At 45.4% G+C, this 286983-nt stretch overlaps 6 protein-coding genes and 2 pseudogenes across 11 annotated transcripts; 4 read left to right on the forward strand and 4 right to left on the reverse strand.

The window, feature by feature from the left end:
• The first annotated feature begins 13460 nt into the window (after positions 1 to 13460).
• On the forward strand, positions 13461 to 79750 carry NLRC5 (NLR family CARD domain containing 5). Its single transcript, XM_080937365.1, has 48 exons — positions 13461 to 13521; positions 24579 to 24691; positions 28951 to 29248; positions 29875 to 29934; positions 30506 to 30574; positions 31531 to 33187; positions 34878 to 34961; positions 35102 to 35185; positions 36818 to 36901; positions 37010 to 37099; positions 37615 to 37674; positions 39097 to 39159; positions 39560 to 39643; positions 41744 to 41827; positions 42736 to 42825; positions 43868 to 43936; positions 44696 to 44764; positions 45763 to 45855; positions 46229 to 46312; positions 46870 to 46959; positions 47642 to 47686; positions 48343 to 48426; positions 49481 to 49564; positions 53463 to 53546; positions 55945 to 56034; positions 56177 to 56239; positions 57568 to 57651; positions 60218 to 60301; positions 61117 to 61206; positions 61474 to 61539; positions 62489 to 62572; positions 62661 to 62744; positions 64995 to 65081; positions 65594 to 65674; positions 66573 to 66653; positions 66865 to 66957; positions 69888 to 69971; positions 70526 to 70609; positions 73767 to 73850; positions 75663 to 75746; positions 75999 to 76082; positions 76195 to 76272; positions 76955 to 77038; positions 77120 to 77191; positions 77440 to 77523; positions 78687 to 78770; positions 79109 to 79192; positions 79626 to 79750. The coding sequence occupies exons 3-48, from the start codon at positions 28963 to 28965 to the stop codon at positions 79726 to 79728; spliced, it is 5493 nt and encodes a 1830-aa protein (XP_080793491.1). The 5' UTR covers positions 13461 to 13521; positions 24579 to 24691; positions 28951 to 28962; the 3' UTR covers positions 79729 to 79750.
• A 6862-nt stretch (positions 79751 to 86612) lies between these two features.
• CPNE2 (copine 2) lies at positions 86613 to 121190 on the forward strand. The gene is made up of 16 exons (XM_080936857.1): positions 86613 to 86750; positions 101510 to 101727; positions 103980 to 104159; positions 104530 to 104604; positions 106224 to 106295; positions 106489 to 106572; positions 106750 to 106839; positions 107326 to 107424; positions 107779 to 107865; positions 109179 to 109238; positions 109885 to 110018; positions 111827 to 111881; positions 113753 to 113804; positions 114940 to 115073; positions 119507 to 119743; positions 120745 to 121190. The coding sequence occupies exons 2-16, from the start codon at positions 101548 to 101550 to the stop codon at positions 120850 to 120852; spliced, it is 1647 nt and encodes a 548-aa protein (XP_080792983.1). The 5' UTR covers positions 86613 to 86750; positions 101510 to 101547; the 3' UTR covers positions 120853 to 121190.
• Positions 121191 to 125761: 4571 nt separating this feature from the next.
• Positions 125762 to 153278, reverse strand: PSME3IP1 (proteasome activator subunit 3 interacting protein 1). Its single transcript, XM_080936591.1, has 9 exons — positions 152621 to 153278; positions 148544 to 148601; positions 140871 to 140964; positions 140306 to 140443; positions 139531 to 139629; positions 138857 to 138979; positions 136167 to 136296; positions 132323 to 132387; positions 125762 to 126678 (listed from the first exon to the last, which is right to left on the reverse strand). The coding sequence occupies exons 4-9, from the start codon at positions 140430 to 140432 to the stop codon at positions 126458 to 126460; spliced, it is 765 nt and encodes a 254-aa protein (XP_080792717.1). The 5' UTR covers positions 140433 to 140443; positions 140871 to 140964; positions 148544 to 148601; positions 152621 to 153278; the 3' UTR covers positions 125762 to 126457.
• Positions 153279 to 153660: 382 nt separating this feature from the next.
• Positions 153661 to 199237, forward strand: RSPRY1 (ring finger and SPRY domain containing 1). 3 transcript variants are annotated; one of them, XM_080937335.1, is made up of 16 exons: positions 153661 to 154024; positions 164437 to 164938; positions 171731 to 171783; positions 172417 to 172529; positions 174302 to 174428; positions 175170 to 175228; positions 177409 to 177475; positions 178597 to 178728; positions 180331 to 180446; positions 181583 to 181726; positions 187496 to 187607; positions 190133 to 190235; positions 190590 to 190633; positions 190718 to 190742; positions 194005 to 194109; positions 197776 to 199237. In XM_080937335.1, the coding sequence occupies exons 2-16, from the start codon at positions 164589 to 164591 to the stop codon at positions 197870 to 197872; spliced, it is 1647 nt and encodes a 548-aa protein (XP_080793461.1). In that variant the 5' UTR covers positions 153661 to 154024; positions 164437 to 164588; the 3' UTR covers positions 197873 to 199237. The 3 variants fall into 3 exon arrangements, with proteins under 3 accessions (XP_080793461.1, XP_080793459.1, XP_080793460.1); XM_080937333.1 differs by having other exon boundaries at positions 190590 to 190742; XM_080937334.1 differs by having other exon boundaries at positions 153670 to 153696; positions 190590 to 190742.
• Positions 199238 to 204971: 5734 nt separating this feature from the next.
• On the forward strand, positions 204972 to 213657 carry ARL2BP (ARF like GTPase 2 binding protein). Of its 2 annotated transcripts, XM_080936770.1 has the most exons (7): positions 204972 to 205211; positions 205900 to 205961; positions 209689 to 209795; positions 210585 to 210670; positions 211370 to 211466; positions 212207 to 212261; positions 212825 to 213657. In XM_080936770.1, the coding sequence occupies exons 1-7, from the start codon at positions 205174 to 205176 to the stop codon at positions 212827 to 212829; spliced, it is 450 nt and encodes a 149-aa protein (XP_080792896.1). In that variant the 5' UTR covers positions 204972 to 205173; the 3' UTR covers positions 212830 to 213657. The 2 variants fall into 2 exon arrangements, with proteins under 2 accessions (XP_080792896.1, XP_080792895.1); XM_080936769.1 differs by having other exon boundaries at positions 212207 to 213657.
• Positions 213658 to 214798: 1141 nt separating this feature from the next.
• On the reverse strand, positions 214799 to 234854 carry PLLP (plasmolipin). Its single transcript, XM_080936889.1, has 4 exons — positions 234683 to 234854; positions 218484 to 218657; positions 216328 to 216450; positions 214799 to 215548 (listed from the first exon to the last, which is right to left on the reverse strand). The coding sequence occupies exons 1-4, from the start codon at positions 234815 to 234817 to the stop codon at positions 215432 to 215434; spliced, it is 549 nt and encodes a 182-aa protein (XP_080793015.1). The 5' UTR covers positions 234818 to 234854; the 3' UTR covers positions 214799 to 215431.
• Positions 234855 to 256991: 22137 nt separating this feature from the next.
• LOC308436357 (peptidyl-prolyl cis-trans isomerase FKBP3-like) lies at positions 256992 to 257900 on the reverse strand (annotated as a pseudogene). Its single transcript has one exon. The product of its transcript is annotated as a peptidyl-prolyl cis-trans isomerase FKBP3-like (transcript).
• Positions 257901 to 279513: 21613 nt separating this feature from the next.
• LOC308436516 (small ribosomal subunit protein uS2-like) lies at positions 279514 to 280377 on the reverse strand (annotated as a pseudogene). The gene has a single exon. The product of its transcript is annotated as a small ribosomal subunit protein uS2-like (transcript).
• Between the last annotated feature and the right edge of the window lie 6606 nt (positions 280378 to 286983).

Raw genomic sequence — 286983 nt, forward strand, 5'->3', positions numbered from 1 at the left:
ATTACAAACTAAAATTCTGTTTCACCACAGTTCTCCTGGGGGAACCAATGGGCTTTATTGCATGTTCTTACTTACAGAGCACGGTGACCCCAAAACAGCTGCACTGGAAAGTGTCTACCCAGCACGGACGATGGCTTCCCCATAGCTGTATACATGGAGCTTTCTCCTCTAATCCTCCCCAGCCTATATACCCTTCCTGAGACCTCATGCAATTAGGGCAGAATTGCATACAAGTGGCTTGGAGGAGTGGCCAGAAACTCTGGAGACAGTCTAATGCCCTTCTTCTTCTAATCTTAGGAAGATGGCAGCGTCTGAACTCATTGGATACCTTATAACACAGACTGAACACAGGGTAACTCTGGGAAAATGGTTCTCCCAGAACCCTTACTGGCAGGCTTGTTTCTACAGCAGCCGACATGGTGCTGGGTTTAAGATCCGGTGTTTCTCAGTGCCATGTGACCTCGACATCTCTGGATCTCATTTCTTCTTGCACCTAAGGAGATGTTAACCTCTGTCTAGCCCCTTCATGTGGCTGTGTAGGTTTATGTGCACATAAATATGGCCCATTCTTGTCTCTCTGGGTGGTGGCTACTTGTCCACTGACATCCCTTTGTCAGCATGGAAAGATGTTGGTCCAGCAACATGTAATGGTTAGGAGAATATGAGCTGAACCTCACTGTTGGGCTGTAACTCTTCACACAAACAGCCGACAGCCCACCATGAAGCAGAGGCTGGCTAGAATCAAGACATTTATTTGTTAGAGGCAAACCAGGTAGGGATAGAAAAGCTAAAGGTCACACACAAGTAAGCAAAGCAAAATGATAATCCGCCCCCCCTTCTCTTTCCTGTCAAGAACTTTCTAGATATCTGCTTGGTCCTGGGAGAGAGGAGGTTAGAGTGTCACAGGAATTCAAGACCTAAAGAAGGGGACTAACATGAAAGGGCTTTTTAAGAGTTTTGGGTGCACACCATATCTGCTCTAACTTGGTCTTCTACTCTTATGAAGGAATAGAAGGGTACTACTTTTGTTGTCCTCAGGACAGATGTCAGAACCGAAACTCAGAGGAGAGTCAAGACTTTTCTCTAGGGCAGTGTTTCTCAATCTGTGGGTCACAACCTCTGGGGAGTCCAATGACTTCATTATAATTCATAACAGTCGCAAAGTTACAGTTATGAAGGAGCAACAAAGATAATTTTATGGTTGGGGGTCAGCACAACATAAGGCTACGGAACAGTATTAAAGTGTCCCAGCATTAGGAAAGTTGAAAAGCACTGGCCTGGGGTGATGTAGCCAGTACTTAAGAGGAGGACTTGAATCTGAGATTTTGGGGTCATGGGTGTGCTCCTGACCCTGCTCTTCAGTGCTAATGCATTGTCCTTGTCTCCCCATTCCTCCCCCAAATCATTCTGGTATGTCACAGAAACCATCCTCAGGAGGAGTCTGGCTTCCTGTTCTGGGACAAAGCCGAGAGACAGGGCAGGCTGTAGAACTTGGAACAGAGACAGGAACTTTCCAGGTCTGAGTCTGGCCCGGTAGTCCCTCCCTTACCGCCAACCTCTTTCCATCCTCCCTCATCTCAGTCGGTGCCCAGCTTCATCCATAGCCTAGGCAACCCTTGCTCCTGTGTCTTGTGGTTCCTAGGGGCAGAAACATCTGGAGACTGTACTTGTCCAGGTCAGGTGTCAGGTGTGCTGTTGTGCACTGGAGACCAGGAGTCAGGACCCTGGACCCAACTCCACTAAGTTTTGCTGCGCAGCTCCTCCTTCCTCCATCCAATATTGTCTCTGGGGAGAGTAGAAAGAAGGGTTTCTTCTACGTGCGGTTCCTACGGTGCTCTGGCCCCACCCACCGCCTGGCAGATGCCCACCTTACTTACCCTGTCTTGGTAGTAGGCAGAGAGGCAGGTCCCGCTACGATCTCCAAGAGGCGGCGGCGGTTCCGGGCACCCTTCCCGCGCCCTGGGGCTGGCACTTTGAATCCACGTGATTTCTCAGCAGAGGCAGCAGGTTCTTTGAATTGGCGAAACAGCGCTCAGTGGCCACTTTCAGTTTCGCACAGAGCACACCGGAGCCAGAGCAGAGCCGGTGAGTTACCTGCCCAGACGGGGGCGCGGAGGGAGATTATGGGTTCGGGATCTGCGCCTAGAGAGGAGGGGGTGCCAGAGGCCAGGGGGATAGACAATGCACTGAGGGGCGGGTGGGTACTGGTGGCTCAGCAAAATGCAGTCTGTATAGTTTGGGGACTACAGAAAGTGGCAAATTGGGGGGAGTGACTCAGTTTGGGGAAAACGCTATATGTTTGGGGGCCCCCTCCCCTGGTGGCACATTAGTCATTCCCCGGAGCCATGCTTTCTTGCTCTTTTTTTTTTCTTCTCCTCAACTTTTTTTTTCTTTTTGCTTTAATAATAATCCAGAAGTCACCCTGTTGTCACACAATTCCGAATTTTCAGCCAAACAACAACAACAAACAAACAAACAAACAAACAAACCTCACCTTTCATTAGACAGTAGCAGTAGAAAGAATAGAGTTTGGCTGAACTGTAGCCACTTGCTGCTCTGTAGAAGAAAGCTGCTGTTTTCTCACAGTTGCCAACCTCAGGTTGGTGGCTCCTAGCTTTCAACTGTGTATTAAAACAAATACCAGATATTAAAGAGTGTATAAAAAGACAGGGGTCTTTTCTTTAAAAAAAAAAAATCCAGAATATTGTGTTTTAAAAGAAAACAGTGTTTCTTTGATGTCATTCATCACCTGTATTTCTAATCATCGAAACTCACCAGCCACAAGGGTAAGTCTAGGCAGCCTTTTGTTCCTGGCCTACCAAAGTTTTGTGTGGGGTTTAAACCATTTTTTTTTCCATTCAGAAAAAAAACTGAGCTTGGGAGTTGTGGGAGGTTCCTGGATAGTTTCGATTGTTGTGATTCTTCCGAAAAGGTGGGGGTAGCGGGGGGGGGGGGGCTTCATACAGAAAAGGTACTTTGAAGATTGTCCTTCATAGTTGGGGAAAAGGCCAGAGAACGGCCAAAGATGGGTGTAGCAGAGCCATACCTGGAACTTTCTGAGTCACTTTTTTGCAAAGAAAAGAAACCCAGAAACCTACCAGGTTCCCTCTGGGGTGTGGCTCAGAGACAGGGCAGACCTTGTGTTGAGTCCTCAGCATCACAAAAATAAGGCACCAGGCCTGAGCTCCCACCAGAGAGCGGAGTGGGCAAGAGCTGGTGCCCCTGCGACATGCTTCCCGCAGACCAGCTGGCAGAAATGATGCCTTGCCTGCCCTGTCCTGGAGTGGGGACCTCCTGCGCACTACGACCACGAGTTAATAATTTCATATCTTGGAAGCTTGGTTGCCCATCTATAGTATAGGCATAATGGGCCGTTTAAAAGTGATCTCATGAACTGAGTGAGATGAGATAGAAACTGCTTGGCCACAGGAGTTCGGAGCCTGGGGTCCTGATGGGACAAATGTTGAAGCTTAGGGAATACCGCAGTCTCCTTCGTCCTGTCTGCCCAGAAAGCACAGGTTGGTCTGATCTCAGAAGCTGAGTATGCTCAGGTCTAGTAAGTGTTTGGATGGAAAAGATGCTTAAACCTGTTCCTGGACCAGCCCGAGAGAACAGGCAATGTTCATGGGCCCCAGCACATCTCCCCCTCCCCCTTTGGAAAGAACCCAACAAAACTCTGTGCACTCTCTTCCCCCCTATGTTGCGCTGTGCGTTGGGTCTCTTAAAGACATTGCCACCACCTCTGAATGTGACCTTATTTGAATGTAGGGTGGCTGCAGACACTGAAGATGGGGTTGTAGGGTGAGCCCAGTAAGACTTCTGCCTGCTGAGAGAGGAGATGAGCATGTCAAAACAGATGCCTCGGTGAAGGCAGCCATCTTGGGGAGCAGGGAGTGCAGCTACAAGCTGAAAGCCAAAATCCCAGCAACCAAACTGCCCCAACTGGAAAGAGAAAGGCTCCTTTCCTAGCACCCTCAGAGGATGCAGACTGCAGAGATTAAAAAGCCATTTCTGCCAGCACTTGATGGAACATTTCCCCCTCTTCTTTACCACATCTGGCTCAACATCCCAGCATCTCTCCTCTACTATTAGCAGAGAATTGGGACAACGGAGGTGCAAACACTTAAGTTTTAGGAGAGGGTGTGGCTTAGAGGGCAAGAGGTCTGCCTAGGTTGCAGGAGTTTCTGGGTTCTATCCTTACTACAGGAGACAAGCCAAAACCTCTTTGTAGGTGTTCTCAGGGTGCAAAGCGTTGCCTCTCTTCACCAAAGAAGTTTCTGTGAGTGTAGTTGATATCCTAAACCTTGTTTTTAGCTGGAATTAATTCTGCAGAAGAAACATGGTTTAGAAACAAAACAGAATAAATCCTGCGGGCTGCTGGCGCAGGACATTCAGAGAGCAGGATCTCGGGCCTTTATATACCTTCAGTGAGTCCTGTGTACAATCAGGCGGAAGCTGGAAGCAGGTGCCACGGACAACTTACAGGACTGTCACCCATAAATGGGTATGATTGTATAACTGGCGTGGTAGCTCCCATTTCTGGGTCCCTGAATGGGTAGAGTTGGCAGGACCCACCTTCTTCTCTTTAGAAGAACCTTGAGTCTTCCATTCTGTGGATCTCGGAGATGTGGGTAAGGGGCTTAGCGATTCTGGTCACCCGTGACTTCAGATTCTTCCTTTTCTCTTTCATTGTCTCAACCCAAAGCATAGACATGCTTATTTCTCCAGGAACGGCTTGCTCATTCTTCCTGATGACTACACACTAGTGCTCCTCCTAATTCCTCCCGGCGACTCTTCTCCAGAGAAGTATTGGCCACCCTCTGTCTTACATATGACTTTTGTTGAAGGGTAATTACAAGGAGCTGATATGCAGAGGCTTTCTACCACTAAGTTTTTCCATGTTTGTTACCATATTTCAACAAGTTCGGATATGTTTAAAGTTTTTCACTTACTAAACTAAATAATATGTATGATGTTAAAATAAAACCAAAGTCCAGGCGTGGTGCCACACACCTAGTAGTACTTAGGTGTCTGAGGCAATGAGCGTTGGAACCAGCCTGACCTATGTAATGAGACCCTGTCGCCAGCATTTTTTAATAAACAACTTAAATAACAAATGCATCCGTATAGTAAAAATCCAGTCACTCAGATGTTCTGTGTAAAGACAACCAGTGCCATTGGATTTGTGTCTTATCCCAATGTCTAACTCGGCTTACAGACTAGGGTATCCAGTGTTTTCCCCTGCACAGCCAGTTTCAGCTAAATAGACTTTAGATCATACACATAAATACACATACAAATATACAGACGTTAGTTACATAGGTTCTCATGACCATGACACACATATGTATTCCCTTTCTTATGATAAGAGTGTACTCACAGCGTGTAGACAGGTTTTTCTTTTCATTTAATGCAATAAATAATCTTAGTTTTCTCTATTTATTATTTTGGTACTAGGGATCAAACACAGGGCTTAGGGCATACATAGGAAATGCTTTTCCACTAAACCATGTCTTCAGCCCTCTTTATGGTTTTATACTCTCTATGCACAGGAAGTATATCCTGCACTTTGACCATATATAATGCAAAAATGTTATATGTATTTTATGCATCTATAAAATAATGTATTATTTTGTGCCTCTGTATAAAATCCAGGATTCACAAATAAAAAAAAAATTTTTAATGTTTGTCTTTCCAAGTCTGTCTGGGGAGCTCCAGCTGTGTCTATTTTCTTGCAAGCGTCATCATTTATTTTTTTTATAGATGAACAAAATGCCATTTGTGTGTGTGTGTGTGTGTGTGTGTGTGTAGTTGTGTGTAGGTATGTGTGTAGGTATGTGTGTAGGTGTGTGGGTGAGTGTGCTTGCATCTGTGTCTACGCCATGTTTTATTTATCTGCTCTTCTACTGGCAAACGCCCAGGTTGATCACACAACTTGGCTCTTGTGAGTGGTGTTGCAATTCCATGGATAAATAAACATGGGTATGCACGTGTCTCTGGGGTGTATTGTTTCGGAGTCCTTCAGGAAGTGGCACAGCTGGATCAAATGGTGATTCTGGTTTTAACTTTTATTTTTTAAGTACCTCTGTATTAATTTCTATGCTGGCTAAAATAATTTACAGTTCCAGTGAATATACATACATGCGCACGTGCACACACAAACACACACAAACACACACACACATAACTTTCTATTCTTGATTCTTCAACAGCATTTGTTGTTTGCAGAATGACAGTCATTCTGATTGGGGTAAGATGGAATTTATTGTTTTTTTTTTTTTTTTTTTTTTCCAATCTGCACCCTCCTGATGACTAAGAAATTAAATCCTCTTATTTTTGTAAGTCCATTGGTCCTTTGTACCTCAGTATGTGGGGACTGTCTGCCCATCTCATTGGCTGATTTATGACTGTGCTGTTTGGTTTTCTAGTTTTTAGTTGAGTTGTTTATATAGTCTAGCTGTTAATCAGCTGCTACATGTACATGTTTGGCAACTTGTCCACTATTGTGTCACTGGTTTGTTTCACGAAGTAGATTCTTAGGTTGCACACAAGTTTTTACATTGTGTGTGATCCCATCTTTCAGTTCCTAGGGTTGATTCCCACTGAATCCTTTTCAGAAACCTGTATCTTGAAATGTTTGGCTTGTGTTTTTTCTCTGGTGGTTTCAGAGCTCGTGTCTTATGTTAGAGTCTTTGATCCATTTTTAATTGATTTGTGTGTGTGCAGGGGAAGATACAGCTATCCAGCCTCATTCTCCTCTGTGCAGATATCCAGCAACCATTTGTTAAAGACTGTTTTTATTCCACTGTAGGTTTATGGTATGTATCTTTGTTGAAAATCAGACAGCTGCTGTGTGGGTTGTGTTAGGTTTACTTCTTGTTCCTCTATTTTATTCACTGATGTGTGTGTGTCTCAGAACCTTGTTTTTGTTACTATGGCTCCATGGTGTATGTTAAATCAGATACATGGTACTGCTAGCTCATCCCTTTTGCTCCAGACTGCTTTGGCATCTTTTGAGATCTTTGTTTTGGGGATCTTTTATTCTTCTAAAATTTTTACAAACTTTTAGTTCTATGAAGAATGTTAGTGGAATTTTGATGAGCATCACATTGAATCTATAGACTAATTCTCATAATACATCAATTTTCCTGTATTAATTCTACCAACCCATGAGAGTAGGAAGTCTTTCCATAACCTAACATCTTTGATATTTTTTTTCTTGGTGTTTTAAAATTACATTGATAAATGTAGAAGTCTCTATCCCACTGTCTCAACTAGAATTATTCTACGTTTTATTTTGTAAGCTATTATGAATGGGATAGTTTTAAAGTTTCTTTCTCAGCAGCTTCATAATTGGATACAAGTCTGCTGACTTCTGTCATTTGCCTCCTACCGCTTTGCTCGGTATTTATTAGTTCAAAGAACTTTCTGATGCATTAGGTAGGGACTCTTTGCATGTAACTCAAATTGGGACTATTTTCTTTCTTATTTGCATTTTTTCTTTTCTCTTGTCTTATTGTTTCAGCCAAGACTTCTAGTACTATGTAGATTAAGAGTGGAGAAAGTAGACACTCTTACCCTGTTCCTGATTTTAGCAGAAATATTTTGAATTTTTCATATAATGTTGGCTGTAGGTTTGTCATATATAGTTTTATATAATTGTATAACTATATATATGTATGTATAAAACAATAAATATTTTATGCTAAGATCTATTCCTTTTATTCCTAATTTTTATAGTTCTTTTTTTAATCATGAAGAGATAGACAATGGACCTGTCAATGACGTTTTCTGTATCAGTTGATATGATCCTGCAATTTTTGTTGTTGAAACTACAGGTGCATTAAATCTATTGATTGTATTTGTTGAATTACCACTGCATACTTGAGTAAAGGCAACTTGATCATTGTGAATGTGCTTTTTTTGTGCTACAGATTTTGGTTTGCTAGCATCTGTTGAGAATTTTTATACCTATGTTCATTAGAGAGATTAGCCTGTAATTATTTTCTTTATTCTTCCCCCCCCCCCCCGTGTGTGTGTGTGTGTGTGTGTCCCAGTGAGTTTCACTAGGGTCGGTTGTGTGTGTCATAGGAGCATGTGTGAGGCTTGGTATACAGCATCATTCGTCAGTGACTAAAATGTCTTCCCCAGTGTCGTCTGCCATTAACTCAGGGATGGGTGGATCCCTATCAGCACCATTCCTCCACCCAATATTTCCTCTGACTCTTATTTTCTTTCTGCCTCTTTTTTCATGATCCTACTTAAGCCCCCAAGTGCACGTGTAGATGTCCCATTCACGGCTGGGCACCCAACAGTTATTTATTGTCATTAATTTTGGCCAGTGGCTTTTTGCAGCCACCACTGACCAAAGGCTGACAGCAGCATTAATTATGATTATTGATTACCATTAATCTGATTATGGGCTTTCACCAAGACTTTTGCATTCTTTCCCCAGCTTCTATGATGTTCGATTCCTTGATTTCTCATGTTCTTGGCTTGCGTCGTCTCCTTCTCTGCCTTGTCTATGATTTGCAACCTTGACTTTTGAATACTGAAAGGCCTGGGGAAGTCTGTATTTGGGAGAAAGGCTGGATACAGCCTTCTCATGAGAGGCACATGGAATGTTCGAGAGAGAGCGTCTGAGAGAAGAGAAGAAGGGAATGGTGACCTATAGTGACAGGAGGGTAAGAGGAAGAGGCAAAGCAAATAGCAGAGCTGGGAAAGGGGAGGGAAAGAAGGGAGAACAGAATAAAGAGGATCATTGTTCAAAGTTTGCTTTTGTGCCCATACCTGCTTCTGATGTGTGGAATTTTTTTTTGTATGTAATTTTTTTTGTATGTAATTTTACAAAGGAGCATCACCCTGGGCCATGGCAAGCAGTGTCACCACCCTTCCCCACCGTCCAGAGCCCCGTGGTGAGGCCACAGCATCCTCTGAGTGGTAGTATGTCTGGTGACCTAGTGTCCCAGTGCATTTCCATCTCAGAAAAGGCAGATCCACCCTTAGTAGTCTAGGCATAGATGTGGTTACAGTGAATATTTTCCAGCAGCCAGGCCTCTACTCACTGGATTGCTTCCTCTAGCTGGATTTGAAGGACTTCTCAAGGGAGGGCTTAGCCTTTATTTTTAAAATATTTGAAACCATGGCTGCAAAATCCTGAAGATTGTATCAATGGATTGAGCAGCCCCGAGACAGCCCCGTCTCACAGTACCCATCTCATGGATGGAGCCATCCACAGCCCCATCAGCGTTAGTGGTCTCCTGTGAGCCAAGAAACTACTTTTACATCCTCTCACTGAGATGGACAGACAGGTCAGTCTCTACTCAAGCACTTACACAGAAGATGTCTGTCTGCAGAGTGAGCATGGAGGGCTTAGGGACCGTGCTTTGGGCTAAACCAAATCATAAAGCGAGAGAATTGTTCTCTTTTCAGTTCCTGTGTCTCGTATCCTGATTAGTCATGGAAACTTCTCAGCCAGGTGTCTATGAAGCACTGCTTTACAAGGGCAGCCCTACCTTAGGTCAGCACTGAGATCAGCAACACTCCCCTCCCCCAATCCAACAGTCTCATTATGGTTTGTTTCTGGGAGTTTCCTCTAAGGAATCATATCTGTGCCTGGTTAATAATATGTTTTAAAAATAAAGTTAAAATCGAGATGATGTCCAGACCTTTAAGAAGTGGTGCTCTGGTTGTCATATAAGGTAGCCTTTGTATAACAAATGGGTTTAAAAATAATCTAGGAAATTGCACATATCCTTGAAGGGCAGGCTGTGGGTAATGAGCATCCTACCACTTATTTCTGTAATTCATAAAACTTTTCAAATGCTTGAGACTGTGCCTGTAAGCAGAAAGTAATGTAAATGTGTTGAAGCAATCGTTTGGCTTTAAGAGAAGGGCATTTGTTGATGGCAGCATTGTGCTTATATTCGGACGCAGCCTGCAGTTCCTCCCAGGGCTTTATGTTCTATTACCTTTTTATGATGCTGGCGATTGAACCAGAAACTGGCAGACATGCCCACAGATGGCACACTATGTGTGTTTTTATACAGCATGGCGTGTGTGAGGGACGTTCTCAAGATACAGCTGTGTCCACCCATAACCATTGTCACTTTCACATCTGTACTGCCACCCCATGATAAAGACCTTACTGTAGCTGTCTGGGTTGTTCAAACATAACTACAGGAATCTCCCCAGCCCAGAATCAGGAGTCTGAGTGTATTTGGATTTCTGTGACAAAGTCCCATAGCCCAGGTGGCTTATATGCCACAGGAATGTATTTATCACTGTCCAAGAGGCTAGAGTCAGGTTGCCAACGTGGAGTCCTTCTGGGTTGCAGACTGCCGACTTATTTTCTGTATGCTTGTATGGTGGAAAGAGCACTCTGTATGCTTCAATCCGGAACAAATCCCATCTGCCTGACCCGCCCTTGTGAACTAATTGCCTCCCCCAAAGTCACCCCAAACCACTGGGGTAGGGTTTCAACTCAGAACTTGGAGATGACATAAATACCTCATGCATAGCCCTGTGCTCTTAAGCCACCGTCTTTCTTTCTGCCAAGTTGTACTGTGTGGTCCAAGAATGGACATGCTTTAAGACTTAGAAGTCACCATGTGCCTAGCTGTTAAAGTCTGCAAGCAATTCAGCAAACGAACCTGCACCTGGGTGTGTATTCCTCTTTCTCAAACATCTGAAACTTCCCCTGTTTGCTGCCTAGCCTCCTACAGTGAGGCTGGACTCTGGTCAAGCTAAAGGAAGCTGAGGAGGGAATTTCCAAATTTTAGTTTCATTTTTGTGTGAGATATTCTGGGCCTGCCTGCAGGATAGAACTTGGCAGAGCCACTTATGAGGACCTGAGGAGTAAAGGAACAGCAGGGCGGCTAAGGGAGACATCGTCCTTGGTGATACCCTTGGGGTCCTTATATGGACATAGATGCCCAAATGGCCTTCTAGTCACTAGGGCCTTTGGTGACATGGAAGGTCAGCATAACCAGGACATGGATCTCTGGAGAAACAGTGCCAGATGCAGGGACAAAGAGCCAGTCTCTTCCCACCAGGAGTAGAACTGGTGTCTTCATGGTCGGACATGGTGATCCACAGATATGTGGGTGTAGCAGCCGTTCCAGGACCCTCCAGAAAAGCCGGTTACCGAACTCGACCCTCAATATTATGTTGTTATAAGGTTCACTGGACGTGCTAAAGGGTACCCTGCCTCCATGTAATTCAAATGTGCAGACAAATTTTGGGGCTCTGGTCTAACCAAAGAGGTTATAGCACCCAGAAACATATGAGGGGCCTCTCTGGTCACCAGCTTCTGAATGGCGGACCCAAGAACCCAGGACTGAGTAGTAGAGACCAGACCTCCCCACATGTCTGCTGTTCCAGCCAAAGGAGGGCTCATCTGGATCCCCTAGGAGCCTTCAGTGGGAATTGACATTTGCTGAGCTGGGGCCCGAATCTGGGCTTTGGTGATGGAAGTGTTATGTTGCAGCCCAGGCCTAGGGTGAGGCAGAACCTCTCTCTAGTTGACAGCAAACATCAGAGGAGTTTGAAGTAAGAAATGTTGGTTTCATACAGCCCTGAGACTCATGCAGACTTCCTGAGAGGCTCTTTTCTTTGAGAAATGAGGCTTCTACTTCCCTCTTCTGTAAAGCACCGTGATCATATGATTTAACAGGACTTTTTGTTAGTTGGTTGGTTTTGGTATTTTGGTTTTATTCATATAGTGTACTATGAAGTTTGGGTTGCTCTCTCTCTCCTTCCCTTATTCCTTCCCTCCTTCCTTTCTCCAACCCTCATTTCTTCCCCCTTCCTCCTCCCTCCCTTTTTTCTTTTCCTCCCTCCCTCTAGCCTTACCTCCTTCCCTTCCTGTTTCTTTCCTTTTCTCCCAGCCCTTAAAGACTGAATCCAAGGCCTTGTACATACTAGTCAAGCACTGGATGGCAGCTACATCTCAACCCTGGCCTCTAGCTCAGTTTTTACCTCAGCCTGCTTACCTGGCTTATGGTAGCTTTTCTAAAGCGAACAGTCACACACCTGCACATATTATCCTTACCCTGCCAAATGGATTACCATACCAATGTATGGATCAAAGATGTTTCTTACCTGTTCTTCTTGCTTCTGTGAACAAGGGGAAAAGGATTTCTGGCATGCACGCACACACACACACACACACACACACACACACACACACACACACCAGGCACCCTTCACCACAGGGACCATGAAGGGAGGGAGAGCCTTGGACACCAGACTTGGCCCCATCTTGCCAACAGTGCCTTTCCCTCTTAGAACCTCAGTTTTCCATCTGTGGGCCTGACAACCAGGACACTTTCAACCTTGTCTCTGTTTCTCTCGAGTCCAAGCAGCATTAACCATTCTAATGAAGGCAGAAACCCAAGGGTCTCTGCCTTGACTCTTTGTAGGCTGGGCTTGGTGTGGAGGCCTCTAAGGCTGGCCTCTGGGTTTCCAGACAAGTAAGGACTTGTCTGCCCAGTCTTGAGAGAGTAACATCAGCAAGTCTTACTCTCCTGAGGAGCTTCTGCCCAAGTGACTGTAACCATGACTAGAGGTAGATTTCTGGCCACCCCAGGTCCACATTCTTCCGGTTCCTGAAGTTATCATTCAAGGGTCTTTTATTTATGTTCTTTCTCACTGCCTAGTCATCCATCCTCTTTCCAGCAGACACCACAGGGTCAGGACTTTTCATCTTGACCTTTTAGAAAGCACGCTTAACACAAGAAAGGAAAGTGGAAACACCCTTAACCAAGTGAGAGTACAAAGTTCTGTTTCTCACCCCCCCCCCCCCCAAGCTCATGCACACATACCCAAGTCTGGGATGAGAGAAAAGCCAGAGGGACTGCAGTCAGTCACGGTGGGTGGTGCATACACTCCTCCTCTCACATCTCTCCCTTCCTCCTTCCTCAAGCCCCGCCCTGGACTGGGTGGGGTGGAGCAGGGAAAATAACAATGCTAGCTAGCACTGGGAATCGTTAGCATGGGCAGCTACGTGTCTCACAGTGCAGGTACCAGGTCAGATTTGACATGTCTCACGGCAAGCCGACCTTGGGGCCTGGAATTCTGACCCAGTGGGAGATAACACTGCCCATGCTTGCCATAACCATGGCACAGGCTGCTGACTTCTGTGTCTCTCTCTCCAGAAGATGACCTTAGCTGATGGTTCACCTCACTAGAGGTGTCTGATGTCTGCCTTCCCTTAATAAGCCCAGCTTGGAAACTGTGACTGACGTAGGTGTCCATGAGCCTGTGTCTCCTGGAAGGACCCATTTTCCACACCGTGATATAAAGCCAGGCTTTCTCCCAAGCCTGCATAGCTTCTGTAGCTACCCTATCCTGGTTCCCTGGCCTTCTGAATAGACACGTTGTATAAGGATCTGTCTGAGGTTCTGCTCCTATGACTTTGACCTAGAGCATCCCCAACTTTGCAGGTGGTGGCACTGAGATTCCAAGAGGCTGAGTAACACATGAAGTCTCACATCTGGTACCCAGCAGACAGGAGTCCAGGTTAGTATCACATGGCCAAATTGTATACTATATATAATATGTATAATCAAAATGATAGTTGAAAGATTATTATTTATATCCGTAAGAAATAGCAAGTACCAGCATTTGGAAAACCTAATGGAAAAAAAAAGGCACAATAAAGTAAGTTGCATTAAATTCAAAGACTTGAAGTGATTCTGACTTACAGAAGCCAGGTGTGGGGCTCATGCTTATGAGCTCAGTTTAGGAAACTGAGGCAGGAGGATCTTGGTTGTGAGGATAACCTGGGCTTCTTAATGAGAAACTGCCTCAAACAAAAATTTAAAAAACTAAACAAATTAAAGAAAAAGCAATGGATAAATAAAATTAACTAAATTAAGGGGAAAAAAACGATAAAGAGGGCGCTGAATCCACAGAAATTGGGGTTATAGCGGGTTGTGAGCCACTTGTAGTGGGTGCCAGTAATTGACCTCTTAACCACTGAGTCATCCCTCCAGCCCCATGATGAGAAGCATTTTAAAGTTATCAAGTGGGTTTCTTGCAAGTAGACTTATAACCCAAGTACTCAGGAGGCTAAGGCAAGAGAGTCATGAGTTCAAGGAGATCCTGACTCAAAATAAGCCACAAGAGGCTGACTTGGTCATGTCAGGAAGGAATCTTGCTTGTATTTTGAATGAACAGTGTTGGGACCAGGCAGAATGGAAACCAGGCAGGGTGGCACAGACATTTGGATGAGAAATGGTGCCGAGTGCAGGCAAAGGCCATGAAGAGGTGTACTTAGATAATTAAGCCAGAAGGGCTGTGAGGCCCTGGAAGCTTGCTGCTGCCCTTTTCTAAACTGGAGAGAGGGGTGGGCTGGTGTCGAAGGGTGAGCATGAGCTTGGTTTGGGACCTAGAAATACTGAAACCCTTATGAAGTTTCAAAATGAATATGAGGATTCTCTGTTCTTTTGCTGGTACAACTCAGGTGCTGATTCCATAACTCAGCTCTTTGTGTAGTGCTTCAGTAAGTACAGATACACAACTGTCTCTATGGTGTGTTAACTTATCATCCTTTTCGTGTGTGTGGGGGAGTGGTATCACCCCCATACTGACACCACAGTTGCTACATCACTCCACACTCCCACCAGCAGTGTAGTCTGCATTCCTGTTTCTGCTTGTTCTGTTGCCTGTCTCCCCAACAATAGCCATCCTGACTATGGCCAGATAGAATTTCACTGTAGGTTTTTATTTGTTTTGTTATTTCCCTTAGTCAGGGTTTCTTTTCCTGCACAAACATCACGACCAAAAATCCAGTTGTGGAAAAAAGGGTTCATTCAGCTTACACTTCCACAGTGCTGTTCATCACAAGAGGAAGTCGGGACTGGGACTCAAGCAGGTCAGGAAGCAGGAGCTGATACAGGGGTCATGGAGGGATGTTACTGGCTTGCTCCCCCTGTCTTGCTCAGCCTGCTTTCTTATAGAACCCGGGTCTACCAGCCCAGGGACGGCAACACCCACAACAGGCTGGGCCCTCCCCTCTTGATCACTAACTGAGAAAATGTCTTATAGCTGGATCTCATGGAGGCATTTCTTCAATTGAGGCTCCTTTCCCTGTGATAACTTCAGCTTGTGTCAACTTGACACAAAACCAGCGGGTACATTGTTCAAGACAGGGTTTTTGTGTAGCTCTGGCTGTTCTGGATCTAGCTCTGTAGACTAGACTGGCCTCTAACTCAGAGATCTGCCTGTCTCTGCCCTCCTGAGCCCTGAGATTAAAGGTAGTTTTAATTAGCATTTCTCTGATGGTGAAGAATGCTAAACAATGTTTTACATCCTTATTAGCCATCAGCACTTCATCTGTTGGTCAAAGTACATTCACCAGAGACTCAAAACAAATTAACTTGATGAGAAATAAATACATGATTTTAAATAGAATGTTGAGAATTAAAACAGGTAATCCCAAAGAGCATTTGTCTGCTGTTCAGCCAATGTTCACCGTATTGTCGTAGAATAAAGTATTTTTCTCAATAGGTTCGAATTGCATTTTAGTTTAAATATTTATTCCCAGTCAGTCCAAATCCTTATCTTCGTCATTGCTTTCACATTCCCACTTTAGAATTTTAAAATGGGAATTTCATTTTTTATAAGCATCACCAACCATTTCCTGTGTTTACACCCTGATTATTCTTTATGCATTGAAGAAACTGATGTTTTAGTTTTTTGTTTCTGCGTGCTGTTTTTTTAGATAGTCTCACTATGTAGACCAGGCTATACTCAGACTCACAGAGCTTTGCCTGCCTCTTCCTCCTGAGTACTGGGATTGAAAGTGTGCTCTACCACTCCTGACTAATATTCTAGATCTTTAATGTTGATGACTATATGATTTTAAAATCAAGTTGCACATAATAAAATAGGGAGGGGGCTGTAAAGATGGCTCAGTGGTTAAGATTCCCTTACTGCTCTTTCAGAGGATCTGGGTTTGTTCCCAGCACCCACGTGGTGACTCACAACTGCCTGCAACTCCCATTTCAGGGGATCTGATGCCCTCTCTGACCTCTATGGCCTCCTGAATGCATGTGGTACATAGACATACACTCAGGCACACATAACATACAGGTAGAGTTAAACAAACAAAGTAAAATAAAACTAATGGTACAAAGGGACCAAAAGAGTACAGTGGAAGCCAAGCAAGGTGGTGGAGGGAGTGAAGGCAGGAAGATCTGGAGTTCAAGGTCATCCTCAACCACACAGAGTATTAGAGGCCACCCTGTGCTACATGAGGCCCTGTGTTAAACAAGACAGAATACAGCATTGCCATTCAGGCTCTGCCTCCACAACCAGCTCCATAGCAGTGGAGATTGCACTAGGTGGATCCTGAGAGGGGAATGGAGCCCAAACTGGAGCAGAAGGGAGCTCAGTTGGCAGTAGGCACAAGAACGGACTCTCCGGAGATAGCTTTAATGAGACAGCTTATTTAATGGGGGGGGCTATGTAAATCTTTGGAGGATGGGTAAGGGCTTTCAGGGTGAGCGTTTATCATTGGCCAGGGCCAAGATGCTAGGGATGCCTCATTTGCATAAGGAGGAATTCCAAGTGGTACCAGATATGGCCTGTGCGACTCCCTTCCCAGTCCATGACTCCCTAGCCCCCACACAATGTAATAAAAGGCTCCCCTCCCTCTGTGTCCCCTAGATATAATTTGTTACTAATTTATGCTATAGTCTTCAAGAGGTATCCATTTATACATACACACATTAACAAATACAATTGTTGCTCAGTGGTGGTGACGAATGCCTTTATTCCCAGCACACCAAAGGTAGAGGCAGGTAGATCTCTGAATTCAAGGCCAGCCTGGTCTACAGAACAAGTTCTAAGACAGCCAGGACTACACAGACTACACAGAAACCCTGTCTCGAAACAACACTATCAGGCAACCTGAGTTATTTAGGGAGACCCTATCTCAAGTAAATCAGCCAATTGTCAAAGAATTTTTTCTTTCAAATTTTTAAATTAAATATAATTACATTATTTTTTTCTGTCCTCTTGCCAATCTCCAGCAGTTTCCAACCCTCACTTATTTCCTCTTAAATTCATGGCCTCAGTGGAAGTTGGTATATATACCTTTAATCTCAGCATTTGGGAGGCAAAAGCAGGTAGATCTCTGTGAATCTGAAGCTAGCCTGGTCTACATAGCTGTTTTAATTAGGGTTTCCATTGCTGTGAAGAGACTCCATGACCAAGGCAACTCTTATAAGGACAACATTTAATTGGGGCTGGATTACAGATTCAGAGGTTCAGTCCATCATCATCAAGGTGGGAACATGGTGGTATTCAGGCAGACATGGAACAGGCGGAGCTGAGAATTCTACATCTTGATCTGAAGGCAGTCTAAAAGGAAACTGGCTCTTCCAGGTAGCTAGGAAGAGGGTCTCAAAGCCTACCCACATAGTGACACACTTCTTCCGACACTCTATACCTCCTAACAGCACCTTCCCTGGGCCAAGCATATTCAAATCACCACAATAGCCAAGGAGGCTACATACTGAGACCCTGACTCAAAAACCAACCAAACAAACAAAAATAAATTTGTGGCTTCTTTTTCTTTAATTATTATTATTACATATATATGCAGGAATATATAAGTACAACCTATTGAAATTATTTAGTGTTATTTGTATGTATATGATTCAGGGCTGACTATCTGGTATTAGATAACCAGTTGCAGGGCTCATCCCCAAATCTCCCTTAGTTGGGGTTTTATTGCTGTGAAGAGACCCATGACCACAGCAACTCTTATAAAGGACAACCCTAGCTTGAGCATTTGAAAGCTGTATTGGCCACTCTACCAAATCCACACCTGCTCCAACAAGGTCACACAGAGCTCTGGCGTCTCCAACATTTTTGGATCTCCAAAAACAATCTAGGCTTCACAGCTTCATGCAGTGGCCTCTCTAGACCTCCATTCAAGGCCACACACCTGGCTTCCACAGCTTTCCTTTGTCTAGAGGGGCATTCCGTAACCCCTTTCTTGTATCCGTGACTCTAAAGCCAGAACCATGTGGCCAAAGCCGCCAGGTTCTGCTGCATGCATGGGCTCCCTATTCAAACACATCTTCACCAGCTTTCTGGTTTTGATGGTTTCCTTCACTGCCTAAGCTTCGACGTCCTGGAACTCAATCTGTAGACCAGGCTGGCCTCAAACTCAAAATCTGCCTGTCATTACAACCAGCCCTAAGCTTTTGAAAAAATTCCTTTTCACAGTCAGAAGCTAAACTGGGTGTGGTCTTGCCCTGGTTACCACTTCCTTTATTTCACTTAGCATCAGGCTTTTCTTTAATCTGTTTATACTTCCTGATGCCCCTTTTCTTTTCACACTGAACATTTTGTATTTTTCCCCTTGCCCAGCCTGGTCCTTTTCATTATAGCTGTCCATAAGCATGGCCACTAATAACCGAGCAACACAGCCAACACTAGGCTCTCTGGAAATCTCCTCCTCCAACGCTGCTAATCCTTCACTTTCAATTTAACCCCAGGCATTTTTATTTTTCAAATATTTTTTGGAATAAGGGCAGAAAGCAGCCACATTCTTTGTCAAAATATCACAAGAACAGTCTCTAGGCCACATACTAATATTCTTCTCTGAAACCTCTTGAGCCAGGGACCCACAGTTCAAATCATGCTCAGCACCACTGTTTCCTATACTTCTACTAGTATGGCCCATTAAGTCTCACTTTAAACATTCAACTGCTCTTTTAATCCGAAGTCCACATTCTTCCAAAGAAAAGCATGGTCAGGTGGATCATACCAACACTTCAGTCTTAGGGTCCCAACTTTTGTCTTAGGGCTTTATTGCTGTGGAAAGACACTTAATTGAGGCTGGCTTGCAGTTCAAAGGTTTAGTTCATTATCATCATGGCAGGAAGCATGGTGGTATGCAGGCAGACTTGGTACTGGAGAGGTACCTGAGATTTCTACATCAGGATCCATAGGCAGTAAGAAGAGAAAGTGACACTGGGCTAGGCTTGAGCATTTGAAACCTCCAAGTCCACCCCCAATGACACACTTCCTCCAACAAGGCCACACCTACTTCAATAAGGCCACACCTTCTAATAGCGCCTCTTCCAGAAAGACTATGGGGGCCATTTTCATTCAAACCACGAGACACTCTGGCTGTCAGCATTTAATTGCCTGCAGTTGTCTATGGGAAGATTCCTGTGAGCGTTCCCCTTCCATGTCAGCCTGTCTTTGGTGTTGTAACTTGTTCAGGTCTTGTTAAGTAGCCACACTGTTGAGGTATCATAGGTGTAGCTTCCCTGTCATTTCCAGGAGACACAGTCTCAACAGACTTTCTGGTCTCCTGTCTCTTACAATCTTTCTTCCCCTCTTAGTCGCTGACCTATTTGTTACTGTTGAGAGACATCATGACCAAGAAAATTCTTATAAAAGAAAGCATTTCAAGATGGAAACTTGTGGTTCCTTTGGAAAGTCAGTTATGTCAAAGAATGTTTTGCTGAAGTAGACACAAGGTGAAAGGATGTTTCACTGAGGCAGACAAGTGAAGGAATGTTTTCTTGAACCACACAAAGGTGAAAGGATGTTTTGCTAAAGCAAGGACATGAAAGGACATGTGATGAAGAATTCTTCACTAATGACATGCATGTATTGGTTTGCCCTACAAGGCATAGCTGAGCTGTTTGTTGAGACCCCATAGAGGGAAGTGCACTAAAAAATATCTGGTGTTGCTCCGGTGGCTTGTTGTCACTTCTGTGGACTTAGGCCAATTAGCAGAGTGACGTCAGCTGTTACAGACTCAGGTGCTGAGGCAAGATACGTGGTGGTGGAGCAAGACCTATGGAGGACACATGATGTTTGGAGGGAGTATAAATAAGACTCAACAGACAGTGTTAGGTTCTTGCTTTACAACACTTTTTGGTCTTGGGTCTTTACTGAGAGAGATGAACTTCTCCTGGTGTCCCTGCTGGCCCTCCTGATGACTCGTGCTGATTCAACTGAGGCCTGACTATTTCTGCTAGGTGGTACCACTGCTGCTGATTTATATTTGCTATCCCAACATTACCAAACTAGACTGCTGTTATATTTGTAAAGTCTTTCCAGTGGATTGAGCTGCCACTGCTGACTCCTATGAAATGAACTACTGATTTCCTGGCAAAGTGGATGAGATTTACCCCCAAAGAACCATTTCTAAACAGGTCCACCTCTCCCATATCCTAATAACCTTTCTTCTCCACTACCTCTAGCAGTTGGTGGGCTAGAAGGGAGACTGAAGTGTTTAAGAACCCATATTGAAAGTAGGAAACTATAAAAAAATTAAGACTACAGCATTTAATGGGGGGACTTGTTTATAGTTTTAGAGGGTTAGATTATTATCATCAGAATGGGAAGCAGACAAGCATAATGCCAATGCTGGTGCTGATGCTTAAAGCTTTACATGCTGATCTACAGGGAGAGACAGAGAGACAGAGAGTCAGAGACAGAGACACACAGAGAGATAGGCAGGCAGACAGAAAGATAGGTAGGCAGGCAAGCAGACTGGGTTTGGCATGAGCTTTTGAAACTCCAAAGCCCAACCCCCCAGTGACACAATGCTCCAACAAGATTGTGCCTTGTAATCCTTTCAAACAGTTCCACTAACTAAGCCTTCAAACACATCAACATACAAGGCGGGAAGCATTCTCATTCAAACCCCCCACACTCTTCTTTCATAATGTTCTCAGAGTCTTAGGTGTGGGACTTGTGCTGTAGATGTATCAGTTAGGTCTGGGTACATACAGTCAGCTGTTCTATACATTTTGAACAGTGTGTAATGGTCTCTATCTGCTGCAAAGATACGTTGTTTCTTTGATTATAAGGATATGTATGTAAAAGCTACAAATAGAAAAAAAAAGGATATGTACTTAAAATGCAGTTAGATATTATGCTGGCTTAGTAGAACATCAGTACTGAAGTCTATAAGGTCAAAGCTTTTTAAATTTTATATTTCACTAGTAGCAAGCTTGGAATACTTTCCATATCCTGACTCATCTAGCCATTGTCTTTCTGGTAGCTGTATCATTTGTGTACATCAGTTCATTTTCTGTTGATGGACACTTCCCCCTCTGCTCCCGTCCTCAGCTGCAGTAGCAAGAGATCACTTACCGTTCATGTTTGTATAATGGAATTCTGACAACCTGGATTGTAATCCCTTGAATTTGGGCAAACTATTTAGCCTCTTCCCCTGCTCCCATCTGAATGACACATTGTAAACATCTACCTTGAAGGCCAGCTCCTGAGCATTTCCTTTCTCTGTCCCTGAGAGTCCCGTATATTTATGCCAAAGATAGTACAAACATTTTACAGAACAGCTTGTATGCCCTTATCTCTAAATAAATGAAAGTCACTAATGGCGTCTTACTTTTTTTATGCTACATATGCTACTGTGTCTCACAGCGACAGTGCTACAAAGCAGATACTAACTGGAAGGGCATTTGGCTTATCCCCATTGTCCGATTCCTGTTGTGGTTTGGATACTTGGAGACAAACATAGCTCATTCATTTAGGAGGTGATCCTAGGGGACATGCTCTATGGGGACAGAAAATGGAAACGGGAAAGCCAGGCATCCCAGGAGTAAATCATTGAGCAGGTAATGGGAACCTGCCTAGTGAGGAGGGAGTATGATGTTTACATATAAACTCTCAGCATCCCTTGGCTAAGGAGACAAATTAAGTCCTTCTCCTTCAGCTGAGGCATATGTGTAGGTAGTCAGATGTGAACCAAGTATATGCAGATGAAGCTGGGGGACCTGGGAAGAGCTACAAGGCTTTTATGACATCTTCAAAAAAAAAATACCCACAAGACTTACCCATCAGTAGAGGACTGGAAAGTTTATTTCTCAGCCACTCCTGGCGTATCAATAACCCCAAGGATCTGTGACCATGTGACTCGGGGAGCATGGTAATTTACACGTAATGATACTTTACTGAGCTTTTCCCTGGAGTACTCTTAATAATCTCGTACACATAAATATAAAGCACACATGTATTTGTTGCCCCCCTAAATCCTGCCATTGTATGTCCTTTGCCATGTTCTCTGTAGTGGTAGTCTTTCCATGTTTTATTAGAATCATTGCTCTACTAGGAAGATCAGCTGTCTCTCACATATAACACCTTTCCAGTATGGTGCTTTCATTTTATCATTGTCTCTGCCCCCCCACACACGCCCAAACAGAAAAATTAGTGGATGATAAGAAATGTTTTATTGTAACACATTTTGTTTATATAAATTGTTTCCAGTAACTTTATTGAGGTGTTCATCTCAGAATGAAAATAAACAATCCGGCCTGAATATCCAGGGACCAGTTGAGTATGGGCAGTGTTTTCATAGCTCTTGGGTCTAGACCTAGGAATGGCATAGCCAGGTTTATGATAAACTTCCAAACTAGTTTTCAAAGTAGCTGTATCATTCCTGCCAGCCATATATGAGGCTTCCAGTTCCTCCAAATCCCTAACAGCAGAGTCCATTGTTTTCCTTACAGTTAATCTATATGGATATGAAATGCTATGTTCCCAGGATGTTACGTTCCAAGCAATTTTAAAACTGTTTGTTTGTTTATTAAAGAGCAAGAATATGGGCAAGAGAGAGAGAATGTGTGTATGCATGTGTGCATGTATGTGCATATGTGTCTGTGTGTGTTTGACATAAGTGTGTGGGTGCCATGGTGGGCATGTGGAGATCAGAGGATAACTTTCTAGAGTCAGTTCTCTCCTTTCTGCTTTACATGGGATCTGGGAATCAAACCGAGGTTATTCCTTTGCCTGCTAAGCCATCTCCCCAGTCCCACGCAATACATGAAAAAAAAAAAACCACTTAATTAAAATTAATTATTTAGGGGCTAGCAATGGCTCAGTGTTTAAAAACACGTGCTGCTCTTGTAGAAGATTTGAATTACGTTTCCAAAACTCATGTTGGGAAGCTCACTAATGCCTATAGCTCCAGCCCCAGGGGATCTGATACACTCTTCCAACCACCAAGAGCACCCCACAGGTATGTGCATGCATGCACCCATCACACACACACACACACACGAAAGAGAGAGAGAGAGAGAGAGAGAGAGAGAGAGAGAGAGAGGAGCGAGAGAGTGAGCGAGAGAGTGAGAGAGAGAGAGAGAGAGAGAGAGAGAGAGAGAGAGAGAGAGACCACACACACAAATAAAAAGCAAAATAAAATTTTAGTAATAGTTTTTTAACTGGGTATGTTGGGAAAAACTATTAATTAGTGAGTTTTATGTAAATAGGAAGCTTATTAGGGTTCTATTCCATTCCTTTGGTCATTTTTTTTTCCTATTTTAATCCAAGCTCCACACAGTGTATTGTTTACTATATTTGGAAGCTTTCTCCACATGCTTGCCTGCCTATCCCCCAAACGGCCTTTTGATAAAATTGCCTTCAGTTTTTCTGTCTTGTGTGTTCCTGTGGATTGACCCCGGGGTCTTGTACTTGCTACATCTATGCATGTGCGCTGTTCACCAGGCTGTAGCCTGAGCCCTGTTTATCTGATTCTAACTGAAAATGCCTCACGCTGTAATATTTTCACCCTATTGTCACGCGTTTCTCCAAATGACCATTCCCATCCTCACATGTCTGGGGGGTTTGGGTTAACTTTAAGTGGCATTGACTTCTGCCTGAATATCAATTTAGAGATTTTTCCCCTTCTCCTTCCTGTGGTCACAGGCCATAGTTATTTTTTGTGTTCTTAGTCACTTCAAATTGCTGTGACAGAATACCACAATCTGGGTGTCAGTTATTGTCCACAGCCTCATCCAGTGACAGTTCAGAGCCCCTTGCTATGTTTTTCTGGGGGTAGAAAGAAACAGTTACTTTCTGTATCTTCTTGTAGATACATTTGTGCCACCTTCAAGCTCTGTCTCACAACTCTGTTATATCTCTGAATCTCCTGGCGCTGTTGTACCACAAGCACTGGGAAGAACATTAACTTTGTACCACAGTAAGGTAGACTACCTGTCGGGCTTCACCCTGCTCTTCTTCCTTTAGATGCGGTCTTATGTAGGCCAGGGTGACCTTGAACTCACTTTGTAACTGAAGATATTCTTGAACTCCTGACCCTTCTGCTTTCACCTTGCAAGTGTTAGGATTACACACATGCATGTCCCACATTTTCTGCTGATTAAAAACTTGAAAGTAAAGCTTTGAACTACTAAGAAGGAAGGCATTAAATGTTGACTTCCTGGGGACTTTGTGGTAGAAGACAGAGGCTGGCATTTACGGTGAGAATTTTTCCACTTTTGTGCAAATGAGTAAGCTGGATCCTACTGTGGAATTGTGACACCCAGGCTCTTAGTTAAAGGAGGTAGGGGCGGTCATCCCACATTCCTAGTTCGGCAGGCTAGTGGCAGGATGTCTGGGCTGTGCCAACTCTAGGAACATAGAGAACTTGGTTGGGAAAAATTCAATTGGTTTGTGAGGGTAAAAGACCTTTGTGGATCAAGTGTCCTCTGAAGCAAAGACTGGAGTACTGGACACAGCATCATTCCTCTTGGGTTTAGAAGAGAGGGAGAGCACCCTGTTTTCTCTCCCTTTAGGACCTGAGCTACAGAAACAGCCTATAAACTGAGGGTCAGAGGAGAAAGCTCAGACACTCAGGAAACCCTCTTCACGAGGATACCAGACCATCTATCATGATCGAAGAAGCCAAGTAAGTGGGTTTTCTTTTCCTGCTCTCTTTTCCTTTTCTCTCCCATCTTTTCCTTATCTCTCATCCTGTGGCCAAGACTGCCAACCACACTTCCCTATGTCACCTACCAGTCTGCTGTACCCTTTACTGCTGTAGATGGAAACCAAGAGTGCACAGGGGATTCTGTACCTGGCATTTGCTGCTTTGTGGGTTTCTTTCTCGATTCTACTATTTTTCACCCCTTTACTTCTTCCCTTTCAACCCCTAACCCTAGATAGGAGAGAAGAAAGAATAGAGGAGAAAGGGGGTGATGTTATCATTAGACTACTTCCTTTTGATTAGGGGTATTGAGTTCCCTGGGACAAGTTTGTTCTTCACCATCAGAATATTTAATTTCTTCCTCCTCTCCCTCCTCCTCCTCCTCATCTTCCTCTTCTTATTCTCTCCTTCTCTTCTTGTTTCTTTTTGGTACAGGACTACTTAACAAACTACAACCAACAACAACCCTGCCTCTCAGGGCCCTAGCATTTATATATCCTCTGAAGTCTTCAAAGTTCCAAATGTCATGCATCCATAGCAACTGTCTGCAGCTGGCAAAATCACACCCCTGCCAGAGCATGAGACAAATCATAGTCAGCTGCCGTGGAGCAGCACCATATCCCATGAAATGATTACATATTAAACAAAAACATATTCCCATAATATTTCTGTTTAAAAAAAAAAGAAACAAAATCGCAAAATTCTTACTACAGAATTATTCTAGTCATAGCTCCTGGAGTGCCAAATATCTGGGCAGGGCTGACAGACATAGAGCTTACAGGTTCAAGCCCTGAGAACTATACAGAATTAGAAGCCAGAGTCTTAGAATTCTGTGTATAGGAGTAGAGGCTTTGGCTTTGGGCGTGGTTACTGGGTGCTAAGCAGCTTGTGTAGCCCTTAGCCCTCTGCAGCAGCTGGGGGCAGATAGGGTTGGTGTCAGCTCTGAAAACATGAAAGAAAAAAAAAAAGAAACCTGGATTTTACTAGTGTTATAGCCCCAGAGCCCCAGGCATCTGGCAATCAGTGTTATAATTTTTGACCTTGAGTATCCAGACACAACAAACTTGCCCTTGGCCACCAATCATCATGAGAATGAAAGTCTTTGATGTAGACTATCTCCAGGAGCTTCAGGCTTCTAATTGACCCATTTAGAGTGGTTCCTTCTTACCTTTTGAGTCAGCAGGGAGATACTGTCTCATACTGTCCTGGTGCTCAATAAAAGGTTTCTCTGGATTGAGCCTGTCTTGCCTACTGTGGTTATTATCATGGGTAGAGAGCCCTGGGCTGGTGATATGGCAGCCAGACAGAGATGGAGGTGAGGACAGCTGCAGCCTTGGAGGAAGTAGTCCTCTGCAACAGGAGAGGCAGGAACACTACTGAAGACTTCCAGACGGAGGCTAGGGACAGAGATAGCAGTGAGCCAAGGCAGCAGAGATGACAAAGGACTGAGGAAGCAGCTAGAGCAGGGCCTTCTGGAGCAGAAGTCTGGCAGACTCTACCATCCTCTAGGCAGCAGTGGAGTCTTCAGGCCACCAGGCTTCAATAATGGCAATCCTGCTGCTTGCCAAGAGAAGGGCTGCTCAGTGGTCAGGTTCCCACTCAAAGCAACCAGGCACAAGGGAGGATCTGATAGTCCAAGCTCCCCATCCACTTAGCTTATTTGAAAGTAAACCTGAAGACCAGACGTTAACATTCCTCTTTTCCTCCTTTTTCAATTAGTTTTTTAAAATATATTCTGATCATGTTTTTCCCCTTTCCCAATTCCTCCCAGATCCTCCCCATCTCCCTACTCACCCAACTTTGTGTTCTCTCTCCCTCCCTCCCTCCCTCTCCCCGACATCTCTCTCCTTTCAAAAAAAAAAAAAAAAAAAAAAGCCACACACACACAAATGAAAAAAAATTAAAACAAGCAAAAATCAGTAAGACAAATAATGCAAAAGTAAACAAAAACCTACCTCCCCTTTTGCATAGACTCCTGAGCCTTGAGGGGAGAGGCGTGATGCTGACATCCCATTTAGGGCTGAGAGTTTCAAGTCTCTACACATTGTCCAGTTGTGGAACATAGACATCTGTGACAATACTTTAACTAAGGGCAACATCTAAGTACGCTTAGAGAGAATTGAGTGCTGTCACCAGTCTTAACTGGGTTATCCAGACCTAGCAAACTTGCCATTGGAGATTACTGAGCATGAGAATGTGAGTTATTGGCACAGAACACCTTCAAGAGCTTTGAGCTTCTACTCTACCCATTTATAGATGGCATGACTGAGGCACACATCTTGCCGAATCTTGCACAGCTTGGTTCTGGAAACCTGGGGCAATGCAGGGATGAAGAAACAGGCACGCTCAGAAAAGTAGAGACCTGGTGGATTGTGCTTGTTCAGATGGAGGGCACCTACTGTGCTATCAGGAACTTGGCTATCCTTATCATGCATAGCACAAGGGGAAGGAGTTAGCTGGGCCCAGTGGGAGGTCACTCTAGGAGACCTGTCCCTTTACACATTCATACTCACACTGGGGACAAAGGCTTGGTAATTTCCATAGGTCTCTAGATTGGGGCACTTGCTATAACCAGACTCACCTTAATAACACACAATCACTTAAAGCTTCCTCCACCCCTCAACAACAGTCAGGAGAGAAACTAACTAAGGTCACACTAAGTGTGTCAGCTAGGTTCTGCTGTGGTAACAAATAGCCCCCAAAGCAACATTTCCTGGCTTTGCTTTCCTGATGTTTGAACGGAAGGGAGCTTTGGTCCACCCTGTCCTCTGGCTCAGACTCAAAGAGTTGCATGACCTAAAATGCATCAGGGGAGGAAGAGATTAGGGTGAGTCACATCTGTACAAATCAAGTTCTGGAAACATCTGTATAAGTGTGACCCTATGTTGTTTTTAAATGTATTTCACCAGACAAATGGAGTTTCACAACCACACCTAAGTGCAAGTGGTTAGGTCCTATGATATTATCAAGGGCCCAGAAAAAAGGAAAGTACATGTCCCCAAGGTCCACCAAGGAGAATTAGTAGTAAACTTGGCTTGTAATCATCTCCTGGCTCTGGGCCATGGGTCTTTTGCAGAAATCCTGTCCCCAAGGCTGTTTTTCACAGAAGTCATTGTGTCTATATGACAAGGTATGCTGTGTCTCAGCAATGGTTGTTGAAAAGAGTTTGGTGTCTTATTCCAAGACACTTATGAGGAAACTGGTTTCAGAGGGACAAGGGACTGAGGTGGATATTTCATATATTTTACATATCAAAGTAGACCAGGCCTCTAGGTTCTCCCAGCATCCCTCTGTCCCTACCTGGTATACCCTGCCCCCACCCCTGAACTTTGCAGCCCAGGGGCTGGGCTGCCCTTTCCCCCAGAGTCTCCTCCCTATATAATCCAGACATTTTGCTCTCTCTCCCTCACCCTCCAGGGAATATAAGCAAGCAGCTTTACCCCACACACTTCTCTACACAGCTTCTGCCTTATGACCTAACGTAGCTGCCCAAGGGCTACCATCCTGTTAACATTCTAGTCATCATGAAGAAGCACAGGAAGGTAAAAAGATAACATTTTACTTGCATCCCATGGGGCATTCCCCTCTACAATGAGGCTGCATCTAACTGGGGACCGGCTCTATTCTGGATGACCAGGGAATAGTTGGGAGTTACAGTACTAACAGAGAAAGGAAGGACAATATTAGGGGATGGCTAGATAACCTTGTTATAAAATTAACCCAGACTGAAAGCAACACGTATGGTCCATGGAAACAGCATCCTTAGAGACTTGTAGACTTTGATGAGCTGGTAGTGCTTTCTGCTTAGACAGGGTATAGTTATGGATCAGAAACAAGCCCGTCTGTGAAGCTGATTGTGAGCAGATACACTGGTACTCCATAGAGAGGCCAAGTTGGTTCTTTAGGCTCACAGCTTAAGGGTGCAGTCCATGTGGCCATGGTATGACATAGCCGGTTACATCGACTCCACTGTCAGGAAACAGAGAGTGATAAATGCTGGTACCCAGATCCCTTCCTTCACTTTATATGGTCCAGGATCCCCTGCCCTGGGAATTGTGCTATGCACAGCCAAGATGGATCTTCCCACATTAATTATGTAGTGCAAATCCTCTCCCAGATGATTCTAGATTCCATTGGGTTGACAGCTAGCATCACAAAAAAAAAAAAAAAAAAACCCATAGGCCACTCACTTCAGCCTGCTTACCCCTTACTCACTACACCCAGTTCATCTGTCTCTGCAGGACCAGCTTCTGATGGATTCTGAGAGCTTCCAGCTGGGCAATGAGAACCTGTGGGCCTGGCTTGTGAGTCTGCTGAGCCAAAAACCAGAATGGCTGAGAGCCAAGGTTAGGTTCTTCCTCCCTACCATAGACCTGGACAATGAGGCCCCCAACCCTGAGACCACGCACCATCATCTCAACACACTGTTTGCCCAAGGCCTGGCCACCTGGAAGTCTTTCATCTATACTATGTGCTTCGAACTTGATGTGCCTCTAGGTCTGGAAGTACCACTGCTGAGCATCTGGGGCCAAAAAGATGGTAAGGACTCACATGGTAGGTTCAAGGCTACCAGCACAGCCTTGTGGCCTGAAGAGCTTCAGAACCCTTGGTGATCCATCTGGTCACACAGAGAAGTCATAGAAGAACCACGCATTCCAAATGCCTTGGGTGACCAGAAGGCTTCCTTTAGCATGGCAGCCAGAAGAACTCAGCCTCCACTAATAAGCAGGAGAGTTTGCTCCGTTCAGCACTTCCTTGAGCACAGTGCTGAGGAGCAGCACATGACACTAAGGGACAAGGAGACCTCAGATAAAAAGTGGGGACTCAACCATGAGCTCACCCAGTGTAGAGGTGGGAGGAACGTACTCATGCATACATGAGCAGACAGCACACACATGCATGGGAACACATACACACACAGATATGTGTGCAGACAAACATCCTCACTGACGTGTGTGTTGTGTATGTACATATATACTTCTGCCCATTGCTGTCTGCAGGGTGTGCCGCCTGCTTCCCTAGCAGATGAATGGGTGCCCCTTCTATAGCCATGGAACCTCTGGTTGTTCCCAGAGCAGACACCACTCAGAGCTACCCATGACCCAATACCCTCAAGACACTGGATCCCCCGTCCCCAATGGCATATGTCTTGTTCTGTCTTACAGAATCCTCTCAGCAGCTAGCAGCAGGTGAGGGGAGCTGTCCTGGACCGTGGCTGCACCATGGTGAGATTTGAGGAGAGGTTTGGGATGCCAGCTGAACTGCTCAGTCTTCACCTAAAGCTAATGGTGGCTGGTGATCACCATGTCTACTCTATAAGTGGTCCAAGCTCCGTTTCAAACCCTCTATGTGACTTTCAAGGTCTGCCTTAAAACCAGGGATATAATTTGAAGTTCCGGAAGAGACTGTCTATGACTAGTCTCACCCTTCCAGATTCCCTGTCAGCTATCACCTAGGGAGCCTGTTCTCATGCCTCTGTCTCCACCTCATGGAATTGTAGGAAGGCAGGTATCATGTTGTGATTTTGATGTATATATAGACAAAGACCAGTTGCAGGGTCAACTAAATAATTGGAAGCTTCAGTATCACAGAACTTGTGCCTTCCCTGGTGGACATGGTGTTTATGACACCCTGCTATAGCCTTGCTTAGAACCTGGAGCTTACTAGTGAAACTATAGGAATAGCCTTCTCACACCCCCAGGGTGTCTCATGCTTCTCTGCCTGGGTCCACTGGTGAAACAGAGCACCCCAAAGGTCCCTATTTTCTTCCTCATGCTCTTATTTTTTTCTTTCCAGGTATCAAGCGTCCTTTTCAGAGTTACGGGTCCTCACCCCGCCGGAAAAATAGCAAGAAGCAGCAACTAGGTGGGTTATGGGGTTAGGAGCCCAAACATTGCCCTGAGGTTGAATCCAGATTCTGGACCTTTCCTCTGGCTGGAAACACCGGTGGCTTGTTTTCCAGGCCTCCAAGAGAGAAAGCCTGTAGGTCCCGAGTGAGCAGAGGAGAAGGGATTTTTCAAGGGCAGATTTGTCATCTAGGCTCTTCCAAACTGTCCTCAAGGTTGTGTGAATACCAGGGTGGCAACCGATGTGGCTGCAGACCTGGGTCTCAGTACATGCTGGTGATGAAAGAGAATGGAGGGGATAAAAGTGTCTTGGAGGACCTCCAAGCAAGAGGTCTAGGGCACTGAGGCTAGGCTATGGGGAAGAGGAGAGGGGAAACTTCCTCCACTAGTGGTTTTGAATAGTCCTTCCATGCACACACATTCCACCAACCATAGGCATAAGCTGAAAATTCACATCTGTACCAAATAGGTCACTACCTTTCTGGAGGAGAGGTCAGGGCTGAGTCTTTCTAATGACCTAGGAAGGAAGAAATAAAACATTGAGTATAGCAGAATCCCAGTTTCCATGGTTTTATTGACTGGTCCAAAACCTGCAATTTGTTGGTGCCTCCTCTCAAGGGAAGAATGTTCTTGCCTTTGCCACCTTAAAACCAATTCCCATAGATGTTGCAAAGCAAGTACCTCCCCCGGTTTACTGAAAACTACGTCACTTGTATTGCCCTGGAAGAGAGAGATGTGACCCAAGGGTCCACCCCACCTCCATGGGAAAATGGCTGCTATGGAGGGATATATACTGCTGTGCAGCGAGTTCCTCTGAGAATGTGGACAGCCTAAGACTCTCCATTGTGACCGTAACACTTGTCCCGTGCACACATGGCTGGGGGATAAAGACAGCAGCAGCCTGGTCATTGGGTCCCGGGACATGTATCAAGTGTGAGACCTTCTACTCTCGTACCATTCTTGTGCCCCTTGCAGAGTTGGCCAAGAAGTATCTAAAGCTCCTGAAGACCTCTGCCCAACAGCACCATGGTTGTGAATGCCCAGGAGCATGGCATACTCTTGACTCCCCCCAGACCTACATCCCCCCAATTCTTCAGTGGAGCCGGGCTACAGCACCCTTGGATGCTCAGGAGGGAGCCACTATAGGAGACTCTGAAGCAGCAGACGACATTGATGTGAGCCTCCAGGATCTCTTCAACTTCAAGGCCCACAAGGGACCTCGAGTGACAGTAATACTAGGAAAGGCTGGGATGGGTAAGACCACGCTGGCACACTGGCTCCGCTGGAGGTGGGCTCACGGTCTGCTGGACCACTTCCAGGCTCTGTTCCTGTTTGAGTTCCGACAGCTTAACGTGATCACACAGTTGCTGACACTGCCCCAGCTCCTCTTTGATCTGTACTTGAACCCAGAATCAGACCCTGATGCTGTTTTTCAGTACCTAAAAGAGAATGCTCATCAGATCCTACTGATCTTTGATGGGTTGGATGAGGCTCTCCGTGCCGATTCCATGGGTACCGACAAGGCAGGCTCAGCCCTCGCCCTCTTTTCTGACCTCTGCCATGGGAACCTCCTGCCTGGCTGCTGGGTGTTGACTACCTCTCGTCCTGGGAAACTTCCTTCCTGTGTGCCCACAGAGGCAGCTATGGTGTACATGTGGGGCTTTGATGGGCTGCGGGTGGAGAAGTATTTTACCCACTTCTTCAGTGACCTGCCTCAGGAATTGGCCTTGAAAGAAATGAGAACCAACGAACGTCTCCGGGGTATGTGTGCGATACCTGCGCTGTGCAGAGTCACCTGCTTCTGCCTCCGCCGTCTGCTTCCTGGAAGCTCCCCAGGGCAGTCTGCAGCCCTCCTGTCCACCATAACCCAGTTGTACCTGCAAATGGTGGTAACTTTTAGCCCTAGTGAGACTCTAGTCACATCCTTGTTGGGCCTTGGAAAGGTGGCCCTTGAGGGACTGGGCGCTGGGAAGGTCATCTTCTCTGTGGAAGACGTCTCTCCCCATCTGATGGCTTTTGGAGCTGTTCACAATCTCCTGACCTCCTTCTGTATCCACACCCACCCTGGGCATCGAGAAACAGGCTTTGCTTTTGTACACCTCAGCCTGCAGGAGTTCTTTGCTGCCCTCTATCTAATGGCCAGTGACACAGTGGACAGAGACACACTCATCGAGTATGTCACCCTCAATTCCCACTGGGTGCTGAGGACCAAAGCTAGACCGGGCCTCTCGTACCATCTCCCGACCTTCCTGGCAGGCCTGGCCTCCCACTCCTGCCACACATTCCTCCGCCAGTTGGCACAGCAAGATGAAGCCTGGGTGGGCTCCAGGCAGGCCGCTGTTGTCCAGGTGCTAAGGAAGTTGGCTAGCCGAAAGCTCACGGGGCCAAAGATGATAGAACTGTATCACTGTGTGGCTGAGACCCAGGATCTGGAGTTGCTGAGGTTCGTTGCTCAAAGTCTTCCCTTCCACCTCTCCTTCCACAATTTCCCTCTGACCCGTACAGACCTAGCTACACTGGCCAACATTTTGGAGCACAGAGATGGCCCCATTCACCTGGATTTTGATGGCTGCCCACTGGAACCCCACTGCCCAGAGGCTCTGGTAGGATGTGGGCAGGTGGAGAATATCAGGTGAGTCAAGTCAGAAAAGAGGTTGGGAAGGATGGGGAGGTCACTGTGCTTTGGGAGAGTGGGAGGCCAAGCAGACGGACAGAAAGATTGGATTCAAATCTTGACTTTCAGGAAAGAATGCCCCATCCTCATTTAGGGTGCAATATACAGTGTCTTGATCAGACCCTTGGAGTCCACTCGTGCCCTTGTCTCTTGCCTGTGGCTTCTTGGCTCTCATCTCTCCCTGGCAATCAGGGACTGGAGCGTTTGATTTGTGCTGTGCTGCTCAAGGCTGTTTGACCTTGGACAAGTTGTGTGTTACTTCCCTTAAGGGTGTTTCTCCATACCTGCAGTGAGTTCACAGGTCAGGAGGGCATTGGGAGAATGTGGTAGAACAATGGGTTCTCAATATGGCATCTGGTCCAGAACTAAGGCTCTGTGTCTGTCAGCTAAAGAAAGAGCAAAGCTATAGTCCCAGTGATAAACCTTCCCTGATATAGTCAGGGGGAAGTCCTGTTGGAACGGATGTTTACGTGATAGACAAGTCAGAAGCTGGTGGTCCAGGTTGGCAGCTAGCTCTAACCTATACGATCAGGCTTTCCTCCAGCATTCCCACAGGCATCGTAGCTGCAGGATCAAGGCTAACTCATGTGTGCCCCTGTGTCAGGGAAGAAGGAATACGTATAAAGGTCACCAGAGACGTAGGACACATCCCTTCCAGTCACATTGCATCACTGAAAAGAGAGCCACAGGCCACTCTGTGTGTTGCTTCTGGCTGGAAAACTACTTCCTGCTACTGCTCTATGTCCTGTTCTCATCCTGCAAATCAGCACCAGGGTTTCTTTCCAAGCATAGTGCGTGTGTCGATTGACTGAAAACACATTAGACATTTCAGTACATAATATTGACATTGTAACAAGGCAGCATGGCCTGCTAAAGCACACTTTTATTACTTAAAAAAAATCTTATATATACCAACCATATCTGAAACACTGAACACAAGATAGATGAATGACATGAAAAACAAATCCCCCTTTCCCAAATAAAAAAAGCACAGCAGATAACATTTTTTTTTAAGGAAGAGGTTAAGGAAAGGGGATGGTCTTGGTTTTGAACTAATATAAAGTTGAAATGGTTTTTAAATCCATTTGTGAGATGAAATGTCCCTCTGCTAAAGTTTTGATACTTAGCTCTTTGTTGTTGCTTCTGTATTTAGGGAAAGCTTCTTGAGTTTAGGGAGATGGCTCAGTGTGTAAGAGGGCTTGCTGTAAAAGCAACAGGACCTGAGTTCAGGTCCCCAGCACCCGTGTAAAAGCTGAGCATAACCTCTCATGTCTGTAACAGAAGCCTTGAGGGGCAAAGACAGGTGGATCCCGAGAGCTCACTGTCAGCCTGCCAGCCCTAGGCTAAAGTGTGAGTTTTGGGATAAAGACCATGGACATCCTCTGGTGCACATGAGTGATAAGCATGCACACAAGCATGCTTATGTGCCATGATTCACATTATGCATGACTGTATTTCTACGTGTGTGGACAATTGATTTGGCAGATAGCAAAGCCAATGCTTTAAGCTATACTTCTTGCTACTCTAACAACTACAGTGATGCCTCGTGATGCAATGACGCCCATTTGTCCCTATGGATACTGCCAGTGGTACACTGCCAATCACTAAGCTCTGCCCATTGCTGACCCATTTTGCTTCTCTCCTGCAGTTTTAAAAGCAGAAAGTGTGGGGATGCCTTTGCAGAAGCCCTATGCAGGAGCTTGCCTACTATGGGGAGCCTGAAGATGCTGGGGTGAGCCAAGGCTTGCAAGCAAGATATGCAGCTGAAGATGTCTGGCACGCTCTTCCCTGCTTTGTCTTGTATATATTTATAACCTAACCAGGACTCTTCTGCATCCCCATTCCTCTCTACCATCTTTGTTTGCCTTGTAGGTTAACAGGAAGTAAGATTACAGACCAAGGTATCAGCCACCTGATACAGGCTTTGCCCCTCTGTTCCCAGCTGGAGGAGGTCAGGTGAGTGATCTACAGAAAGGCTTCCTTGCCTGGGAGAAGTATCACTTTCCAGTGCTTAGGACACCCCTGGGGCCTGCATATTCCATAAGAGACCAACAACAGAGAAAGAGATCAGTCTAAGAATGAGGTGGGTTAAATCCAAAAGAACATCTCTCAAAGTCCAGCAGGGTGCATATTTGGGCCCACCTTGGAGGATCATGAGCTTGGGGCTCCCTCTCCTTATTCTGTGAGCCAAGGAAAAGGGACGCAGTGTTTAGGCAGAAGGCAGGTACTGTGGGTACACATAAGATGCACAACTTCACATTCCTGCCCTTGGGTAAACACTTGCAAAAAAGTACCCACTCGCCTAACTCAAGGATGTGTCATACACATATTCACAGATGGGCATGTGTGTGGCACACACAGACACACTTATATGTACCACACACTGGCTGAGCACATCTGCACAGTATACCTCTAGCTTGTCTGGAATTGCTCTAGAAAAAGTCAGAACAGTCTTTTTTTTTTTTTTTTTTTTTTTTTTTTAAAAAAAAACTTTAATTTTTTCTTTTTTTTTTCTTTTTTCATTTTTATTTTACTTTTCAGATTATAATATTATTACATCATTTCTCTTTTCCATTTCCTTCCTCTAAACCCTTCCATATACTCCTTTTTGATGTCTCTAATATCCATGGCCTCTTTTTTCACTAATTGTTAATATATGAATATAAGTATATATATATATAGATAGATATATAGATATATAGATATATATTCCTCAATATAACCCAATCACTTTATAAATATTACTTAGATATGTTCCCATGGCTGACCATTTGCTATGGGATAGACAATTGATATGCTTTTCCCTGGGGATAACTTTTTCTCTTGTTCTTAGCATTCCTCAGTTGCCTGTGATTTGTGTGTGTGTGTGTGTGTGTGTGTGTGTGTGTGTATCATGGGCTCTCCCTCATCCACTTTAACAAGTCTGTCAATACTGTCCTTGTTAAGCTCATATTTAGGCAGCCATATTGGTAAAGGTAGCTTCTGACATTACTAGGAGACACAAAATCTTTGATCTGCTATATAGTCTTACATAGCTCCTTCCTGAAATTCAGAAAGGAGAACCCCTGAGTCCAAACAGGCTCATCCAGGAAGGAAGTAGAATACAGCACTTACAGAATTGAATCCAGGCTGGCCAGTCCCTGCTGTTTTCTCTAATGGGTGCCTTTGGGCAGTGGTCACTCTGGTTTAAACTGTTGATATGGTATAAACTGTTTTTCTTGAGTGACCTCAATCTTGGTTACCTTAAACCCATCTATTTATTTATTTAATTTCAATTTCCCCTGTTGCTCTCAATCATTCTCACACTATTTATCCACCTGTTCCTTCAGCTGACATCCAGGTAGGGACAGTGAGGTCAGAGAGGTTGTCTTAACTTCTGGTGAGCTATGACCAGAACTGAGACTAGAAGAAAAGTCCTTAGCCTTCCAGAAATACCTCACTCAGTCCCTGGGACCTTGGTGAACTCAAGACTCAGGCACATTGCAAGCTCAGAGAGCAGACCTCACTTCATAAGGCTTTCACCCATCACCTAGGCCTTCCAAGTGCCCATCCCTACAGCTGAGGGATTGGGCCTTGGTCTCTCTGCAGTTTGCATGACAACCAGCTCCAGGACCCAGAGGTGCTGAGTTTGGCAGAGCTGCTCCCTTGCCTGCCGAAGCTACAGAAGCTTGAGTAAGTGGTCTTTACTGCAAACCAAGCCCCTATTTTTTGGCCCAAGTCACACCTTTTTTTGCTGACCATGGCAAGAGCATCTATCAACACTTTGCCACAATTATGCAGCCTGAGCCGAAACAGCTTCTCCACATCAACCCTACTGTCCTTGGTGAAGGTGGCCATCATGTGTCCTACTGTCAGGAAGCTGAAGGTCAGGTGAGCAGATCTTCAAGTCTTGGGCAAAAAGAGAGGGGCAGGGGAGTGAAGGATGGGAAAGGAGAAGGTCGCTAACTTACAAGATCTGTGTGTGTGTGTGCTACACTCAGTTTACTCCACAGCTAGAATTTTTCTCGGGTCTGGTGTATAATAAATAGTAAGTAGATGAAAAGATTCGAGGATCGATGAGTGAACAAAAACCGTGGAGCGCAGGCTTAGCCAAAGGACTAATTAGGCGCGTGTCGCTCTCCATGGTGCTGAAACAAAAACCCAAACAGAAACAACAAAACCTTTCCACCTTGTCTTCCTGACCTCACAAAAGCAGGCTTGCTGCCATGGAAGAGGATTTGTGGCCATGCTGAGCACTCTTTCTGTTTCCCATGTTTTTTCTATCAGTTAGGAAATAAACTTTCCCTGAATGATTGGGGCGAGGTGGGGTAACAGCCGGGAAAAGTGGAGTGACGTGCTGACCTCCAGATCCTGGTTTTCAAGGCTTTTTGTGTCTGACTCTGTAGGGAATCGGACCTCATCTTCTCTCTGTCCCCGGTCACAGAGACAGCTACGCAGCAATCAGGGTAAGTAGCTAATGGAGGTGTGGACCCAACCAGTCCTGAGAGAGGATCTAGGCTGGGAGGGCGGGGCTGAGAACCTAGGAAGAAATGGAGTGGGAAGATTCTCCCTGATGCTGTGTGCATTTCTGCTCTGGGCTGGCAAAGTGTCCTCCCTTCCTCCCATAGGTCTGTAGGATACCTGAGCCCTGGCTTGAAAAGCATCCCCAGGGTCACAGAGTGAGCCAGGCCTGTATGGGGGACATGAAGATAGTGTGCTCTGAGGCTGAAAAAAAATTCTTTGAACTGAAGAGAAGATAAAGAGAGTGAAATAATAGAATCTACATCATAGGGCTGCCTTGGAAATGGAGAAATACATGCATCTAACATGCTTTAAACATTGGCATGTCACCAGTGCTCGGAGCTGGCCATACACGGGTTTCCAGCCCCCAGCCCCCGGGATGGGTGTAAACAAGAGCACTTCTGTCACCGAGAAAATGCCCTGACTCCCCACACTCCTCACTGACTAAGCTCTAGAGCTGTAACCCTTTCCTGCTCCCAGCTTTTGTCTCCTCATCTGCTCTATGACACAGTTGGGACAACGTCACTTGTCCCCTAAATGTCTAAAGCTCTGATGCCCAGTGTGACCATTACCAGCCACTGTGACTATTTAAATGAAGTGACTTTCAGCCCATCAAGCTGCACTTGCCACCTTTCCAGGGCTGCACAGGTGGCTCCTGTGGCAGATGACATAGCAAAACTTCTGTCATCGCAAAAGGTTCCATTAGACCTGTGGCTCTCAACCTTGCTAATGCTGTGACCCTTTAATATAGTTTCTCATGTTGTGCTGACCCCCAACCATAAAATTATTTTGTTGCTACTTCATAACTGTAATTTTGCTACTGTTATAAGTCATAATATAAATATCCATCTGATAGGCAGGATCTCTGACATGTGACACACACTTCAAAGGCTAAGAACCACTGTGCTAGACAATTTCAATCTATAAGCTCATGGAAATTAGCTGATGGTATAGCCTAAGCTTCTCTGCAGTCCCTGGTATTCTCTTTACCTTATGGGAGAGTCTGGAAGGGCTACAGCTCTCCATTGCCTGGACTTGCCTATGGAAGACAGTGCATGCTCCCTGATACATCAAAGGGATGCTAGTATAATGACCTTAGAAAATCAAGACTGAAGAGTCTTATGGGTGAAGTGGAGGAAAACTGCACACCCACACACGGGGGAAGCCACATTTGATAAGGCTCCCTTAGATCTCAAACCCTTTGCTCTTGCTACTTTGCCTAGGTACAGTTCAAGCACCTTCCAGCACTGTCTTTAGCACCAACTCACCGTGATGGTGCTGCAGGATCATCATCCCTAGATGCCAAGGGAAGAGGTCCAGTCTATCAGGTCTGAGCTCAAACTAGTGCGCAATCTGTTCTTTTTCAGAGCATCAGATGTACAAGGCAAAGATAACCTGAAGGAAGAACAGAGTCGAAGCCTAAAACTCAGGTACCTCAGTAAAGGATAATGGAGGTGGGTTTCTTTCCAAAAAGAGGAAGAGCAGCCAGGAAGAAATACAGGGAAAGCAGATGGAGGGACAGGGAAAGGGCATGCATAAGCAGCTGTATCAACAATAGCTCCAGATGAATGGACCCATGCTATATATGTGGGGTGCTGTATTCAAAGGTCTGTGTCTGTTACCTCATGGGAACCCTTGTAGGAGCTCTGTTAATGGCATTTACTTCTCTACTTTGGTAGAAGAAGATACTGAGTCATAGATTAAGTGCCCTGAATAGGTTTACCCCACTACTTAGAGCTGTGCAAATCCTAGAGCTGTTCCTTCAGGACACACCTGACTCGGAACCAGAAGGACCATGATTTTCTCCTGATACCTCCATTCCTATCCCAGGCTTCAGAAATGTCAGCTCAGGGTCCATGATGCAGAAGCCCTTGTGGAGCTATTCCCGAAAGGCCTACGGCTGGAGAAAGTGAAGTGAGTACACTGATAAGTGGGAAGCCTAGGGCAGCAGCAGCCAGGGAGGCTGGGCAGGGTGGACAACAGTCAGAACATCTGTCACCTGTCCTGTATCAGAGGCTCAGCTGGCTACAGGCATGTGTTTTATCATCTCCTCTCTGTGATGGAACCACATTTTATAGAAAAGGTAATGAGTCACAGAGGTAAATTTGCTCAAGATCTAACAGGAAGGAAGCATCTGGCCTAAGGGTCCCAGCCCATCCTCGTGAATTCTGCCACTACTGCCGTGGCCATCAGTAGAGTGGAATTCCTCCTGCACTTGGGTGACCCATTCCTTACAAGCTAAAGAGGTTCTCATGATGCCTGTCTCCTGAGCATGTCTTACCAAGACAGTCTCAGGAAGTCCTCCAAAGGATGTAAAGACAGAATGGTGGGGTGCTCCCGGCACCGGTGGTGGTGGTGCATGCCTTTAATCCCAGCACTTGAGAGACAGAGTCAGGGAGATCCCTGAGTTTGAGGCAAGCATGGTTTATAGAACAAATTCTAGGACTGCCAGGGCAACACAGAAACCTTGTCTCTAAAAACCAGAAAAGGATAGTGGGGTGCTGTGAAGTATTTAGGGGTAATTTGGTCCCACCTGAGAATGTAGTCCTCAGGGTGAGGGTTATCTGGGTGATCATCTATTGTTTCGTTACCTTGTTTCATTGGAAAACTAAGGAACAGTATTAAAATGTATCAAATATGGGCCAACAAGATAAATGCATTTGTTGTCAAGCCTGGCCATCTGAGTTCAATCTCCAAGACCCACAGGTGGAAAGAGTGAATCAATTCAAAAACTCCTACAGGCTGTCCAGCCTCCGTGTGCAGCCACCCCTTGTTGAAAAAAATAAAATAAAGGCAACATATTTTAATGACTAAAGGGTCTAGAGAGATGGCTTAGTGGCTGATTGCTTGCTGACCTTTCAGGGCACCTGATTTCAGTCTCCAGCACCCACGATGGGCTGTTTAACTGCCTATAAATTTAGTTCCAGGGGATTCAGGTCCTCCTGGAATCCACAGGGACCCATACTTCTCTCTCTCTCTCTCTCTCTCTCTCTCTCTCTCTCTCTCTCTCACACACACACACACACACACACACACACACACACCAAAATTTTAAAACACAAAAATGAAGGCATGAGATATTTCTAAGCCCCTTGCCACAACTGAGCCCTATGCCCTCACTTACATCAAGACCCCAGCTCACCTAGTTAGATAAATAAAAACCCCCAGCTCTCTGCTCACCCCTACTGCCAGTCCAACTTGATCTCAAGCCTGGTTTGTCTCCAGTGTCTTCCTCCACTTTCTTTGTTAGAACCGGCCATCTCTCACCTGGTGACCCATTGGCTTCTGCTTTACTATTTTCCCAGGTCCCACCATGGCATTCTCTTCTGTTTCACCACCACCTACACCCATCAGCTCCTTCCTCTGTTCAGGGGAAAGCCCAAATCCTCAAATCCTGTGGGACCCAGAAACCTGCCCCAACCTCCCCAGCCCCTTTCTATCCCTCACCCCCACCTGCGGCTGCCCTCACTCAATTTCCAGTCTAAACACACTGGCTCCCTCTGGAGGCTGGTATGTGCTATGCCACGAGGTCTTAGACTGTGCTATTTCCACTACAAGGGTCAATCTTCCCAAATCTCTCCCCACACACTCACCTAAGGAACCCCTGGGATTTCCAGCAAGTAGTTAAAAAGCATCAAGAAAGCCTCTCTGACCTTACATTGGGTCAGTTATCCTGGAATTAGGGAAGTGTTCACAAGAAGCAATTATGCATGTGACAGAATACAGGAATGGTCAAAGGGGTACTTCAAGGCAAGCTGTCTGGGGTTCCGATCCAAACCCACGCTTGAGCAGATCCCTTAAGGACTGTGTCCTGATTTGCTCGGCAGTAAGATGGAGATACACTAGCTGCTGCTTTGCCACAATCGTAGGAGTGCCAAGGTCATTGCCACAGTGGGAACTGGCAGACTGCCCTCTTTAGTTATTATAAAGTTCATTCGTGAGAACGGCGGTCTGACTGAAGCCAGGGTTGGGAGGGGGCGCTGTGAAGGCGTCTCCACGGTGCTCTTATCTTAGTCTTTCAGGGAACCGTCTGGAAGATGAAGGCTGTCTACTTGTGGCAGAGGCTGCTTCACAGCTTCACATCACCCAGAAACTAGAGTGAGTTGTACGTCCCACTGTTGGGTATCAAGAGGGACCATGGAGAGCCCCTGCCACACCTTGCTTTCCATGGCCACAGTCAGCAATAGTAGCAGCATCTATCCAGCTTCCTTTCTCTCTGGCTAAGTTGGGATGTTGACCCTACCCTTGCTCTTGCCTCTGCCCTGAACCACCAGTAGGCTCACCGTATAAGTCCGTGAACATAGACAGTACGTCCATGGCACATCTGCCTCACAAGCCAGATTGTCCTTGTGACAACTCCAGCAGGCTTGCACTCGGCTAGAGCTGAGGTACTGTCTGGTTGGGTACTGTGGCGACAGGTCAGGCATTAGGGGACAAAGTGGTAGATTTGTTTGAGGTGCAGGTGTAAATTGTTGGAGCGGTGACCCAAGATACCAGGGTGTACAGTGGTGCAGAGCTGGGGCAGAGATGGTTGGGATGTATTGGGGCTTTGGGTCCTATTTGGGTAAGGAGTAGTGAGGTTGGAAAAAGTGGTTTGGGCTTCAGCTTTATCTGTGTCACTCCATAACTTTAAAAGCCCTGAGAAAGTAATAGAATGTCTCTGGGCCTGTTTCTCCGTTTGTAAAATGGGGTTAAATGAGACCATGCATGTCTCAAACCTTTGAACAGACAGAGCCTACTATGTCAACCCTCCATTCTACTCCATAGACCACAAAACTAAAGCTCAGAGAGGGGAGAACCCAGGAGCAGTGGTTTAGCCAAGAAACTTGATTCCCTGAGTGTGTGTTTGTGTGGTGGTGGTGGTGGGGCTATACATCTCTTGGCTCACATGGCCAGAATTCTGAGGGACTCTGCTTAGGGACCCATAACACCGAATAACATTTAAGCCACAATAAAGCAGGCAGGAGCTGTCTGCCTGCTAATCCCTGCCGTTCTCCTCTCCCCAGCCTCAGTAACAATGGCCTCTCTCAGACTGGTGTAACCTATGTGTTGAAAGCTGTGAGCACGTGTGGGACCCTGGAAGAGCTGCACATCAGGTGGGAGCCTCAACAGAGCACTATTCCTTCACTTTATCCCTGAGCCCCAGGCCTCAGGGTCATTTCCTCATACTGTCTGAAGCTCATGCCTTAAGGACCCCCAGAAGATGCTGCTGGCAGCGTGAAAAGCCGGCATCAGTGCTGTGGGCCTCTGATGAAACCAGCTGGGAATGGCAGTAACAGAAACCGAGAGAACAACTCTCTAGTTCCTTGCCCCATTGGTACAAACTATGCTGTGCCCTGTGTGTTCCCAGCTTCTGTGGGCCCTCTTCTCTTCAGCTTCCTTCAGTCCATTCCCAGCTTCTCCTGAGAACAATCTCCAGGTGACTTGTGACCTCCTGTCCCCTGGTCCAACCTGAGTTCTATGTCTAATCAGTATGAGATGATGACATGTGTGAATGAATGTCATTGCTTTCCCGAAAGTCTAGTTCTTGGTTCTCAGCTGCATGGAGGGTCTGTTTCATGTACCTCTCAAAGGGCTGAAGGGAGACCCGGATTCTCTCATAAGGTAGACTGAGGGCTTCATTCACTGTGATCACTAACATGTACAGCATGTGGTGGGTGTCAGCACCCGTACCCTAAATGCTGCAAGTATCCGAGGAAACACCCACACCCACCCCACCCAGGGAAGGCAGAGAGAGAAGGCTGTACACTGAGGTACAAACAAGAACAGGAAGAGGGCTGGAGAGATGGCTCAGTGGTTAAGAGCACTGACTGCTCTTCCAGAGGTCCTGAGTTCAAGTCCCAGCAACCACATGGTGGCTCACAACCATCTGTAATGGGAGCTGATGCCGCATCTTCTAATGTGTATAAAAAAGTGTACTCATATAAACAAAATAAATAGATCTTAAGAAAAGAAGAACCAAGACTTAGGTTCCCTCTACGCCTATTAAGAAGAAGAAGAACAGGAAGAACAAGAAGCCTCTGTAACAGGAAAGCTTCACACCTCAAAGCCTCATCATAGGAAGCGGCTTAGCTTGAGCAGGAATGATGCCTTAGTGGTCCCACTAACCTCCTTCTCTTGCCCCTTTCTTGCCCACAGCCTGCTAAGCAACACCGTGATACTCACATTTGCGCAGGAGCTGAGGGAGCAGGAGGGGAGCTGCAAGAGGTAAGGACCAGTATGTGCATACCTCTTCGGGATGGAGATGTGCCCTCCCTGACCCGGGGAGACCCTGATAGGAAATCACAAAGTAGGGCACTCTATGTATCTCAGATGGAGCTGGAGCGTCTTTGTGTAACAGTGCACGAAACCTTGGGCTCAATTCCCAGCACTGTGCAAGTCAAACATGGTGTCACCTGGGTGGTATGCCAGGCCAGGCTGGATGGATAGACAATAATTATTCATTAGACACTTGAGGTTTTAGCCTAAATAGTGAGAGTAGTCAGTTTGGCCTGGAGCTCTGATACAGTCAGAACTGCTATCTGCCTTTGGCACAAGAACCATTCAAAAAGGTGTATGCCTCCCTCTTTCAAGGGACTTCCAGCACGTGGCCAGAGGCTTAGCTCTGTACCTTGTGTGTCTATCCACGGGTTATTGCATATTGCACAGGGTCTGAACTCTGAAGGTTGGTAGGAGGAGATCTGTCATCTCTACCATTCCCTGTAGTGATAATGGCAATGATAGTCATGGTGACCATAACCAGGGTGAACTGAGCACTTACTCTGTGTGCAACTAGCCAGCAGTAGACTGAGACAACTCACGTGTGCCAAATTAGTCCCAGGGAGAGGCCATTCCCAACCACATGCCAGACTAAAGTCTCACTGACCCTGGCTAAGCAGAGATTGAGAGGTGGACATTGAGTTTAGGGATAGACCCTGGAGCCAGAGGCAGGATGTTTCAGTCTGGCTTTGCTATGTGTTCTTCCAGGAGGGTACCACTTCCCAGCTTCGTGTCTCCTGTGACCTCCAAGTTGTCCCAGAGATCGCGAAGGATCAGGTACAATGGCAATCTCCCTTCCTTGTCTCCAAGCCTCAAGCCTGTCTCAAAGGCTCCCCAGAGGACACCACGACCTGCTGTCTCAAGGGGTTATGGCTGTCACCTTGCATAGCCATCCTTCCATCACCTCCTATTGTCTACACAGCCCCATCCTGTACCCTGAACCCTGGGCTGGAAAGACTGAACGGAGAAAGAAGGAGCCATGAGCTTTTGATCCGCAGTTCTGGGCATCAGCCTGGGCTCCCCTCAGCTCCACATCTTCCCATCAGCACTGTCTTCCTTTTGCCTGCCTGCCTGCCTGCCTGCCTGTCTGCCTGTCTGCCTGCCTGCCTGTCTGCCTGCCTGCCTGTCTGCCTGTCTGCCTGCCTGCCTGTCTGCCTGTCTGCCTGCCTGCCTGCCTGCCTGCCTGCCTGCCTGTCTACCTGCCTGCCTGCCTGCCTGTCTACCTGCCTGCCTGCCTGCCTGCCTGTCTGCCTGCCTGTCTGCCTGTCTGCCTGTCTGCCTGTCTGCCTGTCTGCCTGTCTGCCTGTCTGCCTGTCTGCCTGTCTGCCTGTCTGCCTGCCTGCCTGCCTGCCTGCCTGCCTGTCTACCTGTCTGCCTGTCTGCCTGCCTGCCTGCCTGCCTGTCTGTCTCTCTACTTGCCTATCTCATTCAGAGTTTGTTTCTTTCTCCAAGGCCCTCAGTCTTTCTCTCCTCTGTCTCTGCTTTTTGTCTCTGTCTGACTGTCACTGCCACTCTGTCTCTTTGTCTCTGCCTATGTCTGTCTCTAACTACCCCTGTTACCATCTCTATCTATCTCTGTCTCTATTTCTACCTGTCTGTCTCAATCGCTGTCTCTTCTTTTCTGTCTCTCTCCCTCTCATCCCAGCCCTTTGCCTCTCTGCTATGTGTCTCAGTGTCATGTACCAGAACCCCACCCTTCTGCCCACTAGGGGCAGCTTTCCTCTGGGTCCAGTGCCTGGTGGGCACTGCAGAGTTGTGGGTCTTACCCCTTACAGGCTGACACACTGTGGCTTCCTGGCCAAGCACACAGAGAAGCTCTGTGAGGCGCTGAGAGCCAGCTGCCAGACCCACCACCTGGATCATCTTGAGTGAGTGTTTGATTCCAGAAAGGCAGCAGTGGGCACAGCAGAGGGTGCTTGGTGATAGGATGCTGGTGTCCTGTTTTCTTTTGAAGAGTCTGACCGTCCCCTCCTCCCCACCAGCTTTCTCTTCCATTCACATCAGAGACCCTGCAGAGACTTGTGGGGACAGTGACTTTCTTTCCAAATATACATCCCACACTGGTACCTTTGCAGCCATCCCTTGGAAGGAATCCTGGGGGTAGGGGGATTGTATGCTCCTGTGTGACGTGCAGAGCTGTGACCTAGTGCTTAGATTGTTTCCAGTCCCAGGGACCAGGTGACCATGCTGCTACCAAAGAAGAACCTACACCCTCCACTAACCTTTGCTTCTTCTTTCCAGCCTATCAGACAACTATTTGGAGGACAAAGGAGTGATTCTACTAACCCAGCTCCTCCCAGGACTGGGTCCCCTGAAGTCCTTGAAGTAAGCAACCCCCGCAAGGCCTCTGGGTACCCACCAGTGAGAGGGGTTGTTCTGGGTCCTCTTCTGAGTACAGTAAAGATGTAACTAGAAAGTGCACACGAACCCTCTTCCCACAGCAACACACAGGCAAATGTTCAACAGGGGCTCACCCTGGCTTGACTAAACACTGATTTATTTCAAAGAGCTCAGGGCTCCACCTTCTGCTTTGGACCTTCTCCAAGCAGTTTCTGTGTGTCTCCATTGAGAAGAGATAGCTTTCTTCCTACTACCACTTAGGGGTCCCCCTCCTATTTTTAATCCCATTTTTAACTTACCCCGAGTTCCACCACTCCCTGATCAAGCAGCAGAGTAGAATTCAGAGGGTGTTCTGGTTTCCAGTCTTAGCTTTTTTCACCAACACAGCCTGTCACCTTGAGCGAGTTCCTACCTGACTGGCTCATCTCCAAGCTGTGCAGTGAAGTTGAAGGGCTTTGAGATGGTCACCTGGGGGCTCATCGTGCTCTGACAAACAGAGGGCACGTCTGAGTCCTTCACCATTGTCACTGTGTGATTCCCAGCCTCAGCAGGAATAGCTTGTCCATGGATGCTGTGTTTAGCTTGGTCCTGTGTATGTCTTCCCTGCAGTGGGTGTTCCACTTAGATGTCAGGTGAGTGGCTGCCCTGTCCCCCACCCTTTCCCTCCTCTCATAAGCCCCTGCTGAGGTCTCATTTTTACAGGTCACTTTGGGTCATCCTCAGGGTCTTAGATTATATATAGCAGGTGTAGTGAACATATGCTAGGAGTTCACGGAATGAATGAATGAATCAGTGAAATTTGTGGCTCCATGGTTCTAGGAACAATCAAATTTCTCCAAATTCTCCCTTAGATCCTTAGATACTCCTGAGCAAGCTAGGAGTTGGCTGGTGGCCTTTGGGGCTCAGGGACTGGCCAAACTGGCATCTCCAGGGCTAATGAAGCTGGAAGGGAAAGAACCAGCCACCCCACAGCCCTGGATATCCCCCTATGCAGAAAGTCTGTAGTTTTAGGAACATCCTTCCCTGAGAATCCTTAGAGGTGTGGTAGCAGGTGGCCAATGCTGGTCCTTAAAACTTTATAGTCCTCGTATTCTTATTGGATAGAGCTTTAAAGCCTGCCTCCTCTCCCGGTTCACCACAAGAGGGCGCTGAAATAATGTGCCAAGAGCCTTGCAACCGTGACTAACCGTGGCTGTGGGTTGAACCATTGTTACTATATTCCCTGGGCGGCAGGCTATTTCCTGGTCCCTAAGCCCTTCTGGGGAGGGGACCCTTGGCCTCTTCTCAACCAGCTTCCTCCTCTTCCGCTTTTAGCCTTAAGAGTGACTGCATCTTCCTTCTCGGAGCTGGGATCGGCAGGTGAGGAGAGATCTGGGCAGTCAGGTAGCCTGTGGCTCTGGTTCCTATTTCCTGTGGATGCACAGTCTCCACCCTGACAAACATCCTGGTGCCTAGGAATGGCTGCCAAGTCTGGCAAGGTCTCCGGGGCGGCCTCGCTATCTAGTCTGTAAGCCCCTACGAAACCAGGCCAACTCCAATTTAGGACTTCACGGCTGCTTCCAGCTGCCCCTGGTGGCAAGATGTCATGACCTGGAACCCTAGAGGCTGTCCTCACAGCTGGGCTTAAGGAGGGGCCATCTGGGCAGTGACCTCACCACCGCTAATGTGACAGGCAACCCAGGCTAGCCCCAGGCTAGATGCTCTTGGTTCCTCAATCTAAGGGCAAAAGAATTGAGCAACAGGGAGACAGAAATGTGGTTTTGTCAAGTTCGTGGCCGGGTTGGCACTCCATTCTGTCTCCACCCGCCTGGTTGGGGGCTGCTCTAGACAGATGTGAGTTGTTGATTTTCCTTGCCTCAGTTTCCCTTTCATGGATCTCAGTTCCTCCACTTGAGCAATAAGGGACCTGGCTAGGATCAAATCTCCAGATCCCTTCCAGACGTGAACTTCCGGAGGGCATGGGAAACCCATGGATATGCCTCAAGCTTTCTTTTTGCTGTTTTCCCTCCTCCAAGGGATGCACTAGCTGGTGGACCAGAATCCCTGGCTGAAGCCCAGTTACTGAAACTGAGTCAGCCGTACACCTGCAGGAGCTTCTGGTACTGTATCCCACTTTCGTTTAGGGGTTAGGGGCTGAGCCAGGAGCTTAGGGCTATAAATTAAGACAGAGGGAAGAGGGTTTGAGAGATGGGAAAAGAAAGAGGCCAGGGTACAGGGGCCAGCGCTGGAGGCTGTTGGGCCCTTTAGGTCACATCAGCAAGGCTAAGGCCTGACACTCTCCTAAGAGAAGATTGTCATATCTCTGAAACACACTGGAAACCCGGCTATCCCCTGCTCTGGCTTGATGGCTGCTTTAGAGTTTCATTTCCAGAATGAGGTTCACCTCATACCTCAGAAAAGTCTGGTCTGGGAGCTAGGGGATCTCCCAACTAGGCAACAGGGGGCCAGAAGACCTTTCTGAGACCTGACATTCTCCAATATGAGATGCCTAAGCCGGCTCCAACTGAGCTATTCAGAGAGAACTTGTCACACGCCAGGCAGGAGAGGCAACATGAGCAAAATCCAGGATGGAGACGTGTTTGGAAGCATAGCACTGTAGTGAGAGCATTCGACAGGAGAGCTTGGGCAAGGTGTTTATGTTTTACTTAAGAGCCCTAAGGAACCACTGAGGGGCAGTTAAGAGCACTGCTCTTGCTGAGGACCTGGGTTCAGCTTCCCATATTCACACAGCCGGTCACAACCATTCATAACTCCTGTAACAGGGGACCTGACACCCTCTTCCATGGGCATCAGGTATACACTTGGTACATGTGTATATGTGCAGGCAAAACACATTTTATACATTAAAGGGATGGGATGCTCAGAGGGTGGTGAAGGATTGTGACGGCCAGAGTGGAAGTCAGAAGGTGAAAAGTGACTCAGGTAGATGAAGATGGGGCCTGGGCTCAGACAGAGGCAGTGGATGGAGAGGATTCACCACATGGAGCCGTTTTAATTTAGATACAATAGTGGTCACAGGAAAGCTTGGCAAGGGGGGTGTGCTCTGCAGGGCATAGGAGAGGCACCGGAGGCCTGCGGTTCTAGAGAGGTAGGAGAAGGGTATCCAAGGACAACCAGGTGTGCTCTGATTCCCCATCCTCTACCCCCTCTCAGCCTTCAGGAGTGTGATCTGGAACCCCGGAGCCTTGCCTACCTCTGTGCTACTCTAGAGAAGTGTCCCGGGCCTCTGGAAGTCCAGTAAGTAATAAGACAAAACCCTGGTGCACAGTGTGGCTGTGCAGAAAACTGGGTGAAGGCTTATGGAGGAAACTTGATAAATCTTTCCTGGCCTTCTTCCGCCAGACCAATCAGCCCTGCTCTGGGAGTTATGAGACTCATCAGCAGATATTCAGGTCATCTCCCAGGAGCCTCAAGTACTGGACCACACGGGGTCCTGTCTCAGAACCCCACACAAGTGTCCCCCCTCATCCTACCTCTATGGCTAATCTCATTACCTTTGAACCCCTTGTCCCTGAAATACCTCACATCAGAACAACCAGGCTTGTGACCATAATCAGGAGTTACCTCAGCCGCATGGAAGCTGGCTGAGTCCCTGCACCTCAGTTTCCACTTTTGTGAACAGACAGTGAGCTTTTCCTTAGGAGTCAGTGTTCAGATTCGTATACAAGAATAACCGTTTAAAAACTGCAGGCTGGAGCCCCCTCAATAAGCAACCCCCCCCCCACCGAATCATGGTGGCATTTGTCACAGCCTTGTCCACTTCTTGCTTATTGTATGTTCTGATTTTACTTTCTGGCTATGTAGTTTTTATACAAGATGCTCAGGACTGGAAGGGCTTTGAATTTTCTTCAGGTCTTTGGAATGTTTGCATATGCAGAATGAGGTGCCTTGGAAAAGAGAATCGGGTCTGAACACAACATTCATTGGTTTCATGTAAGCCCTCTAAAAACAATATCCCATCTCTATAATGGGCCTGCACTTGGGGCTGGGACCTGTCAGAACTGGAATTTTGTACTTTCACTGTGACATCAGTGCTTAAACTATTTCAGACTTTAGATTTTGGATTTTCTGATTGGTGCTGCTCTGCCTAGGTCTGCAGTCCTAGACCAGGTGCAGCCCATGTCTGCAGTCCTAGACCAGGTGCAGCCTGTAGACTTACCTGCATCGAATCTGCTTTCCCAGGTTGCAGCAGTCTCCTGTCCTGACTTCCGGCCCCATCTCAAGTCAGTTCTAGGCCGTAGGACAAACTAATCCATGTAGACACCAATGTGTATTTCTGATGCACTTCTCATACCAAACACACCCAGAAGTAGGGATTTGCATTCTTTGACAGGATTGGATCTGGCCCTGGGAGATCTTCCTGTATCTAATTACAATTCAGTGACAGTGTGGCTTTCCCTCAGGGTCAGGTAGTGTGAGTCCAGTTCATTAAGCATTTTGTTACATTTATTCATTTATTGTTTGGGAATGGGAGAGTGTGTGTGTACCCATATGTGCAGCATATGTTCAGAGGATAGAGGAGAAGTTTTGCAAGTCATTTCCTAGGGACTGAATTCCAGTTGTCCAGCTTGGCAGCAAGTATCTCTGCCCTGGGAGCCATCTCCCCAGTCCAGTTCATTTTTAAAAGCGTATTCTGTTTATTTTGTATGCATTTGAGGGTGTGCACGTCACAGTGCTTACTCTCAGAACTCAGTAGAACTCAGGGTTATCAGCTCTTGCTTCCACCATGTGGATCCCAGGGAACATCTCACATCTCACCAGTCCCCAGCTGATTTAAAAAAATCCTTTGGAATAAATTTAGACAATGTTTCAAAAAGTTACAGAGAGTGTGCATCTAGTGCTACATAGTGTGTTTGTTGCAGCTGAGAAGCCACCTGTGGCAGAGGCTGATGACTCAGCCTTTAACCCTTTCCACCCAGATGGAACCTGCATTCTGGACCCGGTCTGCATCCTTATTGTACTCAAGCGTTGCTTCTCAGCCTCTTTCCCCAAGAGCTTCCCGTTCTTTCTCTGTTTTTCCATGTCCTCCTTAGTTTGCAGGTCCCCAGTTAAGATATTTTGTAAGCCATCATCTGGTTGAGTTTGCGTCCTTTGTCTCCAGGTTAAGCTAGGGTCTGGACTTGGGTAAAGCCTCCAACAGGCCAACTGCCTGCTCCTATCACTCAAGGGCTGCTTGCTGTCATGCTTGACTTTGATCTCCTGCCCAAGGCTGGGTCTGTCACACTGTGTCGATGTGAGGTTACTTTGTCACGGACACAGCTCTCTTGTTCTAGAGACTTCTGGCATACATAAAATGGAGAGAGTAGAGGACCTTAGGCCCCCTCTGCCCCAGGAGTGACAGCTCACGGCCGGGCAGAGTGGTACTCGCTGCCTGCAGGCCCAGCACTCAAGGCGGAGACTGGGATATCCGGAGTGTAAGGCCACACTGGGCCACACAGCTGTTTCCAGGCCAGTTGGGATTACACATCCACACTCTGTCTCAAAAAGAAAACATTCGTGCTCACACACATGTATTCACACATGCACAAACACATTCACACATACTTATTTCCAGATACTTCACAATTTTATTTGTGAATTTTTTTATTTGAAATACTCTTTTATATTTATTTGAATTTTTTTCCTTTCTTTCTTTTTTTTTTTTTTTAAAGACAAAGTCTTACTGCGTAGCTCTGGCTGGCTTGGAACTCACTTTGTAGACCAGGCTGGCCTTTAAGTCACAGAGATCCACCTGCCTCTGCCTCTCAAGAGCTGGAATTAAAGGCACATCCCGCTATCCCGTGTGTTTTTATTCTAAATGTAACCACAGGAAATATTATCGAACCTCAAATATTAACAATAAAGTTCTAAGATCATTCTACACATCATTCAGGATTCAGTGGCTGTGCCTGGGGTTGCTTTTTTTTTTTTTTTTTTTTTTTTTTTTCTCATGGTGCTAGCATTTCCAGACTTTTGCACCTTGGCCATCTGCAACAGAGTAGTGCAAGCCCATCTAGATATGTGCAGACAGGCTATACTCGGTACACCTAGGTTGTCACAGTAATGCTACCCAAAGCGCTCCAGCACTGCCTGCCTGTTAAGTACCCACTGAATACGAGGCTGTAGGTTACACAGGGTTTGGAGCTACAGGTGCTGCACAGGATCTCCAAGAAAGACAGACATAGCTGGGGTTCTGAGCATACCTTAGGACCCCTTCTCCCCAGCATTGACTGGGTGTCCTGGGCCTTGCTTAGAGTCAGTTCCCTGCTGCACACCTATTTCCCTCTCCACCTACTGGAGACTTGTAATAAGTCAAAATGTGTCATTTGTCCGTTGCTTTAAAAAGGTCTGTGTAGACCCAGAGGCCATGGTACTATGGGCTCAGAATGTGGGGACTATGGGACGGTGCTGGAAAAACCCTCAGTGAAAGGTACCACTCAAGATACTGCCTTGAGTCCTGGCCGGGGGGGGGGCAGAAAAAGCTAGTCTGAGCCCCTCTACCCCTTACCCACATCAGTGGTATCCCACCCTCTCCTCCCAGCCAACCAATGAATACAGCAGGACTGAGGCCAGCAGCCTTTCAGCACAAAGAGAAAGAGTTAGAGGCAAAAGAACAGTGAAGGCAGGAGGGAACCCCGGCCCAAAGGGCTCTGGGAACAGGAAGTAACATCAGACCCTCAGTGGAGGGTGAATGTGATTCTCTAGATGTGCGGGACACATAGTGGCCCAAGGGACTGTCTCCTGTTCTATCACATTGTCTGTACCTGCAATGCAGTGACTTTGGATGGGCCACAGAAATGTTCATCTTTCCAGTGGGATGGTGGCCCATAGGCTCCACTGCTTTCTCACTGCTGGTGTGGAGGTAGTTGGTGGCCCTCTAGTCACAATCCTGCCAGTCCATGGAGTTTGTAGAGAGGGCGTCCTGCAGTCCCTTGGAAATCCAAAATGTCCAGCAGCCTGGTAAAGACACACAGCAAACAAACAATTTCATTTGCTCCATCCAGTGTTTCCAAGATGCATCTGATTTGACCCGATCTTAACAAGGGATGCTTTTGGCAACACATCATATCTCATTTCCTGAAGGCTCTGGCTATGAAGCTATGCTGTCCAACTTTCTAGAAGGTTCCCCCATCTCATCAAATCCTTTGCCTCACAGATTGTCCTGCAAGTCTCTGAGTGATGACAGCCTGAAGACCCTGCTGGAGCACCTGCCCAAGCTGCCTCAGCTCAGCCTGCTGCAGTAAGTCCTGGTTTCCAGTCCTACTGCCCAGCTGACCACAACCCCCAGGCTGTGTGTGGCACGGCTTTGTGCCCTCCTCTTCTCCTCTCTCCTACCACGGCTTCAATTTGTCTCATACATCTGAGACTCAGATCATTCAACTTCACCCCAATGTGTTGTCTCCTCTGGATCTGTTTTGTGTTTAGCTCTCCCTCCAGGTTGAGACTCAAATAGGCCATGTACTCAGACGCTCATGAAAGATGGGAGGAGTGTGGCCAATAGTCGGTCATGCTTTTGTTGCCTATGGAAAGGTCACCTACCCCTACAAAGGGCCCAAGCAGATGTGGGTCATGTATATGTCACATGCCATGTTTTTAAAGGTCACCCTCTAACTCTGTCAAAGGGGAGGAATTTAAGCAGCATCCGTCAAAGTATTTAAAACTCTGTTTTCTAATTTCAGTGCAGACTGGTTAGAATTTAAAAAGGATTTACTTTAAATATGCTTCTAGCAGAGGGGGCTGGGAAGAAACATCCACAGCTGAGATGGAAAAATACAACAGGAAATTAAATCATAGCATTAATAGAGGCACCAAGAGCTCCTCAGCTGAGCTCTGGACTTGGACAAGGCTGCTTACATTGCCTCTGGGCGCTTCTTCTCTTCTGATCCTCTCAGTGGTGGGGAGGGGAGCTCGCAGATGTGAAATGGTTGGAGATAGGACAGTCACACAAACCACAGCTCTAAGTCACACAGCATCAGCTGTGACTCTGCCTTTTGTGCTTTGACCCTCGCTTGGCCTCAGCTTCATTTTGCTCACCCTCAATGCTGTTGACCATGCACCGTCTGGGACGCCATGCACATGGGAGCAAAAAGCAAACAACTAGGCCCTTGCCTTCCGTGTTTGCCTTATAGTACAGTGACAGGGAATGATGTGGCCAGGGGGCGTCAGGTGGAACCTAAATCTTTGGGGAAGGCTGAGGCAAGAGGATCTCCAGTTCTTGGTTAGCCAGGGCTACAGAGTGAAGTCCTGCCTCAAAAACAAAACAACAAATCCTAAACAAAACAATCAATACACAAATGTAACTAGTAACACAGTTCTTTCCTGTGATTGGTAAGTGGATGGAGCTATGCAAATGACAGTAGGTGTGTCAGAGAAAGCCTAGTGATCCCGAAGGACCAGGGAGAATCTGCCTTTGTAAGCTTGTAAAGGACAGGAAACTACATTCCAGGCTGTGGGATGAGTGTGTTTGCAGCCTTGATGGGTTACAGGAGCAGCCAAGAGATACGCATGAGCTCAGAGGTGGTGGCTGGCAAGAAGGAGGTAGGAGACAAGATGGAGGGAGATGTCAGGGCTGGTCACGTAGGACCTGGCGGCCAGAGAGAGGGTTTGGGTTTCCACTCTTAGGAATTTGAAAGGCGGTATATATGAACAGTATAAATTTTCAGAAGCTAAGATTGGCTGCTGAGTAGAGACTAAGAGATAAGAGAAGCAATGGGAAGAGGGGAGCTGGGCGGCAGGCAAGATGTACCCACAGTCTCCCAGGGTGGGAGATCAAGGAAGATTCTTGATAGCAACCTTAGGATGCTCTGTTCTCTTTCCTCCTCCCTCTCCCCCTCCCTCTCACCCTCTCTCTTACTCTCTCCCTCCCTCTCCCTCTCCCCCCTCCTCCCTCTCTCCCCTTCTCCCTCCCCCTCTTTTTCTCCCTTCTTCTTCTCTCTCTCTCTCTCTCTCTCTCTCTCTCTCTCTCTCTCTCTCTCTCTCTCTCTCTCACACACACACACACACACACACACACACCTGCCTCCATACATAAGAACCTGAACACACATGATGCAAGACTATCACACACAGGAAAATAAATAAATAAATGTTAGGGGCTGGAGATGCTCGGTGGCTAAAAGAGCTTCCTGATTTTGCAGAGGACCCAAGTTTGGTTCCCAGTACCCACACAAAATGGATCACAGCCACCTATAACTCCAGCTCCGGAGATCCAGTGCCTTTTTCTGGATTCTTTGGGTATCCTGCCTCCAAACACACAGGTGACGTATACCCACACAGACATATAAATACAAATAAGTCTTTTTTAAACAATTTAAACCATGTCAGCAGTCATAAGCATGACAGGCAGGGTGCTGATGCAGAAGAAAGAATACCACGATGAATCCCATTTGCCCCACAAGAAGCCTGAAACTTGGAGGTTTTAAGACTTACTCAAGGTCACATAGCTAGCAAATGGAACTGGGGCTCAGACCCCGGTCAGCCTGCTCCTGCCCCAACCCTTCTTTGCTTCATTTGAGTCCCCCTTGTCCTCCTCATTACCTTGCTAAGGTGGCAGCCAAGGTATACTCCTCTTCCCCTTCCTCCAGCCTACCTGGTTCTTGGCTAGTAACCCTGCTTGGCCCCACCCCTTTCCTTCACAGGCTAGGACATACAGTCCTGTCTTCAAGAAGCCCCTTCCTGCTGGCCGACATCTTCAACCTGTGCCCACGGGTTCAGAAGGTCAATCTCAGGTGGGTATCATACCCCAGAGCTAATCTTGGAGGATGGAGCCTGGAGTTTGCAGGATGTGAATAATCAGAAGTGCCTAAGATGCCATCTAGGAGCTTCCTGAGGCAATGGCCAAGGGTAAGTGAGTGTTTACTGTCACCACAGGTCCCTAAGCCATGCTGTTCTGCACTTTAACTCCAATGAGGAACAAGAGGGTGTGTGCTGTGGGTAAGTTCCCCAAACTATGCTAGACATCCATAGGGGATCAGGGACCTACCTTTTGGGGTCAGAGCAGAGGACATACAGGTGCCTGCTGCCACATGTAAACTGGTTCCTCCTGCAAGAAGCATCAAAGGCCCAGAGAGGCTGGGCCCAGGGACTAAGAGAAAGTCTGTGTCCAAATAGACTAGAATTCAGGGCTAGATCTCTACAAAGAGCTTCACAACCTGCCCACCAATCCAGCTGCCCAGGCCCAGGGCCACCAGGGCCTGCAGCCTTGAACAAGTTGCTTGCCCTTTGACTGTTGACCTCCGTGGGTATAATAGGGAGCTATGAAATAGAATACTGGCAAAGCTGCACAAACCAATATGTAAGGCACCAGGAGGGACAGATAGGGGTGACCCTGTCCTGCTGGCCCTGGCAGTACTTAAGGTGACTGAGGCACTAGAAGGCAGGAGGGTAGCCTTTGGATGCAGAGGCACTAGCTCTGTGACACATACTGTGGGCCAGCACCTTCTTTGCAGTGACATGACAGTCAGTGACTAGCTCGTGCTTGCTGGGCACCAGTGTGATCCTAGAGTGGGTCCTGAGCTCAGCCTGCTGACTGCTTCAAACCCAGAGGCAGACACACTCTTTCTGCAAAGGGTTAAATAACAATTAGGCCACACGTGGTGGCATATGTCTGTAATCCTAGCATTCAGGAGGCTGAGGCAGGAGCTCAAAACCAGTTCTGTCTACATAGAAAAGTAATGTCTTTTAAAAAGAATAATTTTTTAAAGCTAAGAAGAGTAATAATGGGTTTTGAAAAATCCACTAGCACTTTTATTAACTCTTTGACTTTAGGGTTTTGGGAGGATGGGGACTCAGGCCTTTTTTTGGTGGGGGGTGAGTTAAGATTGTTGGCTAGCCAAGGCCCTTTCATTTAACTAATTATGAGATTTCACTGTAGGCCTTAAAAACAGACAGGTCAACTGTGACTTTACATGTCACGCTTCTCAGTCTAAGTTATTTTATTGGGGGAGGGGCAGCGACTAAAATGATCTAGAGGTCTTGAACTTGTGTTAAAATCTCCTAACCGTGATCTGGAAGTTCTGATATGTAGGTTTGGCAGAGGACCCAAGATTCACATTCCAAAGTTTCCGAGCGATTTTGATGTGACTGGTTAGGGACCACACTTAAGAATTACCCTTCCCAAAGGGAATACATAGACACCAAAAAAGACCTGCTGGGAACAGGAGCTCTGGAGCTCAGAGGCCACACCCAGGAAAATCTGGGGTGGAAGTGGTTCGAGGATCTGAACGCTTCCTCTCTTTCTTGTCCTCAACCCCACCGTGCAGGTTCCCAGGATGCAGCCTCAGCCAAGAGCATATGGAAACACTGTGTTGTGCACTGAGCAAGTGCAAAGCCCTCAGCCAGCTTGAGTAAGTTGGGAGGGGGAGGGGAAGCAGAGGGGAGGGGAGGGAGCCCCGGAGGGGGAAGGGGAACACACCTGGATGGGGCTGCACAGGTGCACGATCATGAGGACCCAATGAGCAGGAACTCTCTTTTGCCCCATTTTGGCTCAGGATCAGTTGTCGGGGACAGGTGGTACTCTGGGTTCCATCTCTAAGTCTCCCCATGTGTCTTCTCTTCTACCCATTCCCTCCATGGCCAAGTTAGTTTCTTTTCTCATCACTGTGTGACCACACGCCTAGCCAAAGCAATAGGACTTATTTTAACTCATGGGTATTCTGGTTGGCCGGTTGATTGGTTTGGTTTTTTAAGATGGACTGACTTTAATGAGGCCCAGATTGACCTCAAACTTGCTGTGTAGTCAAGGATGATGGTGAGTTTGGATCCATAGGCTAGGGCACTACTGTACCTAGCCTAAGCTCATGGTTTGAGAGAGACATAGTCCACCACTAAGGAGAAGGCACAATGGTATGGTAGGAGCATGAGGAAACTTCTCTCCTCAGCTAAACCTCTCTAGAAACACCATTACAGACATGCCCAGGGTGTATGACTCTTAGATGATTCCAAACGCAGCCAGGTTGCCAATGAAGATTGTACATCACATCCTGTAACTTGGACCTTAAGAGGGGGTGCCAGGAGTCCCTTGGCCGGTTACCGTGTTTGCCCAGTACATCCGAGCTCTGTAGGTAGATTTCGGAGGGCAGGGTGGCTACTGAGAGGACCAAATGGCTAAGCTGAATAAGAACTTGAAGCTGGCCAGGGCAGGGACTTGTGAAGCAACGTGCCTATGGCTTGTGTTGAGGGCCCAAATAGGACAGTCCCCAATCCCCAGTAGGAGAAATGACAGCAGTGGACACCTATGGAGATTCCCCATACAGAGAGGGGCTCCTGGCACCCTCTCTGGGGTGCTTTTGTTACTTCCCAGAAGCCTAGGTATCATGACTGACAGGTGAGAAACAGAAACTTACAGTCAGTGTCTAACCCAGAACCACTGGGAAATAAGAGTCTTCTAAAAATAAATAAATAAATACATACATACATACATACTACATAATTTTAATTTCTATTGAGGCCAGTTATGTAACCTCAGTGCTTTGGAACTGAGACAGGAGGATTTCAGGTTCCAAGCCAACCTGGGTTTCATAACGAGTTCAAGGCGTCCCGTATTGAGACCTTATTACAACTAAAACAAATGAACTTAGGAAAGGTGTGGAGAGGAGATGTGGCTGATGTGAACCACATGTTCTACGAAAGATGAATGTTTTGTGGTAGAGGGAAACTTGTCTTGTTTTAAAGGTCATTTGAGAACTGGAGGCATAGCTCATTGGTAGAGTTCTAGTCTGTACAAAGCCTGAGATTCAAACTTCAGTACCACGGAAATCAAATGCAGGTCATTATCTTAATTGGCTCTGTGAAACAAAGCAATTTATAAAAAGAGATCCACCAACTTTCCTCCCACATATGTATGTATGTGTGTGCATATGTGCATTCATATACATGTGCACCTCACACACGGGGATACCCATAGAAGCCAGAAGGAAGAAGATGTTGCATCTCCTGGAGCTAGAGTTATGGATGTTTGAGCCATCCTATGTGGGTACTGTGAAAGCCACAAGCATTTTAACTGCTGAACTATCTCTCTAGCCTCAACAAAACAATTTTTAAAACAAAATTCTCCAGAAAATTTTAAAGAAACAGGTGTTGGAGATATAAGGCCTGGGAGATGCTTCATGGGTTAAGAGCTCTTGCTGCTCTTTCAGAGAACAGCAGGTTCTGTTCCCAGCATCCATGTGGCAGCCATCAATTGGCTGGAACTCCAGTTCTGGAAATCTGGCCCCTCTGTCAACACTGGGCATACATGTAGTAGACATACACAGATGTAAGCAAACACCCATACGTATAACATAAAAAAATTAAATGTCAGAAATGTAGATGGGAAATCAGATGATCAGGACAGGGTGGTTATGTTTCTGAAGTTGTGGCTGAGCCCAGGGATGCCATCAGGAGCGAGAGCAGGGGTGAAATTCAAGTACGGTTTCTAACATCAGATTCCTAAACCACAGGAGGAGATCTATTAGGTAACTGAATCCTCCAAACATTTGTCCCTTTCCTGAATCATTGTGGATTCTACTGGCATCAGCTGTGGGCAGAGGAGAGCTCATTAGTTTTTCTCTAACTCCAAAAAGCCTGCAAGAGGAACCTGAGTCCTGGGAGTGTCACAGATAATTTAGGGGTGATGAGGACACAGTGAACACTGGTTTACTGTGATGCCGGTGGGGGGGGGGGACTGGTGCGGACTGCAGCGCTGTTGGTAATGCTTATTGTGGGGAAACAATGGTGGTGTGGAGGTGGGCACAGCCACTCAGCATGATGGGTGCTCCTGGTGGTGGGCACAGTCACTCAGAATGATGGGGATGTTTCTGGTGGTGGGGTGGCTGTGGATACCATGGTGATGATAAGCAGCAGTGATAGTCGATTTAGTGGCCACAGGGACCTCTAGCTTGGTCCACCAACACTGTCTCTTACTTCTTACAGCCTCACAGCCAACCTGCTGGATGACAGTGGGCTCAGGTGCCTTCTGGAGTGCCTGCCACAGCTGCCCATCTCTGGGTGGCTTGAGTAAGTGAGCGTCCCTGAGACAGCCAGAGGATCCCCCATTAACCAGAGCATAAGTGGGTCTCTTTAGAGGGCATCTCAAGGGAACCTGAGAACAAGAGCCAGTGATGGGAAGGGGTTGCTCTTTACCTGGACCTATCCCTGACAACCTCCTGCTTCATCCCCACCTGATCCTTCATCAGACACTCAAGTTAGAACTTGTAGAGTAGACCTGCCCCTCCACCATGCCCCCTTACCAAGACAGCTTGAGACTGGGAGCAACATCCCATCCCTACCAAGTGATGCAGGGCTTCAGGAGCCAGCTCCTAGCTGGCCCCACTCCTGAAATCCCTCTAACTCCATCTCCGGGGCACAAGTCTGGAAAGGATCTTCAATAAGGGAGGACTCTTAGGAACACATCTGCTCTCACTGCATCTCCTCACACAGTTTGTTGCTAGACAATTGAACTTGGTACTCTGGGAGTTCCTGGTCCAGCTAGGGCTGGAGTTGCCTAATCAGGTTCTTTGGTGTCCTACCCCAGTCATAGAAACTGCAGGCTCAGTGAGGACAGCTAAGTACTCAGGGCCATATACCTTCCCTGTATAGGGTAATTTCCCTTCTAGCTCTGGCTCTGGCTTTCTCTGGTTCTCTTCTCTCTCTCTCTCTCTCTCTCTCTCTCTCTCTCTCTCTCTCTCTCTCTCTCTCTCTCTCTCTCTCTCTCTCTCTCTCAGCTTCAATGTCGACATCTGGATAATGAGTGCTTGGACACCCATTGAAAATGGGAGGGGGGAGGCAAGAGGCAAGGGACTCTGATGAGCCTTTCCTCGTTTCTTTCCCAGCCTCAGTCACAACAGTATCTCTCAGGAAGGGGTCCTGTACCTGCTGGAGACTCTGCCTTCCTACCCTCATATCCAAGAAGTCTCTGTGAGGTAGGCTGCTAACCACTGACTGGTGGTGGGCTATATGACCCCCACACTGCGGCTTTAGACTGTGTGATTTTGACTCTATCCCTGGTGGGGTGCCACCAGGGCTGAAAGGACCAGGTATATAGAACCTTTTCCTCAAAGAATGAGGCTGGCAAAGACCTGTCCCACTCCCTGCGGTCTCAGTCCTGTCTCTTCTGCATGGCCCTGGCCCCAGTGCCCTGGGTGCCCAGAGTCCTAGCTTGATACCCCCCCTGCCCCTTTTTCTTACAGTCTGGGCTCTGAGCAGATCTTCCAAGTGTGCTTGTCCAAAGAGAAAGGAGCCAGAACAACACTGAGGTAATCCTGCGTGAGCAGGAAAAAGGCAAGGATTCTGATCTGTGGGAATCCATGGCTTCTTCACTGGGTCTCTCCTCAGCTGGCCTGCTTCTGACATGCAGCCCAGGTTTGGTCTCCAGTTGAGCACTGATGTTCCCATTCCATTCCCAACACCACACAAATGACATCACACCATATTATGCAATACATCCAACACACACATGTACTATACACGCAACATGCATATACCCTACACATATTATCCCACATATCAAAAAGACTATACAAACAAAATATATGCTACCTGCTTATACACTTTCATACATATACAGTACACACACACACACACACACACACACACACACACACAGCCTTTGTTCTCCATCCACCAGCATGCCCTGCTTTGCTGCTTACAATGGGCCCTGAGCATAGCATCCTCTTCTTTTGCTGTTTCCCAGAGAGGATTCTCCCAACCCTTTAAGGCCAGCTTACGTGGCAGCCCCTCCTGGAAGTCTGTGAGGTGCCAGCAGCTCTGATACTAGAGTGAACCTCTTTGAGATCCTGCAGTCCTTTTTCAGGGACAGTGACCTAGCTTACCTGTAGGCTGAGGACCACAGGGCTCACCCTCCACACAAAGAACCTGAACTATGGCATTAGTCATAGAGTCAGGATAACTCTGCCAAAGCCAACTTTTCCTCCTCAGCGATAACCCAGCAGGTATGTGCTGTGGTCAATCAGTGGCTGCTTGTAAGGTATCCTAACGACTAAATGAAATTTGCAACAGGCAGGTACCCTGTACCTGGAGGCCAGCATTGTGTTGGTAGAGTTGTGCTCCATAAACAACAGACTCACAACTCCTAAGACAAGAACCAATACCTGCTAGGCCCCAACCTGAGCCTGGGTCCTCTGGGGAGACAGAGAGGAGAGGCCAGCAGCTCAAGCCTCTTCAGACCCTGCCTTTTGCCCTCAGGCTATGTGAATGCAGCTTCAGCCCTGAACAAATATCTAGATTGGCCTCCAGCCTGAGCCAGGCCGGAGAGTTAACAGAGCTCTGGTGAGTGACAGGCCCAGCCCATGGGGATAATGATGGGCAGGGCATCCTGCCTGCCTGAGCCATACCAATAACTGATCTCTAACCCCAGGCTGACGAGGTGTCACTTGGACCTGCCACAGCTGACCATGCTCCTGAACCTGGTGAATCGGCCAGCAGGGTTGCTGGGCCTCAGGTACCGGCCTGTACCTGGGAGGGGAGTGGGGTTTTGAAGAAGATGAAGCCCTCTCAGTTACTATCTGGCCATTTCCTGTTTTCAGGAGCCCAGTTCTCTGCCCTAAAGCCATGGCAGGCACACAAAAACTGGGGTTTAAAAAATATAAACCATGCTTTGGGTGCGTTCAGTAAGTAGAGTGCATGTCTAGCATTTATGAAGCTCTGGGTTTTATCCCTAACAGAAGAAATAATAAATAAAATCAATGAAAAATAATCAAAGAAAAGTCTGAAGGCCACCTAGCGGAAGAGAAAAACAACATTAAAAAAAAAAAAAAAAAAAAGCGTACATGTTCACCATAATGTAAAAGCATTCATAAGGAGAACATTCTAAAAAGGAGAGAAAATAATCTTTCAAAATGCACATCCCATTTCCTGTGTTTGGTAATTGCTCATTTTCTCCCAGGTTTACTCCACATTTGTTTGGCTAAAGTACTTTAAAGTAAAATACAGAAGACCTCATAAAAATATCACTTCTAAACATCTTACTGTGAATCTCATTAAAAGTAAGGGCTGGGGGCTGGCTCAGTCAGTGAAATGCCTGCCTTGTCTCACAAAGACCTGAGTTCCAGTCCTGGAACTGAAATGCAATGAAAGAAAAGAGGGGTATAACCCCAACATTAAAGAGCTAGAGATGGGGGTCCCTGGAACTCCCTGGTCAACCTAGCCTATTTGGTCTACATGAGAACCTGCCTAAATAAAATAAAAAAATAAATAGAGAAATAAAAACTTAACCATCATATCACAGTTAAAGGTACAGCTCATCGGTATTAAAGATTTTCACCCTGGTGTGTAACCAGTCTTTATCTTACAAAACCGAAGCTCTGCCCTCAGCTTGGGGCATGAACTGTCTGTAGACCAGACTTCTTCCATTACTTCCTGTCAGTAGAATCACTCTGTCCTTAGCCTTTAGTGACTGCCGTCAGTCACGTGGCATATCTTCAGGGTTCCCCCACGTAGTTGCAGACATGAGACCTTTCTATTTAGGTTGACTAGTAGCCCTGCATAAGGGAACCCCACAGTGCACTCATCCATCCTCTTGTGGACTTGAGATGCTTTCACCTCTCAGCCATTGGCTGAGAATGTGGGTGTGCAAATAGGACTTTGTGTCTCTGAATTCAATTCTTTCCTAGATTGCCCAAATAACACCTTAAAATAAAACTCCTCACCTAAAAGTAACATTTTTAAAATTGACAGAAAATCCAGACTAGCATAAAGGAAAACAATGTCTTAAAAAATGCAACTGAACCATAAAGTGGGAATGTTTCAAATAACTATATTCATTTGTGCATTTCTTACAAAGTTTAAACAATGAGCCATGAGGTGGAGGCTCATGCCTTTAATCTCAGCAGGAGGCAGAGGCAGACAGATCTCTGAGTTCAAGGCCAGCCTGATCTACAGAGTGAGTTCTAGAACAACCAGGGACACAAATAAACTCTGGGGAAAAAAAAAAAAAACATGAAATAAAGTTTACAAAATGTAGAAAACCAAAATCTAGGACCGGAACAATGCTCTGTGGTTAAGAGCACTGGCTGCTATTCCAAAGAACTTGGGTCCAATTCCCAGCACCCACATGGCAGCTCACAACTGTCTGTAACTGCAGTAACTGGGGACCTGACACCTTCGCACAGACATTCATGAAGACAAAACACCAATGCCATAAAGTAAGAATAAATAAATCATTAAAAAAGAAAACCAAAATCAAAATAAAATCACTCATGAAAATTCTGCCATCTTACCCATGCCAGTGATAGCTCACACATTTCCTTGTATCTGACTCCACCTTTTCTCTTTCTTTGGATCTTCCTTTGTTTAAATATAACATTGGAGTTATCATTTAGGTATGGTTTGGTTTTCTAACCTTTACCACATAGTTACTTGTGTTAGATTTGAAAAATATGATTTCAGAATATATTTCTGGGCTGGGGAGATAGTTCGGTGGGTAAAGCACATGGTTTGCAAACATGGTGGCCTGAATTTAGATCTCCAGAACTGGGTAAATCGGGTTGCCTAGTGTGTGTCTGCCTGTGTCAATCAACGCAGAAGACATGGACCTCTGTGCACTCTCATATGTCCTGTGGCATGCTCACAACACAGGAATACACACACACGCGCACGCGTGATATTCCAGGCTTCTGTCACCACTCCTCCCCTAGATATAATAACTTGATGCTCACACCGGGGGTCTTTGTCCATGTCCTTGCCATGACAGGTTGGAAGAGCCCTGTGTGGGCTATGTCAGCTTCCCGGCTCTAATGGAAGTCTGTGCCCAGGCCTCAGGGTGTCTCACGGAGTTAAGGTGAGTCCGGGGAAGAGACCCTGGAAATTCACCTTTCTATGACCATGGCAACCAACCCTTGCCCTCACCCCCCTAGACAGTGATATATTGTCCTGTGGAGTAACATGCCCGGCTGGCAGAAACTGCTGAGCATGCCTGAAGAGTTATATGCATTTGTAGAGTCTGTACAGAAGACAGGCCACAATGTCAAAAGAAAGTAACTTTGGATTTAAGGTCTAAACACGCATGCTGGGGGTCCATGCTGGTTACCCAAAGTGGCTCTTTGTTACAGCTAACATGTCCTATAGATTACAATGGTGAGGGTAGTTGAGAGCACAGTTTTAGTTGGATAATATGTGTTAACAGATCTCACCCGGGCACTGTCTGGCTTATGGTGCCACCTCCCATTTTCAAAGTGCCATTGCCCTTGTTTGAAGCAGGAAGATCCATTGTGTCATGATTCAGGTCCGAGAGCAGGAGGATGCGGGCCAAGGCGAGTTGTCACATATCTCACCCATCTCTTCTCCCCTCAGCATCTCTGAGGCCCAAAAGAACCTGTGGCTCCAGCTGGAATTTCCTCACCAAGAAGACAATTCTGAGGCCATGGCCCTCAGGTGGGACCCAGCATTGGGAGCCTCAGGGGAGTGGCTGGAGGGAACTGCTTGGACCAGTATTTCTCATGCACCTGCTCAGCATCTTTTGCATCTTTTGATGTTTGGTTTTTCTGCATCCTGGGAGGTCCTCTCCTTCTCTCTTTATCCCTGACTCCAACTCAATAGTTCCACTTGTCCCCAACAACTTTTTAAAAAGATTTACTTATTTATTTAATGTATATGAATACACTGTAGCTGTCTTTCAGATAAACCAGAAGAGGGCATCGGATTCCATTACTGGTGATTGTGAGCCATTATATGGTTGCTGGGAATTGAACTCAGGACCTCTAGAGGAGCAGGCAATACTCTTAACCGCTGAGCCATCTCTCCAGCTCACCTTTCAGTTCTTCAGACATTAACCTCAGACTCTTTGCACGGGCTCTTCTTTCTGCCAAGCATCTCTTCTCTGTGCCTGGTTTCTTCCTCTCTTGTCTGGTGATACATTTTCATGCTTCAAGTCTCAGCTTCAATGCCCCATTTCAGCTGGGACCCTGACAGCCAAGATTTGTCCAAGTCTCTATTGTCTTTCTGCTCTCGTTATAGATGCCTGGATTTAGGACATTTTGATCCAAATGTCCCATTTTGGGACATTGAAGTGTCACATCTTTTGAGCAGACACAGCTCGGCATGCATACATTCTAGGGACCAGACCCAGCTTGCCTCCTTGTCGGCACATGCACTGCCTTCTCCCTGTGTGTGCCAGCTGCCCACATGGACCATTCTTCCCAGTGGATCTTGTAACTGGGTAGTAAACTCAGACTTTCTTTAACCAACATGTGTGTCCTATGCCATGAGCGTGAAAGTAGGAACGGGTCTTCCATCATGGACCAGGTACTGCAGCTATTCTCTCTGCTTCCAGGTTGGCTCACTGTGCCCTGGGGACCGAACACAGCCTTCTTATGAAGTTGATGGAGACATGCACCAGACTGAAGCAGCTGAGGTTGGCACTGGCGATGCCAATGATGGCTTCAAGTTCACTGGCTACCCTAGTGTCTTCTCTGGGCCACATTCTTATTTCCATGGGGTGGGACTCATACTTGGGCTTAGGGCCCAATACTCAGGGATACCCATGGAAGCTCTTAGAGGGACCTTCTCTCATAGTAACCCCCCAAGTTGTGTCCAGCCTTCTGGAACACTCTTGGCCCTTTCAGCTTGTCTCAGGTTAGCTTCCGTGACGATGGTGGCACTAGATCCAGGCTGCTGCAGAACATCCTGCTGTCAAGCTGTGAGCTGAAGAGCTTTGGGTATGTGGACTTGCACTTTCACTGAGGCTCCTGCTTAGTTAGGGTTTCCATTGCTGCGAAGAGACATCATGACCTTGGCAACTCTTATAAAGGACAACATTTAATTGGGGCTGGCTTACAGTTTCAGAGGTTCGGTCCTTTATAGTGATGACAAGTAACATGGCAGCGTGCAGATAGGTATGGTTGCTGGAGAAGGAGCTGAGAGTTCTACGTCTCAGTCCTCAGGCAGCAGCAGGAGACTGACCGTGTACCACTCTGGGCATAGCTTGAACACAGGAGACCTTAGGAAACCACTCCAACAGTGACACACTTTCTTCAACAAGGCCACACTTCCTAACGGTGTGACTTTCTATAGGCCAAGCATTCAAACATATGAGTTAGTCTATAGGGGCCATTCTTATTCAAACAACCATAGCCCCCTTGCCTGCCTGTTCCACCTGTCCCCTAGCTCCCAGCCCAGAGGATGCTAGTTGCACAACAGTGCTCAGGTTTCAGGTTCCTAGAAATTATGCTAGGGCTACAAGGGTCCTAAATGTGACCTTAGGAACCCAGCCACACAACTAAAATTTCCCTTTTTCCATATGCTATTCTGTTTTGTTTTCATTTGGAATAACTGGGAATTAAAAGTTGCTAAATCCCCAGTGAAGGAGTTAGAGAAAGGACTGAGGGAGCTGAAAGGGTTTGCAACCCCATAGGAAGAACAACAATATCAACCAACCAGACCCCCCTATCCAGAGCTCCCAGGGACTAAACCACCAACCAAAGAGTACACACAGGGGAACCCATGGCTCCAGCCTCATTTGTAGCAGAGGATGACATAGTCTGTCATCAATAGGAGGAGAAGCCCTTGGTCCTGTGAAGTCTCATTTCCTCAGTGTGGGGGAATACCAGGGTGTTGAGGTGGGAATGGGTGGGTGGAAAGGGGAGCATCCTCATAGAAGCAGGGGGAGGGAGAATGAGAGAGAGAAAATCTGGGAAAGGGGAATAACATTTGAAATGTAAATGAACTATCCAATAAAAAAAGTTGCTAAGCATTTAGAAGGCTGAGACAGGAAGATCTGGAGTTCAAGAATAACCCAGCTGCATGAGAAGTTGAAGACCAGCATGGAGATTTTCACACACGCACACACACCATGTCCTTGAACTCCTGACTGTCTTGTTCTGCCTCCTCAGTGTTAGAATGACAGGTGTAAGCCTCCAGGGATTGCATTCAGGGCCTTGAACAAGCTAGGCAAGCACTCTACCAATTGAGACACACACATCCCTGAGCACTACGCTCTCAGTTACAGCTCACACGCCAAGCTTCTCATTGTCCCTTTAGTAGTGTGCATTGCTGATTTTGTGGCTTTCCCCTGTGTGTTCCGGACCCAGTGCAGAATGAAAAGGTGAATTCAGTGTCAGTTGTCTCTCAGTAGCATGTTTGACCTGAAGCATCCTTCAACCTCCTGCGTCTAGACAGCCTCTGGGATCTGCAGGCAGGAATCTCCTTAAGCTTGCACCTGCCCAGCATTATCGTCTGCATTTGAACCAGGAATATCACCCAGGCCATTGTGTGTTCCTCTTTACCTGCTATCAAAGACACACAATGCTTGTATCCCTTTACTGGAGATGCTAACTGTGTCACTGGGCAAAGGTAGTGTCTGCCAAGTCCCTTCACTTGCAAAAATACTCTTTTGGGGACTGACACGTGTCTCGTAGGGAGATCACTTCAGAATGTTAATATCCAGTTCTTCAGACTTTCATCCACAAATGTTGGCATCCATTAGTAAATATTGCCCGCGTTCATTACCAGAGCAAAGACCGCAAAATGGAGCTTTTGCTTGATTGGGATGAGTTTGATTTTTGAGACAGGGTCTCAGTATGTGACCCAGGCTGGCCTTGAACTCTCCATTCTCCTGCCCTAACTTCGACTGCTGGGATCACTAAAAAAAGAAAAATAAACTGCCTTGCCCAATGCAAATGGGATTTTCTGACATTCAATGTGACTGATTACATCTAGGAACTCTCAGCTGGTGAGATTGCTCAGTGGTGCTTGCTGCTAGGCTTGAGGATCTGAGCCTAGCCTCCCAGGAGCCACATGGAGGAAGAAAAGAACTCCCAAAAATTGTCCTCTGACCTCCATATACACACACTGTGACTTGTGTTTATATACACACAAACACACCTGTATACTAAAATAAATGAAAGTAGAATTTTCAAATACTATAGAAACTTGTCATTTGTCCCTTGGAACCCCTTCCACTCTCAGTTTCCCTGACTTTCTCTTAATACATTTTCATAAATAAATAATTTTTTCACATTTTATCACTGAACATTCAATTATTTTCTTTTTCGCATTTTATTGGATATTTTATTATGTATTTACATTCCAAATGTTATCCCCTTTCCCGGATCCCCCCTATAAATAAAAATTTTAAGTGGAGGGGATATTTTTCTAAAAGAAGAAAAAAAAAAACTCATAAACTTGGGCTGGGTATGGCGGTGCATGCCTTTAATTTCAACCCTTGGAGGCAGAGGCAGGCTGATCTTTGTGAGTTAGAGGCCAGCCTGCTCAAGACAACCAGAGCCACATTGACATAGACTGTCTCAAAAAAAAAAACAAAAACAAAACAAAAACAAAAAAAAAACAAAAACAAAAAACAAAAACAAAAAACAAAAACAAATGAACCCCCCTCTGAATCTGTCTGCCTGACTCCAGCAGGCTGAGAACTGTACTTCAGCACCAGCTGGCTATTTACCATGGCATCCAGCTGTGACTAAGGAAGGGATAGGGGACAACCCCAGCTTCTGCCTCCAGCTACATCCTGGGAGTGATTTATGGAGGACAGGCATCCCCTAACCACTGTCTCCAAGGGTCACTCCCAGCCTCTGTTCTCAGTTTCAGACTTCCTGAGGTTCTTCCTGACCCGCCACCCTTTCGTTCCCAACAGGCTGACCTTCAGTCATGTGAGCACAGAGACCCTCTCCCACCTGGCATCTGGTCTGGGACACTGCCACCATCTGGAGGAGCTGGAGTAAGTTGGGATGGCTGGCCAAGGAATGGCTGAGAGGACAGCTGAGCCGCTAGTGGGGTGCAGAGGCACTTGAACCTGTCTCTGTCCTCCCTGGCCAAGCCTAGCAATCAGAAGGTTGAATGCTGTGTCCCTTGTCTTGACTTTACCTTTGACCCATGGAGTGTCTTTGGCTGGATTTTTCTTCCTCCTTCACTTGGTGGCTTGGAACTGTACATCTGTCAAAATGGGACTCGACTCTGCCCCAGTTGATAATAAATGCCAGGGTGCAGAAATCACAGAGACATAAGAATCATCGTATGTTTGCATGTCCTGAGTCTTCTCTGTAGCCTTCACTTGCCTCCTTCTTACCTGGCCCAGCAGTGATGGCCACTCCTCTTGCAGGGACCTTATAGCTTAGCCCTTGGGGCCAGGAATGCTCCTGCAGTGGGGACTGGGCAGAAAGTCTGGCCTGTTATCTGCAATCCCAATCAGCCTCCCCAGGGCCAAGGGGCAAGGTAGGGCAGTGTCTCTCCAGGGCACTTGCCTGAATGGAACCTTCTGCTTTGTCCCTACAGCTTCTCTAACAACAGCCTCTGTGAGGAGGACATAGAGCTACTGATAGGAGCCCTTCAGGGAACTTGCAGACTGAAGAGGCTGCAGTAAGTGGAGGGAAGGCAGTGAGGGGAAGAGTATATGGGAGAGAACTGGATGGGAAACAGATGGAGAGGGGAGGGGGAGAAGAGGTTCACATGGAGGGGAGTGAGAGAGGGTGTTCATGGGGAGGGGAGTGAGTGAGGGTGTTCATGGGGAGGGCAGTGAGTGAGGGTGTTCACAGGGAGGGGAGTGAGTGAGGGTGTTCATGGGGAGGGGAGTGAGTGAGGGTGTTCATGGGGAGGGGAGTGAGTGAGGGTGTTCATGGGGAGGGGAGTGAGTGAGGGTGTTCATGGGAAGGGGAGTGAGTGAGGGTGTTCACAGGGAGGGGAGTGAGTGAGGGTGTTCATGGGGAGGGGAGTGAGTGAGGGTGTTCATGGGGAAGGGAGTGAGGGAGGGTGTTCATGGGGAGGGGAGTGAGTGAGGGTGTTCACAGGGAGGGGAGTGAGTGAGGGTGTTCATGGGGAGGGGAGTGAGTGAGGGTGTTCACAGGGAGGGGAGTGAGTGAGGGTGTTCATGGGGAGGGGAGTGAGTGAGGGTGTTCACAGGGAGGGGAGTGAGTGAGGGTGTTCATGGTGAGGGGAGTGAGAGAGGGTGTTCATGGGGAGGGGAGTGAGGGAGGGTGTTCATGGGGGGGAATGAGTGGAAGTTCATGGGGAGGGGGAGGAGAAGGGAGGTTCATGGAGAAGGAACTAAAGAGAGAGGTTCATGGGGAGGGGTGTGAGTAGAGTTCATACACAGGGGTATATGGGGCTTGCCTAGGAGCCCCTGCATTTCTTTTCCTCCCTCTGAATGCACCTTCCAGTCTTTGGAACATACACACACACACACACACACACACACACACACACACACAGACTTTCACTTCACTGTCTAGCTGAGTGTCATCAAGATGCTTGGTCTCTGGAAACACCATAATCTCCAACTCAAAGCAACCAAGGTCAGATTTGGTTGACTTTTTTCTTTTCTTTTCTTTTCTTTTTTTTTTAAGAAAACTACAAGGCAGCTTAACTTCGGGCATGTTTGGCTCCTCCAAGGGCCAGTTACTGGCCTATGTTCTCCCATCCACCACCCTCTGCAGCTTTCTTTCCTCTAATTTACTGGAAAGGGAGCCCATTTATCCCTGTGATCGGCCGGAGACTTATGAAATGAGCTCCGTTACACGCTGCCCATAAATTCTCAGTTGACTCATTGGCTAGGTGGGATCAAAGCCTACCTGTCCTCTGGGCTTAGGTAGCATATGAGATGCTGTTACAAAAGAGATACAGACTCCCCTCCTGTGCCCCTGATATCTGCACAGTTTTCTTCTTCCTTTAACATTACGTGTGCATGTGCTTATACCCCCTGGTGAATATGCAGAGGTCAGAGGATAACTTTTGGGAGTGCCTCTTTCTTTCCATTAAATGGGATTCATGGATCAAATTCAGATCCTTAGGCTTGACATTGAGCACCTTTATGTACGGAGCCCTCTTGCCAGCCACACTTGTCTCTTAGTAACTCTCTACCTTTACTTCCCTAGAAATTGGCAATCATCAAATTCATAGAGATACCAGAAACAGCCCAATCCCTCCCCCCAAAAAAAATAGCCCCAACCTGCACAGACCCGGCTCAGGCAGGTTTTTTTTTTTTTTTTTTTTTTGTTTTGTTTTTTGGGGTTTTTTTTTTTTTGTTTTTTGTGTTTTTTGTTTTTGTTTTTGTTTTTGTTTTTTTTGAGCACATTTTACTGCATTTTTCTGTTTTAAATCTGTTTTTCTGATGACCCAGAATATACCCTGGTTATAAAAAGCTCCATAATTTCAAAAATATGTGACAAAGAGGGTAAAATCCCCTGGAGATGATGCTTCTTTAGAAAACTTCCCAGAACAGTCAGTTTGTGAAATGGTTTCCAGATTTTTCCCCACATATGTGCTCACACAGTTGAACAGTAGCCCACAGTGAAGACATGTCCCTCGTCTGCCTTTCTCAGCTCATCTACAGGAGAATTGTGAGGACAGGAGGAAAGCATTAGGAGACCTTGGACCATACAGAGACCATGTCTTTCCATAGAGTTATTTCTTGGGTTTTCCCTGGAAACCCACTGCTCCCTCAGCCTTCTAGAATCTTCCCAAAGTTGTATATGAGCAGTTAAAGACTCAGTGAGGTCATTCATTGGCTTATTCATCTATATGGCCCCCGAGTCTTGGCCAGGGCTAGGGGTGGGTGGTTCCGTAGGGAGGATCTTCCTTACCACTTCCTTCCTCGTTGTGTGAAAGAAGGGGATGGGTCCTCAACACCTGTCAGTACCATGTCTTCTGCGATTGGCAGCTCTCCTTAAACCCAGCCAGCTCCTTCCGGCTCTCCTCATGCCCTTCTCAGGTTAGGGGAGAGGATCCTGCTCAGAGCCAGACCCTTCAGGTGGATAGGCTCTTGATAGGCTGTTGATGGCCTTTGTTTGCAGAGGCTGTGTCATTTCAGCACTGATTACGTGTCCTTAAGAACTGTATCCCTAGGAAACCGAGGCAGCTGGCCAAGTCCTGCTGCCATGATGTCGTGCTGGCTTGGGCACGCGCTTTGCCTCTCTAGGCTAAGTCTTCTTTCTGAGCTTTGATTTCCTAGGATTATGAGGATTAACTGAAATAATGCTTGGTGAGTGTGGTGAGCAGGGACTGGCCTCGTGCACTTGGTAGAAGCCCTGGCTAATACTGTCATTTGTTTCTCTTCAGTGCTCAGACTGGGGACCTTGGGGACCTTGGGATCACCAGCCAGTGGGGAACACATGGGAAGGGCCCTGGAAAAGGGTCCTGAGGTTTTAGGTTCTATTCCTGCTGCTGCTGCTTTCTCTTATGACTCTTGAGTAGGTTCCCTTTCCCTTGGAGCCTCAGTGTTCCTCATCTGTAGAATGGATGTGACAGAGCACATATTTTCAAGATGGCCTCAGATTAGTCTTTGGCCCCTGTTTATGTGATCTCTGTTACTGCTCAGCACCAGTCTAAACATGTGGTTGAGAACACAGAACCACTGGCATTTGACTCAATAGTCTATGCATAATGTATGGGTGTCAGTGCTTATCACACATTACACTGGAGGGCTGTGGGTACGTTCAGTATAGAGGCCTCACGAGTCTGTCTAGACAGGGCCTCAGTCTGTGTCCCAGGCATGCAAAGTTCATCTGCCTCGTCTCTCTAGCCTCAGTCACTTGCCACTGGAAGACTCCTCTCTGGCCTTGCTCATTCAAGGACTAAGCCACATGACCCTACTGCAGGACCTTCGGTGAGTAACCAGCCACCTGTGGGAAAGAGAGAGAGGACCCCTGGTGGTCTCTGTTGTTGGGATACCATCCAGGAAACATTGGGCATCTTCACTGGAACCTGTGATTGCTCCCTCTAGAGACATCACTGTCCCCTTCCATGCTAGTGTCTGTTGTTCTTGCTTACTAGAGCCACCAGCTTCCTGGATACAAAAGCGACATTGCAGGGTGGGGTTGGAGCCCCATAGAAACCCTTCATGTGCATAGGATTCTCTGTAGATTTGTGTTAAGATGAGAATTATGACTGTACAAATCCAGGTACCCAGATCTTGTGTTTCCAGTGAACACCACAAGGGTGGTGGTTTTGAGGGCCAGAGACCACACTTTGTAAAGTGAGGGGCTAGACTTAATCTCACCTGTGGTACCACCCCCTGCCTGCTCAACAAGAGAATGCTTATGATGTGGTTTACTCCAAACCCTAAATATTGTGACTAAAACAAATCCCAGTGGTGCCACAGGCATTTGGCTCTGACAGAGGCTCAGCCTGACACTGGCAGGGCCTGTGATTTACATGCAGGGGGATGTGGCACACAGGATCCCAAATCAAAGCAAGGCATCTTACTGCAATTTCATGTATAAAAGGAAACAAACAACCTCCAGGACAAGAAGGCAAACCATTTCTGTGAGCTGTTTAGTTTACTTTTGGTTTAGCTTAGCTCTTGCTTCTCATATAGGCAAGACCATTCCAGGTACAGAGGAGACAGAAGCGATGATAATGAGGATGATGATGGTGGTGATGGTGGTGGTGGTGGTGGTGGTGATGGTGGTGGTAGTGATGGTGATGGTGGTGGTGGTGGTAATGGTGGTGGTGGTGATGGTGGTGGTAATGGTGGTAGTGGTGATGGTGGGGATGATGGTGGAGTTAATGGTGGTGGTGGTGGTAGTGATGGTGATGGTGGTGGTAATGGTGGTGGTGATGGTGGGGATGATGGTTGGTGTTAATGAAGACAGAGGAAGCTCCCTGTTTCAGTTCAGGTGCCTTAACTGAACCCACTTGCCATCCTGCCAGACTTACATGGGGAACTCTGTTGCTGGGGTTCAGGCAAACAAGGCAAGCTGAGGATTATAGTAACTGTTACAGGCCAGGGGCTTTAAGCATCATTGTCTGCCTTGCATAAAAGTCACTGTGAGTCTCTGCTGCTCCATTTTCTTACCTGGGACATGGGGAACAGTCAATACTATTCTGCTTACTTTCCTCCAGAGGTTTTGTGAGTGGCATATGAGTTTCTGGACGAATAAAGGTTTGGCCATCTGGAGGGTTCTGCACTCAGCACCTGCAAAGCCTTTATGCTCCTCCGAGCCTGTCCTCTCTTCTCTGGGCTGAGCAGGAATGGCATTGGTGACAGTGGCTGATGCCTTCTGACACTCTTCAGGGTTGCTGACAGCTTGGAGGAGTTGGGACAAGTTGCAGCTCTTCCCCCAGATTTTATGCAATGTTGACAGGAAAGACCGAAGGCAGTGGGGTATCTCTTTAAGTATCCCCTTCATTTTTTACTGTTGCCCCTTCACACACTTCCACACTGCATAAGCAACCCCAGGGGAGATCCTTGGACTCCCCAAGATGGTATGCAAGAGTGTCAGGAAAGATTTTAGGATGACAACAGTGAGAGTATCCTAAACAGATACCAAGAGTTGGGAGTCCCATCCAAACATGGGACACTGGAACTCCCTTGCGAACTGAGGACTTTCTCCATGTGTATCCTGAAGGGGTATGGGCAAGGGGAGAGGGGAGATGGGAGGCAGCCTGATAGTTCATCTTTGCTTTTCTCCCCAAGCTTGAGGCACAACCAGATTGGAGACGTGGGTACCCAGCACTTAGCTGACATCTTGCCAAGGCTGCCAGGACTCAGGAAATTAGAGTGAGTCTCAACCCCACTGAAAAGAGCTTGCAGAGAGTACATCATACTTCTGGGAGACACTGGCCACTGGCCCAGGCCAGCACTGGAAAAGGAAGCCCTCCCAGTCTTGGTGCCCAGAATTTGTGATCTCCTATGGCCTGTACTCTGTGTCTTTTGTGTTCCATCAGGAGGGAGGCATGGTCACATCTCAAGTGCAAATGTAGTGGGGGAGGAATGAGGGGAGAGGGGGTCCAATAAGCTCCCCTTCCACAGCCTCTCGGGGAACAGGATTGGCCCAGCTGGGGGGATGCAGCTGGTAAAGTCTCTCATCCATCTGGAGAACTTGGAGGAGATCATGTGAGTATCTCTCCAGGTGGGGTCCCCTGGCCCTCTTGTTCCCTTAGACCTGGGCAGAGTGGGGTCCTGGGCAGGCAGCCCATGCTTGACACTCTATCCTATCTTCTTTCAGACTGGGCCACAACACTCTGGGGGATCCCACAGCCCTGGAGCTGGCTCAGAGATTACCCCCACAACTCAGGGTCCTGAGGTGAGTGTTCCCATGCCAACTTAGCATACAGAGCCTCGGACAGGGGACCCAGGAGAAACCATGCAACCCAAGCAAGCCATGGCTGAACAGCTTAGCCTGAGGTTAGCATGGTCCACTTCCTGCTGCCATTCCACATTCCCCAGATTAAGCTTAGTCTTTATCCTACCCGTTGTCTCTGGGAACCTCTGGCCAAGTGTCTGCTTCTTCTGAGCCTCAGTTTCCTCATCTGTAAAGATGTCACCAACCCAAGTTTTCCTGCTTCAGAGCAAGTCTGAATAAAATGTCAGCAAAAGGTCACGTGCAAATGGTTCTGTCTTCTACAAGTCAAGTTCATGGCTTCTTGTCCAGTGTAGCCCTGGGTCTGGGATTCTTGTATGTGCCATAGTCTAGAGAGAGAGAGAGAGAGAGAGAGAGAGAGAGAGAGAGAGAGAGAGAGAGAGAGAGAGAGAGAGAGAAGCTTAACTTTCTAGGAGATAAAGAAGCCAATCTTTGGACTTAGTGTATCAGACCCATAAGTTAAGATCTTGGCATCTACTGGGTCCTACGTGGGCTGGGACAGGGTCAAAGGCCAGCTAAGTTTGCTACTCTAGTGTGAGGCACAACTTTAAGGGTGTGAGGCTTAAGGAAAGCTCCCAGGCTCCAGTGCTGGCCCCAGGCTCCTCTCACCTCCCCCTTTCCACAGTCTGCCATCCAGCCATCTGGGTCCAGAGGGGACCCTGTGCCTGGCCCAGGCCCTGGAACAATGCCCACACATAGAAGAGGTCAGGTGAGATGAGGTCCTTCCTGGGATGAGGGGCAGGTTGGAAGGGTCTGGGGGAGTTCTGACTGGTATCTATCCTGTCCACAGCTTGGCAGAGAATAACCTGGCTGGAGGTGTCCCACCTTTCTCTGAGAGGCTCCCACTGCTTAGACAAATTGAGTAAGAGGCCTTCTCTGATTGTCTGGGGCCCTGCAGAAGGACCAGGACTCTCTGTGAAGTCTTATTCACAGAAGAATCACAGAAGAGATGGGACTTAGGGATCTAAGAGATGAGGGAAAGATAATTTTCTAAGACCTGCCCCCTGGCCCTGGCCAGATCACTTTGGTCCTCCCTGCTTTCATTACGGGGAAAAGAGCATCTGCTGGTTATGACCTCTGTCTCAGAGGGCTACTCCTATTCCATCCCAGTCTGGTGTCCTGCAAGATTGAAGACCAAGCTGCCAAGCACCTTGCCACCAACCTCACACTCTGCCCAGTGCTGGAAAAAATCTTGTGAGTGCTTGGGTGGGCCCTGGGTTGGAAAAAAAGATGCCTGGGGGACCTGCCTACTGTGAGCTACTGCTGTCCTGGCCTCTCTGTCAATCCTCCCTTCTGGAGACAGGAAGCCCTTTCTTGCCTTATAATCGTACCCCATGCATCTCAGTGACACAGGGCAGAGCCGGTTTGTGGGATGGGAAGGGAGATGGGCCACTTGGTCTTCCAAGAATTTTTGTTTTAGACCTTCTGAGGGGCGTACAGATCCTCTACCTGGACCTAGTGGTTCTAATGCCGAAGGCAGAAGTGGTAGAAGCCACCCCCTAACATACTGGCTGTGACCCCTTTGGCCATCCCACTACCTCAGACCCCAGACCATGGCAGCCCTGTCAGATTGTTAAACCTGTTAGAACTTGAGGCCCTGGGCATAGAGAAGAAGAACATTCTAACTCCCAAAGTACAGGGCACAGTGTGCAAGAGGATTTCTAGGTTTGCATCCTAAATAGCTTGGGGAGTTCTATTTTTTTGTTTTGTTTTGTTTTTTGTTTTCTGTCTTGGGGATAAATCCCAGAGCTTCATGCAAGTCAGGTGAGTATTATTTGAGCTAAATCCTCAGTCTTCAAGGTTCTTAACCCCCCTCCTTATGCCACAGGTCAGCACTTGCTGATCTTGAACCCCCCCTTTATAACCAATGACCAGTGACCCTTCCTTTTGAACCAGTGGGAATGGAGCGAAGCAACTGAGTACCCTGGGACAGATATAATGCTCTATTCCCTCTCTTCAACACTCTCTTCTAGAGCCCTTCACATGGAGATTTCACAAACAGTAGAGATATATGCTTCTATTGAAGATTAATTTCTTAAAGCAAAAACAATGTTGGGGGAGGTTTTAAAATATGACACACATTATCACATGGGAAGTAGGTACTTGTGGCAAGGTGTTTGCTTGGTGTACATTGAGTCATATTGTGGTTTCTGAGGAACATGATGCTCAGGAATAGGGTGGGGGTGAACAGGGGAGGAAGGAACCACCTGTACTCTGAGAATTCTTCAGGGGAAGGTACTCAAGCACCTGGCTGGATGTCTCTTGTACATGATAATGGTGGCACTTAGGGCTTCCTACTGCTCTCCTTTAACTCAGAACCCTCCCACCTCTGAGCTTGCCCCTCCTCCACCTTGCAGGCTGTCCTGGAATCTCCTTGGTGATGAGGTGGCTGCTGAGTTGGCCCAGGTCCTGCCGCAGATGGGACAGCTGAAAAGAGTGGAGTATGATTATACCCTTGGGTGGGTGGGGGGGTACAGAAGGGACCCTCATCCTGAAGAAGCCCAGAGGTCACTGCGGTATCTCTGCCTCCTAGAAATCTGTCCAGTGTCTTGGAACACTGTCCCAAGCTGGTCAAGCTCCTGTCAAGCTTAGTTCTTCCCATGTTCTTGCCTTCAGACTTTATTGTTCTCTGCCAAATGCTGGTCATATGGGGAAGAGGTGACTTTGTCTTGCCTGGGATGGGACATGGAGAAGGAACACCCCCACTCCAAGCCTCATGCTCACTTCTATCTTCTTCTTCCTCCTCACCCCCACCCCCACATCACTGTCCACTGAAAAGCTTGGAGTGGAACCAGATCACAGAATGTGGAGCCCAACTCTTGGCTCAAGGACTGGTCCGGGGATCCTGTATCCCAGTCATTCGGTAATGTAGTGGAAGTCCACTCATGCCCATCAATTTAAAGCAACCTCCTATGGGGAAAGGCAGAGTCTGAGTTGAGGGTTATCCAGAGGGACTTGGACTATTCCATCAGGAATTTGGCAGCCAGCAGACCTGGATCAAATCTCAATTATACCATTTGCCAAATGTGTAAACTTTGCATCTGTAACTTTATGTCTCTGAACCTCAACTTCCTCATCTGTATGTACCTGGGAGGGCGGTGGGGACTAAGAGACAGGATAGGGCAGAGTCTGGGGCATAGCTAGTTGACTCTCAATGGGAAGGGAGTAGCATGCTAAGATCGCTACACTGGTCTTCTGCTTTAGGCTATGATCTCACGCCCTGTAGGCAGGTTAGGAGCAAAGACAAGAGGAGGAAGGAACAACTCTAGAGCTGAGGTCCATGTCTTTGCTCATAGCCTCTGGAAAAACCCCATTCCTCCCGATGTGGCCCGGAGTCTGCACACACAGGAACCCAGGCTGGACTTCTCCTTCTTTGACCAGCAGCCCCAGACTCTTTGAGGAACCCGATGGATCTCTCCAGACCACATCACCCACAAGACGGGGCTCAGAAGAACCTCCGTTGGTGCCCAGCATCCTTTGAATGCCTCAGGAAGCAAGAGCACATTTTTCCTGTCACAATCCTTAGGAAGCACATTCTTAGGGACTGGGAGCTTTGTTTGATCAAAAGAGGATCATATATCATATATCATGATATGGGAAGGTCATACTCAGAGTAGGTCAAATGTTACATAGAACTTATAGCATGATACCTGGTCAGAGACCCTTAGCGGTTGTAATTGGCAGTACACATACATGATCAGGAATCCACCTATGATGCCAGGGACCACGGGCAAGTCCAAGACTTAATTTATTACTATTTAAAAAGCATGAGGTTAAGCTAATGGCTATGCTATGTGAACAGCCTTTTTAGCTGTTCAGGAAGCTGAGGCAAAGGGATTGCAAGTTTAAGGCCAGCCTGGGTAATGTGGTAAGATCCTGTCTCAAAGGTCAGAAAGGGCTGGGGACATCGCTCAGTGTTACAGTGCTTCCTAGCATGCACCAAGCGCTAAACTCAATGCTTGGTGCCATTTTTAAAAAAGTATTATAAGGAACTTCTGGAGGAGCATTTTGTCTTGTGCTAGGAGAGGGAGTGGCCCCAATGGTCAGGGGTCTGGGACATGCCAAGGACTCAGCATGAAGTCCCTCCTGCCAGAGCCTCAATTCTCCCTTCTCTTAATTGGGTTCTGAGGACTTCCAGCCCAAGCTTAGGAGCTAACCTGACCTTGGGACAGTTCACACTATTCTCCTCTTTCCTGGTTTAAGGGACAAGGCCAAGCCAAGGGTTTAAGGATAGGTACCTCCATGACAGTAGGCAAGGCCACTCGGTCTAGCCTACCCACTACCTCAGCAGGCTTCAGAAACCACTTGAAACTCTATGGTGTTTTGTTTTGTGACTTCCAAAAAGGGAGAGGATAGCCTCACTACACTCCACATCAAATGATCAATAAATGCCGATAGTCTTGCCTGTAACTGGTGTCTGATCTTTCCTGCTTCTCTGAGGTCAGAAGTGCACCACCTGGGAACTATGGACTGGAAAATGTAGAGGCAGAAGGGAACCAGCAAGGGCAGTGGATTGAAGTTACCGATCACATGACCACGGGCAACTCACCATACCTCACCTGCCGCAGGAAGCTGGTGTCAAAGCTCCGGTGGTAGAAACAGCTTTGCTTAACTTATATAATCCTTAAAACTCTTCTATGAATTGATCAGTATTTTTAATTTGGGAACTTGTACATAAAAATACCAACTCTGACTTCCCCAGAGCTAGGCACGGTAGCATATGCTTATAACCCCATCCCTAGAACTTGGACCATAGAGGGCAGAGAATTAAAGTTTAAGGTCTCTCTGCTACATTTCAAATTCCAGGCCAGCCTGGCCTATGAGAGACTCTATGGGGTGGGGTGGAGGGAGCTAATTGAGCCCTCCCCCTTGGGGAAACAAAGCTACTCTGATGAAGCCCCACAGATGTGGCCTTTAGCTGGGGCACACATCCCTCAGGCTGTTACAGTCCCTCCCTATCACGTTGGTCTGACCAAGAGTGGGGCACATTTTTTAAAATTTTTATTTATTTATTTATTTTATGTATGAGTACACTGTTGCTGTCCTCAGATGCACCAGAAGAGGGTGTCAGATCCTATTATTTATGTTGTGAGCTGGGAATTGAACTCAGTTCAAGTGTGGTTGCTGGGAATTGAACTCAGAACCTCTGGAAGAGCAGTCAGTGCCCTTAACTACTGAGCCATCTCTCCAGCCCAGAGGGGGGCACATTTTGAACATGGCTGGGAATGTGACTTAGCCCCTTGCTATGTGCATGGACATACATGAACACAGGCACACATGCATACCCCTCACACACACACACACACACACACACACACACACACGTACAGACACACATTAACTGGTGAGATCAGGAAAGCAAGGTGAACAAAGTTCCTGTTACAAAGAAGTAAGTGCTGATTATATTCTATCTTCCTTTATCTTTCATTGTCATAAAGGGTGCAGGGATGGCCCAAGCCCTCCTCCTACCACCACGTTGTGAAAAGCCAGGCCAGTAGGATGCAGTTATAGCTCAGTGCCACTAGAGGGCAGGTTGGCCCACTAGTAATTTCCCAATAGCACTCACCAGAAAGAAGGCCATCATGGCTGGGGGCTTGGTATGTCAAAGCATACTGTGGCTCACCAGAATGACTTGACTCTGATCTTTTTGGCCCTCTGCATTGTTTCCGGGATGCCACCAAGCACGAGGAGAAAGTCCTCCGGCCAAGTGCCAAACACCCACCCATCATATCAAGACACTCTTATCGGCTAAAATAGGCACACCTGGCGCCATCCATGGTGAACACGGGCAGGAAGTTAGCAGGTAGAGGATCCAAGAAGTTTACCAAGAAATCCCAGGTCCAATGCTCTTTCCTTTTTCTGGGAAGTTGCCAGGTCCGCTAGCAGGAGTTGTTCTGACTCCTGTCTGGCCCAGATTGAAGAAGACAGGATAGTCAAATTTAAAAAGAACCAAGCATGTCTACCAGACACGCCAGACCAAGTGACACACACAGAGCAGTCTCCGAGGACAGGGAGCCCAGAACAGAGACAGTCTTTTCCTTGTAGCCCATTGTTTTTCATTAGGCTTTTTCTAACTCTGCCTAAGTTCTAAAGTCGAACACACCCCAGGCTGACTGGCAATTCAGAGCTGGCTAGGCCCACCTCAAGTCAGCGTGCCAATTCCTTGTTCCTTTCCTTGAGAAACTTCCTTTCCTACCGCCTACCTGCTTGGGAACCTTGGCAGGTTTTCATCTAAAGCAAGTTGGGCCCAGTGTCATGGATGGTTTCCTCCGGGTGTAGACTCTGTTTAAAGATATGGAGAGAAGCAAATGCAATCCAGTCACTGGTAGGCCCGTGTGAGAGCCTTCCTGGTGGTAAGGATGTGGCCTGGGAGCACCTAAGTTCTCCTGCAGGATGGAAGCTTGTGTGCTCTGTCACTCATCTCTCCCAGGGGGTCGCAGATGGCACGAATGCCCATCTTCCCAATGGGAACTGCAATTATTATTTCTACTCAGAAATAATATTTCTATTTCTAACCCTCCACTGCTTTTCTGTTCTGTCCTCCGGCACGCACAGCTGTCCAGAGGCCACTGTTTCAAACCACCTTGGGGGACTGATGAAGAAGCTCCCTATAAATGTCCAGTTATTTTTTTTAAAGATTTATTTATTACATATAAATACACTATAGCTTCAGACACACCAGAAGGGGGCATCAGATTTCATTACAGGTGGTTGTGAGCCACCATGTGGCTGCTGGGATTTGAACTCAGGACCTCTGGAAGAGCAGCCAGTGCTCTTAGCCGCTGAGCCATCTCTCCATCCCTAAATGTCCAGTAATAAAAACCTCCACGTGTGATGAATGTGAGGGTTGAGCTTCAGCAAGCCTGAGCCTCCTGGGATTGGCATTCTGCATTTCTAAGGAGCCAAAAGAGAACGAGCTGGGGGGGAGGTTCTCCTAGGCCGGGGTTTGAGGGAGCCTGCAGGTCTGGGTGTTCAGAAGACAAGAGCCCCTCCCCCTATTGCCAAGTGAAATGTTCATGCATCCCCACCTAGGTTCTGTTTTAACAGAACAAAGAAAACCACATCCAGAGTTTACAGGAAAAAAACCACTCAGCAGTCAGCTTGCTGACGATCACCAGGCAGCTTAGGTCCCACTATTGGTCACCAGTAGGTCACACCTCTACTCACCAGTGGGTGGCCAGTCAACATCGAAAGGAAGCCTTGACCACACTACCCCAAACACTCCTGATCCCATCGGAGCTTGAGGAAGCGTTCCCTGTGGTCTGAACACAGGCAAAAACTGCCTTCACTGAGTCCTTATGGTCTCAGACCCATGAGACAAGCTTTGGGGTACTGGTGCACACATGATAATCCTAACTCCCTCTGTCCCTTCCCCTCCCACACACCTGAGGCCAGCCAGGTCCTGGCAGCTGATGTGCATGGGTTATCTCTGGTTTACAAACACAAGGAAGGGCACAGGCCACCTGGGTTACTCTGAGCAGTTTGGCCAGGCAACCAGAATCAGGGGAACAAAACCCCAGAAGCATGTGCTGAGTTACATGAGCCGCATAGGGGTCTTTCAAGGGGTTCAGGCCTCCAACTGTACGGAAAAGTCTCTAGATTCCCAAGATACGGGAAGCTTCACTTTCACTGTTTGGTCTCGAATCTGACATGCGGTGCGTGACACTAATCTGGGACGACCATGTGACCCATGTCTCCTGACCTCTGTCCTTGGCTGTAAGGCAGCTTTATGAAGATATAACTGTGATGGTTTCTATATGCTTGGCCCAGGGAGTGGCACTTTTTGGAGGTGTGGCCTTGTTGGAGTAGGTGTGTCACTGTGAGCATGGGCTTTAATACCCTCATCCAAGCCCCTTGGAAACCAGTCTTCCACTAGCAGCCTTCAGATGAAGATGTAGAACTCTCAGCTCTGCCTGCACCATGCCTGCCTGGATGCTGCTATACTCTGGCCTTGATGATAATGGACTGAATCTCTGAACCTGTAAACCAATTAAATATTGTCCTTTAGAAGAGTTGCCTTGGTCATGGTGTCTGTTCACAGCAGTAAAACCCTATCTAAGGCGATAATGAACATGTCTGACACTTGCCCTTTAAAGCATGTATGTCCTTTTAGGTTTATATAGTTACACAACTGTTAGTCAACTTCTCCTCACTGTGACAAAACATTTGTGATCAGCCTTGAAAAGTACAGTTTCCTCTGGGTTGTGGTTTTGGCTCATGCTATGCAGGCTCCATTACTACCGGACATTTGGGGAGGCAGAGCATCACGCCTCATAATGTCAAAGGAACAGAGAGGTACTGGTGACGCCCTTGCACAAAGGGAAAAGACACCCTCAGGGGCATGACTGGGTGATGTTCCTCTGACCAGGTCACATCTCCTAAAGTTTCCAGCTCTTCCCAACAGTGAAATGATTTACAGAATAAAACTTCCAACACATGAGCCTTTGGGGACATTCCAGATCCAAATCATAACTACATCCTAATTTAGAAACCTTTTTTCTCTTCCTTCTAAGAAACCCTGTATCAAAGAGTAACCCATCCATTCTCCCTCCCGGAACCCCCCCCCACCCGAATAACTAAGGGATCCTAGAATCTCCTTTCTACCTCCGTGGGTATGTCTCTTCTGGACATTTCCTAAAATGGAATTTTTCAGTAGGTCTTTTATGATGGGCTACCTTTGAAACCATCCCTACTTTAATGTGTCAGTACTTTTCCTGGGTGAGTAATATTCCACTGTGGGGATTATGCAGTGAAATTCCCTTATGAACAGTTGGTATATATTGGATTCTTCCCACATTTGGCTCTAGCGAACTATGTTGCCAAGAATGCTGAACTACAAACATTCATGCTCAACTTTTTTGCATGAATATACATTTTCATTTCTCTTGGGTAGGTACCTAGGAATGGAATTGCTGTGACTCTTCACCTTAGTACTCTGCCCTTCCGACCAGGACCTAGTGACATCTTCCCCCTAGACTCTCCAATCGCCTTATTCTTCTGGGTACTTAGAAGAATGCTAGTTGAGTCCTGTGGCTGAGTTGGGTCTCTATGCTAATTGCCTTTCATCCTGAACTTATCCATCTACTTGTCTGCCTGGCATTGCTTCCCAGTCTGGAGAAGATTATGCCAGTCCCCATTTTCTACCTCCGCGCTAAATGGCGCCACAGGTTGCTTTGTCCCAGAGCTGAGCAGAGGGCATGGAGGACTTTCTGTGCAAGACAGAGGAGAATCTGGAGAATGGCAGAAAGCTCCGGGGACAGGCAGGCAGAGAGAACAAAGCTCTATGCCCCGGGGCTGCTTAGTGGGGGCCCTTCTAAGGCTGCAAAGTGCCTGTGACTCAGACGTGGAGGGAGCTCGTAGCTGCAGCATGAGTCTCCCGCATTAACCCTCATCTGTCTGGAATAGAAAACCAACAACCCAAGCGCAAGGCTTAGGTGCTCAGCCCCACAATCCCCCAGTCCGTGCCCATCAGAGTCCAGGGCTTTAGTGATGCTGACAAGAGCTTTGCACAGCCACCCCCAACCCACCCCCAACGGAATCTGATTTTAAAAGCTTCGGCCCTGATGTCCAGTGGTTAACTTGCTCGGAGGGTACAAAATACCACTGAGTGACCACCAGCTGCCCAGAGACAAAACAGTCCCTTAAGAACTGGTGCCTCTTCTGGGTCAAAAGCGGGCTGCACAGAGGGGAGGCCTCAGCTCCGCGGAACTGCTTATTGATCCCAAACCCACTCCGAACGTCTTTATCTCGTCGTCTTTGTCACGGGAATATGTGTCATCTTCCCTGTCTCAGGCGGCAAGAGAAAGCTATTGAAAGAAATAAAATATATATATAATAAAATTAAAAGAAGAAAACACTGCGGTTCTTGTGCGGCTCCAACAGCTCGGAAGCAAGTCCTGGGCGTCTCCCCGAGGGCTCTGAGCTGAGCCCTGAGCCCTTTGGGGTGAAAGCCGCGGGCGGCGCCTCGTGGTCTAGAGGGCCAGGAAATCGCACCCCTGGGTCCCCGCGTCTTCAGCCAGAGCGTAAAGCACGGAGCTCGGCGGTGCCTGACGCCCAGAGCGGCGGATCGAGCGCTGGGTGCGAATCCACGGCGTCGCGCAGAGTGGCAGCCTGCTGCGTCCAGGTCCTCGCGGGCCACCAGCCGGGAGTCCGGACAGGCTCCCGCGCAGCCCGGAGAGCCGCCCCTCCAGGAAGCGCCCGCCTTGCTCCCGCTTCCCGCCCACATCCTCCCTCGACTGGAGGGAGGAGCCCGCGCTGTAGCCGCGGCCCGAGGAGGGCCAGCCCCAGCCTGGGCGAGCGCAGGAGTGGGTACGGCCGCTCGGGTAGCGCCCTGAGCCTGTCCCGCGTCGCCGCCCGGCCGACAGCACAGCGCGCGGGGATGCCCCGGCGGCCCGGAGCACGCTGAGGCTGCGGGAAGCGCGGTGAGTGGGGTCCACGGCAAGGGTGGGCCGGGCACTGTGCGCGCCCAAGTTCGGCCTGGGGCTTCGAGGGGAGCGGATTCTGCCAGAGGGACTCCGACGTCCCTGCCCCCCCCTCCCGCAGCACACCCGGATGGGGGTCACTCAGCTCTCACCCGGCCACGCGGGGGCGCCCGTCTGCGGGGGGTCTGATGGATGGGCGGCTTCGGGGACGCTGACTAATTATTTGGGGACCCTCTTCCACCGTTAGGTAACTGGAGGGCTGTGGAGGGTTGGCGACCGCAGCCAGTACAATGTGAGGTGAGCGAGCCCTTTGACCCCACCCTGACCCGGACCTGGCCCTGCTCCGAATCAGCCCTAGGGCCGACTCCCTGCTCCAACCCGGGAGAAGAGATGGGGAATAGTGCCGGGCGGCTTTCCAGAAGTCGGAGTGTGTTTGCAAACTAGTTTTTGCGCAAAAGCTGTCTGGCACCTGTGTGTTTCTAGGGGTGGAGGAGGAAGCGAGAAGCCCTTCTTTTTTTCCCATCCCCGCAGCGATGCTCCTGGGAAAAATAAAGGAGACAAATGCTCCTCTTTCCTTCTCTTCCCCTCCCTTTCAGAATCCTGTCTTTGGTACAGCTGGCTAGTCTTTGGATAAGGGGCTACCTCAAAAGGAGGCTGGGAGTGCCCAAGGTCACAGGTGCAATAGCATTCCCGAACTGGGGCCATTCTTCCTGCCCTGTTAGTATTCTGGAGGAAGGGGCAAGGCTAAAGGCCTTTGACCGATTAGCCCAGATGCCCTTTGTTTTGTCTGACCATAGAGCTCCATCATGTAGAGGTGTGGGGCTTTCACACAGAGATGGGAAGGGGTATTATGGTGCCCCTGGAGACATCTATGGCTTCTGTGGTTGGAGGCATCGTTGCCAGGCAGGCTTCCTACTGAGGAGTCCCTAGTCAGGGTTAGAGTCCTGCCTTCCTGCCTGTGGAGATTCCCTCCCTCTGTCTTCTTCAGGCAGCTGAGGCAGTAGCCAAACTCCAGAATATATAGCTCCCTCATCATGGACTCAGAAGGAACTTGGTGTGTCAAAGAGGGAGGACCTGGTCATCCTGCCATCTTGGCAGGGAAGCTGTTGTCCAGGAGAAACAATATATGGTCCCTGATGCTTGAGGATTGAGTCAGGGCCAGAGGTGCCTCCTAACTTCTAGTCCTCTGTTCTCCGACCTCTGGTCACCTGGCTGCTGCTCCCCTTTTGAGGTCAAGAACACTGCTTTTTTTAATTGGATGAGAGCCCTTCTCCCACAGGAAGGGAGGCATTTTGGTTGGGTTGTCATTTCTAGAGGCCTATGAACAGCCCCAATATGGGAGCTGTGAGAGACCTGGCCTTGAACGCCTTTTTGTGACAAGAAGGGGTATGGCGGCCTTAACTTTGCATTTTCAGTTTCTATAAAGTAGGATCATCTCAGGGCCTCCCAGACACTGACCAGACACAAACACTAAATAGTGAGTTGATTACCACCCTGGTAGGGGGCCCGGTGAGCTCAGGGGCTGTCCGTAGGTGTGGATGAGCCCCTGGAGTAGGAGAGTTCATCAGATGCATTTGTGCATGGAAAAGCCAGGGGCAAAGGCTATGGATGCTTGAGTTCTTTGTTGCTTCATGCCTTCATGCCTTCACACCACACACACACACACACACACACACAGAGAGAGAGAGAGAGAGAGAGAGAGAGAGAGAGAGAGAGAGAGACACGGCTCTGGGTGTTTTTCCATCTGTAGAATGAGGACAGACTGAGATACCAGCCCATTTGCAGAGCTATACGGTGGCTAGGGCTAGGAAACAGAGCAGGTATTCTTACAAGTGGGGATTCTTCATGAGGGTCTGTGATTGCCTTTCAAGCCCTCCCCCAATGCTGTGAGAATTAAAATCCCGAGGGGACCACATGAAGAAAAGAGTCAAAATGGAGTGTCGGTTTATCCATATAACAGTGAGGTGTGCACTCTCTGCCCCCTTCTCTTTCCAGGTAATTCTGTATTTCCTTAAAGGTAGTTGTGAGGATCCATTTAGATGACAAAGGGCATGTGTGCCAGCACTGTGACTGGTTGGGGAGGCATTTGGGAACAGCTGTTACCCCATTGTTCCTGGGAATATTAGTACACTTGATTCGCATGACTGCATTCAACATTCCTTCTATTGGGAGGGGGTGCTTAAGAGACGAGTCCTGGAATCCAGACATTGGTGCTTCTGGGCTGTTCTAGGGCCAGAGAGGCCTGGGTAGGAAGGTTGGTTCTACTCAGCCCAAGTATAAAGAACACATTTGAGGTGGTGCATCCCGTGTAGGTGCCCCAACACCCCGCCTGGAGCTGACCTCGCTGGGCTCTGAGGCTTGAACAGAAGACAAAAAAAAAGCATTCTCTAGTAATTGTTCTCCTGTCAGGAGAGAGAGAGAGAGAGAGAGAGAGAGAGAGAGAGAGAGAGAGAGAGAGAGAGACTCTTTACCTGCTGAAACTTACTAAATGTTTCTTCCTTCCTCTCTTCTGCCATTGCCTAGCCCTGCCAGACAGGCTGGAGCTGCAGAGGTAGGCGCAGAACGCCTCCAGGATCCAGCCATCTCGCACTGAAGTGCATGGCTTCAGGAAGGCCAGTGTGGTCTCTGTAAAAGCAGGAGGCACCATCTAGGCAGGGCAAACTGGGGATGGTGATGGTCCAATCATGGCCCATCCCTTGCTGTCCTGGAGAGACAGTTTAAGGTTCCCGATGCTTGAAGGCTGAGCCTGGGCTAGACCGTTCCTTCTGTGCCCTTTGCTCTTGTTTGCCTCCTGAATCCAGCTCCCATGGAGGTCAAAGAAACTACTGGTTAGTGTGCTGGAGTGATAGTGTGTTAGTGATCTATCTACGTATCACCTGCAGCCACATCTTTGTGCCCTGGGATCTGAGAGGAAGAGACAGGAGGAAGGAGACATTCCCATCCCTTTATCTTGCTGTGCTTTTCCCAGGGTGTTTGTCAGTCTCAAGTGATCTTATTTATTTGTCTGTGCACTGGCTCCTTACCTCTCTCTTCCTCCAGTGGGCATCGGCTCCACGGAACAGGCTCTGCCTTCCGTACAGTATCTGGAACATAGAAGGTGCCCAGTAAATGCTGTGTGAGGAATGAGAGTCTACCCTTCATCCCAAACGAGGTCCTGAGCGTTAGGTGACAACCTGGAAGGATTATGAGCTTGCTACCCTGAGTCCCTGGAGGGACACTGGTTTCCTTATGCTGGGTGCCAGGATGGGGTGTGGAAAGGTGTGTGAGAACAGAGCAGGATTTCCTGGCCCAAAAAGCTGGGGTATAGGTAGCCACGGTTACTACCTTCTACCATTGCCTGTCCACCAGAGGACTGAGAAATGCTGGGAAGTGTTATCCATTTTCCACTTAACCTAGATGTTTCTTAATCTCTCTGACTCACTCACTCCTTCCTTCTTTCCTATAGTTGATTAGTGACCATTTGTGTACTGGGATAGAACTCAACTTCAAGCGTGCTCAGTCAACTGCTCTACCACTGAACTCTAGCTCCGACCCCTGACCTCAGTTTCTTCATCTCAGAAATGGGCAACCTAAAAGCTGTTTAGCTAAAAGTGTTCCAAGCATGCCATCTGGGTTAGGGACTGCCATATGTTAGTGGTGTAACTGTGGTCAAGGCAGGCTCTGGATAGCTTAGGAAGGACAGAGAGGTATCTGTAGCCACAACCCCAAGTCTCGAAGAGGGCTTGACCATGCCTTACTTCACAGTCAGGGAAACAGATACAGAGGGGAAAGATTCTCACATAATGAGTCAGTGCCTAGTAGCTCCATGGCACTCCCCTGGTGGGTGTGAACACCACAGTGGGGGAGCAAATGTTGAGCCCAATCTCTGAGTAAAACCGCATGGTCACCAAACCCTCAACTCTCCATTAGTTAGGGGCCTCCCTCTGGCCAGATTCACCCCTGAGGTCCCCTAAGTGCTCAGAGCACTCAGCAGCACAGAGAACTCTGTCCATCCCTCAGCTTCCAGGGAGGCAGAAGAGAGTATGGTACCCAAGCCTACTTTGTAGATGAAGGGCAGAGACCTAGAAAGGAGGAGGGAGTGGTAAGAGAAGGACCTAACAAGAAAGGCTACCTGCTGGACCACTTGGCCAGTCCCTGTAGTAACACTGGGAAGGCCCTAGGTGGCTGAGTTGCACGTGGAACCAGAGTTTGGGTGGGTGTTAACCAGCCTCCTTCCCAGTATGGCCTGGCAGAAACTGAGGGTCCCAGGAGAGCATCAGAGCCAACCCCCTGCCACAGCCTCCTCGCCTAGCAGTCTACATCTATATTTATCCCTATAATGGCCTGGTTGCCTGGCAGAGTGTGGTGTCTTTTAAGCACAGTACCCAGTGCCGTAGCTGAAGTAGAAAGTGGTTTATGTGCAGAGATCCACGACCCCATCACCTTGTCCAGAGTGAGTGCCAGCCTGCTCCTGGGGCTGCCTGCCACTTGGCAGGAGCCACACAGCCACCACAGTGCACAGGAAAGGCCCTGGGAGTAGGAGTCTTGACTCTGAATCCCTCCTTCTCTAACAAGCAGGGATATTGAAGTGGTGGGACTGAGGTCAGGACTCTTATTTGTCTGGAAGGGAAAACAGGGCGCACCTTTTCTGCCCAGAGTGTCTAAGAACTAGTTATTCCAAAATCCCAGAGTTCAGCTAGGTGTGGTGGTGCACATCTTTGATCAAGAGGTAGAGCTAGGGTGGATCTCTGAAGTGCCAGACTAGCCATATCAAGGTTAGACTACCCAGAGTCTAAAAACAAAACAAAACAAACAAACAACAACAACAACAACAAAACCAACAACCCACAGAGCCAGAGAGATGTCTCAGTGGTTAAGAGCACTTGCTGCTCTTGCAGAGAACCTGGGTTCAGTTCCCAGTAGCTCACAACCATCCATAATTCTAGTTCTAGTGGATCTGATATCTTTATCTAGCCTCTGTGGGCAACACACACACACACACACACACACACACACACACACACACACACACACGCAAAACACACATACACCTAAAAAAATAATTTTTTAAAGTCCAAGAATTCCCAGACCCAGGAACTTTGTGGCTCTGTGATCCTCGACTTCTGTAATACCTTCTTCCAACCGTGTCCTCGAACTTGCTCAGCTCCCATCCTGTTCCCGTCCATGTTGGGAATGACAGAAATGAGAGTCTGAGTGTGGTGGCACATGCCTGTATTCCCAGCCAGCACTCAAGAGCCTGGAGCAAGAGGTTTGCTGAAAGTTTACAGTCAGTATCATCAGCCTCCGTCTTTCTGTTCAAGCCAATGTTTTTAATTTGGTGATATTGGACTGGCTCTCCTCAGCGACCAGGAAAGCAGCAAGGGTTTTGTGGAGGGGTCTGCCAGTTTCTGTGTCGTTCACCACCCCCCAACTCACCCCTGCTTAAATATTGTATGGTGAGTTCACAGTCAGCAAAGACCCTGTCTCAAAATCAAAAGGGATGAGTGTGGGGTTTCGTGTCACAGTGCACAAGGCCCTCAGTCCAAACCCCAGCAATTCAAAAAAGAAAGAGAATCACCCCAACACAGGATACCATGACAGAGCTGTACCTCTGCGACAACAGCAACTGGGCCCAGGAATGGGAATGCGCAGTCCTCCTTCTGGTGTCGCTTCTCATCAGCTTCATGTTGCTTGCTGCCTGTCACCATTGTCATCTCTTTGAACAGCGTAGGTTCCTTTTGTTCACACCTAACCTCAGGTAAGGAGTTCAGTAGGGTGCTCACGCATCCTTCATGCTGACACAGCAGTAGCAGCTCAGGCTACCACTGTGGGTATCCTCCCGAGTGTCCTTTGGTGAACATTTGTGTCAGGAGTTAGCTTGCAGGCCCTGCCAAATGTTTCTCCTGAATGGTTTGCACCAAATCCCACTGCCTCTGGCAAACTGTCAGAGTTCTAGTTATTCTACATTCTTGGCAACATGCGACCGGTCAGCTTTCTACAATTTTGACCACCGTGAGGATCGAGATGGGCCTGGTACCTAGTGAGTGATACCGCACTCAGTTCTACTGAACTGAATGGGAAAAGTAAAAGGAGTCAGGCGGAGGACGAGAATGTGCATTCCAGGCAGCTGGAACAGCAAGTGTAGACCTGGGGATTCACAAAAAAGCACTGTTGGAACCTCATATAGTGAAGAACATAGCCAGAGACATGAGGGTGAGGAGGTGGACCATGGGAGCCCTACCAGGGGGACTAGGTGTTGTCTGGAGAGGAAAACGGACACCCAAGAGACTTTTACCATTGTGAAACAGAGCTTTCAGTGTGTCCTGGCATTTCCTTGGGTGAGAAAGCAGATGCAAGGGCTGGGGAGATGGTTCTGTTGATACAGTGCTGGCAGGCACGCGCTAGGACCTGAGTTCAGTTCCTAGAACCCTAGCTAGAAAGACAGCTGACTCCTTCCCTAGGGTTCAACAGTTAAGTTCCAGGCCAGTAAGAAACCTCGAGGAATGGCATCTGAGGTTGTCCTCTTGCCTGCATGTATGTGTGCATCTGTACACACACACACACACACACACACACACACACACACACACACACACACACACACGAGAGGGAGGGGAGGGAGGGAGAAGGAGAGAAAGAGAGTGATTTTAAGAGCAGTTATCAGCCTGGGAGCCAGAAGGCAGGAACCATTTAGGCCATTATCCAACCGAAACCTTCGTTGACAGTGGGTGTGGTCACATGGTCACAAGGCCTTGAGCGGGGTGTCTAGGAGGTAAAGCTCACGGTGCACTCAGAATGGGATTGGACCTTGTAGTGGCTCTTCTTTATTTCAAATTTGTTTCTGTTGGGGTGGCTAGTCCGTGTTCCCCTTCACTTTTAGCTGACAGTCAGGGGTATCCTGGAGCTCCCACACTTGAGAAGTCAGTACCCCATCTCCTGCCCCCTAAAAGTTCAAGGTTGCTTGGATGGCCTACTGTCTCTGTGAACTTGGCTGGCGTGTAGTGACCAGTTGTTTAGCCAAATACCTGTCTAGATGTTTCTGTGAAGGTATGTTTAAGATGCGATTAACATTTAAATCAGGCTTTGGGCAAAGCTGATTATCGTCGGTGCATGGACCCCATCCAGTGATAGATGGCTTTCAGCCAGAGTTTCCTTTAAGATGAGGTCTTGGACCTTAGGAGCACAACATAGAAAAAAAACCTTGTTTCCAGCCCATGTTACCCTCCAAGCTTCAGGCCTAACCCCCCCCCCCCCCGCCCCGTTGTGGTGCAAAGAACGGATTCTTTAAAATCAGCCTCTTAGTGTACAGATGCAGACATACTATCATCTCCGTTTCTCTGGAGAGTCCTGATGGGGTGCTTGCCCTTTGAGTTCCTGGGCCTCCTCATCTGGGATGCCATCATGGCCCTCAAGACCCATCCCAAAACTCCAAGAGAACCTTGAGGACTTAGCAGCCCTAGGGGCCAGCAGGCAAGGAGGGACTGACTGGTTAGTTCAGGGTTCTAGTTAGCAGAAAATTACTATCTAAGTCAGGCATGGCAGGGCTTGTGTGGAAGCCAAGTGTCATGTCTGCTTAACTAGGCCATGTGCGGGCCAAGTTAGAGCCATCCCCAAGGCGTTGTCCCGGCCTCTGGTGCCTGTCTCCTTGCTTTCATCATGGCTGCAGGTGGGCAGCTTCAAAATCACTCTGGGGAGCGCGTTAGAAACCACACCTGCCTGCCAAACCCGTGGTTTGTGTGTACTTGGCCTCCCAGCCTTGCCTGCCGGGCTTGTTCATACACGGGTAGTTATGTGCCTCCCTAGGGCCTCTGATGGAGCAAGTCTGGGTGGGGCCAGATGGTACACTTCTGGTGTTTTCTGGGAACCATGCTAGGAGCAGGAAAGCCCTAAGCTAAAAGCTACAGTCCTTATAAGGTGGTGCCCACCAGGTTCTGTGGCTTCTGTCACCCTTTGGGTGTCAAAGCCAGAGAGTTAACTGGAAACCTCCAGAGCTACCACCAAATGTGCCAGTCTCTTATCAGCTCCCTGGCCCCATCCTCCACCCTAGGCCTAACTAACATGGTGCATTGTGCCCACAGGTTTGTTTTGTTTGGTTTGGTTTTTTTTGTTTTGGTTTGGTTTTTTGGGTTTTTTTTGTTTGTTTGTTTGTTTGTTTTGTTTTTATTTTTTGTTTTTTTTTTTTGGTCTGCTGTCTCCACCCCAGAGATTAAGACCCACTCTAATAGCAAATGTGCTTTATCTTAATCCTCTGAGCAACCCAGGGACATACCTTGTTGCCTTCTTTTCTGCAGAGGACAAAATGGAACAAGAGACGTTAAGTCATATGCCTGAGGTCACGCTGTAGAGAAGTGGCAGAACCGGAGGCTCACATGCAGGAAACTATGTCCAGGGTCTGTGCATTTACTGCTACTTGCTACTGGCCAGAAAACCAAATGTCTACGTGACTGTCACTAGCAACGCTTTGCAACACTTTGCTCCATAGAGTTTGCATTGAAAACAGAGGGTTTTGTTTTGTTTTTTTTTTTAATCTTCCAAATACCAAGCTGGACACACCGTCGTGTGGAGGTCAGAGGACAAGCTCAGGTGTCATCCCCTTCTCCCTTGCTGGAGGCATGGTCTCTTTGTTGTTTGTTGCTGTGTATAACAGACTAGCTGGCCTGTGAGCTTCTGGAGAGTCTCCAGTCTCTGCCTACCATCTCACCACAGAAGCACTGGGCTTACAGTCTCACACTGCCATGCCTGCCTTTATATGGTTCTGGGGATTCAAACTCGGGTCCCCATGCTTGTAGAGTAAGCCCCTTCCCTACTCAGCCATCTGTATAGCCTTGGGCGTGCTGTTTTGACAGTCTCTATGGCTTCCTACTAGGAGTACTTATTGGTAGTCCCACAAGGCCTCCCGTCCCTAGAGTGGTGGTAGCTGAGAATCTTGGGCCTGAGCAGCTGCTGCTGGGCCCCTTTAGATCTCTCCTTGCCTGCCTTCCACTCTTGCCTCTGTCTGGGTCTCCTGCAAGCCATCGTCTCCTGAGCCTGCTTCATTTGTCATCACCTGTAACTACCACCACAAAGTTGGGATCCTTGCGTCTGGCTCAGCTACAGAGGTCCCTCGGTCACATAAGGCTCCTGGGCTCCGTCTATCCTTTACCCCTTCTTGGGTGGGCCTCTAATGTTTAGGTGCGATCCTTGCATCTCTTTCTGATCTTTCAGAGGGCTATGAGATCCAAGGATGGAGAAGTGGCTTTTGAGTGATTCAGATGAACAGCCTGCTGCTGGGTTCCTGGCTCTTGGTGCCTTTGCTGTGCTTGCAGGGGATTCACAGTATACAGACCTGCATTCGTGCTGGGGGCGGAGTCAGTGTTGGGGGCGTGGTCTGTGTTGGGGCGGGGCCCTGCTGGGGCCTCTTTTGAGAACTCACATTATTCCTCCAGGAGCTTATGGAGGAATGTGTAAATCATGTAGGATACCATGATTACTTAAAGAAATGGTGGGGTGTGTGGAGACAGATCACATTGCCTTAAGTGATCTTGGCAGACCTCTGAGAATGCTGACAACGGGGACCCTTCAAGAGGAGAAAAGTATTTTCGGCAAATGGAACCACAAAGGCTGAAGGCTGGTGGGGGCGGGGAGACAGAAGGTGGGCATACTTGAAATCAGACCGGAAGCCAGTGAAGCTTGACTGGGAACTTGGGAGAATGGCTGGAAAGGGATCAGCTCAGCCTGGCTCCCTCAGCCCGGGGTGATGCTAGGACTTGGGATCCAGAAGGGTCACATTAGAAGATTCTGTGGTAACACTTGACTTACATGCTTATTGTCCCTCTGGCTGGGCACGAGAGAGCTACTGAATTAGGCATTGTTACAGAAAAGATTTTGCAGCTTGCCTGGCTACGGCAGGGGAAGTAGAGGCAGGAGGGCAGGAGTGGGAAGAGGACATGGGGGGGGTGGGGGGGAGTCATTGGCCATATATGACCAAAGTTCTGGCCAGAACCGCAATACTCTATCTGATGTGTAGTTTAGTAGAGACCACCCTTCTATCAAGGGCAGTTTGCCTGGTCTGGTTGGTATGGCCACCCTGGGGGCTAACCTTCTATATGTTTTAGATAGGGTCTCACTGTATAAATATGGCCCAGCCTACACTTGAACTCACGACCCTCTTGCTTCTGCTTCCTGAGAGCTGTGCCACCACTGCCTGCTCTTCAGCCTTGTTACTGCAACCCTAGGATATACAAGGAATGTTTGTTGAATGAATGTGTGACCCGTGACAGGTCATTTCCAAGCCCTGCCTTCTGTTTGCCTCAGTTAGCTCTTCTAGAAATGGGCCTACTGGTTTTGCATCCCTAACTCCAAGTTCTTTCTCAGAGACCTGTGCCCACACCTGTGCCAAGAGTCCTATCATCCTTGGGAGAGGCTCTTGCTGCCTGCACCCCCTCCTCCAGCCCTAAACCCCAAATTACCTGCAGATGGTGCTGTCCTGGAGCTTTTCCATCTTGCCCAATGCGCACACAGACCCAACCCCCTCCTTAATGACACCTTGCTGTCTTCTACTGAGGGAGGGGAGGGGGCTGGCCCAACCAGGCTGTGGTTTCCTTTTCCATTGCGTCAGACCTCAGGGTCTAGATCCCTGTCCCGTTGCCGGGCTGGCACCAAGGGCCACTCCGATCCCTGCCTGTTTCAACCTCAGACACCATGTGCTCCCCGTTTCGGGGATCCAGAAGCTTCCTGCCAGAGGGTGAGTTAGAGATGGGAGCCCTGCCCCTGGTTGGGGAGGAGTCCACTACCCCACCCATCTTTCATAGAGCGATGTTTTTCATCAGCTGGGGCTGGAGCTGACCCAGGTGGAGTTGTCCTGGGATTCCTTGGACTAGGCCCTCATGGGTTTGCCCTCAGCTAGTTAGAGATGGAATGCTAGTTCAGTCGAAAAGGCAAGATTTTGGGTACATGGATAAGCTGGTGACTGTCATGAAGATGTGTCCTCAGCGGTCATGTGAGCTTGGGCCTTTCAGAGAGAGAGAGAGAGAGAGAGAGAGAGAGAGAGAGAGAGAGAGAGAGAGAGAGAGATATTGAGTAGTGTTTTCATGTGGCCAGGTCCACGTGTGTGCTACACCAGACAGAAAGTGTGCCTGACCCCTTCCATATGGGAACAGAACACTGGGCTATAGTGGTCCATGAAATCTAGGACCCATGAAATCTGTTGTAGAGAAACCAGTGTTGCAAATAGAAGGTAGGTGAAGCCCACATATTAGTGATGGGGGAGTATGTGGATACGGTGATACCAGAGGAGCTGAAGACCTGAGTTCTGGGTCCTTACTAAAATGGGGAATGGAGCCAACCTGTGGATACAGGCTTAATATCACATCTACTTGGGAAACTGAGGCAGGAGATAGCAAGTTCAAGGCCTGCTGGGCTATAGAGTGGAGTCAAGGCCAGTCTGAGTAACACAGTAAGATCCTGTCTCAAAATTTAAAAATATGTATGAAAGAAAGAAGGAAGGAAGGAAAGAAAGAAAAAACCAGTTAGGCATGTACTTTAGTAGCACATTTAGCTTGCATGTAGTGGGCCCAAATTTTAAATCCCTATCACTACAAATTTACACACAGACACAAACACATACATGCACACATACATACATACACACACACACATATACATACATACATATGTAATGGGCTTGTCCTTGGCTTTCCTGCTCAGCAGGCTTAGTTATAAGTTTGCCTCTTGGTTCCCTGGTCTGATGGGTTCCCCGGCTGCCCCTTCTTTGCCCAATATTCTTCCTCTGGTGAGAATCTGCATTGGTTTGGGCATCGAGAGAGCCCCTTGAGCAGCCCCTGCTGCTTCCTGGATGGTGGCCCTGGACAGTGTCCACTTTCTCTTCCTGCATTCCCTGTATATAAAGTAGGGTGATGAACAGGGGCCCCTGTGGCCCCTTGGATGCCCATTGGCCAGCCGAGGCTTTGCTTCCCATCCCACAAGCATGACTCTTCAGCCCTTTGTGCAGAAACTGATTTTAACCAACAAGAATAAATCCTGCCAGAAAAATTGCAGTGCTTGCCTGATGCTTTGGGAACTGCGATTGTCATGAGGTTCTAGGGACAGGCAGTAGGAGGGGGAGGCTGAAGACTGGCTTCTTCACTCTCTGTGTCCCCACCCTACCAGGAGGTGCCTGAGCAAGCACTATGTCCTATCTGCAGTGTCCCTTAGGAAACTGGCACTAGAGAGGGGCTTCGGTCTGGAGTAGAAGCCTGTGGAGTGATCTTTCCTGGTCTGCTGTGGGACAGGAACAGCTGCTCCTTAGCCTAACAGTCAGCTGTTTCAGGCAGAGTGAGCCTTTGAGAAGACGGGAAGCCAAACATGGCGGTACATGTAATCCTAGTATGCAGCAGACAGAGACAAAGATTATAAATTGAATGACAGCCAGGGCTACATGATGAGATCCTACCTCAAGAAAGGGAGGTGGGGGTGATGGCTCAGTGGGTAAAGTTACCAGTAGAACTAACAACCTCTGCACATCCCTGGGCTTCTCCTTCCAGGAAGAAAGGAGTTGATCCTCTGTCAAGAATGTTCACCCACCCATACCCCTCATAACAAACAAACAAACATAGATACCAACATTTTAAAAAGATTTTTAAAAAATTTATTATCTATAAGCACACTGTAGCTGTCTTCAGACACACCAGAAGAGGGCATCTCATTACAGATGGTTGTGAGCCACCTTGTGGTTGCTGGGATATGAACTCAGGACCTTGGAAGAGCAGTCAGTGCTCTTAACCACTGAAACCACTGAGCCATCTCTCCAGCCCAGATACCAACATTTTAAAGGACTAGGAGACAGCCCATATGCAAGCCTGAAGACCAGAGTTCAGATTCCCTAACAGCCATGTAAAAGACTTGGTGATGTACATGTAATCCAGGGCTGTGTGGGCTGGTGGGGGTGGGAGGGAGAATAAGCAGATCCCTGGGACCAGCTGGCCAGCCGGTATAGCCAGATAGGTGACTTCCAGCTTCACCAAGAGACCCTATCTCAAAAGACCAGGTGGAGATGCTTGGGAGGTGGCTCGGCAGGTAAGGGATGCTTGCCCTGCAAGCGTGAGGATGTGAGGACTTGAGTTTGAAGTTGCAGAATCTAGGTAAAAGATCAGGCATTACTGTGATGCCTATAACTCCAATATCAAGGGGGCATCAAGGAGTCCCAGAGCTTACTGGCCCTCCAAACTAGCCAAAATGATGAACTCGAAAGAGATCTTATCCTCAGAGCAGCAGAGAAAGACACCCAATGTCAACCACTAGCCTTCCCAATGTACATACAAGTGAATACACGTGCACACTCACAGACACACACAAACACACACAAAGGGCAAACGAGATTATGCCAACCCTGCTTCTGACTTGCTCTTACCTTCACTGTGAAGCCTCACTGCCCATAGGGTCTAGGCTTATACAGTTCCTGTCACTGTGTTTCAGCTAAACCAGACTTGAGGCTTGTAGGATCTCTAGCCCCAGAGAGGATACCAGAGCTGGGATGTGCTCACTAACCCATGCATTTCTCAGGAGAAGCTATAGGCAGGTCTCACACAAGTCTGAGGTAGAAAACAGTGACATCCTATCATACTCTAAGGCGCAGAGGGATAACCCGACCCCTCCCTGGGGAAGATACAGATCATTGAGCAGTGAAGGGACCAAGTATTAGTGACACTTTTATGAGGTGTTTGGAAACTAGGCTTATCACCCATGTTAATGCATATGTATTTTAGATCTCAAAGAGCCAAGATGGGGACATTGTGTTGGCAGATAGGAAACAGGCACAGAGAACTTTGGGTTGCATACAGGCCCAGTGACTAAAGGGTTCCACAGCTCCCTACCCCCATAGAGATGGTCCTTCACTCCTGCATGTGGACACCTTGTCCTCTGAGGAAAACAGAACCACTGGCCGTTAGCAGTGTTAGTGCCCAGTCTCCGTAGGAGAGGTGCATTGGTCCTGAGTAGAAATTGGAGAAGTCAAGAGTGCCTGGGAGGGTCAGTTCTGTGCTGAAGACAAGGATCAACTCCAGCAGGATATAGTTGTTCATTTACTGGTGCCCATGCCCTTTACGTAGGCTCTGAAGCCTTCTTTATTCCAGCTGTGGGCCTGGAATGGAGATGTGGGAAGAACATAACAGGCAGCGAACAAGGACCAGTTTTGAATCGGTTACCAGAAGTTCACTTTCTAGCGGCCAGAGCAACAAAGACAACCCAACCCATCATAGTCACCACTGATGCTAACCCATTCGTTGCTCAGGAGGAGCCTTGGTTTTCTGGCACCATGCATGTAGGATACCTGTGTTTACTATGATGCCCTGTGATCCTTCTGTGTCTAGCTCATGGATAAAGACAGAAGGCAGAGAAAAGGTACCAAAGTGGACCATACGCCTATTGGAGACTCCGTATTCCTTCCAAGTCTCTTGTATTATCCCTCTAACAGCCTTTGACTCTCCCCCCCCACCTCTCTCTCTCTCTCTCTCTCTCTCTCTCTCTCTCTCTCTCTCACACACACACACACACACACACACACACACACACACACACACACCGTCTGGCATCTTACCACCTACTTCTTTGTTTTATTTTGAAACAGAGACTTGGCCAATCCAGGTTAACCATGCACTCAGCCTCCTGCATGCTGGGATTGCAGGCTTATACCAGTGTACCCATTCTCTACCCAGTTCTTGAGAGTCAAGCAGTGGGGCCTCCCTGTGGTGGCATGGCACGTGAGGAGTATCTGTCCCTTTCTGACGCTCATTCCTGTTCTCCAGACTGCCAGGAACTGTTGCTGCTGCCACCACCAACCCCCATGGCCTACATTCCGGACGGGGGCGCGCCCACCTCAGGGGGCATCCCCCTGGCTTCTCAGTGCTGTGTGTGCAAAGTGGAGCTGTCAGTGAGTGGCCAGAACCTGCTGGACCGGGACGTCACTTCCAAGTCTGACCCTTTCTGTGTCCTCTTTATAGAGGACAACGGCAGGTGGATGGAGGTGAGACTAGCCACAAGTGTCTGTGATGGGCAAGCACTGGCTGTGCTGTGGAGGGACTCCTCTTAGATCCAGGTAGTGCCAGGGTTCATGGGATGAGGGCTGGTGGTGGAAGATCACATTGGAAACTGGCACCATTTTTATTTTTTTATTTTAGAATTAAACATTATTTTAGATGGATTTAAAGTATGACTTAAACCAGGTGTGGTAGTATCCATCTGTAATTCCAGCACTGAGGCAGGAGGATCACAAGTTTCAGGTCGATCCCAGCTATGTTATTCAGTCCCTGTCTGAAAAAAAACACATAGAGAAATAAAATAATTACTTTAAAATATATTTCTGGCTGGGTGTGGTGGTGTGGCGACACACACCTTTAAAAACCAGCACAAGCAAAGTCAGGTGAACGGATCTCTGTGAGTTCCATATATATAGTGATATCGTTAAACTTCCGTCTAAATTATTACCCATGAATACACAACTATCACATTTATTATATCCTAATAGTTCAGGCGGCTGTAGTCGGGGAAAGATTCTATAGTTTTGCACAGCCTTGCTTCCTGTAAGTGCCCTTCCTGTTCTGTTTCTGCCGATGATTTCTCTGTTGGCCAGAAGCAGAGAGAAATATGCTCAGTGTTGGGCCCCAGAGGTGGACTCATGCCCAGCTACCCCTTGCTGTGTGACCTCAGGTGAACTACTGCCTGTTTCTGGGCCTGTCTCTTTAGTAAACTAGGGCTTTTATTTTCCCCTCGCCTACAGTGTGTAACTTCAGAACTGAGTACTTCTGAGCTGGAAGTCTGTCTGGTCTGAGGGTTGGGAAGGGCTGCGGTTCAGGCAGGTCACCAAGAAACTGGGAATTTTTCTGTTAGCAGCCTTCAAAACTTGCTTTGATTCGTTACAAAGGAAGCTATGTTTGTTGCTTATCAAATTCAGATTGACTTGAGGAAGACAACCTAAAGGACTGTAGGCCTGCCTACCAAGGAGGGTCCCTGTCCACAGTTCAGTGTCTCGTCTTCCAGATCCTTCTACATGCATGTGTATTTCCCAAAATATGTGTTAGTGGTTTTAGTTTATGTAGCAGAAGATAATCTAGGACTCCTAGCCCTTCCCTCTTCCTTCTAAGTGCTGGGATGACAGGTTTGCAACCCCTCTGGGTTCCTGGTTTTCAATTAAATACCAAACCGGACAGTGGTAGGCGCTCACCGCACATGCTCCAGTTTACAAGAGTTTTCACAGACGATGGCTTCTTGTGATGAAAAACAAAAACCTTATTTTAAAGGAGCTGGGATTGTTGGCCAATTTACAGAGGGGGGAAGTGGGGCCTGGAGTAGGTCAGGTTTCTGTATCATCTATGGTACTGGTGTGACTGGTACAGCCAACAGAGGGAGATGAGACAGTAAGTCAGCCCAGGAGTCCAGGACAGTCCAGGCCTGTAGTAACTGCTCAGTCCCCTCTGCTATGTCTCCAGAACCATGCTCCTCAGGGAGTGACATTTCCCTAATGTATGACACATCGCCGCCCCCCCCCCCATCTCTGCTACCCCCCGATTGTGCACATAGGCTAAAAATAATCCAGGTCAAGACCTCTTCCGATCCCGCTGCTCCTCCTGCCCTTGGAAGCCCGGGTGAAAGGAAAAACTAGCCTAGCCCAGGTCTCAAAATAGATTGTCACTCAGGGCTCTGCTATGTGTGCGGTGGTTCCTGCCCATACTACCATGCACCCACAATGCCCAGCCCTATCCCCACCCAGGCTTTGGTGCCCAAAGCAAGTGGGCATGCTAGACTAGGCAAGTCCAGAATTCTATACAAAATACAACCACCTCCACCACCCAAACCCTTGACCTCACCCGGCTCTGCCTCTTCTGTTTCCTCTAAGCAGAACACGTACAGTGCACTTTTGAGGAAAGGAAAGCTACACAGTCATAGACCTTCATTCTACAGAGGTAAAAGCAGGCCCAGATAGAGAGAGGATTTGTCCTCTGTCACACATCAGTCATAGATGTGGTCTGAGCTCCTACTCTGGTCCCTGGGAATGGGGAGGGTTTGCAGAATCAGAACTGGGCTTGAATCTTGCACCTGCCTCCCTCTGACTTAACATCTCTGACCCTCAGTGTTCTTACTTGTAAACTGAGGCTCATGGGATGTGAGTGCTGGCGGGAGGCACAGAGTTGGGAGGTGGTAGGAAGACTGCCAGCAGCTCGCCATCGAGGGAACCTGGCCACCACAGCTCTGCCTCCCATTGCCGTGTCCCTCCACCAGTTCGACAGAACAGAAACAGCCGTCAACAACCTCAACCCAGCCTTCTCCAAGAAGTTTGTGTTGGACTACCACTTCGAGGAGGTGCAGAAACTCAAGTTCGCTCTGTTTGACCAGGACAAGTCCAGTGCACAGTTGGACGAGCATGACTTCCTGGGCCAGTTCTCCTGCAGCCTTGGCACGGTGAGCCTGGAGTGGGGTACATGGGGGCCTCATAGTCAACCTCTGCTTTTGGGGTCAGGTGGGCCTCAGTCATGATTTCCTATCCCCTACTTCCATAGCCAATCCTCCCAGGCTCCCCATCTACCACACAGACACCCCCAACCCCCACGGGAGCCAACAGGTCCCAGAGGTGTTGTAGTCCAGTGAATTTTGGCACCAGACAGAATGCTCCCACTGAAGGGGCAACCAAACCCAGTGCCAGCTACCTGCTACCACAGAGAAGTGGGGACAGTGTGATTCATGGTGCTGTCACCACAGTCCTGTTGTTGACCTATTCCCAAGAGCCCCTGCTGTCTCCCCTGAGCACTGTTCTCTGTCTCTCCCACCCCAGATTGTCTCCAGCAAGAAGATCACTAGGCCTCTGCTGCTGATGAATGACAAGCCTGCAGGGAAGGGCTTAATCACGGTACCAGACCTCCCCCACCAGCCTTCCACATCCCTTTTCTGTCTCTACCACCCTCCCCCATCAATGGACTGCTTCTCCAGCAGATAATCACCAGCTTTGTTGGGAGTAAAAAGGCCCAACTTACAACTTAGCAACAGGTCTCTTAGCAACGGGCTCCTGGCTCTACAGATGATATACAGGATGGGAGGGTGGGGGGTGCCCTGCTGGAGGACTGTCAGAAGACCCTGCACGATGCATGCGGCTCACTGTGGGGCGGGGAGTCCAGATCCCCCATGGCCCCCCCTCCCGGCACCAATACCAGCCCCTGCAGCTTCTGCCCTGGAGAGCATTTCACAAGCATGATGCAAACAACCGGTTGTCTCAGCACAGCGATTCCAGCAACTGCAATGGTTCCCCCTGCACCTTGCAATGAGTCCAGCGAAGTGCAGGTTCTTCCTGTGGATGGGCTCTTTGGCCCTTGGAGGCCTAGAAGGCAGGGCAAACCCCGTCTCATAGATGAGAGAAATGATGAGCAAGAATGTTCCTCTGACACAATTGCCCATACAGCCTGTGATGTGTGTGGAAGGCACCTCGTCCTTCTGTGCACACTTGGGGGCCTCCCATGGCTCCCCACTGCCTTGTAGTCTTCTCTTTAAGCTATGAGGACGTGCTTTGCTTCTCTTTCTCCTCATGCCCCAAGTTTAGGGCGAGCTAAACCTATAGCGTGCCTCAGATAGCCCAAGATGATTCCAGGCTGTGGCTGCAACTTAGAAGATGACTCCTAGCAGCACCCCGGCCCCACACCGAGTTCACAGTCAGTTCTCAGGGTAGCCTCCTTACACTCAGAAGGATGTGAGCAAAACAGCCCCACTGTTGTCCAGGAATGCCTGTAGTTCCACCCTAGGCTCAGGTTCCTTATGGGAGATGGGACAGTAGGCACCATGGAGTCTACCACTAGTCTTCCTATAGTCTAGATGAAGAAGAAGGAGAGAGAGAAATGACCCCAAGGCCTTGGCCTTGTTGGACAGGGGACAGAAGGCTGGCCAGTCTCAAACAAGACTGTCCTCGGGTTAAGCCCATCTTTGGGGCAGGGGCTGTGAGCCCATCTGTGGGGAGAGGCCACAAGTAAGCTTTTGGCAGTTGTGTTGAGGTCTGAGGGCGGTGGCTATGGGAAAGACACAATGGATAGTGAGTGCGGACACCACCCCACCCTCTTTCTTCCCTGAACCTCAGTTCACTCAGCTGTGTGCACCTGGTTTCTTGGCCAATTGAGAACTCTCAGGTTGGAGAGAGGGCTTAAGAAAGCCTGGTGCTCCCTGGTGCAGAGACTCTTCCTTTGGCTCATGACTCCCACCCCTGCCAACCCCCCATATTATCTCCCCCTGTGTCCTACATCCTCTGTCCTGGGCCACAGAACTCACTTTCTGGTTCCTCGTGACCAGTCTGACCATTATCCCATGTCCCAGAAAATGGAAACTGAGGTTTTAGAGGTCAAGAGGCTGGTCTTGAGTTGCACGGCACTCACCTTCTCTTTTCCCCTGCACCTGGCCCTGGAGAATTCGGTCCCCGGAAGGGCGGGGAAGGGAAGGAGCAACCCCACCCCCACCCCCACCCCTTTTCTCACAGCCACAACCTTTCAGATCGCAGCCCAAGAGCTGTCAGACAACCGTGTCATCACACTGAGCCTGGCCGGCAGGAAGCTGGATAAGAAGGTAAGCCAGGCAGGGAGGGGTTTCCATGGACAGCAGTGTTTCCCCAGCCCGGGGCCCTGGGAAAAAGAAGGGTCAGACTTGTTGCACCGTAGCCCCCACCAACTGTGAACTAGGGACATGGCTGGGCTCCACTCCAGCCCCCCTGAATCTGGTAGGGCCATGTCCTCTCACACGTGTCCTGCCCCACCCCCAGGACCTCTTTGGGAAGTCAGACCCGTTTCTTGAGTTCTACAAGCCGGGAGATGATGGCAAATGGATGCTGGTCCATAGAACTGAGGTAGGTAAAACGGGGCCTTGGGTTCTCAGGACTCTGGTCAATCAAGCTGGCAGTGGGGGCATGGCCTGTGGTGTCCCAGACATGTCCAAAAGCAGGAAGCATGGCTATGGGTTTGCCCCTCTCTTCGTATGCTTCTCTAATGGACCTGTGAGCACGCTGCTCCTCCCTGTCCCCCAGGTGATTAAATATACCCTGGACCCAGTGTGGAAACCATTCACTGTACCGTTGGTGTCCTTGTGTGATGGCGACCTGGAGAAGCCCATCCAGGTTAGTGACTCTGAAGCGGTGTCCACCCTGCTAACCCCACCTCCTAGTCTACCCCAGTGAGGTTCCTGGTGTACCTGTCTGAAACTCCTCTTATCAATGGGAAGGGCCTTGTGGAAGGAAGGCAGGAGCCCTAGATTCGAGGCTTAGAACTGCCTGGCTCTCAGGACTCAGGCAGGATCCCCACCTCCATGAGCCCTGCTGTAGCACCACCTGCTCCCTACAAGGACTGCAGAATTGCTGGGTAGGATGAAGGCCAGAGAAGGAACGGGTGGCCAGTGGATGGACCAGCACAGCCTCTATCCTTGGATGGCTTCAGTTTGCTTTCCCAGCAGTCATGGAAGGCTTCCTGCTGGAGGCAGCCCCAAAGCTGGACAGATCAGGCCATGGGAGGGAATGCCTCACACAATAGAAGTGTGCTCAGGTGCTAACAGGCTGAGATCCCCTCCTGGGAACATCTGTGGGGTGACCATGCTGAACCTGTCCCAGGTTATGTGCTACGACTATGACAGTAATGGGGGCCATGACTTCATCGGCGAGTTCCAGACCTCCGTGTTGCAGATGAGTGAGGCTCGGGATGGTGTCCCGGTAAGATAGGCATATGTGCCATGACCCCGGGGTCTCAGCAGTGGCTCTAAAGAAATCCAGGACTGTGAACCAAGCAGACCAGCACCCACTCACACCTCTCCTGCTTATATGACCTTGAGCAAGATGACCCTCCCTGAACTTCGGTTTCTTCATCTGTCTATGGGGTGGAGGCTGTGGGGTGTGGATGAAGACAGAGCCTAGGCACCTGGAAAGTGGTCTCAAGGTGGCCACCCAAGGACCCTCCCTGTAGAAGGCATCTACCCCTGGGCCTAGGTTATGGAGGGGATTCTGGGGCCCTGGGAGGATGACATCTTAAGACACCCCGGCTGAGCCCTCCCTTCCTCCTGGTACCAGCTGGAGATGGAGTGCATCAACCCCAAGAAGCAGAGGAAGAAGAAGAGCTACAAGAACTCGGGCATCATTATTCTGAGATCATGCAAGGTGAGCAGAGAGTGCTCCTGGGGAAGCTGCTCAGAGGCCTCAGTCTCCTTGTCTGTAGAATGGGTGTCTCAAAAAGGTAGTGTGCAACAGCAATCTCCAGCCCCCCTCCCTGTGCAGAGTGAGATAATTTCCCAGATGATTTTCTAGGTGGGAAACTATAGGGAACGAGTTCCCTCTGCTCTGGAGGGTTATGCCGCACACTTGGCACTTGGAGCAGAGGTTGTGGGACTGAGCACCCTGGCTTCTGGCCTCAGTGAGGACCCAGGCAGCGATGGCCACCAGAAATGAAGCCACCACCAAGGCACAGAACACTCCGGCCAGGTCATGTTGTCTGTGTTTTCCAGTCTGGTCTGATTTCTTTTGTTGCTATTGTTGACAGCTTTCTCTTGTGTAGCCCTGGCTGCCCACTGAAGGCTCGATGTCCTAGTCTGGATCCCAGGTTGTCACAGGGCCACATGGACCTTCAGTGACAGGGCCACAGACAGTACTTTGTAAATGTCAAGCATGACTGTGGACCCATTTCTGAAACACCCACCACTCACAAATTTTGGCATCTGTCCTGCTGTTTTTTTACCAGTTCGGTCTGATTTCTTTTGTTATTGTGGTTGACAGGGTTTCTCTGTGTAGCCCTGGCTGTCCTGGAACTTACTCTGTAGACCAGGCTGACCTTGAACTCACAGAGATCCGCCTGCCTCTGCCTCCCAATTGCTGGGATTAAAGGCATATCTAACACCACTATCTGGCTCAGTCTGGCCAGAATTTTTAAATGATTTGTTTGTGCCACGAACTTGTCATCTTCCCAAGCGCAGGAATGCCAGGCATGGGAGAGGGATGCCCCTTTAAAAATTTGTTTAATTACATTTATCTGGGAGAAATCCTTAATGCCACTAATTTGGAAAGACCAACATGCTTTGCTGAGAGGAGACTGAGGCCTTGACAGCAGGCATGCGGTCTCCCAGCTTTGTAAACCTGCTCTGGAGGTCTTGGATGGGTGTCTCCACAATGTGTGTGTTAGCAAGGGAGGCAGCAAGGGCTCAGGGAGGTGACTGCCCATCAGTGGTGAAATAAGACTTTCTCTGTTGGGTGACTAATTGACAGGGGTGACTAGATCTGGGAAGCTGATCCTTGCCTAGAATGGCCCTTGTGCTCTGGGTTCCTCATCCACTCATGGCCTCCGTCTGACAGCTTTGGACTCTGTTGTGATAAGACCAGACCCCTTTGGCTTCCTCCCAAAGCTACAGGGCACAAGCACCAACTCCTACAGGGACATTCATAGTCCAAATTAGGACCCACTGACTCACCGTTTCTTGCAGATACACCGAAACTACTCATTCCTGGACTATATCCTGGGAGGCTGCCAGCTCATGTTCACCGTAAGATTCCTCCCCATCACCAGCCCACCCAGGGTCTTCCCCCAAGGGCTCAGGCCTCTGCCACAGCCACAGGGACTTGTGATAACCCTTAGCAAATACTTCCTTGGGACAAGGGATGGAACTAGCCTCAGAGGCAAGGGCATAGGGAGTTTGTCCTGGTCTAAGTGGCTGAGTCAAGCTTGGAAGGGTGCTGAACAGAGCTACACAGAGCCTCCCACTCTTCTTCTCTTCAGAGAAGAAAGGTCAGTCCCTCCCGCTGGCCAGGAGGGTTCGGTTCTCCAGTTGTTTTTCCAGCTTCCATTCTCTTCAGCCATGCCTCCATTCCTGGCGGTTCTCTGCCCACCTGAGGGCTTCACAGTGTTCCCTGTGCTGCCTTTTCAGAGACCCTCCCCTGGGGCTTTCTGTTCTCTGACACACCTAGCACTCATTGTCTTGTCTAGAAGCATCTTAAGAACTTTCTTCCCATCTGCCTTTGTCCCTTCCCTAGACTGAAGTGCCATGAACTTGGATACTATATATTGTGTTCCAGTCATTTATCAGGGCTGGGAAATGTGTAGACTTCCTGTGTCCACTAGACCCTCCTATTCCCCGAGTCTGTGCTTAGGGTTGGTGGCCACACTGCTCTGTCCCTTTTCTCCTTCTGCAGGTTGGAATAGATTTCACAGCCTCCAACGGGAATCCCCTCGACCCCTCATCTCTCCATTATATCAACCCCATGGGCACCAATGAATACTTGTCAGCCATCTGGGCAGTGGGACAGATCATTCAGGATTACGACAGGTATACTTGGAGGTGACTCTGAAGGTCAGCTGGTGTCCCTTCAGACTGGGAAGCTCAGCTTGTCAGAGCTAGAAGGGTCCCAGGGATCCACAAACCTAGGACTGGTGAGCGAGTAGCATTCAGCTATTGCTCCTTCTGTTCCCCATGGGAGAGATTGCCAACCGACTTTGTAACCTTACCTGCCAAGCCCCAGTTCAAACTGGAATCTTTCTTCTACACATGATGTACCGACCATCCAGCCATCCAGTAAGAAAGGGAGTTAGGATGGAAATGAAAGTCAGTTGCTACAATGCGGCCTCTGCTTTCACAGGTAGGGAGACAGGCTGGGGTGGAACTTAATGATGCGTCTGGCCAGCACTTGCGAATTCGGGGCCAGTTTGTTCTACAAAGTGAGTTTTAGGCCAGCCAGGGCTCCACAGTGAGACTGTTTTGTTTTGTTAAGAATGCATCTGAATGTACACAGATGAGGCCTAGAAGCTACATGGCCCAGTTCCAGGGAATCAGGGCCTCAGGGATGGTTGTACTCCTGGGTACTAAGGTACCCACAGCATGTAGAGCAAGGAAGGCTTCATAGTCAGACGGAAGACCCTGATATCCACCTGGGCACCCAAGCCCTTCATTGGAGTTCAGGCTCAGCAAAACCCCAGTGAACTCAGGACACCATGTTGGAGCCATTGCTTCCTGCCCATCTCCCTTAACTGGTCTCCCTGCTCTGTCCTGGACCCTGGTAGCTCGTCTTCCACAGCAGCAGGAGTCTCTGATATAAATGTTGCATGAGTTAACAAATAAGACATTGTTCTGCTAGAAGAAATGACTGGGATTCAGAGACACCTGTTTACATGTGAGGCAGAAGTCAAGGAAGCACGAAAGAGGCATTATTGGGTTTCAGGGACCCATCTACGGCCTACAGAGAGGAGTAGCCATTTTGGTTGGGCCTTGGAGGATGAATACAAGTTTGTTATGGAGAACAGATTTGGGGAAGGCTGTTTTAAATGAAGCATATGGCTGGGGTTGAGATAAGGTATCCTGTATGTTTGAGGAACCAAGAGGCCAGGGCTCGGGGCAGACATGAGGAACAGGAGAAAGATGAACCTAGGCTCTGGGGCTGTGGTGAAGGCAGGCCATGGTTATGATTTTGGGAGTGTTTTTCCCCAGCTATGAACAAGAAGTTTGGAGCCTGGGACTAGTCCATTTCATTCCACTGTGACCTTGCCTTAATGAACAGGGTCTTGGTTTTAGAAGTATCTAAAGCTGTGGTTCTCAGCCTTCCTAATGCTTTGCCCCTTTAATAGAGTTCCTCAGGTTGTGGTGACACCCAACCATAAAACTATTTTTGTTGTTACTTCATAATTGTAATTTTAATACTATTATGAATTATAATGTAGATGTCTTTGGAGATAGATGTTTGCCAAAGGGGCCAAAGCCCACAGGTTGAAAACCGCTGATCTGTAGGGTGTTTTCAGGCCTACTGGTCAAAATTAAGCAAGTGTCTGCCCTGGGTATACATATATTAAGCTGTGTTCAATTGCCACCCTGAAGTGGGCTCAGACTTTGGTTTAGTGGGGAATAATTCTAGAGGGGCGAATTTCTGCCCTCTGTTCCTGGTACATAAGGTAGTAATCGAAGAGGGGAGAGTGTGGTGTGTGTGTGTGTGTGTGTGTGTGTATGTGTGTGAGTGAGTGTGTGTGTGTGTGTGTGTATGTGTGTGAGTGTGTGTGTATATGTGTGTGTGAGTGAGTGTGTGTATGTGTGTGTGTGTTGGGGATGGTGGTACTCAAATATTTCACTTATTCTTTCTGTCTGTTCAGTGATAAGATGTTTCCTGCTCTGGGGTTTGGGGCCCAGTTACCGCCAGACTGGAAGGTAAGTGTAACAGGGCTGGGACAGAATCAGGTGGGGGGGAGCTCCAGGGTTCTGTCTGTCCTGCACTCAGCCCAGACTGCACTGTGCCTTAGTCCTGTACCTCTGTGAGTGGGGCCAGGAGACAAGCAGAGGATGTTCGGAAACTCAGAGCACAGGGGCAGACCCCCGCTACAGAGCCAGGATCCAACTCAGGATGAGGCTGGACACGTAGAGCTGGCCAGAAATGCAGAACTGGGTCAGAGAGCAGGAGAGTGGGTCGGGGAGAAGTCACAGCATGGAGATCCGGAGAGCAGAACAGGCAAGAAGCAGAATGTGCTGGCTTCTGGGTGCTTCAGCCGTGGCCTGCCTTTCACAGTGGAGGAGGGAGAATAGAGTACCCAGTGGCCTAAGTCACAGGGAGGGGAGAAGGGATCCTCAGCCTCCCTGATGCCAGTGGATGGACGTAGTGGGAGACCTGTTTGGACATGGGGTAGACAACAGAGACAACATTCTGTGCAGGAGGAGGGCTAGGGCAGGCAAGTCTCAGATGCTGGGAAGGAGACAGGGGAGGGAAAAGGAACCATAGATGCCCTCAGAGTGGCGTTAGTGGAGGGCAGGAAAGGACCTCACCTATGGCAGAAGGAAACCCTGGGTGCCCTAGCTTGGGAAATCACTGAGAACACAGGCCACAGAGTTGGAGAGTTTCTGCAGCCAGAGCCATAGAACACTATCCCATTTTACAGACAGAACAGCCAAGGCTCAGGACTTAAATGTGGCTTGCCTGAGGTCACCTTCACCCTAGAGACCTGGGCTCCAGGAGGGCAGATAGACTCTAGGATCATGTCCAGATTTGTTGCTTCCTAGAGGAGGAGCCAATGGGGATGGCCCTGCTTAACCAGTCCCCACTCTGGTCTACCCTGTTGTGCTGCACATTTCTTCTGGAGTTAGTATGGACTCCTGTCCTCAGTGCTCACCTTGAGCATCTGAATAGTTTTGGATCTGACACATAAACAGTGGATATCCTGGCCCTGCACAGTGTGAGGCAGGATGCTCTGGGACCCAGACTGGGGCTCTGGGCAAACATAGATGCCATGGGGAGGCAGGCAGGGTGAGCCAGTGACCAGGCCCAGCAAGAGCCTGTTGCTAGGACACCAGCCAGCTTCCAAAGAACTCAGCTGAATGAGATGTTTTCTTGAGCAAAGGCCTTGAAAATGTCACAGGGCAACTCTGGGGGTGCTGGGGCTTGGCCAGGCTAAGCACCCAGTGGTGTTAAAGCAGCGTGCTGTAATGAAGGCAGGCAAGCATAGATTCTCTGTCCCCTTTCCTGTACTGCCAGAGGATACCAGGTCTGGCCCCTCCTGGCCTCTCTTCGTTTCCACCTTAGGGCCTTTGCATGTGCCCATCATCCAACCAGTTGACTCCCCCCTGGTTCATTGGCCCTCTCAACCCCATGGTACGGTCTGATCCCTAGTTTAGCAAGGAGTGGTGGTTAGCCAATCCCAGTTAGCTGAGTGGTATGAGGTAGACTTTGGTCCAGCACCTTGCCTGGTGCTAAGATTAGAAAAGCCTTCAAGGCCCAGACAAGTGGCTCCCCAGATGCAGAGAGGGAAAAGGGGTATTCCTAGTGTTCTAGAGCCCCACTGCCCCTGGACTATCTCTGTCCCATTTAGGAGGTCTCTTGGCAAAGAAGGTACATATCAGCTTGAATGCAACCCCTTTCCCCAGAGATCAATGGACTGGCTTATAAGGTCTCCATTTGCCCGTTGTGAAGTTAGGGAGGCAGATGTGGGGTCAAGAATCTAGATGTGACAGAGTAAGAGAGTGAAGAGAAGGGGTGTGGCCTCGGTGACTGTGGCAGGATGCTACCTCTCAGCATGTCTTCTGATTTCTAGGTGTCCCATGAGTTCGCTATCAATTTCAACCCCACTAACCCCTTCTGCTCAGGTGAGTGTGGTCCCAGCCTGCAGAGCAGCGGGCAGAGAGATGGGGAGGGGACGGGATTCCAGTTTCTGTGGAGTCATACAGTCCAGGGCTCAAGGCTAACCGCTGCCTCTTCCTGGCTGTGAAACCTTGTAGAAGTGATTGCACCTCTCTGGGCCTTTACCAACCCTTACCTGCCCCAGGGAAGTGTGACACCTGCTTAGCTCATTTTTTTGGTTGAATGTGGACACCGATGAGAATTAGGGGGGCAGGTGACAGAATGCTGTGTAGACAGGAAGGCAGCGTTATACGCCTGCTCTCATCTCCTGCTTACCCCTCTCAGAAGAGCCTTGATGGCCAACAATGGACAGCAGCCTGGCAGGGAGGGGGAAGAAGAGGAAGGAAGGGAGTGCAGGTCCCACCCCTTCCGTGTGTACCTCAAGATGTTTCAGAAACCGAGAGGAGGAGAGAGGATGCTGAAGGGAATGAGAAGGGCATCCGTTCCCTTTTAAGGGCTCCTGAAGCTGGGCCGGGTGAACTTCACAGAGAAGGAAGTCTCTCATGTCACGGCAGGGCTGTCATGATTTGGGCACAGAGGCCATCTCTTGGCCATAAGTAAGATCCTGCACTCCATGGGCTCTGGTTTAGTACAGATCCTCCAAGACATGTCTAAATTCACATTGGTCCACGTCAGCCCTAGCCCAGGGTCCTTCTGTCCAGGAGCATAAGGTTGTAGAGAGTGTTGACTAGTCATGACAAAAGCTATTTACAGAGCACCTGGTGTGTAAGGAGCTATGCGAGCCTCATCCCCACCAGGGCAGCTGCCAAGTGTGTCCAGAATGGACCTCCAGTTAACTCCCCCTGTCACCCCTCTGTCAGGGGCCTTGTTTGTCATTCACTCACTTGGAAAGGCTCAGAAAGCTTCAACAGCTTGAACAGCTCACCCCATCCCACAAGCAAAAGGAACAAGGAAGGGCTTCAACTCAGGCCTATCTGATTCACAGTTAGGCTCTTGACTACCTTAGACCTGCCCTTGAGAACTTTCTGTTTCAAGGCCAGGCTAGCAATGGCAGGAGCATTCTGGGAGAACATGGTGTAGATGCTCTGTCAGCAGCAGGATGGGGCAGAGTGTTCTGCTGACCCAGATTGTCTTCTGCAGGCGTGGATGGCATTGTCCAGGCGTACTCAGCCTGTCTGCCCCACATTCGCTTCTATGGCCCCACCAACTTCTCCCCCATCGTCAACCATGTGGCCCGGTTTGCAGCCCAAGCCACACAGCAGCAGACAGCAACGGTAAGTAGGCAGCAAGGGCGTGTACATGCTGGGATGGAGCTAGCCGTGGGTAGCACTCTTCCCAACAGGAGGAAACTCAGATTGGGATATGCGCTCTTATCTTCCTACCAGTGTGGAGCAAGAGAGGGAGATATTTGACTTCCCCTGGGTCTCTGTCCAGGTGAGATGAAGGCTCTCTATAGGTTGCCGTCCATCTGGTTCCGAGGAGCCAGGGTAAGCCCAGTTTGATGAGCCTTGCTTTCTGGAGCCCTACTCCAGAGAGAAGTGTCACTGGTACACTGCATGAAGTGAGACTTGGGACCCCAGTCTTCTGGGGAGAGGGGCTGGCCACTATTTGACCCCAGTGGGTTTAGGAGCTGGCCCTAGCTCAGTAGTAAGATTGCAGTGTGGGTAAGTGTTATGATGTGGCAGGTGACCAGTGTGGGCATCTGCAGCGCTGCTCATTCGGTCTCTTCTAGCAGGGCCAGGTGCCAGGGCTTCCTCCTGGGCTTTTCCCCAGACTGCACGGTGACTCACCGGCCCTGCAATGCCATCTCTGTGTGGCCCTACTATGTTCTTGCTCTTCTTGCCTCTGTTACAAGTTAGCAGCCCCTTGGTCACATGGTCCAGGGCTGGCACAGTCCCTGGTGGATGACAGGCACACAGTGCTCTATGAATAGATGGGATTAGGTCAGTGAGACCATGTCACTGGCCCACCCCAAAGGGAAGGCTCTGCACCACGAATAAGGGGACTGTTGTGGGACTGTTCAAAGGAGGGAGGTGCCTGTCACTGGGGAAGCAGAGGTTGATGTCCCCGAAGTAGCAGTAGAGAGAAAAGGCAGAGGAGAAACTGAGAAAGAGGAGGACCCAGGGCTGGCGCTGGGAAGGTGCAGGTCTGTCTGTTCTACTTATCTTGGGGTCAGACGAGGCTCTGAGGAGGAGCACATCGTACTCATACGCTCTACATCTCTCTATGTGCGCCCAGAGATGATCAGGTATCTAGTTTGTGTCATAGGGAACATACCAGACTGCCTGAGGTTGGCACTGGATAATCCTGTGGTACCCCACTCCAAAAGGCCTTGAAGGACAGACAATGGAGTTCAGGGAACTGTGTCCCTGGACACTGGGAACATTGCACACAAAGCACTGAGGTACAGTCAGCCAGGAAGGGGCTGGTGGTCTGTGCTGTGCATTAAATAAGTCTCTCAGCTTTAGCCCCCTGACTGAGGTAGTTGAGAACTCAGGCTCCTGCTTTTCTTTAAGCCCATTTTCTCTGATGCAGTGGGAACGCTGACCCCCTTGGGTCTCTGATGCAAGAAGGGATGACCTGAATAGACAGAAACTCCGTGAGGCCTGGCGGGGACCGTGACTTGTTGTTCTTTGGTTCCTGAGGTTGCTGAGATACGGTAGCTCAGGCAGGGCAGAGTAAAGGGCAGCCCACAGCCTCACTACCCATTAAGAGAGTGTCAAGCTTGGTGCCAACAAAGTTGTTGGCTGCACGAAGCTTTTAAAGGCTTGAAAACAGCCCTGATTTCCTCTTCAGGAGGAACCATCTGGGCAGGAAAGAGGAGCACATTCCAGCAGTGTGCCACGCCCCTGTGTCCTGCTGTGTCTGCTGCCAGCCACAGGTCAACTGGGCAGGAGGTGGGGTTTGGAGACACGTGGCTTCATAACTGAAGGATTCCAGATTTGGAATCCTTTACCAGCAAGGAGAACCTCACCTTTGTTCTGAGCAAAAGGACTTGAGACCTGTGCTCAGACACCTTTCCAGACCCTTCTGGGATCAACCCTGGTTGATTTGGCTTTACTTGCTACTCCAAGCCACCTCTGGCTTCCCAGCCTAAGCTGTTACCTCGAAGGCCTTGTGACTTCAGGAGGATACCTAAGCATCTCCAGCTGTGAGAGTAGAGCCTGGGGTCTCTACTGCCCCTTCCACTCTGTGGTCCAGGAGTAGATACAGACTGTTCTACCATATATCCTGACTCCTCCAGAGGAGGTGAGTAGAGCTGTGGGGTGGCTCAACCTCAAGCTGAAAGAACCTAGTTCAAGCCCCATCTCCCCCACTTCCTGGTTGTGTTACTAGAGCAGGTAGTTAGCTCTACCCTGAACTTTGTGTTTTCTCCTCTGTACAACAGCATTCCTTTCTGTAAGCACTGTAGAGAGTCACCCAAACGGGCATGTGCGTTATTCAGCCTAGACCCTGTCACATAGATATGTCGGTCATAGGAATATGTCAGGAAACCTCTCAGGCTAGCCTCTGGTAACACTATACACAGCTGATAGTAGTTGGTGGGTTAGCCAGTGCTTCTGTTTTGCCATATTTTGGTGCCGGGGAAGGTCCCTTTCCACTCTCCATTCTTGCCCTCCACAGCCCTTCTGATTTGCTCTAGAGACTTCTGGAGGTAGTGGTGGCTCTTTGAAGCTTTGTTTTTTGATGGCCCTGGCTTTAGCAGGCTGGCTGTGGCACCCAGGATTGAGGGTTTATAGCTAGGGCTCTCTGGACTCTGACGAGGCCACTATCGTGGTCGTTCAGACTCTCCAACCCCAGGTTAATGGGTGACAAGAGAGCTTTTTCCTGCCAAGCCCACAGTGACCAGCCATCCATGCAGTGGATGTCAGAGGACAACATGGGAAGAGCCCCAACTTTGTAATCAGGCAGGTTTGGGCACGAACCTAGAACCTGCCAGTTACCTGTTATGGGTGGGACCTTAACAGGTCATGTAAGCTCTCTGCACCATCTGATGGCCTCTGAGCCAGACTCCCAGGTTGTCTGCTAACAGTCTTATGTTTTCAGGCACCCTTTGCCCTTCCTGCTATCCCTGCAGTCTTGCAGGAACCCCAGGCTCTGTGTTTCTGCTCTCACATCCCTGGGAAGGAAGGCAGCAGACTATGACAAAGGAGACCACAGGGAGGTGGGGGGGGGGGGCACATGTCTGCCCTGGACAGAGCTTGAAGACAAGTGCTACCTTTGACTGAGCAGCCAATTAAATCTTTCCCCCATGTCAGGCCTCTTCCTGCCTCTCTCCCTGCCAGTCCAAGTCTCAGGAATATTGCCCTGAACTGCTGGGTGGGTGGGGTTAATGCGGATAAAAGTGAAGGGACCCTAAAACAACAATTGGCAATGGCAGGGAAAGGGTCTGGATGGATTGGTCAAAGCAGGGCTAGGGGTTGCCAGCAGCAGCTCTCTACTGCTAGGTTCAGGCTCCATCTCCATGGCAACAAGTATCCCCAGCCAGGGGATTGGTCTCTTAAAGGCACAGTGTTGGACCTGGGGGTATGGAGGGTGGAGCCAGGGTCTGCACAAGCCCACCATACCCTGACCTGTATGTAGTTTGTACTTTGGAACAGAGGAAGACAGGGTATTCTGGAGGCTGGGTTTGTATTGTCCACAAGCTGCACAGCTTTGACAGCTGAAAAGATAGCTCCATGCCTATCCGGCTCACCTCCACCCTCCCTTAGCTTCATGACTTTCCCTCTTGGCAATTCAGAGGACAGAATTAGAGGACAGACACCCCCAATGGTAAATCAGCACAAGGCTCCTGTGTTTATCTCGTGGATAGGGCAGAACACCGGATTCCTCTGAACAGGGCCACCAGGTGGCCAGGACAGCACTGAGGTGAAAGCAAAGTGGCAGCCACCTCCAACTCTAGGCTCCACTTATTGGATTGTCCTGACAATTAGCCATCCTGTGTGCACTTTATCCTTAGACTGCTCATGTTCATTATTCAATGTGTTTTAACTGAACTAATCTGTAAAGAAACGCATCTTGTTAATGGAAGGTTGGTGTCATTTGGCATAGAGGGTAACAGGAAGATGCAGAGCAAACTGCGCAATGGTGGAGCCTATGCTGCTTAAAGCCCTGAGCTTCCTACCTTCTGTTGATTAGAATGAAAGCCAGAGATCTAAGATACCGGCCTATAGAAAGCTGCCTCCTGGGCATCATGTTTAGGACAGGGTGAGCTCTGAATACCTACTCCTGCCCCAAGTATGACAACAATACAACCCGGACATGATCCTGACTCACATCTCAGAAGTGACAGCCCTGAGCTTAGTCCCTGCAGGTGTCTCCTCCTGTGCCAAGTTTGGAGCTAACAGGGTACAAGTATTCCTGCGCACAGAGACAGAGGAGGTAAGGCGAGCCGCAGAGGCTGTAGACTAGAGAATGTGTTCCCGTGCAAGCCCAGGCTTGTCAGGCGGCTAGCATGCCAGCTCTGAGCAGTAACTCTCAGTTTAGAGATGATGAAACTGAATCTCAGCAGATTGAGTCTTAGTGGCCAAAGCTGTGCTGCATAGTAACTGGCAGAGTCAGCCCTGAACCCAGGGTCCAGATTCAGAACTGGCCAGTCAGAGACATCCATGGTGTGGGCACTTTGCTTCCTTCGGGCCTTGAGGATTTGGAGGGGAGGGGGTGAGGCATCACTCTCACTTGTCACGTGGCTCACTCTTCCTTACAGCAATACTTCATCCTCCTCATCATCACCGACGGGGTCATCAGTGACATGGAGGAGACGCGGCACGCCGTAGTACAGGCCTCCAAGCTGCCCATGTCCATAATCATTGTGGGTGTGGGCAATGCTGATTTTGCAGCCATGGAGTTTCTAGACGGGGACAATCGCATACTGCGCTCACATACAGGCGAGGAGGCAGCCCGAGACATTGTGCAATTCGTGCCCTTCCGGGAGTTCCGCAATGTGAGTGTGGGCCCTGGTTGGGAGGGCAGCTGCAGGGTCTGTTAGACTGTTAGCTTCTGAGTCTGGGGCTGTCACCCTTGCCCAAGATAAGGCCATTGTGACATTATTTCCATGAGACAAAGGAACCCAGGAGTGGGACCTAATCCAGATCATGGCTCTGGGTAGTGACCTGGGTTAAGAATTATCCTGGCAGGTAGAACACTGAGGCAGGCTGAGATGGGAGCCAAGGACCAGAACTGAGGCTGTCTGCCCTTTTCTCTACCACCCCCTTATTCTGCAGATGGGAAAATCAAAGCTGAGAAACACCTCCTGTTAGCCTGGTTTTCTTCCCCCAAATATGGGGATGATATGACACACTGGTGGCCAGCCTCTTCCTGGAAGTGGCTCTGGCCTTACTGAGATGACCTGTGAGCAGGCCAGGCTTGGCAGAACAGCTTTGAGATGTTCTTTTAGATGGATCCGGGACTTTTGGGTGGTATCTACGTAAGGCCAGCCTAGGTTCTAACTATATCCTTACTGAGCTTCAGTTCCCTCAGCTAAATCCTATGTGGATCTAAATCCTGGGAACCAGTCTTGGCAAGTGGTGGCCCAGTGGTCACCATGTATCTGCCTAGGGTCATTTTGTTCCTTCCTCTGGCTTCTTAGGACAAATGTGGGACGTTGGTCATCTGTTGCTGTATGAGACAGTGATTTGACATTTTTCTGTGGCTGGCTGCTCAGAAGTGACCATTCACTGCTTGCTTCTCACAGCCAGATTGTTGGTCAGGAGATGCTTCAGGTTGAGGAGGCTAAAGTGCCATTTCTTCCCCCATCCTGTAAGGGCAGAGAACTTCACCGACAAGGAAGTCCCTGCTAGTGGTGGGATTAGCGTTTGGGCTGGGCTGAGGCCCACTCATTTCAGAGGGCCCTCGGCTATTGCAGCTCTGGGATAGTGAATCTCTCTCTCACCTGCTCATTAATCCCCCGCCTCTTTCCTGTCTCTCCCCACCTGGACCCCACAGGCAGCAAAAGAAACTCTTGCTAAAGCGGTGTTGGCGGAACTGCCTCAGCAAGTAGTGCAGTATTTCAAGCATAAAAACCTGCCCCCGACCAACTCAGAGCCTGCCTGAACCGATGCCCAGCCGCAGCATGCCAGCTGAGCCCCCAGCCTCCCCGGGAACATGCACGCTCACCCTGCTTCCTCGTGGGTGGCCTTTCTTTTTTTATTTTTTACAACTGGACCTCCACCCCCAACTTCCCCAGCCCAGCTGGGGTCCCTTTGTCAACGATGATGTCAGAGTCCATGATGATGCTTCCAGGACAAACCGGCTTCCTCTCCCCAGCCTCCTGCCACTCTAAGTATTGAATGTACTTTGTATAATTTTAGTGGAATTATTGTTATTAAAGAGAATAAAATTTTTACAATCATAACTGGCTTTTTCTAAGTAACTAGCTGCAAGAAAGAATGTATCCCTCCTGCATACTTTGTATGGTGGTCAGCTGTTTTTATACTGTGAATGTGTTCTACTTGTTAAACTCAGGGTAATAAAGGAGTTTTGGATGTTGCCTGTCAAGCTCCTTCCTTAGTGAGGGTCAATGGGCACTCACTGACCTGGAAAAGAGAATCAGTAGAAAGACCCTTGTCCTCACCCTCATTCTTGAAGAGTCGGTGTGATCACCTCCTCATAGGGACATGCATTCCCTGTCACCAGTAGTGATTCCTGTGAAGCTGACACAGGACACAGCATCCAGACAGTGGTTACAGCCACCCACTTCCTCCTCTGGATGTAGTAGACAATGTCTTTGGCTTCATGACCCTAAACCAGGTTGTATCTGTTCCCGCTGTTTATCCTGCATGTTCCTCTTAGCACACACCTCCACTTCATGAGACTGGCCCCAGCCCTCCTCTTTGTTCCTTTTCCTCCACACCCACATTCTCTTGCAGAGTTCTCAGCCTTTTGACAAGCAGACATGTGACTATAACAGTGAATATTTCTACTTAGTACCATGTTTCTAGCTCCCTGTACCAGCACTGTTCATGGACCTCCCACACCAGGCAGATGGAAGTGTGGTTGACCATTGTGCATGCATAGCCTACTACCCCAGCATCTCCCTCAGCATCTCCAAGGGGCTTTACGCTCAAACTGCTACTGACCTTACATTGTTCTGTGGACACTAAGCCTTCTCTGCCTTCTCCTCTAGGGTAGTCCTTCCTAGCTGCTGGAACTGGTCAGCACTAAGCAGGTCCCATGGTGTATATGGTGGAAATGAAGAACAAACTTGTGACCACCAAGTGCTTTTGTTTTTGAGACACGATCTCAGTATGTAGCTTCGGCTGCCCTAGAACTCACCATGTAGACCAGGCTGTTCTTGAACTTACAAAGATCATCTTATTTCTATCTTCTGGTAGCTAAGACTAAAGATGTATGATAGCACACCCAGTTACTAAGTCTTAGCCAACAAGGGAGTTGTGATGGTTTGTATACGTTTAGTCCAGGGAATAGGACTATTAGGAAGTGTGGCCTTGTTGGAGTAGATGTGTCACTTTTGGTGTGGGCTTAAGACCCTCACTCTAGCTATCTGGAAGTCAGTCTTCCACTAGCAGCCTTCAAATGAAGATGTAGAACTCTCAGCTCCTCCTGTACCATGCCTATCTGGGTGCTGCCATGTTCTTACCTTGATGATAATGGACTGAACCTCTGAACCTGTAAGCCAGCCTCAATTAAATGTTGTCTTTTATATGTCTGTTAAATGCTGCCTTGGTCATGGTGTTTGTTTGTAGTTCAGTAATACCATAACTAAGACAGGAGTCTAGTGGATAGTTTCCAGGTAGGTGACTGTGTACTGGTGTCAGTCTTAACACACACACACACACACACGGGGGTGTGGGGGGTGAGGAAGAGCGAGTGCCAGCCTTTAGGCATAAAAAATCTGGTTCTGTCATACAGCAGAGCAGCCCAAGCCAAGCCACTGGGCCTCTGGGAATTTGGGGTTCCTCTATAGAATGTATAGAAGGGCTGGCTTCAGATTGCTTTTTTAGAATGAAAAATAAGTCCACTAAAACAATACAGTGCTGCTCCCCTCATGCTTGACCTGTACAGAGCAGGCCTCAATGGTGTCACAGAAACAAGAGTAGTCTGCCTTCCAGGAGGCCTTTCTGTGTCTCTTCTGCTGCTGGGGCTAGGACTGTTAATGCTATTCCAACTCCCTCTGAAAACATTCCCCTAGCAGATAGGGGAACAATGGCAGCCCATGACAGAGTCATTAAGGCGTGACTGTGCAACTTGTGACTACAAAAGTGCTGACAAGATTCCAGCAGAGCACCATGCACTAGCATTCCATTCTAGCACTAGGCTGGGCACACCAGGATGCCAAGAAGCCACCCAAGTCCAAATGACTGTTCACTGACACTGAGCTCTCCTTCCTTTCCTGGAGGGGCCTAAGATGACAGCTGAGTCACATACCTACAGCAAGGACAATTGAGCCAAAGAATCTGGTGTCTAAGCAATTAACATTTAGCTAATGAGCTAAGGCAGAAGCTGGTGGAGCTGACAATCAGATCTGACCCTCCCGACGTGTCAGTGTTCTAGTTACAGGCAGGGAATGTCAGCACCATACAAACCGGTGTGCTGCACATTAATACACTCCAGATACCCTGCCCAGACATGGGAGGCTTCCAATCTACATGATTTATATATGACCATAGGAACTCAGTATTATTCCTGTTTCCTAGGTAAGGGACCTTGTCTGCATTTAATGGCATATTTATGGAGGTGGAAAGAGGCAGTTCTCAAGGGGCTGGTCCAGGCAAACCAAGCTTTTCCCTTTCGAGGAGTTGGGAAGTAAAAACAAACAAAACAAAAAGGGCTCTAACAAGGAACCTTATTGTGTAGTAGGTGCTTGTGTATGCATGAGTTTGTCCATGACTTCAGTTTGAGAAACTTTCTGCTGGGTCCTGGAACCTCTGGGAGCTGTGCAAGGCAGGAAGTCAGCGTCCTATCTAGGTCCAGTCATCTCAGCCTCCGAGCTTTATACAGAAATAGGTGACTTAAATTTCAGGTCCTTTTCCTCCCCACCCATGTGAGCAGTAGCTTCAGGCAGACAAATGTCAGGAAGAGAAAGGGAGGGCATGGGCAATACTATTACAACTCGGACAGTTCATTGTCCCCCATGGAGAACTGTCAACAGATTGCTGCTGGCTTTCTCCAAGAGGTCTCCTAAGAATTCTGCGCAACCGAGATAATGTATAAGGCTCAAAGAAACAAATGCCAGCCATCTTTTTACTTTCTTATCTACTGCAAAGTCCAGTAGTACAAGCAGGAGTACATCTGGGAGACTGGTCCATAGACTCTCCTCAGAGGTCAACATCTGCAGATGCTCAAGTGCTGCTTGCATAGAACCTTCTCATGCATTCCCCTACACTTCTGGTCATTCCTAGCTTACTTGACTCACATCAATTTATGATGCCTGAGCCGTGATATGCTATAAGTTGTTGCACTCAGTTATTTGTAGGGAATAAGAAAAGTCTATACATGGTCAGTACAGAGGGACTCTTTCCTTCAAGAATTTTTGGTCCCTGACTAATCTGATCCCCAGGAGAGACCTGCCAAGGTACATGAATGATTGTGTTCTGAGGGTCAAAGTAGGGTTTCCTTCTATCTCTGCCCATTCTGTTCTTCTGTGGGAGGGAACCATAGGCCTGCCCTGGCTGCTTCCCTTGGTTGGCCTGCTTTGCCATAGAAGTGTTGTTTCTATTACAGGTCTCTACACCATTTAGGCACAATGAACTATGGTAAAAAGGTCACCAGAAACACCAAACGCAGACATAACAGTTTGGTGTAGCGACAGTCACCAGCGATCCTAGCATTCAGGAAGCTGAAGTGAAAGGATTCTAAGTTTGTAAGCCAGCTTGAGCTACACAGCCAACTGTCAAAAAGAAAAGAAACCTAGGTCTGAAGACTGCTCAATGCAATCAGTTTCAAGTGATGGGAGAGCTGGGAGCTGACGTGGAACAGAGCAAGAGCTCACTTGACAGGGCTAAAAACTAAAGTTAATGGACAGTTTTAAACCCTGCCATCTTCTTTTCAACATCAACGGAGACCATGAGGTAGTAGTTGGTCTGAAAAGTCAAGCTATGTGATGCTGATGACTTTGATGTCTTGGTCTGCCTCCTGAAATGGCTCAGGGTTGCTCTGGATACAGGAACATGCTGTGGGAATGACAGCACAGTCATAGGAACAATGACAGAGGCAGAAGGTGCTTACAGTTTTACCTAAACGTCTTGTCAGGAGGGAGCTAACAGGCCTGCACTGACAGTCAGGAGAGATTAGCACTGAGAGGCTCTGCAAAAGACGGCAGCACTCACAGGCACCGGCGATGGGCGAAGGAAAACCACCATCTGCTGGTAGGCACCAGTGTCAATACACTAGAAAAGGAAAGGAAGGGCTGGACGAGATCCAGGCCCTCTCTGCCCACGTTAAAACTGAGGAGCTTCCTCTGCCTGCCAGTATGTCAGTGCCAACACATTCAGTGTCTCACTCACTCGTCTCACACCCATAGGAAGGGAAAAAACAATGGATGCTGGGACCAGCGAGAATGGAGAGAACCTCAGGCTCATTCTGAAGCAGGGCACACAGACCTATTTCCTAACCCCTAAGTCCTGCATACCTCTTCCCTCCCTCCCTTCATCCCTCCCTCATGAAACAGAAACAGGCAAGAGCCTGCTGCTTTCAGCTGCTCATGGCACAGCAACTGTTGTGTATGTTGGGGATTTGGGGGGAGGCACACTGGATAAAGAAGAAGTATTGAGCAGCACCTTAGACTAGCTGGAAGTAGCTTCAGAGTCAAAAGCTGCAGCTCTATGTGCAAACAGCAGTGCTTCGGTGGAGTAGAGTACAGCCATAACATGCAGGCTTGTCCCACTAGTTTGCAGTCTGAGGATTCCAGAAACTGCTAGGCATTAGTCATCTCTTTAACATAGCTATCAGCAGTTATACTTTCTGGCTATGGTTCAGTAAGTTTGCTTCTCTAACATTCAGAATCTTAAACTAAATCTTTTATTTCAAAAACAAAATCAAAACATTTTTTTTTCAGGGAGAGAAGGTGGGCAGAAGATGGACATGTCCTCATTATCAGCTTCCTCCTGCCTCCTCAGGCTGGATGGAGGGGGGGAGAACATGGAAGAGTGTCACCTCAAGGGCTGTAGTTGGCTCACAGCCTTGTGGGTGTGGCTTGCAATCTCTACTTAAGTCACACAATACCTAGGAAGGACTAGTTCTAGGGAAGAGCTCCCTGTCACCAGATAGTCCGCCCCTTTCTCTATGCCCACACACGACATGGTAGAACCAAGCAACCCATTCATCTACAATAGAATATGAAGCTAATGTCTGCCCTTGCTTCCTGTGCTGCTAGGTGAGGAAATAAACAAGACAGCAACAAGGTACACTGAACCCTAAAGCAGCTGGTGTCCGTCCTTGTACCATCAGTGACATTTCTGAGACTAGCCTGAACCCCAACTCCTCATATCAACGGGACAGGTTTGGTCATCTGCAGTGGAGTATAAAGAGAAATCAAGTCGAGTTTGAGCCACAAGTAGACTGTGACACATTTCTGAGTTAGGTTAAAATGTCACATATGCACAGGAAGCAGGTGAATAAGTTTTTTGAGGGAGTTAATGCCAAGGCATAACTGGCATCTAACCCTCTGAGGAGATGCTCCCAGTGGTAATGTCAGGAGCTAGGGTGCCTCAAGGAAGGTGTTGGTTCGGAAGATGGAGGAGACGATCTTCCCTGTAGCATTGATGGTGCCTTCACTGTCTGAACTGGATTCCGAGTCACTGCTCCCAGAGTAGGCACCCAAGCCTGGAAGGATTCCAATGCACACAGCAGCAGACGGGCAGTGGATGGAAGGGGCTCCACTCAGAGAAGAGCTTCCAAGAGACATGCAGGATGGGGCCTCTGCAAAAGAAGGGCAGGAAGTTAGCCATTGCCCTTCCTAATGCTGAAGGGTCATCTCTATCCTGAACATGCTGGAGCTTTCTATAAAAAAGCCCCAGTGCTGCAGAACAATTCTATGCAACCTCAGGAGACTCTGGACATCTTTGTGTCACAGTCGAAGAAGCTGACAGAGAAGAGAGTACACAGTTGGGATGTGAAAGACTGCCCCCATGCTCTTGCTCTGAGATGGGGAAACCCTGTAGATTCACCTACCATAGATTGACTCCCAACTTCACAAATCGTGGTACTACAGCAAGTGAGGCTCAGGTCTGATGTCTTCCTTAGCTACTCCTGTGGCCCTCAACAGAAGGTTAGATTAAGAGCCCACCTGTGAGGATACTAACAGGGCTGTGCTGCCAGACAAGAGACCACTACACCAACTAGCAGACGTTAGCCATGCAGCTATGCTCTTTATTAAGACAATTTTCCCACCCCGGGGAGAGGAGCACCTCCGAAACGGATTTCACCAAGTTCACTTTTTAGTTCTTTTATGCTGATACCCACTGCAGGAAACATTTTTAAACTATACACAATGCCACCAAGTATCTAGGCACTTTTCTTCTCAGGATATGAAGTGATTCTGCTGCTCCAAAGGCAAAGGCCTTAATCGACAGCATGCAGAACTGGACAATTAAGAGCAAAGTGAAGAGGTCTGAAGAGATGGTTGAGAGATGAAAAACACATACTGTGCACTTGAAGAGGACCTGAGTTCAGTTCCCAGCACTAGTGTCAGCTAGCTCACAGCCTGTAACTATCTTTAACTCCTGCTTGGAGGGCCTGCGAGCCTTCTGATGGCCTGCATGGCACTGCGTTCATGCACACACCCAGACACACACAAAGATGCATAATTTAAAACCAAACTGCTTTAAAAGGTCAAGCAAACCTAAACTGAGAACGGTACTCCATTCTTTCTTCCCTCTGAATGTTTCCAGCCTCATTTAATCACTGTAAAAACTTATATGTGGGTGTTCTCCTTGCTTACTGATGAGGGGAGTCAAAAAAGTTGTAAGCAACCAGGCTGGTATATAAGACACTAAACTAAGGCTGACAAGGATGTCCCTTTTGGGGATTGCCTTCTGTGAATCAAATCGCACTTGTGCAGACACCTCAAGAGAATGCAGAAGGGGCGCTGAATCCAGAGCTATACTGAGAAGCTAAGAGTCACCAGTTGTCTAGGACACAGGTTTCAACTAAAGGTGTCTGCCCCTCTCTATCTCTAGCAGGGGGAGAAACCGCTGGAGGTAAGTGTGCTCCAACTCTCAATAGGCAAAATGAGCAGTGACTGGAGACAGCAGTCACAGGGCCAAGTAGGCAGTGATGAAGAACGCTCGCAACAATTACCACAAAGCTAGCAAGATATAAAGAGCTCTTCTAATCTGTTAAAAAAATAAAATAAAATAAAAAAAGCTGTGAGGTCTGGGATATGGTAGGCACTTGCCTTGTAGGTTAGGGCTCTAGGTTTAATCCCCTGCACTGAAAACCAAAATACAGAGGGCAGAGTATGGCAGTGCACAGCTATAGTCCCAAAACTAGGGAGGCTAGAACAGGAAGGACTGCTGCAAGTTCAACACCAACCAGGGCTACAAAAGAGAGAGAATCTGTGGCAGTGGTGGTGATGATGGTAGCAGGAGGCCCCCTGAGATGGAGGCCAGTTATACTAGAGGTTTTTGTCTAGCATATGAAGTCCTGGACTTGATCCTCAGCACTATAAAACTTGGCATGGTAATTGTGCTGGACAGTATTATGTTAACTTGACACAAGCTAGAGTTATTTGAAAGAAACCTTAACTGAGAAAATGCCTCCCTCCATAAGATTTAGCAGTAGAGTGTGGATTTTATTAGTGATTGGGCCCAGTCCATTGTGAGTGGTCCTACCCCTGAACTGGTGGTCCTGGGTTCTCTGTGAAAGCAGGCTGAGCAAGCCAGTAAGCATCACCCCTCAATGGCCCCTGCACCAACTCCTGCTCCAGGTTCCTGCCCTACTTGAGTTCCTGCCCTCAGTGCTTTTGATGATGACTATTATATGGAAGTATAAGTCTCCCTGTTTACTTTTTGTTATGGTATTTCATCACAGCAGTAGTAACCCTAACCAAGACAGTAATGCATACCTATAATCCCAACACTTGGGAAATAGAGGCAGGAAGATTCGAAGCTGAAGGTTATCCTTGGCTACATAGTGAATTTGAGGCCAGCTTGGCATATATAAGACTTTGTCTTCAAACAAACAAACAAACAAACAAACAAAAACCCACACACATGACATGAGCAATTCACAAACAGTAAAACAGAAGTTCTAAACACAAGAATGGAAATAATATATTAGGAAGGAATGAGTGAGGAACGCCTCAAGAAAATTCAGCAATGACCTCCAAACTTCGCCAACTATTGCAGAACATGGTCCTTGGAGCAAAATATCCACTCCCTTCATCAGATAAGCTGTGGGTGCTTGCAAGAGAGCATCCCAAGCAGGCCTGCTGACTGCTTACTTCCCTCAAAGCAGGTGAAGGTGGGGAGAGTCACTGGACCTCCTTTCCTAAAGGCGAAGGGTTTTCAGGCACTATGCCAAGGTTTTCCCTGAAGAAGCCCCAGTGCAACAAACCAATCCAAATTCTCAACAGAAAGACTGTGTTCATCCTTGTGTTCCATAAGGAGACTCCAGGCATTCCTCCCAGCCATATATAATTCTGCCCTAATTGTGCCAGGGTAGAGGTTGGGGTATTTTGGAAGGTATTAGAGTGGGGAAGGCTGAGGGGAGATCTAAGCAGCTAAGTAAAGCAAGCCATCACCCATGCTGGGTGAACACCCCCAGTGTGGCTGCTCTGGGATTTCCCATGCTCCTGCAGTAACCTCTCACCCATGATCTGTAGGTATGCTCAATAAGCACTAGTTCTCCAGGGTGAATTTTAGGAGAATCATACTTTGGTTTGTTGTTGAGGCCCTGTAAGAAAGGGGCAAATGTTGTTTACATCTCTGCAGGAAAGGACTTTTCACAATATCAGTGATGTTCCTGAGATCTGTGTACAGCAGCAAAAGGGCGCTTTCTACAGAAGCTGTGCTGGTGACTGTCAGTTTGACACAAACCAAATCACCGGAGAGAACAAACCTCACCTGAGGAATTGCCCTCATCAGACTGACCTATCTGTGGAGCATTTTCTTAATGATAGATGTGGGAGGACCCAGCCCACTGTAGTTACTGCCACCCTTGGGCAGGTGGTCCTGGGTTCTCTAAGAAAGCAAGTGTAGCAGCCATAGCTAGCAAGCCAGTAAGGAGCATTCCTCCATAGTTCCTACTGAGTTCCTGCCCCGACTTCCTATAGCAACAGACTTAGAACTGCAAGTGTAAGATAAACCTTTGCTTCCTCGAAGTTGGTTTTGTTGGGGGTTTGTTAGAGTAACAGAGAAGCAAATTAGGACAGTAGCCAAGAGGCAAAGAATGAAGAATCTTGGGCTTTACTCTAGTATACACATGGCTCTGGGTCCCATCATCAGGACTATGAAGAAGAAGGAAGGAAACAATAACAAGTCTGTGTCCTCACTAGAAACAAATGGTCTCTAAATGAAAAAGTTGAGAAGCAGGACAATAGATGTAATTTGGGGGAGAATCAGGAAATGCCCATGCAAATATATGACAAAGCCTGAACAAAACAAAACCAAAAACATGAAAAACTGATAGCAGTGTATGGCCTGGGAAGAAACTGCTGGCTAGTGAGCAGGGGAGACTTGATTTTTAACTATAATCTTTTCATCCCCTTTCTAAATAATTATATATATATATATAATATACATATATATTGTTTTAATATCAATATATGTCAAATGTTGTTTTTAAAAGGGCAAATATAAAAATTCAAAGAGCATTCTGGCCATTTCCATCAGAGCAGAATCATCCTGCCTCTCTCTCACCCCCACAGTATCCTTCCAATAAAGGAAGAACACCACAGAAGCCTCAACCCCTGTTGAAGGGACAGGGCACCCACTCCACAGAGGACCCTTGAGAGGTGACACCCAACCACCACTGCCACCAGGGGATACACTGGGTAAGGCTCAAAGTAGGCCAGAATTTATGATGGGAGTTAATGTAGTTTTACAGTTTCCTTGCAAATGGCTAATTTGGGGGAGGGTGGAGTAATGGTAAAAATCTGATGGTTTTAATATTTGAGACATGACAAGAAGTTGTATAATTTATTCCTTGAGTGTTTGTGTTAATATGCACCACACAGACTGCTTTCAGAAGCAAAGAATAAAAGAATCAAGTTCAGAGTGCTTAGGAGGGCTGTAGCTAGCCTATGGGAGGAAGGCACTGAGTACAGAGCTGCCACAGGAACCGGGGCCATTGTGACCCTGGATCGCTTAAGTGAAAGGACCAGAGCCTCCAATTATCTAGGAAGTTTCAAGAGAGAAAAGACTGCAACTCTGACAAATTCCATTCCAAAAGCAGTTAACGGTTCAGAGAACAAAGCGCTGCCCTCTGAGCTCACCATTTGGGGGATATTTCCTGCCAACTCCAGCCTTTGCCGGACCACATTGTCATATCAACTCAGCACAGAAAATTATGAATAGTGAAATGTTCTTGGAATGCAGGCAGATGGAGAGAGCACACAGGCCACCCTGTACGTTTGCTGGCTCTGCTCAAACTAGTTTTCAGTGGAGAAGCCAAATTTCTGTTAGGATCAAGGCTTCCTTCAGGAGGACCAAGGCGAAGCTTTCCCCTGCAGAGGCCAAGACTGAAGCAAGGTTCAAGGAGAGCCAGTCTCTTCTAGGGTCTTCTCCTTCTAGCAAAGGAAGGTATTTCTTGTCTAGCTTGTACAAGAATGCGGGGACAGGAAGATGGCATTAGAATGTCATAAACTGCTTCTACATGTGTACAATAGGTCTGGACGGACACATATGGAATACACAATGGTGTTTCTCTGTGGAAATGAAAGAGGGTGTGTGAAGAAGTTCTTCACTGATGATGCTTTTTAAAGGTACATCTACCATCTCTGGAACTGAGGAGAAACAATTTAAAAAGCATGCATTATTTGTTAGAGAAAGAAATAAATGAAAGCCCTGTTTTATAGATGACCAATCGAGTTGAATTAGATACTCAATCCCACAGGTGGAACTAAAAGCAAACTCTCGAATTCCTCATTCCAGCCCAAGAGCACTCCCCTTTACTTACAATTTCATGCTACCTAATACAGAGGCAGATTTCACCACATAAGAAGTCACCACCTTCAAGGAAAATAAGACTCCTGAATTCCATTAGGCTCAGAGCAATCCAACCATCAGCAGGAGCTGGGCATTCTGTTTGCCAGAGGTGAAATCAAGAAACTTGACATTTGGCAAGACAGAGAAAAACCTTTTGTGAACAGAGATCATCTGACCAGGGTTTATAAGCACTCCTGGGAGAACTCAATTGTTAAATATCAACGCTACTGGTTTGTAACACACTACTTTTGTAGGGCAGCTCACATATTCATGGTAGAAATTCCTGCTAAGTATAAAAGAGTTTGGCATTAAGTTAAGGCAGGCTTGTTTAAAGAGAAATAATGCATCCCTTTACATAAGATACATTCTTTCTACAGTTCTCTTCCACATGGGTACAATGAAGGGGCCACACCCACCTTGAGCCTTGTCATCTGGGTCAGGGTCTGGTTTCAGTCTTTTCACACTATTGCCACTCTCTGAGCTGTAACAGAAAACACGGTGATATGAGCTATGTTGAATCTAAGCGATCAACAAGGAGAATCCGGGCACCAGAGCATTTATGAGAGTCTTGGGAAGTCTCAAGGAGCTGGGATGATTGAAATGAAAAGTCTACATTTCACTTCCTAACCTTTTCTCAAATACAACATCTGCTAGAGAGAGAACTTAACCTCTAAACAAACCCAAGGACACAGCATGCATACTGCTTTTCTGTCTTCTTTATCATTCAACTGATGGATTTCAAAAGTATTTGCACATTTCACAATGACAAAAATATAAATTATTAAAGGAAATATTTTTGATGGCATCCAGAAACACCCAAAAGATTTTCACTAAAACAGTATCTCAAGAATACATTTCAATGGAGAAAAACATTATACCAAAGAAAAAGACGGTGCTGTGAGTCTAAACAGGTATCTCATACATATGGGCCAGAGTCTAATTTGTGGCATGAAACACAATAAGGTCCTGTGGCCACAGTAGTACACAGAAGAGTGCAAATGTAGCACAAGAGCTAAAGGTCCCTTTTGTGGGAGGGGACTGTGCTGGGAAGAGTGTGCCCAGTTTCTTAATAGCAGGTAAGTGCTCTAGCACAGAACTGCAGCCCTGGCCCGAGGTCATCTGTTTACATGATTCTTAAGGCGTTAAAATAGCTATTTAGTTTTGCTGAGTATACCTGTCTGTTAAATTTCAAGACCCATCACTAAAACAATAGAAAATAGTATATAAAATAGAAAAAACATATTTTAAGGTAATTTTCATTTTTTTCCCCCAAAAGCAAGAGTATAATTTTTTTTAAGTAAAAGGGACGCTGGGGACGTAGTTCAGTCATTAAAACTGTGGCCAATACCTGGGGAAAGCTGTGGGTTCAATCCCCCAAAATAGCATTAACCAGGCATGGGGACACACCCTGTAATAATCCTAGGATATAGATGGGGCAGAAGAATCAGAAATCCAAGGTCATCTTTGGCTGTACAGTGAGTTTGAGACCAGATTAGAATACATACACCCTGCTCTATAAATAAATAAGTAAACAAACAAAGAGCAAAAGTAAAACAGCATTAAAGTGGTAGAAATTATATTTTAAAATCTAAATACAAACTACACAAACTAGTAAAAACTAGATTAAGTAAATATATTTTAAAGCAGTCATTTAAAGGTATTTATCTTAAAACTTAAAAATAACTTCCCCCCCAAAAGACCCTTAATACCCAGAAAGATTATAAGTGGAAGCATGGATAAAAAAGGATCAAGGCAGCTGGGCATAGTGGTGCATGCCTTTAATCCCAGCACTTGAAAGGCAGAGGCAGGTGGATCTCTGAGTTTGAGGCCAGCCTCATCTACAGAGTGGAGTTCCTTGACAGCCAGGGCTACACAGAGAAACCCTGTCTTGAAAGACAAAGAAGAGAGGGGAGGGGAGGGAGGGAGAATCAAGGCAATACTACCATGAAACAGTTGTCAACTACATCTGGAATTAGCTAAAACCCTGGTGTCTTAGCCACTGTTCTTTTGTTGTGGAGACACCATGACCAAAGCAACTCTTAAAAGAAAGCATTTAACTGAGGCCTTGCTTACAGGTTCAGAGGTTTAGTCCATTATCATCACGGGAGGGAGCATGGCAGCTTCATGGCACTACAGCAATAGCTGAGAGCTACATCCCGATTCACAGGCAGAGAGAGTCAGACCCAAAACAGATTCTCCTCATAGTCTCTTAGGACATTAGCTCCAGAACAAGTGACATAGTCTAAAGCCCTGCCAAAGAACCAGGATTGCCAGGCATGGCAGAGCATACCCATGATATTAGCACTTGGGAGGCAGAGGCAGGTATGAAGAGCAGTGTGGTCTACATAGCAAGATCCAGGCCAGCCAGGGATACACAGTGAGATTCCATCTTTAAAATAAAAATCATGATATTACAAACCACAATACCACAACACAATTAAGTTAGGATTAGTAAGGAAAAGCTAAGTACTGTATTTCATAGCCTCTAAGATGCTAGGATTATAAGGTGTTAGTAATGGAGGGGGGGTAGGGTGCATTTTAGAACCAGGCGGAGTATGGACAAGTTACCTCAATACTGAAAACTTAAAATATATTTTAATATTATTCCTGAGGTGAAGAAAAATCACAATGGTGATCTTAAGTACATGGTAGGAAATATAAAACTGTACTCCATGAGAGCGGAAAGTAAACAGCACTGAGTGCCTCTAACTGAAAAGACTGAAAATGAATGAGCATGGGTATCCCACAGGAATTTGTAACAATAAAACAAGAATAAACTTGAAAAGGATATGAAACAGGTTATTTTGTTTTGATGCTTCATACATACTCTGGGAGTCTCCAGATTTTCACAGGGAATCTAAATTGTCCACGTAATTTTAACAATGAGGACTCCCACACTTTACATTTACTAAACCAGAATTGGTGCAAAGCCTAGGAGTTTCCATTATTGACAAACTCTCATATTATTTCAATAAATCAAGGTAAGGAAGCTCAGAAACTCCTGCCCCAAGAGGCTAATGTGTCACCCTGCTTTGAAAGCAACATTAAGTGATGTACTTTGAAAACCCAAGAGACTCTATACAGCTCACCAGATTAGCTAACAGAATCTTTGCTAAATATGATGTGAAAACTAATCAAGGGAGACTGTTGAAATACCCACTTGGCAATGCAAGACTACCTAAGAGGTAACTGCCCAGGTGGAGAGCCCATTGAACTGGCCCAGGTCTGATTCCTGAGAGCCAATAAACTTTGGGAGGCTTACGTCGGGTGTTTAAAGATTCATGGTTTGTTAAGGTCCCTTCTCAGGCCACCAATCCTCCCCCTGATGCTGCTGTACCACAATGACATTTTACATGTGCTCAGTGTTCCTAGGAACATCTGCACCAGATAGAGGATGTGCCAAACCACAGGACTGCATCAATACACTCTATTCAAAACATGTGGCTGGCTGCCAACACGCCATATTGATTTTCCTAATAGACTGCACTTTACATCATTTCGCCCACGGTCTAGTTGGTCAAGCTGGTTCAATCACTTTGGTGCCATTTCAGGATTAGAAAAGGGAAGAGTAAACATGACAAAGAACTTAGCAGAATCTCCAGCAGTGCTACCCCCCACATCAGAGTCAGCAGTAGCCAGGTCTCTAACTCGACACAGCTGTCATATTCTCTCAAGGCCTCTGTAACAGCTGTTCTCTGAATGGTCTTCTCCCTTGCCTTCCATCAGAATCCCGGTGCCCTACCCCACCAACATCATTTAAGCCCTTCTCCAACTTCCAGGAAGCACACTTGCAGCTGTGCTCCTCCCCTATGCTGTTACCCCCTCACCAATCCGGAAGCATTTGCTGCCTTGTTTGCCTAGAGATACAAAAGCTCAACACTGAATTCTTGCTTTATTACTTACAACCATGGACAAAAGTTCTTCATCTCTCCAGCTGCCTTTCCATCTGTAAAACGGGTCATAATAAACGATGCTCCGTGGAACTGGTGAGAGCAATTTGTGAGACCATTAGAGGAAATCTAACCTCCAGCAGGTGCTCACTGAAAAGGAGCTGTGTGTCAGCTCAATGAGTGATCCAAGCAGGCTAGGGTCAAAGGCTACCGGGACTAAATGTAGCAGGGGAGAGAGAAAAGCTAGCACACTGCGGAGCACTGTCACGGCAACATGCTGAAAAACTATTTGCTCTGGGCGGCACTGCAAGTGGCATTTCAGACGATGTGGCCAGAGGGAGATTTTCACCATGTGCGCACTCTCGCTGACCTCTTATGCTTCACGGCTCCTGCCAACAGCTTTGCCTGGGAGAACTTGTTCTTGGTTTCTATGGGTTTCACAGCCAGCTTCTTCTCTACTTCCTTATTTTCTGCAGAAATTCCAACCTTGTTGAGATTACTGTGAGTTACAGGTTAAGGGTCAGATTAACCAAAAGGAAGAAATGCTACAGAGCAAAAGAAAATCCAGAGGACAACAAATTCTTGAGGTTCTCATCTGAATGTCACCAACAGTCATAAGAACATTGTTCAAAACCTGATTTCACCTTTGAAAGGTGAGACTATTTCTAAGAAAGTCATATATAACCTTCTCAATTTCCTTTATATTCCTTAAGACCTTTGTTAGGTGGCTGCCAAGATGGCTCAGAGAGTAAAAGCACTTGCCACATGCTTAAGCTCGATCCACAAAACATACATGGTAGAAGGGGGAACAGACTATTTTGTCCTCTAACTTTCCACATACATTTTCATGTGCATGTGTGTGTGTGCACAGACAGAGAGAGAGACAGAGACAGACACACAGGAACAGAGACACAAAGAAAGACAGACAGACAGGTCTGACCTGTTGGTTTGGTGCAGGCCTATATTCCAGCAACTTTAGAGGGTTTAGCTTTACTCTGGGCTATACAGTGGTCAAGCCAGCCTAGGAAAGTTAAAAGAGCCTGTCTCACAATAAAAAGCAGAAAATAGGCTAGGCTATAGCTCAGGGGTAGGAGGTGACCTAGCATTTGTAAGGTCCTAGGCTCAGTCCCCAGGACCACAAAAGGCAGAATCCCTAAGCAGGGCACTTGTCACACCAGTCATCACCAGCTCACAAGGCTGCTCACTCCTGCTCTTCTCTCCTCCAGCATGTGTTCCTTCCACAACTTACCAAGCAGGTAAATTTATGACAGGGTGCAAGTTGTTAGAATACAGCAGTGCCTTGCTGTACAACAGTGACATCTAGTGCCCAAGACATCCACGAAGCAGCCTTTGGCAGATGGAGAAACATCACCTCACCACACACCAGGCTAGGTGGCAACGTCTATACCCAGTCAGTCCATCAGGGTTTGAGGGAGGGGTGTGTGTGTGTGTGTGTGTAGACAGAGAGAGAGAGGGAGAGGGAGGGAGGGAGGGAGAAAGATGAAGAAAGAGAGAGAGAGAGAGAGAGAGAGAGAGAGAGAGAGAGAGAGAGAGAGAGAGAAACAAGAGACTTAAATTTCCTAGTAAAAAATTTCAAAGTTATCAGCACATTGAAGTTTCTACCTATAACTGTCACTAAGGCACAGAGCTCAAAAAAAGGAAGAAAGAACAAAAGAAAAAACCTACTCAATATTGAATACTAAAATGGGGAAAAAATGAGCATACCAAAACATGCATGTATTTCTGTTAACAAGGCACAGAATGAAAAAAGAAAACATTTAACTTTTCATTTTTTTCTAAGTAGAGAACAGGCACCTGCTGCAGGCCTGACACCTGAGTGGTCCCTGGGCTCCAGACGGCAGAGTGAGTGAGTTCACGCCATAAGCTGTCCTTTGGCCCACCTCCACATGCACGCTAGGACCTGCTCCTCAACTAATACAAGTTCTTAAAGAAAAGTTCCAACCTTTGGCAGGGAGCAAGTCGTAGTATTCTTTTATTATTATTATTAACATCAAAACTCCCCTCTCTCTAAAACAAACACATCTAAAAAATTTCAGACTTTATTAGATGAAGCACTTTCTGGTTCTTTCATCCTTTAGTTAAAAACTAAAGGGCATTTTACAGTCATAGCACTATTTTCTAGACTGTTCCTCTGGCAGATACTTATTTGCTAGTTTGCCAACCTAAAATAAAACAATTTATGTGAAAAGTGTAAAAAAGCCTGGTGTCTTCAGGGAGAGGCAGGTGGACCTCCGTCCCTGAGCCTAGCCTTGAAATATCCAAATAGGCTCCCTTGCAGAAGGGTAAAAATTAGGATGAACTACCAATAGCTCCTGTGGGCTACTCAGTTATTTATATATTTATTGAGAATTTACTATATTCCAGGCACTGGGGGGAAAATGAGTCATTCTGGTTGTTTTAGAACTTATTTTACATTCTAGCAGTAAAGAGATAAAATGAGCCAAAGCAAACAAATGAAACTGTGCCCTATTTAAAACAAAATTATGGGGCTTGGGTAGCTTAGTAGTAGAGCATGTGCTTAGAATGTATAAATCCCCAGATAACACTCCAAGAAATACCATTTGGTGGTAAACAGGATGTAATGGTACAGGAATCGGGAGCTACAACTACACAGAGTGCTTAAGGAAAGCAATACAGAGCTGAGTCCTAACCATGAAATGCTAGCCTTGGGAAATCTGAGGGAAGAACATTTCAGGTTGAGGAAACCATGAATTTGAGGCCTTGCAATAGAATCTATATGATGTGCAAGGAACCTAAAAGCCAGAGGCTAGAGTAGAGTAAACATCAGGAAGAGTGGCTACAAAGCTATATTGCCCATCTAAGTCTAATCCTACAAGGCAAGAATACCTCACTACTGACTGAGAATTTATGCCTGGTTAATCCTGAAAAACTTGGAATTCTGATTACAATAAATATGCACATGCAACACACCCCACTGGTCACAGCCAGTCACTCAGAGCCACAGGGACATCCGTGCTTACAAACTGTAAGGACTAGGTAGAAGGAAAACGAGTCATTTCTCTCCAAGCACAAAGGATATTCTGTACTCCTTCAGTTCCTCCAGTTCTTCTTCTCGTCGCTGCTTCTCTATCAGCTCCTGCTGCCGAGAAACCTCATCAAGGAAGTTGGTCTCATCTTCATCTAACCCTCTTACCATGTTTTCTAGGAAATAAGTGAACAAGGAGCACTGAGGAGACGGAGGCAAACAGTCTACTTTGACTTTTCCCTCCCCATGTTTATTCTGTGTATTGTGTACACGTGCACCAGGGCACACACACTAAAGCTAAGGGACAGCCCTTGGGAGTAATTCTCTCCTTCCAACTGTGGGATCTGGGGATCAACTCAGGTTGTCAGCTCATACAACAAGCACTGGCACTCATGAGCCATACTGCTGGCCCTTTTCCTTTTTAATGAAGCAGCAGATTCTTCAGGCAATTAGAAAAAGAATTGTTAAACACCATGAATTTTTAATAAATAGCATGACATCAAGTCAAAGCATTTCTCCCCTTATTAGAAATTAGCACAGAATTCAAATGTATCTTAGGCTCTAAGTAAAAAGGAAGGCAGAAGATGGTCTTTTTTCCACTGAATTGAGCTCCTGGAGACTGAATAATCAAGACATTCTATTGCTAGTATCAAAAATGGTTTCATGAGGCCAAGGTATACATCAAAAGGCCCAGTGAGCCCCTCAAACGTCAGCCTCTGAAGCTTACTGAATCTGAACTGCTCCTCATACTCCTGCTGCTTCCTGTCTTTCTGTTCCTGCAGCCGTTCGTACAGAGACCGGGGGTCATATGCCTCCTCCGGACATTCTGAAAGGGAGACGGGATAAAGGAGACGCAGAATTTAGGTTGTTTCATATTATTTTGGAATCACAAAGAGTTGGAAAAATAGTTAAGGCTCTATACATCTGAGGGTGAAAATAACACAAAGTCTATAGTTTCCCTTTGCACTTCAGACAGAAAAGGGCCAGCGGTTTTCAAAGACAACTATTAATGTCACATTGCTAACTGGATGAGCAGCCAGTTCAAACCTATTAGCAGCATCTCAGTTAAAACCTTTACCTCTAACTAGCAAGCAACTAGCAGAATCTCCTGGAAGACGCTGTGGTGGGGGAGGAGGGTGAATATGGAGTTCTGGTTCTGCTGTGGAGAATTCACATAGTTTACTTCACCCTGTGAGCCTAGTTCCTAAACTCTAATAAGGACAACTACCACATTCTTAGCAGGGTTTTGTAAAGATTAAAGCATAAAACGAGGGGCTGGAGAGTCGGTTCAGTGACTAAGGGTACTGGCTGCTCTTCTAGAGGATCTGGGTTCAATTCCCTGCATCTACATGGCAGCTCACAACTTTGTAACTCTGGTTTCAGGGCATCTGACATCCTCACACAGATACACATGCAGGCAAAACACTAATATATATATAAACAAATTATTAAAATAAAATAGGTTAAATGAATGATGTCCAACTCTAGATCTATCTATATACCTTGTGGGTCTTCTGGTTTCCGAACTTTCTCCCATTCTTCTTGCCTCCTTTTGCGCCGCTCATCTAGTTCTGCCTCAGACACAAACCTCTTTTTGATGACAAGGTTACCATCGTCCCCTCCATCCATAATGGAACAGTCTACAGAAAAAAAAAGTTAAAAGAAGAACTACAATTAAAATTCTTAAGAGCAGGGTGGAGATGTAGCTTGGTTGGTATAATGCTAGCACGCACGAGGCCCTGGGTTCAATCCCTAGCACCATGTATCCGGGGTGTGAGCTGATCGTGCAGGTCTACGCTCCAGCACTTGAGACGTGGAGACTATCCTGGCTTATCAGGCAGCACATGTCCACGCTATCCACAGTCACAGAGAGATTCTAGGATCACTCTGACATGGTGTTCCACAGCATGTCACACTGAGGGTGTTTCCCTGTCACAGCACTCTAGACAAATGGCCTTCTGGGCTCCACACTTGTTCTCAGCTCACATCCCCCTTTACAGCTGTAATATTTGACACTGCAGCTTCTTCCAGTTGCTATTTCAGAAGCACAACACTGCCTCCATTTACCTGTTCTTATTTCCAAAGCAGATTCTAATGGAGACTCTCAGGTCCTCAAGGCGTTAGCAGCCCAGTCCAATCTGTAAAGAGGGAGGTGGCAGACCTAGGAAAACAAACCACCGGTGTAAAGAGTGGAAGCGGAAAAGCCAGGCCTTGCTGACCTTCGGCCCAGTGCTCTCCACAGTAAGCAGCTGCTGCCATCTGTCCTGCCTGTCCTCCTGTGAAGCAATAGCCTTCCTTATTCCTATAACCCCAAGCCCTTAATGCATATCCTGGCATAGAAGACACCAAACTTCCTTTCTGCTTTAATTCAACTCCTCAGAGAAGCAGAAGGAAATAGAGATGGGAATGTCTTATTCCTCTTAAACATCAACATTTTGGAGCTGGGGATGTAGCTCAGTGCTACAGTACTTGCCTAGCATGTGCAAACCTTGGGTTGCTGGCTTTTAAAATGTTTTTCTGAAGAATTACAGTTAATCATCTACTCAGACATGTTTTGTGTTCGCTAAATATTACTACTTACCAAAGAGGCATAAACACAATACAACCCAATGTTTACTCTAAGATAACCTTTGACAACCCAAATAATAGTTTATTAGAAACTAAGTCTGGAACTAAAGAGATGGCTCAGTGATTAAGAGCTCTGACTTCTCTTCTAGTTCAATTCCCAGTCTCTACCTTTTAGCTTAAAACTGTCTATAATTCTAGTCCCTGGGGATAAAACACCTTCTATAGGCTTTGGTGCAGACATATTACCATATGTATGCCACAGACATATATGTAGGCAAAAATATCCATACACATAAAATGAATAAAATTTTAAAAAGTAAATCTGCAGCCTCAAAAAGCAACCAACAATTTAAATCTCCTTACATGTGTTATGCACTTTTTGCATGTTATCAAGTTTCTCTGCATACACAGCCTATGAGAAAGACTTGTCACAGATGAAGCTGACACCCAGGCTCAGTCATGTGCTCAAAGCATATAGGCAGCAAACAGTGGACTTTAAGGATCAAGTACAAGTCTGACATCTAAAATTCATATTTTCAGCTAGGTGTGATGGCACATGACTATAATCCCAATGCTCATGAAGAATGAGGCAGGAGGATCATAAGTACAAGGTGAACCTAGAATACACAGCAAGTTCAAGGCCAGCCTGCACTATATGATGATACCTTGTCTCAAAGTATCCACTTTTTACCCACTTCATCATACTCCTCCTCAGAAACCACATACTCTCAGTTAAAACAAAGACTTATCTGAATATATAACCAATCCCTGTAATCTCAGTCCTCAGAAAGTTAGGGCAGAAAAATGGGCTAGAGGCCAATCTGTGTCATACAATAAGACCTTATTTCCAAAACGACAACAACAAAAAACCAAGGGATGGTGTCTTACTTTTCTATTGCTGTGAAAACACAGCACCTGATAGAAGAAAGGTTTTAATTTGGGGCTCCAGGTTCTAGAGGGTTAGAGCCCATTACCATCAGGGGAGGAGCATGGCAGCAGGCAGGCAGGCAGGCAGGCAGGCAGGCAGGCAGGCAGGCAGGCATGGTGCTGAGGCAGTAGCTGAGAGATCTTACATCTCCATCCATAAACACAAGGCGGAGAGGGAGCTAACTGGGAATGTAGAAGGGCTTTAAACCTCAAAGCTCACCTCCAGTGACACACCTCCTCCAACTAGGCCTCACCTCCTAATCCTTCCCAAACAGTTCTATCAACTGGAGACCAAGCCTACAGAGACCATGCTCATTTAAGCCACCAAGTTGGGGATGTAGCTAAATGTACTAGGCTCTGGGTTCACTCCTCAGCCTGGGGAGAGACACACGATAAAACAAGGACACATCAATTTCAGCTATATTTTTTATATCAAATTCCAGTGCCCAAAATGTAATGTTTTTGTTTAGTAAAGATAAAAAATGAAACCAGGGCATTAAACCCCAACATTCAAAACAGAAGAAATCATCTCTGCCTGAATCCTTACTGTTGAGGTTTAGTTGCATGTGAAAAATTAAAATTGTGACAATCTCTAGAAAGAAAACTAAGTCATGATGCCTCCAACCAGATACTTAGGACAAAGGCAGAATTACCTTGTCTCTGTGACTTTGCAAAATTCCTCAAGCTCTTTGGAGCAATTTCTTAGGAAGCAAGAGCCAACAGCTTATGAATGTCCCCAGCAGAGAATGTGAACTATGCAGGCACTGGGGAAATGGGAGTCACGCTGTACCCTTGTTGCTTTCCCCTGTCTACTGGTTGCTGTAAGTGTCCCTTCCCACCCTATATCAACTGTCTCCTTTCCTCCCCCTACTTCTACTTCCTAGTAAACAACTCACAACAGGACAGGTCCTCAGAGCTTCCACCTGGCATCAGAATCCATCACACACAGAATCAGCAATTCCTATTTTAGATCTTCAAGATGGGCCACTGCGCTCCCTTCCAGGTAGCCAGTTCCCTCCCCATCCTTGCTCTAAAAATTCCTGTTCCTATGAATTCCACACATACATTTCGAGATGACAAAATGTGACTCTTTCAACATGACAATGCTTTAATTATAGGAAGATAACTTGTACTCTTAGCTTTCTGCTTTTCCAAGAAAAACATCCAGTATTTTAATCCTACGAAATAGAGATAAATGTGCTTTAAAGCAGTGGAACTTGCCTGGATTTGGTGGCACAAGTACGCCTGTAATCCTAGCACATGAGAAGCAGATACAGGAGGATCAAGAGTTCAAGGCCACCATTGAATATCCGAGACCTCAAAGAAACAGGCCAGCAAATGCCTCAGAGAGTAACCATGTATGCTGCCAAACCTGATGACCTGAGTTTAATTCCCAGAATCCATATAGTGGAAGGAAAAATGGAGTCCTACAAGCTTGTCCTTTGACTATTAAAAAAGTAGTGATGAATAGCCAAATTCTGAGTATTCTGTATAATATCCAGAACATTTCTTCTCCAAAAAATATTCAGGTCTTTGGAGAATTACAATCTTCTTTTAGTCAATAACTACAGCCATATATACAGGTGGGTATGGTAGCTCACACCTGTAATCCCAGCACTAGGGAGGCTGACACCAGCTTGAGCTATAGAATGATTTGGTTACAAGATAAATAACACTACAAGTTAACCTTATTCATCTTCCAATATAAGACTGCTCAATTTCAATCAACCTATATAGCAAGTGCCTTCTGTTGTGCTCTTCTTATTAAGGTGGGCACAGGCAATGATAAAGAGTCTGAAGTTCAAAATTTGGGTCTGCCAGGATTAGGACTTGGTATGACACTGGGCTAGTCACTTAATTCTTCTGAGCCTTGACGTCCTTATCCAGTTCACACTCACCAAAGGTGACCAAAATAGCCTTATACAACATAAAGTCTTTGTGTGGAAAACAAGACAACGCATGCGAAGCATTTGACCATTTTAGAATGCTTTGAAAGGCTTCCCATTACCATAAAGAACTATGTTAAGCTCTGAGCAGGGTACAGTGGTAAAAGAAACTGTGCACTCAAGGATTGGGAAGAAATCAGTTATAAGCAACTATGACCCTTTAAGTGGGAAAACTGAGAAGTTAGAAAACATACAAAACTTTAATGTACACATATATAATTCTCTCCACATGTAAGTTAGTAATTCTACTATTTGTCCAACACTGGGCTAGACTTTATGAAGTACACAAAATAAGGTCAATACTCTTGTACTTAACCCAGATTATATGGTATATAATAAACCACTAAGTGAGCAATACAGGCAGAATTAGATACTGCAGGCCACATTTAGGGATGGACGTTTTCCCAGGCTCAAGACTTGGGCATGTACCTGGATTCCTTTTCCTTCTTTATACTTTTATATTCTACCTGCCGCCTAGTTCTACTGTCTTTACCTCTTAATGAGGTTTGCTTAACCTACCCTCTTCTTTTGTGGGAAGTGGGCCCCTTCCTTTCTAATTCCTTTTTGGGCTCCATCTTGCATACTTCAAAAGTATTCCATAGGTAATTTCTATTCTAGCCTCTATTCAAATCATTCTTCCCATTATCAATCTCATGGTCTTTCTAAAGGTAAACCTACCTGTTACTCTCTTACTTAAATTGCCACTATCAATCATCATCACTACACACACAACACACACACACACACACACACACACACACACACACACACACACACCAGTACAAACTAGAACAAAAATATAATTGTTAAATGACACTGCCACAAATACCTCTTGTGTGTAACATTTCCTTGTGGTTGAAAGTTGCTTCTGTCAGAGTAGAATCCATATTAATTTGTGTGATTCCCATCAACTGCCTCACCACCCCTATCTTCCTAATCTAATTTACAACAATCCCTCCACGTGGTACTGGAAAGCCACACTGCACATCTCACAACTTGGTCTGCCTCTCTGCAGGCTCTTTTGCCTCTGCCTTGCTTCATTTTCAAACCTCATGTAAACTTCTCTGCTCAAACTCAGATCCCCACCTCTAAGAAGTTTCCCATGTCCTTCTAGTGTAGCGGCTGAATATTTCTTTCCTGTGTTCCTGTTACATATATTTGAAACTGTACACAGCACCCATTAACTATGCTTTACCACTGCTGAATGTTCCAACAGCTCTTTACCTACACTGCCTATCAGCATAGTGTGGAGCATTATGTCAAGTGTATAATAAATATTTACTAAATAAACTAACCACTAGGAAGAGCTAAAGAATCTGAGCAGGAAAAAAGTATATTCAATGAATACTACCAAATACTGTCCAATGTTAAATTAGACAACAATGGCCATTACAGGGATTTACTGCAGTTTCAGTGTCTCAAGGAATTCTTGTTCAAACATCAGTTAAGTTTGGGCAACAGGAAAAACAGAAGTTGAGACAACTTTCTTTGTTACACAAATGAAACCATCTTTCAAAAATCTAATTCTTGCTGGCTTTCTTTAACTCAGTGGTTGTCAACCTGTGGGTTGTGACCCCATTTAACAAACCTATATATTCAAAAATACTAATGTTACAATTCATAACAGTATCAAAATTAGAAATGAAGTAGCAACAAAAAAATACTTTTATTGTTGGGGGTCACCACTGCATGAGATATTAGAGGCCCACAGCATTAGGAAGGTTGACAATGGAAGCAGCTTGCTCTGGGCCTCCAGGAGATGGGGCAGTACATAAAAGAATTTGCTGTGAGAGCCTAGAAGCCTCAGCTAGATTCTTGGAACTCTGGTGAGAAGAGAACCAACTCCTGAAGCCTTCCTCTGACCTCTAAATGTGGGCAGTAGCACCTGCACCTTGCACTCACCCTCCCCAACACACACACACACACACACACTTAATTGACAACATTAAAAGGTTTTTTTTTTTTTAAAACTTCCATAGGGAAGTAGACCTTTATCTTCAGAGTCCACAGTAGCCATTTATTATGCAGAATGGAAGTGGCCCATACCCACAATGCACAGACCCTTTTCTGAGCTACAGATTTAGATTACAATGACTTTAGTTCCTATTGCTTACCCAAACTTTCAAAAGTTTGTACTTTCCCCTTTTGTTTGCTATGATAAGCAAAGATAAAATACAAGTACACAAAAAGCCCAGGGATTAGGGAGCTCTAACTATCAAGATCAACACAGGACTGCAAAGGATTTATAGTAGAAGGTTTATTTTGTCCTTCCTGTGTTCAATTCTAGGAAGATGAAACAAACCAGGCATGGTGGTGCACACCTTCAGTGCCAGCATGCACTCAAGAGGCAGAGGCAGAAGGATCTCTCTGAGTTCTAGGTTAGCCCTGTCTGCATGATGAATTCTAGTATACGCAAGGCTACAGTCAGTCTTTGTGAAGGGTGGAAAAGAGACAGACAGATAGACAGACAGACAGACAAACAGACTAAGGTCAGCTTTTCTTTCCTTGCCCAGCTTTTGTTTTTCAAGGGAACTGAAAAGTGAGTTCAGCTAGAAAAAACAAATACTCTTCCCCCCCAGTACTGATAGTCAAACCTAGAGTAACTCACAAGCTAGGCAAGTACGCTAATGCTGAACTACATATTCAGTCAACATTTTTGTTTTTAAAAAAGAAACATTCAAAGTTCTTCAATATGGATTTTGTAGAAAACAAAAAATCACTCTGTTTAAACTTAAACAAATTTCAAGGACTGAAAAGTTTAAGGCCAACCTGGTTTATTATACAGTAAAACTTGTCTCCAAAAAGCCATGGCTTACAAATTTGTTTAACAGTCAAAAAAACAAAGATCTTGTGCTTCAAGCAGGGTAACTTGTTACACACTGCAGTACTGTTGTTTCTACTGGAGTCAGTATTTCCTTTCCTGGCTGGGAGACAAAACAGGTGGTGTCTTATAGCATATTCTACAAGTTCTAAAAGTGCACAACTTTAAAGTAATCATTATCCTAGAACTGAAAACTTAGTCCAAGTAACTAGTGCCGTGATGCAAATTAATGAGATCTGTTTTCCTAGGGAGTAGAATTTTGTGATGGCAGAATAAGTTTACATTCGGCTGGCCACCATCCCCTTCTAAAATTAGACCCGACATGCAGAAATACACTCAAGGAATCAGATTTCTGTGTTATAAGCTTTATTTAGGGTAGCAAAAATAAGCCAACCCATTTTCTTTTGTCAGTTGACTGATTTCCAATATTTTCACCCTAATATGTAAGTCTTCCTGTACTTCAACTAGAAGGGACTGTGCAGTCTTGAGGACCACAGTCTGGATCCCAGTTTTCAAGTAATAAGCCACAAGTCAGGCACACTTCTGCAACCCAAGCTCTGAGAGGTTAGCTGTGAATTGCTGGCTTGCAACAATCTGCAAAAACCTAAGTTCCAGGTTCAGAAGGAGGAAAAGTGAGAGGTGGTGGGGAGGGACTGACTCTGCCTCAAAGGTATAGACAAGAGTAACAGATGTAACCCAGTACCCTCTTGTGCCCTTCGAATTCATGGATAGACAAGTATAAAGGTGCAGCATGTACGGCCCACCCTGCATGAGTCACTCACACACACACACACACACACACACACACACAGAGAGAGAGAGAGAGAGAGAGAGAGAGAGAGAGAGAGAAGAGAGAGAGAGAGAGAGAGAGAGATTTGCTAGTCCAATTAAACCTCCCAAAAGACTACTTTCTGGCCAGAAGACACTGCTACCAAGCAATATTAATTTAGATCAAGTCAACTTTTCCTATGTCATAAAACTTCTTTAGAGAATGACAATTACTTAACAAAGAAAGAACTCTGTTGATACTTACTACTGGATAAAGCAATCTGTAAGAAAAGTAACATTAATCTTTTAACTCTGCAGCTTATACTCTAGAAGCAAAAGAGATCTAATAAATTAATGAGATCACAACATAAGCATCTTAATCTATAGTTAAGGTTTATATTATAAAGAATAGTTTGTAATAAATTTGAGGCATCAAAGAAACATAAAATTATATGTTAAGTATTTTATGTGTTTACACACACACGTTCACATACTCACACAAAATCTCTCCACAGCACATGGTGGTAATCTCTTCTTATACTAAAGGAATAGGAACACTAACTTATACCTCCACTCCTTTAGCTGGTGCTCAGCTCTCTACTGCACACTTTCCCTCTCAGAACAGACACAGTCCCCTCAATGTGTGTGAGTCTGATTTAGTTGTATTTTGCTATGTGCTGTGACAAGAGAGCGCAAAGCAACGTCTTTACCTGAAACTCAGGGAAGAAAAAAAAACAGCAGGACCTTCTGGTTGTCAGCCCCTCAAAACTGGGAAGACACAAGAAAAATTAAAAATTTCAGCATTAGTATTCAACATGGTGCCTCTCTGAGAAATATTCAAGAATAGTTTTGATTCTAAACTATTTGCCATATAATTTGTTTTTAGACCCAACCCACACACCAAATCCTAGCCCATCTTCTGAACACCCATCTTTACATGGCTCAGCAGTACAATCAAACTGAAAAGGAATTAAGCCATATGATGCTAGTAGCAAAGTTAACCAAGACAGCTTTTAAAAGTTGTTTTATGTTTTGTTTTGGATTTTTGAGAGAGTCTCATTATGTAACCTTGGCTGACTGGAATTTGAAATATAGACCTGGCTGACTTCAAACTCAGAGACCCATTACCTATGAATAGAGGCTCACCACTCCCACCCAAGCCAGTTTTTTGGTGTGTGTGTGTGTGTGTGTGTGTGTGTGTGTGTGTGTGTGTGTGTGTGTTGGTGTTTTAAAGGCAAACCTTCTCAAGACACAGTGCTACCTAGGCACCAAATAGGGACATACAGTCAATGCAGTAATGTGATGATGTGGCACACAAGCAATTTAGGAAAAGTAGGACACAGTTATCGCTACAGGAGGAGTTGAAGATAAGCTTTAAGACATAAACACACACCACTTTTTTGCTTGATTTTTCAAGACAGGTCTCTTGACAGGCCTGGCTATCCTAAAACTCACTCTGTAGACCAAGCTGGCCTCAAACTCAGAGATCCACCTGCCTTTGCCATCAGACTGCTAGAATTAAAGGTGTGCACCACCAAGCCCAGCTTAAGTACTAAGTTCTTTTAGGAAGACTAGACTATGGCACCAGAGAAGCCTAATTCTTATAGTTTCTGTGACACTAAATTGTGAAAATACTAGCAATGTTATATAGAAATATCATCTTTCACTCAAGAGTAGAGAAAAATCACAAATTTCACATTCCAGTATTAGAATCAAGGGGTGAGAGGCTTTGCCTCTGGAGAAAATGAACTAAATATTGAAACCTGTCCTCTACTGCTATGCTTAGACAGCTAGAAATGTAGTGGTGGTGGTAGTAGTAGTAGAAATAGTAATAGTATCAGTAATAATAACAATAATAATATAATAATAGCTGAAAGATGGCTCAGTGGATAAAATTCTTGCCAGTGTTCCTTCTGAGAGGGAAGGCAGACGACAGGAAAGCCCAGAAACTGTGGGTCAGCTAGCCAGACACATGCAGCAGTAAACAACTAAAGACTGTTTCAAACAAGGAGAGGCGGCTCAGCAGTCTAAGAGTGCTTGCTACATTTCCAGAGGATAAGTTCAGTTCCAGGCACAATACAGGGACACAACTGCCTGTAACTCTAGGGATTTGGTGTCCTCTTATGGCTTCCTCATGCACCCGTACACACATCACATGCATATGTATACACACACACACACACACACACACACACACACACACACACACACACAAATCTAAAATAAATCTTAAAGTGAAAAAAAGGTAGGTCCAATAACTTAAGTTGTCCTCTAATACAATATGTAATAGTGCATATAAATCTGCATGTACACAACACAAATATGTACATACACATATCAAAGGCATTACATACAAAAGAAACTAAATAATATTGTTAAACCAAAAAGCCAAAAAGATAGTAAAGACTTTGGATAAAACCTAGAAGGTGACAACCAGAACTTAAGCCCATGATTCAAGCAGATTATTTCATCCTGAGGACTTCTCTGATGTGAACAATTCACTCTAGCAGTGATGAGGCAACAGAAAAACCAAAAGCAGCCCACAGGGTGTGCTCACAACCCTTCCCTCCCTTTCATAAACTGGTACCCAAAAATTAAACCTCGGAAGGGTAGGGAGATAAGAAAGAAAACAGTGGGAATAATTGACAAGAAAAACAGATCTATGGGAATTAAATACATGGATCACACAACAAATATACTTACGATGTTTAAAATAAAAATCAAGCCTCAAAATTAACAGCAAAAAATATGAAACCTTTTTAAAGTGATAAAAAACCTCAGGAACTAAGACCTGCAATAATTGAATTTAAGAAGTCAGTGTTTACTCACAGGCCATATGAAGCTCAAGAAAAACAAAGGCCAAAAAATGAAAGCCTCAGTCCTTCTTAGGAAAAAAAAATGTATAGCACCCTCTCAGAGTGTGGTACACCTGGACCTTAAATCATTAATAATCCAAGAGCTAAGAATATAGCCTTGTGGTAATTTTTGGTATTCAAAGATCATTATGCTTAATCTATACTCACCAAGAAAACTGTTTCCATGTTACATTCTGTCCTACATGTACTTCATGCTTATGGTAACCAGTGGGATTTCAATGCATGCTCAAACCTCTAAAGGAATTAAGTACTGACAAAAATATTCATATAGTGTCATGCCAAAATGCCTTTAAAAATCTGTATATGTATCCCTCTTTTTTAAAAATAAAGTTGGAAGAGAAAAAAAAGGAAACTGAAAAAAGATGTCAGTGTGTAAGAGGGGACATGGTGACACACACCTTTATTCATGGGGAGGCAGAGGCAGGTGGATCTCTATGAGTTCTAGTACAGCCAGGTTTATATAGCCAGTTCCAGGAGAGCTCACAAAAGAAAAAGAAAAAGATGACTGTTTATGAGTAGGAACAGAAGAGAACTAAGAGAAACTGCCCAGTCTGGAAAGAGGCAGAGCCAGAAATATCTTGAGTTCTAGGCTACCTTGGGCTGCACAGCAAGATCCTGCCTTAAAAAAAAAAAAAAAAAAAAAGCAAGCAAAAACAACTGAAGATAGAGTGAATGTGTGTGAAAGACAGTCAAATGTATCAATATATCAGTGACTAGAACTTTCCAGAATAAACCACTATCTCAACTAGTCAAAAGGCTAATTAATATTGCCAAATGTAGCACACACCTGCAATTTGAACACCTGAGAGAGAACAGAACAGAAGCTTAAGGTTATTTTTCCCTACACATCAAACCCAAGGACGGACTGGCCGCAAGAGACTGTCTGAAAACAACAATCAAAAAAGTCAAATACCAAGACAACTGACAGGAAACAACTGGAGGTTTGAAGCACCACAACTGAAACGGCAAAGCAAAGGTGAAACACTCAAAAGCACTTCCAGAGGGAAACTGCTCCTGTTCAAGAGCAAAGGCAAGTCAAAACTGATTAGCTCAAACTGATTAATCATGCTGCCCTAAAGGCATATTACACTATATCCAAGCGTGCAGTTGAATCGGGCTGCTAAATGACTACTTCATCGTCAGAATATGGGTGGTTTTCAAAGTCTGAAGCTGAAGATGGCTTCTAAGCAAACGATGGTGACAATGAAGGATGAAACCAGGTAAATTTTTCCTTTTTTAAAAATCAGAAAGAGTTTCCTCTTAAAAGCATTAAGACTTCAACTTCAAAGATAATTGGGCCCTAAGACTTTCAGACCCTTACACATTATTCGTAGCTCATCTTAGGCCCCAAATGAAACACAGGAGCTGCCTTTATTTCAACTCAGCTCCTTCTGTCCTAGAAAGCTCTTCAGATTCCTTTCAAATATTTCAGAAGCAGAACCGTCCAAACCATTTTGCTTGTTTATTCTACTTTGTTTTCTGGCAGTCTTACTATGGAGCTGACACCCCCCCACCCCCACCCAGATTACCCTGTAATCTGTGGTGCTAGGATTACAGGTACAAGCCACTACACTGAGCTCTTCCAAAACATTTTATGATGTCTCTGGAGACACATCGATAAATAATAAACTCAACCAACGAAACTTGCCTGACAGGTTGACATGCTAGAAGTCGCTGTAAATCCTAACCAGGTTCTTTGTGGGTTCCACTCTAGACTTAATCTACCTGAAGGGTACAGCAAAAAGTTTGCATTTTAAAACCAAGGGCCACAGATCTTGTGTTCCTACAAGAAGCACTTCCACGAACAATAGTTCTCCCTTTCCCTCTGCGTGGATTGGCATTCCAAGGGCACCAACTCTCAAATAAGACATTTCAACTACCGGTCGTGTTCTAATAAAATAGGTACACCACCTTGTTTCCTATCAGAAGAAAATGAGCGAGGCACTGAAACTGGGAAATTTGTTATGTACCCATCCTGCGATTACGCTCCGGGATTCAACGATTCTCAATCGGGCATTCCACGTTTTCTATGGAGCGAGGAGCTGTTCTCGGGGAACAGAGGCAGCAGCTCACTTTAGGCCTGATGGCTCCAGCTAACAGAAAAGTGCTGAAAGAAGACAAGCGGCCCGGCAGTTCTGGCGCGTGAGAAAGTGTCGGAACCTCCCGCCACTACGACCGACACGCCGTCCCGCAGACTCCCGTGGCTCCGTTCGGGGTGGGCACCGCAAACTCCCAAGCCGGGCCACTCAGGACACCGGGCACGAGCAAGGGTCGCGGACTGAAGACAAGCCTGGGCCCTAATCCTAACTCTGACTGTAGTTCACCCTCTCCTCGGCCGAGAAGCCTGGTTTCGCCTCTCGGCGTGGACCCAGGCCGCACTCACCTACCAGAGCGCGGGAGGCGAGCCTCCCTCACCTCCGCGGCGCCTAACGCAAACCGTCGCCGCCAAGGCCACACGCTCTTAAAAAAATAGAAAAGAAACCAAGAAAGAACAACGGCTTAAAGGAAGCAAACAGACTTTGCTTTTGTATTCCTTTTGACCCTTCGGGGCTTCCTGTTCCTTACAGCCACAACACATTTCCACCCCGCTTCCGGCGATATAGTCCAATCAACAGCTCTCTCCCTCCCCTAGCGCCTCGTGGAAATCCGGTGCTTCAATACTGTATGGAGAGATCTGATTGGACCGTTCACCCTTCGGCAAGGGGATTAGCCAGTTCATTCCAGGGTGGCGGGCAGAACTGCAGAATCACGTGACACAAGCCTTGAGCGATGATTGGCTATCTGGGAGAGAGGGCTTGCCACCGAGGAAGGGGCGTTTCCTAGGGGACTGAGGGAGGGCCCGGGCGGTGCGAAGCGGGGGTGGGCCCTGCGCGTAATGGCAGTGCCGTGTCCTCGCGTCCATCTTTACCGCTCTCTTGGACCTGTCACAAAGGAGTCGCGCCGCTGTCGCTGTCCCCTCCCTCCGGTGGGCCCAGGAGCTAGCGAAAGTCAGTGCCACAGCCCGACCGCGCTGCTCTGGGAAGCCCCTTGGGGACGTGGCCGGGGAGGGTGCTTGAGGGCTAGCGACGCCTGTGAGGGAAGGGAACAGCCGCTGGAGTCTGGGTCGAAGAGACTGGACTGGGGCCGTGGCCGTCTCCGGGCAGGGGTCTTGGAGAGGGTGGCGTTGGTCAGAGCCTGGGAAGCAGACGGAACGCTCTCCTCCGAGGCCCGCGCTGGAGGCGCCTGAAAGCGGTTCCTGGAAGAGGGTGTTCCCCTTTAGGGGATCTTGACTGAAGGAGGTCCTGGGGTCGCCCTCCCGAGGAGTCTGCGGCTAAGGTGAGAAGCAAGTACCCTCTGGGGAGGCTCCTGACGTGGAGGAACGCTGACCCGGCCCCTTGGAACCGAAGGGGTCGAGGGGTGCACGCCGCGGGCAGGGATTCCTTTTGGGGAGTTTGCCTTTCAGTGGGAAGCTGACTTCCCCTGGGATGATCTTGTTGTGTCTTGGGGTGGAGAGAGGCTATGGAGAGTTATTCGTTCTAGAGAGAGGCTGGGGGTAGGAGCCAGACCTAGCGGATTCTCCTACCGTCCAGGCCTGAGCTAAATATTAAGTGAAAACCCTTGGGGAGGGGAAGCTTTCTGGTCAGTCCTTTCCATTGGAAAGCCCGAGGTCGGATAGTAAGCGGAAATGGAAATAGTCAGTTCTTCCCTCACTCTGGAGTCTGAGCAAGTGTCCCAGAGTAAGGATTCTGCTGCCTCTGGCCTTCGCGCCAGAGTGGGACTCGGGAGTCATCCCCCCCAGCGGCACCCCCTGCAAGCCTCTAAATTCGGCATTACTTCCTGCCCGCTGTCTGCCTTTCCCTGTTCTTACAGGAGACCTAGTGAGAGCTGCTGGGCTGAAACTCTTGAGATTCTGTCTTGTGTAGATGTCTGAGTGAGGTTTCATCCCCTGGAGTGATGTACTTTGAACTTTTTAAAGTTGGCAGTGTCTGTTACTGCCTGAGTAGAGTCATGCAGTCTCCCAGGCTCCTCACTTACCCATCTGCTTGTCCTTCCTTATTTGAAGTGACTTGACATCTTAGAGTTTGTTCTGTAAAATAATTAACACTGTGTGTGAAAGTAAGGTAGTGTAATGGATTGCTGTTGAGAAATAAAGTATTTTCTAATCTGTAAAATTGTTGATTTAGAAGATTAACATAAATACAGGTGTTGATTACCTGTAGAGCTCTGCGAACCATACATTACTGAGTGAAATGTTAGTCTTAAACCCTGCCTGCTTTCTTGACATGAAGAGGTTTCCAGTTTTTGTTTACAGAGTTTTAATTTACTTTCCACTTCTAATAGTGCTGGTAGGAGTTAGCACTTCCTTGGGGAAGTTTTTCTTTAAGTCATTTGTTCTCAATAATGTAGGCTCACTTTTCTTGTATGTGTTTCTTGGCCTTTGAATGGCCACAGGTACTGAAAGCTAGGCAGCATCCCTCAACTGTACTTTGTAAATGAGCCTGTAGGTTTTTTTTTTTTTTTTTTTTTTTTTTTTCTGCAAATTCTGCCTTATGGTACCTCCAGAGTATAGCTTACAAGGCACTTTTCAGTTTTCATTTTATGTAGAGTTTGCATTTCTTGGGATGATAACTTACCCTGTAGATCCCTGTTAGTACAAGGCTACAATAATAAAATAACCTCTGTCAGTATGTTATCTTCAATAACTTTTGGCTAGTGGCACATGTTAGAGCTGCATTGTTACAGCTGATGTCCCAAAATTTTAGGGACTTCCTTGTTTGTTTGGGGTTTTTTGTTGTTGTTGTTGTTGTTGTTGTTGTTGTTTTGGTTTGGTTTGGTTTCTTTTTAAGTAGGGTTTTTTTTTTTAAGTTAACCTGAATTTCCTGTTTTTTAATCTTATGTTTCCTGATTGTTTGTTGGTCTTTTGTTTTATTTTCTGTGGTAGTTTTGTGAGCTTCTTGATTTCCCAGGATACATGGTGCCCAGGGCTTCCTTTTAATATCTTTGTAAGTTCTGCTTTTTGCTGTTTTTATAAGCCCTTCATTTTTTTTTTCTAGATTCAGTATTTTCAAGCTATTGATTATAGAAAGTATCCCAGCATGGTCTATGTAGACTTTCTATGCTTTGTCAGCAAAATAACTTCTTTTAGTATTAAGGGGAACTTGATACTTAACAAATGCTTAGCATTGTATATAATAGTGTGTTGTTTTTCTGTACTAAATAGAGGAGAAACAACTCTCTCAGTTCAGAAGTATGGTTAGGAAGTTTAGTATAGAAACTGTGTTTCTGAAGTGAATTTACAACAATCTGTTTAAACTCACAAGTTGAAACTAGTATTCAAGGATTATATAAATTTTCCCTAATAATAAAATACTCTTTCTTTCTCTTCCTTTGAGATATGAGTTTACTATATATTTCTAAGCACACCTGAAACCTGTGGTTCTCTTGCCTCAGCTTTCTGAAATGGTCGAGGTGTAGGTGTGTACTATACCCAGGGTTTGTTTTTTTTTTTTTTTTTTTTTTTTTTTTTTTTTTTTTTTATTGGCTTTTGTTTTTTTGAGACAAGGTTTCCGTATATAACCCTGGCTGGTCTGGTACTCAGATCACCTACCTCTGCCTCCAGAGTGCTGGAATTAAAGGTGTCCAGTGAAGTAGATTTTATGATTGAGAATCACTTTGAAGGTTTTAGAATACAACTTTTTTTTAAAAAGTTTTATATATTTGTTATATATAAGTTTACTGTAGCTGTCTTCAGATACACTAGAAGAGGGTACCAGATCAGATCTCATTACAGATGGTTGTGAGCCACCATGTGGTTGCTGGGATTTGAACTCAGAGCCTCTGGAAGAGCAGTCAGTGCTTTTAACCTCTGAGCCATCTTTCCATCCCCCAGAATACAGCTTTTTAATACTCGAAAATCTGTGTAGCTTAACAAACGATTAGGAATTCTGTAAAATCTTTTCAGCAAAACAAATTTTAAAGGATTTTATTTTCAATATTTTAATTATGTCTGTGTAGGAAGGGGACTATGGCACATGTGTACAGGTACCTTCTGAAGCTAGAGGTGGCGTTTTTCCACTGGATCTGGAGTTTTTAGGGGTTGTGAGCTTATTAGTGCTAGGAACAGAACTTGGGTGCTCTTTACCACTGAGCCATTTCTTCAGCCCTATTAGAAATTCTTGAAGATGAGGATCTCCATTACAAAACACTAAGTGGAAATTTTTATGTATTTTAGGGTCAGATCCTTCTAAAATGTAATGTTTGCTATGGGTCCTAAATGTGAAGGAGGAAGTCAGCAGGCTCCACAAATGACTGGCTGAACCAGTAATCAATTTCAGCCTCAGCCTCCTCCTCCTCCCCCTCCTCCCTTCTCCCTCCTCCTCTTCCTCTTTTTCCTTCTCTTCCTCATCCTCTTCTTCAAGCTTTTGGCATTTTAAAGGCATCTGCCATTAAGTTGGATGGATTCCCCTTCCCCCCAGTATTTAAAGTTAAAAATTGAAAAACAGAATAGTCAGGAAGTAATGAATGCCAAAAAGGCCACATCCCTTAGGAAACTTGTATAACTTTTAGTGGGATAAAAGAATGAGTATTTTATCCTCGAGTTGGAGTTACAAGCACTGGTGAGCTGCTCACTATGGGCGCTGGGTCCTCTGCAAGTGCACTCCACCACTGAGCCACTTCTCCAGATTGCTTGCTTGCCTGCCTTTTTAGTCTGAGTTTTTGAGAACTAGAAAATATTTAAATTGAAAGAAATTGGTGTACTCCTAGACTTTGGTAAGGAATTACCTCTGTGTGGGACTCCCTTATTGCTTGAAATTACAATATTCAGGCATAATTTCATGGATCCTGTACACTTCAGTTTAGAAAGTCTGAAATTTCTTCCACAGCAAGTGTGTTATCACTCTGTAGTTTACGTTTCAGAGCTGGTTTTTTCTTACTTCTGCCTCCTAAAGAATTAAGTTTCCTCTCTTTTGTTCCCTGAATACAGTATTCTCAGAATATGAGTCCTACTCCACCCCCCTCATGGGAAACACAACTCCTTTATTCAGTTTTTATTGCTCCATCATTGTTCATAGTTAGATGCTGGTGTACTACATATTAATAACTTTCTAAGTTAATTTTTAAGGCTTAATAAAATCTTGTATTTGTCACCTCAGACTAAAGCAATTAGGATTTACTGCAATTGGATAGGGGAGATGATTCAGTGGGCAAATGTAGTTGCTCATAGACGCCCAAGGATCTGAGTTCAGATCCTCATAACCCATGTAAAACCATGTACAGTGGGATGAATCTGTAACCCAGTTTACTCTTACAGGGAAATGGGAGGCAAAATTGGTAGGGTCTTCAGACGTTGGCTAGTCTGATATACAGAGAAAGACTGTTTCAAAGATAGGAGACAAGGGCCAATTCCTAAGGTTGTCCTGACCTTCAAAATATTCTCTGGCACATATGACATGCCTGTAATCACATATGAACATGAACACTCACAGATTTTTTTTTTAATTTATTATAGTCTCTAGTACCTTTTTTTTCCCTCAGGTGGTCTGTCCTGAGACACTTGGTACCAATGCAAAACTTCTCACCTATCAGGCACACAATATGGATTCCTGCAGGATTCAGGATTCAGAGAGGGTTTAATGGGGGGGAGGAGCATACAGCATCAATATTGCCTCATTGTGGTTTCTGGTCTTTGTTGTTTTCATTACACTTACTGTTTAGCCTTAGTTTTATCAGTTTAATTTTTAAACTTTCTGTTAGCCTTGCACTGTGATTTTTGTTTTGTTTTTTGTTTTTTTGAGACAGGGTCTCTCTGTGTAGTCCTGTCTTTCCTGGAACTGGACTCTTAACTCACAAAGATCCACCTGTTTCTGCCTCCTGGGTGCTGGGATTAAAGGCTTGTACCACCACCTCCTGGCATAACTTTCTGTTTCTGAATTTTTAAAAATTTGTTCTTGTTCTGTGTGCATGATGTGAACGTGTGTGTGGAGATTAGAGAATGACTTGTTTTCTCCTTCCACCATTTCATGGCTTCCAGGGATTGAACTCAGGTGGCCAGGCTTGTGTGGGAGAGTACCTTTACCCGCTGAGCCATCCATTGGCCGTGCACTCCCAAGATTTGAGATGGTGTTATAGTGCAGTTCCTTGTGGTAATTTACAGTCTTCTAAAAATATGGCCATACAGAGACTTATCAGCGTGATCAGGGTCCTTTTCCACTAGAAAGCATTGAGGCCCACAGCCTCCTAGAAGCCCTCGTGTTTTAGCCATAGACTTTGTTAGGGAGTTAAGTGTATTGTCTGTTGCTATCCTTCATCCCTAACTCCAGCTCCCTTTGCCAAGAGCACTGGGACATTTTTTCATCTTTGTTCAGAACCTGGTATATATTTACTGAATGGTACCATCACAATTTTTTTTTGTATTTTTGGTTTTGTAAATATTTTAACTTTCTAGTTTTATATATTTTAGAATAAATTTACCTAGGCATTTATGACCCCACCTATTAGAGCTGCTGGGTGTACAACTGCATGTACAATCGGGTATTTTAGATGCTGTTTTAAACAGGTATTATTAAATAAAAATTTGCCATTTGTGCAGTGATTCCTTTCTTGATAGCATAGAGTTTTTTCAATAGAAAAAGTTATTTTCCTTAAAATTTATATGTATTTGGATAATACAGCAACATGCTTCCTGTTATTGGGCCTGCTGGGGGTTAGTAATCAAGAATATTTTATTTGTTTTACTCTTCTCTTCTGCAGCCATCATTAGCACTTACTCAGTTCTTTCTTAGAATTTCCTTTTGGGGGATAAAGCAGATTTTTTTTTTTTAATCCTTAAAACTTCATCAAAGGATATTTACAGTTTGGTTGGTTCTTTTCATTTCTATTATTCTGAAAATTCCTTGCTCTAATCAAAACTTAAGTTTTATCTTAATTATTTCATATATTTATATATTTCAAATATATATATATTTGCCTGTGTATATGTGTGTAGTGTGTGTGCATGCATGTATTATATGTTCCCATGTAGCTGGTCGAGTGTTTGCCACGTGTTTGCACATGCACACGAATGACCAGAAATTGTCATTGTTGTCCTCAGTTGCTTAAGGCAGGGTCTCAGTGAACACAGAGTGCATCTATTCAGCTATTCTAGCTGGCCAGCTTGCTGTGGGATCCCATCTGCCTCTAAAGTGCTGGGATTGATTGCAGGTAGTCTGCCATGGGTGCCCAGCATTTATGTGGGTGATAAGGATCCGAAGTCCAGTCTTCATCCTTTCACAACCCATAGAGTCATTGTCCCAGTAGCAGGGTTTTTGTTTCTTTGTTTGTTTGTTTATTTTGTGGTTGTTGTTGGGTTTGGGGGGAGATTTTGGTTTGGTTTGGTTTGGTTTGTTTTTTCAAGACGGAGTTTCTCTGTGTAACCCTGACTGTCCTGGACCAGTTGGGTCTTTAACTCAGGTCTGCGTGCCTCTGCCTCTTGACTGCTGAGCTTAAAAGTGTGCACCATTATGCCCAGCTACACCTCTATGCCCAGTTACACCACTATGTCCAGCACTAGTTTTACTTTTGATTCATGTTTCAAATGCTGAATGGTTTTTGTCTTTTCTCCTTTGTAATGGGTCAGGTCAGGATTGTGTTCTATCAGTCTTTCTGCCATAGTCTTATCTACTTCTTGCTATAAGTTTTTGACACCAATGTTATTACTATTGGATTAGAAACTTTCAACATTTTAGGTGAAAATTTTTCCAGGTTCTCTTTCAGTTCAGAGACATGACCTAATTTTCTCCAAAGATGTTCTTTCTTAAACCAACCTCAGCACATACGAGGAAAGTCATCCTGTGCTTGTCCCAGCCATTTGAAGGTTACAGACTAGGGGATAATAGTCCCCTGTGTAACCTAAGCCTCAAATGCTCAGCACTACTGCTGACACAATTCTGGACACTGTAGTCATCAAGACTACCTTTCCTTTTGGGTGTAAAGTGAAATTCCAGTCAAACACAATCAGTTTTTGATATGCAAGGGAGATTGGTTCCTCAGGTCTCTTATCGATACCAGAATTTATAGATGCTCAGCTTCCTTATATATGATGGCATAATATTTGCATATAACCTACATGCTCCTCCTCTGTTCTTTAAGCCATAATACCTAGTAAAGCATGAATACTACATAAATAGTTAATAATGTATTGTTTAGGGAATAATAACCCAAGAACAACCTGTACATGTTTAGCACATTTGATGGTTAGTAGTTTTAATTGTCAGTTTGACACAATCTAGAATCACTCCAGTGTCAATGAGGGATTGTCCAGATCAAGTGGGTCAGTGGACATGGCTAACTTTATTATGTGTGAAGACCCAGCCTAAAAGTAGGTGGCACCATTCTCTGGGCTTGGGAGAAGGTGAGCTAATCATGGATTTATACATCCATTGCTGTGTGTTCCTGATGTGATATGACTAATTCCCTCCCGATCCTAGCTCTGTGATGTCCTTGCTATGATGGACTAGCCTGAACTATGAGTTAAAATTTTTTCACAGCAACAGGAAGGAAATCTTTTTTTTTTTTCATCTATAGTTAGTGGACCCTAATGTATGCAGGACCCATGGAGATGAAAGGCTATTTCAAGCTTTTCCTTTTCTCCTCCAACAAAATAGCAAATGCTTTAGACCTTAATTAAAAAAAAAAAAAAAAATCTTTAGAGGAGGTTTGGAGAGATAGCTCAGTGGTTAAGAGCATTGGCTACTCTTTCAGAGAAACTGGATTCAATTTCCAGGTACCTACATGGTGGCTCACAGCCACCTAGAACTCTCTTCTGACCTCTGGTACAGACACATGCAGGCAAAGCATGAATCCACATAAAATAAAACAAAACAATAAAAAACAAAAACTGTAGGTACCTTCTGTTTCAGCCTGACATGTATGCAAAATATATCTGCATTTCCTATCTTATTACAGTAATAAATAATCAGTCTTGATACTTAGTTTTCCTCCATCTAACCTCAATAATTAATAAAGAAATCATGCTTTTTAGATATCCTACAGAATATTTGCAGAAACTTATTTCTGGGTAATGTTTTCCATATTTCTTTTTTTCCTCTTCCGTGGTAACTGAAAGTGCCCTGCTGGAAATGTACCCTGCCTTGACAGAGTTTGAAGACACTGATATATGTATTTGACAGAACTCAGGTTTGCATGATATATAAATTTAGCTTCTAAAATACATTGAGATCTAACTAGTAATAGGTATGCTAAGTTATTGGGGGCAGTAATTACAGTATGAGGTTAATTTCAAAATACATTTTTAAGATGTAGATGGCTTGGTGAGGATCTAATGATAGACAAATTTGTAATGAAGCAAATACAAAATATGAATTGCAGGCTAAGTGGCATATATAGAGAGATGATCTATATATGGTACTCACTGTTTATAGTAAATTAGTTCTTTTGCTATCTGCTTGAAAGTTTTTATCATAAAAGGTTGGTTGAGGACAATAAAAGATGATACCAAAAGTTACTGTTTGGGACACACTGTATTGAGAGAAAATCCAAAAATATTTTCTAATGAGAGAAAAATCACTGAAATAATATAATTTGGCCTTGTGTGCTGTTTAGTTTAGCCTTGAACACTAAAGGGCTAGAGAACATTCTATATCTTGTAACACTGTTTTGGAATGATGAGGTAAAGATCATGGTAGTTGGTATTTTGGATCTGATAACTTGTTTTCTGTCCTTATTTAACCTGCTTCCCCATTCCCAACAGCATAATCCTGAAGTCTTCTCAGGGAAAAGGAAGTTCTTACCATCAGTGATATGCTTGATAACTAAATGCAAGAAAATATTTGAAGAGATGACTCACTAATTCCTGAACCATTTGTTAGAGAGGGTTAGACCAGCTGGCCAAAACCTCTGTGGTGAGGTTTGAGGGTAGAGGCTTGTAGAGTGTTTTTGTTTTTTGTTTGTTTGTTTGTTTTCTGGCAGTGAGACAGTGAATACCAGACTCTCATTAATTTAACATGAAATCTACTAAGTTTGTTGGCTTCTCTTTCTTTTTCTCATAGAATTTTTGAAAACTTTTAAATGTACAGATGTAATAAAAATGCCTTACTTCAAAGATGTGTATTTGCAAATGCCATATTGTCTATCAGCTTGCTGCAAAATGGTAATTAAGAGTGATGGTTTAAATTGTCACCATTAAGATGGTGAGAAAGATCTACTAAGCACTGGTATTTTTTGTTGTTGTTGTTGTTGTTGTTGTTTTGGTTTTTTTGTTTTTTTACTTTTAGCTACCATCCCTTTTTCTGTCTCCTACTTCCAAGTCTTTTTTTCCAGAACCTAACCACATGTTCCGATCACTGAAGAGCTGTTTCTGTCATTTATGATGGCAAACACGTTGCGTGGGATGAGACAAGCCATCCATGGACTCACAGAGTGCAGAGACTGTCCCTTCCCTGTTTTTATCCTTCTAGTCCTGCCCTGGTGCTGGCAAAAAGTGTTTAGAGTGTTTTCAGGCGAGATAATCAGTATATTTTATTCTTAACTTTGTAACAACAGACTAATCAGAATGTAACCTTTCATCACAGTTTTCTAAACAGTCTTGCTTATGTAATAGAAAAATTTTGTCTACAAACACTTGAATGATTTCTATAAATACTCATTCTCTCTCTCTCTCTCTCTCTCTCTCTCTCTCTCTCTCTCTCTCTCTCTATCTCTCTCTCTCTCTCTGTGTGTGTGTGTGTGTGTGTGTGTGTGTGTGTGTGTTTGCATATGCGCGCACATGAACACATATTCCCTTTGTGGGTATATAGAGGCCAGAGCAGAATGTGGGACGTCTTTCTCTATTCTCTGTTTTACTTTCTTGAGATAGAATCTTTTACTGAACCAGAAGCTGGCCGTTTTATCTACTCTGGCTCCTTGGGATCTACCAGGATCTGGCTCCCAATGCTGGGTTACAAGCGCATACGTGGGTGCTGGAGATTTGAACTTGGGTCTTACCCACCAGCCATTTCCCCAGCCTTGACTTCTGTAAATTCTTGAGTGACCCTCCTTTAAAAAGGAGTATAGTTTCCATTATTTAAGAGAAACATTCTTTTATTATCAGACAGTAGCTATGATATCAGTAGCATAACTTTTTCAACAACAGACATCTGTAATTAGATATTTTATTTGAAACATATTAAGTTATCCCATATGTTTAAATAAAGGACATGATTCATTTTTTTTAATCACAGAAGGAATCTTTGAAAATGTTCCACAAATTTGTCAAATGTATTTCTGTAGAGATAAGAACTACACTCGTGTTTTTTAAAACATTGATTAGAACTCCTGTGGCTTAGAATGATATGGCTTAGCAATCAACTTTATAATGTAATGACTGATAAAAAGGAGTTGTTGGTGCTGGTAAGATGGTTTAGTAGATGAAGCACTTTCTGTGCAAGTCTGGTGACCTGAATTCAGTGCCTGGGATCCACGTGATAGGAGAATGACTTCTGAACATTTTCCTGTGGCCTCCTTATGATGTGTGGCATGGACTTTTCCATACCTACACACATCATACACATGATGATCATTTTTTTAACCTAAAAACAACTTGTTGTTATTAGTTCTGTTATCCAAAGATATCTTTACATTGGGAACAAAGAAGAATATTCAAGAGTGATTGTTCATTGTAATCTGAATGCCATTGAAACCACACCACCAATCTGAGTGATTGAATGGTCAAGATCTTCTGTTAATTTCCTCTCTCTTTCCTGCTCTTGCAGAACTGCCAGTGTATGGCCAGCATCCCCAGTGGTTGATAATGTTGGAAATGAGCTGCTTGTCCTTCTCCAGCATTCAATTGTTAAAACTGAAGAGAATGCAAGTTCAACTCCACATTATGAAAACAGTGCTCGGAAAATTGAAAACTATCTAAATGATTGTCTTTGGTTGGGCTGTGTTCTTAGCAAGCAGAAGCCTTGGTCAGGGTCTGCTGTTGACTCTTGAGGAGCACATAGCCCACCTATTAGGGACTACAGGTGCCACTACTACTATGGGTAATTCCTGCATCTGCCGAGATGACAGTGGAGCAGAAGACAATGTTGACACCCACCAGCAACAGGCTGAGAACAGTGCAGTCCCTACTGCTGACAGTAGGAGCCAACCTCGGGACCCTGTTCGGCCTCCAAGGAGAGGCCGAGGACCTCATGAGCCAAGGAGAAAGAAACAAAATGTGGATGGGTTAGTGCTGGACACACTAGCTGTAATACGGACTCTTGTAGATAAGTAAGTATCTGACTTACTATCGCCTCCAGTGTCATGGAAAATGTTCTACCAGGAACCACCACTTTTGGACTCCTAACATTCTTTTAGGATATATTTTCCAAGCATTGTGCTCATAGGCCAAGAGAGAATACTTCTTTCTCCTCTGATGGCAGAGTAAATAAGGTTTGGTGTTTTTACTTGCTATCATCTCCTTCTGTCTGGAAAAGTTTGAACATTTCTGAACAGAAAACTCGGATTTAATTTTCTAATTGAAAATATCTTTGAGGGAGTGCAGTAACTATGAAATGAGTCTATATAACTTGCTTAAATAGGCAATAAGGAAATGTTTTCTTGAAGATTAATTACAATGTTTGCTTATTTGTTCTGCTGACCATATATATATTCAAGATGAGTGGTCTTACCAAGAGTATGGCTGCATGTGACTTCTGTAGGCAGTTAAGGACAACGGGCAACTAGAGTTTAACATCTCCTATTTTATTATTTCTTGTTTAGTCTGTTAGATCCATTTGGGGAAATTGTAAGTTGAAATGACAGGGAACCCCTGGGCCTATGTTCTATTTCTCCTGCTTTGTCTAAAAACAAAAATCTCAGCTTGAATGACTGTAAAATTAAAGGGTATTGTTCAGACTGGAAAAAGTCCAGTTTAAGGTGATTTAATAAGTGCATAAATTTTAGACCATGATGAACCTAGATTCAGATTCTGGCTCATTACTAATTTTATGACATTCATAAAGGTACTTTTCTAATCCTTTTTTTAATAAGAATTTTTATTCTTGTGTAATTTGTATAAATGGTCTAGTATGGTGCTTTATATTTTTAAAAAAGAGAAAGAAATGCTTAATAAATAACAGTCATTTCATAAAGTTTTTTTTTTACTTAATGCCCTGCCAGAAAATTTATAGGTATTTGATATTCACATTAATAAAAGCACAGTTTTGTTTAGTTCTTTAAAACTGCTAAGAAAAGAATTCCTGTATACCTAAAATATACAAACAAAGCCTTAGAGTATTCTGTACAGTACTGAAGTATTTATTTGTTGATCTCCAAAAATAATAATTTGGGACGTTAGTGATATTTCCCAGTGGCTAGAGTACTTACTTACCTAATATCCATGTAGTGCTTTACCAGGTCCAACTTACACACACACACACACACACACACACACACACACACACACACAAACACACACACAAAAGAAGAATCTTTTAAAAGTTATTTTTCATCCTACAGAATTATAATGAAAAATTATTCTTTCCAAATAAGGAAGTAAACGACAACATTAATTAAGCACATTGAAAAAGTAGGTGCAGAGTAGACTTTGCTGTATTTTAAAGGCAAGTGTTTAAGATTATAGAAGCAAGGTGAAAAGAAACCTTAGTTCCAGGTTCCAAGCAAATACTACAAATTGTAAGTGTCCTTGTTAATTAAGCTTATGATTCACATAAGAGGCAAGGGCACAAAGCAGTGTATTGGTGTTGCGTGCCTTTAATCCTAGCACTCAGGAGGAAGAGGCAGGTGGTTCTCTGTGAATTTGAGGCCAGCCTAGTCTACAGAGTTCCAGGACAGCTGGGGCTATACAGTGAAAACAGATGAGGGTAGGGGTTGTCAAGATCTATATGCTTGAATAACAAGGTAACTTTTACTTAAACCTGTCTTCATGGAATGATAATGTGAAAAATAAAACATATGTATATATTTAAAGGTGAAAAAGCAATTCAGACAGTTCATAAACATGCATATGTAATTTTTTTTCTGGCCCAGAGGTTTAAATCTAGGGCCTGTGGATATTAGGCAAGTACCCTACCATTGAACTAATCACCACTGCTTTTTGTTGTTAATGTTAAGTTACCTTGCTGACCTTGACCTTAATATGTAACTCAAGCAGACCCTGAACTTGAATTCTTTTGTCTTAGCCCCCAGAGTATTAAGTATTAAGCTTTATAGTTTAATTTTATTGTGTTTTTTTTCTATTGTTGTTTGATGTGTAAATGTATGTGTGTGTGTGCACATGAAGTCATGTGTGTGAGTACCTGCCTATGTTTGCTATAGATAGGGGTGAGGTGGTCAGAGGACCACCTTAGCTGTTAGTCCTCACCTTCTATCTTGTTTAAGACCTGTCTCTTTTATTGTTCTCACCGCCAGGACCAGGTTAACTGTCCTGCAGACTCAAGGACTTCTATCTCTGCCTTTCATCTTACTGGAGAAGCTGTGGGATTGCAGACTTGCCTTATTGCACCAGACTTTAATGTGGGTTCTGGATAGTCAAATTCAGGTCCTCACACTTTGCTTTAACCACAGAGCCATCGCCCCAGTCCTGTGGCTTGATTTCAGAAGATACTAAAGGAAAATTTGTAACTTAGAAAGTTCTTAAGATTGTTAAGATGAAATACAACAGAACTATGAAGGACAGGACAAAGGGATGTATGTAGCAAGATCATATCTGAATCTGTTACAGATGCAAATGTGGCAGTTACCAAATAGTCTTCTCATTGTAGTCTCTTGATTGCTTACTTGAGAAGGAACACAGCTGATGTGAGAAGGCAGCAGGTCCCCAGTGCCATAAAAAGGTGCTATGGAAGTTTTTTATGCTGTTGGTTTTAGTTCTCTCCAACTTCATTTTGAAATAAAACACCCAATTCCTACATGCCTTTATATCCAGCTTTCTTGTTGTGGCTATCTAATTTTAATCCTTTGTATTTTGTTCTTCAGTTCTGAAAATTTCTCAGCCATTTTAAAAAATATTTTTAGTGTTCTGTATTTGGTATTGGAATTCTTCAATATTTTTCCCTATATGTATATGCCCCCTGCACCCCTTTTGAGAGAGGGTCTTGGCCGTGTAGGTTAAGCTGACCTCAAACTTAGGATTTTCTTCCTGCCTCAGTCTTCTGAATGCTAGAGGACAGAGGTGTAAAACCACACGAGTCTGCCATTGTTCACATATAATTCAGTTTCTCTTTGTGGCATATTTGGATTCTTTTGTTTTTTGTTTTTTCATGTTTACCTCTTGGTTCTTCTTCTCCCTCTCCCCCTCCTTCCCCTCCCTCTCCCTCGCCGTCTTTCATGTCTTTTCATTTTAGTTTTTGTTTGTTCAAGTCAGGGTTTCTCTGTGTTGCCCTGGCTGTCTTGGAATTCTTTCTCTAGATCAGACGGGCCTCGAGCTCAGAGACCTACCTGCCTCTACCTCCCAAGTGCTAGTATTAAAGGCCTACACTGCCACCACCACCCAGCTCAGATCCTTCTTATAGGTGTTCCTTCCAAAATATTTATTTTAAAGTTCTCTTATTTGCATATTTTGAGTAGTGTGACTCAGATTGTTAGTGACCTCAATACTAGTTATTTTTACATGTTTGGTCTTTTTTTTTTTCACACTCCTTTTGCCTCTCTTTTCTGAGACAAGGTCTCATTGTGTAGGCCGGAGCAGCCACAGTCAGAGCTTCCTGCTTCAGCCTCTTAAACTGCCCAATTACAAGCATATGCCACCATACAGCTGCAGATTCCTTCTGAGGTTTTCCTCACTTTTATATATGCCTTTATGCCATGCTTACTCAAAGGGTCTAGCTTGTTCCCCAGTCTCCAAGTAAACTTATTGAAACTGTTAAGAGCTAAGGCCTGAAACATAAATTTGTTTTGCCAACTTTTAAATAGGTCACTGAAGTCTTGTACCTTATTTATCCCACTTGTACTTTATCCCATTGTTATCTTTCTTTTAAATATTTATTTATTTTGTTTTATATGGATGGGTATTTTGCCTGCAAGCACAGAGTATGTACCACATCCATGCCTGGTGTGATGGATCCCTTGGAACTGGAGTTAGACAGTTGTGAGCTGCCATGTGGTCCTGGGAATTGAACCCTGGTCCTCTAGAGGATTAGCCTCTTAACAGATGAGCCATTTCTCCTGCTCCTGTCATCTGACTTTCTTAACTCCTTTTCTTTCTTTAGAGGGTTCTGTTCTCCAGATGTACTTTGTGCCATCTCCTCACCCTCCAGAGATGAAGCATTTTTGACCTATTACCTAGCTGAGCATCCCCCATCCTCCATTGGGTCTGCAGCCTACATCTCAGTAATCCTTTCTGTCTTACTTTCCATCTGCCATCAGAAATGTCTGCTCTGTTTTTTGCTTCTTGGGGCATTTATCTTGTTTGAGCACAGGGATGTCTTTGTAATCTTTATGTACCTCCTCCCAGAATACAATACTCCTCTTTCTTGTTCTTTGCTGTCTCTGTTACATTCTGTTATTTTTCCCTTCTTCCTTAATCTTATTTTCTGCATCACCCACCCTATGCGTATTTAATCAGTCATTCCAGCATTCCAGTTCATGTTTGCTTACATCCTTATTGATAGAATATCTATAGAGAAGCATTTGGGGGCGGATTTTAAAATGTACATAATTATACAAACCTTTTAAATTTTTTTCTTTCTTTGAGACCATATGTAAATGTACAACTGCTCTGGCTGCCACAGAGTATTGCTTTTTATGCTTGAAGGTCTTTAAAATACCAAGTTTTGTCATATTTTCATATGGTAATAATTACTTAAGCAAATGCAGATATTTTTTATTGCAAATGGCCTATGATAAATAATAAGAATGTGCACTGATATATAGGTATATGCAGAAGTTTCTCTAAAGGTGTTAGGTATATGCATACTTGACTATTATTGACATATTATTCTTTGGGAATGTATGCAATAGTTATATTGTTTTTAATTTTTTTCTTTTTTCTTTTTTTTAAATTTTATTGGATATTCTCTGTATTTACATTTCACATGTTATACCCTGCCCCCCCACTCCCCTCCCTCCTCCCCCTCAACTTGATTCTATGAAGGTGCTCCCCCTTCCAATCACCCTCTCCACCTCAGAGCCTTGGCTGTTGACGATGTTGTTCTTTCTATGAGGTTGCACACCTTTCAGCTCTTTCATTGGGGTCCCCGTGTTCAGTCTGATGGCTAGCTGCAAGCATCCTCATCTGTATCTATATGATTCTGGGAGAGCCTCTGAGGAGACATTCATATCTGGTTCCTGCCAGTAAACACTTCTTGGCATCAGCAATAATGTTTGGTTGCTGCGTGTGGGGTGGGTTCTCCAAGTGAGGCAGTCTCTGTAGATCTTTTCTTCAATCCCTGCTCCTCTATTTGACCTTGTATTTCCTCCCGTTTTGTTCTCCCTTCTAAGAAGGACTGAGGCATCCACATTCTGGTCTTCCTTCTTTTTGAGCTTCATAAGTTCTGTGGATGGTTTCTTGAGTATTTCGAGCTTTTGGGGGAAGGGCTTTTTTCTTTTTTTAATCTTTTGAGATAGGAGCTTCTATCTCTATTTGTAATCCAGGTTGGCCTTTAACTCAGGGTCCTTCTGTTTCAGCTTCCTGAGTACTGAGATTACAGGCATGTGATACCATGCTCCACCTAAGACATTTATCTGTGTCCATGTATGTGTGTGTGTGTGTGTGTGTGTGTGTGTGTGTGTGTGTGTGCGCGCACGCACAAGAGCACCTTTGGGACATTATGTACATGTAGAAGTCAGAGAATAACTCTGGGAGTCTCCTTCTACTGTAAGGTCTGAGGGTGGAACTCAGGTCATCAGGTTTGCTCAGCAGACACCTTTATCCTCTGAGCAATCTCCCTGGTCCTAAAACATCTTTTAAGTAATAATTAACTCATCTTGTGAGTAGACACGGGGGCATGCCAAACAATAAGCACCTAATGAACATCTGAGATGAATGTATTATTTCCATATCTCAAAGTCATTCCAAGGATTAAATGAAGTAAAACAATAGTTATGTTTGTTTGCTTGTTTTTTCCATATTAGGAAACAGAAATCTGGGGCTATATAGATGGCTTAGTAGGCAAACTGCTTGGTGTACAGCATGAGGACTATTACCTGTCAAGCTGAGCAACCTGAGTTCTGAACCCCAGCACCCATGTAAAAGCAGGTGCATCTATAGTAGAGTGTTGACTGACCAGCCAGTATAGCTGCAGTGGTGAGCTCCATGCTCAGTGAAAGACAGTGCCTCAAAAATTAAGGTGGAGAGTGATAGAGGAAGACATTGACCTTTGCCTCCCTGTACACAGACATACATGCTCACACACTTGCCTGCACGTAAGACAACAGAAATCCATAACTTAGAAACAGAAAGTGAGTCCTTAAGCAATTTGAAATACCACTGTTTGGTGGACAAAGCAGTGAAGCTCTCCTGAAACACCTCTCTAGAATTCCTGGGTGACAGTGTGAAAACCCAATAACACATTTAATTGCTTTTTAAGGACTTATTAAATAACTCCTTTTGCTACATTTTTGTATTCTTCTGTTACCATTTTATGAACTTTAAAGAAATAGTGATATTTTTTTCAGAATAAGTCTTTTAAGTACAGTGTATCTGTAGGCACTCAATTTCCTAAGACCTTAGTGGAATTGCCATCTCCCGTCCCTACCACCTCTTTAAGGTGTGAGGGAGATGTTGGCATTCCTGTCACATGTCAGCTGGCACCAACCTTGAGAAATAAAGCTGAGAACTCTAGTCCCAGTTTTAGTGCTATGCTTTCACCTCAGGTCACAGAGTGGGTCCTGTGTGTCCCTGTCTGCTCATGCACTTGGGAGCCATCACAGTTACTCGAAAGAACACATAGGGCACATATTTGTTCTTACAGTTGTAGCTATCTATGGCTGTCTCTTCCATCTCTTTCTTTAACATTCATTCACGTTGATTTCTTCTATTTCTGCCCCATACTTCCAGTTTGACTTTTATTTGGAATTACTGTTTATCTAAGTTTAATGTCTTGAATGTTTGTTTTTCAGTGATCAGGAACCTCCTTATTCAATGATTACATTGCATGAAATGGCAGAAACAGGTATTTTAATTTTTTTAATTTTTAATACTTCCTGTTGAATTAATAACAATGAAAAACGTATAGCCACCTTTTTAAAGATAAAAGATCTAAAAATGCCCATATGTAACAAGAAAAAAAAGGTCCTGGCTGTAAAATTTCCTGTAAAAGTGTAATAGGTACCATATATTACTTCCTCAATATTGAACTGCTTATCTCAGTGATGGTTGTATCTCATTTGAAATTAGGAGATAAGAAATTTTATCTTATTGATGGGTCTTTTGACTGTACTTGTCCTTGAATGGGGAGGATACTTGTTTGTTGTTCAGCATCCTGCATATGTATCCTTTTAAAATAGAGCTAAGTGCTGGATTTATTTAAGACCTATACGACAAATAGATGTTTAAAACTTTCTAATCATAGTCTGAGAATCAAGGCCATAGCTAAATTTTCTCCAAATAAAGATGCCCTCGAGTCACCAGACTCCTGAAACAGAGTTTTAGCTGCATCATAACGACTAGACCTTTCCGACTATACCTGTGCCACCTTCTAGTTTCTTAAAGCCATGGAAGCCAAAAGTGTTTATAAGTCCTTTTGTATGTTTTCATCTTTTCAAAGTAGGGAGTTTATTACATAATTTTCTTGGTTTACCCTTAGATGAAGGATGGTTGGATGTTGTCCAGTCTTTAATTAGAGTTATTCCATTGGAAGATCCATTGGGACCAGCTGTTATAACCTTGTTACTAGACGAATGTCCATTGCCCACTAAAGTAAGTTACACTGATCTTTATGGAACTGTCATGAATGTCATCTGTGCACAGGATGAATAATCACTGAAGCATTTGGTGTACTCTATGTACTTGAGATCTGCTTTATTGAGTAGTAGCATGAACATTTTAATTTAACATTACTAATGAAGTATTATATCCTCTATCAATAAGTTTTAATTTAACATTTTTTTAATGTTTAAAGTAGAAACATTTGTATTTGCAAGGACAGTCTTCACTTGAAAACAAGAAGAAATGAGCAGATTTTATCTGAGTAGCTTCCTTATAACAAAGATTTTCTGTTACTAGGAAAAGTGCTGTGTTGAAAGCCCTTGAGTCTCACTCAGGCACTTAGAAGTTCGCATGGCCAGCTTATACTCTAACTAGGACACAAATATTAAACTGTCATTGCTTTACCCTTTACCCTCATCAGGCAGGCTGCTTTCATGCATACATTTTGCTTTGTTTTGCTTTGTGAGACAGGGTCTCATTATGTAGCCTTCACAGTTGTGTGACTTACTTTGTGGACCAGGCTGACCTTGAGCTCATGGAAATCTGCCTGAGTGGTGGGATTAAAAATATGCACTATTACGCCCATACATACTTTTTTTTTTCTGATGCCTTTTATTTGTATGTTGAAGTTTCAGATACTCTATAAGAGAAAAACATAAACAGAGAGAAATATCTTTAGCCTAGTCCATTACCTTGGGCATTACCTAGTTTAATCATTTTTGATTTGCCTCAAAAATTGGTGTGATTTGTTCTTGCTTGATACAGCTTCTTGTAAGCCAAGCATGGAAGTACATGCCTATAATCCCAGCACTCAGCAGGTAGAAGCAGAAATGCCAGGAGTCTATAGCAAGCCTTAGTGCTTTGGTTGCATAGCAACTTTAAGGCAGCCTATAACACAGACCCTTGTCTTAAAAGAAAAAAAAAAATGGGTATAGTGGCTTATGCCTGCAATCCCAGCATTTTAAACGTTGATGTAGAGGATGTATAAGCTCAGGACCAGCCTGGACTGTATGCTAGCCTGGGCTAGACTGAGCCCTTGACTTGTAGGGGAAAAAAATAACTTTTGATTTCAACATCATTAGGTCATAATAGGGTTTGTTGTTTTAAGTCAGGGTCTCACTATGTGTCTTTGGTTTCTTTTTGAGAAGGGTTTTAGTGTGTAACATAGCCTTGTGTAACCCAGTTTAGCCTTGACTTTATAATCTTTATGCCTTAGCCTCCTGAGTCCAGAAATTTTAGGTATGTTCTACCATGTTCTACCATGACCAAGTTACTGTGCTTAATCTTTGAAATCTGAATGGGTTTAGTCTGGTTAATGATTCAAGTATGTATGTATGTCTGTATGTATGTATTAAAATGGACTTGATGTTACATACCTGTAATTCCAGCACTCTGGAGACTGAGTCAGGAGGATTGCCACAAGTTCAAGGCCAACCTGGGCCACATAGTGAGTTCCAGGATAGCCATGGTGTATATGACTACATGTATGGCTGTATATACCAAGACTCCATCTCAAAAAAACAGAAATATGAAATATGTATTGGCTGTAACTAGTAAATTTTGGATGAAATGGAATCTGACATTGAGAAAAACTTAAAGTTAATCAAATATTTCCTGTTAATGATGTCATTATTAATGAAATAATTTTATGGGATCATTCTAAGCTCATTGAATGCCTTTTTATAGCTTTGTTTCCAGGAATTCTCTTGGGAAAATAACCTGCAGAGTATGTATTCATCAAATCTATTTGCAACTTTTTATAGGATGCACTCCAGAAATTGACTGAAATTCTCAATTTAAATGGAGAGGTAGCATGCCAGGACTCAGGCCACCCTGCCAAACATAGGAATACATCTGCAGTCCTGGGCTGTTTGGCTGAGAAACTAGCAGGTAATTCTAGCACATGCTTACTTGTTTGACATTGAGACATCTGCAGACCATTGACCAAACATGTTATAGCAGAAAGAAGGAAAAAGGCTGGATAGAGTGGCACAAGCCTACAACCACAGCACTTTAGGACAAGAGGGTTAAGAGTTCAAGGCCAGCCTCCCCTGCATAGTAAGTATACTAGAGGCCAACCAGAACTGTGGGATATCCTTTTTCAAAGCAAACAAAAGGAATAAACAGAAATGGACTAAAAGTAAGAAAATTACTCAAAAGACTCAGTTAAGTACAATCTAATTTAGCTTTGTTGATTTTTCAGAGAAATTTAAGATAAATTTGTTGTATTGATTTGCTTGAAAGGAGAAAGGCTAAATCTCGAATCAATGTTATATGCATTTCTAATAATGAATATTGTCCACATTAGGAATATTAACAATTTATATAAGAATATCTCAACCAGTTACTTTATATATAGTGGAGGAAGAATGGATTTGAAATCAGAACACATGGGTGCTGGTCCAGACTGCCATGGCTCCCCAGGAGCCCTGGTCTAATTAGTCTCTCTGTAGTAGACTCGGTTGCTAAGCTGTGAAACGGTGATGCAGTAGGAATAACCTGAGAGAGGAGGCTTTGAGTAATGTGGATCAGAGAATGGAACTCAAGCAAAGCAATTTGATCGTCATTAGCTACCGATTTAAAGTGGCATGACACTTTTAATCATGTCCAGTGTTTGCTGTGTTTGTTTAGGTCCTGCAAGCATAGGTTTACTTAGCCCAGGAATACTGGAATATTTGCTACAGTGTCTGGTAAGTAAGATATCAAAGCTGATTATTCTCAGTCATTTAATATTATATGTTTTTCTCAAATTATTTGCAATAGTCCCTGATGCAAAGGATAGGATCAGTTTTAAACTTTTTGTACAGGTGTTTCCTGGGTGTTTATTTAATATCTCTTGTGTTTAGAGACTGACAGAAAGAAGATACACACACACACATGCCCGAACCTCGAGTTGGGAGGGAGGGAGTAGGAATTTACAAGTTGCTCTAATTTTAAATTTAGTCATAAGATAGCTGCTAGAACTTTTGGACTTTTTTGGGTGTACTTACAGTCTACCAAATAATGGAGAACAACATGCCCTCGAGTGTGAGAGGGCATGCGCACATGCTCTCTCTCACACACACACAGTGGAAACAGAATTGCTGCGTTTTAGCAGCAGGCCTAGTTCCCAGTGTGTATGAATATACTCACCCACCTTTCCTTTCCTGCTACCACGATTACAACGGTTGTTGGTAGACTGTTTTAATTGTGAACAGTCTACCATTAAGTCTGTGGTTTGTTGAAGCTGTCTTCTCATCATAGCACTTGACTGCAATTTTGACTAGCCTGTGTTTTCTAGGTTATTTTTTGTGAGCCTGGTAAGAATTGGCCTCTTTAAAAACTCTAGTCTAAGCTGGGTGGTGGTGACACATACCTTTCCAGCACTTAAGAAGCAGAAGATAGTGGATGTCTGAGTTCAAGACCAGCCTGGTCTACACAGCCTAGCACTCCAGAGTGAGTTCTAGGATAGCCAGAGCTACACAGAGAAATCCTGTCTTGAAGAAAAACAAACAAACATATAAAAACTCTAAAAAACCCATTTAGTCTAAAAGACTTAATTTGTCTAGTTTATTTACAAATAAATTAGTCTACACAATATGTACTTAAAATAACCCTTACAATGTTCTGAGTGAGCACTAGTAGCTGCAAAGTAGAAGGACAGTCATTTAAAATCAGAGTTCACTATAGGTTAAAGGAATAGAACTATTCAAACAACAGTTAACTTCTACTTTATGACAGGATGTGATCAAGAGCAAAATGACTTCCTCCAGGCTGAATGCTCTTAAGAATTTTGAGAAGATGAAGAGGTGTAGGGGTGGGTGTGATTGGGTGGCAAGGGGCCTGTGGTAATCATGAAAGACAGACTTCCTGATGAAGTTGGGGCTTACTTAGCTAGCTCATGACACATGGTTAAGATTAGGAACTCACAGTGAGTTTCTTGGCTAAAGCAGCATAGATAGAAGCCTAGTAGCAGAGTTATCTGATCAGAGAAGACAGTGTTCACACATAGGAGGACATGAACAGGGATATTCAGATAAAAAGGTTTGAGGCTGGAAAAACAGGCAGGAGGGTTAAGGATGTGGCAAAGATAAAGATGCTGAAGAGGCTTTGTAGCAGGGAGAACAGTGATTCTATGAGCTTTGCTCAACTTATAGGCAGGCACCACAAAGATGCATGGGAATACACTGGGGTTCCAGAATTCTCAGGAAGCTCCCAACATAGATAAGAGAAAGCAAGAATGTGAGAAGAGAACATACTAAACATGTAGGCCTTTCTTTAATTGGAAACTCACATGCTGTCAACTCAAATACTCTTGTCAGTCTTCTGTCATCATGAGCTCCTGTAGAACTTCCTGCAGGAACTAGATTAAAACTAAGATGTTGCTAGTCATGGCAGCACCTGACTTTAATCCTAGCACTGGGAGGCAGAGGCAGGTAGATCTCTATGAGTTTCAGGCCAGCCTGGTTTACGTAGCAAGTTCCAGGACAACCACAGCTACATAGTAGACCATGTCTCAAAAAAACAAACAAAAACTAAGACGTTGGTTGACAATGTCATTATTTATAAATCTGGAGATACTATTATTCTAGTTTTCTTTTTGGCTTGTTTGAATGAATGTAAGCATCAATGGTATTTTAGTTAACAAAGCCCTAATACAATGAAACACTGCCGAAATATTCATATCTACCAATTAATGACTTTAAGAAATAGATTAAGAGACTCTTATCTTGATTCTCCGTTAGAGAATGGCCACCTGAGAGTTTGAATAAGGACAACTTTTCTGCTGTTGCAAATATATAGACTGCCATGTATTAAATAGAGCATGAAATTGATACCATACTGCCTTTGCCGGGGATAACTTTTGTTTTTATCTTTTGTTGTCTTTCAGAAGTTACAGTCCCACCCCACAGTCATGCTTTTTGCACTGATTGCACTGGAAAAGTTTGCCCAGACAAGTAGGTATAGTGACTTCTTGCACTAATGATCCTTGTTATATTAAAAAAAAAGTGAGCCTACACTTTGAACTCCATCAAATGTACACATATTCTGTTTAAGACCAACAAAGTATATCAAGAACAAAACCAAAGATTGTTCTCAGCTCAGATTCTAAGCATGGTGATTATCATTACTTTCATAACTAAAACTTTAGTGATGAAGGTTGGAGAGAAAGCTTAGCAGTTAGGAGCACTTACTATGCAATCATGAAGACATGAGTTTGGATTCCAGCACTTTGTAAGAAGCCAGGCATCCCATGTATACCTGTCACCTCAGCTCTGAGGTAGACAAAGACAAGACAAGAGGATTGCTCAGGCTGGCTAGCTTCCAGCCCAGTCAAAAAAATGCAAGCCCCAGTTCAAGGAGTGATCCTGCCAAAGGAATTGTGGAGACTGATAGACGAGGACACACAGTGCCCTCTTCTGGCTTTCATGCATGCCTCACATGCATTCATATATTCTCACAGGCATAAACATGTACATAAGCCACACACGTGCACACAAAACTTTAAAACATTATGGAGTGATATGAAGAGTTTAGAGAGATGATTAAGAGCATTTGATGCTCTTCCAGAAACAGGAGTTTGGTGCCTGGCACCAACATTGTTGAGCACTTCACAACCACCTGTAACTCCAGCTCCAGGAATGTCACACCCTCTTCTGGCCCCTGCAGACACTCAGACACACGTGGCATACATATACACAGACTTACACATAATAAAACCTCTTAAGCTGGACGTTATGATGCATGCCTTTAATCCCAGGACTCAGGATGCAAAGGCAGTGGCTCTCTAAGTTTGATATATAGTCTTGTCTGTATAATGAGTTTCAGGGCAGCCAGAGCTACATAGAGAGACTGAGTCTCAAAAACAAAACAATTAATTAGTCTTTAAAAAGATAGCATTGAGGTCTCTAGAAAGTAGCTACAGTTCTTTGGCTGTTATTCCTAGAAGGAAACATTGATAGAAATTTAATCCACAAATTCTCTGTTGTCTCCCTTACTCCATACCACCATTAATCCACTCAGCACATCTTCATCCTCCTCTTTCGTTGTTATCTAAATATTTCATCTTTCCAAACAGGTGAAAATAAATTGACTATTTCTGAATCCAGTATTAGTGACCGCCTGGTCACATTGGAGCTGTGGGCTGATGATCCTGATTATCTGAAACGTCAAGTTGGCTTCTGTGCCCAGTGGAGCTTAGACAATCTCTGTAAGTGGGGGTTGTTTTTATTAAAATTGATTTCTACTTCTATATATAATACTTTTATTTTATTTATGTTTAGCCGGGGGTGGGTGTGTATATATGTAAAGGTTAGAGAACAAATTTCAGGAGTTGGTTATCTTTTTCCACCATGTGGGTTCCAGGTCATCAGACAAGTGCCCTTACCTACAGAGCCATCTCACCAGCCAAAATCTGTTTACATTTCTAAATCCCTGTCTTCAGTAGGATAATAAGCTTCTTAATAAGTTTTTCTGTACCCTAATAGAAAAGTATCCCAGGCACCTTTCAGATGAGAGTTAACTGGAATACTTCTAATTTCAGCATTATGGAGTTCACAGACCTTTAACTACAAAGCTCTTGCTAACACACACTTTCCTTACTGCCCTCCAACTAGGATCTGTTAGTTCCAACTCTGACCCTGTTCATACTTGTACTTTCTTCTCTGTCTTTTTTTTTTTTTTTAATGTGTGTATATGTGGTGTTTTTATTGTCATGTTACAAAGTGTCTGATATAAACAACTTAATGGGAAGAATGACTTATTCTGGTTCATGGTCTCAGAGGTCTCAGTGGCAGGAAGGAAGAAGAAATAGCCCAGTCATGGAGGAAAGGAAATAAAAAAAAGACAGAATATTAATTTAATTTTCAGTGCTAGGGATAGAGTCTAGAACCTTGCTCATGCTAGAAAACATTCTACCACTGGCTTGTAGTCCAAGCCCATTTACCTTCTTTGTCCTCTCCTCTTCCTCAAATTGTCTTTAAACCCAAATTAATTCTTACCTAGACTGGCAGTTATTTTTAACTTTTTTTCTCCTCTAAAGACTATTAGAATACAAACCACATTGCTTTATCATTGCCTATCTCTATTGCTAGCACTGTGCCTACACAGTTGAACACATAACATCTAATTCTTGCTCTAACGTGGAATATAGCCTATATAGTGCTAGCGAAAGAGTAATTTTGAGTAAATGCAATTCGGAAGCTAGGCATGATCTCTCTCTCTCTCTCCCTCTCTCTCTCTCTCTCTCTCTCTCTCTCTCTCTCTCTCTCTCTCTCTCTCTCTCTCTCACACACACACACACACACACACACACACACACACACACACACACACACACACATAATTTCAGCATTTGAGAGGCAAAGGCAAGAGACAGGAGGAGTTCAAGGTCATTCTCAGCTACATAGTGAGTTTAAGCCAAACTACATTCGATCCTGATTCAAAAAACAAAACCAACTAATGGTCCAGGTATGGTGGTTCACACTTTTAATCCAGTACTGGGGGATGGAGGCAAGTAGACCTGTCAGTTTGAGAATGGCCTGGTCTACATGGCAAGTTGTAGGCCATTCAGGGCTACAGAGTGAGGCCTGTAATTTGGATTTTGCTTTACAGACTGTAATAGAAACAGGGACTAGAAACACCACACTCAAAATGCTGCCCTTTTTTGGGCATTTGCTTAGTTTATGTAACAGCAAAGTTCAGATGCTAGGCCCTGTCAGTTTTTCATTCTGCTAGAGATGACAGTAGTTTTTTCCTATTTCCAAACCATTACAGCCTGCCCTAGGAAACATGACCACTTTTTCTTTTGCAGTTTTAAAAGAAGGTAGACAACTAACCTACGAGAAAGTGGACTTGAATAACATTAGGGCCATGCTGAACAGCAATGATGTCAGCGAATACTTGAAGATCTCACCTCATGGCTTGGAGGTAAAAGTTTTCACAGACCTTCTGAGGGCCAAAATTACTTTGTTCCCACTTTTCATGCCCTGCTTCAGAACAAAAGCAATGTCTAATGGAATAGGTAGAAAGTTTTCTTATACAGGAAGAGTGATGAGAGGTAAAGTGGTAGGGCTAGAGAATGCTTGCAGGTGTTATCCTCCTTCCCTCTCATGTTTCTCCTCCGCTGCAACACTGCAGTGCTGTTGACTGGTTTACTTCTGTCGGAATTGTTGGTTTGTAGTGCTTACTATTGCTGAGTAAATGTTCTACTACTAAGTTACAGTCCTAGCTAAGTATATCTGTTTTTAAACCTTAAAACAAACTTTATCTCATGTATATGGATGTTTTGCCTGCATGTATGTCTGTGTGCCATTTGCTTGCCTGGTGTCTGTGGAGGCCAGAGAAAAACATTAGATCCCCTGGCTCTGAAGTCACAGGAGTTTGTGAACCACCATGTTGGTACTAAGAATGTCCTTTGGAAGAGTAGCCAGTGCTCTTGACTGCTGAGACAGCTCTCTAGCTCTAATCTGTTTTTAATATTTGCCATTTTATTTAACTGAAAGTACAAAGACAGGTGTTTCCCGAAGAAGCCACTCCTTTTTGTAAATGTCTATGTGGCCAACTGTACTAGACCTGGTTACTTTCCTTTCTCATGTTAGATATTGCCAACTTTATAATGCAGGTTGGTGGAAATATATAAATGCACATACAGGAAAGTACCACAGGTCTTAGCATTTCAGGATTGACGTACAGTTTGAACAATGGTTGTCAGATGATTATATGTAGGTACCCTTTACCTTTTCCATATTTATCTGATGAAGGCAATGTTTATGCATTTGTAAACATTTTAATATCAAAGCAAGCTCTCTTAAGAACTGAAAAACAAAGCCAGGAACTCTGACTACTTATAGTTGCAGTTACCATGATATTCTATACTGAAATACTAATTTTTTCATTCAGTTTTATGCTTCTATAAATCACTGAAGATGAACAGTGGTGTTCCACTAGGAGCTTAAATAAGGAAAACTCCATCCATCCTTCCTTCCCTATGCCAGTTACTTGGTGGTCTTCAGGCACTGAAGATTTGTAGGCATGGATTGATTTGTACTCCTTGATTCTCCCAGGCTCGCTGTGACGCCTCCTCCTTTGAGAGTGTACGCTGCACTTTTTGTGTGGACACTGGAGTGTGGTACTATGAAGTAACAGTGGTCACTTCTGGTGTCATGCAAATTGGCTGGGCAACTCGAGACAGCAAGTTTCTGAACCACGTAAGTACTGGGGTCATTCAGAGGAAGCAGCAGCTTCTGGTGGATGGGTTAGAGATACTCAGTCAGATGTGCTTATATTTCAAATAGGAAGTGCCGGATTCCTGACAGTGACTCACTTTACCATTTAAAATAAGAAAGAAGTGGAAACACTCCTCAGCCTCTGGGTTTTTCCCTTGAATTTTAGGTGCATCTTAATTTCCTACCTAGAGGTTTGTCTTTATGACTCTCCTGTAGTCCTGACCATATCTGGGATTCAGTTATCACATTGTGACAACAGATGATTTTTTTTGTTTTTTTTTTTTTCCTTTCTCTCTCTTTTTGTTTTGTTTTGTTTAGTTTTTGAGACAGGGTTTCTCAGTATAGCCCTGGCTCTCCTGGTATGCACTACCACCGCTGGGCTGGCACAGATGATTTTTACCTTGAGATTAAGCTTTGGAATCCTTGTAGAGGGCCAGAAATATTACTCATAAGTTAAAGAGTGCTTTCTGCTCATCCCAGAGGACCTGAATTTGGTTCCTACTATCTACATAAGGCTGCTAACAAGCACTTGTAACTTCAGCTCCAGGAGATCCAACAACCCTTTCTTGCCTCAGTGGGCCCCACACACATGTCACACACACACATAAATAAAAATTTAAATGTGTCTTTTAAAACAAGAAGCCTTGTACAAATTCTCTTTCCATAACATGAACTACTGACTCGCTTTTCTCATTTGACTTTACCTTGTAACTAATAGGCACATTTACTTTCAATATTTATCTTTTTTTTTTTTTTTTTTTTTTTAGGACATACTGAAGTAAAGGGAAGTCTGGGGTACCACTGAGTGTGGGGGTGTGACAGGTCCTTCCTTCAGATGGATAGTTTCCTTTTTGGAGATAAAGTCTTGCTAACCTAGATCATTATATGGCCCAAACCTCAAACTCATGGTGCTCATCCACTTCCAGCCACCCAAGTACAGGACTTACAGGCCTGTATCACCACACCTGTCCAGACATACCTTTCAACACCTAAACTAATTGGCTTTCTTCTGTTGGTCAAATTATAAGATATTTGAGCTTTCTTCTTTGAGGAAACATCAGATGGTAGTGATGCAGGAAGGGCCATCAGTCCTTGGGAGACCTAGCCAGCTTCCTCAAAGGATTTGGCACCTAAGGTTTAGTTACGGTTGAGGCTACAGGGCTTTTGGAGGTAAAGCTAAAGACAAGAAGTGAATCCCCATCAGCAGGTTGGGCATGGCCAAGAATGTGAATGTTCAGTCCCTAGAAGAGATCTACCTGTTCTCCTGTCCATTAAGCAATCTGACTTTTCCTGGGTGCATCCATAAAAATAAGGTTCCAAAGATCTTGCCAGTACGGAAGCAGACTTGGGCTAGACAGCGGACCAGATTCAAGGCTTCTGTCATTATTGGGGACTACGCTGGCCATGTGTCTCTTGGTGTTATGTGCTTTAAGCAGGTAGCCACTGCCATCTGAGGGCCATCATCTTAGCCAAGCATTCTGTCATGCCTATGTGGAGAGGCTACTGTGGGAACAAAACTGGCAAGCTCTACATCAGCCCGTGTAAGGTGATAGGCCACTGTGGCTTAGTACTGATACGCCTCATCTGGGCCAGAAACACTGACATCATCTCTGTTCCTATGCCAAGGCCACCTTTGATGCCCTCTCTAAGACCTCTGGAAAGAGACTGTGTTCACCAAGTCTCCTTATCAGGAATTCGCTGACCATCTTGTGAAAACACACACTAGAGTCTTTATTCAGAGGACCCAATCTTCAGCTCTGGCTACCACATAGGGTTTTTATACCAAATAAAGTAAATTAAGTCTAAGGGGTGGAGTTGGGAAGCTATTTGAAATCAATTCAGCTTTGCCCAGGAATATTTTTTAAAACTTCTAAACTAGAAAAAAAAATAATTGTAAGAAGAGGACTAATGGGCAAGGAAGGGCAGGTCTGAACTCTTGCTTGTGTGGACTCCAATCTGCCAGTGTTATTCTTTGGGAACCTGTTATGTTTAGAAGCCAGAGGTTTAACTGTGGTGTAGTCGGAAGTTACTAGATCTGGAAAACAACTTCATTGTCTAGATTCTAATACTAATTTATCAATTATATGAATCCTGGCTGCCTGTTCCAAATAGAATCCTAAAAGTGATTTCTTTATTTTTTTTAAACATTAAAAACAAAAATCTTGAAGGCTGAAGAGATGGTTCTGAGCTTAAGAGCACTTCTGCTCTTCCAGAGGTCCTGAGTTCAATTCCTTGCAACCACAAGGTGACTCACAACCATGTGTAATAAGGTCTGGTGCCCTCTTCTGGCATGCAGGCATACATGTAGGCAGAACATTATATACATAATAAATAAATAAATCTTTAAAAAAATAATCTTGAGCCAGATGTGGTAGTGCACACCTTTAATCCCAGCACTGGCAGAGGCAGGCAGATCTCTGAGTCTACAGAGTGAGTTCCAGGAGAGCCAGGGATATACAGAGAAGCCCTGTCTTGCAAAAACAAGCAGTAACGTAGCAATAATAATCTTGAGTTAGGCATGGTGATGTAAATCTCCCAGCCTAAACTATATAAGACCCTGTCTTAAAAAAATAAAAGAAAAACAAGCAAACAAAATCCTTCTTTTGAGTCTGCCATCTAATTTCTACAGCCCTTTTTCGGTGTTCTTTTCCCACATTTACATTTCAAAAATGAGAAAAATTGGGGCTGAGAAAGGAAATAAAGAATAAATCTTGGGAATTTAATTACCATTCCTATTTTACAAATCTTTACTTTCTTCCTAAAAAATGAGACTCTGAAAGGGTTATTCAATCTGTTCATTTGAAAGTGATAAAGTGAAGCTGTGGCTAAAACTGTTTCCACCATAAAGTTGGAGTGCATGCTATCACATTTATGAAATATACCTATAATTCTAGCACTTGGCAAGCAGGAGCAGGAGGATTACCATCAGTCCAGCACAAAGTTGGTCTAGATAGTGAATTCTAGGCCAGCCAGAGCGAGGTAGTAAAACAGTTTCAAAAAGTAAATTATAGATGTTTAAGGACATGTTTAACCTGAATTAAATACAATGCAATATATACATGTATTGTATCCCAGTGATATGTATGTTTTTAGATAGGTATTAAAGGAAAGTACATGAGTATTGACATCTATATTCCCAGCATTGTAAAGGCTAAGGCTACGGAGTGAGAGAGAGCCTAACTCAACATGAAAAGAAGGAAATTAGGAGATTTACTGAAGGCATGGCACCTAATGGGCATTGCCAGTGAAAGCTAATGGTAATGCTACTGCAGATGTTTAAGTTAAAAGAAGACATAAATACATCTAACTTACTCTAAGATATAAACTCAAAGTTCATCCCTGCTAGGCAGGCTTATACTTCTTAGCTCTACAGAAGTTGATCTGTGATTGAAATTGAATTTGGAGTTTCCTCTTGTACTGTAGCTTCACCCAGAGGATCTTCAAGGTCTGACTTCTCTGACGAGCTAGCAGACTTCTAGGAATTACTTTCAAATGTTCTGTCAAAGAATTTGTCTAGGTTGTTAGAAAGTAAAGATAGATGGGGCCAGTGAGATGGCTCAGCAGTGAAAGGCACTTACTGCCAGGCCCAGAGGACTTGATTTCAGTCCTGGTACCCACTTGGTGGAAAGTGAGAACCAGTAACTTGTCCTCTAACTTCTATACTTCCATAGTGTGTTCTTGTTTTCTCCCTCCCTCCCTCTCTTTCCCTCCCTTTCTTTCTCTCTTTGTTCTCTCTCTCTCTTTGTTCTCTCTCTCTCTTTGTTCTTTCTCTCTCTGTGTTCTCTCTATCTCTCTGTGTTCTCTCTCTGTTCTCTATCTCTGTGTGTTCTCTCGCTCTATCTATCTCTCTATTCTCTCTCTGTTCTCTTTCTCTCTCTGTTCTCTCTCTCTCTCTCTCTCTCTCTCTCTCTCACACACACACACACACACACACACACACACAGACACACACACTTTTTAAAAAGTATGTAAAGATAATGAAAATTTGTTTGCTTTTGCATGTTTCTCAACACTAAAATTTTAATGCTTGTGTTTGTTTTGGGGGTTTATTTTGTTCCAGGTTGAGTTTTGGACCTGAGGTCTGAGTCTGGGGTCTCACATTTGCTAATTTACTGATTGTTCAGCTTCAGGAAGGGTTATCAGCAAGGCGTTGTATGCAGCAAGCTACTGAAATTTTCGGCAAAACAATTAGGTCAAGTTCACTTAACTTTTTTTTCTGATTACTGGAATTAAAGGTCTACCGCACCTGGTTATTTAACTTTTAGATGGTGTCTGCATATGAAGAATTCTAATTCTAATTCTGAGCTATCACCTTGGAATTCAATATATGAGAGTTAAGGAATTTGTTAAAACTCTCTCCAATTCGTATCCTGACTGCACCGTTTATCACATAGAACAAACAGGCCATTAAGATTTGTCTTTAACTTTTTCTTTCCTTAAAAACTCTTCTTATGTTGACTAGAGAGCTGGGTCAGTTGTTAAGAGCACTTGCTGCTCTTCCAAGGCCCAGAGTATGGTTCCTAGCACCCATGTTGGATGGTTTGTAACCAGCTATATTATATCTCTAGATGCAGGGATCTGAGGCCCCTTTCTTGCCTCTACAGATACCCACACATATATACACAAAAATAAAAATAATCTTTTAAAAATTCATAATTTTGTTGTAATTGTTTTGTTAGACAGTTTGCATGCTCCTTGATGTGCATGTGAAGGTTGGAGACAGCCTGTGGGAATCAGTTCCCTCCTCTCACCATTTGGGTCCTACAGATCAAACTCAGGTTGTCAAGCTTGCCAACCTTTGCCTTTACACACTGAGTCTTCTCCCTGTTCCTGTTTACTTATTTATCTATGGACCAACACTGAAAATATGATTTTGCTCACCCTTTTTATTCATTAAGACAGGGTTTTGGGACTGGAGAGATGGCTCAGTGGTTAAGACCACTGACTGCTTTTCCAGAGGTCCTGAGTTCAAATCCCAGCAATCACATGGTGGCTCACAACCATCTGTAATGAGATCTGATGCCCTCTCCTGGTGTGTCTGAAGACAACTACAGTGTACTTATATATAATAAATAAATACATTAAAAAAAAAAAAAAAAAAAAGACAGGGTCTTGAACCTTCCTAGACCTGCCCCTGCCTCTTGAGTGCTGGGATTAGCTGTGCTTGGTTCTCATTCGCCATTGTATGTTAATAATTCTGGGCAATAATTGAAAGGTATCAAGTAAAAAAAAAAAAGAAGAAATTGTTAAGAGCCTGTATAATATTCAGTTTGCACTGTTCTCAAAATAGCTTTGAGCTTAGTGTCCATTCATAAAATCTGAGGGTGTGGGCATTTTGAATCCAACACATACAGGAAAGACATTTGCCTGGCCACTGGGAAATGGCGAAGCTAGAGATCTTGGAAGTTTAAGTCCAAACTGAAATCTGCTTTTCTTAGGACCAGTCTACAAAGAAGCTAACTTTCAAGAGTTTGTTTGCTTTTTCAGGAATGATACCAGCTTCATGGTGCTAATAAGAACTAAATGAACTGATAAGTGTGAAAATGCCTGCAACAAGGAAGCACTTGGCAACCTGCTATTGGCAATGCTAGCATCTGTTTACTTGCAACTAGTTTTCTGTGCTGAATTTTCTGTATCTTCCAAGTACTATAGGCTTTCCCCTTATCCAAAAAAGCTTAGAATGCCACCTATTAGGTTTCTCCAGGTTAGAATAGGTAGAGTCTTAATCTTCTGGGCCTTGTCTCTCCCTAGGAAGGATATGGCATTGGGGATGATGAGTACTCCTGTGCCTATGATGGCTGCCGGCAGCTGATTTGGTACAATGCCAGAAGTAAGCCTCACGTGCACCCATGCTGGAAGGAAGGTATTCATTCTTCTCCATTTGAACTTGTCACCTGGGTTAGGACAGCTAGTTACTAGCAGGTACTTATTACTTTAGGTAGGCTTCAAATACCTTAATAGGAGACTTAGTATCAATGTCACTGTCACTGTTGTGAATGCTGTTCCCAAATGAACCCTTCCAAAGCAAAGTATTTCAGAATATTAAGTCCGTGGGGGCTGGAGGGAAGGCTCGGTGATTAAGAACATATGTGCTGCTTTTCCAGAGGCCCCGAGGTCTATTTCCAGTACCCATGTTGAGTGACTCACAATTGCCTGTAACTTCAGCTCCGGTGGAATCTGATCTAATACCTTCTAGCATCCATGAGCACTTACACTCACATCACATAAAACACATACACTTCTGTTTTAGTCAGTGTTCTATTGCTATGAAGAGACATCATAACCATGGCAACTCATATAAAGAAAAGCATTTAATTGGGGCTGGCTTGCAGGTTCAGAGGTTTAGTTCATGATTGTCATGATGGGAGGCATGGTGGCACATAGGCAAACATAGTTCTAGAGGAATAGCTGAGGGTTATACGAGTGGATCCACAGGCAGCAGAGAGAGTGACACTGGGCCTGGTTTGAGCTTCTGAAACCTCAAGGTCCACCCCCAGTGACACACTTCCTACACCTGCTTCTGCTTCCCAAGTGCTGGGATTAAAGGTGTATGCCACTATACCTAGCTTCTTAAAAACCGTCTCTCTTTCTCTCTCTTTTTAATTAGAATTTAAGAAAATATATCTGGGGGGGGGGGGCGTGCTGGAGAAATGGTTCTTTTTCCAGAGGCTCGAGTTAAGTTCCCAGCAACCACATGGTGGCTCATAACCATCCATAATAGGATCCGATGCCCTCTTCTGGTGTGTCTGAAGACAGTGGTAGTGTATCTATATACATTAAATAAATAAATATTTTCTTAAAAAGAAAATATACCTGGATACATTTATTATGTTAAAATTTGAAAAATAGAAAAGTGCAAAGCAATTTTACTCCTACACATACACACACACACACACACACACACACACACACACACACAGATTTTAGTTAGGGTTTTCTGTTGCTGTAATAGAACACTATCATCAAAATCAACTTGGGGAGGAAAAGGTTTATTTCGTCTTTTACTTCCAACTAACAATCTATCACTTAGGAAACTGGAGGCAGGAACTAAAGCAGAAGCTATGGAGGAACACTGTTTACTGGCTTGCTCAATTTGCTTTCTTATATACCCTCAATGGACTGAGCCCTCCCACATCAAAGAAAATGTCCTACAGATTGGCCTGTATGGGGCTGATGGGGGCTGTTTCCCTATTGAGGGTCTTCTTTCCAGATAATTTCTAGTTCATGTCAAGTTGACAGAAAATCAACCAACTAGGACATGCATGCACACGCACACACACACAAATGTGTGTATTATATGTGTGTGTGGGTGTTTTGCATGCAAGTATGTCTGTGCACCTCACATATACCCAGTAGCCACAGAGAACAGAACAGAAGTAGAGTTAACAGGTGGTTGTGAGTGACCATGTAGGTGTTGGGTTTCAAACTCAAGTCCTCTGGAAAAACAGTCAGTGCTCTTAACCGCTGAGCCAGCCCTCCAGCCCTAGAGATTTTTTAAGTACTTAAATTGGTGTGTACATGTCTCCCATTGTTATGCCTCATCTGCTGAACAGGTGTCTAGGTAATGAAAACTGACAGCACTGGAGCTGGAGATATAGCTGAGGTGAAAGAGTGTAAGGCTTGTGTAAGGCTCTAGGCTCAGTCCCTGGCACTGAGTAATCTGGATATAGTGATATACCTGGTAACCCAGTGATTCATGAAGTAAAAGTGGGAAGATCAAAAGTTCAGCTACATATCAAGTCTGGTATCAGCCTGACCTAAAGACACTGTCTCCAAAAATAAAAATAAAGTCTAGAACACCAACAAAACATGATTGGCTTGGGGTATGGTAGGATGTGTACCTATAATCCCACCATTCAGGAGGCTGAAACAGGAGGATTTTATGTTTGAAACCAACATGGGCTCCATAGCCAGTTTGAAGGACTAAAGACCTGTCTCAGAAAATTAAAAATCAAAGAGTAAAATAACTTAATGCTTTTCAGTATTTCAATATAAACAAGAACAAAAAATGAAGTGTCATTTTAGAAAATTAGTGAGAATGTGTGCTTTAAAACAAAAACCAGTATTATCTGGAGGGGAGGGGTTAAATCTTGCAGAGAAGCAAATCAGCACATAATTTTCTTTCCTAGCATGTACATTTTTTTCACATTTTAGCATTTGGAATTGGGATCCATCTAATACAATTGATGTCTTGTCATGGTTTAAATGGGAGCCTCTTTCCCTTTAATGAAACATGAAAATACTGCTATGGAAATGTCAGATAAGCTGCACAGGAAGCAAAGATAAGTGTGTTGACTGTGTGGCTCAAGACACAAACCTAGTGCAGGGTGCTGAGGCCCTTCCAGGATGGGGTAGCACAAGCTTAACAGTGTTTGGTTTATCTTCTAGGAGACACAGTAGGGTTTCTGTTAGACTTGAATGAAAAACAAATGATCTTCTTTTTAAATGGAAACCAGCTGCCTCCTGAGAAGCAAGTCTTTTCATCCACTGTGTAAGTAGCTCCTCTCAGTCGAAGATTTAATAAATTCATGGAATGTACTTTTCTCAAGGATAAAAACCAAAAAGTTTTATCTAAGCAATTATGAAAAAGTAGTTTATTTCAATTAATTAGAGTTCCATCTGATCTGACCTCAACGCCCAAGAGTTTGATATTACAAAAGAATTGATATTACACAGAAAGCTAAAGGTGTGGGCTTCCCTGACTCACAGACCTATGTAGGTTAATAAACTGAATCTGCTTCCTTCCTTTCTATCAGTGTGCCTGGCTCATTTTAACTTTCAAAGTGACTCTGTATGTGACTTGCTTTTATAATCTCTGCTGAACTCTGTTCATTTTTATTTGTAGATCTGGATTTTTTGCTGCAGCTAGTTTCATGTCATATCAGCAATGTGAGTTCAATTTTGGAGCAAGACCATTCAAATACCCACCATCTATGAAATTTAGCACTTTTAATGATTATGCCTTCCTAACAGCTGAAGAAAAGATCATTTTGCCAAGGTAAGAATCTGCCCAGCTCTCTCCAGACTGTCAGGTGCATCTCATGAAAAATCAAAACAACTTATGGGAGATTTTTTTTTTCGGCATTGAACAAACAATTTTAAACAAGTAATCTCACTGAAAACGTTGGCTTTCTGGGAAATATAATTTAGTAAAACAGATCCCAAAAGATACATACAAACTAATGATTATTGTAAAATTATCTTAAAAAATATTAAAAGCTTTGTCTGGGAAAAGCAGGTAGTTTCATGAGCTCTCCATCAAATTGTAACTGATAGCGCCTCATTATTAATTAAAGCAGCTGATCTCAATCTGAGTCAAACGACTCTTTGACAAGGGTCATCTAAGGCCATCGAATAATAGAGATGTTTACATTATAATTCATAACAGTAGCAAAATTACAGTTATGAAGTAGCAACAAAGATAATTTTAATGGTTGGGAGTCACCACAACACAGGGAAGTATACTAAACGGTTACAACATTAGGACCACTACTGGAAAGTGTCATGGGACCCAGAAAAGAAGAATGCGCATGTCCACATTCTTTTTATGAGTTAAATAGCATTAATGTAAAACTCAGGAAAGGATAGTGTGGTGGCATCTTCTTATGGTCCCAGTAGTGGGAAGCGGAGGTAGAAGAATCTCTGTGAGTTTGAGGCCAGCCTCTTCTAAGAGAAGAGAGAACCTGTCTCAATCAATCAATCAGTCAATCAATAAATATCAGAAAAACTGTGGCACATTTACACACACACACATACACAAATGCAAACTAACTTTACTGGAACTATAAAAAATTCTTAATATTAGGAAATCAGTAAATTGTTAACAGACTTGATTTCTTGAAAACAAGTCCTTTTGGGTCTAAACTGCATAGCAAATGTGCCACCACTGTTCTACAGCCAGTAACACAACAGAGTGCATTTCAGGTAAAGCTTCATTGCCCTTACTTGACAGAAACTGAGACTGGCGTTGTCTCCTTATAAGATGAATGTAGTGTGTTCCTTCAGTGAGGGAAAGGTTCAGCTGCTCCACTGATTACTGCTTGTTGAAGCCTGTTACATATTATGAGCCAAACTTTACCAATTTTTTTATTTGGTTTGGCTTTTTTTGTTTGCTTGTTTTTTGAGACAGGGTCTCTCTATGTAACAGCCCTGACTGTCATGGAACTTGCTTTGTAGGCCAGGCTGGCCTCAAACTCAGAGATTCACCTGCTGGGTCTCCTGAGCACTGGGATTAAAGAGGTAAGCCACCACTGCCCAGCCAGAGTTTATCATTTTTTTAGCTGGGCAGCTGCTTGAGCCAGTATGAGGCACAGGTGTTAGACCAGTAAGACAGTCCCTCAACAGTTGAGGAGGCCCTGCTGGCCAGGACATAGCTTGTGTTGAACCACATGCCATACCCATAAATGGAACTATAATGCAGTGATAGCCTGGCTTCTGTTCTGAAGTAAAACATAGGTCTATAAGCTGCGTCTTACTTTACCTTACACCTGTCTCAGTGAGCGGGTACTTTCCGGTGAACTAGAACATGTGACAGTAAGAGAGCAGCAGATAGTCTAAAAACATAAAGGCCATTTTCATTGTGCTTAGGCATCTGAGGTTTGCTCCTCAAAGTTTCTGTGCGTTTTGTCTTGGTTCTTGACAGAGATTGTGAACTCTAATTGCTCTTGGTGAAAGTCTGAGGTGACACCTCCCTTTCATCTGTCACACTTCAGTCCCTTGTTTATCCAGTCTGCTTTTCCTGGGATGAGGCTCATAAATGATCTGAAGGGCACAACTGATCTATGGATGGGTTCCCTGCATCTTCAGAGTTACACATCCCAGAATGGGGGTAGAAAGTTAATTTTTATGGCCAACTTAGTGACTCACTATTTACTTTTATCATTCAGAGTCTGTCCTGCCTTGAGTAAGAACAACGGATTACATGTTAGTTCAATTTCATTCTGAATCTCGACTTTGTTGTCTGACAAATACACAAAGGTTTTGACACACATACAGACCTATAATCTGAACTACTAAAGAGGCTGAGCAGGAGGGTCGCAGCTACTACCTGGAATTGTGTTGTTTATGTTATGTTTATTCTCTTCACTGTTTATTCTTAACCTCTTTATTATGCTGAATTGAAATACATACAGAAATGTAAGAGAATCGTTCAGTGAAGCACATATGTCCTTAACTACAGTAGTCAGCCACAATGGGTGCTGCCTCTCCTGTGGTCTTCCCTCATCCATCTAATAACCCATTTCTATTCCAGTTTCTCTATTGCTGCTGCCTAGAATGGTCTCTGCAGACAGCAAGGCTCATTTCCTCCCTCCCTCGAATGCCTCTTAAAGTTTGCTTAGTAAGCCCCACCTTGGCTACTATTATTCTAACCCCTGAACTTCTCTCTCTCTCCCTCTCCCCCCCCCCCCCCCCACACACTTCCTTTCCTCTTTCCCAGTTTATTTTTTGCCATGGCATTCCTCAGCATTCAGCATAATCATTTTAGTTCTGTCTCCCCCACTGCCACATGAGTACAAAGGCTCTATAAAAGCAGATATTTTTCCTGGTTTAATTTGGTTTGTTTCTCTTTCTTTCTGTTTGTGGATTGCCCCGCCCCCTTTCTACCCTGTCAACTCTAGAGCCCTAGCTGCCCAAGACTCATGAGGTTCCCCTACCCTAGCTTCCTAAATGCCGATTCTAGCTGTGAGCCACCATGCCTAGCTAAGGGCACTTACTTGGTCTCCTGTTCACTGCTGAATTACCAGGGCTTGGGGCACATGGCAAGCCTGTAAGTGAACTTCAGGAGAGCAGTTCCACCCATCTGCTTTCCTGTCCATGCTGAATGGAAGAATAATGGAAGGGCTCAAACCTGAAGTGTCTAAACTTGCAGGGAGTCTACATGTCATAAACCCCTTTACCTTATGCAAAAACTGAGTGTTTTTCCTGGGAAAGGCTTGTACTTTTCACCAGATTCTCAGTATATGTGACTTAAATGGTTGCTGGTAAAAGAATACTGGATTAGAACCAAAGAATCTGAATTTGATTTCCATTTAATAAGTTCTTATATAAATCATTTCGTTGAGTTTTAGTCTATTTATTTATTTGTTTGTTTTTGTCTATAAAATGGCAGTCAAGCCTCCTTCACTCTGCTAAAGCTGGAAACTTTACTGAAAAAGATTGTAAAATAAATTTTCCCTGTTAGGGCTTTTTGAGAGCTTTTATGTGCCCCGCTGCTAACTGACTCCTTATTGACAGAATGAACTTTGTATTGCTTTACTCAGGCACAGGCGCCTTGCTCTGCTGAAGCAAGTCAGTATTCGAGAGAACTGTTGTTCGCTCTGTTGTGATGAGGTGGCAGACACACAGCTGAAGCCATGTGGACACAGGTTAGATCCTCTGCTTGTTAGATCATCTTCCACACATCATGTTCAGCAACATATCATCCTGCTCTTGAGTTACTTCTGGGGAATTAGCAAATCTATAGCTGCTCATCAGGGTCTTTAGATTATTGGACTGTAGTAAGCTGAATGAAGGGTTAAGTTGCCAAGTAGTACTTACTGCTTTACAGAAAATACCTAGAGTAGATAGAACAAGCTGTTTGATATGAAAAGCCTAGAGGGTTTTTATTTACTTTTTGTGGAGTTTTTTGTTTTTTTGTTTTTTTTTTTCTTTTTTGTTTACTCAGATAAACACACATACACAAATAGATTTGGGGAGGTGGAGTTTGAGAACATGGAGGTTTCTCTGTGTAGTCCTGGCTGTCCTGGAACTGGCTCAGTAGACCAGACTGGCCCCAAACTCACAGAGATCCACCTGCCCCTGCCTCCTGAGTGCTGAGATTGAAGACATGCACTACTACACCTGGTTTATATTTTTGAAATAAATCATGCTTATAAAATGTGAAAGACTTATTTTTGTGAACATTTTAGGAAGGAAGTCACTTTGAAGTTACCTTCCTCATTAGTTTCTTATATTTCTAAACACTGAAAAGGTGGCGCTTCCATACCATCTGACCAAATTTCAGCCAGGGAAAGGAACATGGAGGACATCCTAGATCCCATAGGACAATGTCTAAGCATCACACAGCAGCAAATAAACTGAGAAAGCCATCCCAACTAACATTATATAGGAGGGTGAACAGCGTGGCAGCCTTGGCCTGACGCATGCTAACAGTCTGATAGCAACACTCAATGCTGAAAACAAAAGTTGCCTGTATCCATCTATCCGGTTTTTGACATATCTTTAGTCACTTTATTGTCCAGGGGTCTTGGCCGCAGTTTGCCAACACAGGAGTGATTCAGTGACCCAGGGTTTTCTGAAGTGGGTTAAAAGTGCATGCAGTAGGTTTCTTCTTGCCTTAGCTATTGAAGTTCCTCTCCTATAGCCCAGAACTTCTCAGATTAAATACCTTTGCACAATTTAGTTATCAGGGCCTTACAAACTGATAAAAAATTAAAGGTCTTATGCCTTCATACAGTTTTCTGTCCTTCTTAATAGTAGGATCTAATCTTCATCTTTGAGCCCTTTGGCACTTCTGATGGCCTTAATCACATTTAAGGACTAATTGATGATGTGTAAAGATTTAGAAGTAGGGCTGGAGAGATGGCTCAGTGGTTAAGAACACTGACTGCTCTTCTAGAGGTCCTCAGTTCAAATCCCAGCAACCACATGGCGACTCACACCATCACACCATCTGTAATGATATCTGATGGCCTCTTCTGGTGTGTCTGAAAACAGCTACAGAGTACTTATATATAATAAATAAATAAATAAATCTTTTTTTTTTTTTTTTTTTAGAAAAAGAAATTTTTCTTTAAAAAAAAGATTTAGAAGTAATTATTCTGTGTGGTCAAAGTTTCTGGAATATCTAAAACAAAGTTGGAAAGAAAATCAGAAGAATTCCAGGGTTCTAGCACAATTCAGTTGGATGCTATAAAGGCTGCACCTTTTCAGTAATTATGAGTATAAAGAAGTTAGAGTTAGTTTTAAGGGTGATGATAAAGAAGGAAAATGAGGATAAAATGAATGACAAGACCTGACCCTTAGAGAAGACTGACTGAGATGACACCATTTCTCTTGCCATAGCAAATGGTTATAAAGTCTGCCTTTGCCTCCCTTCCTAAAGCACTGAGCCCAGATACTTAGCCTGGTGAATCTTTAACATTTCCCAGGGGAAAGTAGTTCTCTAAATGTCTCTCCCCACAGCACTATTATAAAATCTTCATGGTGAACACACTAAAAGCTGAATAGAAAACACCAAAGTGCTAAGAAGACTTCTTTTTGTTTCATTTTGGGTTTTTGTTGGCATGGATGGGGTCTCACTCTGTAGGCCTGGCTGGTCTGGAATGTGCTCTGTAGTCTTGTACTCACAGAGCTGCAGGAGTTTCTGCCTCACAAGTCCAGGGACTAAAGACAGGAGCCACTATACCTGGCTATAAGACCACTTTTTTAAGTTTATAATTATAAATCCAAATAAAATATTAGTAGCTAGAGGCTAGAGAGATATCCTAGCACTTTCTGCTCCTGCAGAGAACTCGGGTTAGGTTCCCAACACCCACATAGTGGCTCAAATCCATCTGCAACTCTAATTCCAAGAGATCTCATACTTTCTGACCACTGAGGGCACCATGTATGCAAGTGGAGCATAGAAAATTGGACATACAAAAAAATCAAGTACTGACAAAAATATATTCATATAGTTTTATGCCAAAATGCTTTGAAAAATATGTATATGTATCTCTTTTTTTAAGAAATAAAGTTGTAAGGAAAAAAATTTGGACATACAAGCAAAACACACACATAAAATAGGTAAATCTAAAAAAGGTTTTAATAAATAAAATAGCATCCAGCACTTGGGAGACAGAGAGGCAGGTGGATCTCTTGAGTTCAAGGCCAGCCTTCTGGTCTACACAGTGAAATAGTCTCAAATAAATAAAGAACAGATAAAAATTTCCTTAATGATATTTAAAAATACTGCATTTAAGCTAAATGCTAGCATCTTTATTATCTTTGGGCAGTACAGGAATAGAACCCAGACCCTCACACATGCTAGGCAAGTGCTATGCCCCTGAAATATATCTAATGCTTTTCTTTTGTTTCTTTTTCTTTTATAATTTTTGCTTTTGAGATGAGGTGTTGTTACTGAGCCCAGGCTGCTCTGCCTCAGTGTCACAAATGCTAAAGCATTGTAGATGTGACCACACTCTCAGTAACTAGCATCTTTTTAATGGTGATATGCTGGAAACATTCCTTTTTTCTTTTTCTTTTTCTTGGGGGTGGGGGGGGGGGCATTCTAAGGTGCCGGGGGCAAGACAAAGATGTTTGTTGCTGCCATTGCTTTGATTTACAATGTGAACAAAAGTCAGCACCTCTGCTTGCTATGTGCATAAATACAAATCTGTTAATAGATTTATCTGAAAGTTCTTTTTATACTGGCTTAGAAAACAAGCAGAGGGCTGGAGAAATGGCTCAGTGGTTGGGAGCACTGGCTGCTATTCCAGAGGTCCTGAGTTCAAATCCCAGCAACCACATGGTGGCTCACAGCTATCTGTAATGAGATCTGATGCCCTCCTCTGGTGTGTCTGAAGACAGCTACAGTGTACTCATATAATTATAATCATTTAAATAAAAAAGAACAAGCAAAAACATAAGAATGCATTCCAAGGAGTATTCATGCTTCTGTTAAAAAGCTAGAAGGGCTGGAGAAATGGCTCAGCAGTTAAGAGCACTGGCAGCTTTTCCAGAGAATCCTGGTTCAATTTCCAGCACCCAACTGAAAATCTAATATATAATAAAGGCCTTGTGTCACATTTGTGGTATAAGATATATTTGGTAAATTCTCTAGAATAAATGACAAGTTGATAGAGGAGGAAAAACTATTTATGTGTGTATAATATGTACATACAGATTTTAATGCAATATAAATTTATTCTACAGGTAAATAAATAAATTTACCCTTTCCCCATTAGATTTGTTAACCTTTTAGATTTGGCTAGCAGGTAGAGTTTGGCCTTTAAAGCATTAATTTAACTTTTTTATGTCTTTTTCCTCAGCGACCTGTGCATGGATTGTGCCTTGCAACTGGAGACCTGCCCATTGTGTCGTAAAGAAATAGTGTCTAGAATCAGACAGATTTCTCATATTTCATGACACATGTGAAGAGATATCATGGACCTATTTCTACTCAATTCCAGCCAATGTTGAAAAGAAAAGGAAAAAAAACCACAAACATCTCTAACCAGTTGTACGCACATTGAAACTTATAGCCATGGCCAGATTTTATGCTAAAATTGGTAGTTTATCAAAGACAAATTCTCTTAGTATAATAATCCAACTTACCATCCCTGAATTCCTTTTGAGGCCAAGGAAGGCTGAATGTCAGCATCTGGGCCTGTGGTACTTCCATGAGGCAAGGGTCTCCTGAATACTGAAACCACGCCGGAATTCTTCATGTTGGGTTGATTTGGTTGTTTAACACAAGGTGTTTTGTGTCTTAGTGTACAGTTTTTATTTTGGGGTGAAGTCATTTTTGGAGAAATAATTGGCAGCGTATCTGGGTTAAGTGTCACTGGTCAGAGAACCCCGGTGTGTTAAGCATGGATACTGCACTGCAAGACTTGAATCTGTAAATGTAGCGCTGCACAGATCACACAGGTCATTACTACAAACAACATGAAGATCGTGAAAGGCTGACTGTAGGGAAAAGAACAACAAAACCCTTTTTTTTTTTTTTATATTTCAGTGATTCCAAAGAATATTCTAGTTTTTTTAAACTACAGAAAATTGGTGGTATTTTCACATTCATGCTGTTTCTATCCAGTTTCAGTGCCCACATTTTGTGAGAAAAAAATGTTTTAACAAATGCAGGTGGAACTCTTAAATCAATTGCAATGTTAGACTGGAGAAAATTGGTAGTGTATCTTTGAGGTACCATCAAATCAGGTTTTTTTGTTATGTTTTGTTTTTTAATCAGTATTGTTTTGGGAAGTAATATACTTTGAAACTCTTGAATTGATCTCTAGAAGACAGTCTGAGAACACATATCCTGTTGTTTTAAATAAATACATGTTTTTGAATAGCAAGTTCAATCATGAATTGTTGACTCTGTCTTCATCAAAAGTGTTTATATCCCTCTCAGGGTCTCTGGTGAAGGCCTTCAAGAGTCCACTTTTTTCTTACAGAAAAAAAAATTGGAAGGTAGAATTGTAAATTTTTAAAACTTATTTCATAATGGTGTACCTCAGCGACTGCCTTTCAATTTATGCCAAGTCCTTACTTACTGAGTTTATACTTGAACAGTAGATGTCTTCTGATTTTACAGTGTTTCCAGCTCACTACACATTCTTTTTCCTTCTTTTCCTTCTTGTGGTTCATTAAACCAGTCCACTGCGGAGGCAATCTCCTGGCTGTATGTCTTGGGGTGCTGGGGTTTCTTTGTGTCTCTCTGGTCTTCCATAAGTCCAAAAAAAACTATATATATATATAAATATATATACAGATATAGTTATGTGTTCTTTCAGCTTGTGGTGAATGCAGTAATTTGAAGAATAAAATATCTGTTGCATTTTTTACTCTTAAGACTTCACAGCTCTCATTGGTGTCTTCTACTAAAGCTCCTACTCTTCAGGGTAGGAGAGAATCAAGTATAAGAAGCAAGGAAGAAAAGCCAAACCTATAATACCAGCACTCAGAAGGCTGAGACTGGGAGTTTACATGAATTAATTATCAGCCAGCCTAGGCTACTACATAGTTAATTCCAGAACAGTCAGGGTTATACAGCACTGGATCGTTAGCTCAGTGGTAGATTACTGTCTGGCATGCCCTGCACTCCTTCCCTAACACCTCAGAGAAAAAGAAAATTAAGTTTAACTAGGCATGGTGTATAGCGCTGAATTAGCTATACCACTTTGTGCTTCGGAAGGGTCATACACACACACCCACCTAAGAGTTATTTGGATTCTCAAATGAAAGACATACACGCACGCACACACACACACACACACACACACACACACATACATCAGTTAATTTTTGATACGCCCTGCAGTTCTAATCCTTCACCCGGCTAGCATACATTTCCCTCCAGTACTTCTGGCTCAACACCTTCTAAATCTGTGTTTTATCTTTCCTGCCCTGTTACCTTCTGGGCAGCCTCTCCCATAGGGCTGCTTTCCCTTTCCACCTACATTTTGGATGAAGTTTCTTCAACTCTAAATCTGATTTGTCTCCCTCTGAGACATGGCAATCTCTCTCCTTTCTCCTAGTTCCTAGCTTGCACAAATCTAAAGGTCATGCCTCAGTCTACCTGCCCAGCCATTGGCTTTCTTTATGGATCAATCAAAAACCAATTGTGAACAAGGACCTGCTCCAGCATTTGGGCACACAGATTTCCAAGTTGGGGAGCTGAAATAATTCAAAGCATTAGGACCAGTCCCCAACATTAGTGATTGATTGCCTTTAGTCCCAGTGCCAGGAAGGCAGAAGCAGGCCAATCATAAAGCTCCAAGCTACCCAGAAGTACAAAGAGACCTTGTTTAATTACATGTCCATCTAGCAGATCTTTATTGAGCAGCTGTAATAGGTACTGGCACTTGCCTGTGTGACATGTCAGACATCTGCTTATGAAGTAGCGGAAAGAAGCAATATAATTTCTATGTATTGTGATAACTTGCTAATGCCATGAAGGAAAAGAACATGCTGCCATGAACATAAGCATGTAGTTATGGGGAGAATTAGGCAGAACTATGTTAGATGTTTGGCTAACATATGGGTAGGGAAAGTTTCCAGAAGAAAACTAAAGGAGGCATAAGGTCAAAGCAGACAGAAGGGACTGAATAAAGGTTCCTAGTACTGAGTGTCTAGGTGGGCATAGCATTGTGGACAGAGGTGCTCACCAAGGAAAACAGCTGGTGCAGGGAAGACAGACAGTGAGAGGAGCTTTCTCTGCTGCTGGAGGTCAGGGAATGCTTATGAAGGTAAGGAGCTTGTATTTCCTTCTAAGTACAATAGAAAAAGGCAAGAGCATATTAACCTTGGAAGTACCTGGATACTGTCCTTAGAGAATGACTCTGCCCTCTATTGTGGAAAATTTAAAAAAAAAAAAAAAAATCTAACAGGAGCTGAAGGATTGCAGGAAGGTGCCAACTTTCTATAAATCTCCCCTTAAGCTTTGTTCCCAAGGTGTCCTGCTTTTCCTTTTTTCTTTTTCTTTTTTTTTTTTTTTTTTTTACTTTAGGACTATCAAACAGCTTCAGTAGTGAACTCATTAAAACATTGAGGATGGAAGCAAACTCATCTTGAAGCTGCTTTAAAAGAAAACATACTGTATGTAGAGAGAATGGAGTTACGTGGTTAAAAGCACTAGCTGCTCTTCCAGAGGTTCTGAGTTCAATTCCCAGCAACTACAAGGTAATTCACAACCATCTGTCATGGGATCTGATGCCCTCTTCTGGTGTGTCTTAAAATAGCTACAGTGTACTCACATTAGAATAAATCTTTTTTAAAATATGCCTTTTTTATTTTTTAATTGATTTCTCTTATGTGCATTGGTGTTTTGCCTGCATATGTCTGTGTGAGGGTATCAGATGCCCTAGAACTGGAGCTGAAGACAGTTGTGAGCTACTGTGTGAGTGCTGGGAATGGAACCCAGGTCCTCTGAATATCATCCAATCTACTGAGCTATTTCTCCTGCTGTCTTTTTTATTTTCTTTTCCTTTTCTTTCTTCCTTTTGTTTGACATCTTTTGAATAATGTAAAGCAAGAAAAAAAGTCATGGTGCTATTTGCAGTTCCAGGAAATAACTATTGAGCCTCAGGAACAAAATGACTACTGCAGTAAGAAATTATTTTTATGATTTTAACCATCTTGAATTTGTATCCTTGAAAACCAGCTCTTTCTAAGGCTGTCCACTCTTCATATTGTACAATTGTTTATTCACTTAGGTTATTATGTGTTTCTTTTGTTGTCCTTGCTTGTTTTTGAGGCAAGGTCTCACTGTGAAGTTCCTATTGGCCTGTCCTGGAACTGGCTATGTAGACCAGACTGGCATGGAACTCACAGAGATCCCTCTGCCTCCCAGTGCTAGAATTAAAACCATAGACTACCGCACTGGACAGAAATAGTTTGGGAGTTTTGTTTGTTTTGTGTTTTTTTTCGTGAAGAGTCTTACTGTGTAGCTCTAGCTGTCCTAAAACTCAATATGTAGACCAGGCTGGTCTCAGACTCAAGAGATCTGCCTGCCTCTGCCTCCCAAGTGCTGAGACTAAAGGCATTTGCCAATAGGCCCAGCAGAAATAGTTTTAATGTAGCTAGTTATGGTGTTCTGTGCCTATAATCCCAGCATTCTGGGGACAGGAAATTTGTTATGAGTTTGAGGATAGCTAGATTCCACTGTGAGTTCCAGGGTCGCCTGAGCTACAGAGTTTGAGATCCTGTCCCTAAAAAATGAAAGATGGTCTGGAAAGATGGATCAACAATAAAAAGCAATTGGTTGTTCTCCCAGAGGACTCAGCTTTGATCCTCAGCATTCACATGGTGTCTCACAACCATCTGTAACTCCAGCTCCAGGTTATCCAACACTTTTCTGAACTCCTCGTGATGCAGAGGCATACATGCAAGCACAACAACTACACTCAGAGAACACATTTTAAGGTTTTTTTTTTTCCAACAAAAACAGCGCTGACAAGATACTCATCAGGCAAAGGTCTTTGCCACCAAGCCTAATGACCTGACTTTAGGTATACAATCCCTGGTATCCAGATTGTAGAAAGAGAAACCCCAACTCCTGCAAGCTGTCCTGATCCTTATGCACTGTGCACCACCATGTGCATGTAAACACATACAAGCAAAATACAATATTTTTGAGACTTAAAGGAAAAAAGGCAAGAATTTTTGTTTGCTGTTGGTTTGCATTTTGACGAAGTCTCACTATATAATGCTCACAGGCCTTAAATTCATATACTCCTGCTGAAATTAAAGGCATGTGCCACCCTACCCAACTTTTTTTTAAAGAAGAGGGTATTGGATTTCAGACTTAGAGCTGCTTGATATGGGTACTGGGTACAGAACTCAAGAAAAACATGAAGTATTCAACCTAAAGCCATTTCTCCAGCTTTTTTTCCATATTTTATTTTATATGTAGAGTGTTTTACCTGAGGGCTCTGCTTATCTCTTAGAATATTTTATGGGGTGTGCTGTTTTCTATTGTTTTGTTTTTACAGAATCTCTCATAATTCTGGCTGGTTTAGAACTTCCTTTGTAGACCAGAGTGACCTCAAACATTATCTACCTGCCTCTGCCTCCCAAGGGCTGGGATTAAAGGTGTATTTCACCATACCTGACAGGAATACTTGGCTCCAGTTCAATTGCTATTGTGTGAGAAAACCCAAACACCTCCACAAGGCCTGTATGAAGAGGAACTGACACCTTTCCCCAAGCCACCTCACCCCCCCCACCATATTCCTCACCAACTCACAGCCAAGATCCACCACTAAGTTGCCACCTGCAGAGCTCTGTGAAAAGGCCTCTTAAGCTTCATTGCAACCAAATGGAAAAAAGATGTCCTTGCCAAGGCCTTCCCAAAATGCAGATGAATAAGTGAATAACATGTTTTAGTTCAGTAGGTTTCTCAGGAGAGAGGGAGTTGTAAATAGCAATAAGTAACTAGTGGAGACAAAAAAAAAAAATTGTTCCTTTTCTGTTTGGATCCATGATTTAGGATCAGCAGGCAGTTCATGTATATACTCCGAAGTAAATGGGATATAGGAAAAGAGCCTAATAGGACCTTGGCTGTCTGCTCTGAGCTGTCTGACCAGTACTCAGTGGAATTTTAAAATGTGTGTCCTAGTTTGCTTATCAGAACTGTGACAAAACACTGATCAAAACCAGTTTAGGAAAAGAAAGGGTTTATTTTGTGTCTGCTTCCATGCCATTGTCTATCAGTGAGGGAAGTTAGGACAGGAACCTGGAGGCAGGAACTGAAGTAGGTAAAGAAATGCTGTTAACTGGCTTATTCTCCATAGTTTGCTGAGCTTCCTTATATAGATCCCATACCTCCCCAGATATAGCACCACCCATAGAGGACTGGGCCCTCCTGCATCAGTCATTAAAATAATCCACATTCAAAACCAGGAGGTGATGGCACTTGTCTTCAATCCAAGTACTTGGGAGGCAAAGGCAGGTGGTTCTCTGAGTTCAGGGCCAGCTTGAGCTACAGAGTGAGTTCCAGGACAGCCAGAGCAACACAAATCCTGTCTTGAAAAAAAGACAAACATACACACTATCAACTAAGGTCTCCTTTTTCCAGGTCACTCAAGTCAAGTTGACAAAAACCAACCAGCACACTTGTCTTCACTTGACACTGACCAGAATACTCCTCCCAGTGTCTTTGAAATCATCTTGGTTCCAGATGCTATTAAGATCCACGGACACACATTTTATGTCCATTCAAAAATGTCTGATTAAGATTGGCCACATAACCCTAACTGATACCATAAATTTTCTAGTTATGTACTACACATGTAGCTACGCATGCTTTAAAAAAAAAAAAAAAAAAGTGGGGAAACCAATCCCAGGAAACCTATCTTCATGGTGTGGCCATTTTAGAGGGGACTTTACCCGGAAGCAGTTATTCAATTTCTGATTACATCGCTTTCAGTGGTTAACTGTTTTGTCTGTATACTTATCCAAGAAACCATTTACTGCCTAATAATTGTTTACGGTCGCGGGGGCGGTTGTTGCCTGTAAGCTGGCAGCAAACTCACTATGTAGCTGAGCAGGCCTTGAAAGTCTTGAGCCTCCACTTTTCAAATGCTGGGACTACAGACTCACGCCACCACGCCCTCCCTGCTCTTGCTCTTGATTTGACGATTACAAATTAAGTTACAAGTCGTCCACTTAATTTCGTGGACTCTTCCATATTTCCAAGAAGTAACTTTCTGGTAAATCAGATGTCTGCATTATCTAGGACAAAGTAAGAGACTGGCTTTCGAGCAATTTGGCCATCTCCAGCGCTCTTAAAACACGAATTTCAACTCCCTAATCTTTAAAATCCCTAAATTGCAAGTGAAGAAACTGAGGTTCTGGGCTCCCATTTTTTTCATCTGGAAACACGAGACAGACGGCCATCATTTTTTTTCCAGTCTTCTGCAAGAGACCTGAGAACCTGAGGCTGTGATTGGTTGCTGGAGTAACCATGGTGACGGGAGGTGGTGCTGCAAGCACCGCCTACCCTAACACACCGGCGGGGTGGTCCCGCGAGAGGCTGGCGGGCGCTGGGCCCAGCCCGGAGCTGCAGCCCCGGCCTCGCGCGATCGCCGGGCGGGGCGCGGGCGCGGCCTTCTGCGGGCCCTTGATGCGGTTGAGGCCGTGCGGGCCAGAGAGAAGCCGGGCGGCGGGCGCGGTAGGAGGCGGCGGGGCCGCGGGCCCGGGCCGGCGACCGCGGCGCCCCTGCGATGGACGCCCTAGAGGAAGAGAGCTTCGCGCTGTCCTTGTAAGTGACGCGGCCAGGGTCTGCGGGTGTCCTCCGGGGCCGGGCGTGGGCTGGCTGATCGGGGCTCCCCTCTAGCGGGGCGTTTTCTTCCTGCGGGCATATGTCACCGATTACCAGCGCTTCCATCACAATCCTCTGACCTCAATCTTGGCCGTCAGCAAAACCCAGAGGCCTTGAGCTGCCCAGGCTGGCGGCGGCCTCACCGCCTGTCTAAAGCCATTCCTGATCCAGTTACCCTCTAGGCCGGGGCTCCTCCCGCGTGTGGTCACACTCACCACCAGATAGGTGTAGCGTTAAGAGCCAGGATGCGGTGAGTAAATCCCGCGGGTAATAAACGCGGAAACCTGAAGATGTGCCACACCAGACTCAGCTCCCCAAATTGCTTGCTTGCTTGCTTTTGTGATTGTCATACCGGTTTTGGTCACGGGTGTTTTCCTTTATTTGTAATTTCTATACTAGACAGTAATCCTTGATTGGTGAAACTGAGTGATGGTAGGTTCATCTTGCTATTATTTTTTTGTTTTTCAGTGCACGCTGGGAATCTTACATTTAAAAAAAATGCTAGTGGGTTTTGTTATTGCCTGGTGTGGTCGAGGCCTTGGGTTCAATCCCCGTATCCACAGAAAAAACAAGTTAAGTTCCTGAAATAATTATTTGGACCAGCACCTAATCCTGATGTGTTTTTCAGTTCCTCAGCCTCTGATGCAGAATTTGATGCTGTGGTTGGATGTTTAGAGGACATTATTATGGGTAAGTTTCGACACCACTAAGTGACTTGTGCTCCCTTAGTTCCTTTGGTCAATTCCGTGATTTAAATCAGGCAGACCCTTGCTTAAAACAATTTTTAAAAATGTATTCATTTACATATAGTATGGATTGTGGGTGGGGTTGATGCCAGGTCACTGTGGACATGTGGAGGTCAGAAGACAACTTTGTGGGAGTTGGTTCTCTCCTACCTTTATGTGAGTTCTGAGCTTAGAACTTGGGTCACCCGTCTTACACAAGCAGTCGAGCCATCTCAACATCCCAAACCTCTGCTTATAAGAGGAACGCCAAGAAATAAATTTGAAGAGTTGATTTTTAAAACACAAAGCACTTAAATCTTAACTCACAGCACTGTGTAATAATAAGCAAGCCATTCTGAGCTTTGTTGTCTTAGAAACAACCCCTATGGGTCAGCAAGATGGCTCAGTTGGTAGAGGCACTCACCAGCCAGCCTGACAACCTTAGTTTAATCCTCGGGATCCACAGGCTCTCAAAAGTTGTCTCCAGACTTCCATACACAGGTTGTAGCAGGCATGAGCCCATTCAGAAACAAAATAATAAAAATATAATTAAAAAAGAAAGAATCCAAAACCTAGTGTGTGGCACCTCTGTAGTCTCAGCATGGGTGGGTGGAGGCAAAGAGATGGGGGAGTTCAGGTCCTGGCTCTGCCTTGTAAGCTCTAATGCCTTTTTAACAGCATTGAGGGTTTCAGAGGAGACCAGTTCAGGAAACCAATCAACTGGCGGATAGGACAGAGCTCTTGGCCAGGCTTCAGGAGATATTGACCAGTTTTATTTCACGTATTCAGTAAGAACACTTTGGTTTTTATATGGTTATGAGCTTTAACATTTTCGTGCTGTAGAACCGAACCCAAACCATAACCCTATAGAGCACTTGTAACAAGGTGTCAAATCTCCTTGGAGCTCTTCATTTTCTTTTGTTGTAGTTGGTGTTTAGTTTTTGGGTTGTTTTTGACACTGTTGTTGTTGTTTGAGACAGGGTTTTTCTCTGTGTAGCCCTGGCTGTCCTGGAGCTTGCTCTGTAGACCACGATAGCTTCAAACCCACAGATCCAATCTCCTGGAATTAAAGGCAAGAACCACCATGCACGTCCTGGATCAACTGGATCACGTGGAGCCATTTCCTCAACTGAGGCTCCTTCCTCTCTGATGACTCTAGCTTGTGTCAAGTTATATTCTTGATATGTCTTTGGTTGCTTTGGTGGAAAAAGTTTTGTTTTTAGGGTCTAATGTCCAGGCGAGCCTTGATCTTCCAGTCTTCTAAGAAGCCTCAGGCTCCCAAGCACCAGGAGTGCAGGCATGAGCTACGCTGCTCTCCTGTTCCCTTGCATTCTTAGTTCCTATTTCCAGATTCTTTTGGGAATCTTTTCATTCTGCTAAGTGGCCAGCAGGCAGTAATAAATCTAAAGTGGAAGACAAATAGATAAGAAAGAAACTAAATTTGACAGCTTCTGAGCTTTCCTAGCACTTGGGGAAAGGCCCTGTTGTTTGGTTTTGGGGTGTGTGGCTTAACCTAGATTAGTCTGAAAAATCACCTTGATATGCAGTCTGGGTCCAAGCCCCTAGCTCCCATGTCTCACCAGAAGCCCTCTCCTGAGTAGTTCTCAGTTGTTTTGCCCACCGTGGATATCCCACCTATCATGGAGAAACAAGCTTAATTAACTCTGGCTCACTTTTGAAGATTTCCTTTTAGTTGTAGGAATGCTGGTTTGTCAGAATTGTCAGAATTTCCTACTTCTTATCCTTGAGTGTTCACTGTCAGTCTCTACCTGAACTCTCCTCTGAATTCACCTGGCAAGCCCTATGACAGACACTAGAGCCATCTTTATGCTCCAGGTGGGAAGATTGGGGTCTACAGAAATAAGTCACTTGTCCAAGACCATACAAAGTATACGGCTGTGATGGGATTTGAACCCAGGCAGTCTGGCTTCCTACAGATCCCACCCTTTAGCCCACTATTCAGTTCTCACTGCTGCTGCTAAAATGATATTAAGATAGGAGAAAAGGGGACAGCAAGATGACTCACAAGCCTAACCACCAAATTTAATCTGTGAGACCCACATAGTAGAGGGACAGAATTCTTTGGATGGGCACCATGGTACTTGCATTAATTCCAACATGCAGGAGGACCTCTGTGGGTTCCCAGCTAGCCTGGAATTACATAGCAAGTTGCAGACCAGTCAGCTACACAGTGAGGCCCTGTCTCTAAATAAATATGTAGTTTTAAAAGGATGGCCAATAAGATGCTTCAGTGGGTAAAGTGCTTGCTACCAAGCCTGATGACCTGAATTCAATTCCAAGATCCTTGTATGTGGACAGTAGAAGGAAAGAACCTCCTACAAGTTGTCCTCTGACCTCTACCCTTATGCCATGGCAAGCAGGTACACATATGCACCTAAAAATGAGTAAATGAAAATATAATTTAAAAAGAAAGAAACTTTAACTAGGAAAGAAGGGTTTCTTACCATAGTAGTCTTCCAGTCTGAGAAGTGACCTTTTGTATACATGTGTTAGGGTTTCTATTCCTGTACAAAAATCATGACCAAGAAGCAAGTTGGGGAGGAAAGGGTTTATTCAGTTTATACTTATAAATTGCTGTTCATCACCAAGAGAAGTCAGGACTGGAACTCAAGCAGGTCAGGAAGCAGGAGCCGATGCAGCGGCCATGGAAGAATGTTACTTACTGGCTTGCTTCCCCTGGCCTGCTCAGTCTGCTTTATTTTAGAACCCAAGACTACCAGCCCAGGGATAGTACCCACAATGGGCTGGGCCCTCCCCCCTTGATCACTAGTTGAGAAAATGCCTTATAGCTGGATTTCGTGGAGGCATTTCCTCAAGGGAGACTCCTTTCTCTGTGATAACTCCAGCTTGTGTAAAGTTTACACACAAACCAGCCAGTACAATAAACAACAAATGTATGTGTTAGAGATACCAGGTAGTTCTTTGTGGACAATTAGTGTTCCAAGGTTTGCAAGGTATCCTGTTTGGATAGATTATGGCCTCCCCACACCCCACGTGTGTGTGTGTGTGTGTGTGTGTGTGTGTGTGTGTGTGTTTTGTTTGTTTTTGTTTTTTTTGTTGTTGTTGTTCAAAACAAGGTTTCTCTGTATAGCCCTGTCTACCCTGGTTTTTGCTGTGTAGACCAGACTGGCTTCATACTCAGGTCCACCCGCCTCTGCCTCCTGGGTTAAAAGCTATGACCCCAGTACTCAGAGTCAGAAAGACGGCAACAAGTTGAGGTCAGCCTAGTCTACATAATGAATTCCAGGTCAGCCAAGCAGATATATTTATGGAGATCCTGTCTCAAAAGCTAAAAATTAGGGGCTGGAGAGATGGCTCAGTGGTTAAGAGCACTGATTGCTCTTCCAGAAGTCCTGAGTTCAAGTCCCAGCAACTACATGGTGGCTCACAACCACCTATAATGAGATCTGATGCCCTCTTCTGGTGGGTTAGAAGACAGTGACAGTGTACTTAAAATGAATAAATGAATGAATGAATGAATAAATCAATGAATGAATGAATGAATAAATCAATCAATAAATAAACAGAACAAAAGAAACCAGATCTGTTTAAAAAAAAAAAAAGCTAAGAATTAAACACTCACAAAGATATAAGCCAGCAAAGTACTTATTTTAAAAAATTGATGTTTTAAATTTTACTAAATTGTAAATACATTTACTAAATTGTATCAGATGATGAGTTCCAGTTATTGCAGAGAAACTTCATGGACAAGTACTACCAGGAATTTGAAGACACAGAAGAGAATAAACTCACCTATACGCCTATTTTTAATGAATATGTAAGTAGTTCTGTTTCTCCTACCAGGAAGTTAGTTTCTTTTAAAAATCTCAACTTAGATCTGTTATGTATAATTAATATATATTATTAAAAAGTTACATTAGAATGGAAAAATGTTGCAAAGTGGCACCTGTAGCCACCTGTCACTAACACCCAAGAGGCTGGGACAGAAGAATGGCTACAGTTAGAAGCCTGCCTGGCTACCCAGTAAATCTCAAATTAGCTTAGGTTGTTTGGCAAGATTGCTTCTTTTAAAAAAGAAAGAGCAAGTTTTAATTCGTTCACTTTTTATGTATGCCAGCACTGCTGGGGGTGCTGATTAGAGTCTGGTGTAGATCATTTTCTCCTGCCAGATCTTGGAGCTATTTTCTAAACGGTTTTCATGGAGTAGTTGGTGAGCTTGCAACTTCTGGTTTAAAACAAATTTGCCTTTACCGTAATCTGTGAAAAAGCAGTGCCAGTGGGTAAAACTTAAAGGTTAGGGAGAGAACTGGTTCAGTAGATGTCCTTTGGCATCCACATGCACATTGTAACACATACATACCCACTCACATACATCATGTACCCAATAATGATGAATAAAAACACAGGCTGGTCAGATGGCTCCCAGAGGACTGCAGAGTAGTTCACCTACATCTGGTAAGTTCCAGAGGATCCCGCATCCTCTTCTGGCCTCTGCAGCCATCTGTGCTCATGGCGTATGTGCAGGTGCACTCTCACACACACACACACACAGAGTATCTCAGATAATGACCAGAGGGCCCACACCTCCCTGTCTCCACTGTTGCAGATTTCTCTGGTAGAGAAGTACATTGAAGAGCAGTTGCTGGAGCGTATCCCAGGCTTCAACATGGCAGCCTTCACGACCACACTGCAGTGAGTTGGGCTTGACTCTGGTTCTGTGCTTCTCATTTTCCTCCCCTAGACTGAAGACAACCCACTCCCTTCTTCTCCTCTCTTAAGAACACTGGGTGGGAGTTGGAGAGATGGCTCAGCGGTTAAGAGCACTGACTGCTCTTCCAGAGGTCCTGAGTTCAAATCCCAGCAACCACATGGTGGCTCACAAACATCTGTAATGAGATCCAACGCCCTCTTCTGATGTGTCTGAAGAGAATAATGTATTATACATTAAATAAATAAATAAACAAATAAATAAATAATGTATTATACATAAAATAAATAAATCTTTAAAAATCAAGAAACACTGGGTGGCTGGGTCCAAAGTGGGAGTGGGAAGTCCTCTATGCAGATTTTTAAATTTATGTGTACCATGTGCATGCAGAAGCCTCCAGAGGCCAGAGGGGTGAGTTAGATCCTCTAGAACCATGTTACAGGCCATTGTGAGTGTCCACATGCATGCAGGAAGCAAGCCTGGGTCCTCTGCAAGAGCAGGAAATGCTCTTAACCACTGAACCCTCTCTCCAACCACTTTTTTTATTTTTGTGAGGGGTAAGGGTGGGTCTCGTACACTTCTGCCTCCACCTTCCAGGTGCTGATAGACATGCCTCACCATGCCTGGCTTGTGCATCTTGAATGGAATCTGTTCATCCACAAAGCCAACACTGTCTTTTGCAGGCACCATAAAGATGAAGTGGCTGGAGACATCTTCGACATGCTGCTCACATTCACAGATTTTCTGGCTTTCAAGGAGATGTTCCTGGACTACAGAGCAGTAAGTTATGGCTGCTTGCCTACTTAGCCTCAAGGAGCCACACAGAAAGTAGAGGGCAGAGTTAAGAAGACCCCCGCCTGCCTCATACCCTCTGTCTTTTAACCTCTTCCCCTTAAAATGGTTAGTGTTAGTTTGGTGGCTTTTGAGGAATAAGTAATTGCTGTTCCTTTCTGGCCAGGCCTTTCTATGACACTAGCTCAGGGCTCCCAACAAAGGAGTCTCATTCCATCACCTTCCATTTGGGCTCCACCAAGAATGAGCTGCCTTGCTCGTTTACTTATGTGTGCATTTAACGAGACCATATCACTACCTAAGAACCTGGATTAAAAGCATGGCACCGTGCCCATTCCCAGTCCGTCATATTTTTTAAATTTAGCTTATTATTTTTCATGAGTATAAGTGTCGGCCTGCATGTGTATCTGTGTACTACATACATGTATGTCTGGTGCCCATGGAGGCCAGATCAGGTAGGGTCCCCTGGGACTAGAATTAGAGACAGTTGTAAGCTGTGATGGTGGGAATCAAATGCCAGTCCCCTGAAAGAGTAGTCAGTGCTTTTAACCCCCAAGCCATTTCCCATAGTAGAGAAAAAGGAAATAACCTGTTGCCTTGCCCTCTGTATGCTCCTTGGGAGCTCACACACCTCCCTGCTAGCCCCACCATCCTCCAATCCGAGAGGCTCCTGAGTCAGGAAAGCTTCCTTCACTCCTGGTGTCTTGAAGTTCCGTTTTCTCCTGTAGGAAAAGGAAGGCCGAGGACTGGACTTAAGCAGCGGCTTGGTCGTGACTTCTCTGTGTAAGTCACCTTCTACGGCAGCTTCCCAGAACAACCTTCGGCACTAGGTCTCACCTTCACACCACAGGTGATTGATATGAGGTCACCAGCCCAGCAGGCTCAGAGAAACATGGGCTAATGATGACAGATGCAAAGACCCATTGTGTGCCACAGCCCTTCGTTCATATGAAGTATTGATGGGTCCTGGAAAAAATGACTGACCCTCCTGGCCCTTGTTCAGAAACACCTACCTGTAGTCAGTAGTCCTCGTTCCCCACCCCTGTCCCCATACAGACACCTCTCCCAGGTGCTTCTAGTAGCTCCTCTGAAGCATGCCCGGGTCGGCCACCTCACCTGGGGGCTCTTCCCCATCAACATGGTAGTGTAGTGTGTCAACAATGTGTACATCACACCATTGTGAGCCCTTCATCCCCTTCATCGATTTAGTGAGTCTTTGTTCTCCCCACAGTTTTCACCTGGGTCCATTTTAGACCTCAGCCTGGATGGGGCTTTTGTTTGGGCATATTTATCTAGGGAGTTACAGACCAGCTGCCTTGTCCTGGTTTCTGATGCTATGATTACAGCTTGACTGGCTACCGGGATCCACTGAGTATCCTCTACCCACCAAGTGAAAATGAACTCCTGATCTCACGTTAGCATTCCTTTCGCCAGCGAACCCTGCTGAGCTTGATGTAGTCCACTGTTCTCTACTCTCTAAACATTATTTTCAAGAAACATATTTTTATAGATGAAAACTCAGGCTAACCTAGTGAGTATGATCTTGGGATGCCCTTGATCAACCACTTAAAGATCAAAGTATTATATGCTGTGTGCTTTTTAGTTGTGAGTGTTGCGAGTGCAAATTTGCTTTCCGATTGGTGCCCCTCTCGCTGGGCACCAGTACAGACAGGCTGTGAACTAGACGTGGGCCACAGCTCTGTCAGGACAGCATGCTTGGTGTGCTTGTGCCCGTTTGTCTGCGTCCTGTCACAACAGCGCGCTGGGTGAGTTTGTGCATGCTTGTCTGCAGTGTAGGCCGGTGAGCTGGGTTTTTTATTGGGGGTTGGGGGGTAGGGTCCCTGCTGTTTGTTTCCCTACAATGTCTCCTGCTGAGTTAATGCTCCCTGGATCCAGCTCAGCCTGGGGGGAGGGGCGGGACATAGTTTTTCTGGTCATCTGTCATCTTTGGTGGGCTGCCACCACCCAGAAAGCATGTGTGTCACATCTCTAGAAAGAAGAAAACAGTTCAAATCCTAATGTATACTTTTGACTTTAACTTTTATAGTAAACATAAAAACCCACGAAGACTTTGCATGTGACCATCCTGACTTTAAAGGTTATAAGCTAAGCTCTGTGTTTTCTCTGTAGCTGTGTGTCACTCAGTACTTTTGTAAAATGAGTAAAGTTTGAGGTGTTTGGCAAGAATAATCACTTGTTGTGTATTGTCCATTTTAATGTAACCACTGGCATCCGGTTATTGTTGCTTTGGTCTTTTGAGATCAAAGGCCCTCTCAGGGGCCAGCTCTGTAAATGTCACCTCTCAAGCGACCTTTCCCTTCCTGCCCCTCCTATAATCTGAACTGCTCGCTGCAGGCAGATGCTGAAAGCACTTGATAAGGTTTGCTGCTCAGCCTGCCTGGTTAAAAAAAAAAAAAAGAAAGTGGACAAATACAGAGACAGTTCTGGGGGCAGCAGTGAAGGGGCTGGAGAGATGGCTAAGAGCACTGGCTGCTCGCACAGAGGGCCCTGGGTCAGTTCACAGCACACACGTGGCAACTCAGACTAACTGCAGCTGCGGTGCATCCTGTGCTCTTCTGGCCTCAGTATATACACGTAGGAAAACAGTGCTTATACATGAAATGAAATAAAACTCAGAAATCTAAAACAAACAAACAAGACCCAGAAGGCAGGCAGGCTGCAAGAATAATTTATTCTATGCAAGCTTGCTGATGTTGTGTGTTGGTACACAAACTGGGGACAGATGCTGTATGCTTCCTCTGATGATATTGCATCAGGCCCAGGGCAAGGAACTTAACAGTCTGGCCCATTCTAGCCCACCGCTGGGACACTGCCTTCTATTCCCTTAGCTGAGCAGCAGAACCTAGAGTGCCTCCCCTGAACAGGTGTCATGAGAGGACATGACATCATGCCGGGCTATGAGATACCTGAGTCTGTGAGAGCTCTGCTTTGCTCGATCCCACTTCCCTCTCTGCTCAAAAGCTGCTCCTCCTTAAACCCAAGCTTTCCTTGGGCTTCGTCCTGGAACAGGGAGACTTCATTACCTAACCTTCAAAGTGGATACCATGACTATTTACAGTAACCAAGGCAACAAGTGTGAGTGGGGACCAAGAGCCAAGGCTTGACCTCCTCCCTCTAACAATATCAAAACCCCAAATATGCGATTCTAATTCCATCATAATTGTTGCCATTTTCTTTAAAGACCAAAAAAGCAAAACATTAGGAAATATCTCAGACCACAAATGATAACACCTTTCCAAACAGACACTTTCGTTTTTATTTAAATTGTAAAAAATAATTCCAAACAAGAGTCACCATTAACCCCCATGACAACTCACCAGGCAAGGCCCTGTTTCCTTCTCTCCCTCCTTGGAAGTCCCCTGTGCCTAATCAGCAGTCTGGGGGAAGCATCCTGCATAGATGCTACCTTTCCCAAAGGAAGAGAATTCCACACGAGGGAGGGGACATGGTGAGGCTTACTACCATCAGAAACTGTTGAAACCAACTGAAACAGTCCAGTCTTCGAAGTCCCAACTCTTCCTAAAAGTCCCTTTACAGGTTGTTGGGGGGAGGGGAGAGGAAGGTGGGACCAGAAGAGCCTGGGGGTTTGCTTAGCTCCTGGAACATAGATAATCTGATGTCTTGTTAGATTTGTACTATGGCAGATCAGAGGCTGAAGGTCCGTTAGTGCATTTAGTGCTGGTGAGCAGGGTGGCCCAGCCTGGGATACTGAAGTTCTCTGATAACAAAGCAGAGCCATAAGAACCCCCCACCCCCATCACCTTCTGCTGAATGAGGGAGGTGGGGAGGATGTCCCCACTCCTGGCTCTTGGCAGTCCATCTATGTCGGCTTGGGCCTGTTCCTCAGGAGTACTGGAGAGCTGGAGTCTGGTAAGACTGGGGCTGACCCTATGCTAAGACCCAGCCGTGGTTTAGGCCACAGCATAGCTGGCTTAAGAGTAGCCCCCAGCCATTTGACTCGTGGCCGCGTTGCTACCCACTCCTCGCCAGGCCTGGAAGCTGAAGAAAGCACTCACTCCGTAGGCAATCATCACCAGACAAGCAAAGAACTGGCAGGGGAGAAAAGAGGCCAAGGTGTTCAGTCAGAGAGAGCCAGGGAACCACATGGGGACAGTGACACAAGACCAAGTGGGTCTCCTCAGAGACTCGGGGATAAAAGTTAATCAGAACCACTTGTTCTGGCTGCTCACCCTTATGCCTACCCATACCACACATCTGGCATTATGTTCTAAGGGTCAGGGACAGCAGAACTACATAGGCCAGACATGTCAAATGGTGCCAGGGGCGGCCATGAGTGTCCACCTGGTCTCTGGAAGAAGTGACCATAGGGTAACTATATACCTAACGGACCTAGTGTCCACAAGCAACATTCAGGGCTGGGATCCAGCTCAGGTAGAGTACTTGCCTAGCCTTCCAAGGCCCTGTGGTTCCAGGCCCAGAACAGAAAACAAACAAAACAAAAACAACCAGTAATAATACTCAAAGCTCCCAGGAGTTTTCTGAACCAGTGTGTATTCTGTATGTGATGTATGCTTAGAGAGGTTTGGGTCTCAGTTCCCAAGAGTGAGTTCACTAATTTTAAACCATATTTACCAGGAAGAGGGAAGACACCAGGCATAGGCTGCCCTGTCCTAGACATGACCACACCTCTAGTTTGCTTGTCTGAAAAAAGAACCTATAGGATCTGCCTCTAGAAGCGAACAGGGCCTTGTGGATGGAGTGTGAGTGGCCATTTGACACAGCCCCCAAGTTTGGGATTCTTAGAAAAGAACACAGGTAGAGCCTGTGTGTGGATACCCTGCAGAAGGCTGGAGCCCTGGGAACTTACAGAGGCAGCTGAGCGCTGATTATATGGCCGGGAGCCCCGCAGGGATGTCAGATCGACCGCTGCCGCACAGGCGATAAAGGCAGTAATATAGAGAACCGTGGCAGCGACAAAGAAGATCAGTAACTGTTGGGGGAAAGAAGAGAAAATGTATGACATCCACGGGGAACATCACCACCTTGAAGCTGAGTGAGAAGCCCTGGCGGGAAGGCCCGAAGTCTCAGGGTAGGGCAGGAACAGTGCAACAAGCCACTCACCTCTAGCAGCTAAAGAAATGCAGGCCGTGGGTGACACAGACCATACCCATGCTCTCTCCCTATGACCACATCAGCACCTGGCCTTGTGTCTGGCCCTCACATCCCTCCACTCACCAGTGGGAGAAATCTGACTCCCTTGCACGAAACTCTAGGATATAAATACCATGGAAGACACTAGGGAATCTGTACCAGGCACCAAGAAGACTGGGCGTGAGCCCTCCGCTGACAGTGGGGGCTGTGCCATACCTCCAGTGGATGGCTCGTCTTCAAACTGGTCTCCAACCATTTGTTGTACTTTACATTTTTCTTTAATTGCCAACACTTAAAATTAGATCTCATTCGAAAACTTGAAAATTTCATATTAAACATATTTAAGGCTTCTGAGCATTGTGCTACACACCTGTAATTCCAGTATCTCAAGAGGTGGAGGCAGAAGAATCACAAATCTGAGGCCAACCTGGTAAGATACTGTCTCAAAACACCAAATAAGATGGGTGGTGGTGGCCCATGCCTTTGAACCCAGCACACAGGAGACAGGTAGGCCAATCTCTTGAATTTAAGGCCAGCCTGGTATACAAAGTGAGTTCCAGAACAGCCAGGACTACAGAGAAAACCTAGCTCAAAACAAAACAAAAACCCCAAAACTGGGCACAGTAGCTTATAGGAGCCAATGTGTCCAGACACAAAGGCAGGAAGTCTGGTCATGAATTCCAGATCAGTCTGGCCTACACATCAAAACTATCAGAAAACAAAACAAAACTAACCTCAGGACTGGGCATGTATCTTAGCGGTAAAGCATTTGTTTTGCATTTATGAGGTTCTGGATTTGATCCCTAGCACCTAGTACAAGAACGGCACCAATGGGCCACATCCTCCTCAAGGTTGAAGCTGCACAGAGGCAGCTCCTCAGGGCCAGGTACTTGTTAGGTTTCTGGAACCTTCCTGGCCCAGTTCACTAGTCCATCTTGCCTGGCCCTTTCAAGGGTCGACAGTCTGCAACTCAGAGTTGAGAAGGGCCACCACCCAGCTCCTCTCCCAGATCAGCCCACCAACACCAGACACAGCACCCAACTGGCCTCCTCCATTTGGGCACTGTGCAGGAACGCCACCCTTGCCCCAGAGGTCTCCAGCCTTGCAGGATTCCTCTTCAGGGGCTCATGGATATTCAGAAGGGGGCTAGACCCTCAGCCAGGAGTCCAGCCACTGCCACCTCCATCCCAAAGCTTGTCCCCAAGTACAGTGACAACTGCACACCCTGCCTGGCTCAGGCTAGCGATACAAGGATCTAACAAACCCATTCTGTCTCAGCATGACTCACGTTTCCTCTCATTAAACCCGCATTGAATTGTAAACAATCGCTGCCTAGTTCCAGCCTTGCTTGCCTTACAATCATGTGCCTCTGTGCTCACTAAAAGGCTCGGACCCAGCTGCAAAACCTCGGCCATTTCGTGTCTGGCTAGGGTGATTCTTCTAGCCAGAGGAACCTGGGCTGAGACAAACCTGGAGTACCCGTTCTCTCCAAAACAGAAGGGCCTCCTGGAGGTAGTAGCTAGTACCCACGCTAGGCCACAGCTTGCACGGATAAACCCAGACCTAGCTCAAAATTCTGACCACCCTCAAGAAAAAACTATATCCCAAGATTCCCAAGGATATCTGCAGAGCCATTCAGCAGCCCCTTCACTGCTGGTCTCTTCCCAGAACCAAGTCAAACATCCCTCCTCCATCATTAGCATACCTTCCCACCCCAGCTCCTCAGGCAGCCAAGAGGCAAGAGGATCACTACCCACCCACCCACATACCCCCCCCATTTCACATTTATGGAAGGCCAAGAGGTCCTGTCCTAGCCATTCACAGACAAGAGAACTCAGCCTGGAGCCACACAGTGTCCCTGCCCCAACTCACCACCAATGGCCAGGGCACCATGTATAACTTCATGTGCAGCTGAAACAGGTAGATGATGAAGAAGACTATTGTCACCAGCCAGAGGAAGACAGCAACAAACATAACCCAGCCATAGGCAGGATACAGATGGTACGGGGTGTCAGCAATCAGGGCCCACACCAGCAGCCCCAGCACCTGCAGAAAAATAGGGGGTTTCTCAGAGCTGCACAGCTCCAGCCGGAGGCTCGGGCCATGGCCTCCTTTCTTGTTAACTCCAAAATAAATAAAATAAAATCTTAGGCTGGCAAGATGGCTAACAGGGTAAATGTTTGCCACAAGTCTGACAACCCTGAGGTGTAAGGAGGAAAGGGACTACCAGAAGTTGTCCTCCGACCTTTACGAGTACATTGTGGCAGAGGGCATTCCCACACGCACGCAAAATTAAAAATAGCTTCTTCAAAGAAATCTTGACTTGGCGCCTGTTTACATCTGTGCTGGGAATCTTGTCTGGCCATCCTTCCCCCTTTTCAGTCCTCACCATGCAGTGTGACAAAAGGCTCGTCCCCAACTCCCACACTACCTACCACTCAAGAGGGGGACAGTGTTTCTCCCATAGAGTGTAAGCTCCTCATGCCCTACTGCTCACAGCAGTCCAGGGAAAACAACAACCACAAACCTGCTGGAAGCCAGTCACGGAGGCTGATACCTGTGATCCCAACACTGAAGAAAAAAGAGACTTAGGAATGAGTCCAAGGCCAACATCTACCTAGTGAGTCATAGGCCGGTCTTGACCATGTGAACCCCTGTCTCAAAGCCAAACTCCTGTCTCAAAATAAGAAGTGTGTGTGTGTGTGTGTGTGTGTGTGTGTGTAGAGATGGCTCAGCGGACTGCTCCACATGGCTCACAACCACCTGTAATGGGATCCAATGCCCTCTTCCGGTATGTCTGAACACAGCTACAGTGTACTCACATACATGAAATAGATAAATCTCTTAAAGAGAGAGAGAGAGAGAGAGAAAGAGGAAGGGAGGGAGAAAGGGAGGGATGGAGAGAGAGAGAGAGAGAGAGAGAGAGAGAGAGAGAGAGAGAGAGAGAGAGAGAGAAGAAAAGGGGGGACCGCTTTGAGGTGACTCCATGGGTAACAGGACTTATTGCTCAGGCTGGAAAACCTGACAAGCTGAGGTCACCCTCCAGAACCCACAGTGGAGGTGAAGAACCTGTAGGATGGTAAACTTGGTGAGTGGAGTGGCCTGATAACCTCAAACCCCTGCCTGTGTATTCTGAACCTAAAGGCTTTCTCAAGACCCATTCCTCTTCCACCTGCACAACTGGTCTGTCCTTCCTTAGCTCATTTGTAACTTTGCACACCCACCCCAGACAGCTACACAAAGCCTGTGAGTAAACTCAGTCTTACACTTGGGGGCAACCAGTCAGCCTTGTGTAATTTCTCTCCCTGGAGTCCTGCCACAAAACAGCAAACCCAGAGGGTTCCACACATAGACTTCTTGCAGGGGCACATCCCAAGGATCCTCTTGTCTGGAATTCTGCCACCATGGGTGTAGAGTTTACCGTGGTTCTGGAGAAAGCCTCTTGCTAGACACAGAAGGATTATTCCTTCCTCTGCCTGCACAGTGTGGAAGCCAGTGGTCCCAGCCCAAGGATGAGGCCACTTTCAGTCAGATCTTAGGAGCAGAGCTGTCCACAGGATGCTAGTCTTGGGAAACAAGTCCCCATCCCCTGGCCTACCCACTCTGCTGACAGACCCTTGCAAGTCCCTAGGGATCTAACCAGTTCTCACCAGAGGGCTCATGACCCAGAAGTGGGGCTTGGCCAGCCACCTTCTCTCTACCACAAGGAAGTTTCTTTGGTGTGGAATACAGACTTACAGGGTAATGACAGGGACCCTGTAGCTGAGCAGGCCTAGGAGGCCAGTAGTACCCCAGCCAAAGCAGGCTCTGTACCTGCACTCCCCAGCTAGGGTGAGCCCCCAGATCTCCATGTCACATAGCAACCCTTCATCTGTTCTTGTCTCTGACCCTCACAAGTATGCCCAGGGTTTGGCCCTTGTGCCCACTTTACAGTGAAGAAGATGGGACAGTATAGCAGGGACTTCCTAGACTGTGGTCATATGCCAAACTGGGAGGAAACCCTCATTTCATTACAACTCAAGGGCCAGGGAGATGGCTCAACAGTTGAAGGTGCTTGACACTAAAGTCTGATGACCTGAGTTAGATCCCAGAACCTATGTGGCAGGAAAAAATTGGCCCCTGAAAGTTACCCTCCAACCTCCACATGAGCATATTGACATGCCCGTGCCTATATCGACAACACAACACAACACACACACACACACACACACACACACACACACACACACACGCACTCACTCACTCATTCAGCACAAGGGATCTTGGAGTAGTACACATACTTCCTTTTGTCCCTACCCTCCCTCTCTCCATCCCCCTCTTTCTTGGCATGGTCTCCTAAGTCCAGCCTGACCTTGAACTCACACTTCTGCTTCTCACGTACTATACCACAGGTATGTGGTACCATACATGGCCCTCACACATCCTTTACTTCCCACCCCCAAGTCACCGTGCCTGAAATAGTCACACTAGAAAGACCATGAACCCCCAGAGCTAGGTGAGGTCATTTCTGTCAGAGGAATGAAGACTCCCTGGAATAACATTTCCAGCAGCTTCTCAGGTGAGCTGGTGGAGGCAGGGGGTCACCTAGGGACTGTCATCTCTTATGTGAAGTGCATACCAGGTTCCCAACACTGGGTTGGCTGTTTCCTACTATCTGAAAGGAAGTTAGAAAGGGCATCCAAAGACAATCCAGAAAAGGCCCACCTACAATGCTGTCACTCACAGGCTTCAGCAGACAGGTCACCCGCCAGGTACCCAGCAGAGGCTCCCTGGCCTAAATTAGTGATTGCCCTTGCTCCAGGCTGTCTTGCCAAGTTTCCACAAACGCTCAGCAGCCACTGAGTACACTGAGGTAAAAGGTGGACTAGCCAGTTCTGCCTTATCAGAGCTGTAAGGAAGGAGCTGCTGAGAGACGGATAAATGTCAGTCCCCTCCAAGGGCAGGGCTGTAGAAGGCATGTGCTCACCCTATCCCACTCCACCCCTGATTTCCAGATCAGCAAACTTAATGGAGATAAAGCACAAGATAGGTAGGAGAATTTGTGTTCCTTTGGGCTGTGGAGCTTGGCCCCAAGCCTAGGAAGCTGACTTGGTTTCTGTCCTAGAACAAGGAAGGTCCATTCCTTTATTAGAACCCAACTAACAGGTTTCTCCTGGTCCCTAAGCCATCGGCCTGGATATTTTACTGACCCCTTGACTGACCTGTGTGGTCCTGTGAGGGAGGTTCTGGAAGCTTCAGGACCTCCTGGGACTCACTGAAATGTACCTGTTACAGATCCCCACCCAGCAGGTCTCCAGAAGTCTGGACTCGGCCAGGGAGCACCATTCTTCAGGGGTAGCAAAAGGCAGCAGGGTGTGGGGAGCGGAGAATGAGGTCAAAGTCCTTAATTCTACTCCCTGATCCCATGACCAGAACTCCACGTCCAGAACATGTCTCATGTAGCTCACATATCCCTCCAGCGTGACCTGTCCCTGGGTGGCTCTCTTTACACCAGGGAGCCCCACCTTCAAGGTGTTCCCACATCAGCAGGCTGGGTCAGATCAAAGGCATAAACTGGCCAAATACACATGGTGGGTGCTCTGGGGATAAATTCAGGTCGGGGTGGGAATCCAGAAGGAGGAAATATTTGGGATATAGGGCAGAGGAAGACCTCATTGGTAAATCACATGTTATAAGATTGGGGAAGGGCTGGAGAGATGGCTCAATGGTTAAGAGCACTGACTGCTTTTCCAGAGGTCCTGAGTTTATATCCCAGCAACCACATGGTGGCTCACAACCATTTGTAATGGTATCTGATGTCTTCTTCTGTGTCTCTGAAGAGAGCTACAGTGTACTCACATACATAAAATAAATAAATATTTGGGGGAAAAAAAGGATTGGGGAAGTAAAAGGAGGGGTCAGAGAGAGTCACATGGAACTCTAGGGAAGGATGTAACTTTACTTCTGGCATTCTGGGTAACCTTGACCTCTGTGTCCATCTACCCCCTGCTTTCTAGACCTTGTCAGACCAAAGTCGACTCACTAGGGTCTTGGAAGACTCATCTTACCTTCTGGTCTATGTCCTCATCTAGGGCACATGAAGGAATTTTTTTAATTGGATGAGGAGTCAGGGACAGAAATGCCCAGCCTGGTTACCCTGCAGGTGTGCCTGGGGCCATAACAAAGAGGGTGTGATTATGTAGTGTAGTTAAACCACAGGAAAGGAAGGATGGACTAAGGGAGCTTCCAGGAAGGGGAAGCAACTCTGCCTAGAAGTTGACAGTAAGGTTCCTAGACAGGCTGTGCAGGTTGTAGAAAAGGCTGAACTAGGCCTCTGGAACAGAAGTCTGTGTTACTGGTGAGAACCCAGCCTGGGGAGCTAAGGGCTGCTGGGTAGAACTATGCCTGGCAAGGGCTCTGTCCAGAGCTGTGAAGTCTTGAAGGGATGTTAGAAATTCTTTAATTTTGTGATATCTTCAGTGCTTGAATGTTAGCAATTAAACTAAATGTTTTAGAAAAAGTGAAGGTGGGCTGGAGAGACGGCTCAGCAGTTAAGAGCACTGACTGCTCTTCCAGAGGTCCTGACTTCAATTCCCAGCAACCACATGGTGGCTCAGGACCATCTATAATGGGATCTGATGACCTCTTCTGGTGTGTCTGAGTACTCATACAATAGTGTGCTCATAAATAAATATTTATTTACAAAATAAATAAGTAGTTTTTAAAGAGAGAGAAAGAGTGAAGGTGGGCATAGACCATGGGGAAAAAGAACAAGGACCGACCCTCTGGTGTGGAATAGTGGTGCGAAGTCTTTCCCAGCCCTCAATGACTGCTCCTCTACTACACTAAGGGGAAACTGAGTCCCAGTGTGGCCACATGGCCCTTCCTGGGGTTCCCCAACACTTAGGGCACAGCTAGGCAGCTAAGGACACTCAGAACTTGGCCTGGCCTAGCCTGGCCTAGCCCAACCTCCACCCCCATCCTGGCCCTACACTGAAAGGGACTTTATAGGGATAAGAAATCACCCTTTGTGTCACAGGAGACAAAGGGGCAAGAGACCCAGGCTCCAGGCACATGGGCTGGCCATACCACCACCACACACCACCCCCTCTGTGCCAAAGGAGGCTTGGGGAGGCACCTTGGAATTCCTGCACTGGATGTGAAGCATTTTAGAATGGGGGGGGGGACACAATATCCAGATCTCCAGGAAGCCCCAAAGCCACCAAGCTGTCCCCGTCTGTATCTGAAACAAACACAGGAAGAACCACAGAGTCACTCAGCCAGCGCACTCTCCCAGGGCCAGTTCTGTGCCAGGCTGTTTCAAGTTCAAGGAAGAGAGCAAGGTGATGGGCAGCTGGACCTTTCTGCAGGAGCCCGCCTATACCTTGGCCATCAGCCTGGTTGGTATTCCAAATGCAGTTTTCCCATGCAACCTGCTATTCAGAAGTCCTAGATCTCAGAAGAGTGTTTAAATCCTAGAGGTACAAGAGCTTACACACCACACACACACACACACACACACACACACACACACACACACACGCTGATGGTTGAGCCATATGGACCTGAAATATCTTCAACCACATGGTCCCCCAGTATTTTGGGAAAAAACTTCTCAGCCATGCTAAATGGTATAGATCTGTAATCCCCGGTACTTGGGAGGCAAAGGAGGGTTGCCACAAGTCTCAAGTCAGCCTGCATCATACAAGACTTTGAGGGTGCGCACCCTCCTGGGGTGTGAGGCATGTGGGGGTGGTGACTCCTCTCCTTCCCCCATTTCTTCTGGCACCCCAAGTGGCAATGTGCCTGAAAAGGCTCCAGAAACGTACAGCATCCACCTATGCCCCCCTCCTTGCTCTTGCCCAGGGGTCCCTATAATGTCTGCTTGGGTCTCCTCAATACTAGGATGCCTCCAGCCATGAAAACAAACATCTCAGGAAATTTTTATTCTGCTTGAGAAGGCCCAGATAGGGCTCTTAAACATACAGCTTCAGCCATAGCCTGGTATCCAGCCAAGCACCCTAATTTCATGGGCCTTCCTCTCTCTGGACCCAACTTTCTCCCAAGAGAAAAAGTTGGGTCCCAACTTTCAACCCAATTCACAGAAGGAAAACGGAAGCTCTTTTAGAAGATGAGGATCTGGCCTAAGGACACTCATATGAGGGGTGCCCAGGGGTAGACTTCCTTTCTCTTAGTGCTGACTCCCGGGAGGTGGGGACACCTGGGAATTAGTGCTTTGAGGACATATTACTGTTTGTGATGCCAGAGCTGAGGGGCTCCCACAGCCTGTCAATCTCTTAGCCCTGTGAACCCTGAAGATCTAGCTGCACACCCAGGGGCGAGGCCTCCCTTATTCTCAGAGTGTGGGCTGAAAAAATATCTCTCCCATCTCCATTCTCAGGGCGAGTGGTGTCGCTCCATCCCCCACCCCCAAGGCCCAGGCTGGTAGAAGAAAAGAGTTCATCCGCTGTCAGAGACTATCCCAGCCCAGTCAGTAGCCTAGTGGCGGGTCCCTCCTTACATCTGGCCTTGTCCTCACTCAGAGACCGCGGTGTGTCACCCTGCCTCTCCTCCCTGAGCAAACAGGAGAAACTCCTGGTCAGCAGCAAAAGTCCAAGCCCTGTTCTGTCAGTTTGTGGGTTGGTTCTCGCTACCAAGGAAAACGGCCTCCGCCCCCATGAGTTCACGGCAGCTCCGAATCGAATGGTAGACATAGTCCAGCCTCCATGGCCGGAGAGAGGCAACTACCTGATGTGCAGGAAGACGTTACAAATCTGAACTGCCCCCTTCCTGAACCAGAGGTTACCCTATGCTGACAGATGATGAGGAAAAAAACACCCAGGGTCCCCAGCCAGTAGTCCTGAACTCACAGCTATCCCTAACTGCTGTGTGACCCGAGGAAAGTACCTTCCCTCTCTGGGCCTGATAGGTATCCACAGCCCTCGCAGCTTTGTGTAATTCCCCACTTCCCAACATTTTTATTTCTTTGGAAAGAATTCTTTTTGTTTGGTTGGTTCTTTTTAAGATAAGGTTTCTCTGTGTAGCCTTGGCAATCCTGGAACTCACTTTGTAGACCAGGCTGGCCCCAAACTCTAACAGAGATTGCCTGCCTCTGCCTCCTGAGTCCTGGGACTAAAGATGTGCACCACAGCCACCCAGCTGGAAAGAATTCTTAATGGTTGTTCACTTGTTAATTTTGGTTTTTGGACCCAGGGTCCCAAGACGGCTGGTATGCCCTAAGTAGCCCAGGCTGACCTTGAACTCCTGTCTTAGCCTCCTGACCAGCTAAGCCCACGGGCATATGCTAACACACTCCACTTCCTATATACTTTTGAAATAAGTCCTGTAGGGTTGGTGTAATGGCTCTGGGTAAAGGTGCTGCCACCACCCCTGATGACCTGAGCTCTGTACCTGAGACGAACATGGCAAAAAGAGAACCACTTCCCACAAGTTGTCCTCTGACCTCCACACATGTGTGCAAAAAAAAAAAAAAAAAAAAAAAAAATCAACTAATAAAAGGTAAGTAAATACAATGTAATGATCAAATGAAAAAAGTGTTATACACGGTAACAAAGAGTGGTCCCCTGTGTAACTATGAGACACCATCTACGTACATACAATCCCAGACTGACAGGGATGTCTTGTGTTTGTCGATGAATGACCACAGGCTACACATTAGAAGTTCTCAATTAGTGGGTTGTGACCTTTTTGAGGGTCCCTTAGCAGATATCCTGCATATGACTTTTACATTACGATTCATAACAGTAGCAGAATTACAGTTATACTGTAGCAATGAAATGATGTTGTGGTTGGTGGGTCACTACAGCATAAGGAACTGTATTAAAGGGTCACAGCATTAGGAAGGGTGAGAACCACCTCTACACTTGATTGTGCACCAGGCTCTCTCACTGACCACACAGCCTGAGGTCTGGCCCTCAGAACAGATAGAGCTGCTACTTGGTCCCTTTCGAGCAGAAAAGAACCCTCACTCACTGTGACATATGTCCTGGCACTAACACACACAGATTTCTTTCTATAGGCCCCCACAATAAAGTTGTATATTCAGCCTGACTAAGCTAACAATAAAGGAAACTTTTAAATCACCATTAAATGTGCGGACATGGGCTGTCTACTGCACCAGAAGTCATAAAGTTAACTGCAACTAGTATGTAGCGATGTTAAAATTCCACGGGTAGAGAGAAGAGATTCGGGGTCCCCTCCCACAACAGTCCCTCCTTAATTAAACACAGTTTTGTGTGGTTTCAGTTATTCACAGTCAGAAAATATTATATTAAAAAATTCGTGTTAGTTTGTTTGCAAACAGGAACTCATGTAGCAGTGGGTAGCCTCAAACTCAACTACATAAAAGAGGATAGCCTTAAACGTCTGATACGCCTTCCTCCACTGCCCAAGGGCTGGAAATAGACATTAGGCCCAATAAAGTGAGTCTGAACTCTGGGAGCCACATGGTGGAAGGTGGGAACAAACTTCCAGAAGTTGTAGCCTGACCTCTTTACTCATGCAGTGGCTTACCTGTGCGCTTGAACACACACACACACACACACACACACACACACACACACACACACACACACAAATAACATTTATTTAAATAACGGCTCATATTATTTAGATATTGTTCTTGGTTTTTGGAGACAGGGTCTCAGTATGTAGTTTCCTATGGTCTGGAGTTCACTGTGTAGACCAAGCTGGCTTCAGACTCATAGTGATCTGTCTGCTTCTCCTCCTGAGGGCTGGGATTAAAGTCGTATGCCCCTACACCTGGCCCTATTCATAAATATTAAAAATCTTTCATCAAGGCACACTGCTACAATTGTTACTGTTAATCTCTTGCTGTGTTCAATTATAAATTAAATTTACCATAGCTACATAAGTACAGAAGAATCATATCTAAGCCTCAGCCCATTCTCAGAATATGTCCTTATAGAGAAAAGGTGATTATTGTAGGTTAATCCACTGGAAAAGCCACTGAGGCTGTCTCCTTGGCGCAGCCTTTCTGGGTGTTCTTAATGCAGATGGCCAAGCTCAGCTCAGACCTTAATGACACTGACTTACCAGAGAGGTCTCACCTTGACTCAATTTCCAGAAGCCAGGAAAAAAAAAGTGAGGACCCTCAGTAACAAGAAAATTGACACTTTGAAACAAACATCAGGAGAGCGGGTGGTAGGACACCTGGAAGCTGTTTGGGAGATGAAAGCAGGAGGGTCAGGGTTCAAGGCCAGGATCAGCTACACGGCCAAGCCTCAAAAAAACTAAAATTAATAACAATAATAAATTTAAACAAAAAGAATAGAAAACAATCTGAAAATCTCCTGGCGCTTCTGTAGCAGGATGGAGGCAAAGCCCAACAGTGTCACAGACAGAGGACACACAAAGGTCTGAGACAGTTCTCCTTAGAGTTTATGCTTGTTCTAAGAGGACAGAGACAGATGAACACCACACACTGACCCCCATCTGTGCCTTTCAGATTGGGGTACATCCAAAAGTCCAGGGCGGCTGGGGGAGGCACCTATTGGAAATAGGCATGGGGTGACCTCCGTGGAGGTCACTTGGCAATTTCCACCCCTATCCCAAGTGCAGCAGGGTATGGCAACACAGGCCTGTCTCCTCAGCTACTTGAGGCCGAGGCAAGAGGATTGTAAGTTCAGGTCCACCCTAAGCTACAAAAAGTTCAAGGCCAACCTGGACAACTTAGGGACAGTCTGTCTCAAGTTGAAAAGCATAAAGGAGAAGGCTGGGAGAAAGTGTGTTAAAATTAAACACTACATAAAAGTTGTGTTATGTATGTTAAATATGTAACAGTGTAAAAACTGCAAGGGAACAGCCCAGTCTCTATAGCAGCCTAAACCGGGAAGCCTGGGTGGGCTGGGTGTGGGGTAGAGTGCTAACACACACTGCACATGACCTCTGACCCTGGAAACCCAATGAACTGTTACACAGACAATTCATTGGCATATGCAGAACACTCCAGATGGCAGATGGGTCTAAAGTAGCAAAGGAATGGAAATTCAAGTGAGTTAACCAAGGGACTGGTTACCCTGCTCAGGGCCCAGCTGCACCTTAAATTGCTACAGAATCAAGGAAGATGATATGTTCCCTGTGCTAAAATGAAGAATCTAGACTGGAAAGAGGGGTCAGTGGTTAGAGCACTGGCTGCTCTTCCAGAGGATGGAGACTTGAATCCCATCGCAGCTCACCACTCTCTGTAACTCTAGGTCCAAGGGATCTGAAGATTTCTTCTGGCCTCCCTGGGCACCAGGCACACATGCAGGCAAAATACCCATACACATAAAATAAAATTTTTAAAAATGTAAAAGTTAAAAATGAAGAATCTGCGCCTAGAGCTCAGGGGTAGAGTTGTTAGCTGCCGAGCATCTTTAGCCTCCAACACCATAAAAAATAAAAATAAAAAAATGGAAACGAGGGTTTGAAAAAACAGAAAATTCACAACTTCCTATACCCTGATGTAGGACACATCTTTGTGGTTTCTCTGTGTAGCTCTGGCTGTCCTGAAACTCACATTATAGATCAGGCTGACCTCCCACTCACAGACACCCACCTGCCTCTGCTTCTCGGAACGCTGGAATTAAAGGCTTGCTCCACCACCAGCAGCCTCGTTGGACTTTTAAATGAGGCTAGAGTTCTGTGCAATCACACACACACACACACACACACACACACACACACAAGAGTTCTGTGCAATCACACACACACACAAAAGAGACACACACATACACACACACTAGAGTTCTATGCAATCTCTCTCTCACACACACACACACACACACACACACTAGAGTTCTGTGCAATCACACACACACACACACACACGAGTTCTGTGCAATCACACACACACACAAAAGACACACACACACACACACACGAGTTCTGTGCAATCACACACATACACAAAAGACACACACACACACACACACACACACACACTAGAATTCTATGCAATCACACACACACACTAGAGTTCTGTGCAATCATACACACACACACACACACACACACACACACACACACACACACACACACTCCAGCCCCACTACACATACACTGGTGAAAACAGAGGCGGTTGGCCAGAAATGAAAAAGATCACATTTTACCAATTTCTCTTTGCACCACTGGGATATTTGGCTGTTAAGTCTGGTTTTGTCTCTTTGTTTGCTTGTTTGTCTTCAAAGAACAAAATATCTAAAAAATGCAATGGCTGGTCTGCTGAAAACTTGAGACAAGTGAACAGGGGCTGCACAGCCAGAGGCAGGGAGCACGCTCACAACAGACATGCCATAAAACCGTTGTGGGCTTCCTAAAATTACACTTCTATTCATTCCATTGTGGGCGTGCTTGTGTATATGTGTGGGCTTCCCCATGTCACGGTGCCCATATGGAGGTCAGAGGGCAAGTTGCCAGAGTCAGTTCTGGTCTCCTATCGGGCTTTGTAGCAGAGGTTTTTGCCTGCTGAGCCATCCCACACACCCCCTACCCCCAGCCGCTGAAAAGGGACTGTAAATGCTCTAAAATGGCTGCCCTTGTAGGGAGAGGAGCTGGATCCAAGAGCAGCTTTAGCACTGTCTGCACATTTATGTATTTATTTGGCTTTTGTGAGATAGGGTCTATGTAGCTCAGGCTGGCCTTGTGATTGCCTTGGGTTTCCTCAGTCTTCCAAATACTGGGTTACACACACACACACACACACACACACACACACACACACACACACATTTAATTAGAATTTTGATTTGGTTGTTTTTGTTTTTTCTAGACAGGGTTTTTCTACATAGCTCTGACTGTCCTGGAACCTGATTTGTAGATCAGGCTAGCCTTAAACTCAGAGCTCCATCTGCTCGCTTTTGTTTTTTGTTTTTTGTTTTTTTTAAGGAGAATATACCCATATACTCATTAAATGATTACAAATGGATTCCCACAGTTATCACACTGTTGCCCACTAGTGAGTAGGAGTGTGGTGAGAATTAGCCATGCAGGGCACTTGTGGTTTTGGCACAGGAACCTGCAGGCTTGGCTGAGGCTACCAAAGAACCACAGATCAGTGCCTTAGGAACCCCCACACTGTCCTCCCAGTTCCACCCGGCCGCTGCCCCCATCTGCTCAGCAACACAGCAGGCCCTTCTTGGAAGCCAGAGCTCTTTTGGGCCTGGTCCTGTCCCTCCATGGCGAGAAGCCAGCCTGCCTGCTGGGACTGACATAGAGCCAGGATCATTAGGATGAGCTTCCTCCTGTCCCCCAAAAGAGAAGGATGATGAAGCTTTCAGAGATGAGCTTTGCCCCTAGAATCATTCAAGCTTGCCCAAGAGCTCCAGGATCTTAGGGCCCAGAGAATCCTGCCTTTGTGTCAACATGTGCCAGGCTAAGCTCTCTATCATCACCATTTTACAGACAAGGGTATAAGGTTGAGGTACATCAGGGATAGGGAGTCAAGAACTTCCTTAGGACCCCATGTTGAAAGAAGCAGAGTCTGGATTTGAACCTAAGCCTCTGCTTCCAGGCCTACAATCAAAGATACACTGGAAGGACACTATGGTGGCAGAGGAAGCCTCTAATCTGTTCGTTTACCTGAAAACAGAACTGTGTGGTTGCCCCCAATCCTAGGAGGAAGGCTAGGAAAGGCACCCCCATTCCCTTAAAGCATCCTTAATATATAGATAGCTCGCATGTCCTGGGCACCAGGGCTTAATCCGTGGTCCCTCCTAAACAGGCTGGTCTTGAACTCACAATCCTTCTGCTTTAGCCGCCCACTCACAGGACCACTGGGGTTACAGGCCTGTTTGCCACTGCACCCTGCTAGAACCTTCTTCTAAAACCCCATTCATCTAGACGGACTCTTAAGAGCACACCTCTTCCAGGAAGCCCTCCCCAAAAGTCTCAGTTGAGTCTCCCTTCCTGAAGAGGTCAGGTCATTTAGGAACCCAGAACCTCATATCGAGGTAACAGGAAACATTGATGGAGCTAGACCTTAAACAGCCAGATCTGAGTGCAAGTCCTACCCGTAGGCAGTAGCTTTGTTTGTCTTCCCCTCTACCCCCACTATGTGACTTAGCTCTAGTGACTCTGCACTTATCAATAAGTCCCAGGTAAGATCATCTTTTGTCCCAAAGCTGGGGAGGGGACGTGTGTTAAAAAGTAGCAAAAAATATGGGCACTTCAGCCCCGCAGTGCTGATGAACCCCTTCAATCCCAGCACTTGGAACACAGAGGCAGGAGGATTTCTGTGAGTTTGAGTCCAGCCTGGTCTGCAGAGTAAGTTTCAGGACAGGTAGGGCTACACTGAGAAACCCTGTCTCAAAAACAAAACCAAAAAAAGAAAGGAGAAAAAAAGATGGGCACTTCACCCCCATGCTCTTCAAAGTTTCTCTAAACACATTAGGATGTACCAAACTGTAACATGAAGCAAAAAAAAAAAAAAAAAAAAAAAAAAAAAAAAAAAAAAGTCTCTAGGTCAAACTTGCTTGCTTGTTTAGACAGATAGCTATGTGAGCCAACATTTTAAACATGCAGGTGTCCTGCTACATTATGTCTCTTCATAGCTAGCTCAAGCCAGGCTTTAGAAACACACTAACTCTTCTGTTTTAATGATTAACAGAAACCATCTGATATCCTTCCTGCAGCTAGATGGGAATTGGCCAAGTTACAGAGTTAAGAACCATCAGATGTCTGCAAATGTCAAGCTCTGCAGGCCAACTGCCATGCTAGATGAAGAACAATGGTTTGCTCCAGAAGCTTGGGCTACTCATCCATCTTTCTATCACTGCAAGACCCTCTATACCGTAGGAGACAGAGCAACCTGGGCAAAGAGCTCCACCTCTCTTGTTACTGCCTCCTCCAGGCAGCCTTCCCTTATCCCCAGGGGGCAGGCACTAGGCATGAAGCCCCTCTCACTTCCTCTAAAGTGCCACACCCCACACTCTAAGAGCAAACCAAAACCAAAAAAAAAAAAAAAAAAAAAGAGTAGGGGCCCAAGAGGTCAGAAGACAGGGAGTGATTAGAAAGAAACTTCTGAGCCTGTTTTCTCCTCTGCTAGGAGAAGAAAATCCTAGTCAAACCTGGCTGTCTCAAACCACGCCTTTGATCCCAAAACTCTGAGTTCAAGGCCAGCCTGGCCTATAAAGTGAGTTCCAGGACGGCCAAAACTACGTAGAGAGACCCAGTCTTTCAAACAAACAGTTAAAAAACAAAAACAAAGCCCCACCTATCCAGCCTCCAGTGTGCTTTGTGGCTGGCTTTCCAGCAGGTCTGGTGTCTCTCTATCTTTGCCCCTCCCCCCTTTTGTCCCCAGTGGAGTACTAGGTTGCCACAGAAACATCTTAGGAAGCAGCGACTGGTATATTCTCCAAGTGAGGTCTGTGGAACGAATATAGGGAAGGAGGGAAGGAGTAAAAGGAACCTGTCACTTCACACCCTGATGCCTTCATGCTCCGAAACCCGCCAAAGCCACCAAGACCCCAGTTCTGGCTCTAGGTGCAGAAGCCAGAAGATTCTGGCTCCTGGCCAGACCAGAAAAGATGCTTCATCTCCTGCTCAGCCTGTGGGCTACTTTCCCCCCATGTCACTCAGCTCAACTGTCTGCTGTCACCTTATCATTCTCTGCACTGCCCCAGCCTTGCATTCCAGTGAAGACCCAGATCAAAAGCTACCCTTCTAACCGGTTGTCCAGTGAAACCTTCCTAGACCTTTCTCCTCGGTCTCATTCACCAGCCATTTAGCTCCGCCCACAACCCAAAGCTGATTCTCAGGTGTGAGGTTCAAAGGGACCAGATAAACCCCTGGAGTGGCGATACCAGAGAATAACTACACCACTTGGGAAGATCTAGTCCAAGGCTAGCCTCGGCTGCACACGGAATTTGAAGCCAGCTATGGCTAAGAGAGAATTCAAGACCAATCTGGGCTATATGCGACCCTATCTCAAAACACAAAAACAACTTGAATAAAGCAAAACAAATAAAACACACAAGCCAATCACCAAGAGCCCAACACTCCAGGGTTGGCATTGTCTACGCAGCAGAGTTAAGTCGGTCCCAGAAGAGGGCATCACGCTACCCTCCCGGATCTCATCAAAACCAAATACACCCAGAGAAGACATTAAAATGAAAATTTCTTGGTGCGCTTTTGGAGATTCAAAGAGCGGTTCCACACAACGCTCCCCCCCCCGGGGGGGTGTTGGGGTCCAGGAATCTGAATTTTAAACAAACTCTGGGAGGAGACGGCGGCGGAGCATGGAGTGGGCGGTGAAGGGCGAGAGTTTACCTAGAAAGATCAGAAATCTCGAACCAAGATAGCACGTCCCAGGTGGACATGGCCACTCCCCTGAAGGGCCGGAAAGACCTAATCTCTCTGCAGAAGGCCTCCCGACTCCCCAGCAACCTGGTTCGATGTGCCCACTGGAGGGATAATGACAGAGACAGACGCATGCCCACCTCCAGTGCTACCTATCCCTCTGCCAGTGGATATCAGTTAATGGCTCCCTAGAGGCAACCACAGGCCTCCAGAGCCTCGCAGGAGGGTACTATGAAAAGACAGCAGACACCTCACGATGCAGCCAGTAATAAGGGTCTTTTGCTGGGGCCTGCAGAGTACGGGGATGGCAGGCACGAGGTTTCTGGCCTCTGCGAATCTCTACAGCCCAAAGAAAGAAATTGGACCCTCGGACCCTGGGCTGGTGCCCTGGAGGGAGCGCGCGCCTCAGGGCCACCGATGTGGTGTCCTGCCCTGTCCAGGAGGGCTGCAGAGCGACCGCACTTAATGGCTAAAGCCGGGTGAAGAGGCGGGCAGTGGACTTTGCCCGGCGGAGAAAGCCAGGGCACGGTCCCGGGGGCAGGGCGGAAGAAAAGGGACAGACTGGCGGACAGTTGTGTGCGGCAATCTCACTGCGGTGTCGCCGCGGGAACCACCCGGGTAGGGTGTGTACGTCCCCTCCACAGGAGTCATGTTATACTCGCAGGGATGTCGCACGAGCGTCCGCAGGTGCAAGGTTCCAGGCGTTCTCCGTAGTGTGCGTCCCGGGGGTCCCCGGAGAGTCCCCCATCCAGTCCCCGAGCTACCCCGCTCACCAACTGCAGAAGCGCGAGCACCCCAAGGGCGGAGCGCACAAAGCCCAGGTCCGGCCGCAGTGCAGACACGGACGCTCCCACGCCCTGCGCCGGGCTGCTGGTCCTCGTGCTCACTTTCGACGGGAACTCCGCCATAGCGATCGCGAGCCTACGACGCTCTGGTCGCGCTCCCGGCGCTGCTCCGGGGCTGCGACTGAGGCTCTGGCTGCTGGATCTGCGTGGGATCCCTGGACAGAACCCACAGGTGCGCGAAGCCCCGCCCCGCCCCGCCCCGCCCAGTCCTGAAGCCCCGCCCCTTAAGCCCTGATTTACTTGTTTGCTCTGAATGAGATCTTGAAGAAGTCCGCAGACCGGTCTGCCCGAGACCAACGCGCTCTCTCCCATGTCCCTTAGTGTGCTGGTCTTCGGGCAGGTCTCGGTGAATAAGCGTCCTGTGAATGCTATCCAGCTCGAGATATGCAGTGGAGGACTGTCTTTCTAGACTGCAGGCGGGTTTCTTTCTAAACAGATAACTCAAAACGGGCAAGTGCAGGAGAGGGGGTAACTAAAAATTGAAGACTAGCCTGCCTATATAATGAATTCCAGGATTGTTTGGGCTACAGGGTGAGACACCTACAGGGAGTCTCAAAACTGACTAACATTACCTAAGACGGGTATATGACTGTAAACCCAGCACTGAGAGGCCAGAAGAATGAATTCAGATTATCTTGGGTTACAGAGTGACTTCCAGGTTAGCCAAGGACACATGAGACCTTGTCCACACTAAAAACAAAACAAAATGAAACAAAAACTAGTCTAGTGGCACGCACTAATTTCAGCTATTAGGAAGCTAAAAATATAAAGAAGGTCGGGGACCAGAGCTTTTCTGGTGGAGCTGTGCAATCCCAAGTCCCTGAGAACCAGCCCCAGCCCTGCATGTAGTAACTGACTATCTAGAACTTGGGGATGGCCGAACACTGGCTCCTTCTCTGTCCTAGAGGATGTACAGGTACTCACTTCGAAGAATTAATTGGGAACACTCAAAGTCTTGTGCAGGAAGGCTTGACTTCAGGATGGGAGGTGATGCTGAATCTCACTGCTGTGTGTGTCCTGGAAACCTTTTCACCTGCACAGACACGAGGAGTCACGTGTATAGACCTTTGTGCAAAGGCAAACGGGGGAAGGGTTTGTTTGGCTTCTGCTTCCACATCATTGTTCGTCACTGAAGGAAGTTAGAACAGGAACTCAAGCAGGGCAGAGACCTGGAGGCAGGAGCTGATGCAGAGGCCATGGAAGGGCGCTTTCCGGCTCGCTTCCCATGGCTTGCTCAGCCTGCTTTCTTATAGAACCCAGGACCACTACTAGCCCAGGGATGGTTCCGCCCACAGTGGGCCGGGTCTGCCCCCATCAATCACTAAGAAAATGCTCTACAGGTTTGCCTAATCTATCTTAAGGAGGCATTTTCTCAATCCAGGCTCCCCCCTCTTGGATCGACATAGTTTATATCAAGTTGACATAATATTAACCAGCACATTATCCGAGGAAGACCTGTCCGAAGAGGTGACACTTGTGCAGAGGTCTGAATCTGTGAGTAGGAGGAAACCTTGGGGGGATTTAAGCGAGGAGCTTAGTCTGTGCAAAGGCCCTGTAGCAGGACCAACCTAGGCAGTTGGAGAAATAGAAAGCAGGTCCCCAGTGGGACTGGTGTCGAGCACACGACAGTGACACTGGCTCCCAGTTGGTAGGGACCAGGTCACAGAGGCTGTGTAGATGACTGTACTAGCCTAAGGCTCCTTTGACAACTTATCACAAGCTCAAGGTCTTAAAGTAACAAAAGTTTCTTTTCAGTGATGGAGGTTAGACACAGCAGCATCATGGAGACACAGTATAGACAACCTCTGGGGTTCTTTTTTCTATTTTTGATTTGAGACAGGGGATTGCTCTGTAGTCCAGACTGACTTCGTACCTTTGCGACTCCTTGTCCCTCAGGTCTTTACGTGCTGGTTACAGATGACCTGCCATCAGTGGATTCTGGTACCCTACCTAGCTCTGCCTTTCTATGTACCGGCAACTCTTCTCTTCCAATGCACAAGATCTCGTCTCTGTCTGTCTCTCATATCTTTTGTAAGGATGTAGTCATGACTATATTACCCATCAGATAATACAGTTCAGTATCCTCAAATCAGGAATTTTGAGTACTTATTCAGTCACCCAGTCACTAACAATCTGCAAACAGATTCCTTCTTTTCTTTATAACCCAGGCTAACCCTGAACTTGATATGTGTCTGACAATGGATTTCTGCCCTGCTTCTGCCTCCCAAGTGACGAGATTACAAACATCAGTTTATACTGGAGTAAGATACATGGAGCCCTGAGGGAGGAAGGGGACACCTGGCCGCCCAGCCACATCAGGTGAATCAGTGAAATGGAGATCAGTGAAATGGCAAATAACTTTTTTTTTTTTTTTTTTTTTTTTTTTTTTTGGCTTTTTTTGAGTGTTGCCTAGGCTGGCCTCAGATCTGTTGAGGATTGGATCCTCTTGTCTCTGTCTCTCCAGTTCTGGGAGCTACCACACCTGTAGGCTCCTTCCTTCTTTCCTTCCTTCCTTTAAAGATTCGTTTATTTATTATAAGTACACTGTAGCTGTCTTCAGGCAAACCAGAAGAGGACATCAGATCTCATTACAGATGGTTGTGAGCCACCATGTGGTTGCTGGGATTTGAACTCACGGCTCCAGCCCCCTTCCTTTTTTTTTTTTTTTTTTTTTTTTACTATTTTATTATATTTTATTTTTTGAGACAAGGTTTCTCAGTGTAGCCCTGACTATCCTAGAACTTGCACTGTAGACCAAACTGGCCTTAAACTCAAAGACATGGCTGCCTCTGCGCCTGGGGAGCTGGGACTAAAGGTGTGCACCACCACTACCCAGCCATCCCTTTCCTTTATAAGACCACAGCTTTTGAGGACTGGCACAAAGATATCTAGCGCATCACTGGAGAGCCTTTATTCAGTCCTCTGAAATGATGTTTGCAGGGCTTTTAACTGGCTCCGTAGTGCAAACCTGTAATCTCAGAAGGGGGACCTGGGGGGACCAGGGTTCACTCTCACCTGCCTCAAAAAACAAAGAACAAGAAGGAAGTTTTTAGGATCTTGGGACTTTGACAGAAAAACTGGTTTATTCTGGCTTAACCAGTGCACCTGGGATGTCCCCCCAACCTCTGTCTCTCTCTCTATGTCTCTGTCTTTGTCTCTCTCTTGAGCCTTGTGCACGCCCGGGCGCACACGCGCACTAGCGCACACGCGCACTAGCTCACACACACCATCTAAGGCCAATGAACAGTGTATTTCAGTAGCAGGAAAACTGTAACCCGGAGACCAAGCTCAGAACAAAGCTGGGGTGGACCCTTAACTTTATTATGGCACAGAACAATCAGGGGATTGTTTTTGAGGCAGATTCTGAAACAGTGGCGCGTTTTTGTTTTGCCGTTGGTTTGCATTCTGTCGTTTAGCTAATCCCACTCTCATTCCTTTCAAATGGCATCGCAGAGCACTGGGTCCAGGGCCAGAAGACGTAGGAGGGATCTGAGGCAGACTAGAACCAGCTGCCCACCCAGATCCACACAGATGCGACAGATGTACAGCAGGGACAGACCGGCAGCTGGGGTGGGGGAATCAGTGCGACGCTCCTCCCAGGATGGTCTCTGCTCGCCCAGCACCTGTGGCCAGCCACATGTTCCCTGCTCAGTTCTACACGGGGCTCTATTGTGGTGAAACCCCTACTCCGTGCCCGTCAGGACCGGAGGGACACCAGGATTCTTCACAGAGAAGATGGACATCAGTCCAGAACCCAGGCCTGGTTGTATAAGGCCCGTATTGCCAACTACTTGAAAGACCCAGGTGGGGAATTAATCTAAGTTCCAGACCAGCCTTGACTATATAGAAGCACATTGTATCAAAAATGTCACCAGGGCTGGCCCAAGCCTTTAATTCCAGCACCTAGGAGGCAGAGGCAGGCAGAACTCTGGGAGCTTAAGACCAGTGTCATCCACATAGTGAGTTCCAGGACAGCCAGGGCTACAAAGAGAAAGCCTCAAAAAACAAAACAAAACAAAACAAAAACAAAAAACTCACAGAAACAACAAAACCCCAATGAATTGGTTAATTAAAACAGATCATCTTTTTTTCTTTTCTTTCTTTTTTTTTTTTTTAAATCGGCAAGACCCAGGAATAAGGCACTGTCTATGAGGACCCGGATTCGAGTCCTTTGCCTCGAGCTCAAAAGTTGAACGGGGCTATAAGTAACCATGACTTCAAAACTGGGTGGGGAGAGAGGCGCTGGAGACAGGCAGATCCTTAGAGGCCATTGTTCTGGCCCAGAAATGAGGTTCGGTTCATCGAGAGAGCCTGTCCCAAAGCAACAAGGCAGAGATCCATAGAAGAAAGACAGGCGTTCTTCTCTGGCCTCCCAACATGTCCCTATGGGCAGGGGGGTCACCCGTACACTCAAGCATCTGCCCTATACGCCACCCACACTCAACAAAACCAAGAAGACAAACTAAGAGTGTTGAGAGATTCCGTGAGAACAAAAAAAAAGAAAAAAAAAAAAAATACAAAACAGGTCCCCGAAGGGTACTAACACTATTTTAATTAACAATTAAATTTCAGTTCCAGGAAATTTACAGGACTCTTCCCTGTGAGCTTCAATTTTTCCAGCTAGCTTACATGCTGACAGTGTTATACTTGTGGTGATGGTGTGGGATTGGCTCTTTCCAACTTAATTATTAATTGTTAATCCATTCGTTCACAAGGTTTATTGCCGGTCAAAGCCCCTGGGCAGACCCACGTCTGCCCTTTAAGACTTGGATGAATTTCCTCAGATCTTTTCCTCTGTTTTTAAATGTTCACTGGTGTGTCTATCTGCAAATAAAGACACTTGCATGCATGTATTTAAAAACCTTCCATCTACTTTTAAGAAAAATGAGATTAGTATACATATTGAAATTTTTTAAAAATTCTGTGTGCGCGGGTGTTTTGCCTGTGAGAACGCCTGAGCCGCATGCCTGTAGTACCTAAGGCAGCCAGATGAGGGCGTTGGATCCTCAGGAACTAGGCTGCGGATGGTTGTGAGCTGGTATGTGAATCGTGGGAATCAAGCGTTCTTAACCGTGTGCGTGCGTGACTGCATAGCTCCTCCACGCGTGGAGGTCAGAGGTCAGCCTCAGGGATTTGTTCTCGCCTCCACATCGTTTGAGGCAGCTGGGTGTTCTAGGCTTGCTAGCCCCAAACCTTCTAGGGATTCTCCAGTCTCACCTTTCCACTGAGCCACCTCCCTGGCCCCTCCGTAATGAAATTTAGAAACTTGAAGAGGAGTTTCAGTCTCTTTAAGTTGCTGCATGACAACCAACCCCTTGGGTGACTAACTAGTCCTTTGTCACTCTACCGCAGGCTAACACCGACTTCCAGCCAGGCTCGTGCCAGGGTGTTTTTTTTCTTTTTCCTTTTTTTTTTTTTTTTCCATTTGTTTTTTTAAGGTAGGGTCTCGTATATCACAGGTTAATCTTAAATTCACTCTGTGTGTAACTGAGGATAATCTTGAACTCCTAACTCTCCTTTCTCTACCTCTCAATGGTTATGATTTATGAATATTTGCCCTCACACCTGTCTTACTGTTTGAAGTTTTAAATTGAGGAACAGTTTCCTTTGAGAAGTTATTTTTGTTTGTTTTGGTATTTTTGTCTGTTTTGGTATTTTTGTCCCCACCCCCACCCCCAACACACGGACACACACACACACACACACACACAGGATATGTTTACAGAACTAGCTCTGCAGACCAGGCTAGCCTTGAACTCTGCCTCTGCTTCCCAAGCACTGGGAGTAAAGGTGTGAGCCATCACTGCAGAGAAGTTACTTTTTTGGGAGACAAGTTTTTCTCAGGTAGCCTAGGACTTAAACATGAATTTACAAACAAGAAAAAAGAAAAAAGAAAAATAATAATGTATCTGTAGGAGAAGGATGTAGCTAGCTAGGTTGGTAGAGTACTTGCTGAGCATGTGTTCAGCCCTGGTCCAGTAACCGTCAGTGGATGGAGGAGGCAGGAGAGTCAGGAGTTCAAGGTCATCCTCGACTACTTAACGATTTTTGAGGCCATCCTGGGCTATGTGAAAACCTGTTCAAAAACCAAAAACAAATAAACACACATACACACACACACCACAACAAAATCAAAAAATAAACAAGACCAATACCAACACCAGAATATATCTCATAAATTCAACTGGGAGACGAAAGAATATGAAGTAGAAATTTGTTCACTGATGGTGGAAAATAGCAGGTGTGTGAGTGTTTCTGTGTGTGGTGCGGTGCGGTGGAGGGGGCTTGAAAAAATTAGAACTAAACCAGGTTCTGTGGCTTATGTGCGTGTATATAGTCATAGCGTTCAGAAGGCTGAGGCAGGAGGATAATGAGTTTCACGATAATCAGAACTACATAGCAAGATTCTGGTCAAAAGCCAGTCAACCAACCAGCCACACGAACAAGCTTGGTAATTTATGACGGCGGCAATAAAACACCTCTCCACTGAGCAACTGTCCAGCTTTGTCGTGAACGTCTCAGATGCCCTGTTACCTTACCCTCCAACGCTCTTACAAACCACCACGCGCCAGTCAGGGCTCAGGCCCCAGGTCGATGAGCGAGGACTGATGACACCAGCTCCAGTTCTTCAGCTCTCCCCCTAAGACCGCTGCTCCACAGCACCCCCTGCCGGCAGTCCATCTCCAGCCCGTCTGCCTTGCTCCTGTGGCGCGGGGCCAGGGGTCGTCTAGAATTCAAGCTCGGTCCTTGTATTTACAGCGATAGCTCTTTTCTACGGAATGGAAGAGAAACAGGTTTTCTGCGTTGTTTCCAGTAGAAACAGCTACAGGTCCCTTTGAGAAGAGGGGGAGTCTTTCAATACTGCGCGTGTTTGTTGTCGTTTATTTAGTTTTTTTTTTGGTTTTGTTGTTGTTGTTTTGGGGTCGAGCCTAACTCCGTGGCCTCGGCTGGTCTGGAACTCGAGGCGATTCTGCTGCTTTAGATTACTGCGGGCTAGAATTACAGGTGAGGGGCGCCACGCCCTGCTGCTACCGGTGATTTTTAAACCCCGGGTACACCGGACTGTTGATACTGCACAGAGCAGGAGAGACGCTGGCTGTAGGTGCCAAGCTAGCATGTGCTTGTGCGGCTGGGGTGAGGGTGTGATGTGTGTGTGTGTGTGTGTGTATGGTGGTCACGGTGGGATAGGGTGGTAGTGGCACGGCAGCGGCGGTGTCACCGAATGCCAATAACTAAAATGAACATGAGAAGATAGGCTTCTTAAGTCAGGATGGCCGAGCGGTCTAAGGCGCTGCGTTCAGGTCGCAGTCTCCCCTGGAGGCGTGGGTTCGAATCCCACTTCTGACAAAAATTCTTTCCTTTTTTTTTTTTTTTTTTGGCCGGCAATTCTCTCGGAAAATCAAAAGCAAATTTGAAAACTAGAGTTTGCGCCTGACAGACCAGAGTGAGAGTTACCATTTTCCTCCCCGCTCCTCAGTTCTTTTTACAGCTTCAAATCAAAGAAATATGTAGTAAGAAGAAGATTAAAGTATAACAATGACATTTAAAACGACTAATAGGAGAATATTATGAAAAGTCGATGATTACCTAATTCAGTTAAATTATAAAGAAGAAAAGATCAACTTGTCAGAAGTGGGATTCGAACCCACGCCTCCAGGGGAGACTGCGACCTGAACGCAGCGCCTTAGACCGCTCGGCCATCCTGACAACCCCGAGAAGGTGGCGTTTACAATCCTCTTTGTAAGCCTCTCAATGTGCGCATGCGTACTAAAGTAGCAACCTCTAGTTTCGCTCTGGGAGGAGCAAGTGTCCTGTGTAGTACTATGCACTGACCACCAGGGGACGATAGCCACTCGCTGAAAAACCCGAAAGGCTCCAGAGCTGCAGTTGTTTCATTTAAATAAATGCAGAAACTGTGCCCTTCAGCTTTGTTTCCTGCGGATCTGCCAGCAACCTTGTATATTTTACATCCCCATCTTCGTGACTTTATGACACGTGGGAATCAGGTCCGTCTATTCGCGACAGCTAATGGTGCTTAGCCTTTGCTATCCTGACCCAGTGACGTCGTAAAGCCCTGGTTCTCTTGCCTAATGGTGGTCAAAGCCGCAGCGACCCATTTGCCGGGTTACTGGTTTGTTTCAGACTCTAGCTTAGATGAACTCCTGGGCGGCACGGTCTGATCCGGTTTCTGGCCGTGTCTCCAGTGCCCACACAGTGCCTGATATACAGTAATATGCAGGTCAGACTCCCTACCCCGACACCCTCTCATCACTTCTCTCCTCCCCTTGCCTTCTGTTCCTTTTCGCCCCCTTCTCCCCAAACCTCAGACTTGCTCACGGAAACAGAAAACCTCAGCCCAGAGGAACCATTTCCCCACGTTATTTCCAAAAATATAAATAAGGATGAAATACCGTGTCCACAATAATAATGACGATAAATACAATTTTACAAACAGACAAAAAAAAAAAAAAAATAGCGACTTAGTGCCATACCTGGTGGTGCACGCTTTTAATCTAACCACTCAGGAGGCAGAGGCAGGTTGATCTCTGTATGAGTTCTAGTTTACATAGTGAATTCCAGGCTAAATCCTGTGTCAAACCAAAAATGGTTTAGAATGGTTAGAGAATAAATTCATGTGAGAAAAATAAATACAACAACAAAGGATCATTAGAGGCTTTACAGACATCGGGTTAAAAAGGCCTGATAAGGTTTCAGTGAGTTCAAAGGATACAGGCAAACAAGTCAGTGTTGGATAGGCGGGCAGTAACATTTGATGGGAGACCCAGTAAATGCTAAGTTCTCAGGCAGAAAGAACTACGCTCTCTTGGGAGGAGAGGCGGCATGTCAAAGTCATCAAGACACTGAAATTAGGGTGGAGGAGGCTTAGCTTTGGGCTATACCAGGCTGCGGATCAGAAAAAGGCCTTTAGCTCTCTGATGTCTGTAGTGTTATCACCAGAGCATCGTCAGGGGGACTGAGGCAGGTCCTGGTGTTCCCTTAGAAGGAGCCCTTTAATTATACGTTGAGAAACAGTCAGAGAGGAACCAGGGAACCTTTGTCTGGGAAGGTGAGCCGGGCTGGAGGATGGCTGGCCCGTGGAAACTTCACAGGCTGTGTTCTGGTGGTGGAACAGACAGGTCATGGCCTAGCCTGTAGAGATGATGTCAGTATACAGAGAGGCTGCTGCAGAAGTCACCAAGACCTCCGAGGGGCCGGAGTTCTCATTCCTACTTCCAGGCAGGTGCTTCCAAGGCAGATGTTGAAGTTGCTTCTTCAACCACATTGCTTGGTGCTGGTGCCTGGCACATCTGGATCACCTGCTCTCCAGTAACCCCAGCTTTCCTGGGCACAGATCAGACAGAGAAAGGTTTGTGTGGCAGCAGCTTCCGGGGCAGAGTGGTCTCACTGGCCAGTGTCAGACACTCTCTTGCTGCCTCCCCTGGTACCTTTTAGGTGACTGCTTTCTGGCCCAGAGGAGGTTTCATCATTCCAACCTGGACTTCCCAAAGCGAAACATTTCTTCCTTCCTTTAATCAGCAGCCTGAATAGCTAAAGCCACAGGGAGAGCTTTACCTCTGCCTCCCGGCTTAGGCACTTGCCCAGCTTGGAGGAAAGTCCCAGGGCTGACCCGGAAAGCCCACCAGAGAAGGGGAAGTCCCTGTGTGGTTCTTGATGTACTGAGCTCTGGTCAGTACCTGGCGATTATCCAGGCAAGGGCCGGGAGAGGTGGACTCCCGACCTTTCCCTGACACCAGCTCTTGATGCCCTCTCTTCCAGAGGAAAAGGTGGCAGGAAACAGTTTTAGCAAATGCTGCTATGAATGTCATGACCCAGGATCGCCACAGTGATAAGTATATTTACACTTATTTGACAGATACGAAGAATGGAACTTAGAGAGGCAAGTAACTCATTGCTAGTGAGACAGCTAATCAATGGATCTGATTCACCTGTGTCAGAGTTCCCTCCTTGCAGGCAGGGCAGTGGGGACAAGAGAGACATCTCAGTGGTAAAGAGTGCTTTCTGTTACTCTAGAGCATCTGAGTTTGGTACCCAACACCCACATCTGCAGCTCCAGGAGATGCCACACCCTCTTCCGGCCTCCGAGGGCCCCTACGGGAGCATATATACAATCTTAAAAATTATAAAGAGGGCTGGAGAGATGGCTCAGTGGATAAGGGCACTGACTGCTCTTCCAGAGGTCCTGATTTCAATTCCCAGCATCTACATGGTGGCTCACAACCATCTGTAATGGGGTCTGATGTCCTCTTCTGGTGTGTCTGAGGACAGCTAAAATGTACTGTATGCTGGGTATACAGTGTACAGGAATGCTGGGTGCCTACTGACAAGCTATGTTCTCTTAGACAGTCTCGTGATGGCCTTACCCGCTGAGCGATCTCTCCAGCCTCTCCAGTTCAATAATTAACGTGGAGATGGTGAAAACAGTTAGCTTAACAACCCTGGCTTTTTTTTTTTTTTTTAACAGAGATCTTATTCTATAAATTATACTGGTCCCTAAATCCCAACAATTCTCCTGCTTCAGCCCCCAGTATGTTGGGATTACATGAAAGCCTGGCTCCCAAGGGAGAGCCTCTTGACTCTGCTTCACCTGGGGTCTCTTCCCACTGAGAAGAAAATCTGAAACCATGAGAGCTTGCTGAGTCATGGGCAGGCTGGACCTGGGAGGGCTATTTTTAGAACTGTTTTTATTATTGGGAGCAACTAAAAGAATGGGTAGGTTTTTCCCAGCATGGTTGTCCCAGTGGTGAGGCCAAGCTTTTGTGCTCCAGGCTCTGCTTTCCTTGGCTGATGGAGGAGGTCAGAAGTCATCGGGCGCCAGGGCTAAACCTGTGCTAAGACCCTGGTCTGGCATCTCAGTCACTGTGTGGAAGCAGGATGTCCCAAGGGACAGGGGGTCTGACAATAAAGTGGGCGGCAGAAGTCTTTAAGACAGGACGTTAAATCTATCAAAGACCTCCAAGGTCAGTCTGCACTTCCTCCCCACCGTGGCCCAGTTTTTCACTTAGAATTGGGTCACATGGATGGAAGTGTTTCCATGTGACCAGAATGGTTTCAAAGCCAGGAGTTGACTTTCAAGTTCTGTGGAATGTTAAAAGTGCCCTGAAATCCTTTGATCACCCTAGAAAAGAAATGCCCAGAAAGGCTTGCCCAGGAACGGTGGAGGCTCCTGTTTGCTACTCTGCAGAAAGAGCAGGGACATGGGGCCCATCTTATCTAAGAAGCATCAGAACTAAGAGTGAGAACACGCCTGCTAGGGAGCCCTGGACTCACACTTACCTCGGCTGTTCTCCAGCTCTGTGATCTTAGGAGAAAGATTACTTTGCCCACCTTAAAAAAACAAAACAGGTTCTGTAATCGAATCTGTGCATAAGCGAGGACAGCTTGGCACACAGAGGATGCTACCCACAAGGGGGAGCTCACCAAAGCATGCAAAGCTGCATTTCTCCACCTGGTGAACACTGTGGGTGCGGGTCAGGCTCTGACTGCAGACCTTGCAGAGAGGTTTCCTACAATGCCATCTACCCAACACCAGGCTGCCCTGCCTGCCCACCTGAGGCAACCCAAAACATGTCCAGCTTCCCTCCCTTCTTCTCATCCCCCAAACCCTTCCCCTCCCCTTTCCTCATTTTCCGTTATCCATCTTCTTCTCTTGCCCAGACAGAATCTCACTATAGCTAAGATTGGCCATTCGTGCATGACTCTCTTGCCTCAGCCCCTCAAGCCTTAGGTATGTGCCACCACACTTTCTCTTTTCTGATTTCTCATACTCAAAGTCCATTTGCAAGGACTGTCGAGAGCCATCCTTCCCAGACCACACAGGACAGGTTCTGAATTCCATCTTTCCCACATTGGCTCAAATGTCTTCATTGTGTCCTGGCTAATGTAGCTCCACTCTCTTCGCAGTCACTATCCAGTTTCCTTGACTCAGATTTAACATTTTTGTTGATTATGTTTCTTTCCCACCAGGCTCAGCCTACGTCTCTCCATAAGGAAGTGCTTGTCTAGAAGTTTGGTAAGTAAGGACAAATAGATTTTGAATGGATAAATGAGTGGATGATAGATGGATGGGTTGGATGACGGGTAGACAGATGGATGGATGGATGGATGGATGGATGGGTGGATGGATGGTTGGGTGGGTGAATGGATGGATGGGTGGATGGATGGTTGGGTGGGTGGATGGATGGATAGGTGAGTGGGTGGATGGATGGGTGGGTGGGTGGGTGGATGGATGGGTGGATGAATGGTTGGGTGGGTGGATGGATGGGTGGGTGGGTGAATGGATGGATGGGTGAGTGGGTGGATGGATGGGTGAGTGGGTGGATGGATGGGTGGATGGGTGAGTGGGTGGATGGATGGGTGGGTGGGTGGATGGATGGATGGGTGAGTGGGTGGATGGATGGGTGGATGGATGGTTGGGTGGGTGGATGGATGGATAGGTGAGTGGGTGGATGAATGGGTGGATGGATGGAAGGGCAGGCAGATGGATAGATGGATGGATGGATAGATAAGTAGATGAATACATGTTTTGATAGACAAATGTATGGATCGAGCTCAGGAAACTGGAGGGCCCTCTGCTGAGGCATCTTGGTGCATTTTTTCACTGAGAACCTTTATTCCTGAGCTCTGTTGCCCAGCCTTTCCCACAGGCACACCGTCCTCTTAGGTCTTCCCTTGCACAAAGGCTGTGATTATTTTTGTTAGCACGTACAGGGCTAGTTGTCATAGTTAGGGGTTCTATTGATGCAATGAAACAGCATGATCAAAAGCAAGTTGGGGGTGGGGGAGGAAGGGTTCATTTGGCTTATACTAACATATATCGGCAAAGGAAGTCAGGGCAGGAGCTCAAACAGGGCAGGAACCTAGAGGCAGGAACTGATGATGCAGAAGCCATGGAGGGATGCTGCTTACTGGCTGCTCCTCATGGTTTGCTCAGCCTGCTTTCCTATAGACCCAGAACCACCAGCACAGGTTCTGACTATGGTCAGACCAAGCCTCTCTACAGCTGCTTTTAAAAAAAGTCTAAAAGGCGTGGGTGACAGATATATGGTGGCCAAGAATGGAGCCATATCTCCATACACTTCCCCATGCCGTGTAGCAGGATTTGTCCAGAAACAAATTCGAAGGTGAATACCCAAGTGTTCTAGACTTAGACATGTTCCCATGCCCCACGCTGGAATACTTCATGAATTTCAGTGTTTTCTGTGTTACTCCTTGGTGTGGGGGTGGGGGGAGTTATTGCCTCTATAGCTAGAGGCCAAAGTGCCCACAGTGCAGATGGCCAAAGTGCTCACTGCACTGAAAACTGGGCCCCTGGGTTTCTGCCCTGGGACTGCATCTTCCCAGCTAAATTCTGGCTGTTGAGGAAGAGGAGATCTCCTCCCCTTCTTGCTTCCCCCGTGGTTTGCTTGATTTGCTGATCTGCTTTCTTCTAGAACCAAAGACTACCAGCACAGGGGTAGTGGGCTGGGACCTCTCCCATCAATCACCAATTAAGAAAATGCCCTACTGATAGATCATATGGGGACAGTTTCTTAATTAAGTTTCTCTCCTTTCAAATAACTCTAGTCTGTGTCAAGTTGACATAAAACTAGCCAATACACTAGTCGTATATTCTTGAAAATGTCTGCTAAGTCAGGGTATGAGCTTCCTCTGGGAAGCTGGAGGGTTCTAGGAATGTATCTTAGTCCTTTGCACTTTCTGTGTGTATCACAAGGCCCTAGGCAGGCAGCTGCTTCCTCAGCCTTTCAGGGTTATCTCTAGGACCCAACAAACTTGAGTCCAGTATCACCAACTCTCTGAGGCCCAAACCCATCTTAGCAGAGGAGAGAGTGGGGACATGGCTCTGAGAAGGAAAAAGAGCAGGAACAGGTATAACAATTCCCATAGGCTCTGAACCATCGAGGGCTTCACACCACTCCTTAACCCACCATCAGGAGTCCCTGGGCTAGTACACAGGGTGGGACCTTATCCCATGTGTGTGGGGTGGTCAAAGAGCTGAATAGGCAGAAGACGGAAACCTCCTCCTCAACAACCATGCGTTAGCTGGGAAAGTCTAGTCCCAGTATTGCAATTCCAAGGCAGGAAAACAGGCACCCAGTTCCCAGCTGCAAACACATGTGGAAGAGTCTGAATTGGAAGTGAGTTAGTCTGCTCAGTACTGAACATTCCTAAGATGCCTACAAGGTCCCAGGGGGACAGGGAAGTCCCGGCCAGTTCTGCCATGTGGAGGGAGTCTATGATGGGGACATCTGTAGCCAGCACTTCACAGAAACAGCTACATGTGTAATAAACAGCCTGGTGTGTTCAGGGCAGAGAACCCAGGCTAGGGTCAGGAAATGCTTCTATCTGAGATGGGGAGGTTGGTGAATGAGTTTTAAGCTGGAGGTAGTGATTTATATCTGTGAGCCTCTCTACTCAGAGGGTGAGGTGGAGGGATTGTTCTAGCTCGGGAGTTCAAAATGAGCCTGGGAAACCTAGCGAGACTCTCATTAATATGTATATTAATATATATGTCGTGTATATATTAGCCTAGTGGCTCATACCTGATCTCAGCATTGGAGACCCTTGAGATAGGAAGACTCCGTGTTCTAGATTTGCCTGAGCAATATACTAATGATACTGTTCTGTACTATGATATAGCAAGATTTTTCTTAAAGAAACAAAACCAACAACAAAAGAAGATGAAAAACATTTATATTTTGGAATTACCCACTGCCTTTCTCAGGATGGCTGGGGGGATGTTTGAGGTCCTAAGGGAGGAACAAAACAGAACAGAGCAGAACCACCATGGCTGCAACCGAGGTATGAGGCTATCTGCTGGCAGGACTTCAGGCTGGGCAGGCTCTGGTGAGCTCGTTTGGGATATCCCTACCTGGCATGGATAAGACAAGCATGCTGCTTCCAGAAACCCCTCGGGCTTGGACACCAGCCTGGAGCCAGGAGGCCAGCCAGCAATGGGAGAGGACCACTACCTGCAGAAGTGGCTGAGAAAAGCTAGGAAGATGGCAACCTGGCACCTACAGCCTGTTTTTCTTTCCCTCTTTCCATTTAAGGGCATGTAATTCTTCCTCCCAGTGAACTGCCCAAAGCCACCAGCTTCTGTGTCATTTCCTTCCCTCCAGGAGGGAGCCGAAGACTTTTGCTTTCCTTTTAGATCTTCACCACAACAAGGCTTGAATTTCCCTTTTCTTCTCTCTCTCTCTCTCTCTCTCTCTTTCTCTCTCCCCCTCTCTTTCCTTCTCTTGGACTCTCCCTCTTTCTGATTTAAAAATATTTTAAATTGTGTTCATGTGTGCATATGTACACAAATGTAGGAACCCCAGGAGGACAGAGACATAATATCTCCTTGCTGGAGTTACAGGCAAATGGGAGCCCCTGGTTATGGGAACTTGGAAGAGGACTAGGGTCCTCTGCAAAGGCAGTTCTTGCTCTGGACTGCTGAGCCATCTTGCTGGCCCTCCTTACCTTCCTTTTCCTTCCTCCCCCTCTGGGTTTTATTTGGGGTTGGACTTGGTAAGGTCTCACTGTGTAGCCTTGGTACAGAACTCATTATGTAGACCAGGCTGGGTTCATAGAGGTCCTATCTTCTCCTCTTTCTAGACACAGCATTACACTTTGTAACCCAGACTAGCCTAGAACTCATAATATCCTGTCTCTATGTCCCAAGTACTGAAATTATAGGTATTTTTCACCGTGCCTAGACTTCCATGTCTCTTTTCCCTCTTTCTGTCTATTTTTTCCTCTTTATGGCTAGAGATCCTGTTCAGGGAGGGCCAGAAGTATGTAGAGGGGTGAAATTTGGTGTATTACCTCACTGTCACTGATGATTTATTATATATATATATGCATATATATGGAGAGAGTATTTAAATATTAATATTATATATAATAATAATTTAATAATTTAAATTATTAAATATTATATATACTTATAATATCATATATTTAAATATATGATAGCTTCTTTCAATGTAGTTTTAGTTTTTAATATTATATATATTTATTTATATGTGACACACTTATGTGTTATATTGCTGAGAAGAGATGCATTTCTCTCTCTTTTTTAAAAGACTTATTTATTTTAGGTATTTTTAAAGATTTATTTATTTATTTTATGTATGTGACTACACTGTCACTCTCTGCAGAGACACTAGAAGAGGGCATCAGATCCTGATCCAGTTACACATGGTTATGAGCCAACATGTGATTGCTGGGAATTGAACCTACAACCTCTGGAAGAGCAGTCAGTGCTCTTAACTGCTAAGCCATCGCTCCAGCTCAAGGTGGCTCTTATAAAAGAAAGCATTTAATTGGGGGCTTTTAGAACCATCATAAAGGGAAGCAGACAGGCACAGCATTGGAGTAGGGAATTGAGAGCTGTACATTCTGATTCGTAAGCACCAGGAAAGAGAGAGAGAGAGAGAGAGAGAGAGAGAGAGCCTGGCGTAAGTGTTAACACCTCGAAGCCCATCCCCAGTGTTACCCCTCTCCAACTAGGACACACCTGGCCACAGCTCTTAATCCTTCCCAAACAGCTCACCAACTGGGGAACCAGGCATTCAAACATAAGAGCCTAATGGGGACCATTTCCACCTAAATTACCACATACACTTAAATAGTTCTAACAATATCTCTGCAGTGAAAATCTTCCATCTGTCCAAGTGGCTAAAGTTGCAGTCTCCTGTCTCTGTCCAAACTGTTCATAGTAACCTGGAATGTGGACCCGAAAGAGATTAAGGATGACAATATGTGGACTGAATAAAACTAAGGCCTATGTAAGATGGGTAACTTTCTGTTTCAGGCTGGTTCCCTTCTGTGCATTAGCCAGAACCTATAGCACACTATTATTAAAGAGCTTTTCCCTTTATTAACCCCCAAGTATGTAGACGCTTTCCCACTGGAAGGCGTATTAACTCTAGAACATCATGTAGGTGTGGTAGATAAGACTTACTTCTCAGGCTAGGCGTGGTATCTTTACCCAGTGGTTATCTTCCTGGCCCCAGAAGCTTTGTGCGATAGAAGACTTCTAAGGTCTGTGCTTAAGGTATTTCTTATATATTGCTGTCTCAGGGTAAGGCTGAGAGGTAGAGAGCATCTTGATCACTTTTTTAAATTATCTTAGTTCTAATTTATCTGTATATGTATGTGCACATGTGCATGGGTGCCTAGGAGACAAGAAGAGCTTGGAGCCCCTGGAAATAGTTTCTGGTGGTTTCGAGCTTTCCAAACTCCGGTCCTCTGCAAGAAGGGGCAGCCATCTTAACTGCTGACCTATCTCTCCAGCCCCAAATCTGAGCCATTTTACAAACCAGGAAGTAGAAGCTTGGAGATGTCTTTTAAGTTCCCCTGGTCTCACAGGTCGTACGGAAAGCAGCAATCACAGCGAGTTGGTCCTGCTGGCTCTTAGACCTTGATATTAGGTCTGATCTTGGGCAGCTTCTTGTTTCTGTGTGAGTCTTGAGCAGACAGGCTCAGCCCAGACACAGTTACTGGGGTTGAGTGCAAAGTAGAAGGTCTGTTAGGTTTTGGGGATCCTTACCATGTGTCAGATGCCTAGTACCTAGTACATAGTGAAGAACGAAGCAGCTGCAATGTGCCGCCAAGATGCCCAGGGTTTCTTATCCATGCATTGGACTTGAAACCAAGGGAAAACTTGGGTGAGCACCTAAAAGAGCTGGCTTCACCTGCCCTCAGTCACTCCCTTTGAACTGAATTGAAAATGGTCAGTTTCAGGGGATGGCAAATGTGTCTGATGCACGGGCATAAGAGTAACCTTTGAAACATGGGCAGAATGCCAATGAACTCCCCCCCCAGGTACCATTTCCCATTCCCCCAAGGCAATAGATACCCCAAATTCTATCTCCAGATTCAATAGCTGTCTTCACGCCTCCACAATTAGCCACCCCACAAATAAAACTTTCTGATTTGCAAAACTCAGCCAGTGATTAATGCACAATTCGGTAAACAATGCAGAGCCAGATGTGGTGATGGTCTGAGCCAGGTCATGGCTAACAGTTGCCCCCTAGACCATGGGTTCCCCCAACCATGAGCAGGAGCTGCACCTCCTACGTGCTTTGCTTGCATGTTTACAAAGCATCCCACCAGGAGAAGTGTTCCATCTTACACATGGGGAAACCGAGGCTGGGAGAAGTCAGGTGTGACAGCGAGGATCTGGAGCTTTGGGGCTCCAGCCTATTGTCCTGTCTCCCTGTCTTAGGAACTGCATACTGTGACTGACAGAGCAAGGATATAAACACAGGGACGGCTCTTCTCAGCTGGGCAGTTAGATCGCTCAGCTCAAGCTGGGGCAGGAAAAGTGGTATTTGAATACTAGCCTTTTATTACCCACAGCAGGGAAGTGACTCAGGCATTCCTGTAGGACAGACTTGGGGTCCTGGAAACTCCTAACTGTCCAAAAGGCAGCTCTCCAGTCTCTGGGCACAGAGCCTTCACCTAGAGGATAATCCCAGGTGATTCCCCAGTGGAAAAAGAAAGGGCTCGCAGCCACCAGGATTGTGCTGGCTAATACTGACGGTCAATTCGACAGAATTCAATCACCTTGAAAACAGATCTCTAGGTAAGTCTATGAAGGTGTTTCTAGATTACACTAATTGAAACAGTAAGACCCGGGTCAAATGTAGGTGGCACTGTGCCATGCCTGAAAAAGTAAGGAGGCAAGCTTGGCACCAGCAACCTGCCCTCTGCTTCCTGACCTGGGCAACAGAAACAGAACACCTTCCTTTTCTATTAAATGGTTAAATAAAACAAAGGAACTTTCATCTTTAATGGGTAAGTAGGTTTCAGAGTCAGCCCTGGTCTCAGGTCCTGGGTTTACTCTTCCTGAGATCCACCTATGGGCTTACTCTTCCCAGGAGGAGCTGGCCAATGCTAAGTTGGCCTCTAGGCTTAAAGGGCCAGGCCCATTACCTAACATGGACTGGTAGAAGACAGCATCTGGGAAGAAAAACCCGTCATCCAGTTAGCATTTGCTCATAGAAAATACACTTTCTCAACTGCGCCCCTTTTTAAGTTAGCAGATTGTGGCAAGAGTACGAAGCCAGCTCTGAGCAGCCAGAGTGAGGAACAGGAAGGACCCCTTGCATTAGGAATAAAAACCCACCAAGACTCCTGGTATGTGGGCTCTCTGCTTCCAGGGCAGCTGTGCAGCCGTCTACAGAGGTACCACTCTTTGCTTTGCTGAGGTGCTTTGGTCATATCCCCACGATTACCCACTCTCAGACCCATTTGAAACACTGGCTATAGATTCTGACCAGCTACCTCAGACTCTTGCCCTATGTCTTTCCTGGGATGATGACTTGAACCCTCAAATAATGAGTCCCGATAAACCCTCCCTTCCTTAATTTTCTTTTGTTAGGCATTTGTTACATCAACAAGACAAGCAACAAGGACCAAGCTGAGTAAAGCCTCACTTCTGGAGCCCTAGAGAACGAGAAGCAGAGGCAAGAGGCCAGCATTTACCCAAAGCCTTGCCGATGGCCAGTTAGAGGTGGCAAGCCCCAATCTGGTACCCTGAATTCACTTGGCACTGACTTTAACATGCTGGAAGCTAAGACTGCCAAGGTGGGCGTGGCCCATGATTTGCCTGGAAATGCTCCTAGCCCCATGGGGAGTGAGGTCAAATTGGAGGAATCCCAAGTAAGTTGGGATTCTGCCTGGTATGCCTGCTTTCTTTGGGGATGCAGAAGGAAATGCTCTTGGATTGGGTCAAGAGAGAAGTGTTTTGCTTGGAAGAGAAGGTGGGACAACATTGGGACAGAAAACAAGAACAAGATGCAAGGCTCAGAGGTGGGAATTTTGCCCAGAGTCCATGAGGGTCCATGTCTGGTGGAAGAACACTGCTGTTGCAAACAGACAGGATTTGCATCCTGGCTTCATGTCTCAGGGCTGTGGACCTATGCAAGCATGCCAACAGCCTGGCTTCTCCATTCCTTCTCTGTAAAACAGAGACAAAATTGGCACTTACCCTACATAAGGATAAGCTTCCATATCCTACAAACCTCCCATATATATTACAGAGCCCCCATACCTTCCAGAGGCCCTCTCATGTCCAACAGAGTGCCCATGCCCTACAGAGGTTTCCCAGGCCCTATAGAGGCCTTATACCCTACAGAGTCCCCCTATCCACGTACAGAGCTCTCTTACAGAGGCCCTCCATCTCCTACAAGGCTTCAAAAAGACAGGACAGTTGGAGAAGGAGGCACAGATTCATGACCCAGAGAGAAATCTGCTTGAGCCTCTATGGAAGAGACAGGAAATGGTCTGAAATGGCTGGGGTGGAATGGAAGAATGTTAGGGTGGCTAAGTTTTGGGGGGGGAAGAGGGAAGGGGGAGAGAGAGAGAGAGAGCAAGAGAGAGAGCGAGGGAGAGAGAGAGAGAGAGAGAGAGAGAGAGAGAGAGAGAGAGAGCACAAACTTCTTCCTCTGGCTTGAGAATCCTCTGTCCCTTGGGATGGTACCTCTGCTTCCTGCAGCATGTGTCTAGCCCTCTATGACGCTCTTTCTGAAGTCTTCATCATCCTATGACAGATGCTGCCTTCACTCCCTAGTCTGCCTCGGCTCCCACTTGCCCACATCCTTTATTAATGAAGGTGTTAATGGGGAAACTTAGGGGCTTCCTTTGGGAGTTCTTAGTCTCCTTAATTAAAAAATAAAAATAAAAACAGACTCAGAGGGACACTTGAGGACAATTTGATTTGGGTTTGGAAGAGAAACAACAGGGCAGGCTTGCCAATCTTGGCAGCTGCTGCAAGAGCAGGGAATGGAGAAGAGATAGAGATCATGCCTTTTGCAGTGGAGGTCTGCAGGCAGCTGCATGGCAGAAAGGAAGCGAGGCTTCAGGGAGTCAGTGAGAAAACACCAAGGGTCCAGGAAAGCATACCCAGGAAAAAGGGAAAAAAGAAAATGTTAAATCTCAGAGAAGTGGTTATGTTCCACAGCCCTGCCTGGTGGAGGCTCTGCAAGTGTCTGCTGAGTAGCCTGGAGAGACCTCCACTACATCACATTTCCCAGGTAAACACCATTTGCACCTGGTATTGGTTTCCTTTTCGTTGCTGTGATAAAACACTCTAACCAAACATAGTTTATGGGCGGAAAGGGTTGTTATTTCTTCTTATACTTCCAGGTCTCCGGTCATCACTGAAGGAAGTCAGGGCAGGAACTGAAGAGTGGAACCTTGTTAGAAATAAGTTTGAGGTCTCAATGGAAGAGACCTGGATTTTAACTGAAACGTCTGACAAGGCAAATTTGACCCTTGGTCAAGAGGGTATGCTCCTAAGACGGAACACACAGAGACAGAAAATGCTTTTGTTTTTTTATCCTAATACAGGCTGACTGTATCTTTTTCCCATTGGCTGGGATCCACACAATGATCTTAAGTAGCTAGTCTGAAAAGACTTGGCCCAACGAAATGAGGAAGGGAAAAGGGTTCCATAGACCAGGTCATCCGAGTTTTGGAACACATGGTGGAGAAAAAGTTTATTTTGTCTTACAACTCTCTTTCCATCACTGGGGAACTAAGGCAGGAACCTGAAGGCAGGACCAAAGCCATGGAGGACTGCTGCTCACTGGCTTGCTCCTCATGGCTTGCTTGCTCAGCCTGCTTTCTTATTCTACCCAGGATGACATGCCCAGAGGTGGTACTGCCCACAGTGGGCTGGGACTTCCCATATCAATCAATAATCAAGGTAATACCTTGCCGACTTACCTACAGATCAATAGAGGCATTTTTCTTTTTCTAGATGTGCCTAAGTTTGTGTCAAGTTGAAAAATATTAGCACACAATTAGCACAGATTTATGACCCAGAAAGAATTCTGTGACCCTCTAAGGAAGGGACAGGAAATACTCTGACATGGCTGGTGGGGAATGGGGATTTTAGGGTGGCCATAAACACACATAAACAATAATGATAAAATGACTGGAAATACAATTTTAATTATGAGAACTGAGGCGGAGGGAAAAACTTTGGACAGAAAAGTACCATGTAAATATTGCTTTTAGAGAAAAAGCTTCTAAGATATAAATTGTTTACTTAAAATTATATTTCCTACAAATGTAAGATAAAAGCTCATTAAGTACAAAATATTACATTGGCTATTTATATTTTGATAATGATTTTCTTCTAAAATGGATTCTAGAAAGATATTAAGTTTTATTTCCTTAACATTGGGATTTCTTTCTTTTCTTTTCTTTTTTTTTTTTTTCAAGACAATCCATGACATTTTTATTGAGCCTTTTAGTATATGAGGTAAAAGGAAAAGTAGCAGCTCTCTTGGATACTTTACATAGCTGTAGGAAAATATCTGAGACTTAAAGGGAGTTACAGGGGATTACATTTCTCAAAAGTGGAGATCAAGTAAACAAGCTTTAACTCTTTAAATTTTCCAGTCAACTGTTCCCTTACAATAGGTTTTTTATATTTGCTGATGTCCGATCCCAGTGGTTTCAGTCAATATCTACTAATTCCACTTCAAAAGTGAGCTTGGTGTTTGGCGGAATTTTTGCATTGGGCTGTCCTTTCTTTCTATAGGCCCATTCTGGTTCAATCTCCAGTCGAGCCTTCTCTCCTTTACTCATAGTCAAGAGCGCTTCATCCCATCCTCTGATAACTTTGCCTACTCCAACCTTAAAACTTAAAGGCTTGGCATTTTTCTTCTTCTTTGAACTTGTTTGAATATTCGTATCAAAAACGGTTCCATCTGGGAGTGTTCCTGTATACCAGCAGTGAACAACATCTCCCTTTTTTGGAAAGTTGGTTTTATCTCCCTTTTTTAGAACAGATTTTGTATATTTTGGTGGACCCTCATCAAGAGTCTCTTCAGACTTGGATTCTTTGGATTTATCGTCATTAAGCTTCACATTTTTCACCTCTTCAGACACTTTACTTATAGTTTCGGTACCCTTGAAACGCTTACTTTCAAAAAGATGGTTATAGGCAGTAACCAAATGGTCCTTATTAGCAGTCTTAGCTACGTTTTTTATGTTTCCCAGTAACTTATGCTCTGCAAGAAACGAATCTGAACCGTGATCCTGTAGAAACTTGATAATGTCCTTCTTGGGCAGTTGCTCGCTGCTCCACGGTCCATGCACGCTGCGGAACAGCCGCCGCCATCTTCCCCTGCTGCTGCCGCTGTACTGAGCCCTGCTGCTGCTGCTGCACTGAGCCCTCTTTTTTTTATTAGATACTCTGTATTTACATTTGAGGTGTTATCTCCCACCCCACCCCTGCTCCCCTCCCCTCTCCTTCCTTCATTTGCCTTCAGGAAGGTGCACTCCCTCCTAATCACCATCTTTATCCCATTGCTTTGGGAAAATGTTCCCTCCCTGCACCCGAGTTTTTGATCTTAGTCTTTCTAACTGGTGTGAGGTGGGATCTCAGGTTGTTTTGATTTGCATTTCCCTGATGAATAGGGATGTTGAGCATTTCTTTAGGTGTTTCTCAGCCATTCGATATTCCTCAGTTGAGAATTCTTTGTTTAGCTCTGTACCCCATTTTTAATAGGATTATTTGATTCTCTAGAGTCTAGCTTTCTGAGTTCTTTGTATATATTGAATACTAGCCCTTTATCAGATGTAGGGTTAGTAAAGATTCTTTCCCAATCTGTTGGCTGCCGTTTTGTCTTCTTGACAGTGTTCTTTGCCTTACAGAAGCTTTGCAATTTCATGAGGTCCCATTGGTTGATTCTTGATCTTAGAGCATAAGCCATTGGTGTTTTGTTCAGGAAATCTCCTCCTGTGCCTATGTGTTCTAAGCTCTTCCCCCACTTTCTCTTCTAATAGCTTCAGTGTACCTGGTTTTATGTGGATGTCTTTGATCCACTTGCACTTGAGCTGACTACCAGTTGAACCAACACCACATGTTGAAGAGGCTGTCCTTTTTCCATTGAAAGTTTTTAGCTCCTTTGTCAAAGATCAAGTGATCATAGGTGTGTGAGTTCATTTCTGGGTCTTCGATTCTATTCCATTGGTCTACCTGACTGTCTCTGTACTAATAGCAGGCAGTTATTATCATAATTGATCTGTAATACAGTTTGAGGTCAGAGATGGTGAATCCCCTGGAAGTTTTTTTATTGTTGAGAATGGTTTTTGCTATTCTGGGTTTTTTATTATTCCAAATGAATTTGCAAATTGCTCTAACTCTATGAAGAAGTGAGTTGAAATTTTGATGGGGATTGTATTGAATTTTTAGATGGCCTTAGTCAAGATGGCCATTTTTACAATGTTGATCCTTCCAATCCATGAGCATGCGAGATCTTTCCATTTTCTGAGATCTTCAATTTCCTTCTTCAGAGACTTGAAGTTCTTGTTGTACAGATCCTTCACTTGCATGGTTAGGGTCACACCAAGGTATTTTATACTTGTGACTATTGTGATGGGTGTCGATTCTCTAATTTCTTTCTTAACCTCTTTGTCCTTTGAGTAGAGGGAGGCTACTGATTTGTTTGAGTTAATTTTATATTCAGCCACTTTGCTGAAGGTGTTTATCAGCTGTAAAAGTTCCCTGGTGGAATTTCTGGGATCACTTAAATATACTATCATATCATCTGCAAACAGTGATATTTTGACTTCTTCCTTTCCAATTTGTATCCTTTTGACCTCTTTTTATTGTCTTATTGCTTCTCCAGTACTATATTAAATAGGTAGGGAGAGAGTGGACAGCCTTGTTTAGTCCCTGATTTTTGTGGGATTGCTTCAAGTTTCTCACCATTTATTTTGATGTTGGCTACTGGTTTGCTGTATATTGCTTTTACTATGTTTAAGTATGAGCCTTGAATTTCTGACATTTCAGAGACTTTTAATATGAAGGGGTATTGAATTTTGTCAAATGCTTTCTCAGCATCTAGGGAGATAATCATGTGATTTTTTTTCTTTGAGTTTGTTTACATAGTAGATTACATTGATGAATTTCTGTATATTGAACCATCCTTGCATTCCTGGGATAAAGCTTACTTGATCATGGTGAATGATCATTTTGATGTATTCTTTGATTTGGTTTGCAAGAATTTTATTGAGTATTTTGGCATCAATGTTCATGAGGGAAGTTGGTCTAAAGTTCTGTTTCTTTGTAGGTCTTAGCATGGTTTAGGAATGAGCATAATTGTGGCTTTAAAGAATGAGTTGGGTAGTATTCCATCTGTTTCTATTTTGTGGAATAGTTTGGAAAGTATAGGAATTAGGTTTTCTATGAAGGTCTGATAGAATTGGAGAACCACCCTATATGCAGCCACCAAACCCAAGCACTATTTCTGATGCCAAGAAGTGTTTACCATCAGGAACCAAATAGGAATGTCTCCTCAGAGGCTTTCCTAGAGTCATATGGATACAGATGAGGATGCTTGCAGTTAAACATCAGACTGAACGTGGAGACCCCAATGAAAGAGCCAGAGAAAGTACTGAAAGGTTTGCAACCTCATGAGAAAAACAACATCATTAACCAGCCAAGGCATTGAGGTGGAGAGGGTGACTGGGAGAGGGAGCACCTTCATGAAAGCAAGTTGAGGGGGAGGAGGGAGGGAAGTGGAGGGGGCAGGGTATAACATTTGAGATGTAAATACAGGGAATATACAATAAAATTGAAAAAAAATCTGTACTCCACCAAATTAAAGCGCAGACTTTTATACCTGCTCAGGATAATTGATTACATGATTTTCTAAGTGCTTCTACTTATGTAAGTTCTTCATAAGTTTAAAGCAATAGTTCATGTTATAGATTGATAAGACATAAGGAGTTACAGCAGAATTGTTTACATGTCTTGAGTACTCTTGGCCACATCTAATTAGAATATCCCCCAAACACTCTTTTGTTTAATCAACTAAAAACAGTATATAGTAGCAGTTATAGGACTGGGTTCAAGCCTTATATTTCCAAATGTATTGTATAGGCACAATGCCTACATGAAAGTAACTATATAAATCTCAATTTTAAATCAGTAAGAAATTATACAAATGAAAACATTAGATTTGTATCAAATGAATTTTCTACCAATGTAAAGAGTATAACTTTAACTTTTATCAATTACAAAGAAATCTACTAATGTAAAATATAGCTATGTAATATTTTGTTTAAGAGTAGATTTACTAACATATCCCTATGTCTATTTCTCTAACTTCTATAATATTACTATATCTCCCAGTTCTCCTCCACCTCCTTTCCCCCACCTAAGAAAAAAGGATAGAGAAGAGAAAAGGAGAGGAAAGGTAGCAATCCCTGAGTGTAAATTCTCTGGTTCCCTCCCTGTCCAAAGCTGCATTTGTAAAGTATCCCTTAAATGACAACATATCTATAATTCAAGAAAAATAACCAGAACCATCCACCCCAACATAAGAAACTGAGACAAAGATATTCTTTTGTCTGCTTCCAGCTAAATTGGGGTGAAGAATTCCCTTTAGGAGGCCCAAGGAAAAAAGGAAAACTAGCTTTGTTACAGGAGAGCTAGCTGGCATCATTTGTCTTCCAGTCATTATGTGCTGAGAAAGTTCACTACTTAGCTGACAGCTTGACTTATGACAGTCTGTAAGGCTGGATATGCAAGCTAGCAGTTCTGGAAAAGTTCTGGAAGCAAGTATTTGAAAGAAGCAGCTTCGATGTAGTTGAGGCAGAATCAAACACAGAGCTGGAATGGAAGGTTCCAGAATCTCAGCATCCCAGAGTGTGGCTATTTTCAGGGTTGTCTTTCTCTTTTTTCATCCTGCAGCACACAAAACTTATAAGTATCATATAGTTCTGTAAAGACATTCACATGGAGTGTGCAGGGTGCATAGATTGGTTAATGAAGATCAATAAAGAAAGATGACTGCCTTTCTTTAGAGGTTAGTTTGATCACATAGTCAAACCATAATATAATTTTGTATACATGCCATCTTAAATAATGGCATGTAATAGCAAGTCATTTTATACCCAATAAATGTTACTGGCTATGTATAGACATTTTAGTCTCAGCCAGTTCCAGAGCTGTCTCTATATACAGAGACATAGACATCACATCACCTATTTGTTGATTGTGTTAATCTCCCTTTTCTTCTTTGTCACCAAGGTCTCCAGGAGGTATCCCTTGGTCATGTCTGATCTTTATCAACTTGGAAGGAACCCACAGCTTTTCTTTTCTGGTGTAACCCCTCTCCCAGCACAGTACATTCCCCATTTTTTATTCTGATGCCAGAATATCCTTAATATAAACAGGCTGGTTTAGTTCTGTGGTTTTTTTTCTACAATCTAATGTCTTTCAGAAGTTGTGCTGTTTTGTTAATTAGCATTTTAAAAATTTAAGATTAACAAAGCACTATGTAAACTATCTTTAGGGGTTTTGTTGCCCCCTTCTGCCTATTAAGCATCTCTTTAAGAGTTCGATTAGTTCTCTTCACAATCACTTGTCCTGTAGGATTATGTGATATGCCTATAACATGTTTTATATTATAATATTTTAAAAACTGCTTTATCTTATTAGAGATATACACTTGACCATTGTCCATTTTAATTTGTATGGGTATTCCCATAATGGCCATAACTTCTAACAAATGTGTAATTATAGAATCAGCCTTTTTTGATGCTAAGGTAGTTGCCCAATGAAATCCTGAATATGTGTCTATAGTATAGTGTATATATTTTAATTTACCAAGTTGTAAAATGGAAGATAACCATCTGCCAATTTTCATTTCTTTGGGTACCCTTGGGGTTAGTTCCTGTAGGCAATGGAGTTTGGTTATATAATGAGCAAGTAAGACATTGCTTCACAATTTCCTTGGCTTGTTCCCAAGTGATAGAGAATTCTTTCTTTAAACCTTTGCTGATAACATGGTGTTTTTTATGGAATTCTGAAACCTCTAGTACACTTCTTATCAATAGATGGTCAATTTTATTATTACCTTGCACCAGAGGGCCTGGCAGACCTGTATGAGATCTTATGTGTGTTATATATATATATTGAATAACTCCTATTTTTAATCATTTGTTGTAGCTGAATAGTGAAGTCAATTCAGAATTATCTTGAATAAGTTCAGCAGTCTCTATGTGTAAAACAATAATTTCTGCATATTGAGAGTCAGTTACTATATTAAAAGACTCTTGAAAATCTGACAACATCATGAGTATTGCATATATCCAGATTTTTAAACTGATTTATAGGGACTCTTGGCTACCTTACTTACATATTCTGATTTATATTCTGTCTTTCCTGACTTGCTGGCATTAGTATAAAAAAATGTAGGGGCTCCGATATTGGAATTCTCTTTATTATATGAGGGAGAATCCAATTAGTTCTTTTTATGAACTGAAGTCACTTGCTTTTAGGGTATTTGTTATTAATCTCTCCCAAGAAATTACTGCATGCTATTTGCCAGTGTTTATCTTGTGCCCATAAGGAGGCAATTTCTGCATTAGTGAAAGGTATCACAATTTCAGCTGGATCCATTTAGACTAATTGTCGATGTCTCATTTTACCTTTTAGTATCAATTCAGAGACCTTTTCAATGTAGGTTTTTAGTTTCTTACTCTGTTTATGTGTTAAAAATATCCATTCTAAGATATAATCTTCCCTCTACATAAGAATTCCTGTAGGGGAATGAGCAGAAGGTAAGATGACTAAGATGCAGGCCATCTTTGGATCAACATGATCTAGATATTTGTCCTGCAATTTTCTTTCTACCACAGCTAACTCCTTTTCAGCCTCATCTGGTAGATTCCTTGGGCTATTTAAATCTTTATCACCCTGTAAGGTTTGAAATAAATTGCTTAGCTCTTGAGTATCCAAGCCTTAGCCAGTTAATATCTCCCAGTAGCTTCTGAAAATCATTAAGGGTTCTTAATTGGTTTCTTCTGATTTGCACCCTTTTGCAGACTTATTTGATACCTTAGATAATTAATAGAATCCCCTCTTTGTATTTTTTCAGGGGCAATTTACAATATCCAACAAGGCAAGGTTTTTTTTTTTTTTTTTTTAACTTCATCAAAGATTCTTTCTAGGTTATTTATATCTGAATCAACCAATAATATGTCATCAATATAATGATAAATAATAGATTGGGGAAAATTGTTTGAGAATCATTTTCAATGGCTGTTGTACAATATATTGACACAAGGTAGTGCTACTTAACATTCCTTGTGGCAGGACTTTCCAACTGATACCTTTTTACTGGCCAATCTCTACTGAAGGTAGGTATTGAGAAAGCAAACCTTTCCTTATCACATTCATGTAAAGGAATTGTGAAAAATCAATCTTTCAGGGAAATCACTATGATAGGCCATTCCTTAGGCAACAAGGAAGGCAGTGGGATCCCAGGCTGCAGGGAACCCACTAGTTGAATAACCTTATTAATCGCTTTGAGATCTGTCAACAACCTCCATTTGCCTGATTTTTTTTTTTTAATGACAAATATTGGAGAATTCCAAGGGCTGTTAGACTCCTCTATATGCTGAGCCTACAGCTGCTCCTGGACTAACTTTTCTAATGCCTGTAATTTTTCTTTTGCCATAGACCACTGATTGATCCAAATAGGTTGGTCAGCTAACCACCTTAGTGACAAGGCTGTTGTTGTCTTACCAGAAGTGACTCCTTGGGTTAAAGCTAAATTGTCAGCCTCTATTGTATCTTGTTTATGGACAGCCTGGACAGTCTGTAATTGCCTTTGATAATGTTCCCCAACTAATTTAAAATTTTTATTAGGAGATTGATGGTTTTCATGGCTAGATACAGAAACTGAGTGGATATTAATTTGGGTTTCCACTGCTGTAATAGATCTCTTCCCCATAAGTTAATGACTATATCAGCCACATATGGCCTCAATTTTCCTACTTGACCTTCTGGTCCTATACATTTAAGTCACCTGGTGCTTTGCTTTATTTGGGATAAAGTGCCAACATATTGAAATTGGATATCCACTTCTTGAAGTGACCAACTAGCAGGCCAAGATTTTGGAGAGATGATGGTGACATCTGCTCCAGTGTCATCCATTACTTCAATTTCAATATTGTTTACTAGCATTTTTAGTTTTGGTCTTTGATCCTCTATAGACGTTTGCCAAAATACTCATTTTTGGCTCACTTCGAGGCTTTTGGAATTGTCTACAGAACTTGCCTCAGCCTTTTCTGGTCTCAAAACATCTGTTTTTAAAAGCAGTGACGTTTAATTGTTCTAAGGAAGAGAACTCTCCCTGCCTGGCATTGGGGCCTTTGAGAGCCCCCCCACCCTGGGAAGTTTTTTGTTTTTTGTTTTTTGTTTTTTTTTTTTTTGTTTGTTTTTTTTTATTTGTTTTGTTTTGTTTTTGGCTGGGTTTTGCCACAAAAACATTTGTCTGTTTTTGATCTACATTCCCTAGTCAAATGTTGGCCTTTGCTACATCTTTGACATAGCCCAGGAGGCATAGGCCCCCTTTTGATATTATTTTGGTTTTTCTTGCAGTTATACCTGAGATGACCCAGCTGACCATAATTAAAATGTTTGAAATCTTGGGTCATCTCTAGCTGACTAGTGGCAGCTTCTCCTATTACAGTTATATCAGGTGAGCAAGATCCAACATTATCTATTGATGCTGACCTTGCCCTCAGTGGTCTGATTATTTCCTTGTATTCAGTATTCGAATTTTCAAAGGCTAAAGATTCAATTATTGCCTTTCTTGCTGCTGAGTCTGATACACTCCTTTCCACAGCTGAGGTTAGCCTTTGTAAAAAGTCAGGGAAGGTTTCTTTAGGACCTTCTATGACTTGATTGAATGGTTCAAGTTTTTTCCCTGATTCTGCCAAACAGCTGATGTGTGGAAATCTCTCTACCCCTGGCTCTATTTTGTTGTGCTATCTCCCTCGTCTCTTCTCTCCACAATGAGATCCACTGTAAATTTGCAGTAGGCTCTAGTGTTGCCCTTGTCATATCTCTCTAGTCTTGGGGGATTATTCTATTTTTAATAGGCCAAGAAAACAGGATTTGTTTCATAAATGGTGAGTGCATTTTAAAGTTAGTAACACTTTTCTTAAATTTCCCCAGTTCTAGCACATCCACAGGTTGCCATCAAATTCCTCATAACCCTGTGGATGGTCCTCATCTGCAGGTCTTCGTTGTACATTAGCCGGATAGACCAAAGTTTGCTTTTTAATAACATTTGGTTGTCTTTCTCTAATTTTATCATTAGTCTCTACCTGAGTATTTTTTAATTGAAATTTTAAATTTCTCTCTTAAGGCCTATGTCTACGCTTCATATATCTTTTTTTGTCGCTCTTCTTGTTTTTTGAGTTTTTGTATTCTCTGTTCAAGGTTCTGCCTCTACATTTTGAGTTTTTCTTTATATTGCAACTTTGATAGTCTATTGACTATTAATTTTTGATTGATTAATTTTGAAAAATTATGCTCTAAGTCTTGCTTCTAAACCTCATTATTTTCTCTTTGTTTCTCAGTCTGATCTGTGAGCTGCTGTGTATTTTGTTTTAGCCTTTTTTTTTTAGCTCCTGTCTCCCACCTTCATTTTTATCTTTTTGTCTCTTTATTTTGATCTATAATTTTCTATGTATTTATTTTTAGAGTTTCTTCTAGGCTGCGTTGTCAAGTCTTAAATTTCTCTTTCTGTTGTTCATGTTGTTCTATAATTTCTTATATTTTCTGTTCTAAGCCCTGTTTTTATAATCTTAGCTTCTCATTATGTTATAATTATAATATTGTAGCATCTGCCTTTTTGATTTGCTAATTTTAGTAAATTATCTTCTAGACTTTGCTTCCAAATTTTATCTCTATTTCCCTGTCTGATATGTGAATTGTTGAATTCTTTTTTCTAGAGTCTCTTCTAGCTTTTGTCTCCAGCCTTATTTCTCCTCTTTCTTTTGCTTGTTTTGACCTAGGAAATCTCTAACCTTTAGTTCTAGTGTTTCCCCTAGGCCATGTTGGCAAATCTTAAGCTTATCTCTCTGTTGCTCAGACTCATTTATGACAAACGGACTGAGAAAGAAGCCAGGGAAACAATAGCTTTTACAGTAGGCTCAAACAATATCTTGGGTAATAATTTTAACCAATCAAGTGAAAGGACTGCATAATAAAAGCTTTAAGACATTGAAGAAAAGAAATTTGAGGAAGATATAAGAAGATGGAAAGACCTCCTGTGTTCATGGATTGGTAGGATTAACAGTAAAAATGGCCGTCTTACCAAAAGCAATTTAGATTCAATACAATCCCCATCAGAATTCCAACACAATTCTTCATAGAAACTAAAAAGATAATCTCAGCTTTACATAGAAATACGAAAACCCAGGGTAGCTAAAATAATCCTGAATAATAAAACAACTTCTGAAGGTATCACAATCCTCAATATCAAACTGTACTACAGAGCTACAGTAATTAAAACAGTATGGTCCAGGCATAAAAAGGGTCATATTGATCAGTGGAATTGAATTGAAAATTTAGATATAAATTCATATACTTGCAGATGTTTGATCTTAAATTAAGAAGCTATAAACACAAACTGGGGGTGGGGGGGATGACTGCATCTTCAGAAAATTGTGTTGGTCAAACAGGATACCTACATGTAGAAGAATGCAAACAGAACCATATTTATCACCCTGAACAAAACTCAACTCTAAATGGATCAAGGCCTTCTACATGAGACCAGATAACCTGAATCTGGCCAAAGAAAAATGAGAAATAGTCTTGAGTTCAGTGACACATGAGACCTTCTGAACAGCACACTGAGAACACAGGCACTGAGGACAAGTTAATGAATGAGAGCTTGTGTAACTGAGAAGCTTCTGTATGGAAAAAAATCACAGTCATTTAGACAAAGAGGCAGGCAGAAGAATGGGAAAAGATTTTTACCAACTACATATTTGTTAGAGAGCTAATATCTAAGACATATAAAGAGCCCAAAAAAAAACTAGATATCAAGAAAACCAATAATCCAATTTAAAAATGGAGTACAGATCTAAACAGAAAGTTCTCAGAAGATAAAACACAAATTGCTGAGAAACACCTGAAAAAGTATTCAATATCCTTAGCCAACAGGGAAAATGCAAATTAAAACCACTTTGAGATTTTATCTTATACCTGTCAGAATGGCCCACATCCTTAAAACAAATGGCAGCACATCTTAGCAAGGTTTCGGGGTAAAGAGAAAACTCATCTATTGCATGTGGAAGTGCAAACTTTTACACTCACTACAGAAGGCAGTGGGGCAGTTCCTCAGTAAGCTGGGAATAGCTCTAACTCAAGGTCCAGTTATACCGTTCTTGAGCATTTACCCAAAGAATTTTACATCCGACTACAGTGAAACTTACCTGCTCATTTTTGTTCATCCCTGCCCTGTTCATAAAGCCAGAAACTGGCAACAGAAAAATGGATAAAGGAAATATGAGCTGGTCATAGTGGTGCATGCCTTTAATTTGGCAGGCAGATCTCTGTGAGTTCAAGGCCAGCCTACTGTACTGAACAAGTTCCAGAACAGGACAGCCAGGGTTACAAAAAGAAACCCTGTTTCTAAAAAAAAAAAAAAATGACAAAACAAAAAATTTAAAAAGGGATAAAAAATTGTACATTTACAATGGAATGGAATGTAAAATGGAATATTACTCAGCTGTTAAAAAATGAAATCATGAAACTTGCAGGTAAATGGATGGAGTTACAAAAATCATCCTGAGTGAGGTAACCCAGACCCCAAAAGACAAATATGGTGTGTATTTGTTTGTATATAGATGTAGGCTCTTAAGCCTTTACGAGGCATGTTACAACCTATGTAAACACGGGCATAGAATAATGGACTAGGTGGGAGAGAAGGATTCCCTGAGGAAGGGAAATAAGATTTATAGTCATGAAAAGGCAGGGCAAGAGAAGGCTGGAATGGGAGTATAAAGTGGAGAGTGGTAATGGAGAAAACACAAGCAGGGACGGTTAAACCTAAGGGCCATTTGAGGGGTCATACAAAAACTTATACAACAGAAACCTCTTATCTATACATATTTGAAAGAATCTAAGTGGAATCTCCAAATAACTTAAAGACAAAGCCCCAAGGAGATACTTATTACCTCCGAATGAAACTTGTGGTACCAGGAATGAGTTATATCTACTTGAGTTGTTGGCCAAAGGGGCCTTATGAAACAGGACTTAGATGGGAGTGGTTGGTTATTCTCACAACTTATGTGGCACTCTTGAACTAGCATCTTGTGTAGGCAGGTCACCACTATAGACTGCCTACAATAGCTCAGGCCTTATAGCTCAGGCCTTATAGGTGCTATTGATTCCTGTCCATCAGACTCACAGTAAGGCCCTATTGCTGAAGGCAACACTTATACAGCTCCTTGACCATGGAGAAGTCAAGCTGGTGCCCAGTGAGAGCTGCACTCCTACTGCACGGTGTACACAGCCCTGGAAGGTACTCTGCATGCTACTAGAGGAGAAAAGCAAACACTTCACCAGTCTATAGTGGTGACCTGCCTACACAAGATGCTAGTTCAAGAGTGCCACATAAGTTGTGAGAATAACCAACCACTCCCATCTAAGTCCTGTTTCATAATATGGACCCATTCCTGACACTGCTTGGATGGCAAAGAGCCTGAAACTAGATAGAACAAATACTATTATCCTGCTAAAGGTACACAGCAATGTAATGATTCCTAACAACATTCTGCTATATCCACCAATCAACCATCAACAAAAATCCTTCCACCTGCAGGAGATGGGAACAAATATAGAGACCCACTATGTGCTGAGAAGGAGAGACCTTAGAATCCACAGTCCAATCTCTCCACTCTGGATACCTTTGAGGAAGAGGAGTCGGAAGGATTGTGAGCAATAGTGGGAATGAGAAACAAGAAAACAGTGCCCTCCAGACATAACAGGGCTGATGCACATCTGAACTCACAGAGCCTCTGGCAGCATCCACAGGGTCAGCACTGGTCCCAGTCAGATGGGGTCCCATCACTGAGAGGGAGAAGTGAACATGGTCTCTCACCCCTACCCAAGAAGCTATCCCCAACTGACAACTGCTCACAGAGGAAAGTAGTTTTCTACAATGTAGTCTCACTGGATATACAAGCCACACACAAGAGCAGAACCTGTGTCCAGCAATTGATCACCAACTCAAAAGGAACTCAGTGGTATTTGGGAAGATTTCTTTCTTTCTTTCTTTTTTCTTTCTTTCTTTCTTTCTTTCTTTCTTTCTTTCTTTCTTTCTTTTTTTCTTTTTGGTTCCATATGCTTTGTCTAGGCATTTTTTCCAAACTTACTAGTCTTTTGCTTATGTATTATTGTTTCCAATTTTGTTTTAATGGGTTGTGTGTGTGTGTATGTGTGTGTGTGTGTGTGTGCACATGCTCGCATGCACGTGCACTTTCAAGTGTGCAAGCACATGTCTGTGTGTATGTGTGCTTCTTATTTAGATTAATTGCTTTGAAAAAGGAAGTCTCAAAACAGACAGGTATAAATTCTCTTGTGTGGTTACTAAGTTTTATTCTTATGATGAATGTTTTAATGAAAAGGAGAAAGCCAAGAAAGGAAAAATACAAAATACATGGTTCGAGTATTAAAGGGGCACCAGGAAGTAAAACAGAGCTGAATCCTGTGTTCAAGAATATTAAATTCACTGAAGGGAGTGGTGACCTTGGAGCAAGATCCCATCCAGCTAAATTTAGGTTCAGGCATGCTAGTATAAGCCTTTAATCCCAGGAGATAAAGGCAAGCAGATCTCTGAGTATGGCCACCATAGACTCAAGCCTATGATGACAAAGGAGTAGAATGTGATGATTTGAATATGCTTGGTCCAGGGAGTGGCACTATTAGGAGGTGTGGCCTTGTTAGTGTAGATGTGTCACTGTGGGCATGGGCTTTAATACCCTCATCCTGTCTGCCTGGAAGCCAGTCTTCTCTTAGCAGCCTTCAGATGAAGATGTAGAACTCTCAGCTTCTCCTGCACCATACCTGCCTGGATGTTGCCATGCTCCTGCCTTGATGATAATGGACTGAACCTCTGAACCTGTAATCCAGGCCCAACTAAATGTTGTCCTTACAAGAGTTGCCTTGGTCATGGTGTCTGTTCACAGCAGTAAAACCCTACCTAAGACACATACATGCCTGGTGCCTTCAGAGGCCAGAAGAGAATGTTGGAGTCCCTAGAGCTGGAGTAATGATGGTTGTGTATCGCCATGTAGCTGCCAAACCTGGTTCTTCTACAAGAGCAAGGGCTCTCAACGGCTGAGCCATCTCTCCAGCCCCAAGACTAACATATTCAAAGAAAATTTCTACAAATAGAGTTGATCTTAATTACCCGTGTTCTTTCCCTTTATTTAAGACTCTGCAGTTTAACTAAACTCATCATCTGTTCTCTTAAATAGAGCGCCGAGCAGTCCTAGAAACAGCTGTAGGTCCCTCCACCATTGTGCCCTCTTTCTCTTTAAGAACTGTCTCCCTGTAACTAGACTGAACCATGGGCTCCAATTGCAGTTTACCTGGGTGTGAAACATCCCTCTCCCCCACTTTTCTCAAGACAGACAGACAGACAGATAGACAGACAGTCAAAAACAGAAAACCAACCAACCAACAGACAAACAAAAAAACCTGACAATTACCATTATTATTTATTTATTTTGGATGCAGATGTGGCTTGAATAAGAATGACCCCCATAGGCTCATATATTTGGACGTTTGGTTTCCAGTTGGGAGGATTGTATGGGAAGGATTAGGAGGTGTGGCCTTATTGAGAAGGTGTGTCACTTTGAGGTTTCAAAAGCCCACTACAGCTTCCTCCTCTCTCTTTCTGCTTCCAACTTGCAGATCAGATGTAAACTCTCAGCTACTGCTCCAGCACCATGCCTAACTACCTGAAGCCATGCTTCCTTCCATGATGACTTCTGAAGCTATAAGCAAGCCTCCAATTAAATGCTTTCTTTTATAAGTTGTCTTAGTCATGGTATTTCTTTATAGCAATAGAATAGTAACCAAGCCTTGTGCATAGAGGCTGGACTGCCCTTCCCCTGAGGCTCGTCCCTATATAATCCAAACATTTTGGTCTCTTTCTCTTCTCTCTCTCTGCACATGCACCCCTTTCTCTCTCTCTTAAACCCCCTTTTGCCGTGGCAACTTTCCTGACCTTGGTCCTTGGGGCAAGTGAACTCGCCCAAGAACAGCTTCCCAATAAACCTGTGTTTAATGTAATCTAATCTGGTTTGAACTGGCTTATTTTACAGGTAGAGAAATGACCTATTGGCCCCAATTAAATACTTTCTTTTAGAAGAATTGCCTTAGTCATGATGTTGCTTCACAGCAATTGTAACCCTTACTAAGGTTGTGTGAGCATGCATAGAGAAATGTGAAGGTCCTACTTTTTTCTTATCATGTGGTTCCTGGGAGTAAGACACGTAAGACAAAGGTGCCAGCCTTCCAGGGAAGTACCTTTCGCCTCAGAGCAATCTCATTGGCAATGCTAATTTCTTGTGAGGCAGGGTTTCCTCCTAACCCTGGTACTCTGGTGAACTAGGTTGAGCAACCCCTAGCAACCCTCCTGTTCTGTCTCTGTTGGGTCTGGAGTTATGGTTATTTATGAAGATGCCCAGCTTGACAGGTGTGTACTGCCATCCCAAATTCCAGTCCTAATACTTTGAGGCACAAACAGTCTTAATCACTGAGCCACATCTCCAGCCCATCTTAGCACAGTCAATGTTTGGTCAAATGACTGTTTATGTTAAAACACTCTCAATGGATGTTTTGTAAACAGCTATTTTAAGATGGTTTTAGTACAGTTGATTCCTTGGGCATCTGCAAGCCAAAAGGGAGCAGTATGTCTAAACTTTATATATAATTCAGAAGTTTATAAAGCTAAACACATGAACATTTAGTACAGACAGAGAGACCAGTGAGCACACAAGGCACTCTTGGCAGCCACATAACCAACAGCAGCTGTGACCATGGCAGAGCCCGATAAGCAATGGACCAGGAGGCTGGAGAACAATCCCATTCTTCCTCTGCCACCAGCCAGGTTGGACAGCATGAACAAACCCTACCGAGAGTGAAGAAACGCAGACACAACCATAGTAGCCCCCCCAGGAAGATAAAGAGACACAGAGAGACACCTCACAAGGCTGAGGCTGGAGCCGTCTAACAGGAAAACCTGCCTTCATCCACACTGCATTGTCTGACTGCTCTTCCAAAGAAACAATTGCTACAAGCCACACAATCCTTACAGGCTATGTTGGACCTGGATGATGGTTTTGTTTAGTGTCCCTTTAGCTGCTGCTCCCAGAGACCAAGCAGCACTTGAGATGGACAGACATAGGCCCTATTTTAGGAACCCTGCCTACCCTCTGTAGAAAGATTTTGAAAAGCACCTGGAAAAGACGGCAAACAAAACAAAAAAAAGTATTTAAAGAGTTTTGCTTTTTTTCTTAAGTGATCCTGAATGGGAGAATTGGAGCTTTACCAAAAGGTTGCTAGATCTTCCTTCCACTTAGGCATTCTCCCTGTTAAAAATCCTGGTTTGTACCTATTTGTCCTGACTCAGTAAGTATTTTGTTATTGTAAATATATGATAAATTTGTACAAAAAGCAACCAATCCATTTGTAGTAATCATTAAAGCACAGCTCTCTAAATTTACATGAGGTCTAAAATTTTGATTTTCGTCAATGTGGTAGATTCATCCTACTTGGCCAACAATTCTAAGGTTTGCTTCAAAGGTGAAAAGCTAACGGTCTCCATGGCTACCTAAACGAGTCCTGAACAACAATGACACCAGTGGAGATACTGAAGTGGGAGGGGCATTACTCATGAGGTGTCACTCTAAACAAGGAGCTACAGCCAGCTAAAGAAGGCTGAGGGTGGAAAAACAGCATTTCCCAGGAAAGAGTACAGCAATTGGTTCTCCAGTACCAAGTGAACAGCCATGAGATTATATACATACAAGTAACATCATACACACTGAGCAGGATATATATATATAATTATAATACTATGCACAGAAATAATTATATGTTACTTATAATTATAATATATAATTATATAATAGTATATTGACATATAATAAATATTTTTATATTTATATGTGTGTTCATATATATGCTTGTAAATATGTGTTTGCATATATGCTTATTTATATGTGAACAATTAAAGAGAAAGAGAGAGCAAGGGGGCTACATTACATGGAAGAGAAGAAAGGAAAGGGAAAGATGACGTAATTATAATTTAAATTTTAAAAATAATTTAAAAAGCAAAACCTAAATTAATATGCATAATGGCTTAAATAAGAACAGCTCCCATAAGCTCATATTTGGAATCCTGGTCCCCAGGTGATGGAACTGTTTGGGAAAGATTGGATGTGGCCTTGTTAGAGGTATATCACTGGAGGTACTTTCTGGTTTCAAACACCTATGCTATTCTCAGCTTGCGTGCTCTCTCGCTCTCTCTCTCTCTCTCTCTCTCTCTCTCTCTCTCTCTCTCTCTCTCTTTCTCTCTCTCTCTCTCTCTCTCTCCCTCTCCCTCTCTCTCCCTCTCTCTCTGCCTGTCTTAGTTACTTATTTGTGATAAACAGCATGACCAAGACAACTTACAGAAGAAAGTTTACTAGGGACTTATCGGTTTTAGAGTGTGATGATCTATAATTAGCATAGTGGGATACGTGGCAGCAGGCAGGCAGGCATGGCACTGGAGCAGTAGCTGACAGTTTACATACTGACCCACAAGCACGAGGCAGAGAGAACTAACTGGGAATGGTGGGGGGCTTTTTAAACCTCAAAGCTGGCCCATAATGACACACTTCCTCCAATAAAGCGACCCCAATACTTCTCCAACAGTTCTGCCTACTAGGGAATAAGTATTCAAATGTATGAGCCTATGGGGGCCATTCTCATTCAAAACAAATTCTCCTCTTTTTTATGGATCAAGATTTAAGCTCTTGGGTGTTTCTGCCTCCGTGCCTTTGCTCCACCATCATGGACTCTAAACCATTGAGGTCGTTAGCTCAATTTTAATACTTTCTTTTATAAGTTGCCTCAGTTCTGGTGTCTTATTACCTAAGACAATACATAGAGGGCACATATGTTATTCTTCTGTGTAATGATTCTAATTGCTGCTAGCTCATGCATATGCATAATATGCCATGAGGGTGCTGTAAGGCTTCTAGGATGTAAAGTTTAGGACACTTTATGAGCTGTCTTCTGAACTAGAATGGTTTCTTGTAGATTGTCCTAAATCTGTTTGTATTTTAATGTTAATTCCACTTCCTCAAGAAGGGTTGAATAGTCACTAGTCATGTGACTCCAACTAAACCTTGCCATTTTAATTAGTAAAATAAAGGAAAGCCAGTGACTGGGCGGGGTGAGGGAAGTAGAGAGGGCTGAGAGGTCAGAGGAGGTGAGAGGATGGAGGGGGAAGGTCATTGCAACATGGAGCTTCCCAAGGACTAGCTAGACCCAGGTGGGATTTATTGGTGTTAAACAGCTATGAACATTAAGGATTTTATAGGTCTAATATCTCATATAGAAGGGCAGTTTGTATCTTTGTCTATTTGATGCAATCTTGTGTAGAGGGTTTATGGATTGAGGGTTGAATATATAAACCTTTATGAAAAGCTATCAGGCTGTAGAGTTGTGTTTGTGGGATTTTGGGGTAGAGAAACACCCTGGGACAGAGGCAGAGAATAAGTGGTAGAAAACCGCCAGGGAAGGGAGTTGCGCGGACAAGTTGGGCCTTGGTGACAACTCACACCAGGTGCCAGAGGAACTCATGACTCCAAACTAAGATCAGGCCTGAGGCGTGAAACCTCAGAGCTGGTAAAGAGATAAACTGATAATTATTTTTTAATATTTACTGCAACAGTTTCTAATATTACTCTTCGCTGGGTTTTGTGTGTATATTCCTAGTTGAATCCTGGCTCTTTTCTTGAGGCAAGGATAATTATATGTGCCCTAACACTGTGTGATCCAAACTGCCTTCTCATAGTGAGAAGGTACTGAAAGTTGGCCACCTCCTCCAACAACACCTTCAAATCCTTCCCAAACAGTTCCACCAATGGAGAACTAAATATTCAAACACATGAGGCCATTTTCATTTGAACTACCTCAACATTGCTTATTTATTTATTTATTTATCGACAGAGAATTTCTTATTTTAATTAATTATTATTTAAATCTTACATGTAGGGGTATTTTGCCTCTTCATATGTATGTGTGCCCATGTGCAGCATGCAGAACACACAGAAATCAGAAGAGGAGAACAAAGCTCCTGGAATTACAGTCAGTTGTAAGCTATCATGGGATGCTCAGAATCAAATCTTGCTGTGCTAGAAGTACTCTTAATTGCTGAACCATTTCTCCAGCCTTATTCTTACTTGTGTATGTGTGTGTGTGTGTGTGTGTGTGTGTGCACATGTGTGTGTACATATGCATGTTCACACCACTGTTGGGCTGCTTCAACAGGTTCTAATCACATTATTGCATGCTATGTGTGAGATTAATTGGAGGGGGTGTGCTCATAAGACAGAATCTGTTCATACAGTATCATAGACCCATCATATCCAAACTTGTCCCACATAAATATGTCTCAGAGAGCAAAAGACCATAGCATATTCCCACAGTTCCATTCTGCATGCTTAGAAAGGGGGTGTCCACTGGCATGGTGCTGCATGCTGTTTGGAGTGGGGATTCACGGGGGAAGTATGCCTCCGAACACAGGGCCTGTCCACTCTGGGAGAAGACTGGACATATACAAACCTCCCTCATAGAAAGAAAGAAGATGGCCCACTCTCTAGATTCTGTTCTTTCTGTTGCAGAAGTTCTAGCAAGGTTCCTAAGTGGCTTAACCACAGTACTATTTTACCTCCTTGGTTTGGTTCATTCCTAATTGTTTTATCCATTTAAACTATTACTGCCATTTTGGCCTGATATTTTTCTCCGAAAGCTTGTTTGTTGGTTCATGGGAAAGATATTTATCTTTGCGTCTCAACTTCCTAATCTGAGCCTTGGATGGCAAGTGTTTATCAGGTCTAAGTACTTTGTCAGGGTATTCCCCCATAGGATCCTGTGGGTTGCAAAAAGAGGGTAAATTGACTTCTTTGCTTCCTGTCTGTAATCCTTTTATTTCTTTCTGATTAATCCAGCTAAGACTTGAAGCACTACATTCAGTAGGAAATGTGAGAGCAGACATCCTGTCTGACTCTGAACTTAGAGAATCTGGGGTCGTGCCCCTGGACGTGTAGCTGGCTTGGCTGAGCCCACCCTCGTGTTATTCTGAGTTGTATTCTTTCTATTTCTGGCTTCTTGGGGGCTTTTATTGTGAAGGGATGTGGGATTTTGTTGGCTTTTTGTGCACCTACAGAAATGAGTGTGTCGTTTCTGTCCCTATGTTTTGTTTATGTGTTCCCTGAGCAGGATGATGCACATTACGAGAGGCACTAGAAAGAACCATGGGCCAAGGAATGAGTGTCTGGGGTTTTCTCTTTTCTTCTCCTCACACTATGATGCTTCTCCCCACTTTTTTTGCTTCTCTTTACTGATTTCCTTCCAGAAGGATATCGTCTCCTGACCTAGTTTGAGGCACCTCTTGTCTGTGCACTGAGCCGGGTCTTTCCTGAGCCCAGCGTCACTGTCTCTCTCTCCAGTGTGGGTCTTTCCAAAGGTTATCATTTGCTTCCAGCACCAGTGGCTACTGTGAACTGTGTGTGACAGAGAGCATAAAAGTCTTGGATCCTCAAAACAACCTGGTGGCAGCAGGCTCTCCAACCCACAAGCCACACCCACTGCCAGCTGGTGGTAGAGACAAGACAGGCTGTATCTAGGACTTGGGGCATTAGTACACAGGTCACGCCCTGCAGGCTCTAACACATCTGCTATTTTTATGACACACTGAAAATCCAAAGCATCAATCCACACAATGCAGCAAACTGTAAAAGAGGCAGGAGGTACGTGGAAGGCTGCTGGCCTTCTAGGGGGCTCAGCCCAAAAACAAACAAACAAAAACAAAACAAAACAAAAAAAAAGCAGTCTTATTTTTTGCAGTGGGTCTTGCTTTAGCGATCCAGGCTGGGGCACGATCTCCACCCAGGACAAGGTCTTGAAGGAAATTTGTGTCTTCATTTTCTGGCCACATCCCTAATCACTGTGGAGACTGTACGGCCCTCACCAAACTACTTGTCTCTTTGGGTCCTTTCCCAGACTCTCCTGCATGGATGGAAGGCCATGTGACTGAACGTGATCAAAGAAAATGCTCTCAGCTTCCAGGCCTGGACCAGAAAAGCCACCTACACACTCTGAAACACACACACGCACACACACACACACACACACACACACACACACACACACACACACTGCTGTTTTCCTGCCCTAGTTCAGTAGATGAACGCCTGGAGGAGACCTACCGTCGACTGTGAACACCTACTTCAGGTTTCCTGTGAGAAACCCGGGAGATGTAGGTTGGGGGAAATGTGATAGGGATTGGGGCAGCACAGAGGCTGAAGGGAGGCTGTGACCTTAACCAGCGGTTGGCGTGATCAGCTTTTCCCTAGCACTGCTCACCTGCACCAGTGCAGGGGTGAAACTGGTGGAGATGAGGGCCTCCCTGGGGCCCTGGATTCTCCAGGAGAAAGCAGGAAAAAGGAGTAGGCGTCATGAATGCACACGGAAGGTGTAGGCAAATGCTGCTCACGGTGTGGAAGCTGAAGAAAGGACAGGTTAAGAAACATGTAAGGGAGCTGGGGACAAGGGACCAATTCAGTCCCTTGGGGCTAGAGGGCAGGAGTTGAATGCTTGGGCATCGGATGTGGGTGATGGTGGGGTTACCAGGGCTGACATGGTAGAGGGCGTGACCATGGGCAGGAGAGGCTGAGGAGGTGAGGCCCAAGTTCTCCGGAGGAGACGGGACTGTGAAACCAAGAGAAATGAGTATTTAAAGTGCTGCAAGATAGAGACCTGGTCAAGAGTGACCATGAGCTGGCAGCCGTCATTGCCACCAACGAAGGAAGTAGGTGATAGATGGCAAAATGTGCTCAGTTCCTGGCAAAGAACAAAGGCTTTTAGGGAAGGGAGAAGATGGCTCAGAAGAAGCTGCACAGAGCAAGGAGGATGCCTTTCCCAGCCCTGACTCTGTAGGGGACAGCTGTGTGGGAACAACGCCTCCCAGAAGGCTACCGGGAAGCAGAGCCCTTAAAGAGAGCTGAGTTCAGAGCCAAAGGATGAGAAGCCAGACACAGTGGGCTGTGTCTATAACTCTGGCACGCAGGGAGACTGAATCAGGAGCATGGTAGGTTTGAGGCCAACAAAAACCACATGAAACCAGAAAGGGACAAAGAGCAAGAAGAGACGGAGGGATCAGGGACACGCACAGGGACACCTCAGCGTTATGGAAGAGCTGAGCTGAGTCAGTCCTGAAAATCTGGAAACAACCTAGATCCTCAGTGTTGAGGGGATTCATGGATGCGGAGACCACAGCAGAACTCACACAGCGAAAGTGAAAGTGGAGAGTCCCAAGGAACAGTAGGACAGGAAGAGAGCAGGCGGCATCCACTCAAAAACAGCAAAACAGCCGACTGAAAACACAGCACAGCAGCACAGAACCATGCTGTGCTCTATTTATAAAGCTACAAAACCATAAACATATACTTAGGGAAGGATCCCCAAGTGATGTCAGGGTCCTGGTTTTGTGGTTATGCAGAGAGAAAGGGAGGGGTGAAAGTGAGGAAGGATAGCTTGGGTCATATTGAAAATTTTTAACTTTTTTTTTTTCTTTTAGAACTTTATTTTCCTTGCACCCTTTTTCCCTTTCCTCAGGTGTCTGCTGAGCAGCTCAGGACCACTCAGTGGTGGCTCCAACCCACTCTGGCCTGTGCTGTAGGAGCTGCTGACCAGTCCTCAGTGGCTGGCTGTGTACTCTAGTCTTCTGTGGGGAACTGCTGGATGGGCACAGAGGGCACCTGCACACCCTCAGACCAGTCAGCCACCTCAGGCTGAACAACAGTGAACTCAGGATCTGGTGTGGTCCATTCACCCTGGAATTCCTCCTTGGTCACAGCCTTCTCCGCAGCAGCCAGTTCCTCCTTCTCAAACTCCTCTGGGTCTCTGTAGAAGTAAAGATCAGGCATAACCTCCCATGGGTGCTCACGGGAAATAGTACCTCACATGCGGAGTACCTCCCGGGCCAGCATCCACCACATCAGACCCACTGAGTGAGCTCCCTTGTTGTTGCACGGGATGGCAATGTCCACATAGCGCAGGGGAGAGTCTGTGTTACACAGAGCAATGGTGGGCAGGTTGACATAAAAGGCCTCTGTGAGGGGTGGTGGCCAGTCCTGGGATCAGTCACCACTAGAAGCCGTGGCTCCCTGAAGGCTGCTTGGATCTGGTTAGTGAAGGTCCTAGGTGTGGAGCGGCCAGCAATTGGAGTGGCTCCAGTGGCAGCATAGCCAGTGTTCCTGGAAGAGATGACGCTGACGTCAGCAGGGCTCTCAATGGCTACAATAGCGCGAGCTCAAAGCCGCAGCCTCTCCTGCGTCCTCTTCAGATTTATGATGTAGATACCGTCACTTTTCCTTCTGTAGATGTACTGCTCTATCTGGAAGTCAAGGTTGGTGCCACCTAAGTGGGTTCCTGCAGCAAGGAATTTGAGGGCATTCTTCTCCTTCATCTGCAGGACGTCAAGGGCTCCGGACATTGTGTAAGTTTCCCTTTTAAGTTACGATGGAAACCACGAACAACGCCGTATGGACCCGTCCCCGGGAAGCACGGAAAGCAAAAAATTTTAACTTTTTAATGACCAAAAGAAGATTCACAAAGAGATGAAACAAAATACAGTAAAATGTTGTCTATTTCATAACCAGGGCTGTGGGTCCTAAAACGCTCACCTCTGGGGTTGAAAGGTTTGTAAACTTAAAAGATAGGACCAGGCTGGGGGTCAACACTTGGAGTCTTAGCACTTGAGGGACTCAAGCAGAAGGGTTGTTAAATGCAAGGCTACACTTCTTCTCAGAACAGAAGAAGAAAGACAGGAAGGGAAGTGGGTTGGGTAGGGGGAGAATAGGAGGAAGGAAATGGAAAAGAAAAAAGCCAGGTGAGGGAATTATAATGCAGTACAATAATCAAGGCACTGTGGTCAGACTGAGAATCCTAAAACAAGTCCACTCACTCAAGGGCAGCTGATCTTGACAAATGTGCCAACAATTCAGTGGAGGGAAATAGTCTTTTCAGCAAGGCGTTCTGGGACTGGAGAGCTGGCTCAGCAGTTCAGCCTACTAGCTGTTCTCAGAGAGGACCTAGCACCTGCTTGGTGGCTCACAACTGCCTGTAACTCCAGTTCCAGCAGACCTGACTCCCCGTTTCCACCTCCACAAGCGCCTGGTCCTCCCATATTATATATACATATGCAGGCAAAACAGTCCTACATATAAGATAAAAAGAAATCTTTAGGGCTGGAGAGATGGTTTGATGCTTAAAACCACTGGCTGCTCTTGCAGAGGACCTGGGTTCAGTTCCCAGCATCCACATTGTGGCTCACAACCACCTATAACTCTGATGCCAGGGGGTCCAATGCTCTCTTCTGGCGTCCGTGGGCTTCTGTACACATATGATACACATAATGCATGCAAGCGTACACATATACGTATAAAGTCAAATAAAATAAGTAAAAAAATTTAAAGACACACCAGAAGAGGGCATCAGATCTCATTACAGATGATTGTGAGTCACCATGTGGTTGCTGGGATTTGAATTCAGGATCTCTGGGAGAGCAGTCAGTGCTCTTAACGACTGAGCCACCTCTCCAGCCCATAAGTAAATACTTTTTAAAAAGTAGTTCTGACAGCTGGGTGTGCAGGCAGGTAGGTACACATTATGAGCCCCGATGGATTGAAGAGCTGAGCAGAGGAGTCGATGCTATACAACTCCTAGCAGAAACCATGGGAGGCGATCCTATGTCTGGTATATAGGAAACCTGCATAACCACTGACTCGAGATTCGGCAATGGTTTGGTATGCCAGGAAAGCACAGGAACAACATAAACAGAAGACAAATTAGAGGCGTTCACAGTGAGGAGCCCCAGTAAGTGAAGAGATGGCATAAAGAATGGAAGGACCTATTTGCAAACCACCCAATGGAGACTGAACACTCACATCAAAATCTGTTCAAACAGCCTGATTTGAAAATAGGTGAAAGGCTTGGACGAGTTTTCTTTTTCCAGAGAAGATGCACAAATGCCTATGAGCACATGATAAGATGCTCGAGGCCAGTAGTTGAAACCACAGGCTACCCCTTCACACCTGCTATGCTGTCCATAGTCAAGACAATCAGAAGGACGAAAGCAAGCTGCTGAGAGGTTGTGAGTTAGAAGTGCCAAGAATTACTGGAGGACATGGGAAATAGCAGGTCTCCCTGGAAACAGTGCTGCGGGCCCTTAAAAAGTCAATTACAGTTAGCATATAACTTGGAACCCTTACTCCTCCCACACCTATTCCCCAAAGAACCAAAGATATGTTCATGTAGAAACTTGTAAGCAATAATTGTTCAATATTCCTATGATAGTCCCCAAATAAAACAACTCCAATGTCTATCAGCTGGCAAGAAGATGAAAGAAATGTGGCTTGTCCCATAAAAACGGAATGTTATTCATCAGTAAAAACAAAGGAAATGCTGATATAGCTCTGGCATAGGTGAGTTCTGAAAGAATTGCATTAAATGAAGGAAATCAGACAGGGAAATCTCATATCCTGCGATCCCATTTACATGAAATGCTCTGGAAAGGTAAACTCACTAGGCATGGTGGTGCACGCCTTTATTCCCAGCACTCGGGAGGCAGAGGCATGAAAATCTCCAGGAGTTTCAGGCCAGCTTCATCTGCATATCAAATTCCATCCCAACCTAGGCTACAGAGTGAGACCTTGTCAAAAGAAAGAAACAGAGGAAGAAGAAGATTACTGATTATGGAGAGGGGGAAGTGGTAGACTATGTTTCTTTTTGAAGATGAAGAATGTTTTAGAATTAGAGAGTGGTGGTCACATATCCTTCGATGCATTAAAAACCACTGAGTTTTATGTTTTAAAAGGATAAACTTAGGAGTATATAAATTAAATCTCAAGGTTGGAGAGATGTTGCAGTAAATATTAAAACAATGGCTCAACCTTTTATCGCCCCCCCCCCCACAGTCTCACTCTGTGGACGCTCTAGTGTGGAGCCGAACACACACACATGCATGTGGTCCCCACACCACTTGGCACTTCAGGCTGCTTCTAAGAACTCTGTTGCGGTTCACTCCACTGCCCCTGTTTCTTCTGTACTGAGTGGCTATGACAGCCCCAGCATGTTCCTTTCCTCCACTGCTGAGCACTCCACAGCCGGGTAACTTATCAAGCAGGTTTATATATTAAATTCTCAATCCACAAATCCTCTACACAATAAGCTTCCAACCAATGGACAAAGATGCAAACTGCCCTTCTATGTGAGATTAAAAAAAGACCCATAGAAACCCTTAGAAATAATAGTAACAACCTCATCAAGCTAGAGATGTGCTGAGAGACATAAACATCTGCCTCCAACTCATTCCTCCTCAAATCTCCTCCTCTCCTCCTCTTCCGTTTTCCTAGCCTTTTCTCCACCTACCTCTCCACTGTCCAATCGTATATCACCTTAACATAAACTACAGAGAGAGGCTTAGTGAGTGAAGGTGCTTGCCACCAAGCCCAAGGACCAGACAGAGTTCAATCTCCAGGACCTCACATTGTGGAAGTAGAGAAGTAACTCTAGGGGGTTGTTCTCTGAGCTACACGTGTGTCATGTCACACATACATACACACACTCACATTAAACGTGCCAAATACCTGTGGGCTGGAGAGATAGAGTTAAGAGTACATGCTACTCTTCCTAAGAACCGAGTTCAGTTCCCAGGACTCATGGCATCAGGTTATCTCACAACTGCCTGTAACTCCAGCACCAGGACATCCAACGTTCTCTGGCTTCTGTGGGCATCTGCACTAATGCGCACATATCTACACACAGACATGCATGCATCCACATATTCTTAGTTTTAAAAATAAGACTAAATCTTAAAATTAATAAAAGAAAAATATCAGTTAAAAAGCACCCCTGCCCCAAAACCTGGGATCAAACCTTCCTGCCTCTTCTCTGAGCCTTAGTTCTTCTTGGGGGTCAGGGTTGGGTATTCAGGTGGGTCTCAGGCTGAGCTGGATTCCACATATGGCTTATTACTGTCACCATCTCTGATCTGACTTGGCCCTGATACTCTCTGAGCCTCAGTTTCTTCATCTGAGCAATGGGACCAATACCAGCCCTTTCAATGTATTGCCTTGGGGAGAAAATATTGATCTAATGGATGTAAAGTACAGAATAAAGTTAGTCTGGTACCAGTCAGTATCCATTTTTGCTAACCAGCACCTGTTACTGTAACAGGCAATCAAGTTATAAAGAAGAAAAAGTTTATTTATTTTTGGCTTGCCATTTTGGACGTTTCACCTGTGGCCCTACTGGTAGGGGTGTGTGCTGCACAACCTGCCCACCCCCCCATCAAGCAGGCCTTACCTCTTAAGGCTGGGACATACCATCACGAGGTACCACCAGGTGGGGGACCAAGCACATGAACATAGGGACTATGCCACAGTTGGAATTGCTATTAAATATCGTTATAGTACAGATGTCATCTCTGAGACAATTAGCTTCAAAAGGCTTCCCCATCCCTAGCCCTCTATCCTGGCCTGCCTGCTTCAGGCTCCTGGTTTGGCCCGTAGGTTGAAGCATCATCTTTGAAGCATCCTCACTGGCTTTTATCCAACTCTTTTGCTCACGAGGCCTTGGCTTTGCCAGAACCGTGCTCCCGTCTCTTTCTGAAGTATGCTTTCCTTGTCTGCTCTTAAGTCCAGCTGGAAAGCCCACCTCCTTGCAGCCAAGAAGAGGCATGCCCGGGAAGCTTCAGGACAGAGCTCACAGAGCCCTACAGTCCCCTGACTGCATGCATGGGGACTCCTCACCTGGGGCACCCCCTGCTCAACCAAAAGGAGGAAGCTCCTGTGGCCGTTTGGGTCAGGGACTTTCTTTCTGAGTAGCAGTCAAAGCAAAAGTCTTACTTCTAGGAATTAGCTACCACACGTCTTCCCTCTGGAAATTCGATCAAGGAACTTTGCACATTTTTTATGTAAAGGCAAAAGACTGGAAGACCCCCAATTTAACTACGGCAGGACACTGACCATGTACCTGTGTATATCCAGCAGAGAACCATAAAACTAGGAGAGACTGTAGGGCTCAGGGCTGCAGCCAAGATTGATTTTTGGGCAAAAAAGCAAGGTGCGTGTTGACTGAATGTTTCCCTCTTCCCTTTCCCTCTGCTCCTTCCCTCCTTCCCTCCTTCTTCCTTGCTTCCTTCCTTCTTTCCCTTCTTCATTGCTTTCTTTTTCCTTATCTCCTTTTTTCCTTCTTATTCCCACTTCCTTCTTCTCCTTATTTTATATTTTTGGTTGTGAGCCTTTAATGTCTGAGGCATCGCTCCAGCCCTTCTTTTGGTGTGTGTGTGTGTGTGTGTGTGTGTGTGTGTGTGTGTGTGTGTGTGCATGTGGAGGTTATACTCCATATCAGGGGACTTCCTCAATCACTCTTCATCTTATTTTTCTGAGATGTAATTTAAAATTTGTAAATGATGTGTATAGGTATGTGTCTCTGTGTGAGTATATACACATGGGTGCAGTGCCCAAAGAAGGCCAGAAGAGGGCACCTGCTCTCCTGAAGGTAGAGTTACAGGTGGTTGGGAGCCACCTGATGTCTGCAAAAGAGGAGCACGTGCAGCGGAGCCGGCGCATCTTGAGCCCTCACCTTTGTTCCGGAGACAAGGTCTGTCACTGAACCTGAAGTTTATGGATCTCACTAGACTGCACAGGCCAGCCAACAAGTTCCCAGTGAGCCTCCTGCCTCACTTCCCCAGCCATTGCAGCTGGCTTTTTACAAGGGTATTGGGGACCCGAACTTGGGTCCTCATGTTTGTGCAGCAAACACCTTACTACTGTGTTATCTCCCTAACTCTCTCTCTCTCTCTCTCTCTCTCTCTCTCTCTCTCTCTCTCTCTCTCTCTGTGGTCTTGTTATGATGCTCAGACTGATTCTTAACTCCCATTAAGAAATCCTCCTGCCTCAGCCTCTTAAGGACCTAGGATGATGAGTACATGCCACCAGGTTCTGCTTTATGGTTCTGATATTGCTGTGACTGTTTGTTTTAGACAGGATAGTCCTTGCAGTCCTGGAACTCACTGTGTAGACCAGGCTGGCCTCTAACTCACAGAGATCCATCCGTCTCTACCTCTCTGGTGCCAACACACCCAACTCCTGCTTTGTTTTTTATTAAATAAAAGTTAATTTGGAACTGGGAATGGTAGCACATGGGTGGAGGATCAGTGCATGCTTCAGGTCAGCCTAGTTGACACAGTGACTTCTAGGCCATCTGGGGCTACAGGGTGAGACCCTTTCTCCAATACCAACAAGGAGGCTGGGACAGGAGGATTGTCTAGGAGATTCTGTACCTTGTAGAGCACAGAGTGGGACAGTATGGCCACCAAGGGGAGATAAGAGTGGCTGGCCCCTTCATCATTAGACTCCACCCCAACCTCACTACCCCTCTAATATCTTGGGACTTCACCACCTGCAGCCCCAAGAATTCCCCTCCCTTCCCTTGAAAGCTTCTCTCCATATTCTGGGCCCTGATTGGGCATCAGGGCTGCTTCATTCCTCTGCCTGTCTTCCTGCCAAGGAGACCAAGAGCTGGTCATGCAAAGGCTGCCAGGATGCAGGTGTGTCCAGAGCAGGGAGGATGGGGCCAGAACTAGGCCCACAGGCTGGGCTAGGTTGAGAACCCTGGGGCTTGCCAAGTCCTTGGTGATCCAGGTGTTCTCCAGGGGAGACCCCCAGGCCCACCCATGAAGGGCCCTGGGCCCTAAGCAGCCCCGTAAGAAAGCCCCAAGCATTACTTGCTTACAATGTTCTAATGATAGGCTTTCACAGGCAAACATAATTTTGGGTTCAGTGATATGGCTCAGAGGGTAAAGGTGGCTGGAGTCAAACTTGATGGCCAGAGATTAAGTCCCCAAACCTACATGATTTCACTTTCCAAATAAATAAATACAAAATTATTTTAAAGACATCATTTTTGACTAAGGCAAGAGGATCACTTTGAGTTAGAAATTTGAGATCGGCCTGGACAATATAATTTGATTCTATCACATATTCTCTCTCTCTTTCTCTCTCTCTCTCTGGTACTGGCCATGTTGATACAAATC

This window comes from Micromys minutus (genome assembly GCF_963924665.1).
Source record: "Micromys minutus genome assembly, chromosome: 24".
NCBI lineage: Eukaryota > Metazoa > Chordata > Mammalia > Rodentia > Muridae > Micromys > Micromys minutus.

Bases quoted from the DNA above. Each gene is read 5' to 3' on its own strand.
- NLRC5 (XM_080937365.1), top strand. From the start codon at position 28,963: ATGGATTCTGAGAGCTTCCAGCTGGGCAATGAGAACCTGTGGGCCTGG. The intron at 29,249-29,874 runs GTAAGGACTCAC...TCTGTCTTACAG, and splicing joins CATCTGGGGCCAAAAAGATG to AATCCTCTCAGCAGCTAGCA. The intron at 62,573-62,660 runs GTGAGTGACAGG...CTCTAACCCCAG, and splicing joins GGAGAGTTAACAGAGCTCTG to GCTGACGAGGTGTCACTTGG.
- CPNE2 (XM_080936857.1), top strand. From the start codon at position 101,548: ATGGCCTACATTCCGGACGGGGGCGCGCCCACCTCAGGGGGCATCCCC. The intron at 107,425-107,778 runs GTAAGATAGGCA...TCCTGGTACCAG, and splicing joins AGGCTCGGGATGGTGTCCCG to CTGGAGATGGAGTGCATCAA. The intron at 107,866-109,178 runs GTGAGCAGAGAG...CGTTTCTTGCAG, and splicing joins TTATTCTGAGATCATGCAAG to ATACACCGAAACTACTCATT.
- PSME3IP1 (XM_080936591.1), bottom strand. From the start codon at position 140,432: ATGGATGGAGGGGACGATGGTAACCTTGTCATCAAAAAGAGGTTTGTG. The intron at 139,630-140,305 runs GTATATAGATAG...TCTCCCTTTCAG, and splicing joins GAAACCAGAAGACCCACAAG to AATGTCCGGAGGAGGCATAT. The intron at 136,297-138,856 runs TATCCTTTGTGC...CTGTAACTCACA, and splicing joins GGAACTGAAGGAGTACAGAA to GTAATCTCAACAAGGTTGGA.
- RSPRY1 (XM_080937333.1), top strand. From the start codon at position 164,589: ATGATTGTCTTTGGTTGGGCTGTGTTCTTAGCAAGCAGAAGCCTTGGT. The intron at 164,939-171,730 runs GTAAGTATCTGA...TTTGTTTTTCAG, and splicing joins ATACGGACTCTTGTAGATAA to TGATCAGGAACCTCCTTATT. The intron at 175,229-177,408 runs GTAAGTAAGATA...GTTGTCTTTCAG, and splicing joins AATATTTGCTACAGTGTCTG to AAGTTACAGTCCCACCCCAC.
- ARL2BP (XM_080936769.1), top strand. From the start codon at position 205,174: ATGGACGCCCTAGAGGAAGAGAGCTTCGCGCTGTCCTT. The intron at 209,796-210,584 runs GTAAGTAGTTCT...CCACTGTTGCAG, and splicing joins CGCCTATTTTTAATGAATAT to ATTTCTCTGGTAGAGAAGTA. The intron at 211,467-212,206 runs GTAAGTTATGGC...TTTCTCCTGTAG, and splicing joins TGTTCCTGGACTACAGAGCA to GAAAAGGAAGGCCGAGGACT.
- PLLP (XM_080936889.1), bottom strand. From the start codon at position 234,817: ATGGCGGAGTTCCCGTCGAAAGTGAGCACGAGGACCAGCAGCCCGGCG. The intron at 218,658-234,682 runs GTGAGCGGGGTA...ATTTTTCTGCAG, and splicing joins TGCTCGCGCTTCTGCAGTTG to GTGCTGGGGCTGCTGGTGTG. The intron at 215,549-216,327 runs GTAAGTTCCCAG...CTCCCCTGCCAG, and splicing joins ATCAGCGCTCAGCTGCCTCT to TTCTTTGCTTGTCTGGTGAT.